This window comes from Opisthocomus hoazin, chromosome 8 (assembly GCF_030867145.1).
Source record: "Opisthocomus hoazin isolate bOpiHoa1 chromosome 8, bOpiHoa1.hap1, whole genome shotgun sequence".
Classification (NCBI taxonomy): Eukaryota; Metazoa; Chordata; class Aves; order Opisthocomiformes; family Opisthocomidae; genus Opisthocomus; species Opisthocomus hoazin.
Window position 1 is genome coordinate 1306582 of NC_134421.1, and position 238226 is coordinate 1544807.

General features: G+C 47.8%; 2 protein-coding genes across 6 annotated transcripts; one reads left to right on the forward strand and one right to left on the reverse strand.

Annotated features, from left to right (window-relative positions):
* Positions 1–76120: 76120 nt before the first annotated feature.
* CECR2 (CECR2 histone acetyl-lysine reader) lies at positions 76121–186213 on the reverse strand. Its single transcript, XM_075429380.1, has 19 exons — positions 186040–186213; positions 132453–132547; positions 107067–107250; positions 106188–106327; positions 105565–105669; positions 104910–104959; positions 102366–102535; positions 101542–101619; positions 96620–96776; positions 92738–92867; positions 92416–92453; positions 92222–92313; positions 91819–91945; positions 90141–90571; positions 88907–89035; positions 87968–88790; positions 84477–85881; positions 83558–83663; positions 76121–83266 (listed from the first exon to the last, which is right to left on the reverse strand). Exons 1-19 carry the CDS (start codon positions 186211–186213, stop codon positions 83261–83263), a joined length of 4440 nt encoding a protein of 1479 aa, XP_075285495.1. The 3' UTR covers positions 76121–83260.
* Positions 186214–186751: 538 nt separating this feature from the next.
* Positions 186752–233770, forward strand: ADA2 (adenosine deaminase 2). Of its 5 annotated transcripts, XM_075429382.1 has the most exons (12): positions 186752–186812; positions 205405–205546; positions 205918–206064; positions 213576–213901; positions 216847–217072; positions 223886–224096; positions 227233–227360; positions 228448–228538; positions 228845–228953; positions 229909–230066; positions 230937–231139; positions 232071–233770. In XM_075429382.1, exons 4-12 carry the CDS (start codon positions 213589–213591, stop codon positions 232177–232179), a joined length of 1548 nt encoding a protein of 515 aa, XP_075285497.1. In that variant the 5' UTR covers positions 186752–186812; positions 205405–205546; positions 205918–206064; positions 213576–213588; the 3' UTR covers positions 232180–233770. The 5 variants fall into 5 exon arrangements, with proteins under 5 accessions (XP_075285497.1, XP_075285500.1, XP_075285496.1 ...); XM_075429381.1 differs by lacking the exon at positions 205918–206064 and having other exon boundaries at positions 186758–186812; XM_075429385.1 differs by lacking the exons at positions 205405–205546; positions 205918–206064 and having other exon boundaries at positions 186757–186812.
* The last annotated feature ends 4456 nt before the right edge of the window (positions 233771–238226 follow it).

The following is a 238226-nucleotide window of genomic DNA, read 5'->3' on the forward strand; positions in this document are numbered from 1 at the left end:
ACACAGCTTCAAGCATGCGAATTACTCCAGAGTGAAGCTCGTTATTGTTCAATGTAAAATTAAGTAGACTCCCTACTCAAGGAACAGAGAGGCGTGATGCCATTGGAATTTCTCGCCTTCTGGCTACACACCCGATCATTAAATTTACCAAAGTTTTCACTTATACAACCAATCTAAGTTCTTAAGCCCTTCGTGTATTTAACAAAAACCCCTAGTTTTATTAGCATAGAGGTAAAAATAAATTCTTATCTCTTTTAACCCACCTGAAGCTTGCTGCTGCTCCGATTGCTTTTTCTTCTTGCTTGCTGCAGCCTGCCCATTCCTTGAACTGTGGTCGGTTTCTCCTCCAGCTCCTGTTGCCCTGAGACTATGGCTGCATCAGAGCAGCCAGGAAAGAACCAGTCATCCTCAATCAGTTTTGTGCCACAGGAAGGCTATCACATTTACATCAGACACTACTACATAAAGAGAGACCAGGGACAGGCTGAAGTCCCTATCAATGACTGACAGCAACAAGATTAAAGAAGCAATCCATCGCGTTCACCTTGTGATTTCCCTCCAACATTACTACGTAGAACATCAGAATAAAGTCTGCACATCTCGCTAAGAAGCGGCAAACTGAAGTCTAACTTTACTTCTTCATCAGCTCTAAATGAAGACTTTATACAGGAGACTGGAAAGGGTGAGGTTATGCTGATACTCAAAAAAAAGCCAAACAATTCAAATGCCAAACTAGATCTCGTTTCAATTTACCAGGTTGAAATATACCTGATTTGTACGACAAAGGCATCCATCAGCTGAGACAACTGTGGTTTTTACAATCTGAACAATCACGTTAGTTTTTACGGAAATGACATACGTCCCTTTCAGCTTTAATTTTAGTACGAGCTACAAAGCCAGATCATTTGAGGAAGTCACAAGCATCTGTTACACTGCAAACCGGCATCAAACCATCTTATCGTAAATTAATCATACCATTCTTCTTAAGACAAAGATAAGAATCACTTTGAAATAAACACACTGAGTAAATTCAGAATATGAAAGCTTAGGTAGGCATTCTGTTCATTGTTAGAAATGATTTTTCATTTAAAGTACATTCCCATCTGTTTTGTGATAGGACAAAACACGTTTGGGGTAACAGATGAAGAAACAGACAGCTCATGCAAAGCAGACAGGACAGAACAGCCAGCGAAAAGACACGACAGTAAAGGTGGCTCCATACTAACTGAAAATTACACGAATCAGATAGTTACAAATTTAGCTTTCAATTTAACCACATCACTCCACGGTTGTTCTCACAGCATGCAAAATGCAGGGAACTTATGTCGATGCATCTGTGAGGTAAACACCAGAAACTATGAGGAGATTCAGCCCTGCTGGAAATAGTCAGCTTTCATCCCAGCTGTCCAACGATTACTTCTACCACGAATTTCATCAACACACAATTCTCTAACACCTACTAGACTTAAGTTCTTCCTGTGATATTTCAAAATTGCATACTTCACATGTTGTCACAAAAGACTAGAGGAAAAAAGTCAAAGAAAAGAATTAATGACCCTCTTAAAATGAGGACTGCTAAATTGGATTCTGCTTCTGGTTTTAATTACATTTTGGCTTTTGGCACTGTCACATTATCTGCATTCATTTTACACACCTTTGTTTCTTTTCAAGTATAGATTCTACAGGGATTTTTTTTTTATAAATTACACAAACCTCTTCAAAGACACAAAAATTGAAGAAAATTGCCACTGTCACATTCTCCTGCCATTCCAAGAGCTGATTCTGCAGTTCATCCACACTACCTGATTCACTGGCCTAACAAGAGAAATTGCATAGGAAAACATATTTACCAAATCCCACTGCAAATGTAAATAAAAAGTAGTAACATCCAGCAACCATAACAGCTAAATGTGACCAACGCTTCCAATGTGCCTTTGTCAGCTATCTTACAATTTTTGTAAACAGATATAATTTTTGCACTCTCACTAACGATATTTTGAATAAATTCACATAAACTCCTACCCAGGTTTATATCTGAGCTATGACACTGTGCTCACCAAAATGGCTTTTACAGGCTCTATTGTTTGTCTTTTTCTTTCTTTACTGTATCTAAACTAATTCCCTGTGTGCTACTGAACAGATGTGGTCACATTCAGGATCAAAAGTAGCATTTTTGTTACAGATAACATCAAATTATGTACAACACTGTTCATCTCAGTATGTCCCACATGGCAAAACGCAAACGCTGAGAGGTCAGGCACACTGCATTCAAACCTGAGATTTAGCTTCCAAGAGAGCTGAAGAGCTTGGTAACGTCAAGGAACCGATAACATCAAGGAATGGCTCCCCACTGCCACTTTTTTTTTTTTTTTTTAAAGTATTATTTAACAAAACTGTTGTTGTTTGTCTTGGCCTGTTAATCAGCTGCTAACACCCAGAAACATTTCCCATTAAGTGCTCGAAACTTCAGCTATTTTTCAGTCAGGAAGAAAACCATAGTGTTTTTCCATGCTCTCATGCTAAGAAGTGTGCCAGACAGCTCACAGCACAAGTGAAAGTGATCTGCCAAGCAGTCATTTGTGCCCTGAATGATTCCAATAATCCAAAAATGCTACCAGCCATAGTATGTGCACATTTTTGCACCTTCAAACATAGCGCTACAAGAAAGAGGCGTCTGGCGGTTCTTCAGCTAGAATTCTGCACAACTCCTTTCACTGTTACACACAAGTTCCTCCGTGCCCAAACACCAGCCGCATCCCCAAACTCCTTCCTTGCATAAAACTTTCAGCTTCAATTATCGTCAGCACAAACCACCTACTGCTTCATTACTCTCATTTTGTCTGATCACCATATAGATCTTTACTCAACGATCATCCAAAATTAAAAATGGCATTTCTTAACTATTGAGATAAAAACACCACAGCCAAGACACCATCTTTTCCACCACACAATGTAAGTATTTTTAGTGTGTTTACTTACATTTTCCATATAGGTAGCATCTTTTCCTTGGAAACGCTATCTTTCTTTGCTTTGAATATTTTTAAGACTTCCAGTTTGCTCCTGGAACAAGCTACATTTCTCTTCACTGCCTCCAACTCTCTTGCTAAGGTTCTGAACTAGAATCTGCATGCTTTGGAGCGAGGATTCTTTAACAGCCAGCTCATTCTTTAGAATGCAAACCAAAAGACAATTAAAAGAAGGGACCCAGAAAAAAGATACAGTAATCATCATGAAGCTGACTCCTAGCCCTTCCCTCAGAGTTAGAGCAACATTCAACTCAAAGCTCAGGTTTGGTTTGAATTGGAATGAAATTTGTCAGCACCTTCTGAAGTCGATACTAATACATACAAATGATACTGACAAAAGTAATAAAGAAATATAGATCTACTAACATAAATGAAAATAATCAGTAAAGAATTTGGATTCACGTGAAGAAGTGCAGAGGATTTGTGCTTCAGAGAAAGATGCACCGCATAACGCAGCAGAATTTGCTGATTCCTTGAAATCTCTATGGAGATTTTCTATTTCAGCTGCTAATATACCTTCAGTTCTTCATTGGGCACGAGTATTCCATTGGCAACACCACTTGATCCACACGCTGTCTGTAAATCCATGATGTAAGCATCTCTTTCAGCTCACTTCTTCTCTATCTCTGCCAGCGTGGCATCCGTTTCAGCCCCACGACAGCGCTGGGCCTCCAGTTCAACACTCTGAAAACGAAAAGACAGCACTGCTGGTCATGTATACTTCCACCATCTACAGCACAGAAGAACGGTTTAAATGTTTCCTTATTGCCTCTTTTAGGGTACTGAAAAAATTACAATCGCATTTCTGACCTGGTTCAGTTTTAACTGTAATCTTTAATTAATGAGCCTTTCTCTCTGAAATTCTGCAGCATTCACATTCCTGCCGCCTGCCAGTGTCAACAGCCACGTCCACAAAACCCATCACTGCACACAACAGCTACAAACCATAACACGAAATCATCCCTTGAAAGAAAGAGAGGGACGGGGAGCAGGACAGAGAAACGGAGAGAGAAAATAAGCGATGGGGAGCAGGGCAGAGCACTAGGAAGAGGAAAATAAGACAAGGCAGAGGACCGAGGAGCTCAGAGAGAAAGAAGGGTCGAAAGGAAACGCCAGAGAGGTAGAGAAATCAAGAAATACAGGGACGAGGAGCCTTGCAGAGACGGAGCACGAAAATGTAGGGACGGTGAGCGCGAAAGAGGGAGAGAGAGACGGGGGCAGGGGAGGAGATGAAGAAGAAAGGAGAGAAAAAGATGGCAACAGAGCGCAGGGGACACAGACAGAGAGAGAAAAAGGAGAGTGAACAGGAAAAAAGGGACCGAGAAACAAAGAAAGGGTCAGATCTAGACAAAGAGACCGAGAAGGGGGCGAGGGGCGTGTGTGCAGGGAAACCCCAAAACAAACCAGCAAGGGGCTAGAGAACAGAGAGGGAGAGAAAGAGAAGAAAGGGCCATGAAGCAGGACAGAGAAGGAGAGAAAGGCAAAAAGGGAGAGCAAAAAGAGCCGGCTGGACAGGGAGGTACAGCAAGAAACGACCGGACAGCCAGCAGGACACAGAAATAGAGACAGGGAGCCGGCTAGAGAAATTCTGGAGGGAGAAAAAGAGGGAGAGGGAGCACAACACAAACACAGACAGAAGACGGGAGGTACAGGGAAAGGAAAACAAAAGGAAAAAGAAAAAAAAAAAACAAAATCACAGCAGCGTGGGAGAGAGAAGGATCCAGGGGAGGGCCCGGGACGCAGAAGAGGGGCGACAGGGCCCCGAGGGCCCGCCACTCACCGCAGCTCTCGCTCTCCGCGCTCCCGGGAGACTCTGCCGCTTCAGACGCTTCTCTCTCCTGCTCTCCTCCATTCCTCTTCCCTAACTCCGGTCGCTTGGCTGTCCCCCACCTAAGACAAAACGTCCATGTCTCGCAGCTCTTACGAGACAAGGCTCCCTACGCACGTAGCCGCGCTCGCGCGCTCCACAACCGGACCATGCTGCTGCTGGTGACACATACAGACCCTGCGGGGCACGCTGGCGGCCTGGCCTGCTGCGGGCTACCAAGAGGGAGCCTTCCTCACCCGCACAGGCAGGCTCTCTCCTGCCTGCAGCCCCAGCCAGCTGCCAGCCAGCTGGCCTTCCATTTCTTCTTCTTCTTCTTCAGCCTTCTCGGGACTCTCCAGCTTCAGCCGCGACACCTCCTGTCCGCAGCCACTCAGCGCTCCGCCTCTCCCTTTTCGCCCCCACGCCGCCAGCACAGCGAGGCCCGGCACACGCAGCCCACACAAGCCCGGAGCGGGCGCAGCCAACGGCATCCCCAGGCCACGAACGGACAAACGCGTCCTCAGCGCGGCCCCTGCCACACACAAACAAGCAGCGGCCACCGCCTTCAGGGAGGCCGAGGCACGCTCCAGGGCCAGCGTGCCGCCCGCACCACGGGCCTTGCGGGAGGCCGGGCGCTCCGGGACAGGCTTCAGGGGACGTGCTGCAGCTGGGGGCGGCTGCGCGGGGCGACAGGGGCCGGGGGAGCGCTGCCGGCTTGGGGGAGTGGTGCCCGCCTCCTTCCCCCCTTCCCTTCCGTCACCTCCCGCCTCTGGCCCCGGGGCTGCCCGCACCCGGCTCGCCTCCTGCAGCCTGCCGCAGCGGCCGGCTCCAAGCTTCCCGTCCCACCACCCTCGGGCACCCACCACGCACCCCCGCACCCGCCGGAGGGGAGCCCAGGCCTCACCGCTGGCCTCTCTGCTCCCCCGCCGCCCCGACACCCGACAACACACCGCCGCCAGGCTGCTCCGCCGCACCGCGCATGCGCCACGCGCCGACGGCGCGCCGGAGGGGACACACCCCGCGCCGAACGCCGGCCTGCAGTACCGCGTGGCGCCCACGCGGCGGCGCCAGCGGGTACGGCGGGTACAGCATCCTTATGGGGGTGCGTCCTCCTGGCTGGTAGCACAACTCTTACAAATGCACGAGAAAGGGAGGTGGATAGCATAACTACTGTTCTCAGTCTCGGAAAACACCCATCACTGAAATGTTAGTCTCATTTTAGCATCAAAAATTAGAAGTAACTTGCTAATTTCTATGACATCCATCCACCGTGGTTTTTTAACGGATGCAAGCAAGCCAAACCACCCTCAGAGGTGAATGAGCACAGGTGATGTGTAGAGGAACAGCACTACTTATCGCCGACAGGACGCGACGGAAGTATTTAAAAGCACTTGCGATGGACAATAGAGGGGCCAGCTTCCTCATATTCATCTTTGCTGACCCACATTTGCTGAAAAGTGGACAGAGACGCCAGTATTGAACCCCCAGTCCAGACAGAGTATTTACATTCTGCTGGTGCAATCATCCAGAAGAGAAGCACAATCTGTTGGAAATAAAGTGACAAGCAGCTAACACAGTAAACATCTCTTTGGAGGAAACAACTAGGTGAAACGCTTTTCATCATCAAAGCACAACTCCAATGAAGTAAAGCACCGAAGAGGTAGAAAGGCTGCCATATTTTGTCTTCCACCTTGAGTCGACAGAGCTGCTATAACGTTACTATGAACAGACAAATACCGCAGCCCGTTGAGAGATCTGCAGATGGCCTACAACACAGCTACCAAAAAATTACAAACATATACGAAAGAAAAGTAAAGGTTTGAAATATTTATCCAATTTGGTTGTAAATAAAGACCGCTGGGACAACACTGCACAGAACGGTCGGAGCATTTTTCTAATGATAAAGGAATTCTTTTACGTAAAAAGAATCCCAAACCCCAAAACACTGAGATACACTGGCATTGTGTATCTAGCTAAGCACTAGATGTGAAGCTAGAAGACCTCCCGCTGATTCCCGCCTGAGCCACTCAATTGCTCAAATACACTGCATGTACCCCTGCTCCTGCGTGCTCCCGTTTCCACGCCTGCCACTCCACGTCATGCCCGTGCAACATGTCGTCTGCTGCCTGACAAACATGGCCTCTCTATTTCACTACACATTGCCTTGCTCCAAGGCAAAAGGGTCCTTCCAAACAGCTAACAAGCCGCAGACTTTGCACGCTGCTTGGATTTTGGATTTATTCTTTCACCCTTTTCTCTGATAGCCAAGCCTTGAAGCCTACAATATCCCCTGTATCTTCTCAGGTTGGTCATGTTCCCTTTAGTATTTACAGCTCCATCTTCTCTAGGTTCATCCCTACCTATCTTGCTGTTCTGTGGTGTCTTTCAAGGAGCCCCTTTCTCCTTCTTAGCCCTATTTCACTGCGAAGCCCACAGGACTGTCTTCCTTAACTGTTCTTTCACATTTTCTCAAAATGACCTCAGAAACTCCCATGGCTTCAGCAACCATTTCTATTCCAGTACCTCTCCAATCCCTCTCTTCATTCTGCTTTGGCTGTTAGGAGGAAAAGAGGCATGAATTAAGCAGGCTGTCCGAGGGTCTCCTAACATCAGGGCCTGGGATGCAAGACCTGGACATTCCCTTGTGGACATTTGCATTTGACTATAGGATCTAACTTTCCAACAAAAGCTTCTTCTGGAAGCACAGGTGTGCAAAATTACCTGAATCTTCATAGCACTTGGAGCCACAGCGGTAATCTCTTTCTGCATACGAGCGCCAATCCCAGGATACATCGTGGTTCCTCCAGAGAGGACGTTATTGGCATAGAGATCCTTACGGATGTCGATATCACATTTCAGAGTACTGTTGTAAGTGCTTACGTGGATACCTGCAGATTCCATCCCCGAGTGGAAAGAAGTTTCAACACATGTGATTTCTCTTTCTTCCCTTCTTTTTCTTACTGTTCAAATGAAAGGGAAGCTCAGTAGTCCAAGAAAATTCCAGGAAAAAAAACCTACGTGATGCTCAGGAGAGCATCTCGTGGTACTGTTCCTTGCTAAAGAAAAGGAACAGACCAGATAAAGTCCAAACTGTGTTCCCAGGACTGTAAGTACTAGACTTTTAAACTAGCTTAACACGCATATTTTGACAAAGATCTGTGATCCAGGAAGTCCCGATTTCCACCGCTACGTTTCTGACACCACTGTTGAACACCAACGCTGATCCTCGATACACTTCTGGCAGCCAAATCCCCCCACCTCCTAACGAGCATTTCTCCTGCTGATGTTCAAATGCAGAATATTTGAACATCACTCCTGCTGATGTTCAAATGCAGAACTTGGAGCTATATTAATGCTTCAATAGTTTGCTTTCTACACACAAACGCAGCTAGCTTTACCACTTCGTTTAATGGAAATCGTGCCAAACTGCCCGCAGTCATTTGGCTCACTCCTCACGAGTGGAATTTAAATTGAAAGTAGGAAATTTGTGTGAGGGCGGTACAAGTTACCATAGAAAGTGGCAGTCATCCACTGGATAGAATGGGAAATTTGACACTACAGATAAAACTACTGGAAAATAACGTGCGATTTCATTTTGTATGATTACATTACAGATTAATATAATCAAACAATAACCTGAAGCAGCATCTAGATATAAAACCCACATAAGCAGCACCGTGCAGTTATACATCAGCCAGTCGAGATAAAAAGCACGATCTTCTGACAGTACTCTAAATCATCACCTTAGAAACTCTTCTGCACTTAGAAGAGGCTGAAATCATCTTACGATGCAGGTACCTCTAAACTGACAGGCGCCTTCTCATCCAGCAGCTGTAGCAGCAGTGTTCATCGCGTCTAAAGAGCTGATTAAGTCAATAGAAGCTGCGTGTTTCTATGGACATTTGAGAATCAGTACCTCAGTTCCTATAGCTGCAGGTTGTCTATACTTCCTACGAAATTCTTCTTTTCATTCTCTGTCAAGTCCCTAGAAAGAAAAGTCCTGTCTCACCTATGAAGGATGGCTGGAAGAGAGTTTCAGGGCATCGGAACCGCTCATTTCCAATGGTGATGACCTGTCCATCAGGAAGCTCATAGCTCTTTTCAAGAGAGGAGGAGGAAGCAGCAGCTGCCATTTCATTTTCAAAATCCAAAGCCACATAACAAAGCTTCTCCTTGACGTCTCTCACAATCTCCCGTTCCGCTGCAGACAGCCAACAAGATTTTAATCAACATACAGTACAACAGCCAGGACACAGACTTTCTCATGCACATTTCCCTGAGTTCACAGATTCACAGAATATTAGGGGTTGGAAGGGACCACTGTGGGTCATCTAGTCCAACCCTCCTGCTGAAGCAGGGTCACCTACAGCAGGCTGCACAGGACCGCATCCAGGCGGGTCTTGAATGTCTCCGGAGAAGGAGACTCCACAACCTCCCTGGGCAGCCTGTTCCAGTGCTCCGTCACCCTCAGAGGGAAGAAATTCTTCCTCACGTTCAGACGGAACTTCCTGTGCTTCAGTTTGTGCCCATTGCCCCTTGTCCTGTCGCTGGGCACCACTGAAAAGAGCTTGGCCCCATCTTCCTGACACCCACCCTGCAGACATTTCTAAGTATATATTAGGTCCCCTCGCAGCCTTCTCTTCTTCAGGCTGAACAAGCCCAGCTCCCCCAGCCTCTCCTCGTGGGAGAGATCTTCCAGTCCTCTCACCATCCTTGTAGCCCTCCGCTGGACTCTTTCCAGTAGCTCCTCATCTTTCTTGAACTGGGGAGCCCAGAACTGGACAGAGTACTCCAGAGGAGGCCTCACTAGGCCAGCGTAGGGGGGAAGGAGAACCTCCCTCAACCTGCTGGCCACACTCTTCTTGATGCACCCCAGGATCCCATTGGCTTTCTTGGCAGCCAGGGCACACTGCTGGCTCATGGTTAACCTGGCAAACTTGTCACCTCTGATGAAAATACGCTAGCATTTTGCAGGAGGCAGAACACACCTGTACCGCCCTCAATAGCTGCCCTTCTTCATCTACACCAAATGTTACCTGTCTTGAAAGGCTTTGTTACAAGATTCTCAAATAATAATTAACATATCAGGTTGTCTTTCATCTTAAAATCATTAATTCTTTTTTATATTTGTGCAGCTTAACAGACAAAGAACTACGAGTAATGCACTGAACCTGAAGGAGTCTGAGGAAGAGAGCAGTTGTATCATTTAGTGAAAGTAAGGTTTACAAATTATCATAGTAACTCATCAATCAGGAAATACTAAAAAATAACCTTCCTCATAAATATTTATTTCACTGTTCCTTTTGGTGCCTCCATTGAATACTTTTACAATATCAATAGATATCAAATTAATATCTGGTGTTTAGATTGTATATATATAAGTTATTACTTCACTTTTATATATTTGCACAGTTTCTTTTCTATAACTGTGTGTGTATATATGCACAGAAAAATAGTAATAATACACACACAGTTACAGAAAAGAAACTTGAGGGATGTAAGAAGAGGGACACTTCTGCCAGTAGTAACAAAATCTGTTTCAGGACCTTCTGACAAAGCCCCCCTAACAAACAATCATGAAAATCAGGTTGCCTTTTACTAGGTTTCTAAAACAAGTAACAAATAACAAAGCTTACTTCCAAACAAGTTTCTCCCTGAGCTGAACAGAAGCAACAGGTTTCAACTTCAGAGCATAATCTAGCATGTGTACACCCTCTGCCAACAGAATGACGAAGCATAATGCCTTGACATGTTTTTGCTAGCTGCAAATGGGCATTTCTGTCTTACTGGAGGCTACGACTCCAAGAATATCAACAGAGAATAAAACGATTCTCTTCTATCATGAGGTTTTTACACAAACCCAAAAGCTCACCTGAGGAGTCTCCATTCTAACTTGAAGCTGCACTCTGTCTTCCAGATCCTGACAACGCTCTTCTAGAAGAAGAATTGGTTCCTGCAGTTGATTTCCTTCCATTTCCAACTCTTCAACCACACTCCGTAAACCTGCTTCTGTCAAAGAAGAAAAATTATTTCAAGAAAGGCCTGCTAACATTCCTCAAGTCTAGAAATGGTTTCAGCTTTTTATTCACAATTCTCCCCAGTGTTGGGAACAAGCAGACCTCAACCATTTCCAGTGGAAGTGCCCGAGACCCTGCTTTTCCAAAAATTAGATGGCAAAAGTGTAAAATTAAGTAGACTCCCTACTCAAGGAACAGAGAGGCGTGATGCCATTGGAATTTCTTGTCTTCTGGCTACACAGCTGATCATTAAATTTACCAAAGTTTTCACTTATACAACCAATCTAAGTTCTTAAGCCCTTCGTGTATTTAACAAAAACGTGCTGCAGCTGGGGCCGGCTGCGCGGGGCGAGAGGGGCCGGTGGAGCGCTGCCGGCTTGGGGGGGATGCCCGCCTCCTTCCCCCCTTCCCTTCCGTCACCTCCTGCCTCTGGCCCCGGGGCTGCCCGCACCCGGCTCGCCTCCTGCAGCCTGCCGCAGCGGCCGGCTCCAAGCTTCCCGTCCCACCACCCTCGGGCACCCACCACGCACCCCCGCACCCGCCGGAGGGGAGCCCGCGCCTCTCCGCTGGCCTCTCTGCTCCCTCGCCGCCCCGCCACCCGACACCAGACCGCCGCCATGCTGCTCCGCCGCACCGCGCATGCACCACGCGCCGACGGCGCGCCGGAGGTGCCACACCATGCGCCGAACGCCTGCCTGCAGTACCGCGTTGCGTCCACGAGGCGGCGCCAGGGGGTACGGCGCGGCGTCCACGCCCAGCGCCGGCTCCGGGCAGCCCCCGAGTCGCGGCTCCGACACGGCGCCGCAGCCCCGCCGCTCCTTGCCCCCGACACGGACCCCGCCCTCCCGGGGGCTTTTCCCCGGGTCCCGCCGCTCCATCCACTTCCCCCCTACACCCCGCGCTCACCTTCTCCCTCGCTGCAGCCGCAACGCGGCTATGGCTCCGCTCCTCCTTCGGCTCCCATCGGGCCCGGCACGGCAGCACCGGGCCCTCTACCGGCAGAGGGAGGGGCCGTCGCCATCAGCCCCGCTGCCTGCACCTGGGGCTCTTCCGGCCCCGGCCCACGGCTGGAGCCCATGATGCCGTCATTGGGCAAACACAAAGACTCTCTGAAGCCCTTTGGGCACTTCAGCAAGCAGCCAGGCGTTCCTTATTGCAGCGCCGGACACACAGGGCACGCCTCCTCCCAGCGCTCAAAGCACCTGCGCCACTCGAGCGGCAGTACCGTACTTTGCTCACCGGATGGCAGCAGCGAGCTCTTGGACATGGCGCCACCGCGCATTGGCGCCACGCGAGCCGCAGTACCGAACTTTGCTCACCGGGTGGCAGCAGCGAGCTCTTAGACACGGCGCCACCGCGCATTGGCGCCACCCGAGCCGCAGTACCGAACTTTGCTCACCGGGTGGCAGCAGCGAGCTCTTGGACACGGCGCCACCCGAGCCGCAGTACCGAACTTTGCTCACCGGGTGGCAGCAGCGATCGTACCGGCCCCTCCACGGCCACTCGGGCCACGGCAGCACCGGGCCCTCCACCGGCAGAGGGAGGGGCCGTCGCCATCAGCCCCGCTGCCCGCACCTGGGGCTCTTCCGGCCCCGGCCCACGGCTGGAGCCCACGATGCCGTCATTGGGCAAACACAAAGACTCTCTGAAGCCCTTTGGGCACTTCAGCAAGCAGCCAGGCGTTCCTTATTGCAGCGCCGGACACACAGGGCACGGCTCCTCCCAGCGCGCAAAGCACCTGCGCCACTCGAGCCGCAGTACCGAACTTTGCTCACCGGGTGGCAGCAGCGAGCTCTTGGACACGGCGCCACCCGAGCCGCAGTACCGAACTTTGCTCACCGGGTGGCAGCAGCGAGCTCTTGGACACGGCGCCGCCCGAGCCGCAGTACCGAACTTTGCTCACCGGGTGGCAGCAGCGAGCTCTTGGACACGGCGCCGCCCGAGCCGCAGTACCGAACTTTGCTCACCGGGTGGCAGCAGCGATCGTACCGGCCCCTCCACGGCCACCCGGGCCCTCCACCGGCAGAGGGAGGGGCCGTCGCCATCAGCCCCGCTGCCCGCACCTGGGGCTCTTCCGGCCCCGGCCCACGGCTGGAGCCCGGCAGGAACAGGGGGCCGTCGCCCCAGCCCCACAGCCCGTCCCCTCCTCCCCTGGCCTCTGGCGCAGCCCCTCGTCCCGTGCAAACCAAGCACAAACGCAGCCGCCAGGGCAAAAGGGACCGCAGGTCTTTATTCAGTCACGCACCCAGCCAGTCCCGGGAGCCGCTCCGCCCCGGGGCTCGGGGCCCCCGACGCTCCCTCTGCCCCTCCGACACCTCGGCACTCCTTCCCGCAGCTGTGCCCGTTGCTCCAGCGGGGAACAGTCCGTCCGTCGCCTCCCGGAGCGACGCGCTGCTCGGCAGAGGCTGCCAAAAATGAGGAGCAGGGTGCAGGCCACTACAAGAGAGGAGAAAAGTGACAGGTGGCTGGACAGCGGCGGTGGAACGAGAAAGCACCAAGCAGGGAAAGGGACAGCGAGAGAAGGACGGGGACAGGCAGTCCCACAGAGACGGAGAAAGAAGCAGCAGCAAGAGAGGAAGAGCAGCAGCAGAAAGAAGAAGAGGGAGCAGGACACAGACCGAAAATGAAGAATGGGGAGCGGGAAGGAGATGCAAAAAAATCCCCTGCAGCATGACAGAGGAAAAAAGAACAGCGGCAGGGACCTGGACAAAGAGAGATGAGGAAATAGAATAGAATAGACATGGAGAAAGCAGTAGATCTGTGACGTGCTACGGAGCCAAGAAGGAAGGCCTCGAATCAAGGGACGAGGAGGCAGACAGAGAGCACCAAAGACAGCAAAAGTACTGACAGGCTACAGAGTAGGAGGAAAGCAAAACTAGTAACCGGGAGCTGAACAGAAAGAGGGGAAGAAGGAAAAAAATGCCACAGGCTGCAAGGCAGAAAGAGGGAGGACCTAAAAGATGGGGACAAGTCAGAGACAGATGGAGAAAGAAGGTACACAAGAGCAGAAAAAAAAATAATCGTAGCAGTGGGGGAAAGAGAGGGAGCCGGGCAGGGCCCAGGATGCAGAAGAGGGGTGACAGGGCCCCGAGGGCCCAGGACTCACCGCAGCTCTCACTCTCGGTGCTGCCGGGAGACTTGGACACTTCAGATGTTTCTCTCTCCTTCTCTCTTCCCTTCTTCTTCCGCAACTCCAATCGTTTGGCTCTCCTCCACCTGAGAGAAAATGCATGTGGCTGTCTTAGAGCTCATACGAGACGTGGCTTCCTAGACAAGAAGCCTCAGGAACAGGACAGAGAAAAAGAGAGAATATGATGAGTGGGAAGCAGAACACATGGATCAAGAGAGAACTTGAATCAGAGGAGTAAACAAGGCAGGAAAGAGAGATAAAGACAGGGAAGAAGCCACAAGAAAAGGGCCTTTCTGGCCTCTACTCGCACCCCCCGGCCTCCCTTTTTTTCTGGCCTCTACTCTCGCCCCCGGCCTCCCACCCCTTTCCGGCCTCCTTTTTTTTCCTGGCCTCTACTCCCCCCTCCTCGGCCACCCCCCCCCCCACCTCCCACCCCTCGTCAGCCTCCTACCTCCCTTTTTGCTGGCCTCTACTTCATTCAGCTTCCCACCCTTTTTCAGCCTCCCACCCCTGTCCCACGCAGTGCAGGACACACTGACAGAGAGAGAAAAAGGACAGGCAACAGGAAGAAACGTACTAAGAAACAAAGAAAGGGTCAGACGAAGAAGGGGGTGGGTGGTCAGGGTTGGAACCCCAACACAAACCAGCAAGGGGCTAGAGGACAGACAGAGAGGAAGACAAGAACGGGCCGGGAAGCAGGAAGAGAAGGAGAGAAAGGCAAAAAGGGAGAGCCGGCTGCACAGGCAGGTACAGCAAGAAACGACCGGACAGGCAGCAGGATCGAGAAAGAGAGACAGAAAAACTGGGGACAGGAAGCAGGACAGAGGGACGGCGAGAGGAAACAAGGGCCAGGGAGCAGGACAGCGGTGGAAAAAGAGGCACTGGGGCAGTAGGACAGAAAGAGAAGGAAGAAAGGCCAGAAGAAGGACGGGGAATAACAGCGAAGGGAAAGAGAAGGACAAGGAGCAGGACAGATTGTCAGAGAAAGACAGGGACAGGGAGCGGGACAAGGTGATACTGAGAGAGAAAAAGGGGACAAGGAGGCAGGACAAAGTGAAAGACAGGCACAAGTAAGAGACGGGGGAGCAGGACAGAGACGGAGGGGGAAAAGCCTCAGCTGGGCAGCAGGAGAGAGAGGCGGAGAAGGGAAAAAACAGCACCGGGCTGAGGGACCCTGAGGGAGGAATTAAAAAAACAAACACAGGGAGCAGGACAAAATGACAGAGAGAGAGAAAAGGGACAGAGCAGGACAGCACTGGGGGGAGAAATGCCACCGTGACAGGCAGCGGGAGAGAGGTATGGAGAAAGAAAAAAAATACCGAGGAAGAGAGAAAGGAAACAAGGGACAGCGAGCTGCACAGGGGGATAGAGAAATAAAGGATGGGAGAGGGAATGGTGCAGAGAGAGAAAGGCAGAAAAAACAGCAAGAGGCAGCAGGGCAAAAGGACAGCAAGAGGAGAAAGGAAAGGGACAGGGAGCTGGACAGAGATGGGAAAAAAAGCAGCGGGGACACACGAAAAGAGACAGAAAGAGAAGGGCACAAAAGGATAGATGAGGACAGCGGCAGGATGGAGACGCAGAACAAAACCTGGGACGGTCAACCTGGGTGGGCGGGGAGCGGTCAGAGAGCCGGAGAAAGGAAAAACTCTGCTGTGGAGCAGCAGAGGGGGACGGAGAAAGAGAGAGAGGGACGGGGAGCAGGGCAGAGAAACGGAGAGAGAAAATAAACGATGGGGAGCAGGGCAGAGCACTAGGAAGAGGAAAATAAGACAAGGCAGAAGACCAAGGAGCTCAGAGAGAAAGAAGGGTCGAAAGGAAACGCCAGAGAGGTAGAGAAATCAAGAAATACAGGGACGAGGAGCCTTGCAGAGACGGAGCACGAAAATGTAGGGCCGGTGAGCGCGAAAGAGGGAGAGAGAGACGGGGGCAGGGGGAGGAGATGAAGAAGAGAGATAAAGATGGCAACGGAGTGCAGGACACACAGACAGAGAGAGAAAAAGGACAGTGAACAGGAAAAAAGGGACCGAGAAACAAAGAAAGGGTCAGATCTAGACAAAGAGACCAAGAAGGGGGCGGGGGGGGGGGTGTGCAGGGAAACCCCAAAACAAACCAGCAAGGGGCTAGAGAAGAGAGAGGGAGAGAAAGAGAAGAAAGGGCCATGAAGCAGGACAGAGAAGGAGAGAAAGGCAAAAAGGGAGAGCAAAAAGAGCCGGCTGGACAGGGAGGTACAGCAAGAAACGACCGGACAGCCAGCAGGACAGAGAAATAGAGACAGGGAGCCGGCTAGAGAAATTCTGGAGGGAGAAAAAGAGGGAGAGGGAGCAGGACACAAACACAGACAGAAGACGGGAGGTACAGGGAAAGGAAAAGGAAAGGAAAAAGAAAAATAAAGAAATCACAGCAGCGTGGGAGAGAGAAGGATCCAGGGGAGGGCCTGGGACGCAGAAGAGGGGCGACAGGGCCCCGAGGGCCCGCCACTCACCGCGGCTCTCGCTCTCCGCGCTGCCGGGAGACTCTGCCGCTTCAGACGCTTCTCTGTCCTGCTCTCCTCCATTCCTCTTCCGTAACCCCGGTCGCTTGGCTGTCCCCCACCTAAGAGAAAACGTCCATGTCTCGCAGCTCTTACGAGACAAGGCTCCCCAGGCACGTAGCCTCGCTTGCTCTCGCGCTACGCGCAGGAACAGCACAGAGGGAAAGAGAGAGAGACAGAGAACGACGAGCGGGCAGCAGAACTGATGGATCAAGAGAGAAACTGAATCGGAGGAATAAAGAACACTGGAGGGAGACACAAGTAGAGCGAACAAGCCAGATGGACGGGGGCAGGAGACACACAGATCAGGCCAAAGAGGTGGAGAAAGTAAAATCGGTGATGGGCTGCAGGATGATAGAAAAGGCCATGGTTCAGCACAGAGGAGAACAACGGGACAGCAAGCCGGACAGGGGCATATAGCGAGAAACAAAGGGACAGGCAGCAGTATGGAGATACACAGACAAAGAGTTACGGGGAGGATGGAGGACAGAGAGAACAAGAGAAAAGGGACAGGGAGGGGGGCACAGATGGAGAAAGAAACATTGCAGAGAGAGAGAGGAAGAAAGCGACAGGGCAGAGGCAGAGAGGTAGAGAAAGGAAGCAAAAAGTAGCGACGAGTAAGAGGCCAGAGGGACAAGGAAAAGCCAGGAGGAAGGACAGAGTGAGAGAGAAAACAGGTGAGGGACACGACGCCAGACTGTGAAACAGAGAGCGCGACAGGGAGCAGGACGCTGGGACAGACAGCAAACGAGAGCAACAGAGAGAACGGCAGCGAGGCGGAGCACGAGAGAAAACAGGGACTGAGAGCAAGACCGAGGGGTGAAGCAATAAATAACGGGGCTGGGGAGCAGGACAGCAGAAGAGAGAGACAGAGAGGGGGACACATAGGACAACTGCAAACTGAGAGGGAGAAGGAGAAGAGCACAGAGGGTCACAGACAAAAAGAGAGGGACGGCAGCAAGAGAAAAACAAGACGAGGCAGAAGGACTGAGGAGCAGAGAGAAAAAGGGTACAGGCAAAAGGACAGAGATGCAGAAAACAAGGCAAGCCTGGAGCACAGGGCAAAACTGACAAGGACAGGGAGCGGGACAAAGGGATGGAGGAGTTAAAAACAGCGATGGGCCGCAGCACAGAGGAAGAGAGAGAAAAAGAGCAAGAGCAGCAAGGGAAGAAGAGTGACAGAAGGGTGTTGACAGGGACACGTACAAAGCGGGCTTGGGGGACACACACATCGGAAGGGTAGAAAGGAAAGGGAGGGATGGGGAGCAAGACAGCGTGATAGAGCGAGACAGAGGGAGTGGAGTGCAAGGATACACAAAAGCAGAGGGACTGGGAAGAGGAAAGAACGTCAGGGAGAGAAAGGTGAGGGTGGGGAGCAGGGGAGAGAGAGGTGGAGAATGAAAAAACAGCCATGGTCAGAAGAACAGAAATGCAGAGAATAAAAAATTACTTCCAGGCAGCAGGACAGAGGGACAGAGCAAGAGGAAAAAAAAAAAAAAAAAACAACAGGGAGAAGGATGGGTAACACACAGCAGGACACTGCGACAGTGAGAGGACAGAATACACAGAGCAAGGCAGAGGAATGAAGAGAGAAAAAAAAAAAACAACCACCCAGCAAACAGAAAGGGAACCGGACAGAACTAGGCAGCAGGGCAGAGAGACGGAGAAAGAAAAAACAGGGACAGAGGGATAGAGAGGCAAAGAGAGGGATGGGGACCAGGACAGTGGGATACAAACAGGGAGTAGGACGCGAGATTGCAGAGAGAGAGGTCCAGGGAAGCGGGAAGAATGACAGAGAGAAAAAGGGGGGAGGGGGGTGGGGAGCAGGTCAGAGAGCTGGAGAAAGGAAAAACACTGCTGTGGAGCAGCAGAGGGGGACAGAGAAAGAAAGAGAGGGACGGATGGGGAGCAGGGCAGAGAAACGGAGAGAGAAAATAAGCGATGGGGAGCAGGGCAGAGCACTAGGAAGAGGAAAATAAGACAAGGCAGAGGACCGAGGAGCTCAGAGAGAAAGAAGGGTCGAAAGGAAACGCCAGAGAGGTAGAGAAATCAAGAAAAACAGAGACGAGGAGCCTTGCAGAGACAAAGCAAGACAGCGTAGGGCCGGTGAGCGCGAAAGAGGGAGAGAGAGGTGGGGGCAGGGGGAGGAGATGAAGAAGAAAGGAGAGACAAAGATGGCAACGGAGCGCAGGACACAGAGACAAAGAAAGGGTCAGATCTAGACAAAGAGACCCAGAAGGGGTGGGGTGGTGGGGGGGTGCCGGGGAGGGAACCCCAAAACAAACCAGCAAGGAGCTGGAGGACAGAGAGACAGAAGAAGAGAAGAAAGGACGAGGAAGCAGGACAGAGGAGGAGAGAAAGGCAAAAAGGGAGAGCCGGCTGGACAGGGAGGTCCAGCAAGAAACAACCAGACAGGCAGCAGGACAGAGAAACAGAAAAACTGGGGCACAGGAAGCAGGACAGAGGGACAGCGAGAGGAAACAAGGGCCAGGGAGCAGGACAGCGGTGGAGAAAAAAGCACTGCGGCAGCAGGGTAGAAAGAGAAGGAAGAAAGGCCAGAAGAAGGATGGGGAATGATTGAGAAGGGAAAGTGAAGGACAAGGAGCAGGACAGATTGTCAGAGAAAGGGAGTGGGACAAGGTGATACTGAGAGAGAAAAAGGGGACAGGGAGGCAGGATAAAGAGAAAGACAGGCAAAAATAACAGACGGGGGAGCAGGACAGAGACGGAGGGGGAAAAGCCTCAGCTGGGCAGCAGGAGAGAGAGGCGGAGAAGGGAAAAAACAGCACCGGGCTGAGAGACCCTGAGGGAGGAATTAAAAAAACAGACACAGGGAGCAGGACAAAATGACAGAGAGAGAAAAGGGACAGAGCAGGACAGCACTGGCGGGGGCGGGGGGGGAAGTGACCGTGACAGGCAGTGGGAGAGAGGTATGGAGAAAGAAAAAAAATACCGAGGAAGAGAGAAAGGGAAGAAGGGACAGCGAGCAGCACAGGGGGATAGAGAAATAAAGGATGGGAGAGGGAATGGTGCAGAGACAGAGAAAGGCAGAAAAAACAGCAAGAGGAAGCAGGGCAAAAGGACAGCAAGAGGAGAAAGGAAAGGGACAGGAATCTGGACACAGATGGGAAAAAAGCAGCGGGGACACACGAAAAGAGACAGAAAGAGAAGAGCATAAAAGGATAGATCAGGACAGCGGCAGGATGGAGATGCAGAACAAAACCTGGGACGGTCAACCTGGGTGAGCGGGGAGCGGTCAGAGAGCTGGAGAAAGGAAAAACTCTGCTGTGGAGCAGCAGAGGGGGACGGAGAAAGAGAGAGAGGGACGGGGAGCAGGGCAGAGAAACGGAGAGAGAAAATAAACGATGGGGAGCAGGGCAGAGCACTAGGAAGAGGAAAATAAGACAAGGCAGAAGACCGAGGAGCTCAGAGAGAAAGAAAGGTCGAAAGGAAACGCCAGAGAGGTAGAGAAATCCAAGAAAAACAGGGACGAGGAGCCTTGCAGAGAAGGAGCAAGAAAGCGTACGGCCGGTGAGCGAGAGATGGGGGCATGGGGAGGAGATGAAGAAGAAAGGAGAGATAAAGATGGCAACGGAGTGCAGGACACACAGACAGAGAGAGAAAAAGGACAGTGAACAGGAAAAAAGGGACTGAGAAACAAAGAAAGGGTCAGATCTAGACAAAGAGACCAAGAAGGGGGCGGGGGGGGGGTGTGCAGGGAAACCCCAAAACAAACCAGCAAGGGGCTAGAGAAGAGAGAGGGAGAGAAAGAGAAGAAAGGGCCATGAAGCAGGACAGAGAAGGAGAGAAAGGCAAAAAGGGAGAGCAAAAAGAGAGCCGGCTGGACAGGGAGGTACAGCAAGAAACGACCGGACAGGTAGCAGGACACAGAAATAGAGACAGGGAGCCGGCTAGAGAAATTCTGGAGGGAGAAAAAGAGGGAGAGGGAGCACAACACAAACACAGACAGAAGACGGGAGGTACAGGGAAAGGAAAAGAAAAGGAAAAAGAAAAAAACAAATAAAAAAAAATCACAGCAGCGTGGGAGAGAGAAGGATCCAGGGGAGGGCCCGGGACGCAGAAGAGGGGCGACAGGGCCCCGAGGGCCCGCCACTCACCGCAGCTCTCGCTCTCCGCGCTGCCGGGAGACTCTGCCGCTTCAGACGCTTCTCTCTCCTGCTCTCCTCCATTCCTCTTCCCTAACTCCGGTCGCTTGGCTGTCCCCCAGCTAAGACAAAACGTCCATGTCTCGCAGCTCTTACGAGACAAGGCTCCCTACGCACGTAGCCGCGCTCGCGCGCTCCACAACCGGACCATGCTGCTGCTGGTGACACATACAGACCCTGCGGGGCACGCTGGCGGCCTGGCCTGCTGCGGGCTACCAAGAGGGAGCCTTCCTCACCCGCACAGGCAGGCTCTCTCCTGCCTGCAGCCCCAGCCAGCTGGCCTTCCATTTCTTCTTCTTCCTTCAGCCTTCTCGGGACTCTCCAGCTTCAGCCGCGACACCTCCTGCCCGCAGCCACTCAGCGCTCCGCCTCTCCCTTTTCGCCCCCACGCCGCCAGCACAGCGAGGCCCGGCACACGCAGCCCACACAAGCCCGGAGCGGGCGCAGCCAACGGCATCCCCAGGCCACGAACGGACAAACGCGTCCTCAGCGCGGCCCCTGCCACACACAAACAAGCAGCGGCCACCGCCTTCAGGGAGGCCGAGGCACGCTCCAGGGCCAGCGTGCCGCCCGCACCACGGGCCTTATGGGAGGCCGGGCGCTCCGGGACAGGCTTCAGGGGACGTGCTGCAGCTGGGGGCGGCTGCGCGGGGCGACAGGGGCCGGGGGAGCGCTGCCGGCTTGGGGGGGGTGCCCGCCTCCTTCCCCCCTTCCCTTCCGTCACCTCCCGCCTCTGGCCCCGGGGCTGCCCGCACCCGGCTCGCCTCCTGCAGCCTGCCGCAGCGGCCGGCTCCAAGCTTCCCGTCCCACCACCCTCGGGCACCCACCACGCACCCCCGCACCCGCCGGAGGGGAGCCCGCGCCTCACCGCTGGCCTCTCTGCTCCCCCGCCGCCCCGACACCCGACAACACACCGCCGCCAGGCTGCTACGCCGCACCGCGCATGCGCCACGAGCCGACGGCGCGCCGGAGGGGACACACCCCGCGCCGAACGCCGGCCTGCAGTACCGCGTGGCGCCCACGCGGCGGCGCCAGCGGGTACGGCGGGTACAGCATCCTTATGGGGGTGCGTCCTCCTGGCTGGTAGAACAACTCTTACAAATGCACGAGAAAGGGAGGTGTAGAGCATAACTACTGTTCTCAGTCTCGGAAAACACCCATCACTGAAATGTTAGTCTCATTTTAGCATCAAAAATTAGAAGTAACTTGCTAATTTCTATGACATCCATCCACCGTGGTTTTTTAACGGATGCAAGCAAGCCAAACCACCCTCAGAGGTGAATGAGCACGGGTGATGTGTAGAGGAACAGCACTACTTATCGCCGACAGGACGCGACAGAAGTATTTAAAAGCACTTGCGATGGACAATAGAGGGGCCAGCTTCCTCATATTCATCTTTGCTGACCCACATTTGCTGAAAAGTGGACAGACACGCCAGTATTGAACCCCTAGTCCAGACAGAGTATTTACATTCAGGTGGTGCAATCATCCAGAAGAGAAGCACAATCTGTTGGAAATAAAGTGACAAGCAGCTAACACAGTAAACATCTCTTTGGAGGAAACAACTAGGTGAAACGCTTTTCATCATCAAAGCACAACTCCAATGAAGTAAAGCACCGAAGAGGTAGAAAGGCTGCCATATTTTGTCTTCCACCTTGAGTCGACAGAGCTGCTATAATGTTACTATGAACAGACAAATACCGCAGCCCGTGAGAGATCTGCAGATGGCCTACAACACAGCTACCAAAAATTTACAAACGTATACGAAAGAAAAGTAAAGGTTTGAAATATTTATCCAATTTGGTTGTAAATAAAGACCGCTGGGACAACACTGCACAGAACGGTCTCAGTATTTTTCTAATGATAAAGGAATTCTTTTACATAAAAAGAATCCCAAACCCCAAAACACTGAGATACACTGGCCCTGTGTATCTAGCTAAGCACTAGATGTGAAGCTAGAAGACCTCCCGCTGATTCCCGCCTGAGCCACTCAATTGCTCAAATACACTGCATGTACCCCTGCTCCTGCGTGCTCCCGTTTCCACGCCTGCCACTCCACGTCATGCCCGTGCAACATGTCGTCTGCTGCCTGACAAACATGGCCTCTCTATTTCACTACACATTGCCTTGCTCCAAGGCAAAAGGGTCCTTCCAAACAGCTAACAAGCCGCAGACTTTGCACGCTGCTTGGATTTTGGATTTATTCTTTCACCCTTTTCTCTGATAGCCAAGCCTTGAAGCCTACAATATCCCCTGTATCTTCTCAGGTTGGTCATGTTCCCTTTAGTATTTACAGCTCCATCTTCTCTAGGTTCATCCCTACCTATCTTGCTGTTCTGTGGTGTCTTTCAAGGAGCCCCTTTCTCCTTCTTAGCCCTATTTCACTGCGAAGCCCACAGGACTGTCTTCCTTAACTGTTCTTTCACATTTTCTCAGAATGACCTCAGAAACTCCCATGGCTTCAGCAACCATTTCTATTCCAGTACCTCTCCAATCCCTCTCTTCATTCTGCTTTGGCTGTTAGGAGGAAAAGAGGCATGAATTAAGCAGGCTGTCCGAGGGTCTCCTAACATCAGGGCCTGGGATGCAAGACCTGGACATTCCCTTGTGGACATTTGCATTTGACTATAGGATCTAACTTTCCAACAAAAGCTTCTTCTGGAAGCACAGGTGTGCAAAATTACCTGAATCTTCATAGCACTTGGAGCCACAGCGGTAATCTCTTTCTGTATACGATCGCCAATCCCAGGATACATCGTGGTTCCTCCAGAGAGGACGTTATTGGCATAGAGATCCTTACGGATGTCGATACCACATTTCAGAGTACTGTTGTAAGTGGTTACGTGGATACCTGCAGATTCCATCCCTGAGTGGAAAGAAGTTTCAACACATGTGATTTCTCTTTCTTCCCTTCTTTTTCTTACTGTTCAAATGAAAGGGAAGCTCAGTAGTCCAAGAGAATTCCAGGAAAAAAAAACCTACGTGATGCTCAGGAGAGCATCTCGTGGTACTGTTCCTTGCTAAAGAAAAGGAACAGACCAGATAAAGTCCAAACTGTGTTCCCAGGACTGTAAGTACTAGACTTTTAAACTAGCTTAACACGCATATTTTGACAAAGATCTGTGATCCAGGAAGTCCCGATTTCCACCGCTACGTTTCTGACACCACTGTTGAACACCAACGCTGATCCTCGATACACTTCTGGCAGCCAAATCCCCCCACCTCCTAACGAGCATTTCTCCTGCTGATGTTCAAATGCAGAATATTTGAACATCGCTCCTGCTGATGTTCAAATGCAGAACTTGGAGCTATATTAATGCTTCAATAGTTTGCTTTCTACACACAAACGCAGCTAGCTTTACCACTTCGTTTAATGGAAATCGTGCCAAACTGCCCGCAGTCATTTGGCTCACTCCTCACGAGTGGAATTTAAATTGAAAGTAGGAAATTTGTGTGAGGGCAGTACAAGTTACCATAGAAAGTGGCAGTCATCCACTGGATAGAATGGGAAATTTGACACTACAGATAAAACTACTGGAAAATAACGTGCGATTTCATTTTGTATGATTACATTACAGATTAATATAATAAAACAATAAACCGAAGCAGCATCTAGATATAAAACCCACATAAGCAGCACCGTGCAGTTATACATCAGCCAGTCGAGATAAAAAGCACGATCTTCTGACAGTACTCTAAATCATCACCTTAGAAACTCTACTGCACTTAAAAGAGGCTGAAATCATCTTACGATGCAGGTACCTCTAAACTGACATTTTCAAAATCCAAAGCCACATAACAAAGCTTCTCCTTGATGTCTCTCACAATCTCCCGTTCCGCTGCAGACAGCCAACAAGATTTTAATCAACATACAGTACAACAGCCAGGACACAGACTTTCTCATGCACATTTCCCTGAGTTCATGATGGTCGTGTGGTTCATTGGCCCTCTCTCTTGTCTCAGCAACATTACTTTCCCTTTGGATTACCAGATTTCCCTCATCGGCAAGTAACAGATATATTGTACTACAGAATACTGCAAAGATTAATGTTTACATGTCTATGTCACAAAACCTTGACCAGATCTCCCGAGGGTCACCCATTGCCAGCTACTAACTTTGTTCCTTTCTCTGTGGAAGAGGTATAATCAAAACACAACAACCCGTTCATTGTGCATGACACCATCTCCAGAATCCAAAACTACTCCTGGAAAGTCAAAGAAAAGGAAAAGCTGGTTATTGCTCACCGACACAGGGTCTCCACATACTCCGTATTCTCAACCGTGACACGCAACAACAAAGACGCTCACGTGACGATTGCTTCTGTCATTGCTGTAACTGAAGAGCTGCTCACGTGAGATGAAATTGTTGGCACAAACTAAGCATTTTGAGGAAAAAAAGACGTGTAACGTTCAGCAATTTGATTGTATTGCTCTTGCTGAACGGATGCTAGCAATCGTGATCTTACACGTACACGGAGACAACTTCACTTCAGACAACCCCTAGCGCTTTACAGACATGAAACAATGTACAAACTGTAAATAAACTTCTATCTATAAAATCAAAACTTGGAATCTGCCATTAAAATAAACCACCTCATTAGGGAAAAGATAACAAGAGTTTATCTGTGCACAGCCATGTCACTTCTATTCTTGGATAGGAAATGAAGTACATGTTTTCCACTCAAAATGAATAAGGCATTTCTGATACCAAACATGCATACAAATAGTTGATTTTTGAACACAAAACAAGTATTTATGACAGCTGTAATTCCTGTAAGCTGGCGATCTTTTTATACAAAATTATATGGTGGCATCAGGCTAGAGAGGCAGATGGCATTTTGATTTTTTTCAAAGTATACAAAGACTCAAGGGTTGCTAAGAAGTAATTTATCGTCTTAATGCTTGATCAGACTCTAAACAGCAATAAGAAGAGACCTCCATGCTAATTCTAATGATCGCTTAACAGCAGTCATGATTGTGTCATCAAAAGTCATCACTGATTTCAATGAAACTTTTTCATTTAGCTACCGATTGGGGTGTTTTTTCTTACTGGGAATGGAGCTTAACAATAGAGATATGTCTAAACTAAGAAGGAACCATGGGTTTGGCACAATCTAGTTAAGCCAGAGCCTCTTCTCCATCCTGTGCAATTAAGGGCAGTATCAAACTATCATCTTTCATCTGTTGATACAGCTGAGCTGCGGTCACCTGAGCTTTTGAAAGACACAGATCTACACCCATACCTGCCGTGAAGTTGGAAAAAACCAAAGAGGTACTTGCACAGCACGGTGGGAAGTGTTCAGTTGCCATATGGCCACCAGTTCCTCTCAACACACAGCTGGGTGCACCACAATCGACGTCTGTCTGTGTGGGCGCACGTGCACGCACATCCACGGGAGGAGGACAGGTGGAAAACACGACTCCCAGAAAGACTCACCAGTCGTTCTTCCAAATGCATACAGAGACAGCACCGCCTGAATTGCTGCGTACCTGGCTGGCACATTGAACGTCTCAAACATAATCTGGAATTAAGGATTTGAAAACCTTTAGGATCTACACTCAAAAGTATCTGAAGGACAGTAATTTTTTTTTTTTTTCCCAGTAAATACTGCCAGTTACTACTCCTGAGTCCCCTCCTGAACCGTGGTTCTTCTGTGAACAGCACGCTATGTTTTCTCTAGGATTTCACGAAAAATCACAGAAGTCAGCGGGTACCTTTCCATTAACCTCAGACTACGTCAGATTTTTAATGATAATATTAACTGAAGATGACACCCTGGGAGAACTTTTTTTACCCTGATGGCAGGACTGCATGAATGCAGCAATCTGAGGTATGTACGTATACACACACACCTATTTAAAAGATTTATAGAAGACGCAGATGGAAGAAACCACGAGGAATAATCTGTCTGTTCCCATCTCAAGGAGGAATCAGCCATTCCTGACACAGTACGATTGCCTCTTTAGGCCGTCGAGGAGAGCGAATGATTTTGCTTTTCCTTCTCTGGCAACTTGACTCGATAAGGAAGAGTACTTCAGAAACAGGAAAGAAAGACAGCACTTCTCCAGCAAAGTTCTGGTCCCTAAAACCACAAAAATGTATGAAGCATCATTTTTGCAATTAATGCAACAATGCACTTGACATCTGACGGCATTACAGTTCTACCCGAGTGCTATAGGCACGGGCCAGGTGCCACCAGTGTCGGAGTCTGCCCTGCAACCAGCTCATGCTGTCCCATTTGTGGGGTTTAAGACATCGTGGGCTCTTCAGAGGATCCCTGCAAGAACACCCTGGAGATTTACAAACCAGGTTTCCTCACAGCAGGAACGTTTGGGGTTTTAAAGTTTGAGCTGCTTCAAGTTCCCGGTGTTCGATCCTTTCCCGTGTGCTTTACGAAGCAAGGCTGTGCCATAGGACCGACCCCAACGCTCTCAGATGAAATGGAAGCAGAATTTGACAGTACAACATTATTTAAGGTAAGAACAATCATTTTAGTTCTTGTTGATGTGCCTCTAACCGGAAGATTCTTTTTCACGTCAGGAAGCAGAATGATTTGATCGTATAAAATCATTAACAGCATTCATATAGCAATGTTTAACCATTAGTTCGAGTAGCTGGTCTTCTTCAACATTCATTCACGTTGCCATGAATCGTTATTTTTCTTCTAAAACCCTCAGGAAAAGGCTTTTAGAATGCAGTAGACCACCTATTTACCAGCAGCAGCCAACATTACAGAACTGTACCCAGACTCTGACTCCGTCAACGCAAGCCAGAAAGAAACTCCGTTCCCAAGTACCTCAGAAACGACATCGGAGGAGATACCGGAACTTAGGAGCAGAGAATTTTAAAAAGAGAAATGCTACAAAGCTTGGAGAGCTCAGCATCGCTCCTTGGCTCTGAAGAAAGCTGGACGGGACCAAGGTGTTCAGTCCTCCACGGTAAGAAATCATCTTGCCACTCGGTCGTGCACACAGCGTTTCACACCCAGCTTCCCGGGTAATGCTTGGGTCAGTACGGGCGCACTCAGAGAGACAAAATTCACAGGGAAAGCCCAGCACATCTGTGCAAGTTGCCGCTGCTTACACTTTTACTCACTATTGCTTAGATGCCAGAGAAGCAACTGACATTCATAAAATTAATGGTTGAATTCATGGTTGAATGTGGTTTTATTTAGAACAAATTGCCCCTGCAACCACACAGTCAGACCCCAGTTACCTTACACCAGGAGACTCTCTGGAATGCCTTCAAAGCCTGAAGCAAACAGCAGCCAAGTCCAGGAAGAAGTCTGTAGATCCCCAGAAGGTCTCAGACCAGCCGAAGCAAAAGCATTAAAATCATGAGCTGTAACATGGAAAGAACTCTCGGGGCGACACTTACCCAGGAAAAGGTGACGATTTGTAAAAGCCTCTTTGTAAATGACATGATCTCACCTCCCATTACATTTATATCAGCTTCTGGAATGGAGTTCAGAGTATCTACACAGTTCAAGCCATTTTTTGAAACCTTATTTTTCCGTTTCTGCTTATCACAGTGACAGCAGAAAGGGTTGGATAAATCAGGGCAGAATTGCCAACACCTCTGGAGCCTTTCCCGCTCGCTAACCTGCTGTGCCTCATGCCAGAGGGTCACTCTCTCCCCTGAAGACAAGAATCCCTCACGCGAGCCCAGTAAGACTGCAAGGATTTGTAGGTCCGCTGTTGTCACTGCAAAGTGTTCTGCTCCACTCTCAAACAATTAGTTAAGAATAGCTTGTTATCATGCTGTTAACAGCCATCTTCAGGCTGGAAAGGGAAAAGTCTTACCATGTACAGTCCTCATGTTTCAACTGTACTTGCGCGTTTGCGTGGCACACAGACTGAAGATAGCTGACTTCTCTCAGTGTTTGGGTGACGGCATGGCTGAAAACAGGCACCGAATCAGCAATCAGCCCTTCAGAAGAGACAAGCCGTTACCATTTTACAAAAAAAAAAAGACAGCAGTTGTATAGGGAAAGATTGAATTTCTATAGATAAAACCTTTGCCAGGCTAAGAAACATTCTAGAACCGCCAGAAGAAGAAAGTTCACAGGATTTACCTCCAGCGGTAACTCCGGCTGGCAGCATCTCCCATTCCACATGACAAACAGAAGTGAAGCAGAACATCAGATACAATGTGGTACACGTTAACTCTGCAAATGGAAATCCCAACCAACCCCCCTTTCTTACCTGCCCTGTGACCGCGCAGCAGGCCTCGCGTACAAGCATCCTCGCACCTGAAGCGGGTAATTCGATTCACTGACATCTGCTCAAAGTCAGCCTTGTCCCTGCCCATCGGTAAAACCGATGGAACCCTTCCATTTCCATACTCATTACATTTTTCTTGTCCCATGAGATTTTTAAGGATTTTAGTCTAGCACAGAGGAAATCAAACGGCTACTCCTTTTTGTGACCTTATGTCTACTCCTTCAGACTTGCTTTGTTTTGGTTGTACCTCCATTTCACACAGACGTGAATGGAAATGCAGAGAGAATAAACACCAACAAACAACAGTACAGGGTGTAAAAACAAGACTCGAGCTTCCAGTGGCCATCGTCTTCACAAATCAGCTACTTTTTCAATCAGCCAAGTAGTTGTGCAGTTTCAGAGAACACTGTCACAAAACTTGGATGTATTACTACGCAAGGCGAAACGCTCTATTACGTGTCTACAGAAACTGAATGCAAATCCTCCGCTTCTTACAGCCTCTTAGTTGAAAACCCGCCCTCTATTCGTTTGTACCTGGACGCCACGTATGTCAAATACGTAAGGTTGTGTCTTTATAAGCCTCAATTTCACGTGTTGAGCAGCTGAGAAACATTTTGCCCCAAAGAAATGCAATAACTAAACCCACCAACAAGTGCAAGTGAATAAAAAAAATAAAAGCCAAAACAAACAAACAAAAAATACCCAAGACAAGCTACAGAAATTGCACCTTCAAACAACAGTAAAGGATCAAGAAGCTGAAGACATTTCTTCACGTCATCTCATTTTTGGATCTTTAATCATCACCTTAACTCACTACCACACACATGTCTGTGCACCTTGTCAGAGCCATTACAAACTGGGCGGCCAAAGAACAACCAACTTAAATCTTTTATTTTCAGCCAAATAAAAAAAGAAAAAAATCGAGCTCTTCCTTTATTGCACTCTATAACAATTCTTGTCACAACCAAGAAGCCAATAAACAGCAAAAGCTGAATATTCCTTTAAAATCCATAGTTTAACTCTTAAAATAAAATTTATATAGAAAAGATATCATTTACAACCCATTCAGTAGTAATCAATCATTATGTACTCACAAACCATATTCAATAACTCGGATGCAGCAGTTTCTTTGTAGGGCAGAGGGGAATGTTTTTCTCCTTAGCAAATATAATATCCCACTGTTAAAGAGCAATTCAAGTCAACTTTGGAGCAACTGTGATATACACAAATTTCTTTTTGTGATAGACACAAATTTATTTGGAGAAGCGTAAGATTCATTTGGGGTAACAAGAATATATACGACTGTGTCCAGTGCAGAGCTTAACTGCATCATGTGAAACGTCCATTACCTTGAACTGGCACACCATTACCGAAAGGGAAATAATTTACGCAGCAAATGCAGTGTATTCAGAGAACACCAGTGAGTCACAATAAAACAACACACAATAAAACAGCAAGATGTATTGTAACTAGATACGTGAGGAATCAAAACCAGGATTTGGCTCTGGCCGTCAGCAGCTTACAACAGTAAAGACTTCGCCCTCGGAGCCATCTTCTGAAGGAAAGGGCTGCTCCTTTCATCTGGTTAGGAAACAAAAAATTTCAAGTAAGCAGTCATAAGTACAGGTAAGATGCTTCACTGCAACTTAGATTGCCGAGGCACTATAAACCTTTTGCCTCTGATGCAGCAACGGATGCCACAGCACAGCTTGTAAGCGTAAAAGATTCAAAGCCCAAAGAAAACAGCGTTAATCAATGGGGAGAGGAATGGATACAAGATATTTGTGTATTATGCAATTACATATGCACACGAGAAGTGAAAATGCATAATTATATGCATACACATTTTATTTAATGGCTGCATGTGTCATATAAATAGGATACGTCATATTTTCATTTGGACATAGGTAAAGTGTTTTATGGCACGGTTTACACAGCTGCCTGTATTTGATTCTGATTCACCATCCACAACCCAAACAGAAAGAAATTAAGGACTTTTTCTTTCAGTAAAGTGTAGTTTCAGAAGCAGTTTGCTGCTTTGAATGGCTGTCTCTACGGACCCCCCCATCCTCGTGATACCTAACACAGCAAGAGGGTACTTCACACTCAGATTTTCAGAGAAAAGGCAGATTAGACACGTAGCTGCTTCGTGCCAGTGCTTACGTATAAAGAGGACAACGCAAAATCAGTGACTCCCAGTCACTCACAAGGGAAATCCACACTCCAAGAATGTGCGACAGTTGAAAGAAAGGTATAGCAGAGGGAAGACAGGAAAAAGAAAGGAGCAGCATGAGGGCGATCACGAGCTGCACTGTCTTCAACCCAGTCTATAACTAGCAGTACACGGTGTACACACCACTTTTAAGTATCTCATCATTCAGGAGCTTTAAAAGCTTTCACTTACCTTTCGCACAATAACACGTTCACCAGGACTCAGGATTAAGGCTTCTCTTTCCTCCTCGGTTTCCATCTGAAGAGCGTATTCGCTAGCTACAGACCTGTAACCGCTTACTTCACATCTACAGAAAAATTACAGGGAGACAGCGGAGCACTGAATTAGCTACTCTTGTAAAGTACTGAATTCACAAAAGAAACATTGTTTTGTATACTTACATTACTGGTGAAAGGTCTCCACAAAAACCAGGAAGACTTAGTTGATGTTGCCAGGCCCTTTTCAGTCTCGATTTGCAATCTACTCTCAGGGTGTTTCCTTTATTCAGAATAAGCCCCATCATCGCTACCTGACTGAACGGTGCTTTTCAGATGATGGCAGTGATGGACACTTTATGTAGGCAGATGGACGATGGTATTTTAAATCTAAACAGTGGCTGCACTAAAGCTGTTAGATGTGAATTCTTTTTCTAACTTGGAAAAAGAGAAATATCACTGACTATCGAGTCCAAAATCTGAAGCAAGAAATTAAATTTAAAAAAATAATCCCAAAGCCCATCACATTTTCTTCATCCACAGAGTTAGACCTCGCTTTATAGCACAGTTACACATGCATTTGCATTGCTCCAAGTACTGCGGACTCACAGACAGGTTCTATTATTTGTTGTTCTACTTCTTCTATTACTTGCTCAGAAATCTAACACCCACAGGAAAAACCTATCACTAATCTCACTAAAAATAAAAGACAAAAACTCTGACGCTCCTCTTTCCAGTTCTCTAGTACGCGCTGCATTTACTCCAGGCAGAGGGTAAATGAAAACATCACCATGCATTCATCCAGGATGGCTCTGGCTCTCTGAACGTGCAAGTTATTTCCAACCACCTAAGAGTTTATTGCAGCCATCTGTCACATACTTCAAAAGTGTAAGAAAAGAAATACCTTTTACAGACACTTTTCTTTCAACAGAAAAAAACATGTTTGACAGACAGGAAGACAAAAGGAAATCCAAAATCAGTATTTTACATACTTCAAGAATTACTTCCGTCTTCTTTTTTGTTACGGAATGTTCTTTTTAGTGATCAACGCTTCATTAGAATGAGATGCTTTAGACTAGATCTTGAAATAAAAGTCACCAGTAAGTATGTATCTTTACAAAAACAAACCAGAAACATTACCAGATGAGAACAATTCAAGAATATGGCTAGGATTCATTTAATCCACTGTATAGCCACGGCTTTCCCTTTGCCCCCAAACACCTTAGGGGCATAGAAAAGCATTACTTTCGCACTTACAACACAGCTGTTAGGAAAACAATATTGCTAATACATGCTTGCAGTCCTGACCTTTTTCTGAGTTCATTTAGCTCCATGTTGTCTATTTCCACAACAACCGCACATCTTTCCTGTGGAGCTCCAGGGGGAACTTCTGCTCTAGTTTCATCCTAGAAAATATTAAAGGGGAAAAAAAAGCCAGTCAATATCTTTCTACTTGCTAAAAATCTTTATTTCGACTAAAGAAGCCACAAGCACCACAAAGCAGTGGAGTAAACCAACCTTTGTGCCACTTCATCTTCTAATTTCCAGAGCTGCAATTTTCCAAACCTCTTTTCTAATGGAAAGTTGGTGAAGAATCCTGCCCGTGTGTGCTGCAGGACTTGAAGGACACGTGTACACTGCGTAACGCAGCCATCTCTGAAGGGTGAGCAAAGCATCCACACAGCCACGTCGTCATTGATCACTGACCACAGTTTCGTCAGTAATGCAGCTGTTTGTTTATTTTTTACTTTACAGTTCTCCTTGTCTGACTTTAATTCTGTTTACACAAGAGTAAGGGTTGTTTTATGTATGTATCCATGTCCTGGGTTCGGCCAGGTCAGGGTTAATTTTCACTGGAATCCAGGAAGGGACACAGCCAGGCGCGCTGACCCAACCTGGCCAAGCAGAGCAGGGTATTCCATACCGTGTGCCCTCATGCTGGGTGCCGCTGGGGGGGAGCGGGGCGGCGGGAACTCGCTTGCAATTTCCAGTCTGAGCCAAGAGGGGTGTTTTGAAGAACACAAGTTTTACAGCACTCTAACTTTCAAATACACCAGACACCACCAATTGAGCAATATTTCTGTGTTGATACCAGCTCAGACTCACATGAGCTACTGAGGATCTCGGCTGTTGTTCTAAGTTACCTTTGAATTAATCTGCTGAAAGTGCAGCTCCTTCTGGTGCATCTCCTGAAGACAGCGCTGCAGGTCATCTTGAAGCTGATTCTTCTCAGCTAAGACACGGGCAGTGCTGACAGACAACTTCTTCTCTATTTCTGCCACAGCCTGGACTTTCTTTAATAATTCACATTCTTTTACATCCAAGAGTTTGGACAGATTCTCATTTTCACTCATTAGCTCCTGCTTCTCTTTTTCCAACATATCGATACTTTTTTTCAGATATTCATCTGCTTTTATTTGCTCCGCCAATTTTTCATCTTTCCCTTCAAGATCTGCCTGCAATTGCTTATTAACTGAAGCCTTCTCTCGTGTCTCTATTTCCATCCTGTTCATTTGTTTAAGTATTTCATTTAACTGGTTATTAAGTTCTTTGCAACATGTCTCTCTGGCTTTCAGATCTCCAGTTAATTTAACTTTCGTCTCTTCATTTTGCTGCTCCAAAACCCCAAGCTTCTGCTCTAATGAAATAATGCACTCTTGTTTCTCCTGTAATTCTTTGGTAATTGTCTCCTGATGTTCAGTATGCTCTACATGCTTCCTAGATAACTCAGCCAACTCTTCATCTTTTTTAGCATTTTCCAAAACTAGTTTGTTGTATGAATCTTTAATTGATTTTAACTCATTTTCAAGTGTTTGTGCTTTAGTCTCTTTCTCTTTAAGCAAATTGTCCCATTTTTCCTTTAGAGCATTGTTTTCCTCAAGCTGAGATTTCAAATATTCACTTTCTTTTCTTTGTTCATCCTTAGTTTCTTGCAGCTTTTCAGATGATTTACTAATTTGTTCTTTCAGCAAAGTAATTTGTGACTCACACTCTGCAAGTATGTTACGGTATGCGACCTTGTTGGCTTTGAGTTCAGAACGGAGCTCCTTCATTGTACTGCTGGTCTCACTGCTTTGTCTTATTAATTCCTCATTTTCTTTGGTTTTAGCTTCATTCTCAACTCTCACTCTTTCTAGCTCCAGTCTCATTGTATTACTTTGCTCAGAAAGGACAGATATCTTCAGGCTTGCACCTCTGATATCGGCTGTTTGTACTTCTTTCAGGAAACGAGTTTCCCTTTCAGCCTTTGATAAAGCCTCTTCCATCCCTTCTATTTCTTCCTCTTTGCATTGCACTTGACGCTTCAGGACCATCACCTGTGCGGCACATTCTGTCATATTGCGAGACAGGACAGACACCTCCCTGTCTTTTTCTGCCACTGCTTCTTCAAGATTATCAATTTCTCTTTCGCGTTTCTGGAGATCTTGAAGAAGTTGAGATCTTTCCTCTAAATGGCTTGTATTCAATTTGTCAAGCTCTTCATTTGTCTGGTCCAGATCCAGCTGCATCGACTCTACCACGTCCTCTTGTTTCAAAGTCTAAACATCAAGAAAATAATGTTACCAGAATACTTCAAACATACGTTAGAGGGAGAATGGAAGTTACACTCCACATGTAGAACAGCTATCTAAGGTAATCAATCTGTACCCAACCGTACAGCCACAAGATAACCACGTTATTCTGTGGACTGTTTTAGCACACAGAAAGTTTAGTGTATGAAATTTTTAGCAGCCAATGCTGTTATTTTGCTGACATTTAAATGGGCCATGTTAAAAGAACAGCAAATTTCTTCTCTTACTTTATTTTAATGAGTTAGTTACCTTTTCCTTCAGTGTAGCAACTTTTTCTGTTAGATCCCTGATGACTCTCTTCTGCTCAGTGTTCTCCACTTCATAAACACTGCATTTCTTTAAGGCTTCATTCAGCTTAGTATTCAAAATAAAAGTCAATGTGATAGAAACGTATAGAATTGTATTAAAATTGTGATGTTACAGTTATAATATTAAATTTACCTAACACTGGAGTTTATGTTTTGAAATTCATAAACAAAGATAACTTAGCAACCCAAGCAAACATAACTACTTTCATGCAAAGCTCTGTGATGTGTCTAAGAAATCCTCACACCCAACTTCAAGCAACTACATGAAGCGAATAAAACTGTAAAGAAAGAGCAAAACCCTTCAGATACAGAAAACTGCAATATTGCTGCTGCGACACAAATAGGAACTTACGGCTAATGCTCACCAGTTCCAATCAATATTATTTCACAAGAACTTTAACTTACTTTTTGCTCAGTATGCACAGAATTTTCACCAAGCTCTTTGTTCAGAAGATCCTTTTCTTGAAGCAGTTGCCTCCGAGTTTCAATTTGCTCTAGTTTTTCTGTCGTGTTCAACAGCTTTTCTTCTTTTTCTCCAAGGGAAGTTTCAAGGAAGCTATTTCTGTCACTTCATCTAACAAGGAAATACATAGTTAGATATTTTGAACACAAAGCTCGCTTTAAGCTTTCTAGACTTATCAGCCCCAAACTAGGTTCCTAAAAGAATCATTATTTTTACACTTTCCATTTACACTTGCAACTACAAAAACAAGATTACTGCAACCTGAAGCAGGATCAACTCACACTTTGCAGGTGTTTTAAGAGATCATACTTCTCATCAGACGTCCAAGCTTGAAACAAAGAAAGCGAATCCTACACAGAGCTGTAAAGAACCTTCATCTTACCCTTTGAGCTGTTCATGCAAGCCAGAGATCAGAATGTGATGCTTTGCCGCATCTCGCGTTTGTTGGTTGCGTAACTGGGCAAGCTGAGTTTGCAAATGCTCATTCTCATTCTGCAACAAAAGAAGAGTGAAGCGGACTATCACGTACCAACACCCAGAACAGCACAAGATAACTGGAGTCACGAAAATCGGACTCTTCAGGAGATTTACATCCCACACGGTAACAGAGACCACTATTCTAGCACATGAGCAGATCATCAGTGCAGAACACAACACTGATACCAGCAGCTCAGATGTGATGTTAGTTCACACCGATGCAACTCACCTTGCAGAAACACCTCCTGCAGCAATGCTATGATAGCATGACCTGAAGGAGGACTGCTGTACACCCAAAGCAACACACACACTCACACTGTGTTAAGGCAGCTTACTTCTCTTAAGAGGGGAAGCTACTGCTTTGAAAAAATACTTTCCTCATTGCTTTGAAGACAGTACCAAACTTGCAATTTATTTTTGCCTGTTTTTTAAGGTTGAAGGAATGCAAAAATCTGCATATGGGGGATTGTGGAGAAAAGAAACAGGAAGCAAGCTGCATTCACACAGGTTTGTGGTTTCATTTTTTTGGGGGGGTGGGGGGTGATTTTTTTTTTTGGTTTGTTTTTTTTTTAAACACAGTGCACATCTCCTACTCTAGCCAGATACACTGAATCAATTCAAAAATAAAACCACAAAAAAAAACTGGCAACAACATCCAAAAACCAAAAGCAGAACATGTATCCAGACTCCACAGCAAACAGGACACAGAATCACACAGAATGGTCGCGGTTGGAAGGGACCTCTGTGGGTCATCTAGTCCAACCCTCCTGCCGAAGCAGGGTCACCTACAGCAGGCTGCACAGGACCGCGTCCAGGCGGCTCTTGAATATCTCCGGAGAAGGAGACTCCACAACCTCCCTGGGCAGCCTGTTCCAGTGCTCCGTCACCCTCAGAGGGAAGAAATTCTTCCTCACGTTCAGACGGAACTTCCTGTGCTTCAGTTTGTGCCCATTGCCCCTTGTCCTGTCGCTGGGCACCACTGAAAAGAGCTTGGCCCCATCGTCCTGACACCCACCCTGCAGACATTTCTAAGTATATATTAGGTCCCCTCGCAGCCTTCTCTTCTTCGGGCTGAACAAGCCCAGCTCCCCCAGCCTCTCCTCGTGGGAGAGATGTTCCAGTCCTCTCACCATCCTTGTAGCCCTCCGCTGGACTCTTTCCAGTAGCTCTTCATCTTTCTTGAACTGGGGAGCCCAGAACTGGACAGAGTACTCCAGAGGAGGCCTCACTAGGGCAGTGTAGAGGGGAAGGAGAACCTCCCTCAACCTGCTGGCCACACTCTTCTTGATGCACCCCAGGATCCCATTGGCTTTCTTGGCAGCCAGGGCACACTGCTGGCTCATGGTTAACCTGGCAAACTTGTCACCTCTGATGAAAATACGCTAGCATTTTGCAGGAGGCAGAACACACCTGTACCGCCCTCAATAGCTGCCCTTCTTCATCTACACCAAATGTTACCTGTCTTGAAAGGCTTTGTTACAAGATTCTCAAATAATAATTAACATATCAGGTTGTCTTTCATCTTAAAATCATTAATTCTTTTTTATATTTGTGCAGCTTAACAGACAAAGAACTATGAGTAATGCACTGAACCTGAAGGAGTCTGAGGAAGAGATCAGTTGTATCATTTAGTGAAAGTAAGGTTTACAAGTTATCGTAGTAACTCATCAATCAGGAAATACTAAAAAATAACCTTCCTCATAAATATTTATTTCACGGTTCCTTTTGGTGCCTCCATTGAATACTTTTACAATATCAATATATATCAAATTAATATCTGGTGTTTAGATTGTATACATATAAATAAGTATTAGTTATTACTTAACTTTTATATATTTGCACAGTTTCTTTTCTATAAATGTGTGTGTATATATGCACAGAAAAATAGTAATAATACACACACAGTTACAGAAAAGAAACTTGAGGGATGTAAGAAGAGGGACACTTCTGCCAGTAGTAACAAAATCTGTTTCAGGACCTTCTGACAAAGCCCCCCTAACAAACAATAATGAAAATCAGGTTGCCTTTTACTAGGTTTCTAAAACAAATAACAAATAACAAAGCTTACTTCCAAACAAGTTTCTCCCTGAGCTGAACAGAAGCAACAGGTTTCAACTTCAGAGCATAATCTAGCATGTGTACACCCTCTGCCAACAGAATGACGAAGCATAATGCCTTGACATGTTTTTGCTAGCTGCAAATGGGCATTTCTGTCTTACTGGAGGCTACGACTCCAAGAATATCAACAGAGAATAAAACGATTCTCTTCTATCATGAGGTTTTTACACAAACCGAAAAGCTCACCTGAAGAGTCTCCATTCTACCTTGAAGCTTCACTCTGTCTTCCAGATCCTGACAACGCTCTTCTAGAAGAAGAATTGGTTCCTGCAGTTGATTTCCTTCCATTTCCAACTCTTCAACCACACTCCGTAAACCTGCTTCTGTCAAAGAAGAAAAATTATTTCAAGAAAGGCCTGCTAACATTCCTCAAGTCTAGAAATGGTTTCAGCTTTTTATTCACAATTCTCCCCAGTGTTGGGAACAAGCAGACCTCAGCCATTTCCAGTGGAAGTGCCCGAGACCCTGCTTTTCCAAAAATTAGATGGCAAAAGTTCCCTCAGCTGCTGAAAAACCAAAATAAAGTTGCACAGCTCAAGAACTCGGAGAATCTGGCAGAAATATTCTCAACAATACTGTGGCTCATGTTACGTTAATCATAAGCTATCGATGTACTTGCAGGATCAGATCTTAAGCACTTGTTAATAAACAATTTAAACCGGTCTGTATCAAAGTTTGCAAGTGAGTCTGTTCCATTTCAACAGCGAGATATATTTGCAGCCTTTACCACTGATATAAAAACATTTGCATTGAAAAATAAGACTTTGATTTTTAAATTAAAAGCATACAGCAATGGAACACCATTCTGTTTTGTAACATAACTGTTACGGATTGGAAGCACAGTCCCAGGAACAAGACTCGTAACTGAAAAAACACATGGCCTTGCCACACAGGACATTTCACGGGCACCAAGGCTCAACCAACTCCAGTGTGCAGACGTATTTACGTTCTGCTTCTGAACCAAAACTAGGCAGCTCATCCAGCACGCACATGCTTTGAAATGAAAAGAAAGAAAATGCAAGCCAAAAAAATGCAACAAAGATTAGAATACACCACCAGTGGGTTGTTAGTTGAATTTGGAAACAAAAATAGACACAAAATACAGATGCTGTGCATGCTTTCATAAACTGTCTAGTCGCTATCACACCTGCGTTAGGTGAAGTGTACTCTGGCCACCAGTCTCCCATGTTTTCTCCTTCAGCTGAATCAGTGCTATCCAAGGTGACGTGCAATTCTTGAAAGCTTTGCTTTCCATCAAAGTTGTATTCTTCCTACGCGTAAAAAATGAGAATGAAGTTCAATTTAAAGAGGAAAAGAAGCAAGGGTAAAATACATATCCTGTTATTAAAAGCATAGTTTCAATTCTAAGTCCTAAAGCTCAGCAAGTGATTGAGGTGCCTGAATGTCAGCATATGGGAGCGCTGTGGACACTAGAGCAACCTGCCCAGCTTCTAGCTAGTATTTCCAGAGAAGCCAAGCCTCCCACAGGTTTTGTGCGGTATCAGCCAGGACTTTTAAGACACCCCTATGTTTGGATACCTTCATTGGTCCCCTGATTTCTACAGTTAACAGGGTCCTCTGAATTTCAGGGTAAAGGATTGGAGTTCACTAAATTTAAGATTATTCTGCCAGTGGTATGTTCATGTGACAGTGACATCCTAATTCTTACAAAAGATCTTCATTTTCTCGTGTGTCTTACAGCACCACCTACCTAGAAGCAAACCTGAATGAACTGACACCACTTACTAATAAAAGTAAAGCTCCACCAACAGAGAGATTTATCAAGATTGTATCTAAACCAAAAAAAATGGCCTTAACACATGAAGAATGCACACAGCTTCAAGCATGCGAATTACTCCAGAGTGAAGCTCGTTATTGTTCAATGTAAAATTAAGTAGACTCCCTACTCAAGGAACAGAGAGGCGTGATGCCATTGGAATTTCTCGCCTTCTGGCTACACACCCGATCATTAAATTTACCAAAGTTTTCACTTATACAACCAATCTAAGTTCTTAAGCCCTTCGTGTATTTAACAAAAACCCCTAGTTTTATTAGCATAGAGGTAAAAATAAATTCTTATCTCTTTTAACCCACCTGAAGCTTGCTGCTGCTCCGATTGCTTTTTCTTCTTGCTTGCTGCAGCCTGCCCATTCCTTGAACTGTGGTCGGTTCCTCCTCCAGCTCCTGTTGCCCTGAGACTATGGCTGCATCAGAGCAGCCAGGAAAGAACCAGTCATCCTCAATCAGTTTTGTGCCACAGGAAGGCTATCACATTTACATCAGACACTACTACATAAAGAGAGACCAGGGACAGGCTGAAGTCCCTATCAATGACTGACAGGAACAAGATTAAAGAAGCAATCCATCGCGTTCACCTTGTGATTTCCCTCCAACATTACTACGTAGAACATCAGAATAAAGTCTGTAGATCTCGCTAAGAAGCAGCAAACTGAAGTCTAACTTTACTTCTTCATCAGCTCTAAAGGAAGACTTTATACAGGAGACTGGAAAGGGTGAGGTTATGCTGATACTCAAAAAAAAGCCAAACAATTCAAATGCCAAACTAGATCTCGTTTCAATTTACCAGGTTGAAATATACCTGATTTGTACGACAAAGGCATCCATCAGCTGAGACAACTGTGGTTTTTACAATCTGAACAATCACGTTAGTTTTTACGGAAATGACATACGTCCCTTTCAGCTTTAATTTTAGTACGAGCTACAAAGCCAGATCATTTGAGGAAGTCACAAGCATCTGTTACACTGCAAACCGGCATCAAACCATCTTATCGTAAATTAATCATACCATTCTTCTTAAGACAAAGATAAGAATCACTTTGAAATAAACACACTGAGTAAATTCAGAATATGAAAGTTTAGGTAGGCATTCTGTTCATTGTTAGAAATGATTTTTCATTTAAAGTACATTCCCATCTGTTTTGTGATAGGACAAAACACGTTTGGGGTAACAGATGAAGAAACAGACGGCTCATGCAAAGCAGACAGGACAGAACAGCCAGCGAAAAGACACGACAGTAAAGGTGGCTCCATACTAACTGAAAATTACATGAATCAGATAGTTACAAATTTAGCTTTCAATTTAACCACATCACTCCACGGTTGTTCTCACAGCATGCAAAATGCAGGGAACTTATGTCGATGCATCTGTGAGGTAAACACCAGAAACTATGAGGAGATTCAGCCCTGCTGGAAATAGTCAGCTTTCATCCCAGCTGTCCAAGGATTACTTCTACCACGAATTTCATCAACACACAATTCTCTAACACCTACTAGACTTAAGTTCTTCCTGTGATATTTCAAAATTGCATACTTCACATGTTGTCACAAAAGACTAGAGGAAAAAAGTCAAAGAAAAAAATTAATGACCCTCTTAAAATGAGGACTGCTAAATTGGATTCTGCTTCTGGTTTTAATTACATTTTGGCTTTTGGCACTGTCACATTATCTGCATTCATTTTACACACCTTTGTTTCTTTTCAAGTATAGATTCTACAGGGATTTTTTTTTTTTTATAAATTACACAAACTTCTTCAAAGACACAAAAATTAAAGAAAATTGCCACTGTCACATTCTCCTGCCATTCCAAGAGCTGATTCTGCAGTTCATCCACACTACCTGATTCACTGGCCTAACAAGAGAAATTGCATAGGAAAACATATTTACCAAATCCCACTGCAAATGTAAATAAAAAGCAGTAACATCCAGCAACCATAACAGCTAAATGTGACCAACGCTTCCAATGTGCCTTTGTCAGCTATCTTACAATTTTTGTAAACAGATATAATTTTTGCACTCTCACTAACGATATTTTGAATAAATTCACATAAACTCCTACCCAGGTTTATATCTGAGCTATGACACTGTGCTCACCAAAATGGCTTTTACAGGCTCTATTGTTTGTCTTTTTCTTTCTTTACTGTATCTAAACTAATTCCCTGTGTGCTACTGAAGAGATGTGGTCACATTCAGGATCAAAAGTAGCATTTTTGTTACAGATAACATCAAATTATGTACAACACTGTTCATCTCAGTATGTCCCACATGGCAAAACGCAAACGCTGAGAGGTCAGGCACACTGCATTCAAACCTGAGATTTAGCTTCCAAGAGAGCTGAAGAGCTTGGTAACGTCAAGGAACCGATAACATCAAGGAATGGCTCCCCACTGCCACTTTTTTTTTTTTTTTTTTAAAGTATTATTTAACAAAACTGTTGTTGTTTGTCTTGGCCTGTTAATCAGCTGCTAACACCCAGAAACATTTCCCATTAAGTGCTCGAAACTTCAGCTATTTTTCAGTCAGGAAGAAAACCATAGTGTTTTTCCATGCTCTCATGCTAAGAAGTGTGCCAGACAGCTCACAGCACAAGTGAAAGTGATCTGCCAAGCAGTCATTTGTGCCCTGAATGATTCCAATAATCCAAAAATGCTACCAGCCATAGTATGTGCACATTTTTGCACCTTCAAACATAGCGCTACAAGAAAGAGGCGTCTGGCGGTTCTTCAGCTAGAATTCTGCACAACTCCTTTCACTGTTACACACAAGTTCCTCCGTGCCCAAACACCAGCCGCATCCTCAAACTCCTTCCTTGCATAAAACTTTCAGCTTCAATTATCGTCAGCACAAACCACCTACTGCTTCATTACTCTCATTTTGTCTGATCACCATATAGATCTTTACTCAACGATCACCCAAAATTAAAAATGGCATTTCTTAACTATTGAGATAAAAACACCACAGCCAAGACACCACCTTTTCCACCACACAATGGAAGTATTTTTAGTGTGTTTACTTACATTTCCATATAGGTAGCATCTTTTCCTTGGAAACGCTATCTTTCTTTGCTTTGAATATTTTTAAGACTTCCAGTTTGCTCCTGGAACAAGCTACATTTCTCTTCACTGCCTCCAACTCTCTTGCTAAGGTTCTGAACTAGAATCTGCATGCTTTGGAGCGAGGATTCTTTAACAGCCAGCTCATTCTTTAGAATGCAAACCAAAAGACAATTAAAAGAAGGGACTCAGAAAAAAGATACAGTAATCATCATGAAGCTGACTCCTAGCCCTTCCCTCAGAGTTAGAGCAACATTCAACTCAAAGCTCAGGTTTGGTTTGAATTGGAATGAAATTTGTCAGCACCTTCTGAAGTCGATACTAATACATACAAATGATACTGACAAAAGTAATAAAGAAATATAGATCTACTAACATAAATGAAAATAATCAGTAAAGAATTTGGATTCACGTGAAGAAGTGCACAGGATTTGTGCTTCAGAGAAAGATGCACCGCATAACGCAGCAGAATTTGCTGATTCCTTGAAATCTCTATGGAGATTTTCTATTTCAGCTGCTAATATACCTTCAGTTCTTCATTGGGCACGAGTATTCCATTGGCAACACCACTTGATCCACACGCTGTCTGTAAATCCATGATGTAAGCATCTCTTTCAGCTCACTTCTTCTCTATCTCTGCCAGCGTGGCATCCGTTTCAGCCCCACGACAGCGCTGGGCCTCCAGTTCAACACTCTGAAAACGAAAAGACAGCACTGCTGGTCATGTATACTTCCACTATCTACAGCACAGAAGAACGGTTTAAATGTTTCCTTATTGCCTCTTTTAGGGTACTGAAAAAATTACAATCGCATTTCTGACCTGGTTCAGTTTTAACTGTAATCTTTAATTAATGAGCCTTTCTCTCTGAAATTCTGCAGCATTCACATTCCTGCCGCCTTCCAGTGTCAACAGCCACGTCCACAAAACCCATCACTGCACACAACAGCTACAAACCATAACACGAAATCATCCCTTGAAAGAAAGAGAGGGACGGGGAGCAGGACAGAGAAACGGAGAGAGAAAATAAGCGATGGGGAGCAGGGCAGAGCACTAGGAAGAGGAAAATAAGACAAGGCAGAGGACCGAGGAGCTCAGAGAGAAAGAAGGGTCGAAAGGAAACGCCAGAGAGGTAGAGAAATCAAGAAATACAGGGACGAGGAGCCTTGCAGAGACGGAGCACGAAAATGTAGGGACGGTGAGCGCGAAAGAGGGAGAGAGAGACGGGGGCAGGGGAGGAGATGAAGAAGAAAGGAGAGAAAAAGATGGCAACGGAGCGCAGGGGACACAGACAGAGAGAGAAAAAGGAGAGTGAACAGGAAAAAAGGGACCGAGAAACAAAGAAAGGGTCAGATCTAGACAAAGAGACCAAGAAGGGGGCGAGGGGCGTGTGTGCAGGGAAACCCCAAAACAAACCAGCAAGGGGCTAGAGAACAGAGAGGGAGAGAAAGAGAAGAAAGGGCCATGAAGCAGGACAGAGAAGGAGAGAAAGGCAAAAAGGGAGAGCAAAAAGAGCCGGCTGGACAGGGAGGTACAGCAAGAAACGACCGGACAGCCAGCAGGACACAGAAATAGAGACAGGGAGCCGGCTAGAGAAATTCTGGAGGGAGAAAAAGAGGGAGAGGGAGCAGGACACAAACACAGACAGAAGACGGGAGGTACAGGGAAAGGAAAAGGAAAAAAAAAAAAAAAAAAAAAAATCACAGCAGCGTGGGAGAGAGAAGGATCCAGGGGAGGGCCCGGGACGCAGAAGAGGGGCGACAGGGCCCCGAGGGCCCGCCACTCACCGCAGCTCTCGCTCTCCGCGCTCCCGGGAGACTCTGCCGCTTCAGACGCTTCTCTCTCCTGCTCTCCTCCATTCCTCTTCCCTAACTCCGGTCGCTTGGCTGTCCCCCACCTAAGACAAAACGTCCATGTCTCGCAGCTCTTACGAGACAAGGCTCCCTACGCACGTAGCCGCGCTCGCGCGCTCCACAACCGGACCATGCTGCTGCTGGTGACACATACAGACCCTGCGGGGCACGCTGGCGGCCTGGCCTGCTGCGGGCTACCAAGAGGGAGCCTTCCTCACCCGCACAGGCAGGCTCTCTCCTGCCTGCAGCCCCAGCCAGCTGCCAGCCAGCTGGCCTTCCATTTCTTCTTCTTCTTCTTCAGCCTTCTCGGGACTCTCCAGCTTCAGCCGCGACACCTCCTGCCCGCAGCCACTCAGCGCTCCGCCTCTCCCTTTTCGCCCCCACGCCGCCAGCACAGCGAGGCCCGGCACACGCAGCCCACACAAGCCCGGAGCGGGCGCAGCCAACGGCATCCCCAGGCCACGAACGGACAAACGCGTCCTCAGCGCGGCCCCTGCCACACACAAACAAGCAGCGGCCACCGCCTTCAGGGAGGCCGAGGCACGCTCCAGGGCCAGCGTGCCGCCCGCACCACGGGCCTTGCGGGAGGCCGGGCGCTCCGGGACAGGCTTCAGGGGACGTGCTGCAGCTGGGGGCGGCTGCGCGGGGCGACAGGGGCCGGGGGAGCGCTGCCGACTTGGGGGGGATGCCCGCCTCCTTCCCCCCTTCCCTTCCGTCACCTCCCGCCTCTGGCCCCGGGGCTGCCCGCACCCGGCTCGCCTCCTGCAGCCTGCCGCAGCGGCCGGCTCCAAGCTTCCCGTCCCACCACCCTCGGGCACCCACCACGCACCCCCGCACCCGCCGGAGGGGAGCCCGCGCCTCACCGCTGGCCTCTCTGCTCCCCCGCCGCCCCGACACCCGACAACACACCGCCGCCAGGCTGCTACGCCGCACCGCGCATGCGCCACGAGCCGACGGCGCGCCGGAGGGGACACACCCCGCGCCGAACGCCGGCCTGCAGTACCGCGTGGCGCCCACGCGGCGGCGCCAGCGGGTACGGCGGGTACAGCATCGTTACGGGGGTGCGTCCTCCTGGCTGGTAGAACAACTCTTACAAATGCACGAGAAAGGGAGGTGTAGAGCATAACTACTGTTCTCAGTCTCGGAAAACACCCATCACTGAAATGTTAGTCTCATTTTAGCATCAAAAATTAGAAGTAACTTGCTAATTTCTATGACATCCATACACCGTGGTTTTTTAACGGATGCAAGCAAGCCAAACCACCCTCAGAGGTGAATGAGCACAGGTGATGTGTAGAGGAACAGCACTACTTATCGCCGACAGGACGCGACAGAAGTATTTAAAAGCACTTGCGATGGACAATAGAGGGGCCAGCTTCCTCATATTCATCTTTGATGACCTACATTTGCTGAAAAGTGGACAGAGACGCCAGTATTGAACCCCCAGTCCAGACAGAGTATTTACATTCTGCTGGTGCAATCATCTAGAACAGAAGCACAATCTGTTGGAAATAAAGTGACAAGCAGCTAACACAGTAAACATCTCTTTGGAGGAAACAACTAGGTGAAACGCTTTTCATCATCAAAGCACAACTCCAATGAAGTAAAGCACCGAAGAGGTAGAAAGGCTGCCATATTTTGTCTTCCACCTTGAGTCGACAGAGCTGCTATAACGTTACTATGAACAGACAAATACCGCAGCCCGTGAGAGATCTGCAGATGGCCTACAACACAGCTACCAAAAAATTACAAACGTATACGAAAGAAAAGTAAAGTTTTGAAATATTTATCCAATTTGGTTGTAAATAAAGACCGCTGGGACAACACTGCACAGAACGGTCTCAGTATTTTTCTAATGATAAAGGAATTCTTTTACGTAAAAAGAATCCCAAACCCCAAAACACTGAGATACACTGGCACTGTGTATCTAGCTAAGCACTAGATGTGAAGCTAGAAGACCTCCCGCTGATTCCCGCCTGAGCCACTCAATTGCTCAAATACACTGCATGTACCCCTGCTCCTGCGTGCTCCCGTTTCCACGCCTGCCACTCCACGTCATGCCCGTGCAACATGTCGTCTGCTGCCTGACAAACATGGCCTCTCTATTTCACTACACATTGCCTTGCTCCAAGGCAAAAGGGTCCTTCCAAACAGCTAACAAGCCGCAGACTTTGCACGCTGCTTGGATTTTGGATTTATTCTTTCACCCTTTTCTCTGATAGCCAAGCCTTGAAGCCTACAATATCCCCTGTATCTTCTCAGGTTGGTCATGTTCCCTTTAGTATTTACAGCTCCATCTTCTCTAGGTTCATCCCTACCTATCTTGCTGTTCTGTGGTGTCTTTCAAGGAGCCCCTTTCTCCTTCTTAGCCCTATTTCACTGCGAAGCCCACAGGACTGTCTTCCTTAACTGTTCTTTCACATTTTCTCAGAATGACCTCAGAAACTCCCATGGCTTCAGCAACCATTTCTATTCCAGTACCTCTCCAATCCCTCTCTTCATTCTGCTTTGGCTGTTAGGAGGAAAAGAGGCACGAATTAAGCAGGCTGTCCGAGGGTCTCCTAACATCAGGGCCTGGGATGCAAGACCTGGACATTCCCTTGTGGACATTTGCATTTGACTATAGGATCTAACTTTCCAACAAAAGCTTCTTCTGGAACCGCAGGTGTGCAAAATTACCTGAATCTTCATAGCACTTGGAGCCACAGCGGTAATCTCTTTCTGCATACGATCGCCAATCCCAGGATACATCGTGGTTCCTCCAGAGAGGACGTTATTGGCATAGAGATCCTTACGGATGTCGATATCACATTTCAGAGTACTGTTGTAAGTGGTTACGTGGACACCTGCAGATTCCATCCCTGAGTGGAAAGAAGTTTCAACACATGTGATTTCTCTTTCTTCCCTTCTTTTTCTTACTGTTCAAATGAAAGGGAAGCTCAGTAGTCCAAGAGAATTCCAGGAAAAAAAACCTACGTGATGCTCAGGAGAGCATCTCGTGGTACTGTTCCTTGCTAAAGAAAAGGAACAGACCAGATAAAGTCCAAACTGTGTTCCCAGGACTGTAAGTACTAGACTTTTAAACTAGCTTAACACGCATATTTTGACAAAGATCTGTGATCCAGGAAGTCCCGATTTCCACCGCTACGTTTCTGACACCACTGTTGAACACCAACGCTGATCCTCGATACACTTCTGGCAGCCAAATCCCCCCACCTCCTAACGAGCATTTCTCCTGCTGATGTTCAAATGCAGAATATTTGAACATCGCTCCTGCTGATGTTCAAATGCAGAACTTGGAGCTATATTAATGCTTCAATAGTTTGCTTTCTACACACAAACGCAGCTAGCTTTACCACTTCGTTTAATGGAAATCGTGCCAAACTGCCCGCAGTCATTTGGCTCACTCCTCACGAGTGGAATTTAAATTGAAAGTAGGAAATTTGTGTGAGGGCAGTACAAGTTACCATAGAAAGTGGCAGTCATCCACTGGATAGAATGGGAAATTTGACACTACAGATAAAACTACTGCAAAATCATGTACGATTTCATTTTGTATGATTACATTACAGATTAATATAATCAAACAATAACCTGAAGCAGCATCTAGATATAAAACCCACATAAGCAGCACCGTGCAGTTATACATCAGCCAGTCGAGATAAAAAGCACGATCTTCTGACAGTACTCTAAATCATCACCTTAGAAACTCTACTGCACTTGGAAGAGGCTGAAATCATCTTACGATGCAGGTACCTCTAAACTGACAGGCGCCTTCTCATCCAGCAGCTGTAGCAGCAGTGTTCATCGCTTCTAAAGAGCTGATTAAGTCAATAGAAGCTGCGTGTTTCCATGGACATTTGAGAATCACTACCTCAGTTCCTATAGCTGCAGGTTGTCTATACTTCCTACGAAATTCTTCTTTTCATTCTCTGTCAAGTCCCTAGAAAGAAAAGTCCTGTCTCACCTATGAAGGATGGCTGGAAGAGAGTTTCAGGGCATCAGAACCGCTCATTTCCAATGGTGATGACCTGTCCATCAGGAAGCTCATAGCTCTTTTCAAGAGAGGAGGAGGAAGCAGCAGTTGCCATTTCATTTTCAAAATCCAAAGCCACATAACCAAGCTTCTCCTTGACGTCTCTCACAATCTCCCGTTCCGCTGCAGACAGCCAACAAGATTTTAATCAACATACAGTACAACAGCCAGGACACAGACTTTCTCATGCCCATTTCCCTGAGTTCACAGATTCACAGAATATTAGGGGTTGGAAGGGACCACTGTGGGTCATCTAGTCCAACCCTCCTGCCGAAGCAGGGTCACCTACAGCAGGCTGCACAGGACCGCGTCCAGGCGGCTCTTGAATATCTCCGGAGAAGGAGACTCCACAACCTCCCTGGGCAGCCTGTTCCAGTGCTCCGTCACCCTCAAAGGGAAGAAATTCTTCCTCATGTTCAGACGGAACTTCCTGTGCCTCAGTTTGTGCCCGTTGCCCCTTGCCCTGTCGCTGGGTACCACTGAAAAGAGCTTGGCCCCATCTTCCTGACACCCACCCTGCAGACATTTCTAAGTATATATTAGGTCCCCTCGCAGCCTTCTCTTCCTCAGGCTGAACAAGCCCAGCTCCCCCAGCCTCTCCTCGTGGGAGAGATGTTCCAGTCCCCTCACCATCCTTGTAGCCCTCCGCTGGACTCTTTCCAGTAGCTCCTCATCTTTCTTGAACTGGGGAGCCCAGAACTGGACAGAGTACTCCAGAGGAGGCCTCACTAGGGCAGTGTAGAGGGGAAGGAGAACCTCCCTCAACCTGCTGGCCACGCTCTTCTTGACGCACCCCAGGATCCCATTGGCCTTCTTGGCAGCCAGGGCACACTGCTGGCTCATGGTTAACCTGGCAAACTTGTCACCTCTGATGAAAATACGCTAGCATTTTGGAGGAGGCAGAACACACCTGTACCGCCCTCAATAGCTGCCCTTCTTCATCTACACCAAACGTTACCTGTCTTGAAAGGCTTTGTTACAAGATTCTCAAATAATAATTAACATATCAGGTTGTCTTTCATCTTAAAATCATTAATTCTTTTTTATATTTGTGCAGCTTAACAGACAAAGAACTACGAGTAATGCACTGAACCTGAAGGAGTCTGAGGAAGAGAGCAGTTGTATCATTTAGTGAAAGTAAGGTTTACAAATTATCATAGTAACTCATCAATCAGGAAATACTAAAAAATAACCTTCCTCATAAATATTTATTTCACTGTTCCTTTTGGTGCCTCCATTGAATACTTTTACAATATCAATATATATCAAATTAATAGCTGGTGTTTAGATTGTATATATATAAATAAATGTTAGTTATTACTTAACTTTTATATATTTGCACAGTTTCTTTTCTATAACTGTGTGTGTATATATGCACAGAAAAATAATAATACTACACACACAGTTACAGAAAAGAAACTTGAGGGATGTAAGAAGAGGGACACTTCTGCCAGTAGTAACAAAATCTGTTTCAGGACCTTCTGACAAAGCCCCCCTAACAAACAATCATGAAAATCAGGTTGCCTTTTACTAGGTTTCTAAAACAAATAACAAATAACAAAGCTTACTTCCAAACAAGTTTCTCCCTGAGCTGAACAGAAGCAACAGGTTTCAACTTCAGAGCATAATCTAGCATGTGTACACCCTCTGCCAACAGAATGACGAAGCATAATGCCTTGACATGTTTTTGCTAGCTGCAAATGGGCATTTCTGTCTTACTGGAGGCTACGACTCCAAGAATATCAACAGAGAATAAAACGATTCTCTTCTATCATGAGGTTTTTACACAAACCCAAAAGCTCACCTGAGGAGTCTCCATTCTAACTTGAAGCTGCACTCTGTCTTCCAGATCCTGACAACGCTCTTCTAGAAGAAGAATTGGTTCCTGCAGTTGATTTCCTTCCATTTCCAACTCTTCAACCACACTCCGTAAACCTGCTTCTGTCAAAGAAGAAAAATTATTTCAAGAAAGGCCTGCTAACATTCCTCAAGTCTAGAAATGGTTTCAGCTTTTTATTCACAATTCTCCCCAGTGTTGGGAACAAGCAGACCTCAACCATTTCCAGTGGAAGTGCCCGAGACCCTGCTTTTCCAAAAATTAGATGGCAAAAGTTCCCTTAGCTGCTGAAAAACCAAAATAAAGTTGCACAGCTCAAGAACTCGGAGAATCTGGCAGAAATATTCTCAACAATACTGTGGCTCATGTTACGTTAATCATAAGCTATCGATGTACTTGCAGGATCAGATCTTAAGCACTTGTTAATAAACAATTTAAACCGGTCTGTATCAAAGTTTGCAAGTGAGTCTGTTCCATTTCAACAGCGAGATATATTTGCAGCCTTTACCACTGATATAAAAACATTTGCATTGAAAAATAAGACTTTGATTTTTAAATTAAAAGCATACAGCAATGGAACGCCATTCTGTTTTGTAACATAACTGTTACAGATTGGAAGCACAGTCCCAGGAACAAGACTCGTAACTGAAAAAACACATGGCCTTGCCACACAGGACATTTCACGGGCACCAAGGCTCAACCAACTCCAGTGTGCAGACGTATTTACGTTCTGCTTCTGAACCAAAATTAGGCAGCTCATCCAGCACGCACATGCTTTGAAATGAAAAGGAAGAAAATGCAAGCCAAAAAAATGCAACAAAGATTAGAATACACCACCAGTGGGTTGTTAGTTGAATTTGGAAACAAAAATAGACACAAAATACAGATGCTGTGCATGCTTTCATAAACTGTCTAGTCGCTATCACACCTGCGTTAGGTGAAGTGTACTCTGGCCACCAGTCAGCTTTCATCAGAAAGCTTTGCTTTCCATCAAAGTTGTATTCTTCCTACGCGTAAAAAATGAGAATGAAGTTCAATTTAAAGAAGAAAAGAAGCAAGGGTAAAATACATATCCTGTTATTAAAAGCATAGTTTCAATTCTAAGTCCTAAAGCTCAGCAAGTGATTGAGGTGCCTGAATGTCAGCATATGGGAGCGCTGTGGACACTAGAGCAACCTGCCCAGCTTCTAGCTATTATTTCCAGAGAAGCCAAGCCTCCCACAGGTTTTGTGCGGTATCAGCCAGGACTTTTAAGACACCCCTATGTTTGGATACCTTCATTGGTCCCCTGATTTCTACAGTTAACAGGGTCCTCTGAATTTCAGGGTAAAGGATTGGAGTTCACTAAATTTAAGATTATTCTGCCAGTGGTATGTTCATGTGACAGTGACATCCTAATTCTTACAAAAGATCTTCATTTTCTCGTGTGTCTTACAGCACCACCTACCTAGAAGCAAACCTGAATGAACTGACACCACTTACTAATAAAAGTAAAGCTCCACCAACAGAGAGATTTATCAAGATTGTATCTAAACCAAAAAAATGGCCTTAACACATGAAGAATGCACACAGCTTCAAGCATGTGAATTACTCCAGAGTGAAGCTCGTTATTGTTCAATGTAAAATTAAGTAGACTCCCTACTCAAGGAACAGAGAGGCGTGATGCCATTGGAATTTCTCGTCTTCTGGCTACACACCCGATCATTAAATTTACCAAAGTTTTCACTTATACAACCAATCTAAGTTCTTAAGCCCTTCGTGTATTTAACAAAAACCCCTAGTTTTATTAGCATAGAGGTAAAAATAAATTCTTATCTCTTTTAACCCACCTGAAGCTTGCTGCTGCTCCGATTGCTTTTTCTTCTTGCTTGCTGCAGCCTGCCCATTCCTTGAACTGTGGTCGGTTCCTCCTCCAGCTCCTGTTGCCCTGAGACTATGGCTGCATCAGAGCAGCCAGGAAAGAACCAGTCACCCTCAATCAGTTTTGTGCCACAGGAAGGCAATCACATTTATATCGGACACTACTACATGAAGGGAGACCAGGGACAGGCTGAAGTCCCTATCAATGACTGACAGGAACAAGATTAAAGAAGCAATCCATTGCGTTCACCTTGTGATTTCCCTCCAACATTACTACGTAGAACATCAGAATAAAGTCTGCAGATCTCGCTAAGAAGCAGCAAACTGAAGTCTAACTTTACTTCTTCATCAGCTCTAAAGGAAGACTTTATACAGGAGACTGGAAAGGGTGAGGTTATGCTGATACTCAAAAAAAAGCCAAACATTTCAAATGCCAAACTAGATCTCATTTCAGTTTACCAGGTTGAAATATACCTGATTTGTACGACAAAGGCATCCATCAGCTGAGACAACTGTGGTTTTTACAATCTGAACAATCACGTTAGTTTTTACGGAAATGCCATACGTCCCTTTCAGCTTTAATTTTAGTATGAGCTACAAAGCCGGATCATTTGAGGAAGTCACAAGCATCTGTTACACTGCAAACCGGCATCAAACCATCTTATCGTAGATTAATCATACCATTCTTCTTAAGACAAAGATAAGAATCACTTTGAAATAAATACACTGAGTAAATTCAGAATACGAAAGCTTAGGTAGGCATTCTGTTCATTGTTAGAAATGATTTTTCATTTAAAGTACATTCCCATCTGTTTTGTGATAGGACAAAACACGTTTGGGGTAACAGATGAAGAAATAGACGGCTCATGCAAAGCAGACAGGACAGAACAGCCAGCGAAAAGACACGACAGTAAAGGTGGCTCCATACTAACTGAAAATTACATTAATCAGATGGTTACAAATTTAGCTTTCAATTTAACCACATCACTCCACGGTTGTTCTCACAGCATGCAAAATGCAGGGAACTTATGTCGATGCATCTGTGAGGTAAACACCAGAAACTATGAGGAGATTCAGCCCTGCTGGAAATAGTCAGCTTTCATCCCAGCTGTCCAAGGATTACTTCTACCACGAATTTCATCAACACACAATTCTCTAACACCTACTAGACTTAAGTTCTTCCTGTGATATTTCAAAATTGCATACTTCACATGTTGTCACAAAAGACTAGAGGAAAAAAGTCAAAGAAAAAAAATTAATGACCCTCTTAAAATGAGGACTGCTAAATTGGATTCTACTTCTGGTTTTAATTACACTTTGGCTTTTGGCACTGTCACATTATCTGCATTCATTTTACACACCTTTGTTTCTTTTCAAGTATAGATTCTACAGGGATTTTTTTTTTTTTTTATAAATTACACAAACTTCTTCAAAGACACAAAAATAAAAGAAAATTGCCGCTGTCACATGAAAAATGAAAATCTAGAAATCAGAGCTTTAGAATGATTTGGAACATTCAGGCAAGTGTTAAAACACTTTCAGTTAAATTATGCATTGCTTTACCAACAATTAGTAAGTAAATACATCTTCTGATATGGGAAACTCTCTTCTCACTGGCTGACCAGATGGCACTGTGGGGTAGGAGTGGAGGGGGAAGGGACGCTGAGTGCTCATCAGGTGTAACGGCAGGAAAAAAGAAACAGAAAGGTCATGCTGATCCCAAGGGGAAAAACCGCAAAATTAAACACGGCCTGACGCAGATGAAATTTCACAACTGTTATTAATATTGCATGTGGATCTGTAGTTACCGCAGATGAGGTCATCGGCAGTTTTAATGAAGGGAATACTATTCTCTTTCAATTCCAAAGCATCACGTGCGCAAATCACTCAAAAGGAAGCGACGTGATCCTCAAAACATTTCTGTGCTTACGTACTGAACTTCCACATTCATCATGTAAATGCAAAATAATTCAATCGCAGATTAAAAAGAGAAGACTCAAATTAACTCACTCGATTAATTATGGAGGTAGGTTGTGCACATGAAAATTGGCCATTCATCCCCACACGCTTCACTAACAGGACAAAAATTACAGTACTAGGTTGCATCTGATACTAGATTGCATGGAAAAAAGCAGTACAAGCTATCTGAAACTTCACCAGACTTTTCTAAGTTTGAACAGAAGCTGCTTTGCTTTCTTATCGCCCGTTTCATTCATAATTTAGGAAACTACAAAATCTGAGGTTACTTGAAATCTTGTTTTATGTAAGTGATTTAATAGTCTTAACCAGCTCCAAACCATTGCCAGTTAATGTTACCCAGCTGACTTGTAGAAGCAGCACTTACCAACAGATTACTAGATATGCTAAGAAAGGTTTCGCAGTGATTCTATTTCAAAGAGAAACTGACTCAGGTACATTCTGCTAAAGTACCCCCTTCAGTCATCAAATTCAAACCAACATTTTTGTTTCCCCACACCTTCACTGGTTGTTCTAGGCAGGCAGCTTTCATTTTTCGTGATGAACTTTTTATCATTGATCTTTCATACGCAGACAACAAGCTTCCAAAGTAAATTCAAGCAGTCTCACAGAGCAGCAACTCAGATTGCAAACAGAATAGCACGTCTACTCATAACAAGGACACAAAAAAAGATGAATGTATGAAAAACAGATTCAAGCAAATAGGAAAAAGAAGAAATTGCACATTTAAGCAATTTCACTAACTACAAATCTTACGACTACAGAAATGAGTCATGGTGGTGTGCTGCCAATTCAATCTGAAGGACAGCAGACACACACACATAGATGTACATCTACAAATACGATAACTGTATCGTAAATAAATCCATTCACCTTCTGTCTCCTCCTCAGTCTGAGCCATTCTCAAGACCACAGCAGATTTCTCTGACTTGATCGCGGGACTCCTCTGACTCTGGCACATTCTCCTGCCATTCCAAGAGCTGATTCTGCAGTTCATCCACACTACCTGATTCACTGGCCTAACAAGAGAAATTGCATAGGAAAACATATTTACCAAATCCCATTGCAAATGTAAATAAAAAGTAGTAACATCCAGCAACCATAACAGCTAAATGTGACCAACGCTTCCAATGTGCCTTTGTCAGCTATCTTACAATTTTTGTAAACAGATATAATTTTTGCACTCTCACTAACGATATTTTGAATAAATTCACATAAACTCCTACCCAGGTTTATATCTGAGCTATGACACTGTGCTCACCAAAATGGCTTTTACAGGCTCTATTGTTTGTCTTTTTCTTTCTTTACTGTATCTAAACTAATTCCCTGTGTGCTACTGAAGAGATGTGGTCACATTCAGGATCAAAAGTAGCATTTTTGTTACAGATAACATCAAATTATGTACAACACTGTTCATCTCAGTATGTCCCACATGGCAAAACGCAAACGCTGAGAGGTCAGGCACACTGCATTAAAATCTGAGATTTAGCTTCCAAGAGAGCTGGAAGAGCTTGGTAACGTCAAGGAACCGATAACATCAAGGAATGGCTCCCCACTGCCACTTTTTTTTTTTTTTTTTTAAAGTATTATTTAACAAAACTGTTGTTGTTTGTCTTGGCCTGTTATTCAGCTGCTAACACCCAGAAACATTTCCCATTAAGTGCTCGAAACTTCAGCTATTTTTCAGTCAGGAAGAAAACCATAGTGTTTTTCCATGCTCTCATGCCAAGAAGTGTGCCAGACAGCTCACAGCACAAGTGAAAGTGATCTGCCAAGCAGTCATTTGTGCCCTGAATGATTCCAGTAATCCAAAAATGCTACCAGCACATGTTTGCACCTTCAAACATAGTGCTACAAGAAAGAGGCGTCTGGCGGTTCTTCAGCTAGAATTCTGCACAACTCCTTTCACTGTCACACACAAGTTCCTCCGTGCCCAAACACCAGCCGCATCCTCAAACTCCTTCCTTGCATAAAACTTTCAGCTTCAATTATCGTCAGCACAAACCACCTACTGCTTCATTACTCTCATTTTGTCTGATCACCATATAGATCTTTACTCAACGATCACCCAAAATTAAAAATGGCATTTCTTAACTATTGAGATAAAAACACCACAGCCAAGACACCACCTTCTCCACCACACAATGGAAGTATTTTTAGTGTGTTTACTTACATTTTCCATATAGGTAGCATCTTTTCCTTGGAAATGCTATCTTTCTTTGCTTTGAATATTTTTAAGACTTTCAGTTTGCTCCTGGAACAAGCTACATTTCTCTCCACTGCCTCCAACTCTCTTGGTAAGGTTCTGAACTAGAATCTGCATGCTTTGGAGCGAGGATTCTTTAACAGCCAGCTCATTCTTTAGAATGCAAACCAAAAGACAATTAAAAGAAGGGACCCAGAAAAAAGATACAGTAATCATCATGAAGCTGACTCCTAGCCCTTCCCTCAGAGTTAGAGCAACATTCAACTCAAAGCTCAGGTTTGGTTTGAATTGGAATGAAATTTGTCAGCACCTTCTGAAGTCGATACTAATACATACAAATGATACTGACAAAAGTAATAAAGAAGTATAGATCTACTAACATAAATGAAAATAATCAGTAAAGATTTTGGATTCACGTGAATAAGTGCACAGGATTTGTGCTTCAGAGAAAGATGCACCGCATAACGCAGCAGAATTTGCTGATTCCTTGAAATCTCTATGGAGATTTTCTATTTCAGCTGCTAATATACCTTCAGTTCTTCATTGGGCACGAGTATTCCATTGGCAACACCACTTGATCCACACGCTGTCTGTAAATCCATGATGTAAGCATCTCTTTCAGCTCACTTCTTCTCTATCTCTGCCAGCGTGGCATCCGTTTCAGCCCCACGACAGCGCTGGGCCTCCAGTTCAACACTCTGAAAACAAAAAGACAGCACTGCTGATCATGTATACTTCCACCATCTACAGCACAGAAGAACGGTTTAATTGTTTCCTTATTGCCTCTTTTAGGGTACTGAAAAAATTACAATCGGATTTCTGACCTGCTTCAGTTTTAACTGTAATCTTTAATTACTGAGCCTTTCTCTCTGAAATTCTGCAGCATTGACATTCCTGCCACCTGCCAGTGTCCACAGCCACGTCCACAAAACCCATCACTGCACACAACAGCTACAAACCATAACACGAAATCATCCCTTGACTACATTTCTTCCTGCTAGGCCTTCTTTTTGCAACAGGAAAAAACCAAGAAAAACAGCATTTTGGTTCAAAACACAAGATTTAGATATGACATTAACCCACAAAGCTCATATTCGTGCATCCTATTCCATTCATTTTGAAACAGCTACAGAAGCATGCTTGAGAATTCACTGCTCCCTGAAGACACGACAGAGCTCTCACTGTGTTTGCAGCATACAAACTTCTTCGTCTACTCAACAGAAAACTCTCAGAATATCTATTTAGTAATGCAACATATAATTAAGTATATAAAAATATTTAAATAAATTTATTTAAACACAATCCTACACCATAAATGTAAAAAACCATGCACTTGGCATCATATAAAATAGTACCTTTTTTTGTAGCTCTTCATTTTTTTGTTTGATCTGGGATTCCAATTCTTCTGTTGCTCTTCTCAGTACTAATATTTTTGCCCGATTTAATGCAGCTTTTTTCTGGTCACCATATTTTGACGCCTGTAAAAAGGGAGTTTTGCATTCCATAAATGCCTGACTTCTGCAGCTCTACCTATTCAGATAATACTGTCGAGAAAAAGTGGGCTTTACTCATGGTTTGTGTTTCAGTTTTCTTACCTGTTATGTATTCCACATAGAAGCTAGGCAAAGCAGGCACAGAACTTGTACAAAGCTTGTAAAAATCTGCGTATTTAAATTATTAATGATAATTATTGGTGCAAAGTGGACTGGCATGCGCAATAATGACATTCCTTTCCTCCGGCAATTGTAACCCCTATAATCTGGCAAGTGTAGTCCATAGAACTCAGGGGTAGAAAAAGCACTATTGGGGGGAAAAAGTGTAAACTAAACTGTTCCTAGGCACGTTTCCAGTTAGAATTTCAGTAGGTGTAACTACTGGGTTACAGAAATTATTTGCCACTACAAAAGAAGTCAAGTGCAATCGCTAATACATTGTGTTAGCAAAATAGATCAGATGCATAAACACTGCATGTCTTTGAGGACACCTAGGGGCTTCAACAAACCGATCAGTTTCTCTTCCCTTTCAGCATAGCTTTCACAAACAAATGCCATAGAAATATTAAAGCCTCGCTAAAGTTATTTTAGAAGCTGTATGAAGTCAAAGTATGCTATTTGGAAGAAATCAAAGTCTACTCACAACACTGCGCTACTATAAACAGATCTGAGACTCTTTTTCAACAGTAAAACACTGGTCACTTCAATGAGACATTCCTACACTTAATTTACATTTCGCCACCAAGGACATTTTCATATTTCCATTTCTTATCTTGGACATTAAATTAACAAGTTGTTTTTTGTTTTTGTTTCTCGTCAAAAACTTCTCTTCCTGATTCACATCTGCTCAAAGTTTGAGCTGCTAAGAAGATGAAGATCAGCAAGGACTTTTTTTTTTTTTACTAAAATAATTTGAAAGGAATGTACAATTTTCTAAACTGCTATAGAAAGAGAAGAGTGAAATAGAAATACACAGATGGACTGACAGCACCCACACAGTCTACCCTGATCGTAATCTGACGCAGCTCAAAATTTAAACTTCAGTTCTACATTGGAGTCCAGCATGCAAAACTGCCTACAGACTTACAGAACTTCTGTCTGCTTTAAAATACAAGGACGCTTACCTTTTTTTGTTCTGTTCTTGCCTCTAAGCCTCCTGATTCTGCTAACTGTTTCTTAAGCTCTTCCAGTTGTGAGGTTAATGATGCAACTTCGGCTTTATTTTGCAGCTTGAGCTTGGAGAGCTTGGCACCAGCAGATTCCTTTTCCTCCTACAAACATCAGGAAGGACTGAATTAGCTACATGAACAACTGCATGAGGAGTGCATCCTTCAGTTCCTCCATTAAAAAAAAAAAAAAAAAAGAGAGAAATCTGAAGTGATTACCCAAAAAATCTTTCCCCTGAAGAGACATTATCATGTCACATGCAACAGGTCTGCACACATGAAACAACCTTCCTTTCATTATTTCTGCTTTCTGCACGTGGTGGTTATTATTATTGCATGGAATCCAGAGCATTACGATGTTAGAAATTTTTCCATTTTTTGATAGCAATACAATTTCAGGGCTTGACTTTTTAACAACAAGACTTAATTTTTCTTTCTTTAGATGCAAAAACAAAGACGTCTTCATACTACTATAAATGTGTATTTCATTTTGTTTAGAGAGACAGCTATGAGTTTTACAAAATCATATATTCTAACACCTGGCTGTTAGTGTCCACAGAAGACATTTTTTACAAAGCATAAAAATAGTCTCTTGCAGAAACAGACCAACCTTAGGACTGTTTAAAAAACAACAGCGTAAAGAATAACAAACCCTCAAGTCTTCAGGATATTGGATATACATTCTTTCTAGTTCCTTCCTTCCTAATGCCAGTAAAAGCAGAGGATAATATATAGTAGCATTAATAATAAGATCATTATACAACCAAAAGACATTTTTTAGTGGAAGGAGAAATACAAAATCATCTACAGAAATTAATTTTGAGGTAAACTGACATCTCACTAAGTGTCCAGTAATGATTTGGGTGGTGGTTTTCCCCGTATTTAGCCAAAACTGACCGTGCACCCCTAGTTCTCGGAAAGTCCGTCTGTCCCTCGCAGTTATTAAGTGCATCTGCTCATGCAAGGAACACATGTTGCTTTTGTAATACCCAAACCCAGTTACAGTTTTGGAACAGAATACACAGCGGCAAAAAGTAGTAACATCCAGGAACCATAACAGCTAAATGTGACCAATGCTTCTTGTATTCCTAGAGTTGCTGTAACCACATATAATCCTGTATCTACAAAAACAGCTCATGATAAACAGGACTGATCAGGTTTTTTTAAACAGTCTTTTTGACACGAATGCACGCACAGTACCTTTAACTGAAGATCTTTATTTCGAAGCTCAGCATCCTTCTCCCTGAGCAGCTCCTTTAGCTGTGCAGCCAGCTGCTCAGTACTGGTCAGCTGTTCGGTCAAATCTGTCACGGACGTGCTTCTTGCATCTCGCAAGCCTGCAGCCTGCAGACATTGAGTATACTTTGAACAAACAAAATGGTGCAGACAATACTGCTTTTGCAAAAAGGCTTCGGCTGGGATTTTTTTCAAACACCCTCAGCAAATCTTATTAGAGTGCAATAATAAAACTTACATATACTGTATGTACCCATACCAGGCCATGTTTAGCAAGTTTGATAGACACATGAAATTATAAATCTTTGAAACTGGGTTAGGAATATTAGTTTGAAATATAGCAAAGCCATCAAAGCATCCTAGTACAGATAAAATGCCAGACCTGGCACCCCAGACCGGCTATAACGTGGCTGTTCCAGCAGAGTCCCCAATGCCTATCTGAGAGGCTGCAACGTCCTTTTTCTACATTGTTGAACTGAAGCAGCAGCACTCAAAGGCTATAATCAAGAGTTCACGCTAGAACTTGATTGAGTATTGCTTTTGCAATCAGTAGAAATACAGCATAAGGAAAGGCACATTACTAGCCAAACACTCTCTTTGGGAAAAAATGAAAGCCTCACTTTTAGGGGTTACTCCGGTCTCTTAACTGGAAAAGCTGATATCTCTCGACAGCAAAAAGTCTTCCCTGCATGGCGAGTTCCCAGAATGAATCCAGACAAACTATGGATGAGAGTTGACAGTTCTGTATTTTACGGACTTGACCTCTCCGTTCAGTTAATTTCCTAACGGAAATTAATGTTTATTCGCACAGCTATCGTTGCATTATTAGCACATGTCAAAGCTTCCCAGAGAACTGCCTGAGTATGTTACACAAAATCATCTTATGTGCGCATGCAGACAGCTTTTTCAGCTTGTATTTGACCTGATGAGCTTAGCTGTGCATAGATGCTATTTCATACTTTCGGTTTCTGGTCCTTGGCATCCAGTTCTCTTTGCAAGACATCTATCACTCGTGTCCTTCCCGACATGACTTCTTCCTTTTCAGGGGGCTTCTCTTTCAAGGCCTTTGGTAGCTAGCAAAAAAACCAAACAAGCAAGCAATCAGTAAAGGAGTTCAGACTTTCAGAAGAGAAAGAAAAAGACTTATCTTTATTTTCCCAACCAGGCGTCTGAACTGTGCCGCAGAGGTTAGTAATTACATGATTCCAAATTGCCGTGTCTAACCAAAGTAAAGCAAGCAAACTGAGTTTCCAAAGCAGCCTACCTGTTCTAGGTCAGCACTTGCATCAGATTTGGCAGCTAATTTAAAGAGCTCCTGCTCATGCTTTTCTCTCTGTGCTTCCAGTTCCTTTTCCTAGATAACATTTTGAAAGACACCTACCGAAAAACACATAGAAAGTAAATATGAAACCAGTCTACAAAGGTATAGTAGAAGTACACTGAACTGTCTAAGTAATGGTACAGCAAGATAATCTACGCTATCTCACGTCTGAATTTTGCTGCCGCTTAACTGTAAATACCCTAATCAGTCAGTGATTGCTGATGTCAGCGGTGCATGCGGATAAACCTCCAACTTCCAGAAAATTTGTCTCAATTCCACAATAACAAACTTTCAAGGAGAAGCATCATACCTTTCATTTTTGTTTAATATCACAGATCTTCACCTTTCTTTTTTGGATGCCAGTGTTCTGAGACTTCTAATTTCTAAAAGATTGCACTGATCGTGTTCATTTCTAGGAAGTTTCTATCAATTAAGGCCAAATGGCAGCTTTGACACGTAGCTGCCTCCTCCACAAAAACCTCTATTCTACCTCCAATGTGCCTTTGTCAGTTATCTTACAATTTTTATAAGAACCAGATATAATTTTTGGACTCTCACTAATGATATTTTGAATAAACTCACATAAACTCTTACCCAGAGCAACCAAATCAGAACACCTTGCCACCTCAAACTTCAAACGTAGCCTAAATGGTCCCTGCTGAGTGCCTCCAGAAGCCCCATTCCAAAAGCGCAAACGTCTCCAGATGGCTCGCACCCAGAAGGGGGTAGCCTGAAAAGCTGTTGCTCAGCCTCATCTGCCCATGGCACTGCTCGCACAGAGGCACAGAGACTGGGGCTGCTTGCTTGCCTTGCCACCTCAAACCTCAAGCATAGACCAGAGGTCCCTTATGGGCACCTCCTGCAGCCTGGCTCTGAAAGTGTGATAGTCTCTGCATAGCTCGCAGCCAGAAGGGGCTAGCCTGGAAAGCTGTTGCTCAGCCTCATCTGCCCATGGCACTGCTCGCATAGGCACACAGAAACTGGGGCTGCTTGCTTGCCTTGCCACCTCAAACTTCAGACATATCATTTGATCTGTGCCGGATTGCTGCCACATTCATATCCCAAAAGGCTAAATCTCTCCGGATTGCTCCCAAAGAGACAAGCCTAGATGGAAAAGTGTTTGCTCTCAGTTATCTGCAGATGGCACTGCTTGCACAGGTTTACAGTCTATAGCTCAGCACTTGCCTTGCCACCTCAGTCTCCAAACATAGCACCTGGGTCTCAACCAGACCGCTGCCGCAGCCCTGCCCTGCAACTGCAAACATTTCCACATAGCTCCTACACAGGAGGGGCTAGCCTTGAAAGTCACTGCTCACCCTCATCTGCCTATGACACTGCTTGAACATCTCCAGAGAAACTGCGGCTTCACGCTTTACCTTACCACCAGAGTCCAAACACAGCATCTGGGTCTCTGCTGTACGCCTTCCAGAGCCTGTCTCCCAACACACAAATCTGTCCAGGGAGCTCCAAGAAAGCACATGCCTGTGCTTAAATCTGTTGCTGGCCCTCGTCTTTCCTCCCCACCCTTTTCACAGGCCCCGCCAGCACTTGTCTTGCCAGCTGCCACAACTTACAGCAGAGCAGCAGTACACCAGCTCACAGGTGCTCTCTATCAGCCCCCTCCATTCCCACTACAGGAAGACAAAAAGCCATGACAGGGGAGAGAGAGGGACTTAGAAATATGGTAACAATATAGCTTTACTAATTATATTAAGAAGAAGAAAAAGAAGGCAAATTATGCAATAAATACTTATATCCCAGAGGTGGTTGCTGCTGGCACCAGCAAAGCCTCAGCAGCTGCCAAGCAGGCACCAGAAAGTCCTGGATTGGACTCCACAGTAGACAGGAACTGTAGTTAGGAATGCACAGAGCAGAATGTTGATCACGAATGCACACATTTGAATCTGGATCAGGATTGCCTGCAGAACAAAGAACAGGTCATCTTCAGAAAGTGGCCATGCAAAAACAGAGCGTGAACCTCGTGATCCCTCAGCTCCAAACTCAGGATGCCAGGGATGGTATGGAATAGAGAGTTGCTGGACTCGTAATTACAAACATGGGCACTTTCTTTTACTAACAATAGCTCAGCCCTGTCTCAGGCTCACAAAGTCTGAGTCTCTGCACTTGTGTTGCCACCTCAAAGTTCAAACATAGCTTGTGGGTCTCTACTGCACTCCTCCCGCAGCCCTGCCCTGAAAGTGCAAAATATTTCAAGGTATCTCCCACACAGAGGGGGCTAGCATGGAAAGCTGTTGCTCAGCCTCATACGCCCATGGCCCTTCTTGCACAGGTGCACAAGGACTGGGGCTGCGTGCTTGCCTTGCCCCCTCAAACTTCAAACATAGCCCCTGGGTCTCTGCCAGACGTCTGACTCAGCCCTGCTCCAAAAGTGCGAACGTCTCCGGATAGCTCCCACCCAGAAGGGGCTAGCCTGGATAGCTATTGCTCAGCCTCATCTGTGCATTGCACTGCTTGCAGACATTTACAGTCTCTACGGCTCAGCACTTGCCTTGCGGTATCAAAATTCAAACATAGCATCTGGATCCCTGCGGACGCCTGCCACAGCCCTGCCCCCAGAGTGCAAACGTACAGCCTCATCTGCACATGGCACTGCTAGCTGAGGTCCAGAGAAAGCGGGGCTCCGCGCTGGCCTCGCCACCTCAAATGTAGAGGAAGGGGACAAAAGCAGATTGCTGTAATAAACAGAAGGGAAAAATGCTGAAGTAAACAGAACTGGTGGATGTGCTGAAGGAGCCGAGTACATGATAAGGAGTTAAAAAGCAGTCAGCTACAAAGGAGCAAAAGCTCCATCAAAAGATTTTACAGAGAATTTTGAAAGAACAAAGCCTTGCAGCTTAAAATCCCTGAGGACATCATTACTTGGGAAACAGTGCATACAGCTCTGAATGCTCTAAATACCGCAGAAGCTATCTTACAAGTGGCTGCTGTCCCTCCTCCATTATCTCCAAAGCAGGAACAGACCGAGCCGCAGTCTTTTGAAATATTTCACCCTACACAAGATGAAATTCCTAACCCAACATGAGAAATGCGGGAGGTAAATCTGCCAGAACCTGATGATCCTTTTAATCCAGAGAAACGGGAAGTGGGGTGCAAAATCCGGCATCCCAAAAATGCACAACAGGGTCCCTCTACAGCAATTGGTGTACCCGACCTGGGATCAAAGCATAGTGAGTTCCAGCGTAAAGCCGTGCAACCCCTCTGACGCAGCACAGCCCGCAGCGCCGGGCTGGGTCTGGCCGCAGCACCAGCGGTCATCGCACCGGATGGGTCAGCGAACCGGACGCTGCCGGGTCCCGCCTGCCGCACGCCGCCCCTTCCCGCTGGCGGGCTCCCCTTGCTCGGCAACCAGCGGCGCGGCGCGGCAGGAACCGTCTGCCTCACATTCAAGGCCCTGCTTGGAGAAAGTGTGTACAGTTCAATTACTGCAGCAGAATTCCTTGCAGACAAACAGCTGGACTTTATTACCTTTCCATGGTTCAGGTGACCTTTCTAAATGATGTCGTTCACTCCTTGTTGAAAGGTGAAAATATTGGCATCACAACTGAAGAGTTGTCCCCTCTATTTACCTTGTTAAAAGGGAACTCAGATTTGTTATTCTCCCAAAGATTGATGCCAAAAGCAAAAACTGTCTTACAAAAAGTTTCAGATAAAATTGCAACTGCCTTTAGCTTGATGCCGTGAAAACCCGGAGTTGAGGACTCAATAGTCGGAAGGCTATGAAGTAGGTATTCTTTATTACGGCTCCAGGCACACGGGGGATCTCTCCTCCAAACGTGTGCGCAGAAGAGACACAGTTACTAGGTATTTATGCTATTTCAACATACATATTAATTACGTTGCCAAGAAATACTTATCATAGTAATGGTTTTTCTGAGAACTCATTGGTAGGTGTTAATGTCCTTCGATGAGAAATCATTAGTAGGTGTTACTGTCCTTCCATCCTTGGGGGTCTTGAGACCATCTTGCAGCCTCCTTATCTCTGTAGTTTGGATAGCTGTTCTCCCAAGGCCTAAAGGGACTAGTCAGGAGTCTCTTACCTTACAACCCTCCCAATTATTCACAAAGAACCAAGACTTGTTTTGGTTGTGCAATGATTCTGACAACCTGAAGTGATAACATCCCCTACATGTTACATTTGTTACATTCACAGTTATCAATCCCTACTTTTCTTTTGAGGATTTGTAGCTAGAAAGCTATGAATCCTCATTATTGAATTTTGTAGGTATTATTTTCAAATTTTTTCATTCTTTCATGCCAAGCTGCAAGACTGTTCTTTCAAAATTCTCTGTAAAATCTTTCGATGGAACTTTTGCTCCTTTGTAGCTGACTGTCCCATCCTTCAGCGAGCCGGGGGTGGGGGGGAGACGGGGTTGCTGGTTCCAACCCCCCTGCCATGAGCAGGGACATCTTCCACTAGACCAGGTTGCTCAGAGCTCCATCCAACCTGGCCTTCAACACTTCCAGGGAGGGGGCAGCCACAGCTTCTCTGGCCAATCTTTTTCAGTGTTTCACCACCCTCATGGTGAAGAATTTCTTCCTAATATCTAATCTAAACCTGCCCTCTTTTAGTTTAGAGCCATTCCCCCTTGTCCTGTCACTACACCCCCTTGTGAAAAGCCCCTCTCCATCCTTCCTGTCGGCCCCTTCAGATACTGCAAGGCTGCTAGAAGGTCACCCCGGAGCCTTCTCTTCTCCAGGCTGAACAGCCCCAACTTCCTCAGCCTGTTCTCGTAGGAGAGGTGCTTCAGCCCTCTGATCATCTTTGTGGCCCTCTTCTGGACCTGCTCCAACAACATCCATGTCCTTCTTATGTTGGGGGCTCCAGAGCTGGACGTAGTACTCCAGGTGGGGACTCACTAGAGCAGAGTAAAGGGGCAGAATCACCTCCCTTGACCTGCTGGCCACGCTTCTCTTGATGCACCCCAGGATGCCATTGGCCTGCTTGGCAACCAGGGCACACTGCTGGCTCATGGTTAACCTGTCATCCACCAGGACACCCAGGTCCCTCTCCACAGAGCTGCTCTCCAGCAGGTCAGCCCCAAGCCTGTACTGGTGCATGGGATTGTTCCTCCCCAGGTGCAGGACCCTGCACTTGCCCTTGTTGAATTTCATCAGGTTCCTCTCTGCCCAACTCTCCAGCCTGTCCAGGTCTCGCTGAATGGCAGCACAGCCTGCCGGTGCATCCACCACTCCTCCCAGTTTTGTGTCATCAGCAAAATATTTCAAGGTATTTGCTGAGGGTACACTCTTTAATTCTTCATCCAGGTCATTGATGAATAAGCTGAATAAGACTAGGCCAAGAACTGATCCCTGAGGAATATTACTAGCTACAGGCCTTCAATTGGACTCTGCGCTGCTGATGACAACCCTCTGAGCTCTGCCATTCAGCCAGTTCTCAATCTACCTCACCAGCCACTCATCCAGCCCACACTTCCTGAGCTTGCCTAGGAGGATGTTATGGGAGACAGTGTCAAAAGCCTTGCTGAAGTCAAAGTAGACAACATCCACTGCTCTCCCCTCATCTACCCAGCCAGTCATGCCATCCTAGAAAGCTGTCAGATTGGTCAGGCATGATTTCCCCTTGTTGACTATTCCTGATAATCTTATTTTCCTCCACTTGCTAAATGATGACCTCCAGAAAGAGCTGCTCCATCATCTTTCCAGGAATGGAGGTGAGGCTGACCGGCCTGTAGTTCCCTGGGTCCTCCTTCTTGCCCTTTTTGAAGATTGGAGTGACACTGGCTTTTCTCCAGTCCTCGGGCACCTCTCCTGTCCTCCAGGACCTTTCAAAGATGATGGAGAGTGGCTCAGCAATGACATCTGCCAGCTCCCTCAGCACTTGTGGGTGCGTTCCAACGGGGCCCATGGATTTGTGGGTGTCCAGGTTGCTTAAGTGATCCCTCACACAGTCCTCCTCGACCAAGGGAAAGTCATCCTTTCTGCAGGCTTCCTCTCTTACCTCCCGGACCTGAGATTTCTGAGGGTTTGCCTTTTCTGTACTGGGCACTAATATGTGTCTGGAAGAGACCCATATGTTGTGTTTGGACTTTGAGGTGGCAAGGCAAGCACAGAGCCTCAGTCTTTGTGGGCCTGTGCAAGTGGTGCCATGGTCAGATGAGACCAAGCAAGAGCTTTCAAGGCTAGCCCCTTCTGTGTGGGAGCTATCCGGAGACGTTTCAACTTTCTGAGCAGCGCTTTGGCAGGTGTCCAGGATAGACCCAGATGCTATGTTTGAACTTTGAGGTGGCAAGGAAAGCATGGAACCTCAGCCTGTGCAAGGAGTGCTACATTCAGATGAGGGCAAGAAAGAGCTTTCCAGGCTAGGAGCTAGCTCAATACTTTTGCATTTAGGGAAGTGGGCTTCGATAGGCTTCTGGGAGAGATCCAGATCACATGTTTGAAGTTTGAGGTGGCAAGGCAAGTGCAGAGATTCGCTCTCTGTGGGACTGTGCAAGAAGTGCCATGGGCAGATGAGGCTGAGCAACAGCTTTGCAAGATGAGGGCCAGCAAGAGCTTTCAAGGCTAGCGCCTTCTGTGCAGGACATCTCTCAAGATGTTTGGTCTTCTAGACCTGGTCTTAGCCTGGTGTCCAGGAGAGACTCGGGTCATACGTTGGAACTGTTAGGTGGCAAGGTAAGCAATTTTGGAGCTGGGCTCAGGCAGGCGTCCGGGAGAGACACAGGTCATATACTGGACCTCTTGGGTTCCAAGTCAAACACTTTGATAGCTGGGCTCAGGTAGGTGATTATGAGACACCACGATCATGTGTTGGGCCTTTTAACTAGCAACTCAGGTTATTTTATTGCTCAGCTCCAGTAACCATCCAGTAGAGCTACAGAGCCTATGTTTTAACTTTGAGGTGGCAATGCAAGCAGTTTTGGAGCTGGGCTCAGGCGGGCATCTGCAGGAGACCCAGATCACATGTTGGATGTTTTAGGTGGCAAGGCAACAAATTTTGGGGATGGGCTCAGTCAGGTCTCGAGAGAAACCCAGAGTCTATGTTTGAACTTTGAGGTGGCAAGGCAAGGACAAATCTCCAGTCTTTGTGGACCTGTGAAAGCAGTGCCAAGGGCAGATGAAGCTGACAACCAGCTTTCAATGCCTGCACCTTCTGTGCGCGATGTGTCTGTGGCCATTTTCAGATTTGGAGCTGGGGTCCTGCAGACATCTGGGAGACAACCTGATCGCCTCTGGCAGCTTTTAAGTAGCAAATCATGGAACTTCAGATCTGGTCTCAAGACACCATCTGCAGAGACACTGATCATATTTTGGAACTTATTTGGTGGAAGGCATGCAATTTTCGAGATGGGCTCCGGCAATCATCTGGGTGAGACCCAGTTCATACTTTTGAACTTTTAGGTGGCAAAACAAGTGCAGAATCCCGGTCTTTGTGGATCTATGAAATGGGAGGGGAAGGGAGGGTGAGAGGGGAGTTCTAGGGAAGATGAGTTCTGGCTACAGGTTTAAGTTCTAGCATGTTCCTTGAGGCAGCAACTGCTAGAAGTCTGCAATTTTGGCTCCTGGCTGGTCCCCAGCATACAAAATCCACTTTCCAAGAATTGGACAGTTCAAAATTGCCTGTGCAAGGGCCCAAGCCTGCAACCACTGGTCCTGTTCAGCTGCAGTGTTGGTCTCTTGGTGGTGGGACAGCAAAGGCATTTAATGCCAGTGCTGGCGATTCAAGCACTTTTTAAACACCCCAAGAGATTTATGTGCAAGGCTAAAGGCTTAGTTTCCCCTTGCCGTTAGCAGTGAATTTGTTCACTCTCTTATTTGCAGGCAACTGTTTAAAATGAAAGATGACAGTCATGCCGTTCACCTGCATCTGGGCAAGCAGAGAAACCAGCCCTGCCAGAATCACAAGGTTTGACATAAGCTCTGCTGGCATGTTTCTAGCATTTTCAGGGAACTGAATTTGAGTCATTTCATCCCTAAAGAAAGGAGCAACCCTGTCCCTGGAATGCCCTCAGACTACAGTGTCTTTCTCTGAATCGTTGCACCAGGTTTTGCCCCACCATGATACCCTTCCCCAACCGATGCTGCCAAAATGTAGGTGTTCCCGTTGCACAATGCTCACAGACATGCCCACTGTTGCACAAATGGGACATCAGCTAGTATACATGCCTATGCAATGGTCACTATCTTCTCGTCCACACTCAATGTCTGGGTCATAGTGGGTCACACCAGAAAAGCAAAATCTGGTCTCATCCCTACAAGGATGCTCTGTCAGTGGTAAGCTTATGAAGGAGCAGCTGTCCCTGCTACAGCCCAGGGCTTCCTCTTGAGATAGACAGGTGATGGGGGGCTTAGCTCTCTCAGGGGATGTCACCACTGTACTAGGTCTGTAACAGTCTCCTGCCAGCTGAAGGAAAGTAATGAGATGTTGGATGGTCCCCAAAGCTATTTCACACCTGGCAGCCGCACCACAGGAATCACTGGAATCCACGAGGTGAAGGGTAGAAGGCACTTCACCTATGGGAGCGAAGATGGGTGTTAGGCAGAGGGGCTGGCTCTCTGACAGCTGGGAGCTGAGCTGGTTGTTGGGGACTTTGACACCACACCTGGAGTCCTGCATCCAGCTCTGGAGCTGTCAGCACGTGAAAGACATGGACCTGTTGGAGCAGGTTCAGAGGAGGGCAACAAAAATGATCAGAGGAATGGAACACCTCTCCTGTGAGGAAAGGCTATGAGCATTCCGGCTGTTCAGCCTGGAGAAGGCTGTGGGGAGGCCTTATTGCAGCCTTTCAGTACATAAAAGAGGCTTATAAGAAAGATGGGGACAATTTTTTTAGCAGGTCCTATTGCAATAGGACAAGGGGGAATGGTTTTAAAACAAATGAGGGCAGATCTAGACAAGATATAAGGAAGAATTTTTTTACAATAAGGGTGGTGAAACACAGGAGCGGGTTGCCCAGGGAGGCAGTAGATGGCCAGTCGCTGGAAATATTTAAGGTCAAGTTGGACAGGGCTCTGAGCAACCTGTTCATTGCAGGGTTTGGACTAGATGACCTTTAAAGGTCCAGCCCAAACCATTCTATGATGTGCACGTAGACAAGGGCAGAGAAGAGGTTTGGTGCAAATCAGGCAGTGGGTACAAAGGTGCAGAGGAGGAAAATTAGAGGAGGGAGAAGAGAGCTGCAGAGGAGAAGTATCATCAGCATCCACGCATGCAAGCTACAAAGTGTGACAGTAATTGGTGTAGGCGGGCATGATGATACCTATAAAAGAGAGCTGGTTTGTCCGCTACAGATTTCTGGAGAGCTCATGTGTGGCTCCCTCTTCCTCCTCCTTGCACGCAGAGCTGCTTCACCCTTCAGCATGAGATTTTTCAGTTAAGATATAAAAGGTCTGTTGCTTCTCCTCCTCTCCTAGCTCAACAGAGCCTCCTCAGACAAGGAACCGAGCAGCACTTTTCTCCACATCATGATCTGCCATGCCTGTAAATCAGCACTCACCTCCTTCCTAGAAAGAAAAAGTACCCTGGTTCTCATGCAAGTGGTCAGATTGGAAAGTATAATCTGGATGTTGCAAGGCCATACTTGGTGTTGCACAAGGGGCCAGGTGAAACACTTCTGACCCCAAAAATTTCGGGGCTACCTAACGTCTTGACCAGTTGGGGGGGGGGGGTGTGTTTCTTGACAGAGTAACTTCCCAAGGGTATCTGTTTTTAGAAGCAGGGAAGTGAAGTAGAATGTGTTTCCCTAGGGAAAGGGAGATCAGAGGGAGGGGAGATGGAGCAGGAGGCCAAGGGAAGCAGGGTAGACTGGTATGTGCAGGCTCCATTTCCTCGGGAGGGAGATTTGTTTCATTTGCAAGTCTGTGTTCAAATGGGACACCCAGGTGCAGAAGAACACGTGCTCTTGGGATGAATTGCTCCTCCTGGGAACTTGAGCAGATGGGATGGTTCTAGTTTGCTGCTTATTTTGCTAATGAAACTGTAGCAGTGTGGGAGCTTCCAAAAGCCCATACAGCCTGGAAATGTCAGGGACCATTTGCAGTCAGAGCTTTGGAGGTAGTAAATTTGCCAGCATCTCTCGTTTTGTCCAGGCTCCTGCTAAAGGTATGGTCCTGATGCAGCTGGCCTGTCTGCAGGGCTACCCCTAGGCACAAATCCTGTACGATATCTTTCCCTAATCTGCTGATGCAGCAAATTGTGATCCAGCATCCGTCTTGGGAACAAACATCCTCAAAAGTCTCAGGGAAGGAGCATATCATATGGCACATGCAGTGCAGTTTCCCTTGCTGAATACCCAGCCAGCAGCAAGGTCCCCTCCAGCCTCTTGTCCAAACCCGAAGGGCAAAGCAGTGTCCTTGTACTCTGCAGACTGGCATCCCCCTCACCGGTCAAAGGCAGCCTTCTCCCCCACCCCCAGTGCAGGGCAGGCCAGGGTTTGATAGATTGAAATCCTCCTCTGCCATGGTCAAAACAAAGGTCATGGCCTGAGGAAATTGCCAAGATGTTTTGCCCACAAGCCCTAGAAGAACGGGTGCATTCGTGACAAGGAGGTGAACTTTTTATGGTCCCTCTGCCCTGGCAGCTTCTTTGGGAAAGGAATTTTAAAAAAAGATCAGCAGGCAGGGAACTTGTGGCTTCTTGGTGATGACAGAGGAGGAGGGGTCTGAAATACTTCTTCAGGCGTATAGCAGGCCCCTGCCCCTTGCCACCTTCTTCTCCTCCAGCAAAGCCACCCTGCCTCCTCATTGCTGGGCAAGCACAGGGCTCCTCACTTGGGGGGGGCATTTTTTTAGGGCTCTTGTTATAGTATACAACAAGTTTGCAGTTTTTATTAGTACTCGGGATACCCTGACATTCATTATGTTTGTGTATAAGTATACACACACAACTACACTGCACCCTCAGACTGGGAGCAAGCCTTTTGGGTTCATTCCTGCTTGCCAGTGATTCCAGCTGCCCTCCTGGGTAAGTGGCTTTGCTTTACCTTTCTCTGCTTACACCTCCTCCAGCAAATGAAAATTGCAGCTTCAAGGGGTGAAAGCCATATAGGAGGGTCCCATCCCTCAAGAGATCCCTGTCTGCTTAGAGGTGTTGCATTTTAAATCTTAATTTGGGACGAAATCAAAATCTTGAAATTATGACTGGATATGTTTTCTCTAGTACCTATAACTACATAAAACATTTCTGTGACTAGAAACCATTCATTTTAGCCGAACTCTGAATCCTCCTGAGCTACCCTAAACCTCAGTCCTGCCTTTCTGTGTGAGGTGGTGACTAATAATATGAAAACTCAAGATGGGAACTACCTGCAGGATTCCTTATTTTTACAGAAACACACAAAACAATTATAATGTCCTCTCTAAAACACTGATGTGTGCTAAGGGCACTCCGGTTCTTCCCTGGTGGTTAGGCATCTCCCAAAGACCATCAGCAAAGCGTTCCTTGAGCCAGAGCTCTCCCCAAGGGCTGCCTCATTATGGGAGTGTGGGGCTGCCATTTATTTGCACACCCAAACTGGGCACTAAACTGATTCCTACTGAAACCAATTCTACCCATCCCCAATTCAAGTCTGCATGGATTAGCAAGGAGCCCTAAGATGGCTCTACAAAAACCTGGAGGTGGGAAGCATCCCATTTCTCAGAGAGAATGGGGCTAGAAAAGTAGTCGGGAGTTCGAAGCCTCAGCCTAAGAGCTCAGGAAAAGCTCAGGAAAGCTTGCACTTAGTACAAGGGGCAGCTTTGCTATCCCATGGGTGAAAGGGAGAAGGTGAAGAAACGAGAATTGTGGACAGCAGAAAGTAGGAAGCAAGGTAAAAAAAAATAGCAGGTCACGTGGCCTAGCTTTATAATGCCTGTTACGCTCATGAAAGCATCTTGTCAAGGCCGGGATGTGGCATTTGCTACAGCACAGACAAGCTTTGTCTTCACCTGGGCTGCAAGACAGCTCTGAAAGCAGGGACTTTCTGCCCCTTCCCTGGGACTCGTTCCAACTAGCGCTGGCTCCGCTCAGTGCCAGCTTAGCCTCAGGATTAGAATTCTCCCCCCTCCTCCCCCCCACCCCTGCCAATCCCCTCTGACCCAAATGCCTCCTGGTACTGGTGAGGCAACCAAATTCCCCCTCTTCCTAACCTGGACAGCTTACACTCGTCACCCTAAGCTGCTGCCCCCGCAGGGTGGAGAGGGGGAAGAGGGACACAGGACAAAGAGCAGCCCTTCGCCTGACACTGGGAACAACTTACCTCACCACAGCTCGAGCAGCCAACGTCATTGAACAGCCGTTGCAGGGCCTAGAGCTTTGGCCATGCTGGGAAGCACCTGCTGGTATGCTTGGCTTCACCCACCTGGCCCAGGCAGCTTTGACATCCGGCTGGTGGTTTTGAGGTGGTCGACATGTCAGGGTGCAGCAGATCACATCTCAGGCTCCTCCAAACACCCCGGGCTGGGAAGGTACCAACAGGCTTCCTACGAGCTTCTTTGTGCATAAAATATGCAAGTACTTCGCAGGGTAAGTCACTCTCAAACCAAGCCTTGGAGAGTGAAGCGAGTCCCTGAACGGCCCCAGGAGCAGGGATGCGCTGAAGATTTAGTCAGTTCTTAAACAACTCATTCATTGGAGCTCATCTATCCGTCTTTGTAAAATGCTGGTGGCCTGAAGGGATGAACCGGCTGCTCTATGGTGCACAGAGGGAAAGAAGAGCTTTGAGGAGAGGATGAGGCCGCTGGTTTGGTCAGCAAGCGTGGAATCTTGCATCACTTACAAATTTTTCATAAGCATCTCTTTGCAGATGCAGTTCGGTGCAGAGAGCCAGGGCAGCATGCTGAGCTCAGGAGCAGCGCTGGCTCCAGTGATGTTACCACAGGAGGGGCAGATGGAGCCCATGGTGTGAGCAGCCTATGCTGCAAAGCTGTTTTGTCAGAAGATGTGAGCAAGAGCATCTGTTACCAGCCCCGGCGGAGACAGAGGGACCTTTCACCAGCTAGAGCCAGGGAGGAAAGGGAAGGGGCATGCAGCGTGCACCTGGGAGCAGTCGTGTCCTTGGTAGCCTTCGTGCCCCCAGCCTTCTGCGGTTCATCCCCCATGCCCCCTTTTGCTGGCACCAACTTTTACGGAAAAATCACCTTGATTTTGTCCTGATGCAAAGCTGCTGCATTAGCAAAACTGAGCAAGTTATTTATTCAGGGACCAACTGAGCAAGGGCCAAGTTGCCTCCACGCACCTACAGTGGGTGCCTTTCCATGTGAAACGGAGGGCCAGTTCCTGGTTTTGATGCCAAAACCCCTGTGAGGGAAGAGCTATGCTGTCTTTACACACCTCTTTGCTAGGAGGGCTGCAACCACTGCCCCTCTCACATGTGGGATTTAATAAAGAGCAAATGGCAGGCACCATTTTTGGGTCCAATATGGATTCGGATCACTACACATGAGCTCAAAAAGCTTTCCATTCCTCCAACAGACCCCGAGGGCTGTCATACCCTATGCTGCTTAGCGTTAAAGCAGCACAGAAGTAGAACCACATCGGTTACGCCAGTTCCTCCTTCACAGCAGCATCACTTTACTTTTAAAGTAAAGGGCAGTCACCCTTTTTAAAGCAGAGAACTTTTGGGTAAGTGGGGAGGAACAGACTACCTGGGCCCCAAGACCACATGCTGTCTTGGGGAGGGAGGCAGGCTTTCCAGCACACCTGGGCTGCAGAAAAACGCACAGCCCATCAGGGACTTGGGGGAGGAAGCAGTGACACCATCTCATTTCCACCACTGGGCAGTTTGTAGGCAGACAGCTGTCTTTTGGAAGAGGAAAATATCCCAATTAGCTTTCCAGGGGCTCTCTTCTAAATGGATATCAGGTGGTACAACTCTCTCTGACTGCAGCCTTCTCTCCAAAAAAAGCCCTCTGTGTTCCCCTCCTGCCCCTATCCACTCTCCCCTTAGAAAGGAAGAGAGAGACCATACGGGAGACAAGAAAACACACATACAAGCAAGGGTGATTGCTATTTTAAGAATGTACTTTATACAAAATAACCAATTCATATGGAAATAAAATCTACAGACCTCCAAGGATCAAGCTTTTAAAAAAGTTCTTTAAAAAATTATCCAACACACAGTATTAAACTAACTATTGAGGTAACTGTCGCTCTTGGGGAACAAAGGTAATCAGCAGACCAAGACAAAATATACACAATACAAAAATAAATAGCATTCCCCTTTCCAGTATTGACCAGGAAAGTTCACACAACTTTGCAGCAGCAGGAGACAGAAGAGGATCCCTGACACTGTGCTCTAAATGACACAGAGGGAGGTGGGGGCAAGAACCAGGGCTCCTGGGCAACAGGTGATGGAGAAGTGCAGCACCTGAGCCCTCTCTGGGGAGACAAGAACTGGGGCAAGTTGCTCCAGCATGAACTCTTTCTTGCACTGAGAAATTCAGGCTATCAAACCCAACCTTTCCTAAACAGCATGGGCAGCTGTCCAACTCAGTTTCTAACCAAGCTGAAGACGACCAAGATCAGCCCTCAAGCATTATGTCCCAGCAACCAGCAAAACACCCTAGTGCAGAGCCCCACTTAGGTCAGATTTCCTCCCATTGAAGGATGCAGGCAGGGGCTGTTTTCACAGCTTGGTGTGGGAGGTCTCTGCCATAGCATCAGCTCACCCTCCCATTGCCCTGGGACAGTTGCAAGAAGTTGACAAGGACCAGGCTTTTACTCCCATGGCTGCTAACCCCCTCCTCCAGCCAACAAGAAAAAAACACAGCAACATAAGAACAGCCTCACCCAAGAAGAGCAAGGCCCCTGTTTTTCTCCTTGTGCCCCCAACAGACAGATCACATGCTTTACTAACTTATAATAATATAAAAAAAATCCCAACATCACCCAACTTCAGAAAAATGGATGTAGTGGCATAGGCTTTCCTGCTACCTCCCCCATCAATGCCAAGTGAAGCAGCAGGGGGTTGCTCTCCACCCCCAGAGGCTTTAAATCAGCAGTGCACCAACCCCTCACTCTGCACCAGCAACAGGCACCCCTCTTCCACGTGCTCTGCTTTGTGGATGATGCTCAACTTCACCAACTTGCTCCCTTCATATTCTACCTTCCCAAACGCAGAAGCAGCAACCAGCTCTCTCCTGGCTTCCCAATGGTCCCTGGGAAGGCAGGAACATGATGTAGATAAAATGCAGGGCCACAGAAAGCACTTTGCTTCCCACCGAAACTGTGAAGTCCCCCAGTGTGTTTCCTTGCCATCTGCTCCCTGAAACAATGGGGGAAGGTCAAAGTCGCACTGCTGCACATTATTATTGCTCAGAAAACAAAACAAGCAGTGGTGTTCATTGATCTATCAAGGAAGAGAGGCAACAGCTTTCACGGTTGTACATAGTATATAAGGGGTAAGCCCCCTTAGAGGTAGACATGCCAGGATCACATGTAGGAACCATGAACAGGGGCCAGGAGAAAACCCTTGTGCTGACAGAGGGACAGATATCGCTGTGCCAGGGTGGCAAAATGCAGAGGTGTGTGAGAGAATACCAGTGAGCCACTGAGGACACTTTAATTTCATGAGAAGAGTAAATGTGTACTCCCCACCTGCTTTCTGTATACATGTGCAGAGGAGACAGCTGGCAAGTTCAACCTTCTGCCCTTCTACTCCCATGGGCAGTGAGCCTTCATCTTCGTACTTGACAGCAACCGACTGCAGCGGAGTGAGCAGAGGGAGAGAGACCTGAAAGCTAGGAAGCAAGGACAGGGGAAATGCTGGTGCACAACACACAAGGGGATCTGAGGACTCTCCAGACTAAAAGCTGAAGCACAAGCTTCCACTGGTGGCTGTAGCTCTTGGTCTCTCCTGGATGCACTTTGACATCCACGTTTCAAAAAGAGGAAGACCTTTGCCAAAAGAAATCTAGGTCACTGCTGCAGACTAAGAAAAAAAAAAAAACCTCAGTCGATGCAAGGTCTGGAGTGTTAAAACAACAAAATTCTCCACGGTCTCTCAAATACTCCATGTGAGGCGAGGCAGGACAGTAACCAAAACAGGTACGGCATCACACAGCTCACTACACCTACACTTTGGAGGTACACTTGTATGTTACTATCTAGTTTCTACTAGATAAAAGCCCGTCCTGAATTTCCTTGCCTAGGGGTGGACCATGCCTTGCTCTTGTCATCCGAGGAGCTCCTGCTCAGAGACAGCTGGAAATGGGTCCCTCCCCAGCTCTTTTTCAGAGAGGGAGGTGGGCAGTAGAGAGTGAGAAACAGAATGTGTAGTTCACTGTGTGCTGGTTAAAAGCATTTTCTTTCACATGGGCAGCAGGGGTCCTGCCAAGCCCGAATGTGCTTTACCTCCATCTGTATGTTAAACAGGTACAGATGGGGAAAGGCTGGAAGGTCAATGTTCGAGGTGCTTTCCCGGTTGCAGTAAGCACATACTCTTAAAGCTTATCACATGGCCTGCAGCTGCAATGCTACTTTCATAGCCTGCTATCTCAATCTCAGCATTACAGAAAGGACACGGCACACACACTACTTAACCAGCACTGTACTTCAAGCGAAACAGGAATTCTGCAGGAGCAACTCCTCTACTACCAATGCACTGCAGTAAAAACTTGTAAAGGCATTGCTCTCATTAAGCACAGACCCAGTTGCCTGGTTGCTCTGCAGCGAGGGGAACCAGGAGCAACCACACCATCTTCAATTCCCCTTCTTGTCTTCTCCACGCCACCCCTCAGGATGGTGCTTCCCCATCACTCGGTTCAGCAGCTTCTCCAAAACTCCACGATGCACATGGCAACACCATCTCATTGGAAAAGGAAAGCAGAACGAAGCCATCAAGAGGAAACTGACAGCCCTCGCTGAACACAGAGCTGCACAGAAGACTGACAAAGACCAGCAGAGGAAAAAAAGAAGGCTGTTTCCTAATTCTGCCTCCATTTTAACTGGAGAAGTGTTGGGGTGAGAAGCTGCAGGAGAACTGCCTCAGTCAGCAGAATGAAAGACAGACTAGCTTTCCAGTAAGACATCAAGAAGCTGATAGCTCTCCAAGACCCTGAGAAACCACGCTGACAAAAATATACACAGGAGATTTGTTTCTGAAAGCCTGCATGGGAAAGGCATTTTGCAGATGACAAAGGATCAGAAGCTCTTCCATTTCTTGAAAGTCACAAATCAAACCAGTTGGGCCTTGAAGCTTCAAATTTACTTTCCTCTTTTGTCTTCCTCATTGCAGGCTGGTGCCTTGGATTGCTACTGAGTGGTTTGCTGGGTCACACCATGGAATTTATAGATTGCAAACTTCTGATGGACACAGCTAAAAAAATCACTGTGAAGTCTCAGTGACTGGCCGTCTTAAAATACTTAAGTTGAATTGCTAGGGTCTGTAGTGCTTAAGATGCCTGAAGCTTCCAGAGTCCCAGGAGAATTTCATACAATGGCATTTATAATGGCAATTGAACATCTTGGGAACACCACACGCCACTTGCAAAGGGTGAGGCAGTGGGGAGAGCAAGATGCTGAAAAGCCTGAGTAGCATACAAAGCTCTTCTGAGAATATTGTAAATTTTTGGCATGCTTAAGCATGGTCAACATCATATTTGTTCTACATATTATATAGTCTCATTTAACATGAAATCAGTAATTACAGCAAAACACATCCTCCATATGGGAAAAGTAAAAGCTACAGGGAACTTTGCAAAGCCACTAGCCCAAGATGCTTGCTGAAGAAGGACCAACTTTGTAATATACTATACTACAACCATGCTGAGGGACGAGAAACAGGGCTTCCAACCAGAGTCCAGAATTCCTCTGTATTGTTTTAAAATATTATTTAAGATAGTGACACAAGGATGGCACTGAAAATTCAGGATATATTAAAATGCAGATATGTATCTCCTGCACCATATGCGAAACCATGGCAAAAAGTACTACTCCATAGATAAAGAGCTGCTGGTTTACTCTCTTCTAAATCGCTCCTTAAAGCTGTCTCTTTCACAGTAACTACAAAACAGCCCTGCGCAGCATGGGTTGGGAAACCATAAACTTTAAAATTCACATTTTCTGCTTTTCCCTGTGCATTTCCACTGGTGTTCCACCCCAGCAATCCACTCCCAGTTCTGTGTCCTCTGAGGAGTGCCAATTTTCTGTGATTTTCTCAGATTGTACCTAGCAAGACAGAGCTCTGATTTTGGGGGCATCCCTAGATGTCATCATTAAAAAAAAAAAAACCAAACAAAACCAAACAAAACCCAACAAAACCCAAACACTTATGAACAAAGCATTCGAAAGTCTGGAAACTCTTAGCTAAGATTCCACAAGCAGCTCTCTATTTTAGCGTGCCCTGTCCCCAGGACAGCCCTATCCCTGTACCCCAGCCATAGTTCCCCCTATGCTATATTTGTACTTTTCTAATATAAACCACATGTCCTTACAACAGCAGCTTGTTAGTCACTTTAATAAGAATTACTGACTACATCAAAAGCCATTTACCTAGAAACCCTCCCAGAGGGAGTCATCTTCACTACTGTGTTTTGTCTACCAACTGCAAGTCAAACCCTTCTCCCAGATTTGCATTGTCAGGTATGGGAAAACGTCGTCGTCGCACACTCCATATAGGATCCTCTGGGTAACACTCCACTACGCTCTCCAGGCAGACTACAAGCAGTTCTTGCCTTTCTTATTCGCCCCTTGTTTTGATCTGGGCTTGGTACTTATCCAGATGCCATGAACCATGTTTTCAGTGTCAGTTTCAGCTGAAGGCCAAGAGTGCTTTGGCTTGGTTGGGGTTTTTTTATAGCTTCTAAAAAACCTCCCGTTCCACAAACTTCACAGTGAGCTGAATGAAAGGCACTTCAAATACCCAGGTAACTGTCTGTGATACAGAAGACACGGTCTGAAGTACAGGAGGGGTTGTTTGCAGAATCCACATTCACATTTCCAGAATTTCAAATACTTTGCTACAAGTTATATTTTACAGTTCCTCTACTTTTAAATGTGCTATTTCAAATTATTTTTATATCTACAATGAACTAAAGATTGCTTTACAAGGAGAAGCAACCGTGTTTTCGTTTGTCCCAGGTTTATTGCCTTGAAGAACAGCTACACTAGCACAGTTTTTCATAAATACCTACTACTGCTTCAGTACCTCCGTTTAGGGAAGGATCCACACCTGCATTTCCAAGCAGCTGGGGCACCTCTGAAAACCCACTGCCAGCTGACAAGCCAGCAGCAGACCCTCAGCTCTGGGACAAATTTGGATGAGACACAGAATAATGTTCTTGGCTGGGGAGAGCAGTTACCTGCTGCTTAGTCAAAGCACAGCCTTCAGGATCATCCATTCCAGTTTACAGCAATCCACCAGTGACAACTGCTCCCTGACAGACAAACACAAATGAAAAAACAAACAAAACCACAGCCCAACAACAACAACAACAACAAATCTCCCTTTCCTAACATAATTGCATCTACAGATAAATATTTTAAGTAATTCACATTATACTGAAGTCTTCTTTTGTGGAGGAGCCAGCTGTCCCAGACAACTCACTGGACTAAGGAGATGTCAGCTATACTTCACAGGCTAGCTGCAGCAGTGAGTAAGAATAACTGCATTTATAAACATGCTTGTGAGAATAGCATGAAGAAGTCTAACTCCTCTTTGGCCTGGAAAATGCCTTGGCCCTACACAGCTCAGAGGCAGAAGTACTGTAGCAACAGAGCAGTGAGACTCATTGGGAAGAGGGCACTAATGTGGCAGTCTTTCCTTGTTCTAACTGTTTCAAGAAAGAATATTTTTCATCTTTCAGGCTTATCGTGCTTCCAAAAGCTTAGGACAGAAGGAGTAATGGCTCAGTCAGATGCTACCTGCCATTTGTTCAGACAGCTTTGCCAGCACAAGGTAGCCAAGCCACTTCAATGTTTGATTTCAAATCAGTGCTTTCCGATTCACCTGCAACTTGCTAACACCAAATCCAACTCCATAGGCCAACAAATGGCTCCCACTGCAGCAAACCAACCACTCCCCCACAGCAGCCTTATGCTCCTCCTTCACAGGCAATCAACAGCGGTCAGAAACCCCAGGGTACTTTCAGCTTCGCTGCCACTAAGAAGTGAATGTAGCCAAGGGACAGAGAAAAAAAGGCGGAGACTCAGCTCCTCTCCTCAGGCAGCAGGGCAGTACAGATTTGCACAAAATTTGTTCTACTGGACAGCTGCTGCTCCACTCCCAGCTGCACCGGTTTCACTGAAAGAAGATGACCACAGTTATGCCACTGTCTGTCTTCCAGAGCATACGGTTCTCCTATAGGAAAGGCAGGGAGAAGGGTACTGTACTAGCATAAGTGACAATGCCATGAGTGTCCTGTCCTGGTTTCAATTCCTTGTCCTTGTTCCTTGTTCCCCCATGATGACAGGAGCTGGAAGCACAGTCAGGCCCTGGATCCAGAGGGGCAGAGGTGGGGGTGAGGAGGGAAGGAGGAAGAAGGCAAGGGAAAGAGGAGGACACATTCTGCTCCTGAGCAATTCCTGCTATTCAGTCAACCAACCCTCAGGTTGCATCTTGGTTACAGAGGACAGGAAGGAGGACAGCAAATCATCCATCACATGTTGCCTCACCTCTCCCTGCTCCCCTCAAACCTTCACCCTTATCCTGAAAGATTTCAGCGTGATATGATTGTAAACAGTTAAGGTTCCCTCCAGTGCTAAGCCCACTACTAGCTTCCCCCCCACCCCCCATGTACAATACATTCACCAACAACAGAAATTTATTTAAAAAGGCAACGAGTTAAATTCTGTAAACTGGATCCAGCTCCAAACACACACATTAATACTACAAGTAAAATTCCACCATTATCCTCTTCCACCCTGAAAAATATACCTGAGTTTAGCAGTCAATGAAAATTTCCACCCCCACCCCTACCCTCCTCACCCAAAAAATCCCTCAAACCCTGAACAAGACGCAGTCTCCAGTCATGGAAAGCCACTAATTTGTGAAGCTTGCCCTGTGGTGGCAAGCCAGCTGCTCAGCTGGTTGGGGCCCAGCACTGCTCCAGGTTACCAACACAAAAGACGTGGCGGCACCATGTTCCACGGACCCAGGAAGCTACACGCTGCTTGGGCGAGGGGAGGGTGGGAGGAAGGCCTGCCCCTTCTCCCACTTGTCAAAATCACGTGTGGCTTTCATCTTCGTGAGGTCCTTCCTTCCTTGGACTAGCTCTGGAAGAAGAAAAGCAAGAGTTGAGGTTTTAACCGACAGCTTTAGAAAGGAACAATCTCACTATTGCAGGCAACCAGTTGAAAGCTAGCACTTTGGTCCACCCAAGTTATGTTTTACAGTCAGCTAAGGCTACAGAGACATCCCCAGCTCCTTTTCAGAGCTGTTCACTTCTCAGCTTCTTCCAGTATTTCCCACTCTCCTCAAACACTGTACGCCTTTAGCCAGTAGGAAGAGAATTTCAACTCTGCCCTCTCTAGCATTTCAACTCTGCTCTCTCTAGCAGCCCTTACTTGATCCAGAGGCAACACTGGTGGTTTTTGTGACGTCAGATCTTCCCGGGACATGGCTGCTGCAGGCATCTTCAGGAAGGGAACTTGAGCCTGATGTATTTGCATTCTGGAGCCAGGTTGAATGGAGAGAGTTTTAGCAGGTGAACACCAAGAGCAAATCCCATCTACTTGATTCAATGCCTATATACAACATCCACATGCAATCATGTATCTCATGTGTTCTTCTTTCTGGCTTCCCCCAAAACACTTTAATCCATGCCACGCCTCCAAGGCTTAGTTGTAAGCCAGGCTCCCTGAATGCCAGAAGAAGGACTATCGCGCTAGGACTAAGACAATACAGTAACAGTCAAAGCACATTTATAAAATCTGAACAGGGAATTTTTGGAGTAGCAAAATTTTCCACTCGAGAATAAAAATGTGATATGCACAGTCTCAGTGAGAAGTAATTTTCTGTGAGGGAAGTTTGAGACAGAGAAGAAGGGCAAAGCAAGAGCAGGGCAAAAAGGGGGCAACATTAAAGTACAGGAGTTCACAACAGGCTAACTTCCACTTCAGTAAGCTACTCTGCCCCACTATGAGAAAAATGCAGTAAAATTCTTGCAAAGAAAATGGCAACACAACACATTAATAAAACACTGTCACATAAAACAAAGCACTGGTGTGGGGATGGATGAGACAGGCTAACAGGTCTCCGTGACAGCAATTGCTACTTGTTTCTAAGGAACTGCAACAAGACTCTTTCTCCAGCTTAAGAGACCTTTCACTCCAAGGGTCCAAGAGTCACCTGTTAGTCTCTCAACAGCATTTGCCATCTCCTCTGACTTCAAGCCATGCCCTTTCAAGGTTACCCAATACTTCTTGTCACCCAGGGATCACCCCCCCCTCCCACCTTGCCTTCTCGCAGAAAACACGATCTTACCCCGAGGGTCTATACAAGTCCTGGGGTGGCCCCCCCATGCCACCTCCACTGCCTCTCTGCTCCATCAGCAAGGCCTGAAAGTGACCTACATTCTCCTCCCGGCAGCGGTACAGGGGTCCCTCCTGAGAGAGGCCATTGGCCTGGCTGGAGGCTGGATGATGAGACAGGTGAGCATTCATGGGTGATCCATACGTCCTGGGCTGGAAGTGACCGACAGGATGCCGGGATGCATAAGGAGAGCCAGTCTGTAGCATCACCCCATGGGGAGGGAAAGACGATGGGCTGAATCCCATCCCTGCACCCAGGTGTGGCGGGGGGGCTCCATAGAGGAACTCCCCTGCTGCCACCGAGCTTTGCCTCTTGGTGGCCGCGTTGTGGTTGTCCAAATCAAGGAACTCTTTGGGACTCTCTGGCCTTTCCTGGGATTCCTCGGACTTCTCGTCTTCAGGCTCCAAATCCTGCCCGTCGCTCGGAGAAACCTCTTTGGCACTTGCTATGTCCATGCGGTTGGGAGAGGCCAGGGCAGCGCTCAGTGCCTCACAGCCCTGCAAGCCACTGGCGGACCCCCGGTCTGGGAAGGGGGGTCTGGCCAGGGGCGGGTGGGCGGTGGAGTGCCCGCTGGGGCTGGCCTGGGGGTGAAGAGGCCTCTGCCAGTCTGAGTAGCCCTGTGGACAGGCGTAGTAGGGTGGTCGCTGGTAGTGGTGGTAGGAAGGTTGAGGCTGCGGCTGGTAGGGGTAGGGCATGCCGGGGGGTGGCCGATACCGGGGGAAGACACCAGGGTGGGCACTGCTCGGCTGGAAACCCCGTGGGGGAAAATGCTGGGGGTGGGAGGCAGGAGGTGGTTTCCCCCCCATCACGGGGCTGAAACCCTGCAGGCCTGGGTTGATATGGTACCGCCCGGCCGAATTCGGGTATTCCAGACCAGGCATGTACAGAGGGTGGAACTGGTTGGGGGCAGCCCCCATGGAGCCAGCATCCATGCTGGGGAGGCCAGTGCCCTGCCCCATGCAAGGCACAGTCTCTTCGGGCAAAGCCTTCTCCCCGTCACAAAGGGGCTTCTCCAGCTGGCTGGCGGCTATCCCCTTCCCCTTGCCACCAGCCACCAGCCCCTCACTTGCCACCCCATTCTCAGGCAGGGGACCCTCTCTCTCAGAGGCGGGCACCAGGTCCCTCACGCAGCCCGGGCCACCGGCGTAGCTGCTCTCCGCTGGCCACGTGCCTTTGGCCTGCCCTGCCTTCATGTCACACTTCACAGCGGAGCCGTCCCCCTCCCCATCCGGGGGCAAGGTGCGCCTGGTGCACTCCATGGGCAGCGGGGGCTTGGGATGAGGTAGGAGTTTGGAGTAGGCTCCGTCGGGAATGCCAATGCACTGAGCCTTCTCGTCCATGTTTGCTGGTGGCTCCACTGGAAAGGGAGGGGGGGAAAAAAAATGTAGCGTGTTGGTTGAATTTCAGAAATCAGCCCTCCCCACCCAACACATACACACACCTACTCATGCTCATCCAAAGCACACATGCCAAATAGCAGTTCCTACCAGCTTAACCAGGTCTACCAAAGTAGCCTCTCAACATCCTCTTTTGTTGCTGACCCAAAGTTGCTGGGCAGGTCTATTCAACCAATCCCTATCATCTGGATGGAGAAAGCACCCTGCTTTTGTGCAAATGGAAGAGAAAGGAGTGACTTTCTAAAGTCACGAAGGTCTTTCCATCAGAAGTACTCCAAAGCCTACAACGTCCAATCCTCTACTCAAACCTCTCTATGGGACTGTCAGAGCATGGCACAATGACAACTGCTCTTCTGTGGGGCTGCAGCCTCCCTTCACACCCATCACACCACCTTTCTTTCAGAGATCTTTAGCAATTCTGAAATGTATTTTTGTAAAGTTTGATGATCTTTTGTAGCTTTATTTGAAAAGAGCTCTTTTAAAATGCCTTATGAGGTTGCACCTCTCTTGGAAAGATGGCACAGGTGGACTGCACCCTTAAGATGCAGGCTCACTATAGTTTGCAAGCCACTGATAACCAGAGTAACATCACACACATGGTTTTGGTCTGAGATGCAGCTGGTGCAGAGGCTGCCTAATGGAGAGGCAGAGTTGGGAAACACAGCAGGATCCACATGAGCGTAGGCTAAGAAGCTGGGGTAACAGCAGCTGGATTTCATGCTCTGTTGTCTCTTCTAGTCCACAAACCCCACTTGCCCACAGCTTGGGCAGAACTGCTACCATACACTGAGACAGTGCAGAGCTGATCATAGCCATATTTTAACCTCCTGTGATTTGGAGATGCGACTACTCTGCCCTGCAATCCCTCAGTGTTCTCCACCAGTCTCCTTTCTATAGCCAGCACAGTTAAATGATAATGACTTTTAAGCAATGCCACACAAGGAAAGGGCTTCCTCTTAGTGCAAGGTACACGAGGGATCGCTAAAAGATGCAAGGGTTTTGATCTCTAGTTTACCAGGTAGAACTAATGAAAAAAAAAATTATTTTTTGATCTCTGGACGACTTTGATCTCTACTTTAGTTTTACTTTATTTTTAAGGTCTGGGGGTTTTTGATCTCTAGTTCACCCGCTAGAATGACTGAAATTCAACTAGAAATAAAGTTGTGATGGCACACACGACATGCTGCCATCCCAGCTGAACTGACACAGCTGCTCAGTGGCTTTCTGGCAGTCCTGTTGTGTGAAGATTTTGAGACGTTGAGCTCATGAGGCACACGTGCATTTCAAAGAAGCCATACTGGCATATACTCACAGGAGTGTATTTAAACCATTTATTCACATAATATCTTCTTTCCTTACCTAACTCTCCACAGATCCAATTTTTATATTAACTCCAAGTGATCTCTAGAAGCATCACAGACAATGCTTTGCATTTGCACCCAGTGGCAAACCGATAGCTTGCAGATATAGCTGGGACAGAGGGGACCCCTGGCAGGCTACAGTGAAACAAAACAATCTTAGAAAAAAACTAAGCGATGGCTGGAGCAGAAAATATATTCCAAGCTGGATTTAAAAAATAATGCGAAAAAACCCGTGTGCTCCACAACTATTTAATCAAGAATTTAACTATTTGCTAGAAGAACAACCTGCTTTTCTTGCTGAGTCTCAGTCACTGTTTAAAATTGACTCCAGTAAGCCTGAAAGTCAAGGCACATTTTTCACTCCTCTAGTGGCACAAATCCAAAAAAGCCACATTTGCGGACACAAGTCTTGTGCATCTGCAAGACATTTAAGTTTGGGACCCTACGAGTTTGGAGCCCAAGAGCAACAAAGCTGGCCTGGGGGTGCTCCCTTGCCCTCTTCGCAAGCACACACTGGTGGGAAATGGCACGGGAAAAGGCAGCACAGTGCAGCAGGCGAGACGGATGCCTGGCAGCAAGCAAAGGGGAGGCAGGCAGGGGGATGCAAGTAACAGATGCGCTTAGGGAAGGTCCAATGCTACAGGCAGAGGCTGCCACATTGGCAGGGGGGTGCTCAAAGTGTTACCTTGGTTGCTCTCTGTCTCCATGGTCTGACTGGTCAGATCCTGCGAGCTTCCATTCCCCATGATGGGTTTTGGAGGCTGCACGCTGGCGGCGGAGGCAGCATGAGCCAGCTGGGGAAAGGGTCCAGGAAGGTGTGGTAGGGGCGGCTGGCGAGGGTGGTAAGGCACACCCGGCGGGCACACCCGGGAGGACAGCTGCTGCATGGCGATCATCTCCGGGCTGTCCATCATGGAGTCCCCGCCCTGGCACCCTCTTTGAACCTGAGGTGGTACCCCAAACAGAGCAGCCTGTGGCTGCAGCATCCTCTGGCTGGTGGCTTTCCCAGGCGGTCTGATATACCCTGAGGGAGGCATCCCGTGAGGTAGGAAATTTGATTGCTCAGTCCACTGGCTGGGAGGCAGTGGTGGCCTCATGGCCCGGGGGTCCATCATATGACCCAGGGCACGGGGCTGGAGCGAGGGCCCCAGCCCCATGTGTGCCTTCTCCTCCGGCCCCATGGTGCCCTGGCCAGTGGGGCCATGGCTGCCGTTCCACAGGGCCGGGTGCGCACGGTTCAGGTACTTGTAGGGCCGGTACATGTGGCCCGGTGGGACCTCCGAGCCCTCTGACGGCCTCACGGGGGGCCCACTGTGCCTCGGGGGGAGGAAGCCCTGCTGGAACTGGGCTGGCGGGTAGGCAGTGTCGGGTGGGGGGCCACTCACACACCCCAGCTGCAGGGCACCCGGACGGGGGCCGAGGCTGGCAACGTGGGTCAGTCCAGTGCAGGCCTGCTTCTCCGGGGTGGCCAGCCTGTGCCCACGGTGCTCACTCAGTCCCACGGCCGGCTGGGAAGAGGCAGAGAGAGAGACGGGGTGGGTCTCGGCGAGAGCCATTGCAACAAGGAGCGGGGGAGACCTGCGGGTCACGGGGTGCTGGATCCCGTGGCTGCAGCATTTCTTACCTGCATAGCAAAGTGCTGGTGCTGCTGGATTGGGTCTCCAGGATGGGGCTCAGGCACTCGTGGAGAGCCATACAGTTTCGTGGGATCCGATCCACGCAGGGGGACAAACGCTCCCGGCACAGCTGGCCTCTGAGGAGCGGAGAAGGGAGAAGTAAAACAATGTGTGAAGCTCAGAGGAGCAGAAGAGCTGCTGCAGGTGAGGGGAAACCAAGGCTGGAGGAACCACACAGATGAGCAGACAGGCTTTTTGGAGATTCATGAAAAACCTGTAGTCTCTTTCCTATGAAGTGCCAAAGCCACTCTCTCACACCCCAGCCGCGTGGGGTCATGATATGCCTCAAGTCATGATACACTCACCTGCCAGCCAGTTCCTTGGAGCAAGCAAGAAGAGGGGGCAGTAATTCACTCCAAGGAGAGGAGCAGACCACAAGAGCATGCGAGCAGGACAACAGGGGAATATGCTGGATTTCCTTCATAATACTCATTGCCTCCAGCTCTACTACTGTCTCCCACTATCTGCATCACAAGAATCGCTCCAAAAACTTTGTGTGATCTCTGGCTCAAAGAATAAGGGATAGCCTGGGTCTCAGAGGAGCAGCTGATACACCACCCCACAGGACATCACTGGTTAAAATGGAACAGGCAGTGATGGATGGGTGAGGAACAGCCTAGAGGGGTGGCAGAACAGGTGGCATTCAGAGAAAAAATGCTGGGCTAAAGGGAGGTCACTGCTGCATTTCAGAGTGGCCTTGTGTTTGATTTCATTTACTTCTTTTATAAATACTCAAGGCACGAAATGCAGTAGTACACAGATGGCACAAAGTTACCAGGCCATCAACAAGAGAAACAAGAGAAAAGACAACCAGCTTGTTCAGCATCATAAACTGGAGGTTAGGAGAAGAAATGTGACTGCTTTCCATGCACAATGGGGTAACTCTCCAAGGAGGATAAAGAACTGGGGGAGCCATGGCTGGCACAAATCCACACAGGGACACGTCGGTCATGGGAAATGTTAGGAGACTGTTCCCAGCTAGTGTGACAAAGACTGAAATTGTATCAGTTTAAATCTAAGGGCTGAAAAGTTTCAGTTGTAGAAATCGTAGGCCTGACCCTTAATCTCTGGGAAAAGGTTCTTGCCACACAGTAGGGATTTCACAGTAGAGCGCTTCATTCTCCTTTACCTCCCTCCCTCCACAGGCCTGATGGGTGAAGAAGAGCAGAAACTGCTCCTTACCATCTGGCCGGGATGCGGCACAGAGCTGGGCATGCTGCTGTACTGCAGAGAGCGAGGGAAACCTCGCCCGTTGGAAGGGCCCACTTCTCGAGGAGGCTGCATTGCGTTGCCACTTGGATCTTCTGCAGAGGATGAGGAGAAGGAGGAGGAAGAGGAAGAGGAGGAAGCAGGAGCACTGGAAGTAGCTCGATACGGTGGAGGTTTTCCTCCATTTTCCAGGCGTTGCTGCCTCTTGCCTGGTCCATCTGGGTCTCGTGACCGAGTCCAAACACTGCCTGTGCTGGAGCGGCCAGTTCGACGGCTCCTCTTCTCTCGTCTCCCATCTTCTCTGATCCAAAACTCCTCATCTGTGTCTCCATCTTCCCCAGGGAAGTGCTTCATCATTGCTCGGTGGAAACACCTTTCTAAGTTGTAAGCCATCTTGGTATATTCTGCAGTTGAAAAAACCCAACATCATCAGGGACAGAGCCTTATAGAGAGAAACAATTAAGAAACATCAGACTTTCCCCATCAGATAAATCATCTCCCCTCCACAAAATCTGAGGACTATTGTTTCTAACCAGTCGGCTATGGTCTATGTTCTTAAACTGAAAAAGCAACACAGCATCATATTTGTTCAGTAACCCCACCAGAGGACAGGCACATAGACATGACAAAGTATCATTAGCAGCACGGCCTGCAGAGTCAGCAATAACTCAGTGTCCAGCACAGTGCCACGAATTAGATTACGAGAAGCACCACCTCTGCTCACAGAGATGCTTGACCTCCACAGTTAGCCAGCAGAATGCTGAGAGAAGAAATGTGAACTTTCAGCAATGCTATTTGATTACATTCAGAAGCTTTTCTTACACTCACTCATATCTCTGCTGTATGCTACAAGACAGAGGAAAAATCAGCAAACATATTTACCCACGTACAGTTTCTAAAGCCCTTGCTAACCCTGATACAAAAGCTATTGCCAACACCTGTGTCCCCATTGCATCATTTCCACAGGACAACTCTGCTCAGAGGGGCTCCTATTTTTCATTGGTGTGGATAGGAAGGAAAAGACATGAGAGTGTTAATGACTAGGGTGTGAAGCAAATGACATTCCAGTTGTTTGCACTAAGCTAACTGAAGTTCCTTGGGAAACAGAGCTCTCCCAGTGGCAGTGCATGGATGCTTTGACTTGTGGCCCACAGCGACAAGCCAGGTAGCTCTAACTATAAACTAAAACTACTTTTTTTCTATCCAAAACACTACCAGCCTGGTTCATTCCTCACTTTTCTGTGGTACTCAAAAACACTGGGAGCTAACTAGATTCCAAAGCTTTTCAAAGTCTCTGTGAGAAGTTCCGAGTTGTGCACACAGACATGCACAAGCACATGAAGGAATGAGCTCAGAAAGAAACAGACTTTATTTTCTTTGTATGTTCTGCCTTCACCATCTACCAACATGGGAGCCCCTTAGTATGTCATGCCCCAATTCATCATGACTAAAACGTGCTAAAAGCCTCACTAAAACCACAGGCCTTACTACTCAGGAGCTCCTACTCTTTTGTCTGGCCCCCTAAAAATACCCTGAAAGAGAATAAGCACAAATCAAGTATCAGTGACTAGGAAAAGATCACTTGATCTGCCTGAGCCTGACTTTGACTGAACACTGCAAACAGACGAACTTAGCATCTTACTGCTCTTACCACTGCCTTCACCATTGTACTTAAGACAGTTCCTGAACATGGTCTTCATATCGCCCACAAATTCTTCCTTGGTGCAGTACTGACCTCCATTCAACTTCTTCTCCATGCTAGAGATGTCCATGGGGGCCTGAAATGCAACAAAATATCCCTTCAGTTACAGCAAGCATAGTGGGGCTTACAAAGTTGCATATCTAGGTTCCTCACAGAGAAGAGACGGGGAGCAGAGGCTGCTCTCCTGAGAGGCAACCTCTCATCTTAGGTCTCCTTGATTTGTAAGGCTAGGAAGGGACTGCTGGAGTCATGTGGTTTGACCGTGAGGGTAACACTGCCCACAAAACTTCACAACAACTGTATCCCAGTCAACAAAGTGCATCAGTCAAGATGGCTGGACCACTTTCCATACCTTAATGATCTGGTAGTAGTTGGGAGCATACGATTCATCAACGGGCTCCAAAAAAGGCCAAGAGTCCTTGTGAGCCTTTACCACATCTAGAACTGACAATAGCAAAAGAAAGGTGAACGGTTGCACACACACGCCCAGGGCAGTATTTCACTTTGAGCAAGTTGTGCAAAAGGGAAAGCTGGGGCAGGACTAACCTTTGTACATCGCTGTGAACTCATCATCCAGTTCAAAGCTGTAATGGGAAGTGCAACAGTGAATATGCAGCCTGAGGACACATAAGACACGCTTTCGTACTTGATCTTCCCTTCTACCACATGCACAGCGCCATAATGCTGACAAATAGGCCTTATCACAAACAATTCTCTGTGGACCAAATCCAGATGTTTCTCAGCTCACTCCTCGCCGTTCTCCAGCCTCACTTCTCCCTCCTCATTCCTGTGAATGATCACACTCCTCTCCTTCCTGTACTCACTATTTGAATGCACTCACGTGCTGTGTGCCCAGCTGCATACTCACAGATCCTTGGTCCTTCGCTCTTCCCTGACAGGGGAACTGGGATCCAAGTGGGAAAGCTCCAGGGGGAGCTCCTTCCCCTGCGCCAGCAGCCAGGCCCGCTCTTCACGAAGCTTCCTCCTCCTGGCCCGTTCTGCAGTGGGGAGGAAGGAGAGGTGAAAAACCATTCAGCATCTTCCAGGGAAAACAAAGGCAGCTTCTGCAGGTCTCATGAACTCCAATGAAACATTCTTGCTCTTTCAGCAAAAGCAACAGCACAGGAGCAGAGGACATGAAAATACAGCACACCGTTAACCTGCCTCTTCATTTTCTCTTGACTTTACAATCACCGATTTTGAAGCATTACTGTGACACAGATGGTCCCCTAGGCAGCTTCCAGACAAATTTCTGACCATGTGTGGCACAAAAACACACACCTAGGCATAGATCTGCACTATGGAAAGAGCTGGCTTGTTAAGTTACCATCCCTCAGATGCTTCACCTCAGCCAGGTGAACTCAAGGCAGCTGGTTTTGCATTGAAGTGGATTAAGAACAGTGATGAGGATGAAGTTCTACCAGCTGGGTGGCAATGAGTCACTGGGGTCATTAATACCCTCCACCACCAGAGCTAGCTTTAGGAAGATTGCTCAGGTACGACTTCACGGCCAGCAGCCGGAGCAAGCAAGCTGCCACACAGGAAGGCCACTGGGACAGCTTTGGTTTAAGAGGCAAGAGACAGGAAGAAGCAGCGCTGGTGGTATAACCTGTGGTTTGCAACCAGACAGCTGGCTAACAGATTGCTTCATAACAGAAAGTTTATGGGCTCTTATGAACTTAATTTGCTGCTTCTTATAGGAAATCTGAATTCATTTGACTTGTTAAACACCTGCGGTTGTATGAACTTTCTGTAGGAACAGAATTCTGCCAAAGTAATGTTCAAGGAGACATGTCATAGGAATAAGAGCCCAGAACATAGGCCACATCAGGGAACACCCACAGTGAAAGAAAGATGGGGGATACTTGGCTAATAACCTCTCGCAGAGGCTCCATCTTTGGAAAATGCCAAAGGTTCAAGAAACACCAGCTTTGGTGGAAGCGTATTAATTTACTGTCTTACTCTGTCAGTCAAAAACAAACTTGGGATGGGGGTTGAGGGCACAAGAAAGCTTGTAATAGCTACAAGGTGAGTATTTCCAGGGAGATCCATGGCCAGATATGTCAAAAACTGGTAAAAGAAAGTCCCAACTTCCCGCTCAAAGACTCTGGGTAGCACTAAAGTTGGGAGGACAGGACTTGCATCCAAGATGTCCTACAGAATCTAACAGCATCTATTGTAACATTTAATGATGAGTAGTCCAACATCAAATTGCAGTTAACAGATATTATCTGAGCCTGTCCAAGCACAGTTCAGTACTTCATGCTTCTTTGGTAAAACAGCATCCCTTAAATGACATTGTAATGGAAGTGAGAAAGCTGAGAAAAACATGGGGTGATGATTTGGGTAGAAAAAGGAAAATCCTATGGCAGTCGAGAGGCAAGACAATGTAGATTTTAGAAATCTACCAAGGCCTGTCAAGGATTTGACCCAGTAACCAGACAGGAATCAGAGATTGCTACCGTGGTACCAGACTGGAGCTCAGTTGGGATTAATGGCAGGTCCCTCTACTACAGCAAGTGATTAATATAGTATGTAAATGACCACTGGCAGAGCTCGTTGTCATGCTGTCAGCCTGGGTTGAGTCCTACCCAGCAGCTTTCAAAATCTAACCAATGCCCTAAAAAGTACCTCAAACAGCTAGATAGTTGTATGTGCAAGAGAGAATGTTGGCACAGCATCCGGGAAGAGAACTGGGAAACTCTAACCTGCTGTTGTGGCAGAAATCTAGAAAGCAAATTTAACTCATAAATTCAGGAAAGTACAGATGGGCCCAGCAGGAGTCCTGGGGCGTGCACTGGAGTGTGGGGCAGTGAAATCCCAGACTGGAAACAGGAACGTGATCTAAAAACAGGCATACAGTCCAAAACCGAGAGTCAGGTGAAGTGCTGATGAAATTTATCAGAAAGCAGATATTTCATCCTGTGTTTCATATTACCCCTCTATAGAAGACCTTACAAAATCAATGTTAAAGCCCAAATGGACTGCAAAATACAAAAAAAAATCTTTGTTACCTAAAATCTCTGTCGATAGATGTCTAGTTTTAACAAGTCTGAACCAAGTAAAACAAATTACTTCATTTTTAAACCACTTTCTGTCCATCATAAGAACTGTCATGAAAGTAAATGCTAATGGAGGGTGTGCTTGGCAATAAGAAAAGGTGGTTAAGAAGCCAAAATTTTACCTGGATAGCTGCCATTTCTAGGGATGAAAAATGAACAAGTCAGACGTTTAAATAACTTTTCCAAACAACTTTTGCACCAGCTTAAAAGGAGATTTCTCCTGACTTAGCCTAAACTGACTAGCAACAATTTTAAATTAAACTGAAAGAAACTGCACAAACTAAAATTAAAGCATCTCTTCCAAGAAAAGCATGAATGTATGCTAAATAAGCTAAATAAAACCGTTTACTGCCCAGTCCCATGCCAGTTTCTTTGAGTGGCTCTGGTGCCTTTACATCAGATGATGTAGTGATTGCATTTACCCAAAAAAGAACACAGCTTACACCAAAACAAGACCTTCTTACAGGTACATTTAGCTTTGCAGCTCTTCCAGAACTGCAAGATTAATTTTGTCTATACAGCCAGAGTATTAAAGCGCAGAGAATATGCAATTTGCCAAGGTGAAATAGGTATCTGTAGCAGATATGGAAGCTGGATGATTCTCAGTTTAAAGCACCGGATTAGGTAGGACTGGCAACCAGGAATATATAAAGGCCAAGCAAGTAATTGGATTTTCTAATGGCTAGAAAGGTAAATAGGTAAAAGAAACTATTCTTAGATAACATCTGGTCTGCTACCAAACATCTGGTGGCGGACTGTTTCATCTTGGAAAGTTTACAACTTTCGCATGAACTTAGTATTTTTTTCTTTTCTGATGTTCTATCCATTTAAGGATTCACAATACTGATACCGCCACACATTACCACCACGGTTTTCTGAAGATGTTCAGCCTTTCCCTGGAACTGCAATAGCCCAGCCAGCCACTGCAGCAAAAGCAGCAGATATAGGAATCTCTGTAAGGGAGGCTGAGAGAGAGAAGATGGCCAGAAATAAGCCTGCTCTTAGACACCAGTGCCTACACGTACTGGCTGAACACCTTCTGTCTGTGCCTCAATCTGATGTATTAAACATAACACAGCTGTTTCTTGCAGAACAGCTTAAATCAGCATTTCATACAAAACCACGAAAAAATAAGACCAACAACTGAAGTTGCCACCTCTAGTGCTCTGTTTCACCTGGTCCCTTCATCTTTAGTTCTCAAATTGATAAGTCCAGTAGCAATATAAAAATACTATTCTTGCTCCTCCCATGTCGTCCCATTCTCCTCAAAGGGAATCCTTCCTTCATCTGGCATTGGGCCAAAAAGACCAAACGCTGTTCAGCAACAGCAAAGCCAGCTAATCCGGCACGCAGGAAAATCCACGAGAAGGCAAGTGGGAGACAAAAGAGAACTGAGGAACAACATGAATAGCAGGGAAAAAAGTATAGCTGGGGCAAGGGAGAAAATAAGCATGATTTGAAGAAGATGACACAGTTGAAGAGTACTCTAGAGAACAGCCACCAACACTGAGGGACATAGACAAAGGAAAAGAAGCTACAGGGAGACCAATTTATCCAAGGTAAGCACAAGAAAAGATATTCCCATCAGCAGGTCTGGTAAGGGAGGAATGCACATGGCAGATCTTAACTCAAGATCTCAGTCATGGCTTAGAAAGCTTCCACCCCTGCTTCGCACTGGCCGCATGTACCTTCCACTGCTTTGACTTTCTCCTCCATTTCTCTCTTCCTCTCCTCCTTTAGCAGCTGTTCCTGCTCCCTCTTCTGCACTGCTATCAGGATTTGGCGCTCTTCCTCTTCCTCTCTGCGCCTCTGCTTCTCCATTGAACTCAGCACATTTGGGTTTACCTGTGAAAAAACAGTGCACCAAAAACTGTAATGCATTGGCTTACTGAAGTCCGAGCAGAGGCAGGTTTACTTTGAGCAAGTATCAAAGCATACCTACAGTGAATGGCTAGGGGTAGAAAAAGGGGGGAAAAAAAAAAAAAAAAAAAAAGGATTTGAACATACAAATTCTTGGATGAAAAGCAACATGGAAAGGGAAGTTATCTGTGAAGCAATGAAATCCTAATACAGAGACAAAGGAAGGAGAAGCGATGGGTTAGACGAGCTGCTACTCTGCCAGGGATGCACTGCATGTATTTCCCTTCTGGGCAAAGGATTTGGGCTGTTGACACCCCCACGCAACACCTCTGCCTCTTCCATCTAGCAGAGCCCTGAGTTCCAAGCATGAGCAGAAAGGACTGTGCTGACAAACCTGGCTCTGCTATAAACCACGGAGTACTTAGGATAGGAAGAGAGACCAGTAGAGCCTTGCATCAAGGTATTGTTCGGAGTGTTCTCCTTTCCTGTTCAAAAGAAGGCCCACCATATTTCTGTGTGCAAATCTTCCCTGAACTAGCTCTGGCTTGTTTGTTTGCACGGTTTTCCTGCTGGGTCCCCCAACCAGTTTTCTCATTCTAGGACACCTGGCTCTTTATTGCCCCACTTCCTCACCTCCCCAGTGTCAGCAGGCTGCAAGGCTGTGTTTGATCCCACTTAGAGTACAGGCTTCCCAGACCAGGGATGGCTTGCTCGTATTTCTCCAATAAAGTGTGAAGTATGTATATGGCAGTGTGGAATTACCTTCATTAATTTAATTTTAAGACAAATGAATCAGTCATCCACCAGCCACTCCCACCTCTTTGACTTCTGCAAGACCAAGATATGTGGGCCTTATCAGCAGGGAATATTAACCTGAAAAGAACAACGTGCATGCAATTTTCTCCACCTTCATTTTCAGGGAATAACCAGCAACTACCACTTAGGCAGAAGGCACTTCCTGAGGACTAGCAATCAGCTGGGGTCCCTTGGCTGCTGCTCAGACCACCAACTTCTCCAGGCTCATTATTCATACCCAGGGGAAAAAAAAAAAGGCACCACAATTACTATTTCATCCTTGTTTGATTGCTGAGAAGTGCAACCCTCGGGGTGTTTTGATAAACACCCAGAAATGTTGTCTGGCTTCACTGTACATTCATTCCCCCTCTGTCTCCCCTTCCCCTGCACAGCACTACTCTGCGTGGAGGAGCATCGTGTATTAACTCCCTGTCTCCAGCAGCAACAATACATTAAGAGAATTATGCTTCAACCACCAGCCACGGAGAAGTGTCTAAGAGAGGGTGATGGGACTCTTGACAACATTGGGACCATATCCTGCATCTAGGGACAGACAGGGCAGCAAAACCACCTTTTTCTGTGCTGATCCCTCTTAGGCAAACCCCGCAGGATGATCTCACCACACAGGAACTCTGCTCATGTTCTTTTCCTTTTTAGATCTTTGCCAAATATTAGGACTTCACTCTTCTACTGCCCTCCTAGGGAAAATATTCTGGGAGTCCATGCACCTTTAGGTTAGCCAGGTTCTTCTCACATTTGGTCTAAGGTTAATTTCTCATCCCCTCATTCCATCTAATTATTCCTAGTTACAACTCTTCTGGGCAAGCATAAATTGCCCTCTTCTTCAGCCACACTCCAGCCTTTTCGGGCTTCCTCAGATACTTACACAAAACTCCCATGTTTCTGTAATTAGGTTAAATGTTCCTTTACAAAGCAATCCTTCCAGCTCCTTAATCATTCCACTTGTCTCTCTCAGACCTTTCCTCCCACTGATCAACATCCAAACACCAGGATGCCCAGGACTGAAACTGCTATGCAAAGTACAAGAGGTCAAGAACCTACAGAACCGGGTTCTACATTTCCACTTCTGAGTCTTCTCATCTCCTTTTCTCAGCCACTCTGCCATCCTATTTTCTACTTATGCACTGCAAACATCTTCCTTTTAGGCCTGATCCTGATCACCATCAACTAGTTTCCCCTTAACTTTCTAACTTTCTTGATCAATCTTTAAACTGCAATAGGAACCAAAAAACATCAGGTACTGCTGCAAATAGCAAGAGAAAGAGGTGAGCAGGAACCAGCCACCAGAAGTTGGTACACCCTGATATTTTATTGAGGATGTGACCATCAGCCTGTAGATTCTCCACCCAGTAGATCTAAGCCAGCTTGGCATGCCACACTGTTTTCTTCAACTGTTGGCGCACAGGTCAGACCTTCCGTGTCTCTGGATTCATACAGCTTCCACCATTCATGTCACATGGAAAACTGGACACAACATCCAAGCAACAGTGCTCACACCAGGGCCTCTCCAAGCCCGCAGGGTGCATTCAGCACTGTATATTGTAATAGCATGACACAGAATCTACACCACGTTCCACATCAACCCACCACAAATATGGCATCAACAAAGCAACGGCACAATCTGAAGCAAAGGAGGAGGTGTCATCCTAGCAGATCTAGGAAGAGAAAAAAAGACAAAAGCAGAAGCCACAAGTACAGCATAGCGAGCACCGAGGGCTGCAGCAAATGCCTGTGACAACTGCACTTGGTCCCTGCAACGCTTGCAGGGCAGCAGCGATGCTGGCACGGGCTCTTCAAGACACTTCAGACACAGAAACAGACAAAGTTTCAGAAGGACCTACTGCCTGGTGTCCCACTTAAGCCCATTGGGGATGGGGGTGCTCATCTCTGGGTTAAAAAAGTAAGCAAACACAAACAAGTAAACGCCTATTAGATGTGACGGAAGGAGACGCCTATTAGAACGATAAAACCAAGAAGCCAACACAAGTTAAACTTCCTTCCTGAACAAAGAGGTGGCAAAGGGACATTTCTCCAGCTCCCTCCCCACTTGGAGAACACCCAGCCCTATTCTGCCACCGCGGCGCCACCGCCTGCCTCCCTCCGCCAGGGGGCGCTCCAGGACACAGCACCGCCGCCTCCCCCGCGCCCCGAGCGGGCCGAACTTCCGCCTTCCGCTTTGCCCCCCGGCACCGGGCGGCAGGCACCGGCCCCGGCCCCGGCCCCTCGCCCTCCAGACCTGCCCTGCTCCGGTTTCCGCGGCGCTGTCTTAATGAGGGTGCTGCTCAGACGGCTCTTTAATGAGGAGCTAATCTGAACCACCTGTTGAGAAATCCCCCACAGGATTAGGAGCCTACGGAGCGGTTGTATCTCAGACCAAAGCGGCATCCAGCTCGCGGAGCTAAGAGGAAGGGGTCAGCCCTGCCCCAGGCTGAGGATCTCTCCCGCAGACTTGCCTGCTGCCCACCTCTTGCTCAGCAAACAAGCCATCAGACTTGCTGGCACCTTCCCTGGCTCCCCTGTGACAGGGATGGCTGCCACGTCCTGCTGGCTGCCCATCCCTCAGCGCAGCGGGTGCCAGGAGGGCCCCCCCGCTCGCTGGAAATGTTTCACTGGCCCACAGGCAGCAATTAACAGCCCTCTGCCGCCCCAGACCTGCAGCACCTGCGGTACTGATTAGCATCATTCAGGCTCCATGTGTTTCCCACTCCCCTCGTCCTCTGGGATTTCTGCTGCCTGCGAACAAACGTGTCCCTGCGCTTCCTGCACAGTGGGCTCTGCAGAGAGCAGTTCTGACCCCAAACTGACCATTGCTGGGGTCTTATTTCCCTCTCCCCAGGCTTTTATCTGCAGCATGACGAGATGTTCTTCCTTCCTTTCATTGATCTATTCTAAGTTTATTGTGGGGAACCACACTTTCTCCTTTGTTTTGCAGGAACCCCTGACCCTGGCTCACATAGAATGCTCCCTGCGTTTAATTTCCCAGGGTTTGACAAAATACCAGGTAACTGCGTTTTCATAACATCTACAGCGAGAGATTATGCCGCTGCCTGGTAGAATCATGCCTTTTTTTCCTCCAAAGCTAATCCCACGTTGCCTGATCGATTGCTTTGGATAGCAGTTGCCAGTTCAAAGACTCCCCCCCATCTCCACCACACCATGCCCCTGGCTGTGCCAACGTGACTGCTGGGGGGCTGCATGGTGAACTGGATTGGAAAGCTGTTCTACGTTAAAGATAACCCCAACCAGAGAAAAAGGTTATATTTAACTCCAGCCATTTTCCTGGGTCTGGTTCACTGCACAGACCCGCAAGCGGCGGTGCTGTTACACTGAGAGGATAGAGAGGAGATGAGGGTGAAGAGGCACGGAAAGAGCCGTTTCAGCTGACAAGGCTGCAGTTTGACAAGCATTTCTTCAAGCAGCCTAAATTGTGACTTCCATTTCCAGCTGACCCCCTCCTAGCTCAGCTCTGTACTGCATCAGTCATTCTTCTCTCCCTCTGCACTATCTACACCCTCAAGTGTTTACAGCCTCACGTTTTCCCCTTGGCTGAATTTCTGTCATTTCCCTTTGTAAGCCGGTTCTCCTAGTCCTCTCATCCTTCTTCAACTTTTCTTTGAACTGCCTCAAATATGCCAGCACTTTCATTGAAGTGGAATTCCCCAGCCTGAGCGCAGATTTCCATATGCAGCTGCGCCGGGCTCTGCGGCGAGGCCTGTTACCTCTGCGATCCAGAGGGCAGCACCTCCCTGCTGGCCATAGAAATCCCGAGCGCCAGCCTGCCTTTGACGGGCATTACCACCCATCTCTCTTTTCAGCACAAGCACTTTCAAATGACTCCTTCCCACTGAATAGCGATGCTGTGGTTTATTTTTTCCCCCAGGAGGCATCTGCTCTTGCCTCCCTCCGTCGTCCTCCCCCTTGCACCCCCCCTCACCTCCTGCTTGATTGGTTTGATGGGTTGATGTTCAGACAGCCACCTGGGAGAAAACTCTGTCCGCTGTAGACGCTTCTCCTGAAACAGGGTTGAGAATTGAGGGAAGGAAAAAGAGAGTGGAGGAAATTAGGGCACATCAGTGACACTAGCAGGAGAAACTCTGGAGGCTAGAAGTGACCATGAAATCCCTATTAGCTTTACAAGGGTAGCAAACAAGCAAACTGAACTCAATCCAAGAACATCGCACTGACTGCAGAGCCCCTTTTACAGAGCCATCTACCTGAAGGATCCCATTCCAAATCTGTCTCACCTGAAAACATTCAGTTGACGGACAATACCCTTGGGAGTTTTGGGGCTCTGACATAACAGCTCAAGCGGACTTAGCTAGGACAGCTAAAGCAGCCACTGTCCCTTCAGCAGAGCCAGCTGAGAAACAGCAGTAAAAGTGAAATCAGAGGCAGATTGCACAGAAAAGCTAAGCTGTAAATCACAGCAGTTCAAAAGCAGACAGAGATTCCTGCTAGCAGAAAAGGACACAGAAGATGGCTTAAGACAGTAACCCCTTCAGCCATCCTATCTACGCTGCTGTGCAATCACAAAACAGATCCTTAATTATCTACTCTAGACCTGCCATTCCACGGGGGAGAGTCTTTCTCTCCGTACACAAGCTCAACAGCCCCCACATCAACGACACTTGCAGGCTGGAACAGGGGGCAGCAGGACAGGGTGACAGGCTGGTTGGATTTGGCTCTCCTTCAGTCGGCAAACATCCATGCTCTTGGAAGCTGTCATAGAGAGGTAAACAGGATGTCATGTCTCCTCACCTTCTGTGCAATCATGTTGCAGATCTCCGGCAGGAAGTCTTCACTCAAGAGTTTGTAGAGCTGCCTTTCTCTAAGGGAAGTCCTCTCTCTGAAGCTCTCTGTGACCTGCCTCCACTCCTCTTCCGTCTGACACAGCAGCCACCATGTCCCACGGCCAGGCCCTTGGGACCCTTCAACAGCATCAAAGGATGTTATCTCCACAGCAGTTATGACTAACAACTTTTCTTTATCCCTTCTCCTCTCCTCTGGGCTCACGAAGAACAAAAGATACTGCCAATGGCCACTGCTATAAGAAACATGCTCTTTGCTATAGTCCCAAAGCTCTCCTGAGCCACCAGAAGCACTGCTACCCCCCCTAATGACACCAAAAGTTATGCCAAGACACAGAAGAAATACACATGTGAAGAATGGTGGCACTTTGCAACACATGGGTAGTGTGACAACCCTGTAGCAAACCTCCATTCCAGTTGTGATGGACCAGGGAAAAGGATTTAATTTGTCTCTTGTAATGGAGGCTGTCAGCCAGAGCAGGACTTACGCAGGGTAATGCAAATGTCTGATTTAGTCTGGCAGTAGAATAAAAACATTGAAAATTAATGTTATTTGAAACAAGCCAAAATTTTTTTTTTTTTTTTACCACTGCAAACCTTTGCTGCGGTGAATAAAACCTCCCATTCTCCCCAAAGGAAACATTTTATTTGCAGGTACTTGAAAGAACAGAAAAGGAAGCAAAGGACTGGCTTCATCACGCTGCCAGATGAGGGGGAAGTTCCAAAAGTTCACATCTCATCCCTGTTCAATCAAGAGAGGGATCTGAAGCAGATACCCCACCACTCTGAAGTGTGTCCCAACTACCAGAACACTGTGAGCTGTTCCACCTTGCGTGAAACATCTGAATATTAATTATGAAGGAAGGACTCTCTCGCGTGGTGGTTGGAACACCCACCTGGAGAGAGGGAATGTGGTTCCTGCTCTACAAATGTTTACACAGAGCAGAGAAGCCTCATGGGTTGCAACTTGCATGCTTTTGCCCCGGGACGTTCTCTAAGCAAAAAAACGTTTTGGCCCATTTTTGGAGGAAGGGAAATCGTTGGTTCAAACCCCTTCAGGCTGCGGGGTTCTCATCTCCCTCTAGACTTTTCTAGAGCTAATCACAGGCTCCTGGAAAGAAAGCAATGGTCACCACCCGCACTGGCACATGTCACACAGCTTCTCACTGCCTTTTCAAGCAAATTAAATATGAAAAATATGAAGCAGCAAAAACCAGAGCCCTTTTCTCTCTGAACCCAACCCTGGGCCCTTCATGGATTTGAGCTGCCAGTGGCTCCAGCACGTGAGCTAATCAGGTTGCCCCAGGAAGAGTGGTGAGCCACAGCCTTCCTCCAGCCACCTGCCCTCTGCTGGAAACCATGCCACAGAGAGGCACAGAGCAAGTGTGCGCTAGCTCCAGGTCACGGGCCAGTGTACAGCTTAACCTGCCTCCAGCTTCAGCTCAAGTTAATGCACTGGGAACTGGTAACCGTGATGGTGGAGGACCAAGCATCTGCTGGTTTCTGCCACCCTGGCTATGCGAAGCCGTCCGCTGCCCACCTGCAGCAGGAAGCTTACCTGCACGCTGCCTCCAGAGCCTGCCCCCTTGTTTCCCCTTCCCTTGCCAGCTGCCTACGGGCAACTCATTTCAAAAGCAACCAGGACTAAGGCACTGCTTTGTGCCACCACAAGATCACTCTGCAGCTGAAGTGACACACTTGCTGGAAGACCTGACAAAACCCCCAGCACCTCAACACGCTTTGCTACAGCTCTGCCCACCCAGCTCCAGAGCAGCCGCCAGGAAATCTGAAGACAAAAGGGGAAGCGAAGGAGGTAAGGGACAGACAATGCCACCCTTGCCTTTTATTGTGGTGCAATGGGCTGGGTGAGCTCTTGGGTTATGTGGAACCCAATGGATCCACATGTATGATAAACGAGTCCCAGCCCCCTCAGACCCAGTTTCACATTAGGTTGCCAACTCGCATTTTCTGCTTGCCTCATTAACCCTTCGGTGAGTATCCCCAAGCCATCATTTACGTGGTACTGAGTTCAGTCACCCAATGGCCACTGGGAAGGAGAGGAGAGGAGAGGACAATCAAAACGGTTCTTCCCTCCCTATCTTGGCATCACTAACCCCACTCTCTTCCCAGTTTGAAAAAATGCACCCACTACAAAAAACAGGGGCTTGTGTTCACCTCATCCCTGGGGGAGCAAAGGCCATTCACAGCCCATTTCCATCAACTGCAGTGAGTAGGTGGGTCCCCAAGGCCTAGTGTAACCCAATATGTCACGTTTCTTCATCCCAAATTAACTCATGACAAGACAGGAAGGCCACAGGTGCCCAGGCTCCCAGCTGCAGGGCAGCCTGTAATGCCAACCCCTCCTTCCAAACTCGGCCCCAGCCACTGGCAGAAAGACTCTCCTTTTCCTGGGAAACGCATCTCTCCAGGCCTTGATAATTTATGAGACGTGTTAGCTGATCGTATCAACCCTGACCCCACAAAATCTCTTTACCGTTTCTTATCTGAGTCTCGCAGATTAGCAAGTTCTCTTCTGCCTTCTCCCTACCAAAAAAGAGGAGTGATACAATGAACACATTATTTCACATCACTGAAATGCAGTTGTTTCTGAGGAGAATGGGGTATGCAGCAATTACTCAATGCACAGCAAAACCATGAAAAAATAAGCGTGCAGAACACACATTCAGCATACATATACACATATACATTTATCATAGCTTCATAAAATTTTAAGAAGTGAAGGGTGCGGGCTGGAGTTCGGCAAGGACAATATTTCAATTCTTACGGGAAGCATCCCAAAAACCTATACTGACTCAAGTGGCCAGGATTTTTGGCTTCAAGCGCTACACAGTGGAAGCATTCTTTATCAGAAGCATATCCCCTAGCACTGCATGGGGGACCTGCACCTGAAGTGAGGCAGTTGGAAGATACCCACTGTCTCACCAAACTTGGCTTCCAGCTCAGTCAGAATTTTCTTTGGAGAGTGATCAAAGCATCCACCAAGTCTGAGCTTGTTTCACTTCAGAGATGCATTGAAATTATGGCTGCATGGTATATACATACTTATTGGGGGAACCCCAGAAGTACATTACACTTCCCCCTGGGAACATATGCATCTGACATCTGTTGCAAGAACAACCTTTCCATACCTCAGCAAATTTTCTTCCAGCAGTTTTCTCCGCTTTGGGGGTCGCCCTCGTCTCTTCCCTGTTTTCCCAGGAACATTTGAGGTGTTTGTCTGCCCCCCGCATCCCCTGCAAAATGGCAAAACCACCATGAAATATCTGCTGAGCAAGGGAACTGCTGCTGGCAGGATGGGAGAAGGGCAGGGAAATTGGAACAGCTGCTAGGAACCCAACCAAAGGAGGGATTAAATCAGAGCAGCAACAGGACAGGGAGGGGAGGAGAGAAGGGATTCCCATTCACTGGAAGCCTGATCTGGTAGCCGCCGGCACAGTGCGGGGCAGACAGGGAGGAATGCGATGGGGCAGGCAGCATCACTCCCACAGCAGGCTCTCCTGATGCCACAAAGGAAAAAGCATCCCACAGCAGGCTCTCCTGGTGCCAGCAAAGCTGGCTCCAACACAATGCGTGACGCGGGGCAGCTCACAGTCTGCTTGGCAACTCCAGTCTCACCCCGCTCCGTGTGGCTCGCTCCCAGGCCCCCCGCCACAACAGCAGTCAGGCAGGGTCCCCTCCAGCCAGGCTGGCTGCGCCGCCCCTCGCCCTGCCCCCTGCACCCAGACACGGGGGGATGTGAGGGGGCTGTTACCTGTCTGGAGCCAGCTCTCCGTTCGTTCTCCCCTGCACAGGGTCCTCCTTGTACATCCGCGTGCCGTAGAAGTACCAGTACAGGGCACCACTGCTGTCCTCACCCAGCGGCTCCACACGGAGGCTGTCCGCGTCCAAGCCCTGAGCCCCCGCCAGATGGTGACAAGTTGAAAAGCGGCCACATTGTCACACAAAACATGATGACATGCCTCCGCAAACACCCCACTCTCTCCTCCCTTCCCACCATGCCACAGCAGCAGTGCAGCTGCTCCTCTGGGCCGAGCTAGGAAAATGTTACTCCAGGGGGAAAACAGCATTTGCTCTCCGTCCAGGGAGGGATCTCTAATTTGAATGGACTCTCTCATTTTAACATTTCATCTCTGGTGCTCCTGACAGGGAAGGTCTAATTAGTGCTGGCAACAGTCACACACAGCCCTGAGAAGCTCCCTCCCCCCTCCCCAGCACTACCCCTCCCCCCCCAGCTCCCCCAGTACACCTCAGCCCCATCCTTTCATCTCACACCATCCCTCAGCAAGGCAGTCTCGGGTCTCACAGCCCCACCATTACAGTTGGAGCATCTCCAAATTCGCTCTTCACAGGAAGAGTAGCCAATGAAGCCAATTTACTTAGTGAATTCCATGTTACAAACACATCTGTCCAGGACAAGGACCCCAAGCACCCTTCCTGCATGCTTGCCTTGGGTCCTCTGCAAGGCAGGGGAGGAGATGGGGGGGGAACTGCCAACTCACTACACTGCCACTGAGTACCTGGCCTTAAAATACAATGAATAGCATCAGCCTTTCTCTTCCCAGGAAGATTCACTGATCTGGCCCAGCTCCTGCAGCCGCACCATTTCCCTCTTCCCCGCTTCCCAAAGCACCTTGAGGAGGTCGAAGACATCATCTGCATCGAGGCGGTAGTCACAGAGGCGGTGCAGGATCTCGACCCGGGTGCGCAAGGGCAGCTCCTGGAAGGTGGACTCCCGCAGGGGGTTAGGTTTCCCTTCCTCCAGCTCCCAGCGATAGTTGATGATGTCCTCCAGGTAGCTGTGAAATGTCTGTGATCTAACCAAGGAAACAAAGTCCCACACACTCACTGTAGTTCACCACGCCAGAAACACCTGATGAGACCAAGCAACTCAAAAAATCACAACGCCGAGCCAGCTAACACTGGAAGGAAAACCATGCCCTATGACAGCTATGGTTAGCTGCAGCTCTGTACCTCAGGTTTCCAAAACACAGCAATCTCATTGCAACGCTGCAGGATTTCACATTACACACACAGAGCTTACAGGATGCCGTGTTACTGTTATTTCTTTCCAGCCTGAAAGAGCAAGCTAAACGTGATCTCACCTCAGCCCCATCTACTTTCCATGCCAATGCAGTGCTAGCACGAACACTGACCCTTTGCTAAAACAGGACACAACGAAGCTGGTGAGCCTGATCACCTGCCGCTTCTCCCTCTTTGATGTGGAGACCCTCTTCTTCAGCTTGCCATTTGCTCACCTCTGCCACTGCCAAGCCCCGCACCTCTCTGTGCCTCTTAAGTAGTTTTCCATGACCTGGTTCAGTGCCTCGACACTTTCTGTGGCTGATTATCTCCTCCCCGCTTTGTTGCTGTGTGCTTCCCATAGTCTTGTTGTGGCGCCCTATTCTCCTCTCCCTCCATCCCCAAAGGTGCTGCCACTTTCTGTGTGTTCCTCCACCAGCAGCTCTGGCAGGACATCTGCACAGCCCTGTCAGTGCACGTGGCTTGGACCCTGTCACTCATCAAGGTGCATTCCCAGCATGAGAATACCTCTCTAAAAAGGTTCAGCACAGAATCACAGAATCACAGAATGGTCGGGGTTGGAAGGGACCTCTGTGGGTCATCTAGTCCAACTCTCCTGCCGAAGCAGCGTCACCTACAGTAGGTTGTAGAGGACCTTGTCCAGGCGGGTCTTGAATATGTCCAGAGAAGGAGACTCCACAATCTCCCTGGGCAGCCTGTTCCAGTGCTCCATCACCCTCAGAGTGAGGACTCTCTCCTCTCTAGTCCCCAAGATGATCAAGCTGAGCACTCAAGCTCTTCATAAACACTACTACTAAACCCATCCTTCTCATTTGCTAGCTGGGCCACATTAAGTCCTCCATTCATTGCCAGCAGTTCACCATATAACCCAAGGAAACACACCCCTCACCTGGCGTGGAGGGTGGATATCCCCATCTGACACACACTAGACTGCTGATGGAGCTTAAGGCTAACAGAACTCTTGTCTATATTTTAAGGAGACTTAAGTTCTTCTTCTGACTGCTGAAAATTTCAGGGGAGGGAATGAAAAAGGGCTGGTGAGGCCACATGTCCCTAAATATAAAACTGTTTTAAGATCTGTCCATATCACTTTGAGTCCTGAGACTTGCCAGGCTCTCTCAGCCTGCTTGAGCTGTGTACCCTGAGCACAGCAAAGGGACACACGCACCCCCCCACGCCCCAGCCATTCTTGTACACACAGGAAGTCCATATGCCGGCAAGAACACCACTGGGTACACATTCCCACCATCTCTCGAAAAGGCGGCTCAACTTGATAGGTTTTTGGCACAAACATATTACTCTATATGATTAATGGAACCATGCCAGCGCTACAGAATTGCACTTGCCTGAGAAATTGCTAACTACTACAAAAGTTATTATTTTTGAACAAAGAGATAGAGGAGAACAATCCAACTGGAACAAGGCTGTTAAAAATCAACAAGAAGTTAGCTATTAGACAGGGGGCTCCACATGTTTGGTAAAGACTGGACCTCATTGCAAGGACCATGACTGGATGGTGACTGCAAGAATGAACAGATGCTACATGATTCCTCTAAGCCATGTCCACCTGGCAGCGTTCCCCTTCCTTCTCAAGTGGAGAGAAGCTGATGATAACACCCTGCAGATCACTCCCCACCAGCCTGCTTCTTTCTGACATCAAATGCAAGCTGATCTCCCAGAGATAACTCCTCTCACCAGATGAGTGTTACCAGCGCTCCGGTTGTGTTTCATAGAATCATAGAATGCTTTGGGTTGGAAGGGACCTTTAGAGGTCATCTAGCCCAACCCATCTGCAGCGAGCAGGGACATCGTCAGCTAGACCAGGTTGCTCAGAGCCCTGTCCAACCTGGCCTTGAATGTTTCCAGGGATGGGGCCTCCGCTACCCCTGTGGGCAACCCATTCCAGTGATTCACCACCCTCATGGTAAAAAATTTCTTCCTTATATCTAGTCTAAACCTACCCTCCCTTAGTTTAAAGCCATTACTCCTTGACTTATCACAACAGGCCCTGCTGAAAATATTTTCCCCATCTTTCCTATAGGCCCCTTCAGGTACTGAAAGGCTGCTATAAGGTCTCCCCACAGCCTTGTCTTCTCCAGGCTGAATAATCCCAACTCTCTCAGCCTATCCTCACAGGAGAGGTGATCCAGCCCTCAGATCATCTTTGTGGCCCTCCTCCAGACCCACTCCAACAGGTCCATGTCCTTCTTGTGCTGCGGGCTCCAGGTGGGGTCTCACCAGAGCAGAGTAGTCAGGCAGAATCCCCTCCCTCGACCTGCTGGCCATGCTTCTCTTTGTGCAGCCCAGCATACGGTTGGCCTTCTGGGCTGTGAGTGCACATTGGTGGCTCATGCCTAACTTTTCATCCACCAGTACCCCCAAGTCCTTCTCGGCAGGGCTGCTCTCAAGCCCTTCATCCCTCAGCCTGTACTGATAGCAGGGGCTGGCCCCGACCCAGGTGCAGGACCTCGCACTTTACCTTGTTGGACCTCATGACGTTCACACAGTCCCACCTCTCCAGCTTGTCCAGGTCCCTCTGGATGGCATCTCATCCTTCCTGTGTGTCAACTGCACCACTCAGCTTGGTGCCACTGGCAACCTTCCTGAGGGTGCACTTGATCCCACTATGTGACTGATGAAGATGTTAAACAGTACTGGTCCCAGTACGGACTCCTGAGGGACACCACTTGTCACTGATCTCCATCTGGACACTGAGCTGTTGACCGCTATCCTCTGGCTGTGACCTTCCAACCAATTCCTTATGCACCAAACAGTCCACCCACCAAATCCCTATTTCTCCAATTTAGAGAGAAGGATATTGTGGGGCACCGTGTTGAAGGCTTTACAGAAGTCCAGATAGATCACATCCGTAGCTCTTCCCTTGTCCACTGGTGCAGTCACTCCATCACAGAAAGCCACTAGGTTGGTCAGGCAGGACCTGCCCTTGGTGAAGCCATGCTGGCTGTCTCGAATCACCTCCCTGTCCTCCATGTGCTTCTAGGAGGATCTGTTCCATGAGCTTCCCAGGTACAGAGGTGAGGCTGACACGTCGGTAGCTCCCAGGGTCCTCCTTTCTACCCTTTTTAAAAATGGGCACAATGTTTCCCTTCCTCCAGTCACCAGCAACTTTGCCTGACTGCCATGACTTTTGAAATGTGATGGAGAGTGGCTTGGCAATGACATCAGCCAATTCCCTCAGGACTCTGGGATGCATTTCATCAGGTCCCATAGACTTACGTATGTTCAGGTTCCTCAGGTAGTCCCAAACCTAGTCTTCCTTTACAGTGGGAGGGGCTTTATCGCCCTGGTCCCCATCTTACAGTCCATCAGCTGGGGAGGGGGTGAGGAGACAGGCTGCCAGTGCAGACTGAGGCAAAAAAGTTGTTGAGTACCTCAGCCTTCTCCTCATCTGTTGATACGAGGTTGCCATTCTTGCTCACTGGGGGAGGGCTTTCTCTGACCTTCCTTTTCTGGCTGACATACCTGTAGAAGCCCTTATTATTCTTTGCATTCCTTGACAAGTTCAGCTCCAGCTGCGCCTTGGCCCGCCTGACCTTGACCTCATGCTTACACAACCACGCAGCATCCCTATACTCTTCCCAATGTACCTGTCTCTGCTTCCACTGTCTTTGCAGTTTCCTCTTGTCCTTTAGTTTGACCAGCAGGTCTCAACTCAGCCATGCCGGTCTCTTGCCTTCCTTGCCTGACTTCTTACACCTGGGGACTGAGAGCTCCCGCACTCTATGGAAAGCATCCTTAAAGATCTGCCAGCTCTCTTCTGGTCCCCTGTCCCTGAGGACCATTTCTCAGGGGTCCTATTGACTAACTCCTTGAACAGCTGGAAGTTGGCTTTCCTAAAACTTAGGGTCCTGACTATACTCCTCACCTTTCCCATATCCCTCAGGAGTCTGAACTCCACCAATGCATGATCACTGCAACCCAGGCTGCCTCCAGGCTTGACGTCACCAATGAGCTCACTTGGACTGGTTAGCATCAGGTCCAGTACTGCACCCCTTCGGACAGGGGTGTCAATTACCTTGATTAAAAAGTTATCTTCAATGCATTCTAGGAATCTCCTGGACTGCCTACAGATGCCTGAATGTACCTGGATTTAGTGCCTTCTGCAGCCTTCTACAGCAACTATCCTTTTTTAAAATGAAATATTCAGTGTAGAGTACACCTACCTGAAGTAGCTGTGCATTCCCACAGTGAATGGACTGTCATGTACCTCAAGACCCAATCCAACTTCCAGCAAGGACTTCAACTTGGCAAAAAAGTGGGATACTAGATGCTCTTTATAGACATTTTATCTTTCTTTGAGAGCAGCTAAAATGGTAGAGCAAGATAAATGAACTCATGCAAGTGGTATAAGTATCTGTCTGATCTGATTCAAGAGCACTACTTGATCACACACAGCTTAAATGCTAGATATTTACTGAAGCCGTTGGATTAAAACAAAAAAAAAAAAGACAGATTTGACTCTAGCTTTCAGAACAGAAATAGCGACAAGAACATCTTTTGCTGAAAGCAGGAAAGCAACACCTGTATTCGAATGCTTAGTGTATCGTGGAAGGGAAATGTCTGTAAGGTCTCAGAGAGCATCTGGGTTTCAGACCCCTCAAGTTCATTTCAACTCTGTCAGAGCTCAAGGCAGATTATATCATCAGATCTGATACAGAGGCTCTGGCTATTTCTAATAAAATTGACTGAAAAAACAGTTTCCCTAGGATCCTGAAAAACTAGTGGGTGACGTGGGATGCCAGGAAGAAGCGACAAAAGCAACAGGGCTTTATCTGCTCCTGTCTTTCTGGCTAAAATTTTTTCTATCAAAAAAAAGGGAAAACCATGGCTTAGACATACTTTTACCACTTGGACGAGTTCACTTATCTGGCTTTACCATTTTGGCTGCTCTCAAAGAAAACTGATCCAGGAAGCCCCTCAATTTCAGAAGATCGTCTGAAATCTTTGCCTATGTAACTTTTATTCCCCCTGGGGACTGGCTCTGTTGACTTAACCCATTTGGTTTGAGTTTGACTTTCACACAAGTGGCTAACAGTAGAAATTTCCACCATCCAACCCATGTTCGATACATTACAAGCTCTGTTCTCAAGAGTACTTTGAGTTCCTACCCCCATCAGTTTTTAAAGACAGCTACTGTGCATTTGTCTCTTTGAATGAGAACCAGAGATGGCAACCAGATGTCTCGAAGCATTCCCAATCACTCACAATCTTACCCAATTTATATTTTCCCTCTTCATGGGGGCCAGCCTCTTTCCTCCGGACAAATGTGCGGTGCTTGTCTTCAACCTGTCTGCCACACCTATGGCTAGTCTCACTTGTGGCCTGTCTCTATTAAATTTCCCATTGAAAAAGGTTTCTGAAACAGCCCCCCTCGTTTGGAGAAGAAAATCTGCCAGGAGCACAGCAAACTGTGAGAACGCTGCCCTCGGGGTTCTCCCTTGTGCGAAGCAGAAATGCTCGGGACTAACTCTTTAGCATTATCCACAAAATTCAAAACCAAGAATCAGACAGACCGGGTACAGGAGTGGAATGACCTGGATGCAAGCTGTCAACCCCTTTTTCAAGCTCACAAATAGGACAGTGATAGACCTGCAGGTGTGGCAAATCCTACATAGTCTCTGCTGCAGCTGAGAACCTCCAAAACCTCCTTTGTAGGTGGAAAGAAGGCAGGAAGGAGATCACCGAGATGAGGAGACAGCTTCTCCTCCGGTTCTCAGTATCACCAAGACTTGTAACAACACTCAATCAGCAGAGGCGATGTTAAGTCAGCAATGTCCTTTCTCTACAAATCGGAGTATTCCCAAAGAGGATGGACTGGCACATGGACACACTCTGTCTCAGGGCACGTAACCAAAGGAAAATCAACTCTCGCCTGAAAACTGGGGCTCCTAAAAACGTTTTATAAAAGAGTGTGAGACCATGGGCCAAAATGATTGTCAGCATATCTCAACCACTTCTACTACCCCCTGTCATACAGCAAAAGCATCTTCCATACAGCTCGTTAACCAAAGAAAACTATTTACAGAGATCACCTACAAGAGGTCAGAAAAGCTACCCTGGAGTACTCTGCAACCATAAAATTTCATGCTTCCCACAGACTGTCTTTCTCCCCATGCTAACCTCACTATACTCTGCACTATTAATATTTCAGAAAACCAAGACAAATTTTCCCTCACTTGTCACAATGTCCCTTGCTTTGCACATGCCACCCAATTTGCAAAGGAATTCGCATGGCTGTAGTGGGGAGTGGTGAAATAGTACATGTGTATCAATGCGATACATCCCAGATGGATGCAGGTGATTCTCATGAGCTCAGTGCAATTTCTTCATCTCGTCCCTCCTGGTGGTCTGAAGCCAGAGGGTTGTTAGACATTCCTACCTTTTTTTTTTGCAATGATTAGAAAGATGGTCAAAGCTAAATCACACCTGTGGTTGAAAGTTTTAATGATACATTGTGGACCTCTACATATACAAAAGGAAATCTGCGGCACAGGGAAGGATGCAACCTAGCACATCAGTGTCAAAGGGGAGAAATAGTGGCAGACGATCCACAAGAGTGCCAGGCAGCTCGAGTTGCCTGTGATCTTTAGTAGCAGCTGCAAAAAACTCAAGGCACAAAGAAGATAGGAGCAAGTTAAAGGAGGGTCTCCTCCCTTACATGGGTATTGGTGTCCAGAACAGTCAGAGAAATGATACCCCCCCTGAGAGCTCAGCACCGCAGCCTGACCATCTGCCACCCGGCTGCCTCCCAGAGAGGAAGGTTTCTCTGTGCTCCAGGAGAGGGGAGCTGAGAACTCCTCCCCTTGACTGGGGATCCCAATCTGCCTCTACCGCTGCTTCCCCTGCTTGCAGAAGAGACACCCTTCCTGTTGCCTGGGGTTTTAACACATGGGGCCACACTGCTTTTGGAAAAAAAAGCTTGGCCAGCACATGGAGCAAGACCCCATCCCGTTGTGCGTCACCATGCTCAGCTTCCCCGAAGGGCTCCTTTGGAGACCTCTGGAAGAGAAGGTGAACATGTCACATGGTTGACTGGATATATGGAAAAATTTGGTTGGAGCTTCTGGTGCGCATGCTTGGGAGGGGAAGCTGCACCTCCAGACCCCAGCCCCACAGGCACCCTGGAGAGCAAACTCAACATTAAAAGCCTTCTGAGCAAACTCAGCACTGCCAGGGCTGGAATTACGTATATATACACACACACATTTATTTTTTTTATCCTCCTGCCCATAAGAAGCAGAGCCACTTGTGCTTTTAGTTTTAAAGCCTCCAAAGTAAATGAGATCTTGGCTAGGAAACTGTAAACAAAATCAAGCCAGAAAAACCAAAGCAAAACCAAACAGCGATTCAGTAGGAGAGTTCTCCTGTCAATCTGCACTTCCTGCAGGCAGGACGCCATGGCCCAAGTGTGGAATTACCATCACAGCACACTTCCCTATCTGGTCTATTGCTGCCAATTTTGTTACAAGCCCCCTCTCTCCATTCCCCTCAAAAAAAAAACACCCTACCCTCCCCAACCCCCTCAGCCCTGTGGGAGTAGATATTGGATTGGAAAACAAAACAAAACAAAAAAACCACTAACAACAAAAAACATTAGGATAAGGAGTTGGAAATATCGGAGACCAAAAATCTCTCAAAGATGCTCAGATACTGCTGGCACACACAGATAAGCCTTCTGAAAGTTTAGATGCCAAGTAGCTGGCTGGACCCACTAGCTAGAGTCTCTATCATGTTGACAGTGTTTTCATGCTCTTGTTTCATTGATTTACAAAATGCAACAGAAAACTAAACACTGGAATGCTCTTGAGCTAAAACTGCTGGGAAAATGGCAAGCCTGATCTATGCCTAATCCCAGACAGTATATTGTTCTGTACTTGAGATTAAAACCAAGAACCCTGACAAAACCAGAGGCTGACAGAGAGCGGCAACGACAACAGACCTCCTCCACCTCCTGCCCAAGAGTAGCATGAGGGAGTAACACAGAAAACAAGACTGGGAGAGCTCAGCCTTTCCCTCAAAGACTGTTTAAATAGGAATATAATTACTTTCATCATTCCTTTCACAGAGTTAGCCAGTAAGAAAAATAACAGAGGTGATATTTCTGTCTGGTAAAAGCTTTAAAAGCTGAAAAAGACTTGGATTCCCTCAGCTACCCAGCACCTTTTACAAGGTTCTCAGTAATAAGTGAAAAATAGACTTTTTGGGCATAAAATTCACAGCACACAAGATAACTGTGCTTCTGTGATATCTCTAGTTCAAACAAACAAAAACAAAAAAAATTCAAGGTCTTATCAGAACAGACATTTTATCATGGAATCAAATTTTATCATGGAATCATTTTATCATGGAATCAATTTTATGGACTGAAAATATTTCACCTTATGGGCTGGCACCTTTTAAGTTCTGAACTGGCAAAAAGGCAGCAGATTGGTGTTGGGAGTCACTCAGGTGTTAATGAGCGCACTAACTGATAGATGGCATTCAAGATAACTCTCCCTTCTCCACTAAAGACAGCTTCTTTGCTACAGCAGAGATCAGAAAAGCTGAATTCTTAACAAGTGTACAATGCTTTGGCACAAAGTCAAGCCCTCTAGAACGTAATGGGAAGGATTCAGGGTTTGATGGAATGACCTCAGTCAAACGTCATTAGCAGGGTCAGGAGAAGCAAAGCCTATTTCAGAAGGAAAAATAATGTAAGGGCCCCCATGATCAATCTATCATGACTTGCCAGAAAGAGAAAGCTTAGGCTGACCTTAGAAGTAATATGAATTACTGCTATCAGCCTGACCTTGAGCTCTCATGTAACAATGGAGGCTTTTTTTTTTTTACTGTATTAATGAGCTTTCTTATCAGAGGTGGGGGAGAAGCCTTATGGACCAGCTTGTACTTTACCTTAAAACAACTTACCCTACTGAGAAGCTAAGTCAGGCATGATGCAGGGGAAAAAAAGATACTACCTCATCCTTCTGGAACAGAAAATGGTTGGATAGGTATACTCCAGATTTCCTTCCAAGCCGTCTGTGTGCAGTTCACTCAGAAGGCACGCAAGCCAACAGAAAGTAAGTATTCCTCAGACCATGGGCCAACTTGTCATCCAGGCAATCAGACTGGCAGAGGCTCGGGGGCAACAAGCACCTTGAAGGATCTCTCCTCAAAGCACTTCACCACAGCAGAGCAAAATGTCAGAGAAGCTGGAGATCCAGGAATCATGACCGTAAGCTTTAGCATCCACATTTCATTTCCAATTCAACTATCATCACCACTAGCTGCACCACTGGTGGGGACATACTTCACGAATTCCAGCCAGGGACAGTCTCAAGGGAAGCAGTAACTCCTGGCCACACCAAACTGGTGAAAGGCCTCAGCAAGATCCAACCCTGGCAGAGCCTCTGTGATGGAGGAAACAAACACCCAGGCTCATCCTGCTTTTCAGAGCCCTCTTTTGATGCATGTCTGGAAAAAAACCAGATGGCCTACAAGTGGCTGTGAACAAAAGGAGGACAGCTGACATTAACAGACCCTGAATGAGACCACAACATGGCAGAAGAAAAAGGAAAAAACAAAATCAAACTGGACTGATCAAGGCTCCAGAGTGAAGTTTCTAACTAGAACGAGTTTTCTGAATGAAGATGTTGCCCAAACCTCAAGTAATTCTGTGGCTTACCTGTGTGGCCATCAGGAGCACTGGCAGTCAAGAGGAGGAGAAAGACACCTGAAGAATGAGAGCGCGGATTGCACTGAACTCTACACACATTGACCTTTGTCTTCACCCTTGCTGAACACAGGAAGACATTCTTTCCACATTACAACCATGGTTTTGTTTCAAACCATAAGGACAAAATGATGGCTGGTTAGCAAATGTTAAGTAGCAGCAGCTCTTCCCTAGTCTGGTCTAGACGCCTGTATTTGGCAGTCTGAAACATGAGTGATCAGACATTTCCACATCCATGGAAGATACACCCCAGTCTTCCACAAAAGTAAAGGACAGCAGAATAATTTCATTCCTGTTCCCTGCCCCTCACTTGTTTACCCTCGTAACTTGCTTCCAGAGCTCAAACGTGGCACTGAGACCACCTTCAAGAATATGCTGAAGAGATGCTTAGAGAAGACATCAGGGTTCTGGACCTTTCCTCCAACATGACAACACAAAGTTAGGACAGGGGGTTCTCTAGCAGAAGGGCTGCTTGATCTTGATAAGGAAATCTAATTTACACTGTTGGATGCCAGGGAATCCACTGCCTTCCCAGCTGAACTCATACAGTGTTCATGTTTAGGAGAGGGAAAAAATCAACTAAGAAAAACCAAGGCTGTCAGCAGCTAAGAATACTCCACTCCTCCTCCTCATCTTCCTCCATCTTACCTTGAGTGATCTTCCATACAAGAAAAACTGAGGAAGCTGGAAGGGGAGCTGGCAGATATGCTTGTATCCCACAGAGAGGCAGAATAGGAACAGCTATGGAGCGAGGCAGTGTCTCCAGGGAGGCAGAGAAAATGGAGAGCTGATGTGGGCTGTCTAGTCTAATAAGGGATCACACCACAAGAGCATGTGCTGGCTTGACAGAAGCAAGTGCAGCCACTTAACTTGGGTATGACAGCTGAAGTGGGAGTGTTGCTTTGCAACCCCCCCAAAACAGGGGAGTGTGAAGGAAATAGGGGAAGCCATGAGGTCACCACAGCTGCCCACCCTTCAGGGAGGTTCCAGGTCTGCTGGTGCAAACTTCTCCCCCCAACCACAGCAGAAAAACAAACCAACCAAGGAATTTTCCAGCTTGGGCTCTTTAGCACAACTATACCACACCCATCAACTCTAGAATTAGACAGAGATGCCCTTTTACCTGCTACAAGCTGACATGTGCTGCCTTCCACCCCTTTTTCCTCACACAAGGGACAGGAGGCAAAAAGACCACACCTCCAAAAGGAGACAGCAGCTGTAGGGACTGAACTCATCTCACACGCCAGTGCCACAAAAGGGCATGCTCTGATCTTCCCCAGCTGCCTATGGTCCACACTTCTCCCGGGATTTGGCTTTTATCTAGCAACCACCCTGCACATGACACAGCTGCTGGGGGTGACTTGTTTGTTATTTTGCTGAGAGAAAGCAGAAAAGCAGCACAGATATCAGCACAGAAACAGTACCGTCCCACAATGGCCTCTTCTGAAAAGACTCTTCCCTTAGGCTGGCAAATGCTGGGGACAGGGAGGAGTGCTGAGATAAGGGTCTATTTGATCTTCTCTCCCCCATTCACCCTGGATTGTTCACTGCTTTATGTTCACAAAATGCTAAGGCAGCTAATCAGTGCTCTGTGACCCCTGTTAATTGGGCTGTGTGAGAGAAAGGCAGCACCGGCAGGAGAAATCACACATACCTGTTACTTTGAACTGTCCTGTCGTTTTCCATCTCCCTGCTTGCAGGAGCTCCAAGCACCCTTCTGTAAGCCAGGGCTGCTCGATTTTTGTCGCCATCCCCAGGACCAGCAGGAGGGGCCACAAGTATCTCATGTTGTCATCCTACCTCTAACACCTCAAGGTACAGGGGGGCAACAAAGAGGCACGCTGTTGCTTCTCCTTCCATGTGAGAAGGAGAAAGTGATTTTTGGTGAGGAAAATACAATCTGAAGGCACTTGTGGTCCTTCTTCCACATATGCCAAGTTGCTCCTCACTGCCCTTATGTGCCTCTCTGTTGCTCCCACTCTCCCTCCCCACCACACTACCAGGAAAAAGAGAGCAAATGCCCAGCATCCATCTCCCCATCTCAACCTAGGATGAGCAGCAGCCTATTTGGCCAAGCCAGAGAAACAAAGCAACTGGTGTGAAGATGTGAAGCACTGGAGAAAAGAGAGACTGGATTTGCCAAGCCTGGTGGATTCTGCAGTACTTGGAGGAGGAGGCAGACACGTACAGTTAACTAGATGCATACTGGGTGCGGGGGCCTGCATTTGATTTTTAGGTAGGAGCAAGGGCTGCTTGTGTGCTTTTGTTGGTTGACTAGGGAAAAGAAGAAATAAGAATACGAGCAGCAATAAAACCAGAGCAGTTTTACTAAGAGGGACAGGCCACTTGGGAAGAGTACAGGAATGTGGTCAGAGCGTGCAGGGATGCGACGAGGAAGGCCAAAGCCCACCTGGAATTGAAGTTGGCAAGGGATGTCAAAAACAACAACAAGGGCTTCTTCAAATATATCAGCAGCAAAAGGAAGGCTAGGGACAATGCGGGGCCGCTGCTGAATGAGGCGGGTGTCCTGGTGACGGAGGATGCGGAGAAGGCAGAGCTACTGAATGCCGCCTTTGCTTCAGTCTTCAGTGCCAAGGCTGCCTCTCAGGAATCCCAGGCCCCGGAGGTAAGAGAGGAAGCCTACAGAGAGGATGACTTTCCCTTGGTTGAGGAGGACTGTGTGAGGGATCACTTAAGCAATCTGGACACCCACAAATCCATGGGCCCCGTTGGAATGCACCCACGAGTGCTGAGGGAGCTGGTAGATGTCATTGCTGAGCCACTCTCCATCATCTTTGAGAGGTCCTGGAGGACAGGAGAGGTGCCCGAGGACTGGAGAAAAGCCAATGTCACTCCAATCTTCAAAAAGGGCAAGAAGGAGGACCCAGGGAACTACAGGCCAGTCAGCCTCACCTCCATCCCGGGAAAGGTGATGGAGCAGCTTATCCTGGAGGTCATCATTTAGCAAGTGGAGGAAAAGAAGGTAATCAGGAATAGTCAACATGGATTCACCAAGGGGAAATCATGCCTGACCAATCTGATAGCTTTCTACGATGGCATGACTGGCTGGGTAGACGAAGGGAGAGCCGTAGATGTTGTCTACCTAGACTTCAGCAAGGCTTTTGACACTGTCTTCCATAACATCCTCCTAGGGAAGCTCAGGAAGTGGGGGCTGGATGAGCGGTCGGTGAGGTGGATTGAGAACTGGCTGAATGGCAGAACTCAGAGAGTTGTCATCAGCGGCGCTGAGTCTAGCTGGAGGCCGGTAACTAGTGGTGTCCCCCAGGGGTCAGTACTGGGCCCTGTCTTGTTTAACTGCTTCATCAACGACCTGGATGAAGAGTTAGAATGTACCCTCAGCAAGTTTGCTGATGATACCAAACTGGGAGGTGTGGTAGATACACCAGAAGGCTGTGCTGCCATTCAGCGTGACCTGGACAGGCTGGAAAATTGAGCAGAGAGGAACCTGATGAGGTTCAACAAGGGCAAGTGCAGAGTCCTGCACCTGGCGAGGAACAATCCCATGCATCAGTACAGGCTTGGGGCTGACCTGCTGGAGAGCAGCTCTGCAGAGAGGGACCTGGGTGTCCTAGTGGACGACAGGTTGACCATGAGCCAGCAGTGTGCCCTGGCTGCCAAGAAAGCCAATGGGATCCTGGGGTGCATTAGGAGGAGTGTGGCCAGTAGGTCGAGGGAGGTTCTCCTTCCCCTCTACACTGCCCTAGTGAGGCCTCCTCTGGAGTACTCTGTCCAGTTCTGGGCTCCCCAGTTCAAGAAAGATGAAGAGCTACTGGAAAGAGTCCAGCGCAGGGCTACGAGGATGGTGAGGGGACTGGAGCATCTGTCCTACGAGGAGAGGCTGAGGGAGCTGGGCTTGTTCAGCCTGAAGAAGAGAAGGCTGCGAGGTGACCTAATATATACTTACAAATACCTGAAGGGTGGGTGTCAGGAAGATGGGGCCAAGCTCTTTTTAGTGGTGCCCAGCGACAGGACAAGGGGCAATGGGCACAAACTGAAGCACAGGAAGTTCCGTCTGAACGTGAGGAAGAATTTCTTCCCTCTGAGGGTGGCGGAGCACTGGAACAGGCTGCCCAGGGAGGTTGTGGAGTCTCCTTCTCTGCAGATATTCAAGACCTGCCTGGACAAGGTCCTCTGCAGCCTGCTCTGGGTGACCCTGCTTCGGCAGGAGGGTTGGACTGGATGGCCCACAGAGGTCCCTTCCAACCCCTACCATCTGTGATTCTGTGATTCAGTCAGAAACATCCCAAACAACAGCTGAAGGTCTATGGTACCAAAGGAAGAGAAAGTCCTTGGGGAAAATGCGATGAGCAAGAGGATGCATACACTGCCCAGATTCAGAGAATATTGGCAGAATTAAAACAAAACTTAAAACATGATGCCTACCTGTTTGTCTTTCAAAGCTAGCTCAACCCTTCCTTCTAACTCCGTGAGTCTCTGCACAGTCTCCATGAAGTGAAGACTTGTGCTCTCAATGTATGGAGGGTTTTGGGGTAGTGGTGTGGACAGAGAAGCAGGAATCCCCTCCCCCACTACTGAAGCTGCAATTTGAGTGAAAACTGATAATGGCAAATCAATGGGTTGGATAACTGGATTAAAACGGGGAAGAGTAATTCTGCTGAAAGATCTTGAAACATCACTGTGGTGAGCAAGCAGTATTGCTATACACATTTGTGAAAACAGGAATTAAGGTAGCAAGAGATTAACAGGATTATTTACCTTGAACAAAGAAGAGAGGATCTGAGACAGTTTAAAAATTGTCTATTTCCTTAATTGTAACTGCATAAATACAATTAATTAAATGTGATTATGCTATTTTCCATGGGCATCATAAGGTTTGACTCAGGATGACCATGTTCACACCAAAGGTGTGTTTAAACACACCTGCCCAGCTTTGCCAACATACTAATGCCACTGTACTTTTCAATTTTACCTTTAAGGAACTACCCTGAAACAATTGAAGGGTACAATAACAAAACAGTTGCCTTCAGTGTCATGTACAACCCATGAGAGCAGCAAGGGGATGTTTAAACACCAAGAGGAAACCAGCTCTGCAATCAGCCACTCACATGCATTTTCCTACCTACCATCATGTTGAAACATGCACCACAGCCCCAACATGGAGGACAGCAGATGACATTGCAGCTACTTTTTCTCTTCTTGCCTAAAGATAGAGACCTTAGTTCCTTGAAATAAGGCTGAAATTGTAAAATACTGTGCATCTGGAAATATATAGGAACCTCCAGAAAACTCCTGGGTAAGACCGTCTGTCAGATATCCTGCCTGTGTGAATAGGAAGACTTGAGTGTCCATCAGGCAATAAGTGGCTTCTGTTTCCTTTTCAGGGGTTGCACTGGACAGTCCATCAATCACAGAGGAGACAAGATGCATATCCCCAGCACTGTTCAGCCGTTCTTTTCCTGCCTTGTGGAATCAATCTTTTGAGTCGAGAGAACCAAGAAAGAGGCAGTATCAGTTGCTGAAGCTTCACTCAGAAAGAGAGGCAGAGCCTGTACTTGAACAGGGTGGTACCAGTGCTGATGCCATCACATGTTATGTCAGAGGTGGAAAGGACTAAGGAAAGAAGTTATCTCACCCCAAGTGCCTATGATAAATCCACGATGGAACTGAAAATGTCTATCATGCCTGAAGAAAGTTGGGCATCAAGCTGGCATGTGATACTGTGGGAGAATACAAGGGAGATGCCTAAGTGTATGTCACCTCTTGCCCTGTGATGACACTGGTCTTGGCTGAGGAAAAGCCAGGGAAAATGGCTTTCATTAAGCAATTAATTCCCTAGCATACTAATGAATAGGGTCAGAGGGCTGAGCAGAGTCGGAGCCTAAAGAGATCTATCACTGCAGCTAGACTGGAAACATGGATTTTTTCCCTGCCAGTATGCTCAGATCAAGTTGCAAGAATCTCCCGAGACCCTGAAGTGCAGTTTTCTGTCAGGCTCAAAATCAGAAAATGAGAGACACCGCCACTGACAAGGGCAGAATGGCAGGAGGCAGAAGAAAGGTCCTGAGTCTCAAAGCCAACATCGGGGTGTGTACTGAAGGCACTGGAGTGTAGGCTGGTACCAAAGGACAGGAAGAAAATGGTGATGAGATGTCACGAGGATCTGTACTAAGGTTGGTAATACTGGTACACAAGACAGAGGTGCAGAGTAGGAGAGCCAGCTGAAGGAAGAATGCACTGATCCGCAGGGCACAGCTGGTCTCCTGGTGAAGCGCAGGATCACCAAGAGAAGATTAAGGAATACTGATGACAAACTGGAGACTTTACAGGCACATCAGCAGGCAGCAGGCTTGATGACACTGACAGACTTAATGGTAGAAGTAAATTATGTCATTTTTTGCATGCAATGGAAAAGCAAAGAACCTAGGTGCTCTGCAGAGCATATACTCCCAACGTAACAAATCTGAGACACAGCAGTTCCCCAAGTCAGTTTTTGTGCTTGAGGAGCAATTTCTCGGCCTCAAAACAAAACCACTTGACATGGACGCTTCTGAGCACAACTTAGCAACGGGAGGTACCTTCCCCCAGCCCCCCAGAGAGGGGGTCAGATTTTTGTCAGCCTTGTAAAGGAAGTCAGACAAAGGCAGGAGGGTCCCTAGGTGGGGTGAAATGATGATCCTGAAAGCCCCTGATCAGCAGGTGAGAGCTGCTCCTCCAGTCTCAGCATGGATGGATGCCTCCCTGCACCCCCTCAGGAATTCAGAGTGCTGCATTCTTCTCTGCCCAGTTCTTCCCCAAGGCTTATCAGGCACGGAGGATGGAAATCACTTATAGGCATAATGATCCCACAGCCAGGACAGCGTCTGAAGCCTGGGGGCTTCTGCATTGCTTCTGTGTCAAGTACCTTCAGCTTTGAATAAAAAAGACAATCTCTTGAAGGATCAAAAAGGAAAAAAAGAACCAGTGTTAGAACTATTTATGAACTAACCCAAGAACTGGTTACAGGTTAGATATAATAAAAAGGGGGAGAGAAGGATTTGGGTGTTCAAGAGAGAAACAAGTACCTTGAGGGAAGCCAACTCTGTCAATCAGTGAGGGGGGACTTGGGTACCACTGGTGTGAGGTGAGAGGGCTGGTAAGACGCAGGCTGCCAACTACGACTTTGAAAGGTTCTGCGAAGGGAGACTTTGGTTCGTGCATGCTGGGTGTATAGCCAGTGCATGCTGATCTGACCTTGAAAAGAGGACAGCTGACACTAACAGACCCTGAATGAGACCACTACATCGGAGGAGAAGAAGAAAAAAGTAAATAAAAAAATCGAACTAGACTGATCAAAGCTCCAGAGTGAAGTTTCTCCTCCAGAGTCAGAAAGACAGAAGAGACTGCTGGAGTACAAGACCATCACAAGGCACGTACAGGCCTGCCTCTTGTCCTCCACTTCTAACTAGAACGAGTTTTCTGAATGAAGACATTGCCCAAACCTCAAGTAATTCTACGGCTGACTTGTGTGGCCATCAGGAGCACTGGCAGTCAAGGGGAAGAGTGCAGTCCTTAAGGGAGGGATCTCGATGGCCACACAGACACAATAAAGTGTGAGAATCGTGGCTCCAATGTCTGCAATTGCCACCTGCTGCCTCCATGCACACGCTTTGATTCTTAAGGCATGGAGTATTTTCCCCCATGTTTTGTGTCTTATTTTATGACAGCCAACCACACAGTGTATGCCCAACAAGAAGTCACTTCGGACGTGATGAAATTAAGATAAGCCCTTAGCAGCCTCTGTCTCAGGAGGGTTGAATACAGCCTTCTGGATGGTCCAGAATAAAGGAAAGTACCTAGAGCCCAACTTTCACCTTGTGAACTGACTTGGTAAGACAGCAAGGGCTTTGGTTGGTCTGTGATGGCATTTCACTTCTCCCACCAATTACCTTCATGTGCATCTAACCAGGGTTCAATCCATGCATGCCAATTTTCATCCACATGCTTCTTTCTTTCTACTACTGTTCTTTGATGGTAAAGCTCTTTCTGAAGACAAGCAGATCAAGCCCTTGGGAGTTGGAGCCAATTAAGCTATGAAAGACCCAAATACATCTCCTATATTCTGAAAGGCAACTAAGAACGAGGCTCATTGTGCCCTCCATTCAGACTGGAAGAAGATCATTACTTACTATTCATTCCTTGGTCCTTGTAGAACAAGTGAAGCCAGCTTAATGCTGCATTGTTCATTCCTAGTGCCCATCAACAGAAAGCATGCTCCCAATTCATAGCCATAAGGAAACACAACAATATTGCTGGGCCATAAGCTCTTCCAATTGTTCAGGGGCTGCAGAGAGAACCTTAGGGTCATACAGTGATGTTGAGCACTGTGGGCAAGAAGCAAGAGTTATTGTCTTGATGACGACGAGGAAGTAGGACACATGCATGTATTATGGCACAAATCTGTATGAAACAAGCCCTTATGTGCCTTGCTGCCCATAGCAAAATATGCGTTATGTGGGAGAAGAGAGTCTCTTCTGAGGTAAAACATACCTGAGGAAGAAAGGAAGGTAAGATAAGATATAACTTAAAAGTATAGGTGACTTAGAACAGAGACTGACATGACAACACCAAATCAGCTTAGTAGCTGGCCAGCAGTCGCTCCAGCTCTTCATCAAGCTAGCCTGGGACTAAAAGGCTCCAAGAAAATAATTTCAGAATTTCTCCAACATTCACCCTTGGGCTGAAAATTGGTTTCTGAACCTCACTGAGGTGCTGGGAGGTGGCCTGCAAGCATACTGGAGCAAAAATCTTTCACAAGTGGTTTGGAGCATCACTATCTTCAAATACAAGTTTCAAAAGTGAGGGCAAAGGTTTCATGGGGAGAGCACTTCCACATCTTGTCCCTCTCTCTCCCTCACTCTTTGTCTTCTTCCTTCAAAGGAGAAGGTGTTTTCACTTGCCTTCTCAATTTCTTTCTTCATCATTGCTTTCTTCCTCCTCTCTGGAGTAGCTGGTCTGCAGCATCAATAACTTAAAAATACAGGTGTCCATTTCATTTTTCAAACTGACACTGGCATGATGACATCGCAGTCTCCAAGACCTTTCACTGACTGTTCTCTATTCATCCTGTGAAGTTTAGCCGCCTATTCCTCCCTGTTAACGTTTTGCATATCTCTCTCTCCCCAGCTGTCCAATCTATTTGTCTCACATCCAGCTGCCCTGACAATAACAGCACAGCTTTCATGCTCTTTCGTCGACCATTTTCTTTCCTTATTTTCCACCATATCTATGGAACAGCACTTCCAGAACATGCTACCGAATTTTCTTCAAATTCTTCTTTAAAGATTCATCTTATTCAACTGAGAATCAAAGACATTTACTTAGTTTTATTTATACTTGAACTGTATGATTTTATTCCACTGTGTTTCTCGTTAATCTTTGAATGACCATGTTATTTCACTGCTGTAATCTCATCCTTCCTTTCCCAATATCTGCCAGCTGCCTCATTTTCACTTTTTACCCTTTAAAAGGCTCACCTTGCATGGCTTGCCTATTATTATAATAAATATTAATATTAGATTCAAGATGAGCAATGTAGCCACTTCATCTCCCTTGCGCCCTCACGATATCTCCTGTGCCGAAGATACTGGGTCGATTCCAGAGGCCATCTACCAATCTCCATGATGCATGCATGGCAGCACTTGTTAAAAGTCAGACTGTAAATAATGCTGATCTTGTTGATATTCACCTGGCATTCATGAATATGATGCTGCATTAAGTGAGGTGCTTTGTGGCTGGGCCATTGAAACAGTTGTTATAATCAAGGTCACTGGCACAATCGCAAGAGCCAGCTGTTAAAACTCTTTCCAAAAGGCAGTGGTCCTCAGGTCTGCTGCAACTGGGCTTAGACTAGCTGCCCCAGATGTTATGGCATGGACTGAAGTACTGAATTCATTCAGACTGTCTTAGTACCTTGGCTTAGCTCTTCCCACACCCTTGTTCACCGCAGTATCCATGAGACTGAAAACCTGGCACTGGTTTGCCAGCTAACCGAGTCGAGCTGCCGCTGTATCCCCCAGACTAGGCCAACATACCGCGGTTCTTAAAGGATGCAGCTCACGTAGTCACATGCAGATGGGCAATTTCAAGATGTTAAAGAGTTATACCGAGGTCACTTTTATCAAAACATGACACCTCGGGTAACCCCCAGAGTAGTGTGTAAAGACATAGTCCACACAGAATAAAGAACAGGGATGGACAAAAGCGACAAAGCAGAAGGAAGAAGCAAAATACTCAGAGCTATTAAACGCAGTCCTCAGAAATGGGCATTCTGCCCCGATGGGTTAGAAAATTTCAGGTTATCCCTTCTCTCTTTCTGATGAAAGCTCAAGTCATTATAGAACAAGCATGAGAAAATAAGCAGAATAGAGGCAGCATTCTTGATTGGCAATTCAACAAGTAGGGAATATAGCTCTTCAAATTACATACTGGTAGTATTTCTCAATGTCACCACTAAGGATATGAAATAAATAACTAAGACAATTGCAGGGGAGGGAAGAGGGTTAAGGAATATCCTCTCACTATCCATATTAGAACAAACCAGGTACAAGCTACAAGCCAAAGACTCCAAGGTTAGTTACAGATCCAGAAAGAACTTAAGGTGGGCGCAAAACAGATGATCCACTTGGGAAAAAAGAAACTGCAATGCATTAAGGGAAGAAACAACAAGAAAAAAGATAACTGATGTTCCTAAGGAAGTAAATTCTGCCTGTGGTGCCACAGAAGTCAATTAGATAGTTTTCAGCTACGGTGATGGACCAACGTCCTGAGGTATATGAAAAAAATTAAAATCTCATGGAGCACAGGCAAGAGCATAGACATTGTTTTTGTTCCTCCTCACTTTCTGGCACCTTTATCCATGTTGGAAGAATAAAAAATAAAACATGTTATAACAAAAAGCAATTAAAATGTTTTTCCAGAGACAACAGCAGTACACAAAATGTCTCCTCCAATGAGAAATATGATAAAGTCATTGAAACTTTTTATGCCATCACGTTAGAAAAACAGCAAAAATGCAGTAACAGAGCAGTGAAGAATGAGTTTCACCCAAAGAAATGCTGAACAGTGAGAGCTTTTCTGGATTATTTTAGTTGAGCATACACATCCATGTCACACCATCACTTCTTACTTAAAAACAGCTGCAGAATGCTCCTGCTGCGGCTGCTGCTGTTAGCTGAAGCTCTGATCTTCCTGCCTTGATACAAGTCATCAAGTCCCATTTCCTGCTGGAATTAAAGTGGCAGCCCCTAGGGACTATGCAGCTGCCCAATCTATATCAGAGAGAATCTGAGGCAAGCACTAGTATTTTTTCAAACTGCTCAATTTTTATTTATTTATGTTTTATAAACTCCAACTTCTGTTAAGAGTTTTCTCCCTTGTCACTTCCCACTTCCCAGACAGTTGCATTTTGAAACAATTAGAGAAAACATAGACTCTTCAAGGCCTGTGCAGAAAAGCTAGAGGCAGGAAAAATGTATGGGTAACACACTGGCATCAAACCAAACCATGTCTACAACATAAAACTGAGCCAAGAGATCTAACATAAAGGTTCAAGGATATTAGTTACTGCATCGTTAGTAGTTAGATGGTATAGACGGTATACGAATACTATGGAGAGCATTTATAAAACCAGAAAAGCTGCAGATCATGGCACAAAACTATTTTGGGTCAGAGCAAAAAGAGGAGAGCAACAGGGAAACTGTTCTGGTCGAGAGCTCAAACCACCTGGGCCAGGCAAGGACAGCTACAGAGTCAACGCAAAAGATGCTAGAAGCCAGAAATGCAGACTACTGTCTCTTTGGTTCTGTACTTCTACAGTGATTAACATGGCAAGAACCAGGTCAATGAAGACTGTTCCTAACAGCTATGACAGGTTCTGATAAATAAGAATTTGGAGAAGATCATGTGTCATCCCACTAACTATTGTCTGTAGTTAAACACAGATATCCATAACTCAAAGAAAGTCTTAAGTTAACAGACATTCAACACTCCTTAACCATCAAGCAGGGCAAAAAATGTCTGTGTCTCGTATGTGATTCTTTTTTTTTAAAAAAAAATCTGTCACAAAGGATATCAAAACCAAAGTAAAGTTGCTCTACTTCAAAACCAAGAGTCACAGAAGCTTACAAAAGTATTAATCTCTTTTTTTCCAAAGAATAAAAAGCAAATCAAACTAGAGTATGTTAAATTGTGCATTAGAAGGGCTCTCAGCTAGGTTGCACTTCAAGAATTACTTAAGAGCACATTATAATTAGGAAAGGTATGTGACAGTTTTATACCCCTCTACGATGCATGATTAAAGCCAGGCAGCCCAGCTCCACCGCAAGTTCTGCATGCCGTCAAAACAGATGTGACAAGAACGACAAGCTGCTCCCAGAGAGACTGTGAGAAAACATAGGCAGATAACATTTTGGTCATCAAACAGGTAAGTCGCGATAATTAAACCTCAAAACCCCTTGGAGAGGTAGGTAAACTATGTTTTACATGAGGTTATATGAAGCATCTTGTGCTTGAGCCACTGTGCACCAGCCCAAGAACAAAGATGACAAGCTCCTACCTCCCTCTCTAAGGTGCAACAGGGAGCAAAGTTTACAGCATAAAGATTAACCGCTCACAGCCTCGGCACGAGGATGGGGAGCACAAAAGGCTGGAGAAACCGCTGCTGTAACACCACTGTGATGGTGTGTGAAGTTACTGACTTTTCACAGGCGAGACAGATAACCTACTGTCTGTCTGCAACAGAAAAATATGGAGTCCTGGCCCATTGTGAAAAGCCAAATCCAAACTCCACACAAATTCTGCCTGTTACGTTTACATGTCTTTGTGCACTGAGCACTCTAAAAACCAATTAGAGGCTCAACTCCTTACCATTCACTGCGGACAAACTAGGTACAGTAGGGAAGCTGTGCATCAGCCAAGGCCTATGCCTCTTGAATTTGGGCTGGAGGGAACAAAGTTTGTGGAAATAAATGTGTAAGGAACAAGAAGAAATTAGGCTGTAAATACACACATTCATTTTGGATAAATATTCCATGGCTGATTTGTATGGGTGAAACAAACAGTGGGGCAAGATGGGAAGTGTATCCAAGCCATAATTTTTACTCTCCTTTATCTGTAAGTTTCCATATTTAGACTATATCTTAATGCTTCTTCCTTCATGACATCCCTCAGCATACAGCACCTGTCCCTCTTTCCAGGTAGCCTCCTCCATTGCTTCCTCTGCAGTGCTTCAGAGCCCACCTCCCTAACTTCTCAGTGGCTCCAGGCAGTTTTCCTGCCACATTCCTTCAGCCGTTTCCACAGTGCTGATCCTGTTGTGCTCTTTTCCCCATCTCCTCTGCAGAAATTACTTTTCTAGTTATTCCCCTACCTACAAGGTACACCCAAGGTACCCCTTCTACAGGAAGTGCTGTAGAGAAGTGCAGCTGGTTTCTCCTTCAGGCACCTCACACTTTCCCTAGCACAACCGTTCAGGCAAGGTGTAAGTTCTCACAACTTCACTACGTGACTTCGCGCTCCTCCGTTTCCTAAGGCACCTCTCATACACGGACAGATGCACCACTACGCAGGTACCTGCCTATGCCGCACATGCACCCTGACTAGGCTGCACAAAGCCACGGCTGGGTTACCAGCTCTTCCTTCTGCGATGACACTACCTCCTTGAAGATTCTGCATCCCAGAGTTAACTAAAGGTGTATTTGCACAGGCACAAAGTGGGACCAACATGCAATACTGAATAACTACACATTGTTGAGCTGCCAGGTGCGTCACGTAACTGTGCATGAGTGTATATGCATGTGTACATGTGTAACTTCCCCAGACAGACAACTTGCCAATGCCCAACGACTCATCCAAGATCCATTCCTGAATTTTGTTAGTTAAAACAGCTGAGAAAGGGGAGGCAATTAAATAGTGCAATTGCTAAGCAGACGCTCTTAGATCTGAAGAGTTTAGGAGAACCTCACAATGTTGAATTCATGAAATTTAGCAAAGACAAATCTTCCACTGCTTCTACAACAGTGAGTTGGTTAAGATGGGCAAAACACTTAAGCCATTACTTTCCGGTGTTTCTGGTATGAAGAAATGAACTTGCTGCATGTTTCTAAGCAAGATTATATTGCTCTGTGGTTATTTTGATGAAGAAGGTATATACAATTGCAGTCCCTTTACAACCAGGCTTCTCATCACATCAGTTTCATTCAAAGACAGTAAATCCAGTGCAGCTGCCTGGTTTGGGTCCCAGTACCCACTTACACTGAATATCAACCTAGAAGTGAGACAGAACCTAACAAAGTGGCAGATATATATAAAAAAATAAACTATATAAATTTCATTGACCATCATCATTTACTTAGAAATGCAGCTTTCAATGCAAGCCCCTATGGTTATGCCAATGTACCAGTCTAAGCATCTGCACAAGAGGGGAATCTTGGGGAGCAGGATTGCTTAACACCTCTTCTAAGCAACTGCAAATGTTGCCAAGCTGTCTCCATCACCACAGTTACACTTTACTATTAAGATGATTCACAGAAGAACAAATAAAACACAATGCAACATGCCTTTGTTATCACTGGGAGCATGTTTCACTGCTTGAGTGGTGATCCTCCAAAGAATGATGTTCTACAGATGTCTCAGGTTGGGAGGCTACTTTGGTGGACACTAACAAAGTGTCTCTAGACGCTGAAACATCAGGAGAACACGTTCAATGACTTTCCGACATCCTGCAACTGAACCGATTCCAATGCTCCTCTTCTTTCCAAGAAAATAATTACAATTGTCCCTCTGTAAAGCAATGGGATCTTCCACGTCAGTGAGGTGGCTGCAGAACAGCAAGCTTTATTCTATACAATACATACAAAATGTTAAAAATATACGTGATGATTTAAAGACTTACTGTGATATCACTAAATTGACCAAATGGAGTGCAGAGCACAACAGCAGATATGAATGTTCACTGTATACTCCAGTGCTGCAGCAGAGCACCAAACAAATTTCCATGGGATCTGAACAAAGAAATTTGCTTAACAACTAGTCTGTAAAATTAAAAACCTGCAACTCCACCCAAAAAGAGCTGGAATTCCGTTCCACTCAGTGAAGCATCTGGCCTGATTGCTGGCGGCTGCCCATCACTGCCACTTCACCATTCTAAAGTCACGAAACATCCTCGCGACCACATTAATTAGCTCCCCTCGCAAAGCGCTTAAGCCATAGAGCAATGTTACTCACGTGATGTCTCTGCGCTGATAGCAACCTTGAAGAAGGCAGGCGATCAGGTCACTGATAAACTCCACATCATCCCTGTGAAGAGCAGCTTCCAGTTCCTAATGAGCAGAAGAGAGGAAAAAAAAATCCAACCATCAAACTAATTCCTTAAAATTTACTGCTGGCTGATCAGGACCAAAAAGACTCACGCAGCCTCAAGCTGACCTTCCCCATCATTAAAAATACTGCTATGACTACCTCTTCATTGCAAGAGTTTATGGGAAGACCTTGAAAGGCTTTTACTGAATGTCACTCTCCAGCCAGAAGACTAATGCTTTTGTCTGGAAACAGGAAAATAGGGTTCAGTGAGGCTGAGATACCACAGCCTAATAAGAAACTCACACTTTCTGCCATGTTCAGCTGATGGACAGGAATCAACACTTTCATTCTCCTGCTTTGCTTTCTGTTCGCTAAGGTGAGTGAGTTCGTTTACTTACACAGAGAAGTAGCAGTTTCAGATGAATAGCCAGAAATGACTGAAAGCTAGCAAGCAAATGCCTCAAAGAAAAGCAGGCATTTGGTTCTTTAACTTATTTATCTTTGTTTTTTGTTATTTTCCCCTGCAGTAAGAAAGAAAGAAAGGATGGAGGGATGTCAGACCTCATGACCCCAAACCTCAACGCTTGATGGAGGGGTGGAGAGTACCACGGCTTCTTTCAGCACGATGGAGTTCATGTAAAGGTGTGATGGAGGAACTGATCCAGAAAGGATAAACTTCTGAAATGCAGTTATTACGAATTTCACACGTTGTGAGAAATATCTGTTTTTCAGCTAGCAATTTCAAGCTTTGTTTTTAAAATATTACTAGATGAACTGCCGTTTTATTTATATGCCAGAAAATCACTCACAGTAAGAAAAATCTACTTGCTATAAGACTTATCATCAGCAGTATACAGCACTTAAGATTTAATATGGATAAATAACATAGGCATAAGAAGCTATTCCTTTTGGGTTTCAGAGTAAATAATGGATTGAATACAAATTCCTACTTGAATGTTACTCAACAGATTGTTACACAAATGGCTAAGCTAATGGCTACAAAATAAACGATAAACGTCTTGGCACTTACCCAATAAAAAAGAGAAAGTGCTTTTTTATTAGACTGCAGTAACTGCAGTAATAAAATTATTTATAAGAGATTGCAGATTAAACATCGCTTGTAGTTTTTTGTTGGAAATGTATTAATGGCATATTTTCATTATCAACACCGCTCTTATTTACCTCTTGTGCAACATCCAGAGTGCTTCATGAGTGGAAGCCTGACACCTGCCCCAAAAAGAATGTATTAAACGCAGCTATTATACATGGAAACTCGAGGCAAGGAAACGACGGTGGGCAGCCAAAGCTTGAGACATAGCGTCCCTGCCACAGAGCTAGGTAAAGACCCAAGAATCTCTGGGATAGTAAAGTAAATATATTTAAAAAGATGCCTTCTCATGAAAAAACTCCATAAGCCACAGGAGTGGGTGAAGTTTGCAGTCCTAGTGAAGAGATTGCTTTGAACCTCAGGGAACTTGCTTTTCAAGTGTGGATTTCTGATTGGTTTCAGTTTTAACTCCAAAACTTTCATGCATCTGTACATGTAACAGTTTTAGATATCACAGTTCAGTTTAGCTTATGTGCTGTGTAAAATAAGTCTAGTTGTGCTCCAGTGCCACAGAATTTTGACACTAGCAATAAAAAAGCATAGCTGGACAGAGCCAGTTCTGTCCTCTAGACAACTATCCTGCTTAATGAGAATTTAACATAAAAACTGCAGTTGCTGCTTACCATCCCTTGGAGACAGCGATAGTATTGTTGTATAAATGGTAATCATGCTATATAAATAGCAATTATCAACTGAATTCACTTGGTAAGTGGCTAGTACCTCCAAAGGAGGTGTTATTTTATTTGCAATTTACTTTAGTGGACATCTACCATTGAAGAAAATACACCTGAGAAGGAAAAAAAAAACTGCTGAACCATCCCAGGTATGTTACCACCGCAGAGTTGCAGCTTGTGAAAAATGACATGTTAGGACCCAGAATAAAGGTGGGGGCAAAAGTAAGTCTCCAGGATATTCCCCCCGTTCAGCCTCTCCCTCATCTGTGTGCACTTGTGCACTAAAGCTGTCAGTCAGCAGCCTGCCTCTGCTAAGATGTGACAGCCTTTTGTACGACAGAATATTTAAATTGCTCCCCCTGAGCCTTTTCAGCCTGCTGTTTGACTAACACTCCTTAAGCAGTGGTCACAACCGGCTCAGATAGCCCCTATCTGCAGCAATTGTTCTCCAGGCCCAGGAGTGACCTTCACATTTTCTGAGCCGACGGGTGACCCTGGGAGCTGGGGACATCTTTCGGGCACTGGCAAGGTGCTGTCTCCTGGGCAGGGACCTGCCAGTATTCCCCAAAGCACCTGGCCAGGGAGTTTCCCCCCCTCTCCTGCTGCCTCCTCTCTCCCAGACGGGTGCTCCTCACCCCTGCCTTCACAGTGAGTGCAGCACTAATTTGGGGATCCACTCCGGCCACAGATGGATGTCACAGCCACTGGCTAACGGGGGCACTGGGCACGCAGACCCACGCAGGGCTGGGTGCAGAGTCCTGGCACCATGCTGGGTTAAGGGACTCTGGCACAAGTCAGGATTAATCAGCACACACATAGCATGGGGCTAATGAAGGTCCGTCATTAGCAGGCGTGAGGCTGTCAGCTTTGTAGACAGGCGCTTGCACCATGCTCCCCAGTGCCATAGGTGCTGCTTGTAGCCTGCTCTGGTCCTCTGGTCCCTACTGACTGCCACGCCTGGTGCCAGCAGGTTACATGGCAAAGGCACAGTCCAAGTATTACTGTGATTGTCTTGGAAAAAAGATACTGACATTGTCCTGTAAAGTTTTTGTCTACTTTTTTCTGATGCTGCTTGCGATAGTGTAAGAGCAGCAAAAGGCGCTTTAATTTCCCAGAGCTGGGTCCATTGGTGCTGTTTAACTGAATGTCACAATTTTCTATCCCACTAGATTCTGCAGCTTTCTGGCCTAAAACACCTAAATCCTAGACTTTTCCCACATGCCCAGGGTGCTGTGGGAACGCCAGCAACCAGGAGCATGCGACGCAAATCTTAACATCTCAGGACTGCAAACGAAGAGTTGGGATCCCCTCTGGTTTTCACCTAACGCTTCAGCCCACATTTTGCAGGATGAGGAACAAACCTTGTTTTTCCAGCCCTCCTCTCCAACAAGGGACAGCCAGAAAAGCAGCATGGTGCTCGAGCGGCACATCCGAGCAGAGGCGGCCGAAGCGACCCGAGGGACTCCAGGAGAAAGAGGCCACCAAACCCCCCTGGTCCTCAGGGCAAACCCTGCCCGGGGCACCCATCCCCACTCTCCTCCGGCCTGGCCAGGGCCAGCGGCGGGCGGCTGGGCTTCCTCCTCGCCACCATCCCCCCCACGCCTCCAGCCCTTTTGTTTTTCCCCCTTTCTCTTTGAGCACTGAGCTGTGAGCGCAGAAATCTGAACCTTGCCAAAACGCACAGAAAGGAAACAGAAGAGGCAGCAAATCAGCAGAGGAAGGGGGACACACACACAGGCATCTCCTCCTCCTCCTCTAGCTGGGGAGCAAGGAGAAAAGCAGGATTCTCCCCCTCTCCAGCTGGCGTCACACCTCATTAGGGAAAAGCCTGTTTAACGTCTCTCCCTCCTCCCAGCCCGGGACTAAATTCCCCCCGCCGCGCCGAGCCCAGCAAGGGCCGCCGGGAAGAGGCGGCGGCCGAGCAGGCCTGCGCCCCTCGCCGTTCCCCTCGCTGGGCAGAAGCGCGGGCCCGAAGCCGAGTTAGCCGGGGCGGGCGAGGGGGCAGGCACCGACCCGTCCCTCCCTGCTCCCTGGGAAAGCAACCGGCAGGGAAAGGCCGGTTCCCCACACCCGCCCGCGCCGTGCCAGGGACTTGGTCGGGTACGGTTAACCCCACCGGTGTGCTACGGGCCAAGGCCGGAGCCCAAAGCAAACGCTGCTCCCGCAGAGCTGCTGCGAGCACGTATGAAACCCCAGCATCACCCGCGTTCTGTTGCAATTGCTGCTCGGCCTGCTCTTGAGAGCACGCAAGTGCTGTGGCCTCTGGATGCGTGGCGGTCCAAGCCCCGCGCTGCCCAAAGCACACTTCCTCCCGACAGCTCCCCAGGTTTCTGAGAGGAAAGACAAGGCAGCCTCCCAGGTAAAAGTAAGCGAACGAGTCCACAACTGCGCCAGCAGCGACAGCCCCGTCACCAGCACCAGCGCAGAGGTGACGGCAGGGCTGCTGCACATGCTGGCTGCTTGAACCACGGCAAGCAGCCAGCCAGGCTCCAGCTCCTCAAAGTTTGGGGCCCTTGTTTCAGAAGACGGGCTCCTCCAACACCACCGGGAAGCCTAGCGCGTACAAGAGCCCGGCAGGAACCGCCTGGGTGCTGAGGGACGGGACTACAGTTTAAAGGCTTTCTCTGCGCTGGAGCTGAATCATCTATAACTGAATCTGATAGACATAACCAGTTTAAGTACAGCTAATCCTTGTCCAAGTTAGCCATCAGTTTAAAAGCCCCAATCCCTTCAGCTCTATTTCCATACCGCCGCTGTTTATCAGCTTTCCACTGCAATGCTCCCAGGTGACTCAACAGGCTTTTGCAGAGGCTTTAGAAGATCACTGAAAGCTACCAGTGGGCTGTGGTGAGCCAGCCCCAACCCATGCGCTGAAATTTCAACACCCGTCACTAAATTGAGTCAGGATGTTCTTTTCCCCCCACAGATAATTAATAACAGGTACCCAGGCAAGAGCCTGGCAAATCCACACAAAAGACCACAGTTACCTGGATTGGGCAGGAAGACGGGAAGTCAGCTGCAGGTCTGAAATGCTTCCAATGAGCATCATTTACCGCTGTGTTGCCTGAAGCCGGTGTGCGTACTTCACATCTCCAGGTAGGAGCTCCTGCTGTCCTCCCCACCGAAGAGCCAGCTGTCCCCCAGCTGCGAGGAGGATGCAGAGACCTGGGGACAGACTGCTGCTCCCCCAAACGCATCCCAGATAGGAAAGTGTTGCACTCTCCTTTCGGCTGCAGAGCACACCCAGCCAGTTCACCCAAAACAGCAGCAGAAAGCCAATGCAATGAACAGTGGGACACGGTCCCGGAGCTCAGGTGAGAGGATCCAGCTACATCACAAGCCAGTTGCTCTGCCACCCCCCATAACTCAGCCTGTTGACCTGTCTGTGTGCTCAGCCCCGAGGACATACTCAGCACCCCTGAAAAAACCATGGCCCCACCCAGCAGCCGGAGTGCTTTCGGCAGCCCAGTGCCATGCTCCCCCTGCTTGTGATTGCTGCTGTCATACGGAACTAATTTTCAAAATATGAAACCTACTGAGAGCGCCCTGCTCTGCATGACAAGCCAGGAGGGCACTGCAGGTATTGAGGGGTATTCCTGGGGTCACAATATGCTAGAAGTGCAAACAGCAGTGGGTTTGAAGTTATGGCTTCTGATCCTCATCGAGTCTCCCAGCCACATTACCTTAATGTTAAGCAGCCAGCTGGAGACCCCACCCATTATCTTAGCCTGCAGCTTCCCCACAGTGCTGCAGGAGCCTGCACACTGCCCTCTCTCTTTCTGATGCTCCAGGGCTTTACAGCTTCCAGAGCTAAAAAGGCCCCCAGCCCTCCACTCGGCCTTTCCAAGGCAGGGAGAGCAGGTGCTGAACGCCCTCCCTGTGCTCCTGGCAGTCAGGACCAAGACAGCAGCTCTCCTCAAAGAATCATCATCTTCACCTCACCACCCAGGGACCACAAGCTCAGGAGGAGCTGAGCTGCCCTGTGACAGTAGCTTCAGGGGCGCGAGGCGAAGAGGTTTGATGACACCCAGCACTGCAGCGGTCTGACTCTTCTCTGAGGAGGCGTCAGACTTTGGGGGGCGCAAGGGATGAAGAGCAAACATCTGAGGGAGGAGAAAAGCTACCCTGCCAGAAGGGCACTATCATCTGGGGAAGCAGGGAAAAGCAGGAGCAGCAAAGATATTCCCTTTTCCCATTTTTTCAGGTCCCCCCCTAATGTCTGTCAGTGCCTTCTGAGATCTCCACCTCCCTCAATTTCTGTGAGCAGACTTTGAAGGCTATTTCCAGCACGTTGTAAATAGAGGCATAATGTTACTCCAGGGCTAAGCAGAGGTGTGAGATGACAGCTTTGTATGAGGGAGATGGTTACAAACAGAAAGCCAGGGAGAATTTGTCGTATTGCCTCCACATTACGCCTGTTTGCAAAGAACAAATCCCACGTGTGTCCCCCCCAGTGCTGGCAGCGCGATGGATAAGCTCAGCCACCCTTTCCTCTAGCAGCTCCCTTCAGCTATGAAAGGGGATGCACAAATGTTGAATTCTGCTCAGTTCAGCCCAAGCAGGTTTGAAAATGCAAACTCTTTCCAATGCAAATGGACATTTTTGGTCAGGCTACAATTTTCTAGGCTTGGTTTATAGGCATACTCCAGTTTTGTCCTCCTTTAGCCTCTCTATCAGGATGCTTAAAAATCTGAGACCACCTTGCTATCTATCTACCACCTATCCCACCAGAACAGTTGTGGCTTCTTGTCATCATCCACGTTAACCTGCTGCCTGATCTCTCCTTTGGGACAGGGACCCTTCCCTGTTTGCACAGCATGCCAGCACTTGCTCTCCAACTGGAATTTTTCACCGCTGTGTAATACAAACAAATACAAGCAGCTCACGCTGGGCGACTAAACTGTACTCAAACAAGCTTTCAGACTGATCAATCCAGTCTCCCTCACGCCCCATAGCAGTGTACCAGTGCTAATAAAGCTTCCCTCTCCTCCTAGCTCATCTTGGCTGCAGTGCAAGCGATTTGGGAAAAACGCTATGTTTGTTATGAAGTTTATGCATTTGCAGCACCTACAAGATGTAAAGCTGCTGCTCATTCCGTTTATTCCCCCTGCAAAGTACCTTTTCAGATGGACAGGGTATGTCTGAAGCTCTGAAGTAACAAGCAATTGGTTTCTGTTTAATAGTTAGACATTAGTACTTTATGCCTCTAGAGCAGCTTTCATCCTAGAACATTAAAGCATTTACAGAACACATTCAGTACAGCCTTGCAGCACCTGGCAAGGAAGGGGAGGCACACACCCACATGCAGAGCAATTTTACAGATGGAGAAACTAATACAAGCCCCAGCATCCTTACCAGGGGCGTGCTTCACTCAGTGGCGAGGCTAAGAGAGAAGCCATAAGGCTTGACACTCGATGCCACTGCCATCATCTTTCTTTTTCAGCAGTTTTATTAGCAGCCAAAGCATTTGGAGATCGTGCTATTTCTCTCCAGAGGGTGATTTCTCCCTTTCAAAGTAATCCCCTCTTCCTTCAGAGCAGATAATCTACACCATTTACCATAAACCAGTTATGCTGTCTGAGGAGCAAGCATCGCACTAAGCACTGAGCTGGCTTTACATGGGAGAGAGACAGAAATTTCAGGCTCAGCAGAACCGATAGTCTCCAGCCTGTGGTTTGCAGACCCTGTGGAAAACTTCCAAGAGGCCTGCAAAGGGCAATTAAGAAAAGCAAGCTTAACACCAGTCTGCTTAAAAGGGGAGGGTTCCCTGCCTTTATGGGAAAAGTACTGGAGTTGCGCCCCTAAAAGAACCCTAACCAAAACACCCCCACAAAGTGGCTGACCACTATTGCCCAAGCCACAAGTTCAACTTCTCTAGCTGAAAATAACCTACAAGCACACCAGTATGAGAGGAAACACAGTCTGCTTGAATCGCATCCTGTTTGCCTCGCCCTCAGGAAGGTATCATGTATTGTCACCTAGAAAGCATCTCTCCAAGTAGCTGCAGTTGCACGGAGTATCAGATGTATTCAGATCATTAAACTACTTGTAGATTGCGCTGGTTTAGGCTTTTGGGGTTTTGTTTGTTGGGAAGACAGGCTGAAGAAAGCGGTGAGCAGACAGCTAGAGATTGGGACCATTCTGAAGCTAACCTATAATGCCATATAGATACATATAATGCCATATAGATTATATATTTGTTAAGGTCTCACAGTCCCATGACCAGTAGTACCTTGCTGGTAAAACCAAACCAAAACAACCTCAAAGTCCCTTTCTCCACAAATGCTGGATTTAGCAGTCCCATTTACTGGCTATGTAGTACCACCAGCTAAAGACTAAAAATTTCAGCCACAGTTTTACATAGCACCTTGGGTGAGCACAGTCACTTCAGTGGGGAACAGCATCAGCACAGCTCTACCTGTTCTTGATGTTGTTTCTGGAAACAACATCACCTGGTTAGCTATGGTCCCTCCCCAGATGATTCGGCTGCACAATAAATAAAGAACAGCTGATCCTGACGTGTCACCATCTCCTGCAGTAAGAGGCTTCCTGGGTACCTAGTGGGAGTTCTGCTAAGCTTTTAAGCCCATTGGCAATGTGGGGGACAGTCTGTAGCTCCACAGCCAAGAGGCTCAAAGTAATAATCCGATTTCAAAGCTCCTCCTCCTCTCCAGCCAAAGGCAGCAAGGGAGGATGAGATCAGACTGTAGATGCTCTTCATTTCAGGTCTGGCCACTGCGCTCATCTGCTCAGCGTGAGCGCCAGGAAGGGAAAGGATGAGTGCCAAAATCTGGAATGGATTGCTTGGCGAAAGCTTCTGCAAAGATTTCAAGACTTACTGGGAAAATAATTTTTTTAAAGGGGATATTTGCTGCTCTCGATACAGCCAGACTGGCCAATCTAAGCCAGCCTCCACTTTTCAGGTTCACGCACTGGCCAAAACTCCTGGGGGATTTACTCCCTGCCCTCACGCACTGCTGATGCAACGTGGCATGCAAGCTGTACAGCTGGTTTGCACTCAGGCAACAAAACTTCTGTAAAAGTAAGGAGCAATGCTCTGGCCTTTACATCGCTCCCCCCCTCCAGGATGTTATTAGCTGCCAGCTGATAAGCAAAGCCATGAAAAAACTATCTTCATGGGCATCAAGATAAACAGAAAGCCCAGATCACTCCTTAAGGGCTCAGGTGATTCCCTTATATCCTTTCTGCCCCTCAAACAAAAATGATGACTTGGCTTTTGAATGGGGGAAGAAAGGTCCCTGCTCACCCTTGAATGAAAAAGCACGATGAAATGGTAAAATCTATTAAGATAAAAAAAGGCTGTAAAGCCTTGCTTTTTCCCTTTAATCTGATCTCCGCAGCCAGCCATTCTTCTGCCTCCCTTTTGGATGCTGCACAAAGCACAGCCCACAGTGTACCCACCACAAACAAACCCTGACTGGCCACTCAGCGGGGAGATTGGCCTTAAAGTGCTGTCGGCATTAAAAATTAAAAACTCTTCCTCCTCACTCTGCGTCAGACAAAAAAAAGCCGTCGAGAGAACTGGCAGCCACACACAGGTACCCCACAGGTTTCTACCACCACGCACGGCCAAGGTGAATTCCACCTGCAATGCTACACTGAAGTCCAGGTTCCAGCATTTTTGCTATTAATTTAGCAAAGAAGAATTTGCAAAAGTATGAAATAGCTGCCTACTGGTATCGACCCTGATGATGCAGCCAGCCAGCTACTCAAATGTGTGAATGGCATGTTTGCAACAGGCTTAGTCTCAAGCCCAAGAATAAGTTTTAAAAACACACATCTATTCCACAGCATAACAGTTTGTGGCACCATAACTAATAGGTCTCTTCTGTACTCTTAGATAACTGTCTGCACTACCCTGGATTGCCAAAAGCATCACCTTGCTCATCTGTCAGACTCTCTGAGCTTATTCCAAGCTTATACAGTCGAGACGTACTTCAATACAAATATGTATTAGCATAAGAAACACATATGCTGCCACCCTTATGAGAGATATATGCACTAAGGGATAGGTTGTCATAGGAAATGGTGTTTCAAGCCTGTGGAGTATTGTAGTGCAACTCACAGTTCATTACACAGCTCTGGCTCCATAATGCACATTACTGCAGGATCCAATGTCAAAATAAATACAAGTTACCTTTTCCAGTACTCACACCCTACCTTCAGCCCTGTCCAAAAAACTTCTGTATTTCACTGGATATGTGGAAAAGCCCCCACAGCTTTTAAAGCCTGGTCTGGTCTCAGAGCCTCCATCCCCCAGGAACGGCTATCTAGCAGGCCATCCCCAGCTGGCCTCACGGCTCCAACAGGAATCCCAAACCTCCTCGGCTGCCCCACTGAAGGCGCAGACCTGCCCTATTCTGCTGAGCTGTCATCTTCCACAGGATGCTGGTAAAACCCCAACAGGAGCCAACAGGGTTGCCTGGTGACCGAGGCGGCTGCTCTCGGGGCTGGGAGCAGCCGGGAGACAAGCTGGGAGCCCCATGAGAATTCCTGTCCCCTCCCTGCTGCTGGGGAAAGGCAGAGGAAAGCAGGGTCTGCACAGAGAAACAAAGCAAAAAGCTGGCAGTCCCAGGGTTTTTAGGCTGTCAAGTGAAGCGTAAAATCTAAGGAGCTGCTTCTTGTGACATACTGTGAGTAACTCAACATTTGCACAAGTGGCACCAGTGCAGCGGTCCCGACTAAGGCCCCTCGGCCAGAGGTGGCCATGAACCACCGTCTCCACCTGTATCTGGGAAGGAGCACAGCTCACCTGTGTGTCTGCCAAGGGAAACGACACAGACCCCTTCGTGTGCTTAGGAGACAGACACTGTGTTTTACTCCATATCTGGTAATGCTGCTCCATAAAAAAGGTGATGGAGTGCTTGTAGCTCTACTTGCACAGCACAGGATGAGCATCATCTTCAACACATAAGCCACACAGGAATTCCTCTGTAGCTTAATTTAATGCTGTCTTTATAGCCAATAAATTTGCAGATTGCTACAAAGACTTGGCTATTTATGCAATAATAGTTATATCTTCCAAAACCGACAAATTATCAAGGTTAATTTTAATTATGTTCATAAATGTTAACGCTCACTACACTCTTTAAACACATATTACAAACATCATCATAATTTGAGAGAAGGGCATTAAACTATTGCCCAGACAGAGGAAACCGGGTCTATTGCTATGACATTTACTCTACAGACATTATTTGGAGTACTTTTTCTCCTAAATTCTCTCCTGCCATCCAGAATGAGCAAAAAGAAAAAAACATGACTTGTTTTGTTACATTTCAAAACACAAAACAGACATCTATTACATCTTGTAGCCTGTAATAGCCAGCTTTATTTCTGCAGTTCAGTGCAGAAGTGATGACACTGGATTATCCAAAGATCCACACAAAACGCTTCGGTTGGATGAAATAACTGATCTGCCTGAAGTGGGGGAAAAAAATACGGTAACAGATAATTATATAACCAGCTTGTAAGCGTTATTAGTAGAGCACGGTATCAGGAGAGCCCTGGCTTTTCTCCTCACTTCCTGCATTCAGTGGTGAGAGCTAAATCTCTGCCCGTCTCTCTCTCCTCCCCCACCCAAAAATTAGATAATCTTTAACCAACCCTGTAAAACACTTGCAATCTTCAAGTAGAAGCAAGGCTGAGGTTAATGTACTGCTACTTCTCTAACATTCAGACGCTGTGTTCTACCTTGATAACAGAAGAAAACTGGAAAAAATTTCCTCTGCTGTTCAGATAAGGTAGCTTGAGGACTCAGGGGTAAACTCTAAAGTTCAACATTTTAGTTTGAAAGGACATTTCCAGTCATTGGCTACTGGAATTCAGATGTTCAGATCTTGACTAAGTGATAAAATGCAATAAAAAAGAACTTTGCCAGAAGGTAACTCTTTCTTTCAAAGAAGGAATGGGAATATTAGCCATTCTGTAAATTAACTAAGCACAGCAAAAAAACCACATGTGGACCTTGTTCTCCGTTATCCACAACTGGATGCCTCTGGAAATCTTTCCCCGGGAGTACAATTTTGCTCCTCCTTTCTCAGGAACAACAGAAGCGAATCCAAGCAGGAGAAAAATTAAACTTGTGGCAACAGACCTTGAAGGTCTGACAGTGACCTGCAGCACTAAGGTCTTCGACACTGCTTTCATTTGCCAGCACATAAATTAGATTTTTCACTAGGTACAGCACCAGGGTTAATGGCAGCTTTACAAAGCTTTCTTCGAACACACAGATTATCCTTTTCAAAAAAAGACTAATCTTGTGGTTTAAAGTACAGTACTGGGAGCCAGGAAACCTATTCCCAGCTTTGTCAGGCTGGGTGACTTCAGGCAACCCACTTGACTCTTCTCTGCACTTTCTCAATACACAAAAAACAGAGACAAATACCTAAATCTCCCATGAAGCTTAATATTTGTAAGACAACAAGAACCAGCTTAACTATTCACAGATCCCTCAAAGCAGAAGAGAATGGCAGGCCATTGTATACACAGACTTGCTCAAACCCCTCCAAACAGTAAGTCATACAGCTAGCAGCAACAACAGCCAGCAGAAGGGGGGTCCAATTTAAGCATCAATTTCTCGATGCTCAGGATTGGTGCATCCCCATGAGAAAGAAATCTAGCAAAGGAGGCAGAAGACCTGCATGGATGAGCAAGGAGCTTCTAGCAAAACTCAAATGGAAGAGAAAGGTCTATAGAATGCGGGAAGAGGGACAGGCCACTGGGAGGAATACAGGAACATTGTCAGAGCATGCAGGGAAGCAACGAGGAAGGCTAAGGCCCACCTGGAATTAAATCTGGCAATGGATGTGAAAGACAACAAGAAGGGCTTCTTCAAGTAAGTCAGCAGCAAACAGATGACTAGGGAAACTGTGGGGCCACTGCTGAACGAAGTGAGTGCTGTGGTGATGGAGGATACAGAGAAGGTGGAGTTACTCAATGCCTTCTTTGCTTCAGTCTTCAGTGCTAAGGCCAGCCCTCAGGAATCCCAGTCCCCGGAGGTAAGAGAGGAAGCCTACAGAGAGGATGACCTTCCCTTGGTCGAGGAGGACTGTGTGAGGGATCACTTAAGCAATCTGGACGTCCACAAATCCATGGGCCCCGTTGGAACGCACCCACGAGTGCTGAGGGAGCTGGCGGATGTCATTGCTGAGCCACTCTCCATCATCTTTGAGAGGTCCTGGAGGACAGGAGAGGTGCCCGAGGACTGGAGAAAAGCCAATGTCACTCCAGTCTTCAAAAAGGGCAAGGAGGACCCAGGGAACTACAGGCCGGTCAGCCTCACCTCCATCCCGGGAAAGATGATGGAGCAGATCGTTCTGGAGGTCATCATTAAGCAAGTGGAGGAAAAGAAGGTTATCAGGAATAGTCAACATGGATTCACCAAGGGGAAATCATCCTTGACCAATCTGACAGCTTTCTACGATGGCATGACTGGCTGGGTAGATGAGGGGAGAGCAGTGGATGTTGTCTACCTAGACTTCAGCAAGGCTTTTGACACGGTCTCCCATAACATCCTCATAGGCAAGCTCAGGAAGTGTGGGCTGGATGAGTGGTCGGTGAGGTAGATTAAGAACTGGCTGAATGGCAGAGCTCAGAGGGTTGTCAGTAGCAGTGAAGAGTCCAGTTGGAGGCCTGTAACTAGTGGTGTTCCTCAGGGATCAGTACTTGGCACAGTCTTGTTGAATTTATTCATCAATGACCTGGATGAAGAATTAAAGAGTGTACTCTCAGCAAGTTTGCTGATGACACAAACTAGGAGCAGGCTGTGCTGCCATTCAGCGAGACCTGGACAGGCTGGAGAGTTGGGCAGAGAAGAACCTGATGAGGTTCAACAAGGGCAAGCACAGGGTCCTGCACCTGGGAAGGAACAACCCCATGCACCAGTACAGGCTTGGGGCTGACCTGCTGGAAAGCAGCTCTGTGGAGAGGGACCTGGGAGTGCTGGTGGACAAGTTGACCACAAGCCAGCAGTGTGCCCTTGTTACCAAGAACCCCACTGATATCCTGGGGTGCATTAAGAAGAGTGTGACCAGCAGGTCAAGGGAGGTTCTCCTCCCCCTCTGCCCTAGTGAGGCCCCATCTGGAGCACCGTGTCCAGTTCTTGGCTCCTCAGTTCAAGAAAGACACGGAACTATGGGACAGAGTCCAGCTGACGAAGATGATGAGAGGACTGGAGCATCTCTCCTACGAGGGAAGGCTGAGGGTGCTGGGCTTGTTTAGCCTGAAGAAGAGAAGGCTGAGAGGGCATCTTATAAATGCTTATAAATATCTTAAGGGTGGATGTCAGGAGGATGGGGCCAGACTCTTTTCAGTGGTGCCCAGTAACAGGACAAGGTGCAATGGGCACAAACTGAAGCATAAGAAGTTCCATCTAAACACGAGGAAGAACTTTGAGAGTGACGGAGCACTTGGAACAGGCTGCCTAAAGAGGCTGTGGAGTCTCCTTCTCTGGAGATATTCAAGACCCCTCCTGGATGAGGTCCTGTGCAACCTGCTCTAGGTGAACCGGGTTCAGCAAGGGGTTTGGACTAGATAATCCGCAGAGGTCCCTTCTAACCCCTAACATTCTGTGATTCTGTGACATCTGCACGGGGCACTTCATACTGGCAAGCATCCTGAATTACAACATTACCAATTACATTTTTGTCATCAGTGAAGGAAATGTCTCATCATGTCCGGCATGTCTGTCCAAAGGAAGTGCTGAAAAGGAGCAAAACTGAGGAACTAGGAAAAATTCAAGTTTAGGCAAAGCCATGCTGGCTAGGCAGCTCTTGAAGAATAGCCCCCCTCTGCAGGATCTAATTTCACGGCAAGAATGTTAAAAACAACTTAAACACAACCACATAAATTCAATTTTAAAAAAATAATCAAGCATTTCTAGGGTAAAAATACAGAAAATTACCAAAAGTGCAAGATGACACAGAACATTCAGTCTCGGAACAAGGATCACTACTGTATTTCCCAGAACATATTCATCCGAAACATCTCCACTGTGAAAACCAATACTGGCTACAGTCTCCTCTCAGAAGGTGCCTGCCATTACTCCTAAACTGTCACAGTCACATACTCTGCATATTACAGTTTCCATATATTAGTCTCCTTCAAACTTTTAAATAAAATTACCGTAAAACATTCGGGTATAAAATCATATCACGATTTCCAAACCTCCTTAAAGGAGGGCATGCGGAGCCTTACTTGTGCTATGCACTACATTTCAAAGACACACATTTTTCAAGACGGAGCACAGTGTTTCCTGCACACTCCAACATTTTGTCCAATATATTCACATGCTGCTACTGTTCGAAACCCTACTTGCCCATGAGCACAGGTGACTCTGACCTGGTCACTCCAAGAGAACTCAATCCCACCAAGTTGATGGGTGGTAACGTTTCCTGTGACTTAGCCTCACCAGTAAAGTTTTAGCAAGAAGAACTCCAAAGACTGTTTCCCAACTCATGCCCTTTTAGCACACACAAATCTCAGGAAGTCATTTTAACTGAAAAACCTCCATGCCACTTCCACCCAATCAAAACAGAAGAAGAAAAAGCAAATAAACAAAAAAAAAAATCACATCCTACTCCTCAGACTACAAAATTGGTCATTCTAGGGTTTCTCACATAGCAGAAAGTTATCCAACCACAACAACATAAAGGCACTTCCTTTTCCTCTGAAATAAGTTTTGGCGTTAAAAAAATTCCACCTATGCATTTACTGTGGGCAGCCTCAATCAACACACATCCACGGCCAGCTATCAAGGAAGAGCATTCAGGACTACCTCTGCATTGATTTCTAGCTGGGGTACAACGGTAGGAATTGTCTTCCTCCCCATCTGTCCATTGATCTGAGAAGGAAGAAAAAAATCCAAAAATGCCCAGACTCACTTTCATATAAACTGAGGGATTATAATCGTTTTTCAAATAAAAAGCAAATTATTCTGTTTACCTAAAACAGCACTTGCAAAAGAGCTAGAGCAGTTTGATCTGTTGCTATTCATTCCTTCAAACACACACCCAGTCTTCCAGTTACTCTGTGCTTATTGGCTATATGGAAGGTGAAGCAGTGAGGAGCACTAAAGGATTAATTCTCACAATAGCGGGAAGCAGGAGTCCCGGCGGGGTGAGTGGGGGGAGAAGGGAGAAGGATGAGCATGCAGGTTGCATCCCTGATCTTTGGACTTCCTTGCTGTGATTTCATCTTCTGCCTAAAGCTATCTTAAAAGGGAGCTACCACAGAAAGGGTGCCCCGATGACTTAAATGTAAAAAGTGTTATGGGAATTTTGTTTTAAACCTGCCAAGACTACAAGAAGGGGTTGTATGTGAGATAAATGTGAGGCATGGCTCAGCAGGCACAAACAGTTTATACTCTGTTTGTTGGGAGTCACGCAGTAGCTGAATAGATTTATGATTCAGACGTTTTAGTATTGGTGATCAGTGATTAGCTCAAACTCTTACAAAAACAGAGAGAGAGAGAAAGATGAAGCTTTTGTCCGCCCCAGCTCTCATCCTTCCTTCGCCTGGCAGCAGGGGTTACTGATTGTTTCTGTCCCCTTCTTAACATCAGAATGGCTCTGAGCCACACTCACTACAGAAGCAGATCACACTGCCAACACAACCATAAACATCGGGATTCAACAGCTAATCATTTAAGTGCAAAATCATCTATTCAGATACAGCCTTTGCAAGTACATTTGTAAGATTTGGTTATATGGTAACTTCTAAGTGTGGGGTTTTTTCCAACCATAGAGATCATCTGGGACAGAAAAAGGGCTGACAAAGAGGGACTGGTTTTGTTAACCCTATCTTCAATCTCTGTATAAGCACAGTAACATATACACAAGAGGAATTCATGCATCTTTATGGCATTTAACCTCACAACTGTGTGGGCTTCTCACAGAAAAGCTATGTGACTTGCCCAAGATCATACAGGAAGCCAAAAGCAGAGCACTAAAACCCAGCATAACAACTCAGACTAGACCTCTGACAATTGCAGCATTAGTTCATTTCTAGTTTAGTTTAATTGAACTTAACGCTCAGCTAACAGATTTATTCCAACCCACTATTACATGGTGTGGAGCTATATACATTAGAGGAGGAGATCTGGACTTCCCTGTGAATGACATCTCTACATGTAAATGTAATGATGCAACCTTAAGGACAGTCATCCTCAGCACCTCCACAACCAGGGGACCTGAAATGCTGCTGACCTTCAAAACCACACTGCAGCTGAACTCTGTAGTTGTGAACGACAGGGCAAAAAGGACACTGACCTTACCTCACTGCATCCACAGAATTACCCGTTTCCCCAGCTCAGACCAAAGTCTGAAGTCCATATGGGAGCAACTGAACACAACATCCAATTTTTCAAATGCTTGGAGCCCATAAAAACCCCTTTTTGTTGAAACTGTAAGGGACTCTGCACTTTTAGGGGAAAGAGAGAGAATCAGCGTAATTTAATAATCTGTAATGCTGATACAGCAACTATAGGTTATAAAAACAGAGAGTTCCCCCATATTACCTTGGTTGCGGTTAAAAAACACAGCAATACTAGGACTTGCACAGGACGGCATCCAATGGCAGATTCCTCTCTTGGAGATCCAGCCAGGACCGCTCATCCAGGATGACTCTGGACAAACGCTTACGTGCTGACCCAGCGTACAACGTCAGCAGCGAACGTGATGCGCTTGGTAGGTCTCCAACCTCACATGTGCATGCTCACCACTCACGGAGTCTGGCTGTGCACAATCCAACACGTCTGGAAGGCAAACAGGCTGCACATCTGCACACCAGTGGTGCAGCGGGTCCAACACAGAGAAGACTTATTATGCAGAAGCTACACAGATCATCCAAGTGATTTCTACCCAAAAGGTCCCAGACAGGAATAGAGGAGGCCCCAGAATTCCCTGGACTGCTGCTTAAAATCTTGCAATGCTGCTTTCCTGGAGATGCTGCACACGGTGTGATCAGATTAAGTTCTGTTAACATAAGACACTTTTACACACTGCAAACTGGAACTAAACTTGGAATTAACTGGACTGGTGTAAAATTATACCTTAGTACACACACAAACCAGATTAGAAGACAGATGGTGAAGAGGAAAGGAGAAAAAAGAAAGAGTGGATTGGATATACATGTGTGGATTTACATTCTGTGAGCTTGGCACACATCTTAAAGGCATTTTTTATTTCCAGCATAATAGAAAGTTGCCTCACAGTGCTGGTACACTAGATAAGGGGAAAAAAGAGCAGATGGTTTTGAAGGGCTTTGTAGTACAAATCTTTGTCAGGAATTTAGAGATCAAGGTGGGCAGGAGCACTGGAGGAAGGAAGCTCTTTCAGACACAGTGGAAGCATAAAAAGAGAGAAGCAAGAGGAAAAAGGAAATTCTGGTGAAGCAAGAGTAACTGTCAGGGTCGAGATCACAAGGAAAAGTGCAAGGGAAATGCTCACTAGAGATGCAGCTTGGGCAGCAGCGTGCAGAACCCTGAAAGTACATGAAATATAGTGGAAGCTGTCAAAAATGAATTAATAATAGTAGGCATCCCGAGGAAATGAATGTAAAACATCATTATACCTCTGTATAAATGCAGAGTGTATCTACACCTTGAATACTACATACAGTTCTGATCCCCATATTTGGGAAAAAAAAAAAAGACAGGGGAACTGAAAAGCTGAGCAGGTCAACAACAGTGATCAAATGCACGAAACAGCTTCTGCAGGAAAAAGTTATGCAAAACAATAAAAGAATCTAAAACCAGAAATGGCATGGAGAATGAGTGCTTGTAGTCCGTTCTGAAAAAAGAATGAACAGACATCAAATGAAATTATCAGGATAAAAACAAACAAAAGGAGATACTTCCTTGCACAAGCAATAATTCATCTGCCTGTCTCATTGCCATGGAATATTATGGATGCTAAAAGTGTACATGGGCTCACAGAAGAAACAGACAAATTAACAGAAGGGGAAGGGGGGAAACTATCAAGGGCTGTTCAACACAAAAGGAAGTTTCTGAGCTGCAAATACGAGCCAGAGGCTGGGAGCACAGTCTAGGGAAGTATCATTGCTGGACTGCCCTGTTCTGACACTCTTCCCTTGGTATCCGCTGTACAACAACAGACAGGATGCTGGGCTAGACGGACCTTTGATCTAACCCTGTACATCCATTTTTATGTACAAGGCAGAAAAGGGTCTGTATTCCATGCTGAATCAGGCTGGGGGGTAGCAAAATTTGAATAGGAGAACGTGAGTTATATGGCAAACATAGAAAACACTAGTTGCCTAGAGTTGAATGTCATAGAAAGTCCTAAAAAAAAATCTTGTTACAGCATTAAAATGGAGGACAGAGATGAAACTTTCGTTGGCAAATATATATACGAATACAGAAAACTGCATTTCAGATGTAGAAGGGAAGAGAGACTTGATTTCACATGACTTGGTATGTAAGAAGGGAAGAAAAAGAGAAAAAGGAGGGATAAAAGAACAGTATTGAAGAAGACTCCCAACATGTAAAAACTCCACTCTCCTCCAATGCCTCAAGCTATAAGCAGAGACAAGAGAAAAGAGATGAAAAATGCAGTGTGACACACTCATTCAACTTCAAGAGATGAATTTGAGATGAGGCAGGAGATGATCACGTAATTAAGGTTCTGGACAGACACAGGGAAATCAGAGTTCATTTCCCAGCTGCACCACAGACTTCCTTCATGATGTTGCGCATTTCACTTTGTTGTTCCATAAAATTGAGAAAATATTTTCTTAACGCATGGGAAAGCTGTGAGGCTGAATTCTTTAAACATCTGAGATGCATGGTGGTGTCTGAAGAAGCACAGTTAGGGTAGCAAACGCCAAGCACTCGCATGCAAGGACCACGTTTCACGAGCTGCTGGGACCAGATGCAGCACGGGATGCAACCACAGCTGCAGGGACAGGGGAAATAATTCCATCACAGGAAATCAGCTCAGGGAAATTAAACTTGATAAGGTGTGAGGGGAAGAGGTTTCAAAGCCAGTCAAAATATAAGATGGGGAAAGCACTTTTAAGGAGCCAAAAAGTTCACGATGCCTCTGAAGAACAACGTTGCAAACTATAGGAAGGAATCAGCATGACACTACAAGGGTGAGAGATAAAAAGGATGACTGGGTATAATGTACCAAGTACTGCAGTATCTGAGTCTACATCCAAGATGCACCTGAGTACTTTGAAATAAAGAAACAATGCTTAGCCGAACATTTTCAGTATTTTCTACCAAAATTTTTCCCACTGCTGCGGTCAGGAATATAAACCTTAAATCATTTGAGTATTAACTGTGTCACGAAAGGAGATATAAACAGGCTCTGATTTGGGATACCAGGACCAGTGCAAAACCTCTAAGAATTGCAGAACAGGCTGTTTTGATCCACTGAAACTTAACACACATATACCTGAGATACACCAAGACCTTTAAAACTTATCTAAAGCTAAATTTGAAATTACTATAACCAGTAACAGCTGAAGCTTTCTCTGACTTCTAATCAATCCTTTAAATTATACTTTAAAACATCCAAACCAAATATTTAATATTTGCCAAGAGGTGTAAAACAACTCCCAGACTGCACTGGCAGAGAACACATAACCCAGAACAGACCTTACTGATAGGATAAATTGAGCCTCGACATGTGTGGAGCCCTTCTGCGAGTGACGAAGAGTACAGACTTCATTTGTTCATTCCCTTCACCCTGGATGAAATTCCATGGGCAACTTTACAGCAACATTGCCAGGTTCGCGCCCTGGTCCCTTACCTGCGTCCCCCACAGCTCTGCAGCAGCTTCTGGGCATCGCCGATGACCAGGCACAGGGAGGTTTTAGGACTTTTAATCCTAAAACTGATCAGACGGTTGAGTTTTCTTTCCTGTGTTATTTTACAGGTGGGTCAGCCTTTCCCTGCCCGTCTCGCAGTGGCTCATGGCAACGCAGCACAGCACATGGGATGACATGGCTGCTGCCAAGCACCTACCTACAACCTAAGCACAACCCTTCGTGCACTAGCGAGCACCGAGCTACAAGCCAAAAACTTACTTTCTTCTTCCAGTTTCTGAATAAAAACATTCATGTGAGATGCTGAGATGTAGACTTCACAGAGCCCCGGAGGACGTGAAGATCAGAAACCAACTGGGTCAGTTGGCTAACTGCAGTAAATCAATTTTAGATGAAAAGCATCTCATTTAACACAATTTAATACTAAATTTCATCAAACAGATTTTAAAAGTTTTAGTGCGTTTTTCAATTCCATTTTTTAACCAAAGGCCCTTTAATACAGGTCATAAGCAAATAGTTTATTCTGTAAACAGGAAGAAACATGATTTTTCTATTACAAATGATTTTGTAATAGAAAACATTAAAATGAATCCAAGTAAATGTACGTTAAAGCCAATAAATTGCTTAAACATGCACAGAAGAAGACACTGAATCGAATGTAAAGACTGAATTTGGCTGTAAATCTTCAGACCTTAGCAAGATTCAGAGACAACACAACTTTTACTAACTTGAGACCAAAAATACTGAAATCGTATTTAAATGAGGATTTATTGCTTGCTTGTTTGAATTAAGAAGTGAAAAACCTCTGATTTTAACAAACCTGTTCAAGCTTCCTTAAAGTTTGAGGGTAAGTGGTTGTCAAGATACTCAGAAGACCTTTTCAAAGTGTATCTCCAGAGCAAGAAGTGTACAAGAGAGGCTGCACCAAACAGATCGGTACGGGAGCGCGTAGCAGCCGCAAAGCGCCGAACCCCACCGGAGCCCTTGATGGGCGCCAGTAACAAGCAGTTCAGGAGCAGGCACTGTAAAAACCCAGGGCAGCCTGCCACTGATGCCTGGAGTCACATAAAATTAATTTAAATTGGAAACAAACTGGCCTGGGTAGCACTTGCCAAAGTTTCAAATAATGTTAAGAGTGAAAGCGGCATATTCTGTATTTTGCTGGCAGCTCGATCATTAAAATTAAATAGGAAATGGTGAAGCTGCAGGGCAGGCAATACCACGCATTGGTGAGTGAAAAGCGACAGCGAGCTTGGGAATTACAGACGCTTGTAAACCTTACTTTAGTACCTGGTAAAATGTCTCAACTGGGTAGTTATGAAAGTTAGATTAATGCCATACAGGAGGGACAGATTAGCATGGTATTTCCATGAGAAAAATGGGCACCTCCATTTTTCTATAAGGAGAGTCAAGACAGTGGTTAAAGAAAAACTGGTAGATATAATTTGAATTTTCAAACAGCCTTTGGTAATATTAATGAACACAGCCTATTAGGGAAACTAGTCACGGGGTGAGAGGTAAACATCTGTCAAAAGATTAAAGCTAATTTAGAAAAAACTAACAGCATGAATAAATGGCCAGTTTTCAAGAAGGTTAATGGGGGAAGTCCCAGGGGCGGATACTATGATCAACATTTAATATATTAAATGATCTGGAAAGGGGCATATACAATGGGAAATAAGGAAAAAAAAGATTGTTGACTATATTGCTCTAAAGGTTAGTTAAAACCAGTGAGAATTAAAAAAATAAATCTGAAGGATCCACCCAGGTTACAGCAAATAAATTTTAGTACACACGAGTGCAAGGTTATGTCAATTGGCAAGGAGAGTTTGAACTAACTGGAGACATGGATGGGTTCCACATTAATCGTACCCATTCAGAGAAAAATCTAAGTGCCTTTGTGAACAGCACAGGGAAAGCATCTGCTTACTGCCCACCCAAGCCACAAACCACACGTATGGCTTCGTATTAGCAAGAGATAAAGAATAATATGGAAAACACGACTTCAGTCTCAAACATTGAGTTCAACCGGTTTCTTTGTAACAAAACAAAGTATCGGAAACTTAGAAGTCCAGAAAGAGTTGACATAAATTAGAGCTCCAGAAAGATGCTCGTCTAAGAACTCAGTTACAAAACTCAGACTCCTTGAACTCTAGTTAGCATGACATTGGACAGCCGGCAGTCCGTAAAAAAGTTCACTCTAATGATTTTCAAATTTCTGGGCTACATTCAAGGGCTGATAAGTAAGAGGTGAAACAATCCAAGCTTATGACACATAAAGCAGGCAGAGAAAGCCATTTCGATGCACTTACTCTCCATTCCCATCCTCTTTATCTCCCAATAAGACAGAAGCAAGGAGTTGTCCAACTAAACAGACGATAGAGAAGTGATGAAAGAAAAACTGCTGCACCCATACAGACAGAACTAACCCACAGAACTCTTCTCTGCAAGGTATTTGTTGAAGCAACAATCCTAACAAGATTAAAACCCACAAAACATCAATAATGTCAGCAATTGGAGTCAAGAGAATTCCACAGTTTTCCCACTTGTCTTTGCAGGACTTTACTCTTTCTTCAAAGGTGTCAAATATTAGGCATGACTTAGGACAAGAAAAGAGAACAAGCCAGGCCAGCGGCCTCATCCAGAGCCTACTCAGAAGGTTCCATACAAGCAGGTGGACAAACAATGGACATGAAAGTAGCTCAAAATGAAAGAGGAAGGAAATGGAGAAGACATTATTTTAACTTCATTGTGTGAGTTGCATTCAAGGAAAAGATGGTTTAAGTGGCCACAAGAATAGCTGAAAAAAATGCTGAGAAACAGAGCTTTTCATAACTAAAACTTTCAGCCTTCTCTGAAACATGGTAGGAGGCACTATCAACTCTACAGTTACTATCACCGACTTTTCCATCCAAACCAAACAGGAGGCTTTTTTTTGCGTAGGTCTTGCCCACACCTGCGTATCCATTCAGATTAGAGCGAGGACTTAAAAGCAGAATAGCTGTTGCTTAGTTGTAACACGCACAGACAAAACTTGGAGTGGACGTTGTTGCGATGCTAACGGGGAGAAGGGCTGCACATCTGCCCACATCACGTCATTTTAGGCAAAGAAGAAGGTGAGCGTGAGATTACCAATCTGATGGCCATCCACCACCGGAGGAAAAAACGGCATTTGAGGAGATGCCAACCTTTTCTCCCTGTCGGTGAGGGAAAACATCTCTATCAAAAACTGAGCACAGTCAGCTAGCCTCCAGAGCACTGACTCGCATAGCAAGATCATTGTATATTTGCCATCTAATTCCTTCTCGTACCTTCCAGTAAGTCCTGAGTCACTTGTTTAGAACTTAGCCCAAGTCTGCCAAAGGAATGCATGTCTGAAGCGTCCCCAGTCTCCTGTCCAATATCGGGACAAATAATCGCAATATTGGTTACTGAGATGAACCCACTACTGATTCATGATACTAACTATCCCCTGCTTTCCAACTCACTTTATTGAGGACAAAATTCAGAGACCCAAAAGGCACACAGAATCCTGTTTCTAACCCTGGACTATTTGGAGGATATCCCCTTCCACCTTCCAACGTATTTGTCTAGTGCAAGTGTTTCAAGAGCAGAGCTTCCTATTCCTGCTTAGGCGCCCTTCCTTGTGCTCAGAATCAATTTTCTCCTCCCACTTTCTCCTATTATTTCTATCACCCAATTTCCTTGGCTCCCTTGGTGTCTGTGTCCTTTAGATACAGGTAAGCATCCAATATATTGAGGCCTTTCAATCTTTCTTTACAATAGGATCATTCTCCTGCTGTTATTCTGGTCGATACTCTATGACTTCCACACAATTATTACATCTTTTTGGTATCAAGGTGTTCAGAAACAAGGTTACACAACAGGGTAGGGGCTACCACCAGTCTTAACATGTTTTATGGTATAACATTCCTTTATATACAGTCAACAGCTTTCCTTCCTATTAATACATATTTAAGAAGAAAACATCATGCAACATTATGCTTCTCCAGCCTCTCGTGAACTAGCAGTCTGCTTTACTCTCTAAAACATTCATAACAAGGTGTCGGGCCCACAGCAAACATGACCTACTGGACTCACAACATTTTAAAAATTGTAATAAACCCTGTGCTCAGTTTAGTTCTCTAAACTGGACATATATTTTCAAAGTATCTTCACTAACTGAAGGTTCAAACAAAATATGAAATACTGATTTTGGCCAAAAGCCACAAGACATGGCGCACTTGTTCTCACATCTCGAATGTTCCCGCCAACTAGCTCTGGTTTGGATTATCTATGTCCAGATACCACAGCATACACCTTTCGACTTGAATTTCTTTATCTATACTTGTAGTTTCCCTCTAGACTCTTGCACTTTTGAGTAGTACTCCTTTAGCATGTTTAACATCCATGAATTTAATTAATACACTAATCATTTCCTTCTCTGAACCATCAGTGAATTTGCAACAGAAACTACTGATCCCTGTGTCACCCTGATACATATCCTCTAGCAGTGCAGCATGGTTTACAGTTACAGGCTGGCACCGGATAGGGAAGGAGGACCTGAGGGTTTTTTGTTATTGCTTTTACAGTTCTCTATATAAATTAAGCAGCATTACTGAGACAAATCAAGTGTTTTCCAATAACAAAGTACCATGTGTTATCTACCCTGAATGACAGCACTTAATACAATGGCATATTAACAGTACTTCACTTAAATTTCTGAGCCAAAGGAAACTGCAGGAAGCACAAAACTAAAGAAAAGGCTGAAAGTCAATTATGTTCCATCTGAAGAATTACTTTACGTACCTACATGCTATTAATCAGCGTTAAATCTCATTTGAGTCCACTTCAAAAGGCACCGCGTTTTGAATGCACCAGAAAAAGCAGTTGGCAGATGAGGGCAGGTTACTAGAAGATGGGACTCCTGCAGACACAAGTTTTCTGGAAGTGCACGAAGTGTTTGGAGCCCGTCGATGAACACCACGCTGTGCGCTCTGCAGACCGCGTCCCGCGCCAGCAGGACAGTGGTGGAGCAGCCCCGTTTAGCCCTGTTAGCATTTCCTTCGCACAACTGGGACACTGCACATTTTGTCTGAAGCACAACAGATGAATGTAACTGTCAGACTGGGTCAGATCAAAGGTCCACAGAGCCCAACATGCTGCCCCAGACAGTGACTAGCAACAAATACTTGGCGGGTGCATAAGAATGGGGCAAGCATACCACAAGGCGTCTCCCCCCCACCCCAGCGAGCTGTGGCTGAAGACTTTTCGTGCCAGAGATTGTATCTGTGTGCTTAATTGCCCTCGATGAACTTCTCTTCCATGAGTTTGTTTAACTGCTTTTTGAACCCACCTCAACTTCTGGCATCCACAACATCCTGTGGTGATGAATTCCAGTTTAATGATGTCTTGCATGAAAAAATACTTCCCTTTTGTGTAGGAAATTACTTCCTTTAAAAAAAAAATAAATAAAAATCTACCACTATGTAAGACTACAAGTTCTGGTAAAGTGTTGCAGGAGCTCTAAAAGAAATCACTGACAGTTGTCCTCTCCAGCCTCCTGCAAAGGTTACTGCCCAGAGTACTAGACAAGGCTGCTGGTGAAAAAGGTGGAATGCTACATGACGATAGTGGATGATGGTCTTATATGAGTTGGGAACTTGCAGTAAATGAAAAACAAATGGGTCACCCACACTCCTGACTGTTGTAGGAACTTGAAAAAATCCAGTGTTACAAGACAAGGTTTGTTCCCAGCTAGACTGCAAGAAAAGGTCTGTGTTCTAAAAAGTTTCCTGTGGTACGCTTTTATAACTTAGGTGCTGCACCCCAGTGCAAATTATCACAAAGAACATCATTCTTTGCCTTGCTTGTATTATTATTAATTTTTGTGGGTTTAGTGGTTATTTATTCCCACTGTTTCAGGTCCACGAGAAATAAATTGAAGTGTAGGGGAAGAACGTAGAGATAATATTATACAAAACCTCTTTCTACTCTCCTCTCCTTTCTCAGTAATCCAAATCAAATAGCACAAAGAGTCTTTCTGTACATTGGGTTTTTCTAATACAAGGCAACTTTGGCAAACTCTATCCAAAAGTGAAGTCCAAGGGTGTTGTCAGGGTTGACAGCTATGTCTGTAACAAACCAAAATACTGATGGTCCTTGCAGGACCAAGAGGAGAGCAGGCATGGCCATCAGCAGTTCCTCCTTACTGCCAAGTAAAGCATTACAAGGGTTGACTAATTCCCTATCTCCTGTCCTTCTAATCTGCAACAGTGCTTGAACCAGGCCACTGTACATTATCAATAGGTCTACTTAACTCAGCTGAACATCATTTCGCTTCACTCACAATGAGTGCAAGCGGCCACCCTGCAGTTACACACTAGTTGCTGGATTCTTGCAGCAGCTGCTCACACCAGCACTTCCAGAGGCATCTCTCACAGCTCTCACATCATACATGTAGCTGTTCCAAAATAATTTTCCTATAAACTGTGGGGGAATTCGTTAGTCTTCTGGAGACAAAAGATGAATTCAGGGAGGTTCTAGAGGGTTTTGAGCACTCAGGTGCTTTAGCCCCTCTCTTTAATGCATACTCAGAAGGTTAGCAGCCTAAACGAATGCAATGCTTCCACCACAGGTGAGCCACCTCACCCTGTGCCAAAGCTCTCTCAGACCTCGGGCCGGGGGCATAGAGAAGGGGAAAGGCAATACCCAGGGGAAACCAAATTCTCCAGTCAAGACTAGCTCAGAGCTGACAGCTGGCAAACGCTGCCTTCCACACATTTCAGAGCACTCCTCCTCACAGGCAGCCTCCATATTTTACCTGTTTTTGTTAATATTTATTGCCATTGTGCCCCAAGAGCAAGGCTTGGGGCCAATTTCTCTCTGGATGGGTGACAGCAACCAGATAACCACCACAACAACAAAACTCAGTATTTGGTTCTCCTGAAGTCAGGACCTTCCTCTTCATCAGCCAAATGCAGAAGTACACTCAAACCCCATTTTATTTATTTATATACTTTGCCACGCTCTCTATTCCTGGCAACTGGTGCTCATGACATAGTGGCCTGGGACATGCTGGAACAGGGCTCTGGGTCACCTTGTAAGTGGTGGCAGCAGCTGCCTCCTGCATCAAGCATTTATTAACCAGAGGCTCAGGAGGCGTCCAAATTAAGTTCTCTGCTCAGTTCCCACAGAGCGGAAGGGAGAAAAATATTCCGCCACTGAATCCCTGTTTTCTTCTAGCAGGACTCACTGAAGGTGCCCTCACTGCTCCCTCCTATCCTTGCCCAGATTAGAGCCGCCCAAGCCCGGGTTTCCATCAGCAGCCTTCCCACTACACAGGACTGCTCACCCTTCCAGCTGCCACGGCTTTTCACAAACTACAACGCCTTTCTTGGCTGCTGGTGGTGGCATGTGGCTTCTCTTGCAGGACAGGTCCAGCCCTTAGACCATCTCTGCCTCCAAGACGCTTGCATAACGCTACCCCTATAAATCCCCGTGGCAGAGGGTCAGGCTTAGACGGTGCTCTGGACCCAGTATCAGTCATTGGGAGGGGAGACTGTATAAATAGCTGGTGTGCACATACTCTGGAAGAGCAGCGGGGGAGGGAAAGGGGGGGATTCGAGGCGTTGGGTCCCAGCTGTGAACTCCTCTTGTTTTTTGTTTTAGGGTAATTAATGTTCCCTTGAATAGAGCCAAGGCATGGGCTCCCATTTCTGCAGCTCTCAATGCTATCAGCAGCCCTAATTGGACCGGGTGGGGAGCGGCGGGAGGAGGTTTGGATTTCCTGCCATCCCCACGAAATGAGGGAATGTGAGCCCTGGGCCAAGCGGCCTGGGGGACTGGACACAGGGACACACACACCCCCCACACCCCCCACCCCGAGCCCTGTCGACTGAGGGGAGCGGCCAGCCAGCCCCCCAGAAACCCCTCCGGAGAGCCACCCATCCTTCCCGCTTCTCCATACTCACTAATCTGGCTGCCAAGGAAGGGGCGCACCGCCCCCCCACCCCAACGCCCCTCTGCCTGCTCCCTCTCCCAGCCCAGACTCCCCTAGCATCTGAATGGGATACATCCCCCCTGCGCTCCCAGACGTCTCCATCCCCGTCTCCATCCCCTCCTTCCCTGACAGAGCAATCATTTATCAAGTTGTTTCACGCGTTGTCAGGGAGGAGGGCCCCGGGGGACGGGGGTTTGTTTCGTCCCTTTGTTGAAGCTCCACAGGACCGTCCAGCTTAGTCTCCAGCCAACTGCTGAGAGTTGCCAGAGTCCACGAGCAAATGTTAAAGGGGCTGCCTTTCATCTGCAGGCTGATCCTGCTGCCTTTTCATTTTATTCTTCCAGGTTCTGGGATGTTACTTGTTTACGCGCCCCCCCCCATCATTCCGCCTGCATGTTTTTGAGGGAGCTGGAGCTTATTTTCCATGTGCTTGTCTCTTCTTCTCACCCTCAGCAGCTTCTCCTATCACCAACCCACTCAGCCTCGGAGAGTTTTTTTACCGCTGTCCTTTTTCTCATCCTTGAACGTAAGCTATCATAAAGCTAATTTGGTTAAAGCCAAGTGCTGCTCGTGCAGTCCTTCTCTTCCTTGCACACGCTGTGGTGCGCTGCAAGCTTTAATCCTCCCGCTCTGTGTGCTTGGGAGATGAGTAACCTATCTGGAGCGTACCACCCTCACAATACAGTAATTTTTCAAAAAGGAAAAAAGAAGAGACTGTTTGGCAAAAGAACTAAGTAACCCCAAAGACAAAAGAAACGTTTCGAGTGCTCTCATGCTTCAAGCGCTCTTATGTTTTCCACATGGAGGACTGGCAGACAGATGATCTGGTTTGTACTGCAGACTGCCCACACTCCCATCGCAAGCTTGTGGCAGGTCACCTGGCCCTTCTGTACTGCCCCGCACCTCACCTGTGAGACCAGGACACTGCCCCGCTCCCAGGGATCCTGCCTGCCTGCCCTCATTGACCTGCCACTAACACCCCTAGGACTTCTGGGTGGAAGGAAACGTGGAAATACAGAGTGCATTAACGCAGGGATGTCTGACTGCACCCCAAAGCAAAGTCATTCGTTACTTGCTTGGGAACGGCTGAATAACGAGAGGGCAGCCCAAGGAGCTGTGAATCCAAACAAACCGTTCCCTTCATTTACCAAAATGCACACGAAGTGCTTGCAAATCTTATGGCTGCACTTATTTTTGGACTACTGTAGTTAGTTACAGTTTGCTTTTTAGCAAGCTGCCAAGACTGTCCTCTGTGCTTCTGCGTGAGCATATTCCAGCTATAGCTTGTCGTAGTCCTTAAAGGATGGACCGAACTTACAGGATTAAAAAAAAAAACAAACCCACTTGCTTAGCCGCTAAGTAGCCATTGTAAATTCCACACATTTCACAGCAGAGAGGGCAGGAGCTGCCTGGAATTGGATGTATTATTCTCACCACCTTGCTTCCATAACTCTTCCTTGCAGAGGAGAGCTGGATTCATTTGCTTCCCAAGTCAATCAACAGAGTTCATGAGTCAGCCAAGGGAATGCTGAAAAGCAAGAGGGTATGCTCCTGCCCCCAGGAACTGATTACACTGCCTCATAATTGTTCCCAGATTCTATTATCCCCGAAGAGACAGAGCAGCACCAGCCAGCTTGTTGACAACATCCACTCCATGCAGCCTACTTCATCAGACATAGCGAAATTTGCATTTTTGCAAACCACAGATCTGCTGAAACTACAATAATTAGGTTATTAAAAAGAAAAAGTCAGGTCTTGCAGATGTCTATCAGAAAAATCATCTGTCTTCTGAGTCAGAGCTGCATATCCTACAATTTTGAGTCTGTTGGTAATCACATGGTCAGAAAGCCATCTGGTACCAGCACAGTTCAAACCTATGATGAGTATGATACTCCGCATATCTCTGATCCAGACAATTCCCTCTGTTCACACTCTCTACCAGTGCTCATGTTTTTCCCCTGCTCCCTTCTGTCCTCACCCAAACGAGGACGCCCAAAGCTTCATTTCACTCTTCACTCATTGTGAACTGGAGCATTTTGGTTTTTACGCTGCCACACAGCCTCACTGCTGACTACTTCTTTCATATCCCCCATGCAGACTGTTGACCCTCCCTAACAGTTCAGATGACAGCCCATGGAGAAGGAAATACCACATTTAGGACTGTAAATACAACCTGAGGTCTGTCCCATTATTCAAACCTTTTATAATAGCTATTAAATGAGTGATCACATACATCTCCATTACACTTCATTCAGTACATGGGAGTGCGAGACTAGGAAGTAAAGACAGCCGTTCAATAACTTCTATCCCTCTTGTTCTTTATGCATCCCTCTGCCTGATTTGCTGCATCACTTTCAAGCCCAGCCATAAAATAAGCTATTAGTCGCTTCACAGACCTTTTTCTGTGGTGGCCTCCACATAGCATCTCAATTCAATAAACATTAATTCTTCTCTCAACCTATTTACAAGTTAATTATTTTTAATCTGATTTGACAAATGAGAAATTGGAGAAAAAATAATGACCAAAGCTAGCAAAATTCACCACTCCATTTAGGAATCCAGTGGCTGCGCCCCTACTAGAGATTACTCCCCAACTTCAAAAAGAACCACACAAACCCCATGCTTGGCATTTTTATGGCAGCATTTAAAACACAACAGAGTTTTAATTGTCATTCTTCCCATGACTACGAGAAGGTGGGTAGGCAGCAATACACCCCAGAAGCAGGGGAAGCAAGGGAGAGAAAGGTGCCTCGACCATAGCCGCTCAGAGAGCCTGCAGCAGAGGCTGGCTCTTCCCTGCAGCACTATTACCAATTTCAACTTCAGCACTGAGTTCTCAGCACTTTCTAAAGCCATAGTTTGGCAATACAGTTAAGATAGCTTCAAGGGGTTCAGTACTGAACCAGAAGTGCCACAGAGCACTACCGAGCATAAACTCCCTCTGCCATTTTTAACACTTCTCCCCAGTCTACTTCTGTGCTGGCTGGCACCCATGGCCGTTCCTCAGCTGGCTAATTCAGTGCATGAATCCCCCTCACCTGGATCATCTGGATCACCAGCAGCAGGGGATATAGGCACGTGGAAGGAACCAGGGTCACAAGCTGCAGCTCTGCAGCACAAGCTGGGGGTGAACAGGCCTTTGCCCTCTGTGCTTCAGCTGAGGCAGTAACTCGCAGAGCCTGTCTGTGACACAATCTGGGACCTCATGCCAGCCTCCTTTGGCTTCACCTATGCTCTTTCCCAGCTCCTACAACAGCTTGCCAACAGTTGTGTTGCCACAGCTGGGGGGAAGCATCTGTCCCAAGCTGCTTCAGAGGACAGCACTGCCACCAAGACAGGTAAATGAATATTTCTTGTGAGAAATGGGGCATGAGCAACTCACCCAGAGCCATAAGTCAGTCTGGGCCTCTGCAACAGAGATGAGTGCTGAGACTGAACACGCAACTCTACATCAGTATGTTTCTGTTGGCAAAACCTGCCCTCATTCCTCTATTTGTACACCTCTTCCACTAATTTGAGGGCTTTGCTGTAAGCCAGACCACCAAAATAATTTCCATTAAAAAAAAAAAAACACTCCCAAATTTATCTTCCGAAACCTAGATCATTTCTCCTCCTTCCCCCTTCAGAAGCATGGGCACGGCCCCACAAAGCTGAACTGGTGGATGAAAAGGGGCTGTAATCTCTTAGGAGAGAAGAGTAGAAGAGGGGAGAGCCAAGGACCTCACACCTGCCTTGCCACTGGCTGGACTGACACCCTCACTTTGCCAACTGACAGCCTTTCTGTTCCCGCAGCAGCCCCCACCTCTCGTGTCCTGCCCACCTTCAACCTTCTTCAGCAAACAAGGTGAGAACCACATAGCTAAGAGCTTCATTCAGTGCAGAGCCTTGATTTATACTCTGAGCACCATCTGCCCTACAGAGCAAGCACTGCCTTTCTCCCATGGAAAAAGCATGTGACCCTATAATTAAAAACAATCATCATCTGCAGGTACAAGGTGATGCATTAAAGATTACACAGACAACTGCAAATCTATAGTTTCCTGTCAAGTAATTGAATTTGCAATCATTTAGCATCAGTTTCAACAAAGAAAACAATAATGTACAATAAACCCCTCACTATCATGTCACGGCAGTGGTCTGAAGCAAACACCTTCTCTACCACTGCTACCGCTTGAGCTCAAGTACAAATTACATTAGCAGGCAAGCAGAGAATATTGCTCTTTGAAGCCCTCACTGCAGGACAGAAACACTGAAAAGCATGCAGGAACAGTTCTGTTTTATGGGCAGCCTACCCAAAGGCAAGCCATTAAAAGTGGGGTTTTTTTTTTTCCACCAGAGCTAATAGCTCTTCAACCAGTTATATTCTGGTTAGCAGCTGGATTTTCATGGTTATCACTATTGCTCACACCTGCCCTGTTAAGAAGTTTGGGATTCTGCTTCTAGCTGGTGACATTTTCTACATCTACAACAGCACTGAAGGTGAAGCATTATGAACAATAATTACACATGCTGATATTTTCATTAGTAAAATATAAGAGTCAAAAAATGAGGTTTAAGTTTGATGTCTTGTCTGAGCTGGTGCACTCAGTTCCCCTCCATCGCCCATGGAGAAAGAGAGAAACACCTTCAGAGTGATTCATGACCGTCAAAAATAGACTCCTGTCATCTCTCAAAGATCAATTTCTTTCCACTGACAGTGATGAACCCCTGCATGATCAGTCCGACATGGCAGTCCAGTTTGAACGCTGAATTATTCTTGGCCCTTTTCTCATCCCCACCACTTATTAAAACTTCTACACCATGGTATGGCTGGCACAACTGCTTGCCCAGCTGCTCTATGAGCCAGCTCATAAAACTAATCCAGGCAAAAAATAACTGAAGGGGAGATGGGGTGTTTGTGTTGGTTTTGTTTTGGTTTTTCAATCCACCAGCCAGATCACCTCCCTGATGTGTTTCAGCGTGGCCTCACAAAGAGTTGTGCTGGCACACCTGAGAAAGCGCCGCTAGCGATGCAGGGACCAGATAGTCACCCTAGCTTTCCAGCGTGTACAAGCAGATGAAAAGAGTTAGGTCTTAAAAACACAAAGTCCAGAACTCTTGTGCGACCTGTTCTCAATAATAATAAAAAAAATATCTTCCTGTCTGGCCCAAGGCGTTTCTGGCAAGACAACAGCTGCTACCTTTTGTGTTCCTCACCGACCGGTCCCATTTGGAGTGCTTGCATAATGACTCCTGATGTAAGGTATCAGTGCACAGGCAACAACCATTCCTCAAAGGCAAACTATTCCCTACGGAGTGAGAAAAGGAACTGGCAATTTCCAACCCTGTCTTATTACCAGTCACAGTGTGAGTGGAGTTTCAAAAAAAAAAAAAACCACCAGCAAAAGGTGTATCCCTCCCTCAGAACTAAACACACTTGCTTCCCATCTCCCCTTCTGCCCAAGTATTTCTGCACTGAATTTCATGAATTTCAGCAGTTTTACACCATGCATTGCTAAACGTTCTCTTAAAACAACTTCTGTGGCAATTCTGCTGTCTTTTTGGGGGAGTGGGAAAAGGGAAAAGAATCAAGAAAAGTATTATGCATTCTTCAGACCATGGTTTAATCTGATCTACTGTTGGCAACGGCCTCAATCCAAGCACAAGGTTGGACTAGAGACTTCCAGAGGTTCCTTCTGACTCTGTATTTTTGTGATTCTATATTGGGGTTTCCTTATCAGTCTTTCCTGAAATCAAGTCATGACCAGATTTTGCTTCATAATGGTCTTACCAGGTCATTTACACTTTCAAGGTCTCAGCCTCCATTTAGCATGACCTCTCTGTTCAGATGCCTTCTTTCACTCTGTTCTCCATGTATGACATAGCACAAAACCAGGTCCACACCATGAATGGCCAGGAAAAGCAACAAGCAAAGACATTATACCCAGGCTAGAACACCAGTGTGGCAATACTCCACCCATCATGACCAAAGGAATGTGATGAACAAGCATTCAAGGCTGGATCCATGTGCCTACACAGAGTCACAGAATGCTTTGGGTTGGAAGGGACCTTTAGAGGTCATCTAGCCCAACCCATCTGCAGCGAGCAGGGACATCGTCAGCTAGACCAGGTTGCTCAGAGCCCCGTCCAACCTGGCCTTGAATATTTCTAGGAATGGGGCCTCCGCTACCCCTGTGGGCAACCCATTCCAGTGATTCACCACCCTCATGGTAAAAAATTTCTTCCTTATATCCAGTCTAAACCTACCCTCCCTCAGTTTAAAGCCATTACTCCTTGTCCTGTCACAACAGGCCTTGCTAAAAAGATTGTCCCCATCTTTCCCATAGGCCACCTTTAAGTACCGAAAGGCTGCTCTAAGGTCTCCCCACAGCCTTCTCTTCTCCAGGCTGAATAATCCCAACTCTCTCAGCCTGTCCTCACAGGAGAGGTGATCCAGCCCTCAGATCATCTTTGTGGCCCTCCTCCAGACCCACTCCAACAGGTCCATGTCCTTCTTGTGCTGCGGGCTCCAGAGCTGGACTCCGGACTCCAGGTGGGGTCTCACCAGAGCAGAGGGGCAGAATCCCCTCCCTCGATCTGTTGGCCATGCTTCTCTTTGTGCAGCCCAGCATACGGTTGGCCTTCTGGGCTGTGAGTGCACATTGGTGGCTCATGCCTAACTTTTCATCCACCAGTACCCCCAAGTCCTTCTCGGCAGGGCTGCTCTCAAGCCCTTCATCCCTCAGCCTGTACTGATAGCAGGGGCTGGCCCCGACCCAGGTGCAGGACCTTGCACTTTGCCTTGTTGGACCTCATGACGTTCACACAGTCCCACCTCTCCAGCTTCTCCAGGTCCCTCTGGATGGCATCCCATCCTTCCTGTGTGTCAACTGCACCACTCAGCTTGGTGCCACTGGCAACCTTCCTGAGGGTGCACTTGATCCCACTATGTGACTGATGAAGATGTTAAACAGTACTGGTCCCAGTACGGACTCCTGAGGGACACCACTTGTCACTGATCTCCATCTGGACACTGAGCTGTTGACCGCTATCCTCTGGCTGTGACCTTCCAACCAATTCCTTATGCACCAGACAGTCCACCCATCAAATCCCTATTTCTCCAATTTAGAGAGAAGGATATTGTGGGGCACCGTGTTGAAGGCTTTACAGAAGTCCAGATAGATCACATCCGTAGCTCTTCCCTTGTCCACTGGTGCAGTCACTCCATCACAGAAAGCCACTAGGTTGGTCAGGCAGGACCTGCCCTCAATGAAGCCATTCTGGCTGTCTCGAATCACCTCCCTGTCCTCCATGTGCCTTAGCATAGCTTCTAGGAGGATCTGTTCCATGAGCTTCCCAGGTACAGAGGTGAGGCTGACACGTCGGTAGCTCCCAGGGTCCTCCTTTCTACCCTTTTTAAAAATGGGCACAATGTTTCCCTTCCTCCAGTCACCAGCAACTTTGCCTGACTGCCATGACTTTTGAAATGTGATGGAGAGTGGCTTGGCAATGACATCAGCCAATTCCCTCAAGACTCTGGGATGCATTTCATCAGGTCCCATAGACTCACGTATGTTCAGGTTCCTCAGGTAGTCCCAAACCTAGTCTTCCTTTACAGTGGGAGGGGCTTTGCCCCTCTGGTCCCCATCTTACAGTCCATCAGCTGGGGAGGGGGTGAGGAGACAGGCTGCCAGTGCAGACTGAGGCAAAAAAGTTGTTGAGTACCTCAGCCTTCTCCTCATCTGTTGATGTGAACGCTAAAAGGTTCACACAAAGGTATGGTCGAGTAATGTTCAACACACCTTGGACCTTTTGATGAAGCAGGCATCAATGTACCTAGGCTAAAATGAACCCGTCTCCAAGCTGCAGCAGATGCCACTCCCCATCCTGGTTCTATTGCATCTGGGAAGAAGTAGAAAAATAAATCAGGGAAATCAGGATGGTTCCTTACTTGCCAGCTACAGGAGAAAGGGCAGCAGAGGAGAGGATTCATCCTCTGGTTGGAGGATGGTTTTTTTTGGAGGAGCAAGCCATTCTTCTGGTGCCACAGGTCAGACCTTGTACACCCCTCCTACAGGGGGAGGAATGGAGGCTCTCACTTGTCCTCTCTCTGGGCAGGAGTCCCAAACTACAAATAAGAGGTTTTACTTGGCAGCTGGATATTTGTCCTACAAGAGGGCTCTGCTCTAGATAATATCAAGCATCTGCCTGTTAACCAGGAAACATCACAGAAGAAGACATCATCAAAGCACATTTGTTCCTCTGCTTCTAAGAACCCAGAAACATCCCCACACTATTCAGCATCTCCCATCCACCCCCTGCTCCTCATCCTGCCCCTGCCAACCCACCAGTTAGGCCATGGCTCACATGCAGTGTGATAACTTTTGTGGAGTAGACCGAGCTAACTCCTCAACCTCAAGGCATATCCTCTTCGCTCAATTGTGTATAGCTCTGCTATTTTTTTTTGGGTGCCAACAGGGAAATAAGGACTCAAGAAAAAGAGAGAAGATGGGGAACTTACAGAGCCCCTGCCATTTGTTTAGTTCAGACACAACTTCAAGCACTGCTGTAATTATCTAGATATCAAACAAGTGGTTGATAGCACAAATTAACACCTTCCAGCATAACAATACCTTCATCTCATCTTTTCCCACAGTTTAACATATTGTCAGCCTGAATGACTTCTCTCCCAGACAGCAGACAAACAGTAACCTGGAGAGGAGCGAGTGCCCTAGCGTGAGAAGGGGGGCAGCACATAGTACGAGCACTTATAAAAACTTATAGTAGAATAAAAAAATCGGGAGTTGACTTGAGACAGCCAAGAAGGTGAAACTAGTCTAGAAAAATATTTTTTACTCAGACTCAAAACACTTTTTGTTAATAGCTACAGGCTGAGAAGATTTTTTAGACTGACCTTTCACCAAAGAATACAAGCAATTTAATCACAATGGGGGAAGATTAAAAAAAAATCTTCACATTTTCTTCAGAGTAAAGAAGCACTAAAGTTATAAGTTATATCTTTAAGCTTCTTGCGTAGACTTCAGTTTGCAGGCTCAACCACATGAAAGAGCCTTGCATTAAAGGAGCAGGTAAGAACATTTCTACAGCACTCCATATTCAGCACACAGATTGGGTGCTACACAGAGCAGCAGTCGCTTCTAGTTAACAGACAGGGGATATCCCAAAGATAAAACTTCGGTTTCAGGTAAGACACCGCTTTCTGTGATTACAGCATAAATCTGGAGTGCACTGACTCGACCTCGCTGGACTTGCTCCAAATTTACACCGCTGTAGACTGTGCATGGGAGAATCCCAGCATTTAAAGCAAAGGCAAGTTTGTTGAGAGGCAACATCTATCAGATCAGCAGCTACAAACAGAAAAAGTAAACGGCTGCTGGATTCAGAGCTGGGTTTTTTTTCCCCCAGAGTATGTGCCACCTTTTAAAACCATAAAAAAAAAATTATGCCTGCCTGAAAAGCAGGCTAATCACCCTTCACGGTGACACTGCCCATCTACCTTCACATTCAGCTGGAGGGACAGCTGCAGTCTGGGTGCATTCTCAACAGGGAGAAGCCTCAGGCTTTGCTCCTCACCAGATCCCAGGAAGGATGGCTGCTGGGAAAGGAGCAGCAGTCCCAAACCAGCTAAACCAGGCCCCCTTCCACCACACCCCAAGGGTCTCTGCCTCCAACATTGAAATGGTAATCTACAAAAACAAAGAGGAGGACACAAGAGGTAAAAAGCCTCCCTGAACACCATCCCCAAACCAAATCTCCGAAATCCAGGCTCTGTCCTACAGAGTATGATTTTACCCACAGGAGCGGGTCCCACTAGCTCTGATACTAAAATTGCTGGCAGGCAGCATCTTCACAGCCAGATGCATTTAAATGGCCACTTCCACCACACACCACAACACCCTTTGTTTCAGAAATCTCCTCAGAAAACAGCTTTTTTACTGCAACAACAGGCCAAGCACAGACCTGCTAGCCTTATTGCCCTTCTACAACAGGACACCATTAAATATTAATAATACTAAAACCTAATTGGCTTCTGCAGCAGGGCTCAAGCATGACCCTGCATGTGCTGAACTCACTCTCCCCACCTCTCCTAAATCCACACTTTTAAGACCTGTCCCTGCCCACTCGCCCATAAAATGAGGGCAGCGCCTTCCCAGAGACCCCCAGCTTGGAGTTGGAGGTGGGTACCATAGCTCTGAGCTTGCCACAGGTTGGCATGGGGCACGCAGGAAGGACAGCAAAGGCCACACTGGGGTGAAAAACAGGCCTGATGGCTTCCCTTGGAAACGCTAAATCTCAAGGAGCAATAGGGACACGTGATCCCAAGGCTCGCTGGCCCTCCTCTCTGCTTACTCTGCTGGTCTTTCAAACTCTGTCAGCATATCCACATCTGTAGAGAGTCAACACAGTGGATCATTTCTCACCAGCCAAAGCTCCCTACCAGGCAGAGCACAGCAAACACCTAATTACCCTGAAAGCTGCCCTTTTGTTTCCCATCCTCCCTGTTTTCTTCTGTCTCCTGACTTGCTTTCGAAGGCATTTCAGGCTGTCATGTGGGAGCCAGATTTGAAAGACAAAGCTCAGATATTTATCCCTCTGCTGAGGCTTGGCTGACTCCAAGGGCACTGCTGCTGCCACAGCCTTCAATGGAAAGGAATAGGATGGATCCAGCAACATGGACCACAGGTAAGGGGAAAGCCATTCTGCACACCAAACAGAGGACTGCAATTCCTTACTGGGGTAGCTGAAGCCAGCTGTGGTTTAACTTAGGCCAGAAGGTCCAAGGGCTCTTCTCTGCCAAGTTTAGTCTTGGTTGACAGTGAAACATGCTTAATTTGACAGTTTCATTTTAATATGTACGGGCAAAGTCTAGGAGGCGGCAGATCTCTGGCAGCAGGCGCAGCAAGGGAGCAAAGTTGGATCATTATAAGGTAGCTCTCCTGTTGCCTCAACCCAGTGCTCAGTACTAAAAACAGATTAAAAAAATTATAGATGCTCACTCTTCACCCTTCGAAATAATTGAACACAAAGTGCCTTCAATACTGTAACAATATTCTCACAGGTTATAAAAATTAGCCTTTCACTAGAAAGGTCAAACTGTGCCACACCTCTGGCATTACAGAAGCTGAAGGCTTGGGCACAGCACTGGGGCTGGAAAATAGGGAAACTTTATCCTTATTACTCTTTTCATAGGTTTGTTTTTTAAAAAAATCTATAATAAAGGAAAGTTATGGCACTGATATGACCTCTGTGTCCTCCTCAAACTGTAGGAAATATGCCTGTACTCCTGTAACCATGTGGAAAATGCAGTTCCCCAAGCAGCCACTGAAGCAGTAGAAAGAAATAGGTGGTCAACAAGTTTAATTAGTGGAATTCTGTCAACTGCATGGAGATATCTTTGCTTGTTTGGGGCTGTGTGCCAGAAGGAATGGGGAAGAACGCTTCAAAGTTACAGGAGAACATCTTCTGATCTCCACTTGACTGTTTATCCTGAAGAACTGTGAAGTGCATCTTTCTTCACCAACTTTGCTCTCTGCTAGATGATATACAGCCACCAGCTCGTTTACAACGCACGCCTGGGCACCAGCTTCCATAAGCCCAGTGCATACTCCAAGCTGTTTGGGGACAAGATTTGTTGACAGAGCACTGCCAGACATACTGATCACCTACCAGGTAGGCCAAACACCAACTACACTGGAGGGTATAACAGTATGTCCTCATCTCCTCTCCAGGCTCTTGCTAAGAAAAGACCACCTTGGCTGTTCAGCACCGGCTACTTCATGAACATCAGCCCCTTCTGCTCACAGTGCCCACACTGGGGAAACTGCCCTCTCCATTCCACACAAGTGCACCCCAGGCATGCAGGGCAGTGAAGGGTTAATTTAATTAGTTCTCTGTATGCTCAAAGAATTACAGACAACTTCATTTAATTATTAAGTAGCCAATCAAGTAATCTCTGTATCTGATTAGCACACTAATGAAATAATGTCTTCCAGTTCAAAGCTGTCATTCCAATCAGGAGACAGCCCTTCAGTTAGCAGGAAAAGCTCGCCAGGTTTCCATGGGCTCAAGTCTTTGGATTTTTGGAGAGGGGATGGAAGCAGGGAGTGGAAACATTTTCGCGTCCCCTCTCATCATCTCTGCCTTTGTACAGAACAGCGTGGCTCTCCTTCCATACAGGCAAGCACGTTGGCTCCAGAGAGGGTCCCTGGTGCTCCAGGCAAGTGTCCCACACCACCACCACTGTTCGTCCCTTCTCTCACGCTCCTGGAGGTCCAAGAAGACTCCAGTCGATCAGAGCCCGGAGAGCAGCAGCCGTTAGTGCATCGCCTCGGCACCGCCAACTGAGAGATCTTGCAGACATGTGGGGCACGACTCTGCTGTGGTCCACATGGGAGGAGAGTCTCACAGCAAAGCCATTATAGCACTAAGAGGAAGCCAGAAACCCTCCTCCCTCCCCCACGCCACACTCTGCTCCTGTGTCATATGCAGTTATTTCCAGCCTGGGGAAAAGTGCAAGGCCGCAGCTGTCACACGAGGCACGGACTTGCCCCTTTTAAACAGGGATTTCAAGACTAAATGACCCATTACAATTAACACAGCTGCAAGAACTGGGACACTTCCACATAGCCCAAGAGGGGCTTTGGGAGCGGGGGAGGAAAGGAGGTGACAAGCAGAGGGTTAGGATTGTACTTCCAAGACCCGGCATGGAGTCTCCCACCGCTCTGCTTTTTAAGTATGAGCTCAGCTGTCCTCTTCCAACTGCTACCGCTCAGCCTAAGCCCAGCGAGGCAGCTGAGCCACGGTGCACAGCCTAGCCCAAGCCTGCCACACCACCTCCTCCATCAGCCCCTTACTCACACGACCAGCTCCTGCTCGGATCTGGCTCACAAACTGCCGTTCCCAAAGAGCAGCGCCAGCTACTCCACTGCACAACAGCAGCAATGGCTGCTTTTTGCCCAGTCGCGCACATGCTAACTTTGAATTACCTGGCCCTGGTTTCTCAGAGGAACTGCAGCAGGATGTGGTTCAGCACGACCGATCCATCCCAGCGTTTGTCCAAGGAGCCCGGCAGATGTTGCTGTCCAGACGCAAGCTTGTGCGGCAGCATCAGTACTTCTGCACGTCCTCTGCTGCCAGTTTAAATGCTAACTCAGCTCCAGCTGCCACAGCTGCCAGCGTGCCTTTGCACTGCAGGGTGGGCATTCCCATTTCTGGGCACTAGATCACCTTCCCAGTGACGCTTCCGCTCTCCCGGCGCATTTCCCAGGAAAAGAGAGGAGATGCCAGGATGCTCATACCCAACAGCACTAGTTTTGTTGAAGTCACCATGCTGAAAACTAATACAGAGAGAATCCCAAAAGTAAGCAGCAAAATTACAAGCAGTCCCCAGCCGGCCAGCCAGCTGGCTTTCTACGAGAATGCTGAAGTGTTGACGCTTTTTGTTGACCCCTTTTTTTCCTGACCATATCCCACAGACAAAAAACAGCACTACGGAGAGGGAAGACATATCTCCCTCTCTGCTGAGCACAGCCATTCCAAATGAAGGAAACCAGTTAGATCACGAAGTTCAGGCTTGGACAGCACAGTGAAGCATCCACTAATAATCAATCCCTTCACGGCAGCCTTCCTGCCAACTGGCTGTGGACTAGGCAATGATTATAGATCGTCGTTACTCCTCCAAGGATAAACAACATAACGTCACATGGCAGTCCATGTTCATCCCTTAATTCTGAAACCAGTCCCACTTACAAAAGAAACCAAGTCTTCTGAAGTGCCCATCCTGAAAATAAAAAAACAGCCCTGACATACAAAGCAGGGTCCCTTGGCTTGTGCTTCACTAATCACAAAAAAAGCCCTCAAAGTGATAAAACTCATGTCATTAAAGTTAGCAGAAAATTCTAAAAATGCAAAGGAGGTGAGTTTATTGCCTACCAAGATACTATTGTCACCCCCACATTTCTGGCATCCGGCTACCTCAGGACACGCACGCAGGAGAACCAGCCAAGGCAGAGCTCCCCAGCCACCTCTTCACCAGCACGCAGACGCGATTCGAGCCCGACTTCAGGGCGAGCAACTGCAGCAGCCGCCTGGGGACCCACATTCCTTGACAGTTCCCAGTTCCGCTGTCCTGCACATTCCAACCCCCTCACCCCCTAGCCCTGAAACCAGGTCGGGGAGGCGCAGCATGACCTGATCTCCACCTCTGATATCACCAAACCCTGCCCAATCCCCCCCTGCCACACCCAGGCCACAGTCACCACCTCCCTCCCTGCACAGAGCAAGGCTACAGATACCCATGCATGCATGTGAAGGGACTCCCTCTCAATGCCACAGCTACTTTCGGGTCAGCCACCATCTAAAACTTCCCAAAATGAGAAAGTCCGGACGCTTGGCAGGTCAGACGCTTACTACAGCAAGTAGTTTGTTCCACCAAGGGACTCATAACACCCTCCCAAATTACACTTTGCCCTTTACAGGATGCCACAGCAGCTAGAATCGGCTCCCTTCTCACATTCCTTAATAAGCACTTCCACCAGAGAGCAGGGTGTACGCAGGGCATCAGCTGCAGTTAATCACAACCAAGAGCTGGGCTCCCTTTCCCCGTGCCCCGCAGCACTATCTGCAGTCTAAGAATATCCAGCACTGCCCGCGCTGCCGGGGCAGGGGGAGTCGAGTGGTCCGAGCTCCCAGACATTTACAGGTCTCCCTGTTACAGGAGACTTTCACTCTCCCTCCTCCAAGCAGCAGCCTTCAGCAGGGCCCCCCAATAGCTGGTTTGAGATCCCACAGATCACAGAAAGATAATCCATTCCACTACTAGCACACTACTGCAGCTGTCCATGAAGAAAATCCCCTTTCAACAACAACAAAAAAAAAACCTCAAACCCTTTGATCCTTTCCAACACACAATTATCTTAAGGGCAAACTAGTCTTCTGTGCCTTGGCACCTTGTATCAGGCTGAAAGAAAGGAAATTGAGACTGCTATTCCCTGTTTATTCTACATGGCTGCCCTGTCTGACAAGGCAAGCTGCTCCAGCCTCTTCAGCAGGGGCGAGCAAATCCTGACGGATAGATCGCTGGGTGACCAGAAGCTAAGCGAAACTTTTTGGGGAGAATTATAAATAATTTCTAAGCTAGATAATAATTTTTTTCACTATTTTTTGTGCGTGACAGTCAGCTACAGTGACATTTAACTGATTTCAACTGCACATTCGGATCTGACTTTGGAAGGAACAATTTAAAGCACCGTTTAAAAGGCAATTTAAAGTTGACTACCATCAACTTTCAATTAAACATCTTCTAACCAGAATGTTAACTTACAAAGGAAAAAAAAAAAAAAAAGAAAAAAAATACAGCAAGCCTTGAGGTAGTACCAAAACCAAACCCCGACACCTGCTTACAGCGGCTGAGAAGGGTTCTTCCCCAGGTGCCCCCCTTGCTGCATGACCTCTTGTTACCTGTGCAGTCGCACTCCACCTGCTACGCAGGGCTGCAGTGCAATGAGCATTTCTGTCAGCAGCAGGGTCAGCTATAAAAAGCCCGTCCCCTCCCCGCTGCCTGTTCCCATTCCCGTGCCGCCGCTTCAGTCATGCTGGTACAACCCTTTTGTGGGGCTGCAGAGGGAGCCGGCTGGGGGAACCACTCTCGGTTAGACATAGCTCACTTCAACAAAAAGTCTGGCGGTTTTTAATCCGGGTGAGCAGTTTTACTGCCATCTGTGATGGTGGCAGGAGCTGCCGTGGGAAGGCAGCTTGAGAATTGATGTCCTCTGGTTCCACCAGACGTTGCTTATGAGTCCGCACTAACAACACAGGGAAAATGGCCACATGATGTCAAACCCTCCACTGAAGAATGCAAAAATATGAAAGAAGAAAGTCACTTATCTAACGCCCTGAAATTCTATTAACTTCAGGGGTACTCACAATTGCACTTTACACAAGGATTTTTAGAAACTTCATCTAGAAATCCCAACAAAGTATTACTCTTTGTGCTCATTTCTCCATCAATTAGTCATTAATGTCTTGAATTCTTGGCTGACTCAACCAAAAGGAACAGGAGTGCTGGAGCCTTGGACATGCAGTTTCTACAGAGAGTGCTCGCCATACTCGGCCCCTACAGTCATCCCAAATGTGTTTCCAAGCCAGTGCGCACACGCGGCCTGGGAGCTGCATGGAACAAGACGTGACATTTGCAAGAGAAGGATGCAGAAAAGAGGAGAAGAAAGGAGAAGCACTAAGAAATGTCAGACGTGGGGATCTGAAGGGCTGCCATCTTCCACGTCCAGATGGAGAACCCTTCTGAAACCAGGACTCACTTCTACTTCCAAGTGCAACGCAGTTTGCATTTGAAAATGCATTTCACTTTTACAGACCGCCCCTAACTTACTGACGCAGGTGCCATGAAGCATCGTATGTGTTGGGGCACTAAGGGTTAGGCCGCAGTGAGGTCTGAAAATACCACAGGAAAGCATGGAAGGGGTCTTGCTCGCTGGGCTTTTTTTCCTTGCAGATTTTTCAGCATTTGAACCTTCCCAGCACACCAGAAGAGGGAGCCTTTGACTCCTCTCCCATGCTCATCATTTGTTTTATATTAGCAACAATGACAAGCTCTATTAAGAGTCCAGCTCTTTAAGTGAACTCTTACCCTTTGCCTCCTAAACCAAATAAAAAACCTAAGCAAGAATAAAAAAAACACCCAACAACCACAAAACCCCACAACCCTCTTCGCCTTGTGTTATGGACGTACAAATATTTTTGCTGCCACACAACCTCCCGCGTACAGGGCTCAACAGCAATGAGGAAACCAGCTCTGCCTTCCAACCTTTTGGCCAGGCAAAGCTCCAGCCCCTTTACGGCAGGCTTCGCTGGAGTGAAAGAGCCAGAGAATTCACGGCTTTACCAATAAGCAGGAAAAAGACCCTCCAGAGCTTCTTTTACATCACCAGCTTCAGCAACCAGAACTAAACTAAGGCTGGAGTTCCAAGAGCCACAGCAGATTGACCCAGCAGCTCGCAGCCACCAGAAGCACAGAGTCTCGCTCCCACCACAGCACTGCAGGACTGAAGCCCCCCAGAAGTCCAGCCAGGACCCAGCAAGCAGCTGGGCTGGCACTGGGGAAGAGGCAGAGCAACAAAGCCAGAAGCACAGCCAAGGCAAGAGGTTGAAAGGGATGGAGATCGGCCTTCTGGCAGCCGGCAGCCCTCCAAACCAAAGCAAAGCCAGTTCGACCACACCGATGTAAAAACCAAGAGGCCCCCTCTCCCTGTCGCCACCGCCCTGTTGCTGAACTAAGCCAAGTTAACACAGGGAAGAGCTGAACCAGCGTAAGTACTTCTAGGGTGAAGCGCTTGCGCAGTTTAAAACAGATCAGTCCCAAAACTGTGTTAAACTGCTGGCCTGGCCCAGGACATGGGTGGCCTGAGGACTATTACAACCCTTACCTTTCAAATTGTTCAGCGTTAATTTTGCATCCTGCCTTCTGCAGCCAGCCCTCAGCAGCCCTACCCTGGATGATACCAGCAGCTTTGCTTTTTCAGCGGAGAGCTGGTGTTTTAGCTAGGTATTACCAGGATATAAAGAGTTCCTCAAGAAGTTGAGCCAGCTCTGAAAGCAGTTGCTGCTTTGGGCTGTGAGGCCACCTCGGAGCAAAGCAAAGACCTTGACTGCCATAAGCCCGTGGGGTCAAGTCATTCCCCTGTCCCCAGCAAAGGCAGACTTAAAAGCCCCCAAAAAAGCAGAAAAATGTGTGTTCTGGCAGTAAGCAAACCACACTTTTCCACATCAGCTGTTTTATGCTCTTCACGCGAAAGGCTGCAAACCCCTCCCTAATTGCAGGAGCCTCCACCTAACAGACCCTACTCCCCAGGAACCGGGGGAGAACTGGGCCACAATAGGAAGGAGACCGGCTAAAGGGAATAGATCTGTTAAATTAACACATTTTCTGTCAACCAAATCAGCTGCCCCTAGTGCTATTGTTTGTGAAACAATGGAGACCCCAGGAATGGGCACCCATTAAAAAGCCCAAGTCTGCTGAAAGGATACACTCTGAGGCACAGCCTTGTGTGTTTAACAGGATTCTCTACTGTAAGGCAGGAGGAATCACTGGGCTGCATTGTTCCCAACACTACAGCAGATGCTGTTGCTTCTGGTAACGAGGGGGGGGAGGGGGGGAGAGGGAGGGGAGAGAAATTCACACCTACCTACAGTAAGGTTTACACGATAAACTTTCAATTCGGGAACTTTTAACTCCCTGGCTGTTGTCATTTCTGCCTATGGCCCTTTTCTTGAGGACATTTTTGCCTGAAAGAAGTCTATGAAAGCACCCATTGCCATGACAAAAGTTAATTCTTCAGCCTTCATGCAGGCACTTCACAGATGCCAGGGGCAGAATGGCACAGCTCTGCCCGCATTATTCGCTGGGAGGGAACGGCCGCAGTCAAGCAGGTCCACATACAAAGCTGCAACACTTTAAAGGTGTTACTTTTAGCCGGTTTGGTTAGAGCAAATTCCGAAAGGAGAAAACTCGAGGCCTAATTTAGCTGCAGTATGCAGAAGTTGACTTGGTACAGTCTGGTGGCGGTCGGGTCTTTGTGAACAAAGCAAACTGTGAGGTTGTGTTTCAGCCACTCCACAAATCATTTCTGTTTTCCCTCGCGGGGAAAGACTTGCACCAGATTATCTTCAATTGGTTTTTAAAGAAGTTCAGCTTCAACTGTTAAACTTGTGGGTGCACAAAGACTTCAGCTGACACCAGACACGATTTTCAGAGTCAGCTGCGCTAGTGGGAGAGGCAATTGCCTCCAACGATGAACACCACAGCACATCTGTCACAGCAACCCAACGTACTCCATCCAAATCGCCAAAATTCTTACCACGTTCCTCCTTCTCTTCTGCCTTCGACTGCTACAGTCATTTGCCAACTCCCCTGTCACCTAACTCAGATCTACTCAAAACACTGCTGTTAAAACAACCTTCCTCACCCATCGTTCGGGCACCCTTCGCCTGCATGCAGTCACTTCTTGTTTCTTTTCATAGGCTTAAGGTAATGTTTTAATTCACATATCAGCCTCCTGAACTACCTATTCCTCCTTTTTGTACCCAATTACACTAGAGTCTCGTTACATAAAATGTAGACACTTGTTAAAAAGTTGAATATCTACAGTTGGGAAATATGTGACTTGCATTTGAAACGGAAACTGATACAATGCTTTCCAATTTGCAGACCACTTGAAACAACTGCTCCGAGAAGTATCTCTCTGCCTCCCCCTCCATTAATCTCAATGAACTCTAGAGCCCAATACTGACATGTAGAGTGTTAATGATTCTATTATGAACAGAATAACTAAGGCAGTTAAAGCAAAGACCAGCAAAGTAAGCACTGCTGCTGGAAGAGACACCGGGAGAGGCATGGGGGCACTGCCAAAGCAACTAAACCAAACAGTGGATGGGGCAGGTGGAAAGAACAACTAAACCGGTACTAACCCTCCATTTAATTTTGGTTTTTAAACTCGATTTCCAAACAACAGATACCCAGCTCATACCCTTTACTCCGATGAAGCCGATGCTGCCTGGGGGAGCCACCGTGGAGTGACTGCAGCGTGTAACCCAAATTCACACAGCAGCCCATGAACGGGTGTCTCCCCACAATGGGACTGACACTTTTTCTTTTCAGTATGTTTGAAGCCCATTATTTTTTCCAACCCTGTCCACTCGCTGTACAGTGCCTCTCCCCACACCGCCAATTGCTCTACCTTTCCCCAGACAATTTCCTTTTTCTGAAGCCAGGTGCTTTGCACAAGAGTGAAGTTTTACTGAGCAGATCTGTTGTTTGGTCTCATTTCAGACAGTCTGTGCCTTTCACTTTAACGTTGCCTTCCACCAACTGGCAAATGGCAAGAGGGATGGACATCCTAATGCCTGAACTATTCTACTGAAAAAGCATTTAAACCAACTCACCCTCTATGAGTAGAGCTGACCTACATGAATTAACTGACTTTTTTCATCAGCTTGCTGCACCTACTTGTCACATTGATCGTAATTAGATTCCCAGTTCTTCTGATCAGACACTACCCGGCCATCTCAGCTGTCTTACAACACAACAAGGCATCAGTAGATGCTGCGCATGCTACTGTAATGCAAATAACAATGCAGCACCAGATCGGAATACCTATACGAGTGAAGGCGTAGCACGCAGGTACTGCACCACACTGCCTGTGCAATCAACTGCACAAAACCCGCCGACAGAACAGGGCGGTTGTGCCATTCTGGTGTCATGGATCACAAGGGACACACCCAGAGGGCACAGAGCAAGGGGCTCCACAGAGAAATTTCAGCAGGACCTAACGTAACAGGACAGTGGAGGTCAAAGCACATTTGGCCCTCCTGTCCTCAGTAGGAAAAATAATTTTTTGGAAGTATTAGATTTCTAACACATCTAGAGTTTAACACGTTAAAAATTTTTTTTTTTTTTTTTGCTTTTAAAGCTGTATCTGGTTGGCACAAATAGAAGAAAGCCCTGTTCTTCACTCTCTCCTTCACACAGCCACAGCGCAGCTCTCCCTCTCTCCACACTCTTCCTTCTCCTGGGGGGCCCATGGGAGCAGTAGCGGCCATTGGCTTGCAACAGCCACATAATATTCCTGACAGAAAGAGCCTGTTCAGGAACCGACACGGCAACTACCGCACTACAGGAGGAAAGAGGTGCCCTGTCTGTGGGCAGAAGGAATGTACTTCAAGGTAGAGCCAGAGCCTGAAGTGCTCAGAAGGGGCAAGAGGCGAGGAACAGCATCTTAAAGCCACAGTGAACTTAACAGCAAAGGCAATTTGCCCAAAGGCGCTTTTAAAAACCACAGGAAAAGATTTATGTTTTCCCTGTGTAATGTGGCTTTTCCCCCTTTTCCAAATAAACTAAGTTAACAACAATGTTTTGACTATTTTCAAGCACGTTCTTGAAAGTCACCTCCCCTCGACCTACCCCGGCAGAAGTTCCAAAGTGTTTTAGTCCACAGCTCCTGGGAGCACATGCCAAAGAGCTGGGTGGTCGCACCACGCTGGTTTCTATCCAGTGTTTTCAAGTTGTGCTGAAATACGGTTGAAAACCTTCCATATTCTCCTAATATTTTCAATGCAAACAATCCCTGCAGCTGCCCAGGGGATATTTCGGTCACAGAGGGGAGGGCACAGGGCCAGAAGGGACTTTGTCATAAGAGGTGTCCCACATTACAGTGCAGTCTCGAAGAGGGAAACAAATGACTTCCTCCTTATCATCGCCTGCGCTAACTTGACTGTGGAAAGCATCCTTTCTGTCCATCAAGGCAAGGCCTACCAAAAAAAAATGATGTGCCCCATACAGACAGACCTTCCGCTGCCGGAGTACTGTTAGAGCAGGTACGGACAAACCCACTCGACGCGGATTTTTACAAACCGCCGAGAAAGAAGCCACAACAACTAAACCAACACAAGTAAAAGCCCACTTTTGAAGGAGCATTAAAGTTCCATACAGCAGATGGCTGACAAGGCAGCCATTTAAAATGGGGGAGAGGGGAAAAAAAAGAAAACCAAAACCCACCCCAGAAGGCAGAAGCGCTCTCCGCCATCCTCCGAGAGCCACGTAAAAACACAGCGTGAAGCCGAACGTGTCCCGGAGCACCCGCTCCTGGCCCACTGAACTTTTGACCCACTGGCAGTGGCTGAACCCCTCCCGAGTCCATCACCGGGCAATGCTGCAAGGGAGATCTGAAAAGCCGAGCCCTGCGCCTCGTCAGGCGCCTGCATCTGCTGGAGCCAGCGTGGGGGTGGGCACAGCACTCCCCGAACAACGCCCAGGGCCCGGCCTGATGGATGCGCCTGCTTCTTTCCGCTCTGGACGCCCCTTCCCCGTAGTCTCTGGCTACGCACCGGTCCAGCAAAAAGAAAAACAAAACATCTGCTTCCCAGGTTTCTGACATCCAGTTGCTGACGGCAGCCCTGCATCTGGAAGCTCCACTTTCTTTTGGGCCGATAAGCATAGGGCAAAAGGTTTGCATTTAAAAAGAAAAAAAATTTTAAAAAAGAGCTCCGTGCTGCCTCCCTGTACTAAAGCCTCAAAACTTCTTAAATACCATCAGCAAATCTGCTTTTTATCTGCAATCTGTTTTTGTTTTGTTTTGTGGTTGTTTTTTTTTTTTTTTAACTCATTGGAAGATCAGGTTTTGTCTGGTTTGGGGACTGTAACAGTGAAACTCTAACCTCACCCTCCCCTGAAACTGGAGGGAGGGAGAGAGCAAGGGATATCTGTTACAAGGTTTGTTTAAAAACTTTTGCTTTTTGAAACAATGATGTAAGAGTTTAGCACCAAACTCCCCACTGGAGTTACACTAGTATCAGAAAAAGAAAAAAAAAAAAAAAAACAAACCACCACACCAACCAGGACTTAACTTGAGAGCTCGGCTGCGCGAGGAAGAGGAGAGTATCCTCCAAGCAGAGCTGGCTGCAGGCAGAGTAAGGCCACCCATCAGAGACACGGGCCGCAGTTGGGCAGACATTTGCCACGAAGCTCAAGCGTGTGAGCATGACCACCCTCCAGCTGCAACCCTCGGAGGCCAGGCGCCGCTCTGGCTCTCCATTTCGGTTTCCACACACCAGCAGACGGGCTCACCCAAGCTGCCTGTTTTACTTTCCCTCCAGACTGAGCGGGGCACTAGCAGCTGGGGTTACCCACCAGGGACAGTGACTTTTGAGGGAAGGGGCAGTAACTTCTCAAACTGCTTGACTCTGGCCACAGTGCAGCTCTCCACAATAACCAAAGCTAAAGCACGAAAACATCATTTGTAAGTGAGTACAGTTTCAATTTTTGATGGCTGGCTCAGGTTTTATTTCCCCCTAATACGTGCCTCAAGTCCTAGCATTTCCCCAGGCCCCTAGGAGAACGGGCACCTCCTTTTTGTTAGATGCCCCTGAAACTCAAAGCCCATCTCAGAGGCAGCAGTGAGACAGCCAGAATGAGCTGGTCCCAGGTCCAAAACCAAGGGGCTGGGGGGACCTTCTTCATGCAGACGAATAAAATACAAACCGAAAAAAAAAAAAAAATCACACAGAGCAGTAGCCTTAGGAAAAAAGTGTAAGTCCCACCGCTGGCCACCAGTTTCACAGCATTAACTGTTTGGGCAAGCTCCTCATACAAAGCGCCATTCCCAGATCTCCCCGAAACCCGCGACGAGACTGGGACAACTATGCCCGGCAAGGGGTGATGAGATGGTGAGCTTCAAGGGACAGCAAGTTTGAAGGAGATTTACTCCTCGTGCCTGAAGACACTGGGTTCCGCCAGCCGCATCCATCCTCTCACAGCATCCCGATTTGAACTGCCATTTCCACCGTCCCCGGGACGGACGCCACCCGCCAAGCCCCATTCCTGCCCAGCGCTGCAGGCCGTCCACGCTCACAGAGGGTTTTCGCGACGTTTTCGGGGGGCTGCTTCCGCTCTGCAGCACCGCCAGCGCCAACCTGCGCGCACCCCTCGTCCCGGGCACCCCCCAGAAGAGCACGTTAATGTGCTCCGAGTGATGCTAACTCTAACCATGCTCCGGGAACCAAAGGGGAGCCCGCATTTACTTCACTTGTGAAGCAAGCCAGATGCTAATTGTCTCCAAAGGTGAAAGGCTACTGCCACGGCCCTTCTATCATTGTAAATTCAGGTTCCTTCAAGACTTTGCGCTGCTGGGCCCAGAGAGCCTCCCCCTCCCATGGTTTGCATCAATAGGAGGGGGAGGGGAGTTCCCTTTCGCAAGAAGTTGCATCATTGAGAGACCTTCTCAGCTTCCCAGATTTCGAACCACATTAAGGGATTCCCCCTCTCCAGAAATTCACATCCTGCTCGAGGAGTTTTGCTGTTGAGGGCTTCGTGCATCCCACCGACCTTTTAAGCATCGTTGGGATTCGCATTCACGGGGCAATTACCGCCTCCGAGCACCACACGCCACCACGTTGTTCACCCGGTTTATTCCCAACGCGCCGGCAAGAGCAGCTTTTCACGGCGAGCACAAAAGGCTTCCCGCAAGGACGCACTTTGTAACATCCGTAGCCGGAGCGCAAAATATTTACGGAACATTGGCCACGCGCGCGGAAACGCGAATGCGAAACTCCCAACCCCAGACGGGAAAGTTCCCGGGGAGCAGGGCAGGAGCGCCGAACGCTCTCCCCGCGGCGGCGGACAATGAGCGGTGCGGTGCCCGCGGGGCGGCCCGGCCTCGCCGGGGCTTGCCGCGATGCGGGGGAACGGCTGCACCCCCCGCCGCCCGGCCCGGCGGCACCGGCCGGGTGGGGACCCCGCTCCCCACCAGAAGGGACCAGCTCGCGCAGAGGCTAAGCGGGGCGGGGACACCCCCCCAGCAACAGCCGCGGGTACCCCCGGGGGACGCGGGGGGTCACCGGGCCGGGCCCGCCTCTCGCCGCCACCATTTTGGGCACGGGGGGACCCACCGTCGGCTCTGTACCGAGCCCCTTCCCGCCCCCCCCCCCCCATCTTTGTGCGCGGACACCGGCCCGGCGGAACAATGTGGCCCGGCGGCGGATGGCCACGCCGCGCCCGCGGCTGCCCCCGCCGGGTCCGGAGCCGGTGGGCTCCCGCTCGCCGCCGCCCCGGGACGGGCAGGCCGAAAGTTTGCGAGCGTGCCCGGGAGGGACGGGGAAGTTGCCGCATCCGTCACAAGCGGAGCGGAGACCCCCGCTGCTGCACGCCGGGGTTCACCGGCTCACCGGGAGCGGGGACGCGGGGGGGGGGGGGGCGCGCCCACCGGCGCGGGAAGCGGCGTGAGGAACCCGGCGGGCAGCGAGAGCGCAGCGGGGACGGCGCCGCGGCGCGAAATCCACCGGCGGGCGGGGGCGAGAGCGGCCGGCGGGGCGCGCAGCGGGCGGGGGCCGGCGGCCGGGGGCTCTCACCTCGATCTCGAAGTCGGGCAGGCGGAAGGCGGTGCGGAAGAGGGAGCAGAAGTGCGCGATGGCCGGGACTTCCCACCAGGAGCGGAGCTCGTCCAGCGCCGCCGCCGCCTCGGGGCCGCCGGTGCCGGCCACGCCGCCGCCGCCGCCGCAGCCGCCGTCCTCCTCCGGGCACATCTCCCGCGGCCGCCGGCTGCCCGCCCGCCCGCCGCCTGCTCGCCGCCTCACTCCGCGGGCGGCTGCGTGCCGCCGCCGCTCGGCGCTCCGGCCCCGCCCGCCCCCCGGCGCCACGCCGATCAGCGGCCGCCCCCCGGCGGCCCCGCGCTGCCCCCTCGCTGTCGCCCGCGCATGGGGCGGCTCGGCGCCGGCGCGGGGGCGCTAGGGCCGGCGGGGGCGCTGCTGCTGCTGCCGCTGCTGCCGCTGCCCCCGCCGCGGGCGGCCGCCGCTGCGCGGGCCCATCCTACTCCGCGCCCTGCGCTGCGACCGCCGCGCCGCCGGGAACAGATGGGCTCGAAGCCGGGGGGAGGGCGGGGGGGAAGGCGGGGGGGGTCGGGAGGGGAGGGGCGGGGTCCTGAGCGGGGGGGCGGGGCTCGGGGCGGGAGGGCGAATGGGGAGGCAAGAGCGGGCGGGGGGCGGGGCGGGACGAACCCGGGCGGGGCGGAGCGTAGGGAGTGGACAAAAGGCGTGCGGGTGGGATGGGCGGGGCCGAGGCGGCCGTGGGGGCTGCGCGGCCGCGCACGAGGAGGGGGTGGAGCCGGCGCTCATCACAACAACAGGTACCCTGCGCCCGCCCGGCCACGCCTACCGGGGTGGGGTCACCGATGGGTGGGCGGGGCCGGGCGGGGCCGGTCCGGCGGGCGCCGTTGTCTCTTGGCGCGCGGCGCTGCCCCTGCCCTGTCCCCGGGCGCGGGAGGGAAGGGGCGCCCCGGCGCGGCCTGGGCGGTGCCCGTCCGCCCCCCCCCCGCCGCAGCCAGCTTAGCCCCGGAGGAGAGGGCTCGGAGAGCGTCCCTGCCGACCGGGGAGCCTCCGCCCCTCGCCGCGGGGGTTACCCGCCTCTGCCCCTCGCCTCGGGCCTCGCGGGTGTCCGGCCTCAGCCCCCGGCTGGTGTCCTGCTCCCGTTCCCGCTCACGGCCGCCGGGCTGCCCAGGGCAGTGCCCCGGCCCCGCGTCGCCCAGCCCACGCCTGCTGGGCGGTCGCTGGGGGACACTGCGGCTGCCCGCCGTGGTGGGCGGCTGGCGGGGCTGCTGGGTGCAGCCAGGGGGTAATCCTCCAGCGTTCCTGTTCTCGCCCCCTTCGTGTTCACACGCCGCTGGGGCTGCCACCAGGAGCCGGACACCCTCCCCTGCCCCGAGGTGCTTTCGTGCCTCACCCCTGCACCCCGCAGTGCCGCTTCTCCTGGCTCTGAAATGAGCAGTTTCCTGTTTTGAAGTCCATATCACGGGAAAATATCCAGCAACAGACAGGTACTGCCCTCCTCGGACAGAGAGCTCCCACGGAGCACCGGGCTGCTGTAGCCCCGGGTGCTGTCACTGCATCGCTTCGCAGCCTCCCCCCGTGCCCGCGCAGCCCAGCTCCAAGGCAGCTGCAGAACCGGGGTGTGCGCAGCTGCCCCAGCTTAGGGTCTCACCTCCAGCCAAACCATTCTCAAGACAGCGCTTAACCACAGCTTAGGGCTACCCTCCACTCCTTCCTGCCTTCATCCGGCCAGGGCCCTTTTTTATACCAGTCCCGGGTTTCCTAGCCTTTCCTTTATCCCGTTAACTCTCCCATTTTTAGCCCCTCCACGCCTCACGTTCCCTTGCCGTTTCCAGCGCCATCTCCGACTGGCCGAGGGTGACCGGCTGCTGCCCGTGAACGCAGAGGCTGAGCGCAGGACGGCAGAGCTCAGGCTGGGGCTAAGGGCAATGAGTCCAGAACGGACGTGACTAATCCCACGTCCCGGCAACGGCCAGTGCAGAGGCAAGGAAGCAGAGAAATGCCTGCAGTAGGGTGGGAACAGGAGCGGGACCTGCCCTTGAAGGAGCAGCCTGGAGATCTGCTGGTGCAGGCTGGGAGGAAACCACATTGCAGATGTTCTGCTCTGTCTGGAGGCACCAGAGAGTGGCATCGGCCAACGTCATCGTATTGCTACTAAGCTAATACCAGCTGACAAAGAGCAGTCTGATTTCAGAGCCTGCAATCTCAAGCACGTACTTTTGAGACTTTCAGGGTTTCCTCTCCCTGCTTCCCTCCACAATGAACTTGGCAACAGAGAGTAAGGTGAAGGCATGAGCTCTGTGCTGTGCCCTAGGCCACTGCCTAACAGCCTGACGTGGTAAAACTTCAGCCAAAGGTGGGAACAGCTAGTTTAGAGAAGAAGCAAATCAAGAGACAGCAGTGTGGCTCAGCAAGGACGAACAAGCTCTAATTTCATTGCCCTTTTTCGTATTGCAAGAGCAAGGGATACCCAGCAAAACTGGAAGGAAGCATATTTTAAATGGTGCAACGAAATATTTGTACAATGTGTAATTAAAACACGGCATGTGTTAACATGAGATTTCATCGAGGCCAGGAGATTAGCAGGATTCAGAAAATGATTAGACACTTATATGGCTGCTGAGAACATTTGTGGACACATTAGACAGGATATAAATAGATTTTAGGAGGGATATAAACCGTCAGGCTTCAAGGCACAGCATAACCACTAACTGATGGCGAGGGATTAGGAAGAAACTTCACTTGTGGGCAGGTTATTCTATAATTGTCCACTATGGGATTTCTCGCACCTTTCTCTGAGGTATTAGAGAGTGGCAACTGTTGAAGTGAGGAGACTGGATTAGGAGGGCTGCTGGGTTGATCCAGTACAGCAACTGCTGTGCTCTTCAGGGGGCTGTGAGGGCTGCTTGAGAAATGGAGTGGCACAGAGGAGAAGATACAAGAAGTATCATCAGGCCTCTTACACCATTCCTCAGACGCAGGCCTCGCTCGCCTTTGCTGTGAATTTCACATGCACAGTATAGATTTCCCTAGGCCTTCCCCACCAAGGTTTTTGCCAAAATGTGCACTGCTTAATTGGTTTATTAGATACCTTTCCAAGTACAGTCTCTGCATCTGTTCTCCCCAAAAACCTTTGGACTTAGTTTATTATTTGCAGGAAACCAGTATGTTATACTGAAATCCTGGCACAATGACTCCAAGACTTGATCTCGAGCAAGGCAGTATCTGATTTCTCCTGTATTGTATCTGCCTGCACTGGATTAAACCAGCTCCAGCTACAATATAATAAATGCCCAAGAGGAGAGTGCGGGCTAAGTTATAGTACTTTGTCAACATACAGGATCACTATAAAATACCAACAGCTCTGTGTGAGAAATCTTGGAGTGACAAATCCTCAGACATGTTTTCCTTTGGGCCAGTTACAGAATTCTGCAGTACTACTTCATGCCTGATTCTTCTATGGAGTAAACTTTTTGTCCTCTGGCCATGTGAGGGGAGTTTATGTTGCTTTTCTGTCTTGCTCTATCCTGCCGTTCCTCCCTGAATTCCTGTAAAGTACAGCCATGGCTTATTGTACTGCTGCATCTTTGCTTGTTCTTGACACTGGGTCAGATAGCTTTGTAGTATCCCCACTCTCTATCCCACTAAGAATTTTGTGAACTTTAATGACGCCTAATCTCTCTTTTTGTCAGAAGAGCTATCATCCCAATTTTGCCTAATGATTTTTGAATTAGTTTGGCTCCCTCTATCGTCCCCTTAATCTCTGTTGGACTGCGTCTTCTCACATTTTTCTTCTTATGCAAGGGTGCTGGGGGCTCCCCATGGTCACTTAAGGTTGCTTCACTTTGCTAGGTGTTCTTAAATCACTTCTTTAGGTTTATTATTCAAGCACAAAAAATATCTGCTCTCCCACTGCTGTTCAACAGTAGGCAAAAACTTGGTGAATACAATATGGCATTTCCCCTTTTTTGATAAGTATCTCCATTCACAAATCCGTGTGCTTCTCCCCTTCGAAACCACCTTTGGTTATGGGTTTCCTGTTCACAACTTACACAACTAAAAACCTGCTCTGGCCAGTGTCCTTTACTAGTATGTTATAGTCTTCTTATCAATCTTTCTTTTTTTCTTAAGGCTATTGGTAAGACTTCACCTACCTACTGATTTTTCAGCTCAATATCCAATCCTGGCTGCTCAGTGCACCCCATACTCACACTCCTCCCCTATCTTCTGTGATTTTTCTCTTCCTTTCTTCCCAAACTGCCTCTAGGTTGAGTATTTGTACCGTGTAGAACTACACTGAGAAAGAACTCTGAGGCTGATGGACCAAATCAAAGCCTCATGTTTTTGTTGTTCAAGGTCACCTCTGGATTTCTGAACTTGTTTCCTTGAGAAAAAATGCCAAATTCAAAGTGCCAAAAGCAAATAAAAAGGTTGTAGGAGGTGCAGGGACCGAGAGTCCCCATTCCTGCATGACAAATCATTTCGCCTGGAAATGAAGAGGGAGGAATGCTTTCCACTTTCTCCAGAAAGACCTGCAATATGTGCCCGATTTGGCAATGCTTAAATATAATATCAGGTTAGTGACAGGTAGATCTCTTGTAGCCCGCCTCCGAAAGGGAATGGTTTACTGGCAGGGACAGGTCAGTTCCTCACGAGCTGAAGCAATATTTTCATTAATAAGAATCTCTTTTTAAAAACTCTTAACTTCCTTGTATTTGCAGTTCATGGCTTTAAGCCAAAGCCCCACTGACTAGGTTTCTGTAAACTCAGTACAGAAGGACCTGCAGTCTGCCCTTGCAAGGGCTCAAAAGCACTTGCAGAAGGACCAGCCTAACCTCAGACTCTGTTCTCACTGGCAGCACGTTCTCAGAAGCATGGGGCTTTGGGAGGTTCAGCTTTTCCCAATTCTGGGGAAAAAATTTAAGAATAAACCCAAAGTTTCTTCAAAACAGACTTTTGCATTTGGCTGTGTGCATTGCTTCAGCTCCCTTTTCTAGCACATGTAGATTTTATTGCTCACTTGCTTACGTTGACCTTCCTCAATAGTCTTAGCACCAAGCAAATCTCACTGCTTTTGCTTCTTTTTTTGCTCTCTGAGTTATGAAGTAGAAGACAGCTGTGATTTAGCCTCCTACTTTCACCCCAAGCCAGTTCTACCTTCTAGCACTCTATGTATTTTGATCCATCTTCAAGTCCCTTATTCCCTTTTCAAACCCTCCTGAGCAAAGAGATTTTGTGGCTTATGTAGCACAACTGAAAAGCCTTCCTGAACAGAGCAAAGACTGAAGCGGAGTACTTAGCATCAGGCAGTCTGGCTTTAATTCCTTGATCTGCCTTTCTGACTCAGACAACAAGTCAAGGACACTGAGGCACACGTGGTGAAAGTGAGGGCACAGGTTTTTCTGGGTAATGGTGGGGCTGGGGTCACGGAGGCAGCTGGAGGGATCACAAGAGGTGTGCAAGCAGATGAGAATCTTTGCTTTCTGTAACTAAACCAGGAGAGTCAAGAGAAGGAAGTCATGTTGGGTTTTGATAATTACTTATTTTGAGACACTAGTTGTAATTTTGTAAGTAGGGACAGCAGTGGTGCACAAGGGGCTGAAACATGCTGCATGAAAGCGAAAAGGAGTGGAACAACAGGAAAAGTCCTGTTTCTTTGACAAGAAAGTGCTGAAGGAGAGGAAAACAGATTTGGAATAGAGGGTATGGGTGTAGTCAAGAGACTGTAGGATGAGAGGGACACAAGGGAAGCAGGGGATGAGAGAAACTGTTAAATGCTGTGAGTGGTGGGAAGCAGAGGAGTCTATACATCTACTTCCTAATTAGGAGACCGTACGGAAAAGTCTGTAGTCACAAACACTTGGAAATGCTGTGAGGAAAAAGGAAAGAGTGGAGAGTGGCTGAAAGAGATGGCCAAGTCAGGGAGGGAAAAGCTGAATAGAGAAAAAGGAAGAAATCCATAGTGAAGGCAAAGTCAAGCAGGAGGCTTTGCTGGTGAGAGGTATGCTGCAGGGTTGACTAAGAAAGTGAGATGAGGAAGGTACAAAATGTGCGGTCTGAGCAGCCTAACAATGTGAAAATTTAAGTTATCAAGGGAAAAGATGAGGGAGTCAATAAAAAGGAGAGCCAGATGTTAAGGCAGAGAATGAATGGGGAAGAGATGGGTGGGCACAGATAACAGCTGCTGAGTGGAGGCAGAAGAGAGCAGGGTCTGTCTGGACAATACTCGAAAGCGTGGGAGACAGGAGTTGGAAACAGGAGTACGGCAGAAGAAAAAAATGGCATTCTCACTTATTTGGCGCTGTGCTGCAGTGAACCAGCTGCACAAGGTCTCTTGCGGAAGTTGGGTACGTGGTATCGATACAGGTACATTTAAACTTCAGCTAAAATGAACAGGGCTGCAGATTTAGCTGGGACACAAACATGTCTCTTTCGCTTTGAGTAACGGGGAGGTTTTCCACGATTCCCGCAGCCAGCATCATGGGCAAAGTGGATTTGAGGCTCATCTGCTCAAGAACCTGTTGGTCTGTTAGAACATATCCTTCACCTTCTCATACGCAGACCTGAGCTGTTACGCTGTGGAGGGTGCAATTGCAAAAGTGCAGTTCAGTGCTTGTTCCATCTCCTGGATGTACACATTCAGTCTGTTCAATTTACATGTTAATGTGAAAGCAGTCACTCCTGCAAACCAGACCTATTATCTGAAACACTGATTGATGCTCTTTGTAATTTCCCAGTTACTTACTTCACAACACTCTTTCCATGAAGCATAACAGCAGTCACACACATCACCACCAGTTTTAGGCAGAAAATTAGAAACATCGTGCCTTTTTCAGCATGCATCGGTTCTCTTAGCCAAAAAGCATCTGCCTACTAGGAATCTGACTAGCACTCCTGTGGCAAAGCATCCTCCATTGCCGCTCCTCTCCTGTGTGCTCTACTGAACTATATATCCAACCAACAGATCTAAGCCTCAGGTCTCAACAGATTTTCTGCTCTTAATCCACTGGGGCTGAAAACCACAGGTTTTAACTTGATGTTTTGTCCCCTAGAGACCAATCAACCAGCAAACGATAATTTGTGGCAATGAATTTAAAGCCACGGAACCTGGATCCTCCCAGATCTTCCCAAAGAGTAGCACTGAGAGGGACCCACCACGTACACGTTCACTTGTGGTCAGCCATGCTCACAGCTGCTGCGCTCGGGTCCGTACGTCTGGCAGAGACGAGTCAGACGCGGGCTGGCTTGAGAGGCTGCAAAACAAGACGGGGAGCTAGCAATCTGCCCTGGAAACCTGGGCGGGAAGCAGAGCGAAGAGACGCACAGACCCAGACGCTTTCGTGTCTCTCCAGGTCTGTTTTCCCTACTGCTGCCATGCACAGCTATTCCACAGGCTCCAGAGTGAACAAAGAGATCTCGCAGTTGTTTCCAGACCAGTGGTTTGCAATGGTGCTCATCCGCATAACGTGCGCTCAGTACTGGTTCCTACAGAGTGCCCCCAGTGAGCGACTCACTGGGATTCACTGCCGCAGCCTGGGCTTGTTCAGCTCGGGTGCAAGGTGCTCGCAGGCAGAGGGAACAGCCCCAGGTGAAAAGCAGAGGACACTTCACAGCAGGGCGGTGCTCCATGCCCACAGGAGCTCCCTATCAGTCACTCCAGGAGGGAAAAAAACTGTGTTCCTTTAGGGGAATTCGAAGACCATTTTGCTTACAATTTATAACAATTCGGTTCTCTGTTTCAACACCTTCTTAGGGGGTATTAGAGGTATCACAGCAGCTCTGGCAGCGTGGATGAGATTTACTTTTAATCAGCCTTCCGCAGTCTGGACCTAAAGACACAATGGGAAGGAAAGCTTGATTTCTTGTCTAAAGCTGCTGATCTCGTATAGCTGCAAGAGGTTTCGCTGGGTACCTGCTTGTTGGGTTCCCGTTCAGAACTGGTGCCACAGGGACTTCTGGGCCAGCTGCAGTGTTCCATCACTGAGTCCACACAAATTAAAAAATGGGATGGCTGTGTGCAAACTGCTTACTGCAGCCGTGGCAGGGGCTGGAAAGGCAAGACGCAGGATGGTTTAAGCTAACTCAGTCCTTTCCAACGCTTCCTTTGACACCCACCTGCTAGTTGCTTTTCCTGCTACACTCCTTCTGTGGTGAATGCTAACTTGTTGTGACTTCACTAGCATCTATTTTCAGCCTCACCAGTACCTCCACTTGCTGCTTCATTTGGCTAGGGAGATATTCAAATCCCATTCCTTACATAGCAGTCATCAGAAATAAGCAGTAATTTATTTCTAAATCCTACGAAGACTGGCATACAAGGTTACACTGATGCACGGGTCTAGAAATAAGGCAGAGCCTCATGGAGGACTGAGTTCTGGTTCCAGCTCTTTCACTGAATTTCTCTGTGCTTTTGAGTAAATCAGTTCATGTATATCTTCCTCATCTATAAAATGGGAACAGTCAGATACCTGAGGGAGGTTGCGAGGCTTAATTAGTTAATGCTAGTGCCTTGTCAGCTCTCATTACCAGGGCATCTCAGTGTTTATTGCTTTGAAATTGTAAAATGGTACGTACATGCTAAACATTAATATTCTAGGTGAGTTGGAGAGTCTTAATCCAGTTTCTCTGTAAATACCAAAGGCAGGATATTGATATTCCTGGTAATGGCTTTGGTAGGAGGTCTGGCCTACTTGGAGACAAGTTCTCCTGACATATAACAAACCTTATTTATTTCCAGATCTCTACTGCAGCTGCTCTTGAATCAGTTTAAGCTGCACTTTTGCTGGTTTACTTAGTTCAGTACATGTAATTAAACTCACCCAGCATAAACACAATTTAAACTGGTTTAGACACATCTTTGGTTCCAGTGCAAGGAAAACAGCCAGGATCACTTCCTACAGCATAAATAATCCAGCAGGTCTCAATCGGAACAAGGTCCATTGAAGACTTTCACAACCTGTTTGGATGCTAAGGTGCTCAGAGAAAAGTGATTGTAGGCAGCCTGAAGTGGGAGATGGCTGGCAGATTCGTGGAGCAAAGGGAATTTAAGCACCCAGCCTCAACAGCAAAGAGCTAGTGACTAATCTGGTTAATCATCTCCAGACCTTTCCCAGAACAGTCCTGCTTGTAACTAGGGGGTTTTAAGATGCTCGGCTTTTTCTGTGCAATATATTAAGGACAGGCCACACAATGACTGCAGCTGGTCACCTCCCTTGCTCACTAGTCCAGTTTAAACCAGCAGTGTTGAAGTGGAAAGAAAAAAAAACCGCTTGCACCATTAGTGACCCTGTCATCCATTGACTCCTCCAGCTGGTTTTTCGGTTTTTCGTTTACCACCTCTCACCAAGCACTTGAGGCTCAGCTCCAGGGTCTCCCATGTTAATGGGATGTCAATACAAGCTGCTAGCACTCCTTACAGTCAGGCATTGGCCAGGAGCGATGCTGTAGGCTCCTGAACAGAGATCTGATAAATGGATCACAGTCTTGGCCAGAGTAACCTCTAGGCTTTGGCTCCCAGTTCCCCAAACAGCTCTGCCATTGCACCTCCGCTTTCCCCTGAATTCAAGTAAGGGTCCTGCCACAGACAACCTGGCTGTGGTGGAATGGCTCCTCCTGCAGAAGGACCTGCATTGCTTAAAACCTGCGACAATGAAAATACAAATAAATATGTTATGGAGAAAAGCTTGCATTGGCAGGGAGAAGGGCTGATGATTTATTCTTTCTTCTGTACTTAATAGCTTTCAAGTTAGACCCTCGTGTCTAAACCCCAGTTTCCTGCTGGGAGGAGAGGATTGTATGCCAGAAGCTCTGTCTGTCCACCTCAGGCCCCAAGTTGCTGTCCGCCCTTCTATCAAAAAAAATTAACCACTCAAAGTTAATGCTGTATGTAATCACCTAGATAAACAGTCCAATTTGCAAAAGTACTCGGCACCCAACCATCCTGCCGGTTACCTGTGTGGCCATCTTCCCCTTGCCTGTTGCCAGGGGCCACTCCCAGCAATATGCAGATGAAATGGGGCAACTTTGCTGGGCAGCTGCGGGGGTGACCCCACTTTGTGCTCTGGATGAGGGCAGAATCTGCCCCCTAGCCCCAAAAGGCTTTGATTTGTACATCTAGACAAATTCTCACAGGGAACTGCTGTATGGAAATAAAGAACATTATGCTTCACAATTAGAGAGGGAAAAAGACTTGAGGGGTTAAAATATGAAGTGGTCAAGCTATTAACCTTCTCATTTAGAAGCAATGGTCACCAAATTACGGGGCACGTGTCCTTCCTCCTCCTCCAAACAATGGGCCTTTGAAGATGATACTGGTCCGTTATGCGAACAAGCAATAAAGCATAATTAATCCTTTTCTGAAAATACTGGCAGTGAGTCACAGCTGAGCCTGAGGGGGTTAAAGAACTAAAATCAGAGAGCCAGAACGTCAGGCAAATAGCAAATCCTCCCACTGCCTCCTGTCACCCCAAACACCCAGCCAGGGCTGTCCCCATCGGTGACATGAAAAGTGTGGGCGTGTGGACTCCATGGTGGGGTGGCGGGGGGGGGGAGCTGGGTTTGTGCAAGCTCTCCTAAGGTAGGCTGGCTCTGTACAGGATGGGAGGCCTCCGAGGGAGACCCAGGAGAGCATGGGAAGTGCATCCAGAGTCAGCAATCCTCCCTCCAAGTCACGGCTGAAGGGCAGCAGGGTGCTGGGGGGCAGGGGTGCATGTGGGGAGGAAGCAGGACAGAGCTTTCAGAGACCCTACCTTTTAAAAAGTAATAGCGTATATAGGTCCTAGCTAGTCCTGCTAGTTACAAATCCCCTGGCATTGTTTGGGCACATGTGCTCCGGGCACATTGCAACACGAGCAATTGCATTTTGCTGGTCTTAAAGCAATTCCAGACAGCTTCAGCTGGAGGAGAACTTAATCTTCCCCTTCCCTGGTGAAATGTGCCCTACTGTGCATGGGCTATGCTAGAGGCAGCTGGACTTCTGGGAGGAAGAGAAGTGGCTTGTTAGCACATACTGTGGAGAAGCCTCTGGGTGAAACATGTTTTGTACATTTGATTGGCAGCCAGAGTGGACAGGGGAAAGCCTCCAGAGACCAGATGGGTCCTGCAGCCCCCTTTCAGGCAAGTGACAGTGTGCAGCTTGGATATCCTGAGATGTGTAGACAGGACAGATCACCTTATCCTGGCCCACTTGGCTTCTAATGCCCACTCTCCACCAAACACACTGCTCGGGCACATGTGTTCCCTGAAGAAATACAGTGGGAGAAAACCCTCGCCAGCACAAGAGAGACATGGCAGAGAAGCGCTCTCTTGCCCACCGCAGCTGGAAGACATGGTGTGCAGTTCACACACCACAAGACCATGCCCATCCTACTGCTCCTCTGGGTGAGACTCTACAAAGAGCAGAGAAACAAGTCACCCTTCTCTTCGTGCAGTATCATCTGTCAGGAAGCATTGCCTAGCTGCCAGCCGTGCTTCTCGTTTAAGCTCACTGCTCTTTGATCTGGGAGCTGTGTAGAGGCAGGAGCAAGGCAGACATTTTCTGGGTGTATGTACCCTGCTCAGGCAGCTCAGGCACCAGCTGCCAAAAGCCTGTGTGTGTTTGGAGTTAAATGGGATGGGGGAGCGTGTCTCCAAGCCAGCACATGTGGAGCAGTGAAGAGGCAGCAGCGCAGGCTTCAGCACACACAGGACCAGCCCACTCGAGCATGAATTTGGTTCATCAGTGACAAGTGTCCTCACCCCTGTTATTACACGGCCGGCAAGCTGGCATCTACTGCGTGTGCCTGCTCTTGCCACAGTCCCTCTCATTTGACTGTGCAGGTACACTTCATGGCAGCGTCTCCAGTCTTTGGTGGCCCAAGGGCACAAGCAGTAACATACTGCAGGCAACACTGCGCTTTGCTACCTTTGTTGGTGGAGGAACAAAGCCAACGGAGGATAAAACATTGCTCGTTGCAGATACCTGAAGAGATGATTTTTTGGTGGGACCTACTCGAAGAGCTGTTTGGTTGGGATGACTATATACAATCTTTTGGGCGTTCTCTAATTTACACTTCTAAGCAGCCCCTGCATCTAGCAGGAGTGAGCCCTCTTCCCAGCTTGTCTCCTCCCCGGGTCCATCGGCTGGTCCACTGGCATATAACACTAAACTTTAGCTTGTGCTCCCCATCAGACTGTGGCCACAAGTACCAGCTTGCCCATGAGCTGTAGGCCGAGGCAACCACCTAAATGATTTCTGGTTCTGTGTGCCCAGCTTTCTAAGGCCTCAGAAAGGGGCCCCACATAAGACCACCATTTCCTGGGGAGTCTTTGCTTAGAGAGGCAAAACTTCACTACTTGTGCTTTTCTTTCTCTCTCCTCTCTTTCTGATGCAAATAGGGTCTCCAAATACCCATCACAACTCTACCTTTACCTTTCCAAAGCAAGTGCTTTTCTCAACTGATTTTTCTTTCCCATGAGAGAGGGGTACCATTGTTCTGAAGTAGTATCATAGGAGTCAAGTTGAAAGCAAAACAAAAAAATAATAATTTAGCAAAACATTTGAATATCATTACAACAGTGATATTAAATATAAACCAAGCTGACAGTCAAAATTCCCCTGCAGTCTTCCCAGCCCCAACTTTGAAGACTGTGATGGAGAAGATTAACAAACAGATAGAAAAGCAAGGATGACTTGAAATAAATGAGAAACTAGCCAAATTCCTTTGATCCAGCTGAGAAAAAATAAAAGGGGGAAAACTAGCATAAATACTAAGCCTTTACCTTTTTGATGCTATCAGTTTTAGTAGTCCGAACTGCTGTTAGTACAAGTGATCACTACGCCTCAAGAATGCTGTCTGTGAAATGAAGATGTTAACATACAGCTGTAGCTATATGCAGTTTTATTATCAGGTCTTTGTTAAATGCTCTTAGATGCTATAGGTAGAAGACTATAGAAAGAGGCAACAAGTGCTATAATAAACTGCCAAATACGTCAGTATTTGCTACAAGATCTGCTTAACTCTGTGTTACAGACCTCATAAGCTTTGGCTTTATTGCCTGTGTTGATAGCCTGCGTGGTTAGGATAGGCAAGAAATTCCTACAGTGTTATTAATGTGAAGAGGCCTGTGTGTGCATGAGCACATATCTGTGCATGTACACATGTAGCCTATATACACTATCACTTTTTAACCTTTCTTCTTAGGAAATTGCACAGAAACCTCAAAGCTGCTGAGCGAGGAGCTATCAGGCCAACCATTTGGCCCTTCATCTGAAGTGGCATGGGAAAGGACAGGGCTTGGGAAGGAACGTTTTACTTGCTGGCTCTACCCAGAAGGCTGCTAGGTAGCTCAAGCTGATGGCTGTCAGCCCATTACATCTATTCCTGACATCTCCGTGTCGGTGGTCAGTGCCTGGTGAGAAATTGTCCCCAGAAAAAAAAAGTCTATGAGCAGTTACTGGTGGGTCTCTTGAAGTCACAGGTCACTTGCTCATTTAGTGGCTCATTGCTGTACTATTTCAAATCATTTGTGTATCCTGCCCTGTGTCACTCTGGAGGGTCTCCTTCACTGTTTGGCCCTGATTGCAGAGGAGATATGAGAGGCAGGATAGCATGTTTTTGATATACCCAGTGTAATTCCTGGTACTAGAACGGCTGTCTTTCACGCTAGCCTCCACTGGCCCTCTCTGCCCTTAACTTCTTCCCGCCTGTGAGGTGGGGGACATAGAGGAAGGCAGAACTCTGCAGCCCCAAGATTCGGTCAGAGTCATGAAGTATTTTAAGCACTCTCCATCCTTTTCCTGCTGCTGACTGCTGCAGCTGCTGTGCCCCATGCTGTTTCTTTGTACCAAAGAGAGAAGGGCAGAGGCATATTTTCTTTTCAGCACTTACTGATGCTCTGTCTTCTTCACCATCTCCTGTCTGCAGGCAGAGCAGTTGCTCCCATTCCTCTCTTGTCTTTTCCCAGACAGATGCCTTCTATGGTTTAGCACAAATTTCCTAAAAATAATAATGGCCTTTACTGAACAAGGAAGGACGCACTTCTTTCTCTTCTCTGACTTACTCTGCCTGCCCATTTTGGGTGAATCTGGTGTATAAGAGCCTTTACTTAAAGGCTACAAACAGTCTGAGGCAGTGATTGATTTGTCCCACATGTATGTGCTGTACTTGGCACCCTGGACTCTAGATTTGGGCCTGATGCACTACCACAGCTGAAAAAATTGCCTGGTCTGAGAGAAGCCTTGACATAGGAGGAGAGAAATACTTGTACGACAGCACAGGGAATAGTTTTGGTGGTCTCTTACCCCTTGTGCCCTAACTCTAACAAAAAACACATCTTTTTCTTCTTTTTTTTTTTTTTTTTTTTTTAAGATGGCAGCTGGCTTTGCTTAGGTCTCTCAGGTTATGGCTATGAAACATCAGATCAGTGCCAAGCTGAACTCTGTCACTGCAGTCATACCCGTCATGCCAGAGCCTCCCTCTATTCCCACACTAATATACCCTGGGAGACGCTACCAGCAAAGCACTTCTGGCACATAACATTCTGGCTATAGCAGATTTCTCCCTCCTCCCGACTTTCTCCTCCAAATCTGCAGCTAATAGCACCTCACAGGCTGGCTGGACTCTGTGGAGGAGCAGGAGGAGCACTGTCAGCATTCCCAGTCTCCTCGCACCACCACCACCACCACCACCACCACCACCACCACCACCACCACCACCACCACCACCACCACCACCACCCAAGGGTGCCCTGCTCCAGGGCCAGGCTGCCTGGGACCCTGCTGTAGGAGAGGGAGAGACTGTGCCTCTCACCTATTTATTCTGAAGCTGTGTGGGGGTTAATGCTCCTCTCTCCCAGTTGCAGAGTGACCCAGGTGGGGCTAATGAGTGCTTGCTTTGCTTAGCTAATTAGAGGCACTGAGAGCAGCAGACTGCAGTTCTAGGCATGGAGCATTTGCAGAGGGAATATAGTGTCTGTGGGTTTTATTTCCAGCCTTTTTTTTTTCTGTCAAATAAAAATCTCTGGCAGGACTAGCACAGCACAGATGGGAAAGAGCAATGAGATGAGGCTCCGTAGCACACTTCTCACCCTCCCTCTTCTAATCTGCATTATTCTGGGGTTTCAGGAGGACGCAGGAGCAAAAGATTAAGAAGGCTGGAGCATTTGTTCCCCTTCAAAGATAGATTTTCAGTATCTGATCCAAATGAGCATAGTCCTTTGGAGTCCAGCCTAAGTCTCCGCACTTCCACATCTCACCCCTCTTACGCATCCCATCATGTCTGCAGGGTCTCGCAGAGCACGCCGGCCGGCTGCGGCCCTCGCTGAAGCCCGTCTCTACCCAGAGGCACAGAAACCTCATGCTTTGCGTGGGGTGTTCGTGGACCCCAAAGCACTCTGCAGTCTGGTCAGAGAGGGCTTCACCCACCCTCCCTGTCTGAAGCGCAGCTGCCCCACGAGTGCGGCTGCCCCAGGATGCCGGAGGACAGCCTTCCCTCTCAGAAGGGGTGATAGAAACCGAGGAAGCCCTGATACAGTAGCCGGGCTCAGAAGACCCCAGAGGTTTTGCTGCTGGTGTGCAAGACCCCAGACAGACAGACAGCCGCCCGCCGCTCCCACCCGTGGACTGCCAGGCAGACCCGGCCCGGGTGCTGCAGCCTCTCCAGGGACCGAGGTTGGGCTCGGCAGGGCCAGGTCCACCCCTGCCAACCTGTGGCCTCATCCCAAGCTCCCATGCCTGCTGTGGGCTCATCCTGCCTGGTGGCAGCAGGGCAGAGGGCCGGGGTCAGGGGACAGCCGCCAGCGGGAGGTCTGCGGCACAGGTGGTGCCCACCTGAGCCAGAAAATTCACGTCCAGGAGGATTTTGGGGTGCAGGAGCCTGGCACAAGGGACGATGCTTGACCCGCACGGCTCAGCTTTGCTCAGCACAGAGGTCACAGCTGGAGCTGCTAACCATGCTCCTGACCATCCTACGTGTGGCAGTGGGCTGCTCAGCATGTGACAGCTTGAAGGGATCTGGATTTTATTACAACATCACCTCTATCATAACAAACTCAAAGAAGGCCCTTAGCTGCTGATGAGCCTGCCCCGAACTCACAGGCTTGATCTCAAAAAGCTGTGGTGTGAGCTCTCTTTATCTTGCCTGCCCAGCCCTTTACATGCAAATTGGAGTAAAAAACAGCTGTTGCTGAAAAGTGCTTATTTTTCCTCTCACTCTTGCAAGCTGTATTTCCCTTGCTTCTTTCTGGCTGCTATTTAGTTCCCTTCATGTTGTTTTCCCCTGGCTTTTCCTTTGTTTCGTTAGCAGGGAAGTGGCACATCATTATGGCTGGTCTTTCTCCAGAGCTGTCCTAGCTGAGGTCATTAGCTTGTGAGATCCAGCAAGGTTGCTGTTTGCATGGCTGTGAGACCTATGAAAAAAACAGCTAATCAATTCAGAAAATCATCTGGGTGGTAACCCCACTGTCAGCTTATTTCCTTCCCTTCCACTTAGACATCAAACTGACTGAAGAGGGCTCTGGGGAATGAGGCAGGCACTGAGAGCTGCTCCTCTGCAGACACATCTGCGTCTTTCATCAGCCGGGCTCAGGAAACACCACTAACCGGAGAGGGGAAAAAAATCTCTTTGGAGCTGAGAGGCTTGCAGTCTCCGTCCTCTTGCTCTGAAGAGACCCAGCCCAGTGGGGAAGAGATTGTTTGAGAAGTGGCTAATGCACTAACGTTGTCTGGCAGAAAGTGTCACATTTCAGACAGATCTGGGGGAGGACAGGGACCAAACACAGCAAGGAGGGTGGCGTTAGGACAGCCTCGCGGCAGCGAGCAAACCCTGGCTGCCAAAATAGCTCGCGATGGCGAAGTGGAACAGCAAGTGGCAATAGCACATGCAAATGGCCTTCTGGCAAATGAACTTACTAATTGTTGCACTTTGCTTTCACCCACTCTTTCGCTGGTTTGTGTCTTTGGGGACTACACCAAAACAGTGCACAGTCAGTGCCTTAAGGCCTTTACCACCACCGGTTTTAGTGACTAGAAGTGTAGACACACAGTGCCCCATGCGCTGGGACTCGGTGGTGTCACAGCTCGTTCAGGGAAGGTAAGTCACATCGGAAAGCCATTCTGTCAGACCAGCTAGCCCTCTGAAGGGTGGAGGTGGATGTACGTGTATGTGTCCTACCCATGGATTTGGCCAGCGGTCTGGAAAATGTCAAGGTTAGGGAAGGCTGAGCTTCATTTGCTTTTCACGGATCCAGGCAACGAATTTTTTTGAAGTATTGGTCTAGTTTGAAAAGTGAGTCTGTGGAACTGGCATCATGGGGTTCCGCATCTGTCTCTCTGTTGCTCTGAACCACGTTTCCCCAATGCACTAAAACCGGAATTTTTTGTTTTTCAACCCTGCAAACTAAACAAGAGCCCTGAGGCTTTAGCGGGGTTTTCCTCTTCATACGCTTTTATCAACATGGCAGCTTTTGCTCGCTAACCCTTTATATTAGTCCTCTATGCTGTTGTTGCTTTTGCAAGGAAAGCAGACAAAACCAAGGCACAGGAAGGGGAAAAGCATCAAGAACTTAATTTTGTCACTAGACAGAGTACTTTTAATTGTGCATGCAAATGGGAAGCAGAACTGCACAGCAAAAACAAAGGCATTTTCCTCCCCTGCCAGGGCTGAGTCAAAGTCTTTTTTTTCCCCTCCTTTGTAGTTGCAGCTTGATAAAACTCCACAAAAGAATGAGCAGCTTGAAAAGGTTCACTGGGAACTCATCTCCTTGTTTCATTTTGTGAAATCCAGAGATATCCAATTACATTAGAAACAGTATCAGGGCAATTAAAGGCAATACCTTTTCATACCATTCACATCTTACCTGTGGAACTTGCTGCTGCCATGTGCAGTGGAGCATAAGGGTCTTACCAGGAGTCAGGGAAGAGTTCAGAAGATCACAGGCATTTGTATAGATGATATTAAAAGCTGTAATTGAAACAACAAAAGTTTTTAGTGATGTAAGCCTTGCTTACCAACGCTAAATTCAGCCCTTGCCTGTGGAGTCTGGGAAGTGTTTCATCAGTTGGGATGTTTTCCTGCTCCTACCTACCACAGGCTTTTGTGTCCCTGCCCATGATGCCGGCCCCTGGCACTGCAGAGTGCTGGAAGACGGGAAGAGTTAGCCTGACCCAACACAGAGCACCGGGGCTGCAGGCTAAGCAAACCCAATAGCAAACGTGAGCATGCACTCAGGGCCGGTTCTTAGCAGAGCCACAGTAACTGCTCCTCGCAGGCAGATCACGGGAGACTGAGGCATCCCACTTGTCTCCGTGCCTTTCTTCTGCCCATGGCTGCCTGCCCTGCCTGGCTGCGTGAGGAGGAGGCACGCGTGGGGCTGACTCGCCCACCTTGCCTCGGCTGCGCGTCTTTAGAGTTTTATCCCAAGGCGCTCGCTCGTTTCCCGGCTGCCGCACGCCGCTTGGCTGGCCCCACGGCCGAAGGGTGCAGCTGAAAGGGTGAAGTGCTGAGGGTCCCCGGGGTGGCCGTGCGTGGGCTTTTGAGGGGGGGATTGGAGATGGGGAGCAGGTGGCGCGGTGCTGAGCTGCTCAGCTGTTGTGTGGCTGGAGAGAGACAGGCGCAGCTGGGCGAGGGAAGGAAAGAGCTCCAGGTCTGGCAGGCTTTCTGTTTTGCAGGTCTGTAGCTGGCATAGAAGCAGCAGAGAGTGATCCAGCTGGGACACGGGGACCTGCCCTGCGTGGGGCACGGGGTGCTTATGCTCCCACTGGGGCCTGTGCCGTGGAGCACCCTCACAGGGGTGCCATGTGCATGCACAGGGGCTGTGACAGCCTCACCCCAAGGCCCGCACTGCTTTGTGCCCGGGCGAGCACGCTGGCAGCAGCCCCTGCCGTGTGCCAGCAGGGGCCTTGGCAGCACTCTCTGGGGCAGGCACTTATATCTGCTCATGCAAATAACCTGGAAGTGTCCCCTGGAGTGGGACAGCTGGTCCCCGGCAGCGTTTTTGGGAGCATTCTTTATGTGCCCATGTAAGTACCCTGGCAATCTCTTTTGGGACTCACCAGCAGGGGCCCTGGCAGAGGCCAGGAGGCAGCATCTCGGTGGCTGACACCATGCCAGCCGAAGCTTTCCAACAGCAAAGCTTTCTTCTGCCCTGAACAAAGAGCCAATGTGGCCAGCGTTATTGATGTGTTTCATGCCTTGCTGCTTTTAACGCGGCAGGAAAAGACTGAGAGGAGTTTTAATTTGTCCAAATGGTTTCAGACAAGGTTAATACAACTCATCGATAAATGCCACTTTTTATTAAGTTGTAATTGCAATGTCATTTCAACGGGCTGAACGTGTCCTGCCTCCTCAGTATAGCCAGTAGGGTTTTTGTTTAAGGTGTGCTTCCGTGAGCTTCAGTGGTTTATTTCCGTTGCAGACACAGGAGCTGACAGGCTGCTGGAGAGTCCGACTGCCTCAGCGAATTCCCCTTGGCCCCAGTCCCCGTGGCTGGCAATTACAGCTTTACGTCAGCACAGCAGTCAGCGACGGATGCTGGGCTGGGACTGCGGAGCGAGCAGGTGGGCCAACAGTTTCAGAGGCAGTAAGATGTTCACAGACTAAATGCAGTTGTTGGATCTGCTTTCTTCACATTAATGGAGATGGTCCCTTGCAAGAAGCTGCAATCTGGCTGTGTCTCAGTGCCTGTGGCACAGCCCTCTGTGTGTTTTATGAAGCCTGATTTCTTGTATTGCCGTAGGGCCTCGCCAGGGCAGAAGCTGGATGCAGAGTTTAGACCAAAATCTTTGAACCTAGCACACTGCTGTACCTTGATAGCTCTTCATCTTGGTCCAGAAAGGGCGCTGGTGGCTGCTAGCCCCCTCTTCTCCTCAGGGACTGGTAAGGATGGCATGAATATTGAGCATTTCATCTTTGCTGTTGTCTCCCACAGGTGGGTTTTGAACACGCGAAAGAGATGTAGATAGGATCTGGTTCAGGTCCAACTCACAACAGGGTGAATAAAGAGAAACTACCAGAGTCACTGGAGTCAGTTAGAAGTTCAGCTTGGCTTATAGTTCTCCCTCTCCAGACTGAAATTGTGAGTACTTTTTTAGCATGAGAAGGTGTGTGCATGCACATAATACCCCTGAGGTACAGTTCTCTCCTATGCACTGCAGTGCTTTCTGTCCCCAGCACAATTTCAAAAACTTTGCTAAAATGGTTATTTTCATGCAGTTGGCAATTTCTCTGTTCCTCTGTTCACTCCCTTTTTTTTGCAGCAGCAGCTTTCCACACGAGCAAGATCTTTGTAAGAGCAGAGAACTTCACTGCTGCAGAAGGCTGAGGGGCAACAAACCACTGCTTGGCTGTAACGCTACAAACCATCCCTCCCTCCACAGCCCTGTACCTTTCTGTAAAGCTGGGGAAGTGGCAAAGGGCACCCTACACAAACAGGCAGGCAAACTAGATCTCAGTGTTGTAGAAAACTCACAGCGATGGAAAAGAAATGGCAGCCAGCCTTAAGTGGCATTCACTGTCAGATATAAAGCCAGAGGGTAAAAGTGTCTGAGGCAAGACTCGGTGAAATCACGATACGCAGGTACTACTGCGTGGTTCGCCTCAGGTTGTGTTAGGTCAGGGCTTGCTGGTGCTCGTGGAAGCAGAACGGAGGATTAGACTGCTGTACGAACACCGGTTAAAACACAGGCTCATCCCAAACAGGCAGAGAGCTTGGGATGCAGGTGAGCGATGTCTGGTAAGGGTCTTTTCCTTTAAAATGCCCACTGCTGTTACCATGGGCGTTTGTGCTGGCGTGGTGCTTGAGTCTGGAGACTGGCAGCAGATTATATTAATCCCTGGCATCTATACCTGCTTTGAGAAGGATTACACAGTGTGGTAGCTAGTGTCAGGCCCCGGAGCGCATCCGCTGGGGGTCTGGCTGCCTGGGCTCAGGGCTAACTTAGCTAATCATGCAGGTGCTCCGTGCTGAGGAGGGCTCTTCAGGACAGCTCTGCTAAAAAGCCTCAGTGAGGGCTGGTTCTGCTCTTCACTTGTAAGCGGAGGATCATGCACTTGGTCCCCACCTGGGCTACCTCGCAGCTACGTAGCAGCCATGCCTATGCCATGTGCCCTGTTTATGTGGACCTTGGCCTGAGGACTTCAGTCCCTGACTTGACCTTGGATCTGTCTCTTCATCAGACTTGCGCAGCAATTGCTGTACTCTTGGCTGAACATGGTTACCCATCACCAAGCCTGCTCTGCTCTTCTTGCTTGGGTGTTGTGGGACTGTGCCTTTCGTAGTGTGGCCGCTGCCATGTGCCTGCCTTGCTGTAGCCCCCAGCTCCAGGCTCACCTTCCCTCATGGTCCAGCCAGCCGCTGCTGCTTCCTCACAGCTCTGATTGCTGTCTACCTCCCTGATGTGGCTTGTGATTCTGCCTCAGCTGACAGCAACGGAGTGAAACCACAGTGGGAAATACAGTTGTCCATCTGCAGAAGACACATTGATCAGGTAGAAGATAAAGGAAAGAGCTCTCGCATGTTATGATGCAAAGCAGCGATAGGCAGCATTCCCACACGTATGTGCCACATACCAAAATCTTAATGTGCCCTAGAGCCGTGAGGGCTGTCTCTGACACTGAGGAGGGCCATGGGAACGGGAAATTTTAGGCACATGGAGATAATGGCTCCCCAGGGCTCCTAACATGTCACTCTAGAAGGTGCTATGCTAGATGTGGAGTGGGATCCCAGGGTAAGCCAGAGGGATTGGTCCATGCAGCCATGCCTTCTCCCATCGCTGATGATCCAGGTTACACAGCGGACCTCGCAGGAGCACACTGCCCATCCTGTTGAACAGTGCATTACTCACACAGGAGCTATTCTCAGAGCTGACAGTGAGGTTCAAGAGCCAAGGTTTGCTCACCAGTGATTGAAAGAAGATGGACTTGAGCCATCTGTTCCCAAGGCAGGCTGAGAAGAGGTTGTATTCCCATGACTGACAAAAGACATTGGCTGTTTGGCTTGAAGACCCTACAAGCCATATCCTTGAAGCCTTTGTCTGTGACTCACTTTCTGAGGTCAGTGATCTGATAGCTTTCTACGATGGTATGACTGGCTGGGTAGATGAAGGGAGGGCAGTGGATGTTGTCTACTTTGACTTCAGCAAGGCTTTCGACACTGTGTCCCATAACATCCTCCTAGGGAAGCTCAGGAAGTGGGGGCTGGATGAGTGGCCAGTGAGGTGGATTGAGAACTGGCTGAATGGCAGAACTCAGAGGGCTGTCATCAGCAGCTCTGAGTCTAGCTGGAGGCCTGTACCTAGTGGTGTCCCCCAGGGGTCAGTACTGGGCCCAGTCTTGTTCAACTGCTTCATCAACGACCTGGATGAAGAGTTAGAATGTACCCTCAGCAAGTTTGCTGATGACACCAAACTGGGAGGAGTGGTGGATACACCGGAAGGCTGTGCTGCCATTCAGTGTGACCTGGACAGGCTGGAGAGTTGGGTAGAGAAGAACCTGATGAAATTCAACAAGGGCAAGTGCAGGGTCCTGCACCTGGGGAGGAACAACCTCATGCACCAAGTACAGGCTTGGGGCTGACCTGCTGGAGAGCAGCCCTGTGGAGAGGGACCTGGGTGTGCTGGTCGATGACAGGTTGACCATGAGCCAGCAGTGTGCCAAGAAAGCCAATGGGATCCTGGGGTGCATCAAGAAGAGTGTGGCCAGCAGGTCGAGGGAGGTTCTCCTCCCCCTCTACACTGCCCTAGTGAGGCCTCATCTGGAGTACTCTGTCCAGTTCTGGGCTCCCCAGTTCAAGAAAGATGAGGAGCTACTGGAGAGAGTCCAGCGGAGGGCTACAAGGATGATGAGGGGACTGGAACATCTCTCCTATGAGGAGAGGCTGAGGGAGCTGGGCTTGTTCAGCCTGAAAAAGAGAAGGCTGCGAGGGGACCTAATATATACTTACAAATACCTGAAGGGTGGGTGTCAGGAGGATGGGGCCAGACTCTTTTCAGTGGTGCCCAGCGACAGGACAAGGGGCAACGGGTACAAACTGAGGCACAGGAAGTTCCATCTGAACATGAGGAAGAACTTCTTCCCTCTGAGGGTGACGGAGCCCTGGCCCAGGCTGCCCAGGGAGGTTGTGGAGTCTCCTTCTCTGGAGATATTCAAGACCCACCTGGACAAGGTCCTGTGCAGCCTGCTCTGGGTGACCCTGCTTCGGCAGGAGGGTTGGACTGGGTGACCCACAGAGGTCCCTTCCAACCCCTACTATTCTGTGATTCTGTGATTCTGTGACCTAGGGGTGATGCAGACCCAGCAGTGTTTCCTGTGTGTGCAACCCATTTGGCAGAAGTCAAATCCAAACCAAGAAGCATTTCTAATAGTGCAGAGGGTCGGGGTGTCTTTTAGCTTCCTAGCCTCTCTGAACGTGCTGAAGTCCAAGCCTCTGCTGGCTTTGTTGTCACTGTAGCTTTTGCTGCCATCTCTCTGCAGTGGCACACAGCAAGCTGACCCTCCACGCAGAGGCTGCAGCAGAAAGATGGGCTGTTCAGGGTGCTGCAAAGCACGGTGTGATACACCCAGCTGAAAGACGAAGTGAAAAACCCACATCCGCAATCCCGATGCTGCTGCCGCCTCTGCAGTCCTTCCCCCCTCCTGCACCCCACTGCTGGGGACTGTGTCCACGCTCTCTTTGCACTGCTGCTGCGAGGGACTGAATGGTGGGAGTGGGCAACCAGCTGTGGCAGCAGCAGGGGCAGGCAGGGAAACGAGCTGGAGGAGATGGCAGCTGCCGCCTCCAAGAAGCCCGAAAGGTTTGAAAAAAACTGGTTCGCAGATGGAACTGAAACTGAATCACGACGAATTCACTGAGAGCACTAAGTGGTGGCCACCAGCTATTTAAGGCTTCACACGCATCTGATGTGCAGCTGGGCATAAAGAAAAGGTGTGCCTGCAGGCTGCACAGACGCACCCATGACAGCTTTAAAACAGGGCTTTTGAGCACTGCTAGGTACAGCTGCAGCAGCTGAGAGGTCAGCATGGGCTAGAAACCACGGAATAGCTGGCACATTTGATGAAGGAGCAGGGCATGACTGGTGCCCCTATCAGCCCTAGCTAAACAGCAAGTGGGACTGAAGCCAAGGAGTTTAAGATTATTTCAGGAGCCAGTCATGACTGGACAGGAACTGCAATAGCGGTCTTGTGGACAGACACACAGAGCTATTGCCTAACTTCTAGCCAGGCAACCCACTTTTCTGGTAGAATTCAAACTAGCTGAGAGATACGTCGGTGTGGAAATGACCCCTGTAACATTCCTTGTCGGTCCTTTACACAGGGCAAATCTTCCTATACCATGCCTTGGTCCCGAGGAAGGTCTGAAACCAGAGCTGTGAATGCCTGCTGGCACTAGAGGAACCCAGGTCCTCCCACAAATGGGGCTGCTGGCTGGTGGCAACCATACCCTGGCTTGCGTTGTCCTGTTCTCCCTCCTTCCACCCTCCACATCCAGATGGAACCTGCCTAAAAGCAGCTGCAGTCTTATTTCACCAGTGCTGGCCCCCCATCATTTTTGTTTTCAGAGCATGGACCACATTTTAATAGAGACCAAAGCATCTCAAACACCTTCTTATTTCCTAGCACAACCTTTGCAACATCTGTACAGCACTCTCCTGGCAATGGCTGCGATTGCTTACATGGAAAAGACCCATTAAAGAAGTATTTTAGCACCAGACTTTGGTCTTGTTTTTCCAACTGAATTTGATGGGATGAACCAGCGCTGCAAATCTCGGAGGCCCTCTGGCAGGCATTTCCAAGACCCCTGCCTGGCTCTGAGCTGCTAGTTGAGGTCCTTCACACAGCATTTTAACCCCTCTCAATGCTCCTCCCTGGGAGCCTGTCTCTAGCTCCTGGCTGCTCACCGAAGAGACAGTTTTCTAACTGCCTAGCCTGAATTTGGTTTTATGGTTCTAACGCCAGGCTTTAGTACTCCGAGATAATTACAGCAATTCCCTTCCTTTCTTATATCGTTCCCTTGGAGGTGCTTGTAGGCAGAACGCTTGTCCCTACTGAACCGTTCTTTTTCCACTCCACGCACTTCCCTGTGTGCTCCCTCCCTGTAACTCCCATCCTTGGGTTGCTCTCATCAACAAATAGTTGATGCTGAGCATGGCTGGGTCATCTTTCTGCTCCTCTGATGTCCCTCTGGGAGCAGGCTCAAGACTCAAGAAAAATCCCATCCTACTGAGGAGCAGGCAAGAGGCTGCAGCCACCCATCAGACACGCTGCCCTGGCTGGGGTTTGGAGAGCACTGGGGAACCCTGGCTGATCCCTGCATGGATGCTGGGACTGATCTTGGTGACACAAAAAGGTGAAGGCACAAGGAGAGGAGGAAAAGCTGGCGGGTGTCCAGCTGGGATTTTCAGGGGACCTGTCCACCCGCTTTCAATCTGTTGCAGTGGTGCCAGCTAATGAAATGTAATGTGTTATTGACCAGATTCTACTTTCTCTGCCTCAAAAACAATCTTTGTGACTGCTGCGGGTTGTTTTCAATAATTCTTGGTTTACGAGATCTTTCTTTTATTAAAAAAAATTATAATAGTTAAAATTTTATTGAATTAAACCAAATGGACTTTGTTCTCCCCTGGAAGCTGTTTACGTAACATCTGTTTTAAATAACATTAAAGCTCAGTCCATTCAACTGTGCAAAACAAAATGGTAAAGTGACAATATTTGTTGTGATTTGAAAAAAAAAAAATCAGACCTTACCCACTGCAACCTGATTTACTCCCCAGCCACAAGCTTAGCCCTGTGCGCCCAGTGCAGCCTTTTAGATTGATGCCTGCCTGGTTCACACAGCTGGCAAAGACTGGGCAAATAATTTAAAGCTACTTTTACAAATTACTGTTTTCTCCGATAAAAAAACCCCAAACATTAGTGAGTAGAGTTTGCAGTGTTGTTGGCATTAGGTGCACGGAGCTCTAGAACAGATTAGATACCCAAGCTCCAGTGTGTTCCTGGGACAGCCTGAGCGGGGCTGAAGAGCTCCCCTGCACCGGGAACGCGTGCCTAAGCATTTCTTCCAGGATATTTAAAAGCTGCGTATGCACATCGGGGTGAGCAGGGGGGCTGCAGGAGGGATGCCCCCGATCGCCTTGCTGGCAGTCAAGGGTGGGTTAAAAAGTCCCCCTCTATTCTGTGCAGGAGCTGGAGGGGTTCCCACAGGTGACCTCACTGCTTTGGCCCCCGGTTCCCAGCCCAGCTCCCTTCGGCTGCCTGTGTCCCATTTTCTTACAACCTCCCCTGCCTCCTCCTCCTCCTCTTTATATATTCATGAAGTGGTAGGGACGGGCATAAATAAAAGCTGAGTGAGCCGGAGCAGCAGCACAGGAAGAGGAACTGTCTGCGCCAGCGGGTGCCTTGCTGTGCACCGCTGGGACGGATCCTGCCTCTGTCTTTGCTGGGACAGTGCCAGCTTGCAAGAGAGATAACTGTTCCCTGCTCTCTCGGGCGGCAGCTGGATGAGCTCTGGATGCAAGGAGGAGTAAAGATAACAGCAAGTAAGTCAGTCTCACCAGGGATAAGATAGCACCTTTTAGGATGTTTCTTTCTCTAAGTTCAGAGCCAGGCCTGATGTGGGGCTGCGTCCACCCCCTCTCTGTTCTCAGCAGGTTGTTCCCCCAGCACGCCTTAATCTCCTGGGACCTACTGACGGGGTTGAGGGCGTCCTGGTGAATCCACAGGTGGATATGCTGGAAGCAGAAGATGTGTGCAAGCAGGGACTTACTACGTAATTCACAGGGGACCATTTCAAAACATCGAGCCTTTCTCCAGCCTGCTTTGGTCTGGAGAGACCGGTGTGGAGGGTCACTAAAGCCTGGCGCTGAAGGATTATATTGCAGCTGTGCTTTTTTGGGAAGGGCAGAGATCTCGGAGTTCACATGTGCCTGTCTCTTGTGTTCTCTTATTACTTCTATGTCTCCCTTCTGTCCTCTTTCTTCTGGGATTGCAAGGAAGGAACATGCCTCTGTTACTGCAGAGGAAGTCATGGGGTTTTTCTGCCTGTAAATTAACCCCTCTGATAGCTGGAATACACTATAAGGTCTTATTTTGATGACAGGGAATCAGGATCTTATTAGCTCAAGCAAAACAAAACAACCCACCCAAAAAGAACCTCAAGTGCTATGGCCCCCTGCTTCCCTCCCTGGGACGCTGGCAGCACAGCCAGCACCTCACCACCAGCACCCCTTATTCTGAGGTGACTCCAGCCCCACTGGCAAGCCAGAGTCCTGACCTCACTGATCCCCTATTCCAGGGCTAGACCTCTGCCATCGTGCAGGTCTGTATGATGTGCTGCCAGCCTGATCCAGGGAGCAGTACCTCCTCTCCACCCTGCCCACAGCCTTGCTGTGTGCAATCAGCATCACAGGGAGTGTGTGAATGCATAGCCCTAAGTACAGGGGACATTAGTACCAGAGGCTCCCCCAAGTACTGAGCATCCAGTTAACCCACTACATCTGCAGGACAGGCCAAGAGTTTAATATCTCAATGGGTCATTGCTAAGATGTCACCTTCTGACCTGTGCTAATGCTCCAATCTTCTCTTCCTGCGTAGGTGCAGCTTCAAGATGATGCCTCCATCTGGGCAAGGCATAAGGCTGGCATACCTTGTCCTGAATTTGGCTTCCATCTGCCTTCCCACTCCACTCTGGAAGGACCGGGACTCCCTAATGCAGGAGGAGAAAGCCCATCAGATGGGTGGCAATTTGGTGCTTAATAGACAGGAACAGCAGCTCAGTACAAAGCTCATAAACCTCAAGAAGAAGGAGGTTGCAGCAGCCATAACTACGGGACAGTTTCCTCCAAGCATGCACTTCTTTCGGGCAAAAAGCCTCATTGATCAGAGCACAGTGTTCAGCATCTTAAAGCGCATGCCAAAAGGTAGGCTTGGCCTAAGAGATGCTCCTTTTATTCATCTTCCTCTCACCTTTTGCTTTCTATGGCAGAGCTGGGACAAAGCATGAGATGTGGCAGATGAGCTTACGAGAGCTGTAAATCGTGCTCGCTGGGTTCCACAAAGACCCCCTACTTCTGATCGTGGGGACAAGGCAGGGGGATAGAGGAAGAGGGGGAGGAACTGGATGAATACAGGTTTCTGGCAATTGTGGCATTTAGTATAACTTACAGTATGGATCCTTCCGCCTTTTGAGTGTGGAGAAAGGACAGAGGAAGCAAAGACAACAAGATGTCACAAACATCCATATTTGTTTGCCATGTTCTAGACAGGGTCTTTCCTTTTTCCACATGCATATACCACAAATGTGCTGCCAACCTGGTCTCAGCCCACACCTTAGCCAAACATGCTGTATCCTCCAATAAGTCTTCCTGTAGGTGGTTCTGTATCAGACCTGGAAGTCTACTGCAAAGCCTAGGTGCGCTAGAGACGAACGGTGCTACTTCCAGCACTGCAAGTTTCTTTACTTACTGAATGCAAGTCAAAGCCTGTGTTCATGTGACCTATGAGATACAGCATAAAAACTACTATGTTCTCTCACCTCATCTTTCTTAATCAGGTTGTGGTCTGTGCACTTACAGGAGCTCTCTGTTTGTCAGCGCAGGCGTTTCTCCTCGTGACGTTAGAGACGTCATTTCTCCCCCATCGTGCAGCAAGCTATGTGCTAATAACCTGCCCTGCCCCAAGAGGGTTTCTGGACTCTGCAGCGCACACAGAGTTTCGAAGGCATTGGGACCATTGTAGGTTAGATAGTGGTATGAGATTGTCTGATACCTTCACCTCACCATACTGTGCATCTTCTGGTGAGCAGCTGGGACACAGCAGCATCTGAAAGCTCAGTACTCTGGGTTGCAGTTGTAAAGGGGGAGAAGATATTTTTAGCCAAGGTGAAATCCAGACCACCTAGGCTGGGTACCAGGAAGCCTAATGTCTCCATGTCCCCGAGCTGCTGACAGTTCAGCAGAGAGGCAGGAGGCTGAGGTGATCACAGGAGGAAGGCCCTGACTCCTGACTGACAAGTTTCTCCCTCTGCATCTCTGATTCAGTAAGGTAGTATATGAACAAGGTGCCTTCTTTAACTAAAGATACCAGACAGTTGCAGCAAACATTGTCAATACTCCTATGACTCTGAACAATACGTCCACCCTTCCAGGCTGTGCCTTTTTAGTTTCAGAGTCCCATGGCGTTGCCCACATGGCTGCCTGGAAACAGGTTGGTGACCAGCTTTGGAAGACCTGGAAATTGCTTCACAGGAGCGTTTTTCACTTGCAAGGCTGTGACACTGGCACATGGAAAAGAGCTTTCTTTCTCACTTTCCAGCTTCTCCCTCCCAGCCTCTGGTGTGTGTTGACGATCCTTGGCTTGCAGCATCCTAATCTGTTACCATAAATGACTGGTATGTCAGAATTGTCATTATCCTTTCATTGCTGAATTGAACAGTAAGGAATTTAAAAGTACCCCCCTCTTCACCTCCAGTGGGGTATCTTTGATACCAAGTAGGAATCAAAACAAAAAAATAACACTTTTCAATACAGAAGATGTTAGAATGGGTTCTCAGAATCTTTGCAAAGGCCATAAGATTTTAGGGCAAAGTTCATATCCTTGTTGCTGTCTGAGTAGGACCTAGTCTTAGAGGCCTCGGTCTTGATCAGATCACCTGGGAATTACTGTTGTTTCAAGCGCTCTTGTAATTTATATTGCTGCTCACATAGGAAAGAGGTGGCCATTGCCAGTGAGAGGAGGTTCAGATCTAGACAGCTGTGGCATACCCATTCTGTTGCACTAGCTCTGAGAGCAGCAACCGCAGTTGCTCAGCATCTTAACAGTCAGACCCTCTGTAGTGGGAGATTACAGACATTATATTCCATGTTAGATTAGTCCACTATAAACTATAGTCTTGAAGTTTGTCTAATGTCACATACACACCGGTCTTCTGTCTTGTTCTTGCTGCTCATGTTCCTCCTTTACCTCTAAAGGCAAAGCTATTTTGACTATGAGGTCTCCCCTGGACTAGTAAGATACCTATCTGTAAGACTTCAGCTCTCACAGTATCTTCCCTTTACAAAGGTGAAGTTTAGTTCAATCACCAATAACGTAAGAAGTCTCTGCAAAAGGAGAGACTTTAGCAAAACAAAAGGATGGGCTGAGGAAGGTGAGGATGCAGAGGATGCTTCCTAGGCCAGGCAGACTGGCAGTTGGCGACATACTGCACAGTAAAAGAGCATCCCAGAGGCCCTTCATGCTGGCCAGCAGTGGATGTACAGCCTAAGTGTGAGCATGCCTTTGATAAGGCATGGAAGTAGATGGTACTTCTGCATCTGAGTGCAATTCCCTGTTGTGTCACGGTCTGGGATTTTGGTGTATGCCAGAGTTTCAGAAAGATGAAAGAAGAGACAAACTAGATGCAAAAAATTGAGGCTGGGATTCAGATAGCTTAGATGCAGAGGCTTGCTTCTGGCCTGCCAGTCAGCTAGCATGCCTTGTGAACCGCTGCCTACTGTGCAAGTTCCTCTTTAAACTAGTGGGGCCTGAGCCAGCTCACAGCAAAGTCTGTCTGAAAGACCTTTAATAACTCAGAGCATTTTCCATCCCAGTGGAGAACCAGAGCTGCTTATTGATTTCCCCTCTCCCTCCGCTCTCAGGGAGCTGTCACGCTCTGCCTGCCCCACGTTCAACGTGGAGGGGGCCACATGCCCCAGCATAGGGGAGGCAGTGCAGCCGCACAGTCTCTGTTGGGAGAAGTCACTCACAGCCATCTAGAAGCATTTCCGGATATCCCTGAATGTGCAAACTCAAAACATTATCACATTAAACCTCAGTTCCTTCTTTTCAGCTGCCTTGTCTCATTAGGATACATTTTTCCTCCCACCAGGTGCTGTCTTACACCTGCATGACTATGCCATCTTGAGCGTGGACTGGCTGGTGCACAATGCTACCTACCTCCCCGACTGCTATATTTGCTTCACCCACACAGGCACCGTTCGGTTTCGCTTTTCCAAGCCTCATCCTCCTAACCCAGTGCCAGGCCAGTGCTCCCAGTGGGTTTTGCTGGAGACTTACCGGAAGCAGCTGCGCAACGTGACCGAGTTTGATAGCAGGTGAGTGAAGAGGGGTTGCAAGCCTGCCAGTACTTCATGAGAGCATTGTGTAGCCAGCAGGATCATTCTGTGGTCCAGCTTTCCCATTTGCCTGCTGCTCTGGAAGCGGGGAACTTCATTCAGTGCTGCGTACAAAGAACAAGCAAACAGCAACATAAGAGCTTGAAGGTTGCAGCACTAAGTGGAGCAGAGTAAGAGACCATCAAAACTGAAGTTTTCTGTGCACCCTCACGCTGGTCCTTTGCACACCATCAAAGACAGTGGGTTAAGTAGATTTATGTGACCTGCCCCCACCTCTCCTCAGCACCCAGGCTCGATGTACTCCCAGCACAGAACAGGGGTGCATGGTGAAAGACCTTGTCTCATCCCCTGAGGTACCCAGGAACAGGAGGAGGAAGTCAGGTAGCTGATGAACAGGCTCTCCCCAACAGCAGAGAAGTCTTTCGTGAAGTCATTGTCTTGATTCAGAGCAAGAAGTTGGGCAAAGTACTTACGTTAGTTACTGCACTAGCAAAAAAACCCAGAACAACCCAGAAGAAAACCCAACCCAACCTCACCCTCCAAACACCAGCCTTGTTTTCTGAGGCCTGTCTGTGTAGCCCCACTGGTACTCACCACACTGAAGCATGAGGCGCTCATTCCCAACAGGGCTCTCAGGCAGCAGGAATTACGACTTGCCCTCCTGCCCTCAGACAAGGGGTTGGGTCTCAGCCTGGACGCTGGGTGAGCCAATGAACCCTACACACAGGTCCTCCGCCTGGTAGCACTCTTCTCCTCTCAACACCCTCCTGCCAAAAGAGCTTCTCCCCTTACAAGTGAGGCCTCCTACAGCTGTCCAGGAGCTCACATCTCAGACGGATCTCCAAGGTACCACTCACTCTCTTACAGAAGCTCCCCTCTCTGCAGGCAGCTCCTGCCTTAACTGCTGGCAGCCTTTTATCAGAACCAGGTGTTACTTGGCTGCTCAGCAGCCCCCTACCATTTAATCACTTACGGGTAGGTGGGAACAGCGGGGCTCCCCCTGCAGCCGGTGGTGGTAGGAAGAGGGAGCTCTGTCTCCCCATCCAGCAGCCGTTGATCCCAGGGCTTTTGCCGAAAAGGCCAGGAGGAAGCATGTAGTTCTGCGTGGCGTGGGGGGTGGGGCTGGAGAGATCACGCTAAATAATGCATGAAGTCAGACACTGAGTGATGAAGGCAAAGGAAAATGTTGAGTAGCGATCCATTCAGAGGGCACCGCCATCCACAGCACCACAGGGGCTGGGGTCCCATGGCAAAAAATAGCATGAGGTGTCATGTAATTAAAGACAGTATTGCCATGCTGACACCCAAGGAGAAGGCTGGATTAAGGTGATGCAGGTGACCCTAATAACAGCAAGTAATTCCTAAGCAAAACTTGATGGGTTTTACTGTAGTGCTCTTCAGTGAGGGTGTGTGCTCTTAAACAGAGAACTTTTACGGAGCTGGTATCCCCTCCACATGGAGGCAGTTTGGGCTCTGTGCCCTACAGCTCTGGGAAAGAGGTCACGTTGAGAAGCTGAGGAGCTCCCAGACCTTTGGCATGGTATTGCCTTCCCTCCCCAGCAACAGCAAGGGGCAGGGCAGAGGGAGCTGACCCTCTGAGGCACCCACCAACCCTCTCCTATGGAGGTCCAGAAGGGTAGGAGAAAGTAGTGCCAAACCCAGGGCTCTTGATCTTTTATATCCTGAGGCTCAACTGCCCTGTCACATGATGGAAGAAATAAGATCCAGTGAGAAGTCATTTATCTATGCATTCCAAAGAGAAAACTGGTTCCCCATTAGCACTGGATATCTCAGTACTGTCTCAGGGCCAGCCCTTCATCGGATTTGTTTTCAGTGGTATTTCCACAGCGTGACATCCCTTTCGGGGCTAAGGCTAAAGGCCGCCGCATCCTACACACCTAGGAGGGTGGAGCTGTGCATTATTTAGTTCCCTGTGTTCCTGTTTGGGAGCATGACTTCTTTGCAGAGGCAGTGTTATCGCTTTCTTCTTTTTTTCTATTAGTTGTCTGACAACGTCCAGCAGCCACAGTCAGAGCAGGGCTTCAGAGTGGCAGGCACTGCACAGGGACACAAGGCAGACCCCGCTACAAAAGCCTCCCCATGGGCAGAGGGGAAACCGAGGCAGAGACCAATGAAGGGATTTTCCTCAGCAAATGCATGCCAGAGCCGGGAACGAACTTGGGTCCCTTGCACCCTGTGTGCTCAGGCTTTACTCATTTGGGTACGTTGTCCTTCGTTTCTTGCCCTTCTGTGCTCATCAGCACAAAAACGCAGAGGAGTCCTTGCACATACTGTGCGAACATACGAACGACAGCCACACTGAGGAGCTTTCCTTCCTATTTTCATCTAATCCTGGGCTACTAGTCTAGGGGTTAGGAATGTTTTTTGGCCATCTGGAAATAGGTCTCTAGCCAGGAATAGGCCCCAATCTGTTCTGCTTCTTAGTTTTTGGAAACTCTCCCAGTCTCTTGAGCATGTGCATCCCAGGCTACCTCTTTCCTGCACTCCTCTTTGCCCTTGAGCACTGACAAGCTGAGAGAAAGCAGATGTCAGAAGAAGGAACGGCTGGATAGTTGGGTGGTTTCAAGGAAGCGTCAAGGGAATATGGCAGCAGGGAAGGGCTCTCATGCAAGACAGGGTGGATCAGCGAATGTGAAGGGAACAACAGAAATGTTTCCAGTAGGCTGCAACTCTTTCACCTTATGTGCATTTCTGACCAGGAAGGGGTGAGGGAGAGAGGTATCTGCACTGCATTCTTGCTGTTTGCATTTTTAGGTGCATATACATACATACACATATGTGTGTGCGTGGTTTGGAAGGAAGTCTTTTTGTTTGTTTCACTCAAAAGAAGGTTTAAACATTCCTATTCAAAACACATGACTTATGGGCCAAGACCCTGGAGTATTCTGTTACTGGTAAGCTTCCAAAAGGATGCTATTATGAGAGCCAGGAGACTGTGGGCCAGGAGACAGAGAAAGGAAGGGAATTTTGCTTTGAGAGTTAAAAGACAAAATAATCCTCACTTACCTACTTCACAATCAATTATGATACAGGAGAACACTATTTTTTTCCTCAAGATGCAACATAGTGGCCACTGTCTCTAAAGCAAGAGCTCACAACAACCATGTCCCTAGTTATTTTGGGAAACAGTGTTGACATTCCAGATACTTGTAAAGTACCACCCCACACCCTCCGACAGCAACCCGAGCATTAAGGCCGTGCCCAGCAGCGCAGCTCTGCCGGCCAAGCAGAGCTTTCTGTCGCCAGGATGAAGTAATCTGTGAGGCAGCTGACAGCATGGCCAAGGCTGTGGGGACAACTCCACTGGGCGCTAATGGCTGCCCAGACCACCATCACCTGCCCCTCTCTGTCCTTCGACTGCTTTATCTCACAGAAAAATAGGGCAGTATGTGCATTACAAGGGAAAAAAAAAAGAATAAAACCCACTACGGAAACAAAGCACTCCATTACCACTACAAGTCTCCCCTTGGGGAGAAGAGGGGACAAGAGAGAGAAAGCAAATGAACCACATGTGACAGATGTTAGTCACACTATTTAATGCACCACTGGAAGACATTCAGGTACTATGGTGAGGAGAGGGGTATAATCACCCATCAAGAACAGAAAAAGAAGCAGGAAAAAGAATCCCTTTAAAAACAAGGTAACAAAACCATTCACTTCTGCATTATATAGCACAAGAAAGCAAAACGGTTAGGGGAAAATAAAAAAAACAGGAGAAGAGAAAGCAAAACCACAGTTAAAAATAAATAATCCTTAGCTGGTCGTTTGAGCTATGCCCCTTTGGGCATATGCATTGCAATAGCACTGTTCAGTACATATATGACATGACATGGAAGGCTATTTGTAGTCTGCACCTGATCACTGGTGAGGGCCCATTCCAGAAAAGCAGCAAAAAAAAAATGTATTTACGAAGCTTTTCTTCATCTACATGAGCTACTGGTGGCAAAAGCCCCTGAACCCTTAGGAAATTATGCAGTTATCAAGGATGGGTTACTATTACGCAATAAATCTTTAACTGTTATAGGGATCAATAATCAGTCTCCAATATGGATCAATAATTAGTCTCAAAGGGAAGGGGATTATAAAAAAAGCACAATTTGATTTACGTGCTTTTAGGAGGAGGGTGGTGTGGAGATTTATTGCTGTTTCTGGCCAAAGAGCACAGGCTAAGTAAACAACCACGAGTTTGTACAGCTAGATTTAAAGGCAGCGAGCGGAACCCTGTGTGTGCGCGTTGCTGGAGGAGCCCAGTTCTCACAGGACAAGCGGAGAAAGCTGTGGGAGCCCGACCAACTGCCCGTCTTCACCTGAAACGAAGCTGCACAGGATGGCAAGAACGGGCTTGCGTGGCCTTTTGATCCATGGGGAGGTCTTTCCCTCTGTGCTTGCACTGCTGGTGGGAACAGCCCCGCTCGGCTCTCAGCTTTGGGCAGATACTCTCTGCTGGCGTGCGAGGCTGGCAGGCGCTGCCCTTCGGCCATGGCTGAGGCCAGCAGGCGAGCAGACAAGCCTGCTTTCCCCAGCTCTTCCCAAACAAAACCTCCTCTCCCCTCCCCGCCAAGCTGCAGCACACCCTCTCCGCTCTGGCAGCTGGATCAGCACCTTCAAGATGCCCCTGGCTCCTGCATTCCTGGTTTCTAGGGTGATGCTACCGTGTCTTCTGCTGCTGCGTGCTCCACAGTGCCCGCCTGAAACGCTGTCCGCCCCTGCCATGGTCCAGCTAGGAACATCTGGTTGCATGGATCACAGAACAGCAGCTGGGGTTGTCCTGTGTCCTGTGATAATGGCACCAAAGTCCCTATCGTAATGCATGGGAGGGCAGAGCTGAAGTTGCTTGTGGGAACCTTAACTCTGAATTTTCCTGACTGTTGAGCATTTAAAGTCTCATCCTCAATGTGGTACAAATGTCTCTTTATGTACAGTTTTGCTTTCTAAAATTGTTCCTGGGAAAGAAGTTAAGAGAGTGAAGAAGAAACGAAACTGCAGGCACTGGAAGAGGGCCCTTAGAGAGCAAAACAGCAGGCAGATGCTGGGGGAAACGGGCTCCATTTTATGGGCGGGGTGAAGGGACTCAAAAGCGATGTCCCTGCCCAGGATGTCTTAGTTTATGAGTTTGGACTAGATCATATTTTACATCCGTAGGAGGGAGGTTTTTAATTCCCGCCACAGAAGCCTCCTGCAAGAAGATAACAAGCACAAATCAAACCCACATCTCCCGTATAACAGAGCAGAGCACTGCACGAGGAGGGGGGCAAGACATCAAACACAAAACATTACTAAAGATCAGTAGCTGTTATTAAGGGGAAACAATATACTCGGGTGAAGGATGAAGCACAGTTGAAGGTATTTCTGTCTGAACCTGCTTAGCCCCTGACACTAGATAAGCATCAGGCATGGCCGGACTGGTAAGCCCACCCACCTGCAAGCAACTAGCTCCATAGCTTGCTGCGACGTCTTCAGTTTGCCCACCCAGGAATGACGTTAATCACCCCCACATATTGCCAGTTAGACTTTGCCCACCAGCCTGAGAAATATACTACAAACTCTTCTTCAGGTGGCCCCTGGCGGAGGGAGGAGAGCTGTTGCCAGAGGCAAGGCTTCATGCGGGATGAAGGCTGTCAGCTTGTCAGAGGACAGCATTGCGGCACAGACATTCACCCTGTCCTAAATGCAAGCTGTCACCCACAACGAGATAATCTTGCCATTACTGGCTCCCTTAAACTCTTCTTGATAAAACTACCCACCGCCTCTCTGGTCTTCTGAAAGAGGCTGATACGCCAGCTGAGTCTATGACGGAAATAAGTACATTTCCATCTCACTAAGGAAAAGCCAGGACCTGCGATTCTTGTCAGTTGTATCCCAGCAGACAAGTCTGAAGAAGTTATCAGCAAGGCAGGCAGGATATCAGGTTTGTTCCACTGGGGGCGGAAAGGATTTCTAATTCACAGAAATTTTCTCCCACTTATATTAGGCGACATATTTCAACAATACGAAGGTACCAGGACAAGTAACGGGCTTAGTAAGCAGGCTGATGGTGGCCCAGTGCATGGCATCTCCTGGAGACTCTGTCTGCCATTAGGTGGTGAATAGAGGGCTGGGTGTCCTAACTTTTCACATGCATTGAAGATGTTTCGGAGAGTATGTTGTCTGGAGGAGAAATGTACTAGCCTACTTTCAGATTAAGGACACCCCTGGGTAGCAGAGTGCAACGCTTATGATACAAAAGCATCATACTGGCATTTGTAACTTCATTACTCCCCAAGATTTTGCCCTCAGAAAAGGAAGGGGTGGGTACATCGAACATCAAGTCATACCCAGCTTGTAGCTCAAAATGTAGCATACGTCTTTTTGCCTGTCAGAGGGTACAGCTATTATCTGCACCAGCCATTAAAGGAATAAATACAGGTGGCAGAAAAATTGCCTGAACGCTTGCTGGTCCCAACAGTCATTGTTATGCCTATCTGTATTGCAGTGCCAACAGGCTCCAAGTTAGATATTTGGCCCCTATTGTGGCAGGAACAGCTTTGCACCTTTTCTTGGTCCTGCGCAAAGAACACGTGCATCCTTCAGCACAGCTGCTGCCCTGCTGCCCCACAGAGCACGTGGGTGGGAGAGACTCTTGTCCGCAAAGCTTGGGCTCTGACAATAAAACTCATGCCTGTCCTGGAGGAGTCCTACTTCCTCCTGAACAACCAGCTGCCAGCCCACGGCTTTTTGCATGCTGAAAGCCAGTTGACTTATTTGTTCTTCTCATTCTTCCCTTTCCTACAGCTTGCTGAGAAACTTGACCCTGGTGACGGATGCCCCTGAGCTGGCCTACCCTTCTCAGACTGCCATTTGGAAACAATTTGAAGAAGTCTTTCTCATTGCCTCTGGACTTATCTGCTATGCACCTGTGTTCAAGGCCTATTTTTACCAGGGGCTGCTGGAGTTCTATGAAGATAACGTACAGTATGTTGAGATAAGAGCTATCCTGCCTCCGGTACGTATTTTTGGCTTCTCTAGTATTCTTTTAAATCCTTATTTCCCCATAACTGCTCTCAAGCCCTATCTTGAATTCAGTTTTTGGATGTTTGCATACCTGCCCTTCTAAGGATGCTGGAAAACCTTGATCGTATTCAAAGGTCTTTATTGGAGATCTGCATAGGCAAGGGCTTAAAGGGAGAGATGCTTTGTTCTTAATGGTTAAGGAAGATACCTGCTGTGGCAACAGCACAAGACTGCATTGTACAGCCTGACTGTGAGCTGGGTCAAAACCTTCGGCGGGGGGGTTGGACTAGATGACCCACAGAGGTCCCTTCCAACCCCTAACATCCTGTGATTCTGTGATCTCGGCTGGTCTGCACCAGAATCACCTCATCCGTGGCCGCTCTTCTGGAACAATTTCTGATCTTGAATAGAGGCTAATTCTGGAAGTTATGTTATTTTAAATCTACAGCTTATTTCAGAACGACTTCTCTAAACAGGCGAGTAAACCAACTGGCAAAGCACAGTCTTCCACAGTCTGCAGACAACCTAAGGTGTCGGCTGTGTGAAGTGCTCTTTTCATTGCCACTAGCACTAAAATCTGTTGGTAATAGTTTAGACCTTTCTCCCTGCACATCACCTGGAGCCAGTGAGATGGTCCTACAGCCCCACACTGCCCCAATGCCTTCCCAAGCACCAGCAGACCCCACCACTGTTCTTTGTTCCCACTTTCGCAGTGGCAATTTTGACATATTGCAGGCACGCCTTTTCCACGCAGTTCTCCAGACCAGCTCCAATCAGGGCAGTGTGGGGGTTGGAGCTCCGTCAGAGAGGCAGATTCCTTGCCAAAACAAATGAACTGGGGCTGCCACTCCTCACTACACCGTCCACCTCCATATTCTCAACAGTCCGTTGCAACAGGAATGAAGCTGCTGTGCAAGGTCCATCTGGCAGCACCCGAAGGACCAGGTGGCAGTGGCAGGCCGTGCATGGGAGTGCAGGTCCCAGCTTGCTGCTGGCACCGCAGCGTCGGGCGGATGGAGGAGCCACACTGAAGTCCTGCCAGTGGCCCAACTCCCAAATGTGCCTGCCAGCAACTTCCTTAAATCATTGGCCTTGCACGCAGTGGCTGGCGGGCTCCGGCCAGCTGCAGATAAATGTCTGCACCCCAGCAACCACCGCTGCTGCCGGGCAGGCCTCCACAGCCACCCCCCTGAGCGGGCGGGCAGGTGCTTGTGACAAATTTGGAAGCTGACCTGGCTCTGTGCCTGCCTCCACCCCAACAGCTGGGGAAGCAGGGCTGCCTAAACCTCCCGTCTCGGGGCTCGGGCTCACCCCGTGGTCAGACAGGGCTCAGTGTCAGGGCTGGGCGCTGGCACTCTTACGGCGCCCAAGATGAGAAGGGTGTATTGAAAAGCAAAAAAAATAAAAGGAGGGGGAGAAGACCACAAAGCTTACATGTATCTTACTTTGCTGGGGATTAGTCATGAACCAGTTGCTCTGAACTCCGTCACCATCTGTCTTTGGGGTTCCTGGAAAGAGAAAACAACAGCAATGGCAAAATTCCTGCGCCGTGAGACATCACGAGTGCTGGCACCCCCCCAGGTCACACAGGTTTCCTGGCCAACAGTATCTGCGATGATACAAGTGTGTGGGTCTGACTGGAAAATACCCTACATTTACCGGCAGCCCTTAGACATGGTTGTAACATCTTTTGAAGAGACACTTGGCAGGGAAGATTTCCTTCCCATGCAGCACCTAATGCTGGCTCCAGGCATGGGAGGCTCCAGAGCCACCGGGTGTGCTCACGCCCGGCAGCTCGGCGTGCTGCAAGGTCCAGGCAGGCGGAGAGCCTGCAGCGCAGCCAGGGCTGCGAGCACGCTGGGCTGCTGGCCCTGATGGGCAGTGCAGGCAGGGAAGCGCCAGCTAGGCTGGAGCAGGGCTGAGAGGGAAGGGAAACGCTTCGCTATGAAAACCAAGGTGAGCAGGGTGTGAGGGGAACAGCGAGATGCTTGTGTGGCTGGAGATCTTCTGCCAGGCTTGGACAACAGCACTGACACTCTGCAAAAGCTTGCCTTGCAGCAAAGCCTGCCAGAAGTAGCCCCTGAAGTAACGTAAATGAAAGTTGGGATTTAGTGCATAACAGCAAACATTGTAGAAAAGCCCCCCAAACCCAGCTGTGTTTGCAAATTCAGCTGTGTAAAGTCTCACATTCCCACGGGCTGAAGCAGGAGAGCTTCCCTCTGAGCATCTGTGGCTACCCCACGGCTGCTGGTGCCTGCAAGGGGGGTGCTACAACATAACGGGGTGCAGGGGCTTAGCAAGGGGCATTGCTGCAAGGGGCAGCACCAGAGGGGAAGAAGGTGGAGTGGACCAGTTGAAGGGTGGAAGAGAAGGGTTGAAAGACAAAAGAAAGGCGAGAAGGATAAGAAGAGAACAGATGGAGCGATTTCAGCCACTATTTGTGAGCGACTCCATGCAGGGCCTTTGAGGGTCAGTATCAACGGGGGCGAGCAGGGTCTACACCCCTGCTGAAATCACGGCAAAATCCCTGCGTATAGCCCGGGTAGTGAGCAACTCACAAAGAAAGTTGATGAGACAGAGCTTGTCAAAAGGATTATTTTTCCCAGTTCGCAGCCAGAGAACTGGGAAAGCGTGGCAAGACTAAATGGCCGACTCAAGGTCACGGAGCAGACCTCTGGCAGAGGGGAGCAGAGCTACCCAGCTGATAGCTTATGGAGCCCAGTCCTCGCATGCCTCGGGGCTGCCTTGGCTGACAGACTGCCACTGCAAGGCACAGAGCAAGCGTGAGCTGCCAGACGGCTGGACAAAATGCTCCAGCATTGATATAGACATGAGTAAGAGGTCATGGTCTCCTCTCGACACTCAAGAGCACTTGCTTGCCATATCTGAACATGGAGAAACTCGTTTCTTGTGTAACACAGGAGGGAGGAAAACCACTCCTTGGTTCTTGCCAGCTGGTAAAGGCTTCAAGAAGAAAATGTTCTGCACAGATTTAACTGCTTTTGTCTGCCCTGTTGCCAGGACCACAGCACATTGCTTCTCCCAAGATTTTCTTCTGCTCATTTCTCCCACCCTCCGAGAAACCACCTCTTCCAACTTCTGCTTGCCATGTGCTTTTTGTCCTGCAGGTGTACGAACTAGACGGCACCCGGCACAATAAATCATGGTCCGTGGCAACCTATCGGGAAGTGACCAGGCAGTTTGTGGAAGAGCACCCTGACTTTCTTGGAGCCAAGATTATATTTACAGCACACAGGTAGAGGCTGAGCGGGGCTAAGAGCGCCTGTTCATGGCTGGCTATGCTACGGCGGAGGTGGGGAGAGAGGGCTCCAGGCAACGCTGGCAGAAGCGATGCTGAGGGCTAGGCTGAAGCGCCACAGTTGGTCAGCAATGCCAGCGTGCGTCATCAGAGCCGGGGTGCTGAGTCCCAGAGCATTCCCTGGCACGTGTAAAAGGCTGAGATGAGAAATCATCTATATAAGTCTGTGTACGTGTGAAGTGCCCAGGGTCAGCTGATGGCGTGTGCCAGAGAGCACTGTGAGCCCTGGCTGCGGGAATGAGCAAGGGGAGTGCTGCTTGCACGCGCGCATGTCCAGGCCGTGCATGCTCCCTTCCCAAGCCTGGACATACTCCCCCTCTCCGTGGAAAATGGAGCAGTGATAGCAATGCACGAGTATGGGCACTCAGTATTGCAAAGGTCCTCGTGGGATCCTGCAAACGCTGTTCTCCTGGCAGCCTTGGTATGGTATGTTTGTGCTTGCTGTTTGCAAACAGGGCACAAGGCTGTTCTCCAAGTCAACCAGATGCCACGAGGTCATGTGAGGTGATCCTGAGCAAATATAACAGACCTCTCAGCAGCACTCACTCACCCCAGCTTGGCCTCTGACCAGCTTGGGTAGGGACAGAGTCTGTCTGCAAAATGCAGTGTGATCTTTAAGTCCAATACGGCTGGAAGAAATCTAAATTTAAATCTCTCCTGAAATGCAACTACCATCCCACCTCCTAGCAAAACAGTTGAGAGGAAAAAAAACCACATTCAAACATTTTCTCTCCATGCTGTTGTGTTCTCTGCTTGGTAGATGGGAAAGCCAGTGAGTCTTGGACAAGCATGCTGCAACTCAAGTGACAGCAGGGTCTAGCCAGGCATTTCCTGGTCATTGCGGGGTTTCCTTTCACAATATCAACTTTCTGCTGCTGTTACTCTGGAGACTTGAGGCTGGTTGTCAGATTCAGCAGCAACGTGTATTTTGGAAATATCCCTGGGGGCCCCATTTCACAACTCAAACCCAAAGAAGGAAGGCCCACGGGAGTGAGCCTCTGCACTACTTTCTCTTGCTCTTTAGGAGGCTGAATGTTTCCCAGATTAAAGAAGCCATCGTCACTGCCATGGCACTCAGAGCCCGCTTCCCAGACACCCTGGCAGGCTTCGACCTGGTAACCATATTTCTTCCATAGCTTCGCATTAACCCCTAGCGGTGCAATAGAACTACATGTATAATATGGCATATAATAATATAATATGGTCAGATCCTCTACAGCTGTGCTGAAATCAGTGTAAATTAATTGCAAATCCTCCAGCTAAGGATTTTGTTACGGGTAATTGACAAAATCCTCTGAAAGCAGCAGCTCCCAGCCCCACAGCACGGTAATTTCAGTACAATTGGCACCTCAGCAATATATAGTTACATGTCCCACCGTCTTCCACAGCATGTTCAAAAATACCTTTCCCCTTTCCCCTAGGTTGGTGATGAGGATGAAGGTCATTCTTTATGGGACTTGAAGGATGCCCTGACCATCCCGTATTCCCTGGGGGTCAACTTGCCGTACTTTTTCCACGCTGGGGAGACTGGTAAGCACGGGGACTCAAGGCCTGTTGTCGCTCGCACAGGCGAGAGGTGAAGTCCTGCAAAGCGCAGCAAAGTAAGCCTGGCTGTGCGAAGATAACAGGCGGGGTGTGTGGAGGGGTGTCTGTGTAGTCGGTTTTCCCTGTGCTTCTCCCGATCTCAGCTTGGTGCTGTAGCATTCCTACATGGCACCTCTGCTACCTGCTACCTGCTCTTGACTGTAGGTGTCACGTAGCTCAGCGTCTTTGCTCTGTGTGTAACGTGGAGTCATGCTGCAAAGAGTTATTGCTAGCGCAGTTCAGCCAGTTCCTCCTCAAAGCAGCACTCCCACCCACAGCAGCAGCAGAATTCCTCAGCCATTATTTTACATTTTAAAATGAAGGAATGTCTGAGCCAGCCTCAAGTCTTAACTGAACACACTCATCAATGTAACTGACCGTTGCCCTTCATTCCTGGGGCAATTTATTATTATTTGCAACATATAATTCAGTCCGTATGGGTGGTATTTATCCTAAACATGCATGACAGTTGTGTCTAACTAGTGCATCAAGCTTATTACACGTTGACATCCACAGAGATGTCTACAGGTGAACTAGTTATCCCAGGCTCCCTTTATAGCCATGGAGAGTAACAGGTATTTCTAAAGCATGACACACGCCATCCTAACGCACAGGCCGTTCTCCAGAAGTGATTACTTCTCTCCCTTGACTACGAATGGAGACGAGCATGATAAGTTTAGCTGTTAGAGCAATACTATGGATATCTAAAGCCAGGTCAGATGAGTGGGTGTCTCTATGCTGGGCAACATCCTAGGCAGATTTGGATCCTTTTTGCACCGAAAATGCGAAGTGGGAATTCAGAGCATGAGCAACTGAGACCCTTGTTAACAGGACTGTCTGCCAGTTTGAGAAGATCTATTTCCTTTCAGCACTGCAGTGATTCTTACTTCTCTCTGCTCAGACTGGCAGGGCACCTCTGTAGACAATAATGTGCTGGATGCATTGCTACTGAATACCAGTAGGATTGGCCACGGACTTGCCCTCATTAAACACCCAGTAGCCAAAAATTTGTCTCTGAAGAAGGATATTCCTGTGGAAGTCTGTCCAATCTCCAATCAGGTATGTTGGTAAAAGCTTAGGTCTTGGGGCTGGGACACAGGAATAGGATTTACCACAGCAGCTAGGAGCAGCAGGGAACCGGGGCGAGCTAGATGTTTTGTTGCACGCAGTCTGGCTTGGTTTCCTTTACACCATATTACCCTGCAGTCTGCCAGACAGACACGTGGTGCGTATGTACAAGGCTTGTAGTGCCAGTCGGCTCAAAATCATTTAAATTCCTATCCAGAGGAACCTGGGAAGGCAGTCCTCCCTAGTGGAGATGAGGCCCAGAGCCAGGGAGGTGCCTAAAGAGATATAACAGAAAATACTTCAAAGCCAAGAGGGCCAGAGGCTGAGAAGCTGGAACTGCAGCTGGAAGCCCTTTCGGTTTTGTAGAATTCATAACCAGGGGAAAGTCTTTTGCAACACATTAGTGTGGTGCACATTGTCCCCTGGGGTGCAGCAGAAAGGATGCTCTAGGGTAGAGATGTACCGGTGTGAGCCTTGAAGGAGAGAACCCTGATACCAGCTCCAGATGGCCTGGGCTAAGTGTCATGGCAAACATGCAACCAAAAGACTGTTCCTGAAATGCTCCAGTCAAATTGTTATAAATAAGCCAAAGTTATTCAACCCACTGGCCTCAATTTGGGCGATCAATTTAAGAAACCAATCTCCTCATACAGCCAGTGGAGACAGGTTGGCTGCTCCTGCACCAGTTCAGAGCAGAACACCTAACACACTCTGAGCAGCCCTCTGGAGACTCTTCCTCACCAGTGACTGCTTGCTGACACAGGCAGCTATAGCAGGTACGCGGTGCCCCCGGTGCCATAATGCAAACACAGCTACAGCAATCATCTTGTGTGGTGTTGTCTTCCACCCTTCCCCGACGAGGTCCTGCTGTTCGTAGCTGACTTGCTGAGCCACCCTGCAGCCAGCCTCATGGCTGAAGGCCACCCCATTGTCATCAGCCCTGATGATCCCCCCATCTTTGGGGCAAAGGGCGTCTCCTATGACTTCTACGAGGTGTTCATGGCCATCGGAGGGATGAATGCTGACCTGAGGATGTTAAAACAACTTGCACTCAACTCCATAACGTAAGTTCCTCACTTCTCTCATCTAGCCATAGTAATGCAAAGGGGGCTACCAGCCTGCTCTCTGGAAACCCACCTTATTTGGGTTTTGGCCCCAGAGTCTCCTCTGCCACACGAAGTGGGCTTCTGCTAGTCCAAAGATGCCTTTGTGTGTCTCCTTTAAGAGCACAACACAGGGACCCCAGAGGCTCCTCTGCCCGAGCCCTTGACTGTCTTTCTGTAAACTCAGTTTATTCCACCTTTTCCATCCTTTATGAAGTTCCCTCCAGCACCCATTCCTGGGTATGGGAGAAATGCTAGGATTTTGTATCGCTTGTCTGTTTCTGCCCAGATCTGACTTGCTGTGGTTTTTACCATGGCCCACCGAGGAAACACAGGGAAACAATCTACGAGCATGTAGTCTGAGCGTGTTTACCTGCTTTGTCTGTTTACCTGGATAACTCTGAATGTCCCAAAATGTTTTGGATATGGTGCCCAGGGTCTTTCTGCATATTGCTAGAGTCTTGTCTGTTTGCCAAATCCCATGCCAATCCTCAAGCCAATCATAAGTCCCTGCAAGGCCAGGGAAACAATGAATACTCTTATTTCCCACCAATTTGGACCAAGCCCAGAGGCCATCTGAAAGCAATAGCAGCGCTGTCTCTTCTGTCACTTGGTGCCACCCAGCAAGTCTCCAGCTTAAGCAGACTGAGCTGTTTGTCCTCATGGTGCAGGACTCAGTAGTTGTTGATAGGGCCGTGATGCTTCTCGTCGCAGTGTGAGCCCAGCCGGCAGGAGCTCAAGGCTCTTAAGACTCTGTTACTTCTGTGCAGTGAAGGCATGTCCTGCAAGAGTTAAATCTGTTGCTACTTCTTGCCTTTTCATTTTGGTCACTGATCTTGAAATAGCCACCCCCTTGTCTCCTGTCTGATACTGACTTTTCTCCTCCTCACAGATACAGTGCCATGCAACTGGAGGAGAAAACCAAGGCCAAAGAGGTCTGGCAGAAAAAATGGGACCAATTTGTGGCTGACCTCTCCGACAGCTTTTTGAGGGAGCTTTAGAGGGGAGGAGACTCATCTCAGAAGGCATTTGACAAGCCAGAGCAAGCCAGGCTTATTGCTAAGAGGGAGACTGCTTCTTCCATGGGACCTGAGCAGATGGATGAACCTCAAAGTCTCACCTGGCAATGGGTGATTCTGATAAACTAGGCTTAATGCTAAGAATGAGCTGCGCTATCCTGTGAAAGTCACGGACTGGAGGTAAAATGGAGCAGTGAGCCTTCATAGAAGCAACAAAAGAACATCCTGCTCAAAACAGTCAAAACAATTAAAAATATCCAACAACCAAATCCTGACATTCTTATTCAGGAAAAACATGCTTTCTCATTAGAGCTAGTGGGAGATTGCCAAGAAGAGGATCTCTGAATTTCGCCTTATCATTACAAAATGCAGACCTTGTCCAGAAACAGCTAAAACAAACATCCAACCATTTGGGCCACTGACCTTCTGGAGAGCAAGAACTGAAAATTACTCTTGTTATGTTTAACCCTGGGCCTGCTGCCAAAATAACACCACTACGTTGAAGAACCAGTCATAGGCCTGATGTCTGCTATTTCAGGATTTACCATGGCTGGAAACGAGCTAATGGAACTTGCTCCCAGAACATTTAAGCCTGGTGGCACAGTGATCATAAAGCCAGAAAGAGGTGTCTCACTTGCCGACATTTTTTTTCCTGCAAAATCTTTTCCTGTCCTCTGGTCACAAGGAAGCTAAAACACTTTTCATCTGAGAAAAAAACACCCTGATCCAGCTTAACTAAACCTGTCCCCCTGCACTGGGCCATGTTAACACAAGCCTCTGTATTTATAGGAAGCACCTTTTGATTTCAGGGGGTTCCACTACCAGCCTTTGTTGCCTAACTCAAAGTGCAAACACGGCCTTATTCAGCCTGTCAGACAGATTGCCACCTTGGTGGAGAGCTACTCTCACACTCTGGATATCTAATATGTCCACTTGGATCTTTGTATTTTCCAGCTCTTTGGCCAAAAGGTATTGCAGCAACTACACAATAAATAGTGCCTGGACAAGCAGATTCCCTTGCTTAACAACATCAAAAACATCAGGAAAAGAACTAGTTGAAGGGTGATTAGAAAAAGAAATCTTAATCAGCATGCTAAATAAATTCAGCAAAATTCTTCCGCACACGTATCCCAAGCACGCAGCCAGGATCAACCAGCACCTCTCCCTGACTTCAGTACAATTATGCTGCTTTGTATCAGCCAAGGGAGAATTTACAAAAGTTCCTGCTGAAAGACATCTCCCTCCTCTGAGCTGCAGACTTGTGAGGGCTGTCGTTTCCTGATTTAACCAGCTTGGGCAAATTGGCTCTCTCTGTCTTTTCTGTTAATTGTCCAAGCTTCCAGGCCATAGCATTTATTTCCACTGAACTTGGTTAAAATACCTTAGCAGGAGGCAAATATACTTACTACAGAAGTGGATCAAGCGGCGCAGCCTATGCATCCTGTGTTAAATTGCTCACATTTCACAGGCTGCAAGTTCATCTCCAGTTATCTCAGGGGGAAAAAAAAAAACCAAAACCAACCCACACTGCAAACCCCACAACAAAAAACAAATAAAACCACAACAAACTGAAGGTGTCTACATTGCAAAAACCAGCAATGCAAACCACAGAAAGTAAAAGGCAAAAACCCAGTCGCGCACCTCGCTAACCACAGGGGCTGAGTGACCTGCACCCCTAGTCCTCTGCAGCCACAGCTGCCTCCTCCCCAGCTCTCTGCCCACACACCCCACACCTTCCTCTGAAGCACCAGCAGCTGCTCTTTGCAGGCTGGCCTTTCCAGATTTGGTCCTGGGATGAGCTTTATATAGGAGGAGGAGCCAGAGTAGAGCCAACTTTCCTCCTCCTCCATCGGTGTTGCACACAGAGATCAGTCTAAAGTCTCTGACGTAGGTTTTGGTCATGGTCAGATTCTACATGCTGACTCAGGAAACGCCTTATTTGTAATGCTGCAATGGAAAACTGCTGTAAACGGTTGCACTGGCTGCTAACCAGTGACCCAAAGCCATGGCCCCCTGAGCCCCCTGATCTTTCTGCTTTGCTGTATGCAGATAGAGGAAGATCTTTTATTTGCCATGAGTTGACTCTCCGTTAATTGAGCCTCTACACTGCCAAGATGAAGCTAATTATTACAGAGCCAGTGTGGGAGGAGCTGAATTCCTCAACATAGGTTGACCCATGTCCCTTGCTCTTCCGCTGCAGTAGCAAGTATTCAGCTCTTCCTGCACATGGTCTCTTGAGGGCTTGAATGACCGATAGCCTTCTGGTTACCAGTAGTCATACCCTCCTCAGTACCTGCATTAGCAGCAGGGGTAGCCTTCTGTTTGCCAAACACTTGCCAAACACAGTTCACCTGCTGTGTCCAGATTGTTCTTGCCTTCCTAGGAAATGCCTGTTCTGCACTTGGCCATTTATTCTACTTTGCATCAGCAACTGTGATGTGATGCGGTCCAAAGTCTGGAGCCACCACCAGGAATACTGGACAGAAATCACTGGGGGTTTAAAATTACACAGGTCTGAGGTGATCTTCAGATGAAGCCCTCAGAAAGGCAAAACGGTATCCATCTTAGGATTGGTGAGATGGCAGAAACTTTCCCATCCTGATCACATGTTTAAATGTGAACTCAAACTGCAGGGAGGCACCTGACTCCAGTGGCAGAGCCTTCCCTGCATCCCTCCTTGAACAGGGCATTACCGTGTTCTTCCCAAGATTCCTCTGGCAATAGATGGGCTTTAACCATTTTTTAGGGCCTTAGTGAGTCCGACGGGAGGAGGCCTGGCCTGCTTTGCTGCTGGGGATCAGTGCTTCCCTGGAGTGTGCCTTATTTTGGAGAAAGGTGCAAACTGACAAACCCAGACTACATCCCCACCTCTCTAACTCTAGGTATGCAAAAAAGGAGGTATTTAGGCTGGATTGCAGCAGTTAAGAAAGATCAGTCCATTCAGAGGTCCCCAAAGCTCAGGGTAAATTTGGCTATGGGGCTTCACTGAGACTCAGCTCTTAGCATTCGCCTTTTGCTGCCGGTCCATTCCGCTACCCTCAGTACCTCAGCTCCCTGCTCACATCTGTTGTGCAAATGCACAGCATATAATTCTTTCTTGCCCGTCTCTTTCAGAATGTAGTATATATCTAAATCTTCAAACCTGATTCCATTGTGGAGTTTTTCCTCCCCTTTTTTTTCTGCTAAGAAGAACCCCGGATACCCGTATTTGATGTGAGGTTTTAACCTGGAACGTGCAGTGGAAGGGGGATGTTTCACGTCACTCAGCCTGCAGTACAATTTTCAGGGAGCCTGAAATGTCTTCACAGCATGGTGCAAAGGACAGTTTGATCCAGGGGACTAACTGCTGCGGAGTGAAGCCCGAGCCACCTGGCAGAGACATGACACAGGGCCCCCAGCCCCCCTCTTCCCCAAACAACACGGTAGCTGCATCCAGCTCTGGGGCACATTTTCATACAGAGACCACCCAATGGACATGATTTGCTTGTGGTACCTCTCCTACCAGCCAGAGAATATGAAGGAGGTATTTGGACAAGCAAGGCTTGAGGCAGCCCCAAGGGTGGTGGGAGGCTGAGCAGGGCAGACCTACAGGGGAAAGAAAGTGCCCCCCTTCGGTCTCCATCTGGACTCAGAAGCAAAGAAAGAGAGCAAAAAATTCCATAGAAGTTTCTGTGCTGCTTACTTCAAGCAGCCACAGGAATACATCAAGCCTTATGCCTGTTATGTCCCTCATAGGTCTCTCCCTTTGGCCTCTTCAGGTTCAATTTGTTTAAATGGGAGGTGGATGGCACTTTGTTCACAGCACACCGTGTCACAGGTCTCTCGGTGTTTTGCTGCGCAGCAGCTCAGACCGCCTTCGGGGCACTTCAGCAAATGAAATGTTTGCCTCCTGGCCACTCACTGGCAGGAAATGGCTGATCCAGCACTAGTGGTTGCTGTCAAAAATCATGCCAATAAAAGCAGAGGAGTAAAGTAGCTGGCTGAAAATAGAGATAGGCCCTAGCAAGAAGCTGGATCTCTACGTCATGTGAGCCTCCATCACTGCAATGGGACTATGCAGACGTCAGATGCTAAGCAAAGCCCTCTGGCCATAAAACACAATGCTAAGGAGGTGTTTTCCACCACCTCCCAACGCTCAGCCCACTTCAGGTTTTTCTCCTGTAAGTCTCTGAATTTGTCTTTTCACAGGCACCAGAAGGACATTTCTTTGGCCAGCAACTTGCAGCTCTAATTTGCTCAGTACTTAATTCCTTCATCTCCAGGCTTGCAGCAGTTGCAGTCATGGCAGGTCTATCAAATGTTTTCTGTCTGCTGAGGAACAGGCAGGTGAAGGGTCTGGCTCTCAATTCTTCTGGCTTGTCATTTTTATCAGGTTGTGTCCTCCCCCGTGGTCATTACAGGATAAGAAAGGCATTTTACTCTATTTTCTCAACCTTTAGCTTGTCCATCATTCCTTGAGCAGGCTGCAGCAGAGAAAGAGAAGAGATAAACCAAGGGGAGGGGGAGGGCTAGTTCAGGCCATTAGACCCTCTGTGGTAAGAAAAGAGACAGAAGGTATGGCTGCTTTCGAGGGGGATGTTAGGAGGTCAGGCAGCAGGGGTGATGACAGGGCTGCAAGTCCAGGGAAAACAGAGCTGCAAAGTTTACTTAGGAACCCACGGGAGAAGGCTGTGAGCAGCTGCCTGTTTTGCTAGTCTTTAAAGGCAGCTATGAAAGGGGATGGGGGAAACATCTAAGTATGGTGCAGGCAGGGGAAGAAGAGAGAGTCTCCTGTGGGCTGGTGTGAGAAGGGCAGACAGACTGCCTCCGGGGACGTTTGGGAATACGGCTGTCGCCAGATGTGCCTGCTGCAGAAATCATAAGGCCCATAGACATATAACATGCAAAACAAGAAGCTCCTAGTAGAGTCACGGAGAAAGTCTCAACTCTTGAAGGGAAAATTACGCAGCTGGGCATTTAGCACAGGGACGGCAGGCTAAAGCCCGCCTGCTGGTGCTGGGAGGATGGGGTTCGGCAGGCAAAGCGGGCAGCGCAGGGCGCGGTGCTTGGCAGCCACGCCGCTGCCGGCCTCTGCTGCACGTGCCAGGCGCAGCCCGTGCCCGGCCGCCAGCAAACTCCCTCTGTCTCCATTTAAAGACAAGCACTTCGGCCTGCTGGGACAGCTTTCACAGGATCATAGAATGGTTTGGGTTGGAAGGGACCTTAAAGATCATCTGGTTCCAACCCCCCCTGCCATGGGCAGGGACGTCTTCCACTAGATCAGGTTGCTCAGAGCTCCATCCAACCTGGCCTTGAACCCTGCCAGGGAGGGGGCAGCCACAGCTTCTCTGGGCAGCCTGGGCCAGTGTTTCACTACTCTCATGGTGAAGAATTTCTTCCTAATATCCAGTCTAAATCTGCCCTCTTTTAGTTTAGAGCCGTTCCCCCTTGTCCTATCGCTACACCCCCTTGTGAAAAGCCCCTCTCCATCCTTCCTGTAGCCCCTTCAGGCACTGGAAGCTGCTCTAAGGTCACTCCGGAGCCTTCTCTTCTCCAGGCTGAACAGCCCCAGCTCCCTCAGCCTGTCCTCACAGGAGAGGTGCTCCAGCCCTCCGTCCCTCCCTCCCTTCCTCTCTTCCTTCCTCTCTTCCTCATGTTTTCCTTGTAAAACCAAACGCGCCAGCCCTGCCAGCCCCGCTCCCTGGCGCTCCCTCACAGCAGAGCGCGCCCCGCACAGCCGCCCCCCTCCGGCGCTCGCGGCTGAGGGCCACAGCGCGCGCAGCGCCCCGCGCGCCGCCAGGCCCCGCCCCTGGAGCACGGTGAGAGCCCGCCGGGAGCCTCACGGCGGGAAGGGGGGGCGCCCCGCCCCGCCCCGCCCCGCCCGCGCGCCGTGGAGCAGAGGGGACCCCTGCCGGCCTCCGCGCGCAGCCCCGCGCACCACATGAGGCGAAAGGTCCCGCTCCGGGTGCGGGGCGGGGCCGCCTCCGCCGCGGGGCCCCTCAGCGTCGGCCAGGAAAGCGTCACCGCCCCGGCTGCAGCGGGGGGGGGGG

What these genes read in the sequence shown, in the direction of transcription:
- CECR2 (XM_075429380.1), bottom strand. Translation starts at nt 186,213, where the DNA reads ATGTGCCCGGAGGAGGACGGCGGCTGCGGCGGCGGCGGCGGCGTGGCC. An exon ending in GGAGAGCTGGCTCCAGACAG is followed by an intron (nt 105,670 to 106,187) that starts GTAACAGCCCCC and finishes GCCATTTTGCAG; the next exon opens with GGGATGCGGGGGGCAGACAA. An exon ending in GAAAGTCAAAGCAGTGGAAG is followed by an intron (nt 92,868 to 96,619) that starts GTACATGCGGCC and finishes TCCCCACTGCAG; the next exon opens with AACGGGCCAGGAGGAGGAAG.
- ADA2 (XM_075429381.1), top strand. Translation starts at nt 205,518, where the DNA reads ATGCTGGGCTGGGACTGCGGAGCGAGCAG. An exon ending in TGGGACTGCGGAGCGAGCAG is followed by an intron (nt 205,547 to 213,575) that starts GTGGGCCAACAG and finishes CTTCCTGCGTAG; the next exon opens with GTGCAGCTTCAAGATGATGC. An exon ending in TTTCCACGCTGGGGAGACTG is followed by an intron (nt 228,954 to 229,908) that starts GTAAGCACGGGG and finishes CTCTCTGCTCAG; the next exon opens with ACTGGCAGGGCACCTCTGTA.